The sequence below is a fragment of the Papilio xuthus genome, unplaced genomic scaffold, assembly GCF_000836235.2.
Source record: "Papilio xuthus unplaced genomic scaffold, Pxut_1.1 DF827542.1, whole genome shotgun sequence".
Lineage (NCBI taxonomy): Eukaryota > Metazoa > Arthropoda > Insecta > Lepidoptera > Papilionidae > Papilio > Papilio xuthus.
The window spans coordinates 5490913-5757336 of record NW_013531107.1 but is presented as its reverse complement, the minus strand read 5'-3'; the positions used below and the strand labels follow the sequence as shown (position 1 = coordinate 5757336).

The 266424-nt window shown below is 35.4% G+C and overlaps 15 protein-coding genes, 1 long non-coding RNA gene and 4 other non-coding genes across 24 annotated transcripts; 10 read left to right on the top strand and 10 right to left on the bottom strand.

Moving 5' to 3' along the window:
• The first annotated feature begins 7660 nt into the window (after window positions 1–7660).
• TRNAQ-CUG (transfer RNA glutamine (anticodon CUG)) lies at window positions 7661–7732 on the top strand. Its single transcript has one exon. It is a non-coding gene; the product is annotated as a tRNA-Gln (tRNA).
• Window positions 7733–27211: 19479 nt separating this feature from the next.
• TRNAQ-CUG (transfer RNA glutamine (anticodon CUG)) lies at window positions 27212–27283 on the top strand. The gene has a single exon. It is a non-coding gene; the product is annotated as a tRNA-Gln (tRNA).
• Window positions 27284–42403: 15120 nt separating this feature from the next.
• Window positions 42404–42475, bottom strand: TRNAQ-UUG (transfer RNA glutamine (anticodon UUG)). The gene has a single exon. It is a non-coding gene; the product is annotated as a tRNA-Gln (tRNA).
• Window positions 42476–44537: 2062 nt separating this feature from the next.
• Window positions 44538–44609, top strand: TRNAQ-CUG (transfer RNA glutamine (anticodon CUG)). The gene has a single exon. It is a non-coding gene; the product is annotated as a tRNA-Gln (tRNA).
• Window positions 44610–47302: 2693 nt separating this feature from the next.
• On the bottom strand, window positions 47303–48953 carry Suc1 (beta-fructofuranosidase). Its single transcript, XM_013313560.1, has one exon. It carries the CDS (start codon window positions 48872–48874, stop codon window positions 47408–47410), a length of 1467 nt encoding a protein of 488 aa, XP_013169014.1. The 5' UTR covers window positions 48875–48953; the 3' UTR covers window positions 47303–47407.
• Window positions 48954–55022: 6069 nt separating this feature from the next.
• On the top strand, window positions 55023–57749 carry LOC106118830 (uncharacterized). Its single transcript, XM_013313583.1, has 6 exons — window positions 55023–55150; window positions 55457–55570; window positions 55970–56104; window positions 56403–56600; window positions 56880–57131; window positions 57466–57749. Exons 1-6 carry the CDS (start codon window positions 55093–55095, stop codon window positions 57651–57653), a joined length of 945 nt encoding a protein of 314 aa, XP_013169037.1. The 5' UTR covers window positions 55023–55092; the 3' UTR covers window positions 57654–57749.
• Window positions 57750–57978: 229 nt separating this feature from the next.
• LOC106118810 (lipase 3) lies at window positions 57979–60105 on the top strand. Its single transcript, XM_013313557.1, has one exon. The coding sequence runs from the start codon at window positions 58494–58496 to the stop codon at window positions 59955–59957; it is 1464 nt and encodes a 487-aa protein (XP_013169011.1). The 5' UTR covers window positions 57979–58493; the 3' UTR covers window positions 59958–60105.
• Window positions 60106–63628: 3523 nt separating this feature from the next.
• Window positions 63629–96740, bottom strand: FoxK (forkhead box K). Its single transcript, XM_013313877.1, has 11 exons — window positions 95933–96740; window positions 68888–69048; window positions 67362–67501; window positions 66935–67224; window positions 66682–66837; window positions 66339–66450; window positions 66074–66224; window positions 65859–65939; window positions 65389–65485; window positions 64974–65079; window positions 63629–64542 (listed from the first exon to the last, which is right to left on the bottom strand). Exons 1-11 carry the CDS (start codon window positions 96295–96297, stop codon window positions 64510–64512), a joined length of 1692 nt encoding a protein of 563 aa, XP_013169331.1. The 5' UTR covers window positions 96298–96740; the 3' UTR covers window positions 63629–64509.
• A 488-nt stretch (window positions 96741–97228) lies between these two features.
• LOC106119085 (GSK3-beta interaction protein) lies at window positions 97229–99836 on the top strand. Its single transcript, NM_001312487.1, is given in 2 exon segments — window positions 97229–97407; window positions 98923–99836. A coding segment is annotated over 1 exon segment (348 nt). The 5' UTR covers window positions 97229–97407; window positions 98923–98926; the 3' UTR covers window positions 99275–99836.
• Window positions 97486–117483, bottom strand: LOC106119084 (dynein heavy chain 3, axonemal). Its single transcript, XM_013313945.1, has 65 exons — window positions 117425–117483; window positions 117084–117320; window positions 116888–116975; window positions 116610–116817; window positions 116237–116451; window positions 115845–116035; window positions 115487–115671; window positions 115143–115405; window positions 114909–115066; window positions 114545–114737; window positions 114220–114446; window positions 113948–114125; window positions 113503–113765; window positions 113176–113377; window positions 112890–113060; window positions 112668–112815; window positions 112365–112563; window positions 111935–112103; window positions 111661–111854; window positions 111431–111559; window positions 111122–111323; window positions 110837–110989; window positions 110539–110762; window positions 110304–110472; window positions 110068–110173; window positions 109808–109977; window positions 109620–109734; window positions 109318–109532; window positions 108963–109169; window positions 108822–108893; window positions 108588–108731; window positions 108320–108505; window positions 107991–108217; window positions 107724–107904; window positions 107501–107648; window positions 107336–107424; window positions 107098–107211; window positions 106842–106967; window positions 106587–106747; window positions 106331–106474; window positions 106020–106139; window positions 105732–105897; window positions 105311–105563; window positions 105097–105223; window positions 104906–105017; window positions 104705–104818; window positions 104450–104627; window positions 104251–104355; window positions 104010–104171; window positions 103706–103892; window positions 103493–103613; window positions 103259–103426; window positions 102950–103185; window positions 102675–102858; window positions 102336–102472; window positions 102102–102239; window positions 101780–102017; window positions 101485–101692; window positions 101163–101413; window positions 100908–101065; window positions 100625–100784; window positions 100362–100553; window positions 100032–100240; window positions 98329–98539; window positions 97486–97875 (listed from the first exon to the last, which is right to left on the bottom strand). The coding sequence occupies exons 2-65, from the start codon at window positions 117308–117310 to the stop codon at window positions 97579–97581; spliced, it is 11193 nt and encodes a 3730-aa protein (XP_013169399.1). The 5' UTR covers window positions 117311–117320; window positions 117425–117483; the 3' UTR covers window positions 97486–97578.
• Window positions 117421–119584, bottom strand: LOC106118793 (dynein heavy chain 3, axonemal-like). The gene is made up of 9 exons (XM_013313539.1): window positions 119524–119584; window positions 119123–119313; window positions 118924–119037; window positions 118574–118771; window positions 118312–118453; window positions 118080–118218; window positions 117812–117987; window positions 117588–117723; window positions 117421–117492 (listed from the first exon to the last, which is right to left on the bottom strand). The coding sequence occupies exons 2-9, from the start codon at window positions 119307–119309 to the stop codon at window positions 117421–117423; spliced, it is 1164 nt and encodes a 387-aa protein (XP_013168993.1). The 5' UTR covers window positions 119310–119313; window positions 119524–119584.
• Window positions 119585–121646: 2062 nt separating this feature from the next.
• On the bottom strand, window positions 121647–128276 carry LOC106119186 (transmembrane channel-like protein 3). 2 transcript variants are annotated; one of them, XM_013314090.1, is made up of 16 exons: window positions 128065–128276; window positions 127783–127907; window positions 126671–126821; window positions 126220–126367; window positions 125723–125968; window positions 125314–125462; window positions 125174–125243; window positions 124998–125078; window positions 124596–124834; window positions 124223–124337; window positions 124024–124133; window positions 123526–123730; window positions 123344–123438; window positions 122806–122964; window positions 122427–122560; window positions 121647–122235 (listed from the first exon to the last, which is right to left on the bottom strand). In XM_013314090.1, exons 2-16 carry the CDS (start codon window positions 127904–127906, stop codon window positions 121952–121954), a joined length of 2310 nt encoding a protein of 769 aa, XP_013169544.1. In that variant the 5' UTR covers window position 127907; window positions 128065–128276; the 3' UTR covers window positions 121647–121951. The 2 variants fall into 2 exon arrangements, with proteins under 2 accessions (XP_013169544.1, XP_013169545.1); XM_013314091.1 differs by having other exon boundaries at window positions 128114–128276.
• Window positions 128277–129027: 751 nt separating this feature from the next.
• Window positions 129028–130105, top strand: LOC106118792 (protein C10). The gene is made up of 2 exons (XM_013313538.1): window positions 129028–129244; window positions 129972–130105. The coding sequence occupies exons 1-2, from the start codon at window positions 129028–129030 to the stop codon at window positions 130103–130105; spliced, it is 351 nt and encodes a 116-aa protein (XP_013168992.1).
• Window positions 130020–134164, top strand: Bm_Bre5 (beta-1,3-galactosyltransferase). 2 transcript variants are annotated; one of them, XM_013314006.1, is made up of 2 exons: window positions 130020–130109; window positions 131428–134164. In XM_013314006.1, exon 2 carries the CDS (start codon window positions 131474–131476, stop codon window positions 132518–132520), a length of 1047 nt encoding a protein of 348 aa, XP_013169460.1. In that variant the 5' UTR covers window positions 130020–130109; window positions 131428–131473; the 3' UTR covers window positions 132521–134164. The 2 variants fall into 2 exon arrangements, with proteins under 2 accessions (XP_013169460.1, XP_013169461.1); XM_013314007.1 differs by lacking the exon at window positions 130020–130109 and adding an exon at window positions 130795–130840.
• Window positions 134165–135069: 905 nt separating this feature from the next.
• Window positions 135070–138650, bottom strand: LOC106118812 (L-allo-threonine aldolase). The gene is made up of 6 exons (XM_013313559.1): window positions 138227–138650; window positions 137258–137332; window positions 136797–137184; window positions 136251–136387; window positions 135668–135816; window positions 135070–135404 (listed from the first exon to the last, which is right to left on the bottom strand). The coding sequence occupies exons 1-6, from the start codon at window positions 138447–138449 to the stop codon at window positions 135219–135221; spliced, it is 1158 nt and encodes a 385-aa protein (XP_013169013.1). The 5' UTR covers window positions 138450–138650; the 3' UTR covers window positions 135070–135218.
• Window positions 138651–139136: 486 nt separating this feature from the next.
• On the top strand, window positions 139137–184168 carry zip (myosin heavy chain 10). The gene is made up of 27 exons (XM_013313710.1): window positions 139137–139921; window positions 166837–166993; window positions 168363–168484; window positions 169815–169838; window positions 170972–171064; window positions 171715–172144; window positions 172347–173686; window positions 174440–174610; window positions 174952–175119; window positions 175427–175573; window positions 175729–175857; window positions 176067–176187; window positions 176512–176745; window positions 176954–177124; window positions 178236–178398; window positions 178718–178856; window positions 179123–179254; window positions 179355–179520; window positions 179670–179773; window positions 179883–180011; window positions 180091–180510; window positions 180591–180845; window positions 181002–181121; window positions 181232–181381; window positions 181609–181791; window positions 181907–182070; window positions 183359–184168. Exons 1-27 carry the CDS (start codon window positions 139577–139579, stop codon window positions 183492–183494), a joined length of 5913 nt encoding a protein of 1970 aa, XP_013169164.1. The 5' UTR covers window positions 139137–139576; the 3' UTR covers window positions 183495–184168.
• A 2141-nt stretch (window positions 184169–186309) lies between these two features.
• LOC106118941 (inositol monophosphatase 1) lies at window positions 186310–187346 on the top strand. Its single transcript, NM_001311902.1, is given in 1 exon segment — window positions 186310–187346. A coding segment is annotated over 1 exon segment (822 nt). The 5' UTR covers window positions 186310–186398; the 3' UTR covers window positions 187221–187346.
• Window positions 187347–187957: 611 nt separating this feature from the next.
• On the bottom strand, window positions 187958–209271 carry LOC106119092 (chorion peroxidase). Of its 2 annotated transcripts, XM_013313956.1 has the most exons (12): window positions 208843–209271; window positions 208542–208674; window positions 193882–194034; window positions 193313–193652; window positions 192985–193204; window positions 192726–192903; window positions 192380–192507; window positions 191716–191898; window positions 191227–191554; window positions 191023–191154; window positions 189313–190950; window positions 187958–189155 (listed from the first exon to the last, which is right to left on the bottom strand). In XM_013313956.1, exons 1-12 carry the CDS (start codon window positions 209234–209236, stop codon window positions 188996–188998), a joined length of 3987 nt encoding a protein of 1328 aa, XP_013169410.1. In that variant the 5' UTR covers window positions 209237–209271; the 3' UTR covers window positions 187958–188995. The 2 variants fall into 2 exon arrangements, with proteins under 2 accessions (XP_013169410.1, XP_013169411.1); XM_013313957.1 differs by lacking the exons at window positions 208542–208674; window positions 208843–209271 and adding an exon at window positions 195396–195601 and having other exon boundaries at window positions 188617–189155.
• Window positions 209272–214053: 4782 nt separating this feature from the next.
• Window positions 214054–238700, bottom strand: LOC106118901 (uncharacterized). Of its 2 annotated transcripts, none has more exons than XR_001227935.1 (4): window positions 238472–238700; window positions 219629–219776; window positions 214766–214885; window positions 214054–214247 (listed from the first exon to the last, which is right to left on the bottom strand). It is a non-coding gene; the product is annotated as an uncharacterized LOC106118901 (long non-coding RNA). The 2 variants fall into 2 exon arrangements; XR_001227936.1 differs by lacking the exon at window positions 238472–238700 and adding an exon at window positions 226550–226747.
• Window positions 238701–245090: 6390 nt separating this feature from the next.
• Window positions 245091–249671, bottom strand: LOC106118826 (uncharacterized). Its single transcript, NM_001312476.1, is given in 6 exon segments — window positions 245091–245618; window positions 246367–246513; window positions 248530–248649; window positions 248876–248939; window positions 248942–249058; window positions 249602–249671. Coding segments are annotated over 5 exon segments (807 nt in total). The 5' UTR covers window positions 248968–249058; window positions 249602–249671; the 3' UTR covers window positions 245091–245168.
• Between the last annotated feature and the right edge of the window lie 16753 nt (window positions 249672–266424).

The window sequence follows — 266424 nt, the reverse complement described above, 5'->3', positions numbered from 1 at the left end:
GCATACATGTAGAACATAGTATGAAAGAACTCAGAGGCTACTTGGCAAGTTTAATTTATAATTCCGCACAGACGAAGTCGAGGGCGAAAGTACGCACTTTATACTTAGGTTTAATTTTGTTTAAATAATTATATAACTCATTGATAATAATATTATATGTAATCATTAATTAATTTAATTATACTGAATTAAGATAAGTGCGTCTGTGGTTAGAAACTGCGTGAAAATGATAAAGTGCCTCTTCAAAGAGAGATGGGGTCTAAACTTGATGAATATATACTTACGTCTATGTACAAAGGAAGTAAAATATAAATTACACCAAAAAATATGATGTATAAGTAATCATTTTTTTTTACATTTTAACCGCAATCGTAAACTGAATAACTTGCCTTGCAGTGATTCAATTACTCGTACATATAAGAGTTTATTTTAATATTCAATTTGCAAAGTGCAGCAACAAACGTATATAAAACTGTAATTTAATTTACGTAACCGTACTCCAGTACAACGCTTTTTCATTCGGATAAAATACTCAAGCAAGAGTTAATAATTTCAACGTAATTTTACATTAAAGTTAAATAACTGAATACTGAAATTAATTCGTTCAATTAACATAACTCCTTTGACTTAATCTCAAAGGAAAATGCATTCTCTTTAATTTACATTAATGATGAATTTATTTTCTTACTAGCTGTTAACGCGACTCCGTTTGTTCGGTAGTAAAAAAAAACTTTCTAGCCTGTGTTTCTTACAGATTACGTTTTACATCTATGCCAAATTTCAATGAGACCCATTCAACCGTTCTGGAGATACTTTCAAACAAACATCTATTCATCCAAAAAATCGCAATTATAATACTAGTAAGACTAGTAAGATAATTTTTAGTAAGTCGTATTACAGCCGAATAACACAACATATTATAAAAGTTGCGCCGTAATAATAAAAAATCATAGTAAGTAACCCGCGTCTAATTCCAGACTATATTCTACATATATATGCCAAATTTGAAGGAAATCTATAAAACCGTTCTCGCGATACATTCTAATAAAGTAATTAAAAAGTGATATAATAATTTATAACTGTTACTTAAAATTGATATAAGTTTGAGTTTTTATATTTCAAGTTACAATAATTCGGAATAAAAGTAAGATAATTTTTCATCACAACAAAACTTCCAGATGTTGGATGGAATAAACACGATGTGTATAAAAAGATGTCGACATTTTTTCGTCTATTAATTATTCATTACATGAAGCTACTTCCATATTCTACGTAGGTTGTTTGTGCTGGGAAACTTTGTAAAAGTTAAATTAACTTTTTTTTTCTTAATGCTGATCAAGTAAGTGTTTTTCTGATTATCTTGGAATTAATTCAAACAAACAGTACTAAGTAATAGTCTACAGAGTTCGTGATTATTACTAAAAAGTAAGTTTCGTATTTGTTAATACTTTGATATAAAAAATTACAATTTCAATTTTATATAAAAAATATAAATGGGGTACTAATTGCATTTTACCATTTGCGTTGGGTTTTCTATTTCTTGTATACTTAATTTTATTGTATTATTTCTTCTAATAATCGCGTGGAATAAAAAAAAAAGACATTCCTATGTGTTTTACCTGACTATGTACTACTATTCAGCCGTTCTGCAGATAATTTTTAACAAACATCTATTCATCCATCCATCTAAATGTTCTCATTTATAGTATTAGTAAGAATAGAATATTTTATACTTCTTTGTAGTTTCAAATAGTTCGCTCTTATATAATTCCGTAATAACTTTAAGTTGCTTGAAATTGTTGAAAATGTCGAGCTCTTTTCTTCCTCTTGATACCCTTTTTTGATAAGGATTAGAAGAGGAATTGAACTCGGTGTAGGAACAATCCTTATAGGTACTTATAGGAGTAACACCCCCTTCTCTGTACGTCCTCCAATTAGGTAAGGGTACAACTTGTTGGAGATGTCGAAGGGAAGCTATCACTTCGCTATTTTAGCGATATCAAGTTGCCGTTCGTTCTCAAGAGAACTTACCGCTAGGCATAGATCAGAACATAATGTGGAAGAACACATAGGCGAATAATTAAGTTTTTTAATCCGCACGAAAGGTGTCGCGGGCGATAGTTCTGTTTTAAATTTAAGTTATAATAAAAAGTTTTGTAGACCGCACAAATATACGAACGCGACAATATTCAAATTTAAATCAGTCCCCGAGAACATTATAAGTTTTAATGGAATCATGTCATTGTGTACCAATAATTACCTTTGTAGAGGAATTTGGGAATACTAATGTTTCTCTGAAGATTGTTAGCGTTGGTTACTATCGTTGAAACAAAAATGTATCGTCATCTCTTTCATTCTAATAGTAAAGAAAGAGATAAACATAAATAAGACATCAATTTTGAAATATGCAACTATAAGCTTTATTCCAAAGGATGTAAGTTCATATTTTTTTATATATTTTAATCAACAATTGATTTTTGTGGTCTCTGCTGTTACTTAAAATATAGATTAATAATAATACTGGTTTCTTATACAAATAACATAAAGATATGAATACAACTGTTAACCTAAAAGCGAGGGAAAAATACCTATGTAGTAAAGAGCTCTCAGGAACTGGGTCGAGCGATGTCAAACATTACCAACAAATATCAAGTAGTCTTAATTTGACGCCAACGAAGAAAATTTTGTGACCTAATAAATTTTACTCGTTTTTGGTTATAATATAAAGGTAAAATAAATTTTTGGTGACACAGCGTTTTAAAATTTTCCAATGCAACTATTCTCTTGTTTGTTTATTATAATTAATTAAATATAGGCAAAAGAAAAATTTAAACGTTATTCCAAAAAAAAAAACCAATTGGAATTATGATGATGAAAATTGATGAATGAGTCCTATATTTTGACTTTCACTATTTTTTTTATAAGTAGGGGGCAAACGAGCAGCAGGAACATCAAGGTGTTCAACGACGCCCATGGAAATCAGCAATACCAGAGGAACCGCAGATGCGTTGCCAGCCTTTGAGATTGTGATACGCTTCATGAAGGACTTTTAGAGTGTGAGGTGCCTCGTCTATATATATATATATATATTCCATCCCATCTTTTCCTTATAGAAAAAAGGTTGGGAAGGGAAAGAGGACTAATTTTGGCCTCCAGGATGCACACGCATCAGACGAAACGCGGAATTGCTTCCACTTGACGCCAGTCTTCTGTGTGGTCGCGGTATTTCACCGGGCGAGCCGGACCGATTCGTGCGAAGATGTTAAAGCGGGCTCTACCACTGTTATAAATATCTTAAAGTGATAGAGAATATACATATTGTTGTCTTTTTGAAAATAATTTTAACATTTAAAATATAAATTAGATAATTAAAATCAAATAATACAAAACTAGTTGTATGAAATACTATTAAAAACAAGTAAAGTTTAGCATTGAATGTATAGCTGAGAGAAATCCCCGCCAAGAAATAAGTGAATATATCAACATAAAACGGCAAACATAAATCATCCGTCAAAAACACGAGTCTTACGAATTGTATAAAATGAAGAGGATTTGTATTATTGAAAGTAGATATGACCGACGGAAATTGAAAACAAAATGGCAGAGAAAAAATATGTTTTCTTATACAATTCTATTCAAATATAAGACGGGTTGACGTTGAAATGTTCATTTCGATATCCTTTTTTTATGCAAGTACAGCTGTATATTATCTGTGGTATCGTTTTTTAAACATAAACACAATAATTGATACGCGCTTATCTTAACATTTTTTTTTGTTTTTTTAATTAATTTAAAAGTTTAAAGTCTGCACATTTTTTGTACATTGGCTCTTATACTAGTTCGTCCTTCCTAATTTATAGTTGCAAATATCTTATTTTTGTGCAGTACTAAAGGTTAATGGCCAATATTAGCTATCGGGAATCGTGCGTTGATGTGTTATTCGTGAACGGTGATTCCGCAACCAATTGCAAATTACGATATGTTAACTATCGACATAAAATCAAATGCCATATTGGATTTCGATACTATTTAACTTAATTACGTTTCGGTCATTGCTTTACATGTATAGACTGGTGGTATTTTTTATATCATAAGATGGCAAACGAGCAAGCGGCCACCTGAAATCGCTGAAATAGCGAAGTGACCGCTGCCCATAGACATACGCAATTGCATATGTGTTGCCTACTTTTAATCGACGGAGGAGAGGATGCACAGAAAGAAAATATCTTCCCTTCCCATGCATCCTCTCATCCGGAAAGTCCATTTCCACTTCCTATCCTTTCCTTATAAAAAAAGGGTGGGAAGCGACAGAGGACTAAATTAGGCCTCCGGGACGCACACTCATCAGACGAAACGCGGAATTGCTTCCATTTCACGCCTGTCTCCTTTGTGGTCGTGGTATTTCACTCCGGGTCAATCCGTGCGAAGATGTTAAAGCGGCTCTACCACTGTTAAAACCACGGGTTGCTCGCGTCTGCGTCACTGCAGATACAGAAAATGTAGCCTATAATATGTCCGTGTGCATCTTCCTGTGAAAATGACGTCCCGTACAGACCGACATACAGTCATACAAAAATTTGAAAAAAATTGCTTTTTCTTCTTAATATTAAAATAATTTCTGCTAACCAAAATTTACCGTAGACTAGATAATAAGACAAGCAAATATAATTTAGAAACATTTTACAATGGCGTGATTTATGAAACTTCCAGCTATACATTTATTAAGGTTTTAATCTTTTCTCAGGTAATTCTTCAAAAAGTCCCATCCAGGGTAAAGTGGCTCTTAAATTTGAGTTACTTGAGTACGTGATCTGACAGACCGAGCGCGATTATGTCTTATAATTTTAACAATAATGGCCATTGCGGATCACGAACGAATTCTGGGCAATTTTAAAACAATTTTGTAAAGGTCACAGTTCAAAGGTCGAATATCTTTTCTGTACTTGACATCTTATATTTTATTTCAATGACATAACATCATAGAGTATGGGCTCGTTCGTCTTCGTATGGATACGGGCCCTTATATCCTTTACTTCAATGTCCAGGTAGCGTTAGAAAATAACTTAAAAAGTAGCCTAAGTGTTCAGTGAGATCCTTGCAGGCGTTCTAGAGATACCTTCAAACAAACATCAATTAGGTATTTAATTACGAAATAAAATTGTACAAAGATGTAAAAATTAACAAGTTCACAATACGATTAAAATGAAAGTTTTGCATTATTTTTGTCTGTAGTTAACGAAGTAATGACCTAAATTTACTCAAAACTTTATTTGGACACGGCTTTTCTAACAATACGATTTGTTGCTGACTTTAGTGTTTTAAACTAGGTCCAGTAGAGGCGCTTTGCTACAGCAAAGTGACAAGTTTGCATCAGATTTGTTTACAGATTATCGGTTTTCAATATCAAGTTGCGTAGAACTTGTGTAACGTTCCTAACTTGTTTTCATAGTGACTACGCAATACTAACTCTGTATACACAGCACAACTCAATTGATATCAAATATATAAACTAAAATATATATTTGATTTCATTTAGCTGTCTTAAAATGTCGTTTATTTGCAATTGGACTCGGTTATATCATTTGGAAAAATAAGTACAATATGTCTTTTTGGTTTTCTTGATTCTATCATGTTTGTTAGTGTACAAGGTACTTACTCTATATTCAAGAGAATAATATTATCATTTAAATATATTTTCGAATGTTAAAGCAGTTTCTTTATTACGAGCACGTAACCTACATCTCATATCATTTGACAGAATTTAAGTATTCCGAAAAGCCTTAAGAAGAAAAAAAAGATTTTATAAAGTTCACTTTTAAATAAAGTTTATTTAGAATTAAAAAAAATATATATATAAAAAGAAATTGAATGTAAAATGAACACTTTGACAGTGGACAAAGATTTGGGATATAATAATTTGAATTTAATAGAATTATTAAATAATTGTTAACAATACTGTGTACACACACACACACACTATAATTGTTAATTCATAAATTAGTTGTTTTTCTACACAAACAATTATTAAATTTATATATATGGGAAGTCCTTTGCTCCTTAAGTACAGGTCTTCCTAGTTAAGAAGAAGTTAAGAAGCCAAGGCAACATTGAATTTTGAATTTCTTGTGTATAACAATAAAGGTTTTTTCATTTTAATACAATATCCTACATTAAATATTGTCATGAAACATTTCAAGAGAAAATTCTGCCTCGTTACCGTTTAAGTACGAATAGATTTCCAAACCATTTGTCATTTACAACCCTTAAGCTCAGTTAAGCCTGATTTCCATTTATAATTCCAACCTATATGAATATTTGAGAGAACTTTTGGGAATAAAGACAAGGAATAAGATAGCGGACTTATATATGATTTATGATAAAGTGGCACAGAGCACGCCAGAGCCACTGGGAAAGATAAATGCTTTATGTATATTATATTTGAATGCTCCTCACCTCAGGGGAGGACATCCGACGTTATATAAAGATGAGCTTTTACTGAAACGCAAAGGGAATTTTTAAAAAATTCAAACAAAAAAAATTGGTGAAATCTGTTTGAAATTAACATTAAACTGCATACAAACGTTTCAACTCCAAATGATCCTCAAATGAAATTTAACAAAACCAAACATTTTATAAACGAGGGTTTCTGAGACCCAAACCTCTATTTAAATCATCTTGTTACCTCCGTTTTGTGTTGAAAGACGGGGATGTCGATATGTTTTATACGGAGTTTGTGATGTCAGAAACCCACAGTTAAAGAGTTATTGAGTTATCTTATTGTAACAGCGACATCTATTGGTTTAACTAATAACTTCGTATTAAGTTGTATAAAGTTACTGAAAACCATTTTCATTACTAAAATTACTTCCAGTTGTCTCAGTGAAATAAATCTCCAGTGAAACCGCACCTTTTGGGTCGTGTTTTAAAGGAAAGGTTTAACAAGTTTATTACATACTTGGTAAGTTCGTGACTTTGCCGTTTTCCTCTTTTAACACGAATTTACCGCATTCAAATTGACTCTTTGCCCCTAATATACATTCACATGTAAACTATATACATTCCCTAATATACATTCACATACTAAATGTAAAAACATTAGTAATAGAAGCAATCTTTCTCATATATCCTAATACCATTCTTGTTCTAAAATTAAATCTCATCTTTAAGTTGATACATATCTCCAATAAATATTAGAACGTTTTTTTCTTAAATATAATAATCAATGGCCATCAAGTCTTCTTTATTCGGCCAGTAATAAATGTTAATTAAGTTTCATTTTAAAAGACGAACAATAGTAACCATGAGTGTTCGATAAAAAAAAACAATTTTAAATTCAACTTTTTTTTAGTAAATGTTACGTCTCTCATTTTTTAAGTCTTTATTTGAACTTCGTTCGTTATTTCATTTGGCTTGTTTACGCTTTGTGTTAAGGTAAATTACAAATTGTTTTTATATTACGTACAATTAAGTCAATTTTGCTAGCTATTTATGTAAATACATAATGTTTTTCTTGTAATTTTTTTACCATTATAATAATTTTTTCAGCAAATGACTTTATACTTCTAAAATTAGTAATTGACTACGAGTTTTTAATGATTCTTATTCAACGACTAATACGATTAGTAGACACTAGGACGATATTAAAAACAAAATCATCGATGGTTCCATGGTGTAACGGTTAGCACTCTGGACTCTGAATCCAGCGATCCGAGTTCAAATCTCGGTGGAACCTGAACACTTTCTTTTCTTCTAGAAAAACATTTTCGTTTCACATTCAATCTTTAATTAATCTTTTTGATCATGATGTATACAAGTAAAATTCCTAAATATACGTCTTTATAGAAAATAATAGACCCATTTTTCAGCGTCATTAATGAGCGATCTTCTAATCTTAATAACTCAAGTTAGCTTTAAACTATCTGAGAGTATCAAAACTTACTACACTTTTCACGTTGTTAAACTTAATTTTGTTATTTTTGTCATTGACGTTAAAACGTCCTCTTCCAATATTATCAAAGACTTACACATTATCTTTGGCAAAAGAGAGATAGCAATATGTTTTACACGGGGATTTTAGTCTCAGAAACTTACGGTAAGTAATATTATCCAACCTTCTCTACTGAGGAGAACAAGTTGAAGATGAATTCGTTTGATGGGAAATTTAATCTGACCGCAACACTAATTGACGTTTATTAATACACCTAAGAATTTAATAACTCTAATGAAATTAAATTCCAACAGATATTTAAAACCGTAAAATATCAGCCATCATAAAAATATGTCAGTTAAAAAACTGAATCCAGTTAAAAACATTCGCATGTCAACTGCGCTGTTAAATTGGATAGAAGTTTAAGCGGTGATTCACAATCCAATTAAAGATCCATAAAAGTGAAACGCTTTCGTTTCACTGACACTTGATTAATGAAACTTCACCAGTTAATGGTTTTCAGAAGCATTAACTGTTAAAGTTTCAGTAATGTGGAACGAACAAGGCTCATGTCAAATTGATTCTGAACTGAAGGCAATTTACCTTACTTTATTGTTTTATCTTTTTATGAGATAAGGCAAGCAAATGAGCGCAGCACCAAGATGATCATCGACGCCCATGGACATCTGCAACTCTAACGGAACTGCAGATGAGTTAAGGAAATTGTATGCTCGCTACTTGAAGGACTTTAAGTCGTATTAAAAATGCCGCCAAGGACAGATCATCTAAAAGAACAATTCTACAATCCTCCTATGATTTTAAGTGACTATCCATAAATTTACTCCACAAGTATTTTATAGATGTTTTCTTATTCTTTGTGTTGGGGGAAAAAGATTGTTGTAGAAGAAAGGAATAAATATAAGGGGAAAAGTATTGGTTTTTTTTCAGGTCTAGATGACGAAGTTATGTGAATTTATGTTATACGTTGACTTTTGAAGTTTCGGTATTTTTTCACAATCCATCACGCTTCACCATAAGAATACAAATGTCTTCGTAACGTCGTTTCTCAAAAAGCAGGCAAAGGTTTTTACCTTTACACTATATTACCATAAAGTGAGAAATCGGTGAGGTGTGACTTGAATTTACACAGAGATTGGTTACGCACATTACTGCGTATTTATCTTCATTTGAAACCTAAAAAGAGCGTAAAATTTGACTGATTGTTATTTTATGAGACTTGATTAAAAATTTGATTTGAAAATATTCTACAAAACACAGATAGGTTTTGAGTCGTGTGATAATTTTCAATCTTACTTTCTTACTGTATTATAAATGCGAATGTTTAGATTGTGGATGGTTGGATGGATGTTTGTTTGAAGGAATCTCCAGATCGGACCTCGATAAAATTTGGCATAGATCTAGAACATACATAGGCTAGAAATTAAGTTTTTTTTTAAATTACGCATAGATGGAGTCGCGGACGACATCTACATAAATAATACAAATTTCTAAGTTACATTAAACTATAAATTGAATCAAAATATGAGATACAGCGGAGTAATACATACATAAGTTAAAGCTAAGCAACGCAACTGTATCACTTAATTAATTAACAAGACATTTTGCTTGCATCCGGCTCATACGTTGTTTTACATTAACCTACATTACTTAAGCTTATTGTTCTATTTGAGATTAAAGCTTTAATAACATTTTAATTGATTATTCCAGAAAATTTACAACAAATTATGTAAAAAAAATGCGTAAACTTAAAATCCACTACGAACTGTTCGTAAATTATTTTGTGTGAAAATGTTAACTAAAAGGCAGTATACTCGTATAACTACTGCTGTACTACTTATGTATAGTACAAAATAAAGTTTTCTGAAACCCAATGTTTCGACATATGATGTAGAGACATTATCGAGATATTAGGGTCTTCCTCTATAAGGAACCCAATTGTTTCAAACGAGCTGGAAGGGAGTTGCCCGTTTGCAAGAACTATTACCAGATTACGTTGCCAGTGATATTCCATAAAAGAAATCGACCGAAAAAGACCAATGTAATAAAACTTTGTTATTTTGCAGACTCTTAACTACGCCTGCGTAGACATCTTAACTTTTATCTTATTTCTTCGTAACTTCAATGAATTTAATTGAGTATAATAAGGCTTTTAGCAACAATTGTTATCATTAAATTGTCTCTTCTTCATTAATTGACTTAAAATAATTTACGAGTAAGTCCTTTCTTATTTAGCTGTCACACACAGATAGATAATGTTCGGCACAGACATACAAATTATGTTCAAATTTTAATAAAATAAATTAACATTTTAAGATAAATAAACGTTTGTAAATAAATTATACTTACATTTTTCATTATATCAGCTCTTGTACTAGGAACTTGAAGAATAATATATTATTATATTAGCAATGCAAATGTTTAGATTGATGTTTGTTTAAAGGTATCTCCAGAACAGCTGCTTGAATCTCCTGAGAGGCATAGATGTAGAACACAATCTGGAAGAACACATATTCTACTAATTCAGTTTTCTTAAAATTCCACGTAGACGGAGAAATAATGAACTGAGTATAGGAATCGTCTTTATTATCTTATTTAAAATGTCTTTACCAGCATTGTTACTTATTCTCTCAAGATAAAAGCTCTATATTTTTAACATCGTCTACATTAAGGTCCGTACAGACAGACCGGGACGGGGAGCTGAGTAGATTTCATCAGCAAAAATTAACCTTAAACGATTGAAATAGGGCTTAATTTTCTTTTTCAAGTATTTTTCTCTCCGTCTGTGTGAACGGACCTTTATTTACTTTAAGATATTTCAAATTTAGTTTACTTGCAATCGTTTATTTGCTAATTTCTTCTCTAGAATTTCAAGATAATATTGACTAAGCTAAGTTACTCGTTACATTGATCAGATACCGCTGGGAAAAGTTAGCAAACGATGTTTTTCTATGTCATCAGTATTTCAAATCGATAAGTAATAAAAATGTAAGCAGTATCGATTGCCAAAGGTTAGAGACTTCTATACGTCTGATGTTAATCTCCAACACGCCAATGGACGTGATAATTGTCAACTCACAGGATTTGCTTGTCGCGAAAGAATGTTAAAAGCTATATTTAGTATGTTACTCTAAACGTATTACAAAAAAAATTAAATCAGTTTATGTTTCGCATACATGAATTAAGTAAATGGAATTTTAATTACTATTTATATGTTTTATGTATTATATGTCTCGTAATTATTTATTATCAGACTAGCTATCGCTAGCGACTCCGTACGTGCGGTATAAAAAACTTTAGTAGTCTATGTGCTCTTCGAGACTATGTTCTACAGCTATGCCAAACGACGAGTTCCTTTTAGCAGCTCCGGATATATCTCCATACATTCAAACATTCCCGTAATATTAGTAAGATTTGCAATAAAAGAGGTTATGTCTTAAAAGGAAGTAAGATATATCCTCGACAAATCGAAGCTCGCATATTATTTATTATTTTAAAGTTAATTTATGATGATTTTTACGTATTTATTCACGTAACTACACATACTTTTAACTTAGTAAAGGTCATAAGCACGCATTTATGTTAGAAGTGAGTGCGGACAATCTCCTTAATTGGATTAATTGGAGTTTACTGTCTGAACGATCATAAAGGAACTGAAACACGCAGACGGATAATTGCAGGGAGACGTAAAAGCGCCCGTAAAACTATTATTATCTTTACGTGTGATAAATTGATTAAAATGTGTTATATATATCAACAATATTTATATTCTACTAAAAATCGTTATATAGAGTACAATCAGTCGGCTACAACGACTGAGAGTTGCCCGCAATATGGTACATAGTGCTTTGATTTAATAAAAAAACAAATCTGTATACTCGTATGTATATGTGAATAGAATGAATCCGACATTTTTTTTTTCAATTGGAGAAGCAGTCTTAATTTTTTTTTAAATCGATACTTGCAGCGTATGGAAATATAAGATAGTTGTCGATTGTTAGATTCTGATTTTATTTATAGTTTGAGATAGACAAACAAACAATGAATTTAATTTTATATAGAATTTAAAGTGAAGAGCAAACTCAGCGGCGACAATAATATAAAGCAAAGTTGTTTGAATAGTTGGATTAAAGACGGATTTATAGAACCACTGGTATATTCTAAGAGCTTTTTGTATTCAGACTACGGCTAATTAATTACAAAGCCACTCTTCAGAGAAAGTTTCGATTAGATTTGTCCTTAAACTTAATAATAAATAAATTAATTCCATCAAAATTAAATGTAAAATAACATCTTATTTAGGATCTTTTAAAAAAACTCGTAATAACTACACGTGGATTTGAATTAAAATGTTGTAAAAGTCCAAGGTAAGAATAGAATATGTCGGAAGAAAATGCAGCATCTGACCGCATTTTCTAGCTACTTTGCTTTGAAGCGGTCTCGTATAAAATGCAGAGAATATTCTACATTGCAAATTAGAGTCAAACATAGCACTTTCATACTCTGTAATAGCTGTCCCCATTTTTCATATGTGAATCTATTCACTATGTATTTACAAACTTAAAGAGTATTTTCCTTTTCTATAAAATATTTTTTTTATATCATAACGTGGCAAACGAGTAATCGGCCACCTGAAATCGCTGAAATAGCAAAGTGACCGTTGCCCATAGACATACGCAATTGCATATGCGTTGCCTACCTTTAATCGACGGAGGAGAGGATGCACAGAAAGAAAATATTTTCCGCGCATCCGCATCCGGAAAGTCCACTTTCACTTCCCATCCTTTCCTTATAATAAAAGGGTGGGAAGGGAAAGAGGACTAAATTAGGCCTCCAGGACGCACACTCATCAGACCGCACGCGGAATAGCTTCCACTTGAGGCATGTCTTCTGTGTGGTTGTGGTATTGCACCGGGCGAGCCGGATCAATTCGTGAGAAGATGTTAAAGCGGGCTCTATCACTGTTAATTAATTCCGTGCGGACGGAGTCGCGGGCGACAGCTAGTACAACATAAGTCCTCCTCCTAACACATCTCCTATTACTTATGGTTATTTTTGGTTAATTAAATTTAGATACTTTAAATAAAATAAGAAACAAAAACAATTCAAAAAACAAAAATTGAATAGTGATTGTAAAATACGACAGCCCTATATTTCTTTAAGACATAAGAAAATTATGCCAACCGGCACGCAACTCTTGCTAGAATACATTTGCGTAAAACAAATGCCTCACGATATCCATTTAAGTATTGATTTGAATCCACTATTTTATGTGTTATAATATCCATTCGTTTTATATAGCGCAATTGAATGTGGTTTTGGGAAGTTCGATAATAAATCCTTAGATTAAAGATTATGCGTTAGCCGTTAAGGTTGAGTGGCAATAAACGAAATTAACTTTACGCTGTTAAAGTCGCATAAGATTAATCACCCAATCTAACTGCGCAATTCAATATTGTGATTGCTACACGAACGTAGGAAAATGTTCTTTATTTAGTAAAGAAAATAATACTTACTCAAAGTCATTTGTATGTACTTATTAGTCTACCCTTAGTCTTAAATTAGTATTAGGTAGATATACTGGTTTCTGAGACCAAAGTCTCTGTATTAAATATATACATACCTGTCATTATATTTGACGAAACAAAGATATATGTTTTAAACGGGGATTTTTGTCTCAGAAACCCAGGGATAGTAGTTATTTTTGGTTATTGGTAAAATGATTATGAAAATTATTATTATAAAAATAAAGTAGCAATCATTTTTAATGTTAAAAACCTTTGATCAAAGTTGAATGGAGGAGTTCTTAAAGCACTTTAGATTTATCGATTATGACAGGTTTTGAACCCTTTTCTAAGCAAAGCATTACAGCACGCTACGAGCCGTGACCTAGTACGATTAGGGAACGTACCCATACTACGTGACCCGGTTGGGGGGGGAGTCCTTAAAATACTACGGTCAGTCACAGGAGCGGGGGTTTTTTTCCATAATACATAATTCACTAGTAATTTAAGTATGCATGCAGTCTTATGCTATAAGGAAGAGTATGAGCCAATTTTATTTTTCAAGTTTTGCCTGTGAAATGATTAAAAATCATAATTATGAATTACTACGTAAAAGCTAAAGGGGGTCTTGGCATGTTCTACAAGCAGCGGTCACCGAGAGGAGGGAGGGGTCAAAAAAACTAAAAAAAAAGTCACGTAGTATGGATATGTTCCCTTATTTACGAAGGAAGGTAAAGACATATTTCTTAGTATATTCCCATTATTGATAATGCGTTCTTTGTAAAATTGTTACAAAGAATTTCTATTATAAAATTGAACGAAATTGGCAGCATATACAGACATAAATGGAAGCTTAGATTTTTAGAGTAGTCTTATCTGAATAGAATATTCATTGAGATTTTTAAATCAAATAAATCCGTTTCCTATAGTAATAAGCAGGAAAAAATGTTCCATCAAGATAAAATATGACTTATTTCCGAAACATAAAACCATCAACAAACTAAATCGAAGCTCTCGTTTGTCAATATCGGATTGTCGACGGAAATCGAACAAAAAACTTCTTTTGTGTTTTCCTGTACGAAACGAACAGTTAAAGGAAATTGCGTACACAAGTCTTTTATGTAGATCACTGGACGTGATGAAGCATAGATTTAACACAAATTGCAAGATAAAGTAGACGAATTTGTAGATAAAAATATTCCATTAATATATTTAAATACTTTACAAACTTTTATAACGATTATTACGATTCATAGATGACATAAACTCATATAAGCAATGTCATAACACATGATAAAACTAATCTTACTATTATTATAAATGCGAATGTTTGGATGGATGTATGCTGAAATTTGGTAAAGACATAGAACATAGTCTGGAATAACACATAGGCTACTAATTAAGTTTATCTTAATCCCGCGCGAAAGGAGTCGCGGGCGACAACTTCAATACAATGACAATTTCAATTCTGCAATATTTTCTTTCTGTGCATACTCTCCTCCGTCGATTAAAGATAGGCAACGTATATGCAATTGTGTATGTCCATGGGCAACAGTCACTTCGCTATTTCAGCGATTTAAGGTGGCCGCTCTCTCGTTTGCCACATTATGATATAAAAAAAGTAATATAATATATTTCTTGTCAGTTCATACTTACCGAATACAATGAAAAAAAAAATTCAATATGTCTGTCTACATTTCTTTTGTCGTGATCTCATCGTGTTTGCAATATCTTATTAAAGTCAAATAGTAACGAAACAAATATCCAGATGCATATAAAACCACAGACAAACATAACGAAATGCAAAACAAAAGTAAATCCCCGAGGCTCTAGTGACGTAATGTGGAAGCAAATAAAAGTAAATATGTTGACACAGAGCTGTCGATATTGTCGTAAAGAGATCAGAGGACGAACTGGATCGGAAACTCAAGGCTTATTAGTGGAATAAAATATATAGTTCATGTCAGTGTTACGACGTAAGAGCTATGCAATAGTTTTTTTTTGTTATTTTTATCTCAAAATTATTTGGTAGAAAGAGGTCTTAAGATTTTGTGTACATTTTCTATTTGAAAGAAGTGATTTTTTTAAGGTTTTAATGAAATAAAAATATATAAAAAATAATCACTTTTGATAAGCATTATGTAGACCTTTCCGCACTATATAAAAATATATATTAAATACGTGTAACATCATATATTTTTAAAACCAAATGATTATATCGAGGTATCTTTAAATATGTATGACGTAATATCCTACAGAGACCTCTCATAAGGCATTACGTGAAGGCTCGCAATTCGTGCCGGAAGTACGGCGAGCGATCTCTACGGGAAAGTTTCCTCTCTCCGATTCCATTCAACTTATATTAACGTCCATTCAAGTTAAAGAATAGCTACTTTAAGTTCGCGTTCTGATAACTTGATTTTATTGTATGCATTGATTTGTGAAACTTTGTCTAAATTATGCATTCATTTTTTTTATTTATCGATTATTATACATAAAATCAACATAATTATAGAATAAAAGTTTTCTAAATGTCCAGTTTCAAATCCCGCCAGGTACTAATCTGTTTTCCAATTTTGGATTTTCAAACGTACATTTAGCCGACGTTCTTACGGTGAAGGAAAACATCGTGATGCAACCTGCTCATATCTACGAAGAGATTCAATGATATATGTGAAGTCAACACGCATTGGCTGTCGTTGACTATGGCGTAGTCACCCATAACGTAAGCTCCGAGTCCCGTAGTATGTATGTTAAGCTGAAGATGACTTTTATAACCAAAGAAAATAATAAACGTACATACATTTTTCTAAAAAAGAATAAAGTTTTTATATGACATTAACAAGATAAAAATATACTTTTTATCATCGTTGGAATATTCCATTAAATGTCACTTGTATTTTACTTATATCTTTTGTTAAGAATACATTATTATGAAGCATAAAGAGCTTTAAGAAAGCCATTTTCTTGGCACAGACATTATCCTATTGAGAGCCCGCACAAAAATGTTTATAGCATATAACAACACCCAGCTACCGAGTGCAACATTAAGCAGTCACAATACTAAAATACGTTGTAAAGTACAAAAAAAAATGTATTTTCTCTCGTAAAAAATACATTTGTTCTGCGCCGATTACTCTAATCATATATTAGAGGTTTTATTTAAGAAGAGAAGGGGCAAACGAAGCGGGAACACCGTAGTGTTCATCTACGCCCATGGAAATATGCAATACCAGAGGAACCGTAAATGTGTTGCCGACGTTTGAGGTTATGTCAGCTTTGTTTAGAAGAAAAGAAACATTTACTCCTGAAAAAAAAATCTTCTTACTAAACATAGAAGCAGACGTAAAGAAACAAATAAAAACATCCAAAATGTGAAATAAGTACAAGTGAAATATAACCGTGCCAATTTCGGTAACAAATCAACTCGCTGGAAGTACTTTTATAAGGAGTGAGTTAAGTTAATCGCTTAACTTTCGCAATACTAAGTTTGCAGTAACCTTAAGCATTAAATTATCGCCAACTGGTCTTATTTTGTACTTAGTACGTGACTTAAGTATTGTTTCTTTGTTACATTCGTACGTGACGACTAACTTAAACGTCGTTGTCCTGTTAACAGTTAGCTTCGACAGTGGAAACAAACGCGATAATGCAACAGAAACCAATATAAAAGTTGTAACACACGATACCAAACGAACACGAAGTCCAGAATTCGCTTCAATTTTAAGAGAACCTTTTTGAAGGGTTAGTAAGCATGTTCAAATACATGATTGACAGTTTCATGACTTCTTTCTATTCAAACTAGTTGAGTAACCAATGTTGCTTTTGTTTGTTTGAGACAAGACTTACATGTTGATTTCTACACACCCCAAAAAAGATACAATTTGTGTTGTTTTTTTAACGCAAAACCAAAATTTCATTTAGAATAAAGCTTTACTAATTATTTTGTTCAAACTTTATTTTAGGAAATCGTATCGTTGTTCATTGTACAAAGGTTTTATTGAGTTTGAGCTGGTTCGTGGAATTTCATTAAATACTTCAATTCCTTTGTAGAAACAATTTCAAATATATTCGTTACGACTATTCCGTATGTCGTTAATATAATTTAAATAAAAGTTAACAATGTTTCTTTTTAATTTGCTATGTTATTAACCCAGATATGTGTTACCTTATCAGTCTTACATAAGTATATATAAGAAATAGGTACGTACGAATAAGTTTAGATTACGTTCTACTAACTAGCCTAAAAAATATGATGAAATTTTGTTTTAACCCTTACTGTGGCAAGATTTCTTTTTTTAAGAAAAGCATAAAACAAAGTTAAAAAAAAAACTAAGTTAAAAATTATTTTATAGTGATCGTATATTTATATAAAGGTGTATGTATGGTACAATATACAAAATGAACATAAGGGTTAATCAAACAATTCAAGTATTTCAAAATATTACCAAAATAAGACAAGATACATATAAGGTTTTTTTAATGTTTTATAAAACATTTGGTGCCAGTTATTTTACCTACTAACCGGGTTTACGGACTTATCCGGTTGCCGCTTATATGTTTGATAAAACTCCACAGTTTCGTATTTTGTTGTTTACTAAAGTCCACCGTGTGTGAAATTAAAACACACGGTGTAATATACAAGCAATCCTCACAAACTTTGGTTGCTTTTATTTTTATAACGATAAAAAACAAGCAAGCAAATAATAAACAAAAGTGTGAGCATCTTTTCATTTACTGTAGGATTTCGCTAACGGAAATAATTGTTCAACTACAGATTATATTTATGTCGTAAGAGGTGGCCGATGTGTCTGTTGTGTGCAATGTCTTTAAAATGGATGTTTAATTTTATTACGATTAATTTGATGTTATTATTTATCAAATAATATTATTTAACAAACGATTAATATTATACGTGGAACAACAATAGGTGCGTTCAAAAAAGCACGCTCCGTAAAATATATTACATAGCAGAATGATTTCGGGCAATAACCGATCATAAAATGAAACCCTTCTTGACCCTTTTTATGTTGACGGGCATACGTGGCCATTGTTGGAAAAGATAACGTACTATATATATTTAATTATTGTATAGTTGTGTAGCTATATATTAATCATATTTTATTAACAGACGGTTTCATTCATAGCGCAGTTTAATTAAACCTCATAGTTTAGCAAATGTCCAATTCTCTGGGTACCTCGTTGTATCCAAAGTATCATTAAGTAAATTAAGTATTTCGAATATTATTGTTATACTAAAGCCTATTGTATATATTAACTCTATTTAGTTGCTATGATTTTGCAACTATTTGTCAATAACTGAAATAAAATTTCATACGTTATAGGATGGTATCAAGTTGTGTATTTGAATGTAAATCAAATGAAAGCCGAAAAGCCATGAGCAAGGAAATAATCCCCAATTACAGTCGGAGTTCCTGTGAAAGAAATCCCCGAAATAATAAGCGGAACCAAATTGAACTGTTCGGCCATACAGTGCCAGACATGGTTTTTTTTTTTAAAGTAATTTTTAGATTGTATATCTTACTAATAATATAAATGCGTATATTTAGATGGATGGATGGATGAATGTTTGCTTGAAGGTGTCTCCAGAATTGCTGATCTGAATCTCGATGAAATTTGACGTAAATGTAGAACATAGTCTGGAAGAACACATAGGCTGTTAATTAAGTTTTTTTATTAATTCCGCGCAGACAGAGTCGCGGGCGATAGTTACTATTGAAATAAATTAACCTCATTGCGCCCTTTTTTAAACAGCTGACTTAGGAGACTAATATGGTATGTATATGGTTAAATGTTATGTGTTTGAATTTGTTATTTCAACAAAAAATTTAAGACTAACGTCAACATTTAGATGGGTATATATTTGTATCTTCGTACAACTAAAATTCAACTTTACGTTGTGACTATTTTTCCAATCGCAATAAATCGACAGCTGTCTACGTGAGCGCGGTGTGACATATTTCGCAAACTATCCTCTATGTGGATCTGCAAACCTTGTATCGTTGCAGAAGAAAAATAATATGAAAAACATTCGCATTTTTGTGCGTATAAAATTTAAAAAAATAAAACTCACGTTGCAAACATTTTTCCCAATGATAATAATAAAGCCGGTGACATTATTATTAAACAAAATAAAATATTAGATCGATGTCACATGTTCCAACTATTAACAAAGTGACAAACTTACTAAAGTTAGGTTTGTTTGAGAAACTCGGTCCACAACTTGTGACACACGCTTCGTAATAATGGTCTATGACTAATCATTAATGTATCGCGTTATAAAATATTTCATTTTGTTCACATTTATTTATAGTAGCTTAAGTCTGGGACTGGAATTAAAAAAAGACTGGAAAGACTATGTTCTGCATCTTTGCTAAGTTTCATCGAACAAACATGCATCTATTTCTAACTACTACAAGATTAAATATTATTAATATTGGTATGATCATAACTTCAGGCTAGTAGCAATAAGATATATTAAAAATAAGTAGACTCTATACTATTTTTTAACAATAACAATAACCTATATTATTCAAGAACAGAGTGACATTCTAATGAAAACAATGTTTAAAATAGTAGTAGTTTTTAAAATTATTCATTACAAACATACAGAAAAAAGTCAGTTTAAAAATACAAATCTTTCCTCTTTTTAATAATATTGTATTTATTTTACGGTAACAAATAAATATTTCCAGGATAAGTTAAAGAAGGTTAGATGTATTTCATAATAAAATAATTGCGACATAAATTTAAATTAAACCCACGTGGTCCGAAAACAAACAAAAGGGGTTTTTGTAATAAAACAATTCGGTTGTAAATATTTATCAAGTGTAGCGCAAAGTGGATCAACAGAGAAGCCGTGTACACATAATTACTCGTATATTTAAAACTTAACTACGTCTATATCTTTATTAACCAAATATAACAAGCACTTTCTATGTATTATGTTTATTTAAAACGGTACGTTGTTAGTTTATTTAGCTTTAAGCTCTAAGTAATTTAAGCTCAGCTTTTACACGTAATGTGGAATAATTCAGTATTACCATTGCTATACCGAATCAATTTTTTAACCACCAAAAATAAAGAGCTTAGTTATAGTTTGGCTAAAGATTTAATTAAATATTAACCGTTAGGGTCTAACTATAAAAAATTAGACAATATTTCAACTACATTTTAGGTTAAACTCAGTCAACTTTTTATACAGTGATTATAACGATGGCGTAGATTTTTGACAAATCTTGACTATTGAAAATATTATTATACATATGCTTGAGTAATGAGTTCTTAACCAATAAATAATGTAATACTAATACTTAAAGTAGTGTACATATTTATGGTGAAACATGTCACACGGGTGTATATGATTCTGGTGATATTCTTCACCGGCGTTGAAAGGGTTAAAACACGTTTTTTAACTAAACAGTCAAACTGTATTTTTTTAGTTAATACCGTTAATGTTTTATGATCTCTTTAACTTGAATCTTTGTTGTTTTTATAGCATTTATTTATTCCTTGTATATTCATATGCACGTGTACACAGTAGGTGTTGTAAATTATATGTAAACTCCTTTGTATTGTTACAAAAGAGCCCATTTAGCTTTTTTATGTTATCATTTGTTTTTATTATTTTTCCTTACTTAGTGCTTTACTTTTGCAAGAATAATTTTATTACTCAGTGATGTTTTAAAAGTTGGTTATACATATACATGTACGCGGGGAATTTAACAAAAAAAACTTAGTAAACAGTCTATGTGATCTTCCAGACTATGTACAGTAGTTCTGCAGACACCTTCTGATAAACATCCATCCATTCAAGCATTCGTATTTTATAATATTAGTAAGATTTCTTTTGTGATTGAATTATTACTTCGTAAAACATTTTTCGAATGGAAGATGTATAAAAATACTTAAGTGCAGTACACATTTATTAAAAACAAAGATTTAACTTGCATTACTATTTAACTTAAGCAAGGTAAAGAATCCCGGAGCATCTATTAAGTTAATTAAGTTTGCATTCGTAAAATTAATTAGTGTTAATGTTGCTGAGCTTATAAGATGTCTTTGTGAGATTAACTTGTCTCTAGAACTTGCTAATTGAGTAATTGGATTATTGTCGGTTTAAATAAATGATTATTCTCTCACTATAAGCAAAACAAAAACTATACATAGTCATGTATGTTTTTGCATACTCTCTTTTATTTATTAAAATTAACAATTTTAATAGTTTAGTTGCTTTAAACCAGTGTGTTTGACCTTTCATCAGAACGAGACATCTTCAGTATATCAAATTATTTTTTGACCACCTCTACAAGAACATGGATGATGAAAAGTCAAAGTATTCAATTACTACTCATCTTAGGAAGATTAGTACAAGATAAAGAAAGAAAGTTAACGGTTAGTGACTCTCCTACAAACTCTCCACGGTTCCCTATGAATCTCTACCTACTCGTTTAAACTGTAAAGTTCCTTTAGTAATATTACAGCTTGCAGCTTACTTTTTTCAATACTAGCTCTCGACGACGTCCGCGTTGAATTAAATAACTTAATAATTAACTTAAGTGTTCTTCCATATTATGTTCTACATCGATGCCAAATTTCAACGAGATCCATGCAACCATTTTGAAAATACCTTCTCACAAACATCATTCTGTCAAACATTCGCTTTTATAATATTAGTAAAATAACTGTGAATAGTAGTCTAATACATATTAAAGCTTTGTTCTATTGAACTTCTACATTGAGAGTAATAAACTGAAGACAATCAACGCGACTACACATACAGTTTGAGTCTGACAATGATGTATTGCTGAACATTAAGCGAACGGAAAAATAATAACTACTTTATTACAATGCACGCTGCCACACGCCGCACGCCACGCTCCACGCTCCACGCGCCATGCGCCACGCGTCGGCTAGACGTAAGCATTTATTTTCCATAACCGACGACTATGATTTATGAATATTTGTGATTTATATGAGACATGTTTTGTTTACATGTGTGAGATATTTGTAATGTGATCTTTTGTTATAGTTACCTCAACCTTCTATTAGTTATAAGACGTTCAACTAACTTAGTCAATATGACCTTTTTTGCGTGACAGAACCCTGATTTAAGTACTCCTTTTTCTTATTGGTAGCACAGGAAACGGAGGTGGATTTGGCAGTGGATGGAACGCACAGGAAAAAGAAATCCTCTTCCGTAGTCGAATAAATTCACTTCTCTATTTTCGAGTGGCCGCTTGCTCATTTGACATATTTTCCTAACGACCAGTTTCCATATGTATTGAATCACATCATCATCATATATTTTATAACTGCTAAGTATTCCACATTTTAATCGATGACCATTTTGTCGCTACGCATATAACAACATTAAAGAAACCCATTATTCTTGATTACGATGGAACCGAGAAAATTTAGTGAAGTAATACAGAACACCTGCCGACGTGGAGACGTGAAAATTTTATCTCAATTCAGAACATAAAAGTGCCAAATTCAAATTAGTGCTTATGAAAGTATCGTCGTCTGATACTGAGTGGTTCCGTTATCTCCTTCCATCAAAAAAAAATCTTGAAAACTGATGTTTTTATTCTTCAACTTATTATATAATTTTAATAAATCTTTCTGTAATAAAACAAAGGCGCCAACTTAATATTTAAAAAGATAATTCTATATACAATATTTCATTTTAAAACAATGTCAATCAAGTTGACTTTATCGTGTTTTAAAGTGCCTAAACAAAAGTACGCAAAAAACTGTACTCTCCGACATTCTGTGTGAAAAATACTGAAAACTATGTTTTTATAGTAGAAGCTCACGATTATTCCATTCCTAGATCGATGCTGGCTAGAATTTCAATTCAGTATTCGACTACGTAATCTGCGACCACGACTACTATATAACTCAGAGGCGATGTAATGTTTACCAAAATAAGTAAAACTCAACGTATATCTGAGACAGGCTGTATTCGAATCATTTATCAATGTCACAAACGATCTAACTTGAATAAAATATCACTACTACATGTTTAATTCTTAGCTATTCATTTAACTCAGTGTAAGTTATGATTGTAAGAAATATTTCTAGAAGAAATTAGTCGAAATATTACAGTATGCTACGTGTCGTAGCAATTAGTTACGACGTAGCACACTATTGTGTATCAAATTCAGCGAATAACGTCTGTGGCATTATAATAATATTATTTATCACTCATTAAAGTTTATACTTCATCCCTTTTAACTATTATAACATAACAAAACGTAAAATAATCGAGGGTTAGCGAATGACAAGCTCTTCATCTACCCGGATCATTCGTATCTTACAGTGTCCCGGTATATTGTTCCTCAATATCTCTTATCGGAATTCCCTAAGACATTATCGCTGATAATAGCCCAATTTATCTTTCCTTATGATCTGGGTCAACGAGAAAGACGAAAAAAAAATTGCCAAAATCTACTCTGGCTTATTTTCTTAACTTACAGATATATTACTGTTGTTTATGATTTCATTTAGCACTAAACGCCAAGCTTAAATACTATTTGGCTCTGATTCATAACCGTTTATAATGTTGTCATGTTTTCTTTGTAATCTTTAAGACTTTTTTTCAAACTTAAAACCCATCGACCTATTTACAAAGTAGAATCTTCTTGCATTGTTTATGCAATATAATATAGTGTGCTATTCGACGGTGTCTTCTATAATATTCTCAAGTAAATGATTCCTTATATATTATTTTAATGGGCAAAAATTATACGTAAAATATTTTTGATTTCCCTACAATGAATACATAGGCCAAGCTTAGCATCAGTTTATTTTTTTATATAATAACTTTATTGTACATTTTTTACATCTGGTTCATTATAACCTTGGCTCCTTTACTAGGTTTCCCTGTATTAAAGGAACCAATGACTTACTATAACTTAAATTACGTATGTACAATTTTTATAAATTGAATAATAATTTTATAATCTAAAGAGAATAAACAATAGTAATTAGAAATTATATTAAAAAAAGCCAAATTAGTTAAAAATTAATAAAATATAAGTTAAATAAAGTGTTACTTTATTACCTTCTGTAATGTGGACGGAATAATTTTTATATTTACAAAATTAAGCTCACACGCTCACCTGTTCAAATAAATATTCGTATTCTTGGGATTTTTTATCAGAACCTTTTACACCTGTTAATGACTATAAATATTTTCCTAATTACGTTTCAAAAAACAACGCCATAATTTTCCATTTACCTGTCATACACAAGCCCATTACGTACAAATGGAACTTTGAACGTTATTATCAGAATTAAGTTAATGAAAGTAATCATAAAGTATATAACTATAGTATATAAGTATATAACATATTATTTCAATACTTTGTTATAAATAATATTTTCAAAGTTATAAATATTACAAGTATCAAGTTGTATTATTTCTGATTTCAAACACTTTGATATTTACGTAATAGATAGATTCACGAAAACTATGTGCAAGTATGCGTAGTTGTATGAAGAAGTGAAAGAGGTGTGTCAGAACTGCGCCAAATACACGTCCGCGGACTCTGCCTACCCCTGTAGATGACGTGTGTGAGTCATTTTATTGTTGTTGTAAGTAGTTTATAGATTAAACATTCCTACATTTTAGCGATTTAAAATTTAGGAATGTTTAATCTTTAATTTAATAATAAACTATTGATTTAAAATATCTATGTATATCTGTATGATTCTTTTGACGGTAATTCGTAAAAAGTCTTCGATTTGTAAGATTCATTTATCAATTAAATTAATTTCTTTTTTTTGCTCTTTCATCAACTTAATCATCAATTCTCATAATAAACCATCACGCTAAAAACTGAAATCTTAAGTTATTATTCGTAATAGCCACTTTAATAATTTTCATCTTTCAAATCAAGGAAGCTTATTTTACTCTTAAATTAAAAATTTTCTCTGATAACTCAAAAGAAACGCTAAAGGCGATGCTAATTTATAATAATTACTTTCAATTATTATACAGCGCGGAAGGGATCAAAATTCCGTTTGATTGAAATCTTTTTTTAATTATAATTACTTGAAAAAGTCGTATTTTTGTGCATTAAATGACTGTAATATTTAATTTACAATATTTATAGAGCTTAGAGGCCGGGGGCACGGAATTTTCGAAGAGCGGGGCGGCGCGAAGGAGCAGTGGTGTAGTGCGATGTTAAGAAGTACTTCGCACCCGCTAGTATGATGCCCGTTGCGGTATTTTGCTATATTTTTGATTACATCGCACAGCTACGTCCGTCGCGCCGGACCGCACGTCGCTACATCAAAAATAAGAAATCTTTACATATGAATTATGGTCGAATTTCTTACAAAGGGCGACTAGTTTTACTTACATTCAGTATTTCGTAAACTACGCTTTTAAACAATTACAATTCTCATATCAAACATTAGTGAAGTCATTAGAGTTAATTTGTTTTCATTAGTTGTAAATATACGCCAGTTTGATCGGTTGTTGGAGTTTGGGAATACAAGTTTGCGAGATGTCGATATTTCCAACATAGTGTGCAAACTAATTATCAAGCTGATATCGTTCTGCGAACCGTACGACTCAAAACTTCGCTACTAACTTAGTAATAATAAATTTACACTAGATTTAACATAACATAGAGTGTTAATATATTATGTTTTTGCTCGACAGACAGTCTTACCTAGTTCTTACTTCTTTGTATCTTACATAATATTATAATGACGAAAATATCAATGGATAGATAGATATTTGAAGATATCTCCGAAACGAATCTACGGGTCTTTATAAAACTTGGTACAGATAAAAAACATAGTCTGGAAGAACACATAGACTTATTAAGTATTTTTTGTTCAGCGCGGACGGAGACGCGGACGAAAGCTCATTGACTTTAATTCTTCAATTCAGTCATAAGTAAAAACAATTTGTGTGCAATACATTATTGTATCTGTTTTTATTTAAATCAAATAATATAATATTATAATAACTGGAATAATAAATGGGAAACATCGCAACATACGCATATTGATATCTCTATTTTTTCAGAGTAAATGAAAGGGAAAGCTGTATATTTCTAAGTAAATATTTGGTCAGATAATAAAATAGCCACAATAATATAAAAATATCAAATTATCCATCATATTGAGTAAATATAAAGTTTACAAAATATTCATCAATATTATTTAAATATAATAGATAAATGCCTCCTGTGAAGCCAACACAACCTTAAGTAGTTGATTGTAAAAGCTCTCAAGACAGGAACTTTCCGATCGAATTTCTCACAAAGTAAACTCTGAGTCCGACTGTGTACTTTGTAAGTCAAATAGAGCGGAGCCGGTATAGCGGGATATTATTGGATAATAGTTTGTACAGCAAATATTCCATTGATACACCATTTAAGTGTATTATTTATTTTAAAAATAAAAATTGTAGTCTTAATTTAAACTTTAAGTTCAACTTTAGGATTCACGATGAGTTTCTGAAATGAAAATCTCTGTATGAAACATATCGTTATGCCTGTCATTATCTTTAACAAATCAGAGATAACAATATATTTTAAACGAGGATTTCGATCTCGGAAACTCATAGTTAGAAATATTTTTAAATAAAATAATGATTAACAAGAAAATAGAGATTAGGCTTTTTAATATTAGCTATTATAAATCAGTAGCAGCAGAAAGTTAATAAGTAAAGTTCTTTAGAACTAAACAATCTAGACTTATATATTCTTTCATAACCGGTTCCATGGTGTAACGGTTAGCACTCTGGACTCTGAATCCAGCGATCCGAGTTCAAATCTCGGTGGAACCTAAACTTTTTTAAGCGTTATTATAAAGATCATAACTTTATGGAATTTAAGCTGTATAATAATTGTTGTTGTTCAGTGAGTTTACATTCCTGGCAATTGCAAAAAAATATCTTCTTTAATTACTTTTGATTTACTATAAATGGTATGTATATTTTTTATAATTTCAGGAATAAAATTATTATAATTAAAAAATAAAACCATAAATAGGAATGCTGTTTCTAAAATATAAAAGGATCTTGACAGACAACAAAGTGATTCTATAAGGGTTCCGTTTTTTTTCCTATGAGGTGCGGAACCCTAAAAATTAATCAATATGCGAAAAACTCTTTTTAATAAGCTTATAAATTAACGCAGTATACATTGCGAGTCTGATTTTTACTTTAAAATGTTAAATTTTAATAAAAAACCATAAATTTTCCACGTCGACAGTTCAAGTCTTTTTTCCTGTTGATATATAGCTTCGCGTTTTCCCTCCAGCGAATTGCCTTTTTAATAACGAGATATTAATTTTGAAACAATTTTGTAACTTCTGTTTTATAAATATAATTTTATTTATATTTCAAACATTCATTAAATTTAAATTAATGTTATACATATACGTGCTCGAATTCATTTCTATGGACGATGGTAAAATGTATTAACAAAACTTGCAATGTGATGATTAACTGTAAAGGTACGCGTCCATTGTCCCGCGCCGGACGCACCGCACACACGGCCCGTAACGGATTGCTTATTGATGATTTTGATGCGGGCCGCCCGGATAATGGACGCTGCGCTGTGCATACAAAGCAAACTAAAATCGGATGCGTACTAAAGTTAATCTGCATAATCCAACATGCAAACTTTTTTGGTACAGTATGCGATGTACTCGTCGGTAAGCGCGGTAAGAATAAGTAAGAACTATCTCCTAACGTATGCAGGCGCTTGTAACTAACGAAAATGGTTCTCGCAAACAAGCGCTATGATATGCGTGCCGCTTAACGACTGAGTTATTGACTGAAACTGTGCCCTTAACAATAAACATAGTCAACTTATTTCCAGAGAAAACAATAGACGTTGTATTTATTTTTATTACAACGACAATTATATGTAATGCCTTCTCCACACGTGTGGAATCGCTTAGCGTAATGGCATACTTTACATAGTAGGGTTATAAACAGGGCAATAATCATTTGTTCCCCTTGTTTAACATTATGGTTACAAGTGTATCTTTTATTTGTAGTCTGTTATGTAACATCGTTTTATAGATTTCAAAACGAAAATATTCATTTGAATTTTATTTTATTGTATTTTTACGTAGCTTTCGCGCGCTGCGAGCTGGATTTGGGCGTGGAAGTAATTAAACGCGTGCACCGATCGACACAATTTGACGGCTCGTGTGAAGCCAGACCGCCGCGCCGCCATACAACCACAGAGTGGTCGGACAGTTATGTTCCCACTACGTAAATTAAATCAATAATTTTATGTGTCATTTGTTTGATACATAAAATGTGTTTCCACTACATTAAAGTTTCTTGTAAGAGAGGAGTGGGAAGAGAAAGGACGAAAATTGTGCCTTCGGAACGCACACTCATCAGACAAAACGCGAAATTGCTTCCACTTGACGCCTATCTTTTAAGTAGTCGCGGTATTGTCCGGGGGAGCCGGCACGATAGTGGAACAAATATTGTTTCTAGCGTATACCATTGTTCTAATTTATGTTCTTTTACTTGTGTTATGTCTTTGGAAAGTCACTGTGGTAATCTTTTAAAACAAATTACTGATTCTTACGTATTCATAAAAGATGTCTGAACATACATACAGTCTCGTGGCATGTTTTATTCGCAATAAAGATGTCAAAATGTACTTTGTGTGAGAGTATTATAATAAAATCCATTACTTGAGGCCGCGGTCGATGCGGCGGCGAAAATCCACTCTAGTATTAAAGAACACCTGCTCTGTTCAACAATATTTTATTATGTACACCGTTCATCTAAGTGACAAATTAAAAATATAAATTTATACTTATATTATCCTTGTAGTGTTAAAAAAGATAATTAAATCACAAATTACTCTCTAACTGTGAGTAGTAAGTAATTGGATGGAAATAGTTACAGCATAAGCTATAAAAACGATTACACTCTTGTGCTGAGCACGAGCGATACGTCATTGTCAAGCTAAGTATTATAAGATTCAAGCTTTATGGCAGCTCGTGGTTAGATACGAGCACATGTTTAAAGTTGCGAGCGAGTCATACTGCGATTGGAGAAAAGTAGACGTTTAGATATACCTCGGTCGGGTATCCTAAAATCATGAAAGTCTTAACCAAGCAATGCAAGGCACCCAGGTGCCCAAACGTCTGAGTGACTTGTTATTGGGGGCGCCTCCTATTTTTACACCTCCGCGCCCATTACACGGCCTACAATAATAACACGGTCCTGCTTAAAATTGTGAGCTGTGTAACAATATTCCCAGCCGCAATAAAGTTTTCATAGCACTGTACATACGGTGCACTCTCTGTGATTGCCTACACTTCATTCGCTAGTCGTGCAATTGATTACAATGTAAATGTTTAATGCTCTTTTAGGAAAAATGCCTGTAAATTTAAAAGTACGTACCGTATTCTTACGGAATACAACAGTTTCTTTATTGTAATGTGTGGTACGAAAATAAGCTTCTTAATTTTAAAGGAAAATAATAATTTCATACACACAGAGTAGAAAAGACAGAGCGATGATTTTAATATACATGTGCTTATTTCACATTAATATTTCCGTACACTTGCGTTTGACGCGCATTCGTTGTTCTCTTCATTTTTAAGAAGAGCAGGTAAGTTCTCTTTTGTTAAAATACACAATATTTTAAGATAACATCGTCTTGCTATTAACTTCTTTTATTTATTACTCTCAGTATTATTATGTGTGGGTATGTAGGTGTGTGTGGCCACCTGTAATTTTACCTTATTATTCGTGTTCTATTCCAAAGAGTTATTGTGGTAAAAAAAAATCATTTCATAGATTTTATAGAAACAAAACAAAGTAGTAAATACAGTTACTTTCCAGTGGTAATTCTACGAAGATACAGGATAAAAATTAATTCATTATTTAATTAATTTTATTCAAAAACTTCAACTACAAAGTATTAGATGTATAAGAACTCAATGAACCAGAATAGCGTTTCAATTTCATAATGAAATTCTTTCTCACGTTTAACAAAAGAATATCCGGTATATTTCTATTTAACAAATACATTTTTTATAACGTCGAGAAAACTCCAACGCGAGAACAAAAGCTTTGTGTACTTCTTTGTAATTTAAAAAGAAATGTTATGTATGCCTTCAGATAATTCTAATGTTATTATTATTCTTACCAATATTGTAAATGCGAATGTTTAGATGTTTGTTAGAAGATATCTCCAGAACGGCTCAACTGATGTCGATGGAATGTGGTATAACAGAACATAGTCTTGAAGAACACATAGGCTAACTAAATAAGTTTTTTTTAATTCTGTCCGGACTAATTTGGGGGCGACAGCTAGTTTTGAATATAATTTAGTTGTTCATACAAGTAGAGGTTGGTTTAAAGTTCACATTGAACAAGCGTCTTAATTAAAGTAAATGCGCCTGCAACATTTCCAGTTACAAATTCAGACACAAGAAATGACATTACTCTTTTGCTGAGCTATCAACTACTTCTTTGAATGTGACCTACATTGAAATTGCTGAAAACAGTAAAAGAACTCAACAAACACTTGAATTATCTGTCAACTACAAAACCTTCAGAGATTTTTAGGAAAACAAAAATATAAACACAAACTTGCAATACGAAAAACTATCAAAAATAAAGATGTAATTTGTTGATACAGGTAAAGGTAGAAATAAAGATCATTTGCCAAATAAATTGTATATAAACAAAAGTGACGCAAACTCATTCTATTGTTTTTTAAGCAAACAATTTGCTAACAACTCGTTCAGTCTGCTATCATTTGTTGATTCCGACAATAAGACGTTGAACTTCTTTGACTGTAAATAACAAGACCAGTTAAGCGCGCACATTCCCCAATGTCACATTAAAACTAACGAAACGCCTAGCACGAATATTTGTGACAATCGTATTGTCATCGACAATATTAGTAATAATATTTATGCAGTGCCACTACAGGGCCTAAAGTACACCAAAAATCTCATATTCATTTTGAGATAACGATGACAATACGAAGGCGACTGTCGCAATGTATTATAATAATATTCGTATTAGGAACTTGCTTAGTTGTGTACATTTTTTTGAATCGATATACGCTTACAGAGGCGTCACATTTTTACTTAAATATCAGCATTATATGCATGTAATTGTCATCTATTTAAACCACGCAAAAAGTTATATAATTTATTTAGTACGTCGTCTCTGCCTAGTCCATTTCTCTGCAGTCAAAGTTCAACTTCAATAGCGAAGGTATTGTTTACTTTGCTTATTTGAGTTTAATAAATTGACATCGTCAAAGGCCTTAAGGAATATTTACGGGTTTCTTCCTCTTGTTGTTTATATGTTAAGGAAATAAAAACTCATGTCAGGACAATTATTTCAGAGGCATATCGTCTTTTGTTTTAATTTGAATTTCTAATACAAATATATGCCGCTTTTAATTCATAATTGTCCTTTTCAATTCACTGTTGTAACTTACGGTTAATTAACGAACTTGTAAAGCACTATCTCATCTTTGATGATCCAAAACGTAACTCAATTAGCCAAAATGCCGCTTTATTTCGTCCCCAAAAAGATAAAGATCTAATTTTCGTAACAACATTAAACTTAATTACTTTAACAAACTCTGTGGGCTTAGAGCTATTTAGCTTGTTTGTGTGTCGTTAAATATAATTTGATATTGTGGTAAGATTTGCTAAATTGTTTTGAGCCGAGTGGAATTAATCTATTGCTTAGGGTCACGACTATTCCCTGATAAAAAAAAAACTTATGTTATAATATTATTTTCTTGTTTAAAGTGTGCGAACTGTAAAGGACTGGAAGATGCTGGCGTCAGTTTTTCCGTCCAAGTATAACGTAGAAGCCTTCAAGTTTAGAGAGAATTGGCATTTATTAAGCTAGCGCGTACTATCCCTCGACCACATGACATAACATCAGGTAGGATCGTGGTCAAACGCTAGCTTATTCAATATAAAAATTACGAAAGGGAATCTTTCTAGACAAAGTATTCGATGTTGGTAATCGATAAATAAAGAATGTATATAATTTAAAATAACTTGGGATATGTCACGTGTGTAGTGTGACAAGCACGTGACGTATCGAAAGTTATTTTAAGCCGTTTCTACATGAGTATAGTGAGGTTGTCTGTTAGTTTGAATCAAATCAAAATCAGTTTCAGTGACGCGACGCCACGACAAATAGCGCGAACAATGAGAGCCGAATTCACGTGAATAAAGAATTATATTTACGCATTTTACTGGCTGACAATTTTATTTGTCTATGGATTTTAGAAGATTTCAGTTGTTAAATATGTCTGTTTTTATACTGTAATTACAGACTTATAAACGTTAAATTGGTGAGGAGGTAGCTTAGAGACAGGAGACGGACATAGCATACTATTTATTTATTTATTTTCGCATTTATGCCTTGAAGGGCTGCTTTTTATTTAACTTACTAATATTATAAAGGTGAATGTTTAGATGGATGTGATGTGGATGGATGAGTGGGCTACACTAATCAAGTTGTTTATATATCCACGCGGACGGAGTCGCGGGCGACAGCTAGACTAGATAGGGTTGTTATTATTTCCCATTTCCATTAAATTTGAGTATACGCTTTTAATTGTAACGGATTGTTCGTTTTCACTTTACAAAACTATTGCCATCCCTTATATTCTCTTTGAAAAATACAGATAGAAAAGATTTTTTACAAGTATAAAAACATTTGAAATTCACGGTATGGCTTGCATTTTGCATCGACAGCTTGAATGGTTTGCTTTTTAAAATAAAACATTTAAAACGTGTCTGTGAGAATAATTTTATTGCTGGTTGAAATGGCGCGGCGGTTTTATCCGACCGATCGTTAGATCCGCTATAAATATTCAAAACAGACTTCCATTTCTCATGCATGTTCACCCATATAAATGTTAAAAATTTAAATTTAGGACAGCGATGGCAGATGCCGATAGATGTCGCTTTTCACAGTACGTTATTTTTACTAACGCAGATATTTTTCTTTAAGAAATATGAATATTTTTGACTACTTGTAAAGAGGGAAACCGTTTACTTATATTATTTTTTTTAATTTATTATGCTATTAATGTTTTTTGTTTTGTATGTGTTTATACCTTTTCAGAGACATACGAATAGGGATTACACTCTACATCTCGGAATTTATTGAGTTAAATAAAACACAACTCACGTCTGCAACCCTGAGAGGTAGGCAGAGACCACGGTGCTCCATTTGGCATGGCCAAACATCCACAATGAACTTTTCACCCTTGCAAGAGACGGTACAGGTGGCGAGCCGTTTATTCTCAATTATTTATTTACCTTTTATTATAAAACTTCCAATACTTTATAAGAAATGTATCTATTTTATTTGATCGCACTATTTTGAAGGATCAAGAACAACTGCTCGCTGTAAGGAAAGGATCAAACTTGTGAAACAATAAGCGCGTTATTGACCAACTTCGTTGGATAAACTCAATATGAAAACAGTTTCATCAGTTCTAGTTTCCTGGCTAGTTTATTACTTAGAAGATTTTCTTTTTCAAGTATACGATGATATTAATAACTGTAAATACTTACACACAACAGTTAGGTAATTTTATCATCTATTTATAATATATCAGATTTAAATCGTAAAATTGTAAGACGATCTCTTAAAGAAGTATATATTTAGGTCACTTTAAAGTTTTTCAACAGTTTATCATATCTTTAGTAAAATTAATATTAACCTAATTTAGAATTTTCCCGTTATAAAAGTAAAAAGGCACAACATTAAAACCTTAAACGACGTTAATTAAATTTTAATAAAATTATATACTTGTTTATAAGATTTTGTTTACTCTGAGAGGTAACTCTATATTAAAATTTATCGGTAGGCTTGAATTAAGCTGTTGTGTAGGCTTAATTAATTAAAAAAACTTCCCGATACTTGATAAATTAAGCTAACATAATTAACTTAAAGATAAAAGTTAATAAATATTTATGAACGTTTGACTCGCACGGAATAAAAACACAGCGTTTTTATAATATTGTATTATGCATATAATACTGCCATCGGAGATTCCGAGCGCGCGCAATCAAAAAAAAACTTAATTAGTAGCCAATGCGTTCTTCCACACTTTTTTACATATATGTCAATCAGCAAGATCTATGCAGCCGTTACTGAACAGCTTACGGACCTTCTAACAAACATCCATCTATCCATCCATCCAAACATTCACATTTATAATATTAGTCAGATAACACCTATGATTGTGGATGTATGATGCACTAATTGGCACCCGCGACGTCGACCGCACGGAATTAAAAAAGAACTCAATTAATTTTATATAATTTATATATATATCCTTTGTTTCGTGCGAAAAATGTAATATACCGTTGATTTATTCATGAATAGAATAACTGCTTTTGTGAAGGCACGAGGGAAATTTCCATCTCCGTTGGGTTGTACAGCAACCACGTTCATTCGGAGATCTGAGACTTATCTCTATTCGTTCTCGAATGTATGCCAACGAGATACGGCAGAGAATTTTGACAAACACAAAAAGAATAAGAAGAAGTATTTCATAAGCGTAGTACATTAATATCTGAAGTACTTATATCTTATACTTTTAAAACTTTTCAACTTAATAAGTATTTAAATAAATCTTCCATTTGAAGCGTAGCTTGTTTATCAAAGTCAGTTGCGTCACGTTTCGAATTAAATATAAACTGAGAGAGAGAAACTAAGAAGTGCTTACATTTACAAAGTCTGGAATTAATCGTAAAAATATTTATAACTTGTACAAACCTAGGACAGAATATTGGAACTGTGAACTAGAAATTGGGTGAAGGTATCCATACATATGTGGATCATAATAAATCTATTTATACATACATATACATAACCTTACCTATATGTTACAATTATATATACATTTTTATAATTCTTAGGTTTCATAACCTATTTACGATACATTAATTAAACATAGTATTAATATGTATATCACACATTATATACTATAAACTTATATATAACATTCTCGTGTCACAATGTTATTTACCATATACTTCCGAAACGGCTTGACCGATTTTCATGAAATGCATATTCAGTAGTTCCGCGAATCGGCTACTCCCACACGTTAATCCCGCGCGAATGGAGTCGCGGGCGACAGCTAGTAATTATAAAATTAAAGCCTTTCCGTATTGATATTTCGGTTTGGAATCATGTAAATGTACAGAAACCTACATGAACAGATAAACAACATTACTGTAATTTTTGACTAAAGTAGACAATTAAAAAAAATATATAGCGAAATCAATTGTTTCAAAGATATTTTCTCTTAGAATAAAACATAATAAAATTAAAAAGTAAGTATTATAGTATACTAATATTATTCTTATGAACTAAAATAGCGGTTTTATTTTTCTTTTTCTTTAAACATAACCTAAAATTTTTGCTACTATACTTTTCAAAGTGTTTCTTAAACATGTTATTTTCTAGTTTATTCCTCATTTTAATTAAAAGTTTGTTAAAAATGTTTTATATTTGTCCTACTATCTAGACAAAGCGCCAAATGAATATTTAAAATTTTTCCAATCGGCCCAACGATCAATCGGCCGAAGGAAAAAAATCCCATTGGGCCGATTGAAACATCCGATACAGTAAAACAAATTGATAATTTTATATATCACATTCAATAAAAACTGGTCAGACAGACATACGGACAACAAAGTGATCCTATTAGGGTTCCGTTTTTTTCCTATGAGGTACGGAACTCTAAAAATGAAACAATTTAATATTTGTTGTCTATACTATACATTTAAAACACATTGTTATGTATTTTGTCAAACATAATGACAGAGTTGACGTTATGTTTTATACAGATATTTTGGTCTCGGAAACCAACATATTTTCAAAGTATTTTCTCTGTACTTTACCAAAGCAATAATCGACAACAGCTATTAACGGTTACTTCCATAAATCAAATGTCGTCAAAACGAAAACATTCCAGTTTTAAGAAACTTATTCTTCAATAATATTTCTGTTCCACAAAATACAAACTGAAGTGTTCACGTTTTGTATAATACAAATTAATTTTACCGACTTTCTATGCGTGTCACTGTCAGTAAGATAACCGCTACCATTTTAACACGCTTTTAAAAGCTTCGTCTTCATTCAATTTATCTTTAAAATAGAACCTTTTGATGTATACTTTTTTAAATGATATTATTATTAACTATTTTGTTCGATATGTGAATATAAGTTGTTATGTGATTTCTATCTCTTTATGTAATATAGGAAGTTATGGTAAAACGTAAAAACAACGGTTAAGGATTTAAATAAACTTGTATATAATACCCTTTTTATAATAAACACTATGGAGGTTATGTCCGATAGCACTGCTCAGAGAAAAGTCAGAAGTGACAATGATCAAAATTTCAGGGGGTCGGGCGTTTTTACCCTAGACCATAAACAATCTTTTATCGTAAACAATAGAACAGTCATAGATTAATTTTTGTATAGATTGTAAATTTAAATAATTCCAACATGTAATGTCATATCTTTGCGCATATTTTATTAAACGAAATTTAATAATTTTTTTTCACACAACTTAAAAATAATAACAGTTAAATTATGCATTTAATTTGAATTTAATAACATATCTATATATCAAATATTAAAATTTAGTAATGGAATACAAATGTAAAATTAAAAACAACAATTAGTAAACATTGAAAATAAATGAGAAACTGAATATTTCAATTTCTAGGCAATTACAACAGTGAAATAATGACTCATTACGTATTGATAACGGTGCTTTAATATTATTAGTAAATGTGAATATGATTTTATTATATTACTAGCTGTCGCACGCGTTTCCGTCTGCGCAGAATCAAAAAAAAAAAAAACTTCATAACTAGTCGGTGTTTTTCCAGACTTATGTTCTACATCTATGTCAAATTTAAACGAGATCTATGCAGCTGTTCTGGAAATACCTTCAAACAAACATCCATCTGTAACATCGAATATTCGTATTAGTAATATTAGTAAAATTAGTAGGATTTGTTTATATTTGTTTTATTTTTCGATTTGGTAGACGAATACTGTTGTGCTTACCCCATATAAAAGGTTATAAATATTTCTTTTAAATTAGTTTTTTTTTTATAAGAGAAGGGGGCTAACGAGCGGCGGGAACACCGAGGTGATCAACGACACCCATGGACATCTGCAACACCAGAGGAACTGTAGATGCGTTGCCGGCCTTTTTTTTTAATGTTACTACATTAATTTATTAAATTTAAATAAAAGTAATAATGTTTGGTCAAATACATTCTGTAGAGTCTTTACAGTCCCACTTTTCATGTCGTAAATCTATATATATAAAAAGTCGTGTTAGTTACACTATTTATAACTCAATAACGGCTATACCGATATGGCTGAAAATTGGCGAGGAGTTAGCTTACAGCCAGGAGACTGACATAACATACTATTTATTCATTTTTTTTCGAATTTATGCCTTGAATAGCTAATTTTTATTTAACTGATCTATATTAAGTTTTTTTATATATCCACGCGGACGGAGTCGCAGGCGACAGCTAGTTTACAATATTGAAATCAAATTGCCTTTCTTCTAATTTTTCGTTAAACTTGGTAACGATAATAATTCCAAAAGTAATCTTCCATCCAAAGTAAAATACAGAATTTTACTCTGGGCTCTTATATTATACCTTTGAGACGTTAACTTTTTCTTAAGTTTTTTTGAGCTCATTTGACTTCAAAGTGTTTAAATAAAACATTTTACCAAAAGTAATATTTGAACTGAGATTTAGTGTTTTCAATTATTTTCTAGCGAACAAATATTTAACATCAAAGGCTAATAAAGATATTGAACGTTTAAAGAAAGATTCAAAGCAAAAATATTAATAAAGAGATGCTTAATACACTATCATTGTTTAATATAAAATATTTCTTTTACTAAGACGCGTCCTCAGTGGCTACTATGAGTATGGTCGCTATTCATTTGCGTTAAATTATTATTATTATATTAAACTATGAAACAAAAGAACGTAACTCGAAGTCGGACTTTTTTCTAAAACTTCGATGTTCTTGAACAAAATCTACAGCAAGTTTGAAAGTTACTCCAGGACGATAAACACTTAAAATGTAAAATTCTTGTTTAATTTTTCCCCCAACTGGTTTCTAAAGTCAATCAAAGTCGACGTTTGTATATAACATAGTGCTTTCTACTCTGAAACATAAACAATCTCATATATTGAGTAGATTACCCTCGAGACGACTAAGTTAAGTCAGAAATTGCACTCAATACGTCCTGTTATGACGTAAACTAAAGTAATTATGATTTCTATAATACTAGAAGTACTTTGTAAATTGGTTATAACAAAACGGAGATGAATGTTCTAAATTGTCTTCAAATTAAAAAATATATATTTCAATGAATATAATAATAATAATAATATATCGGTGAATGGACTGATAGCGAAGAGCTTTGACCAACATCTTAAACATACACAAGCAATCTACATTTCCTATCCAAAGCTACGTTTAAGCTTTGAAAGGAAACTAAACAAATAATTTAACATCCTTGTTTGTTAACTGGCGATACAAATTAATGGTGGACAGGAATTAGATAAATATTTACCTGAATTGCTTCATCGATACACAGTCTTGTGGATTTCCATAGAAACTGAATTTACGCTCCGGAATCCTATTTGCAACTCAAGTAAATTTAAATCCAATATTACAAAATAACTGAAAAGGTTAACAGAAGAAGACATTATTTTATTTTATTCATACAAATATTTCAAAGTATTAATAGCAGAGGAAAGTCGGTGTGCAAAACATAACTTTCACAGTAAGGGAAATATTTAAGAAAAATAGAAAGTTAAAAAAAAAACAAAATTTTTAAAGAATCAGTCTCTAACAATGGTATAAAATTTTAATTATAAAAAAAAAAACATTTTACACTTTTTATTTTTTGTTGATTTTAGTGCTATGTTTATTTAAGCTTGTCCATTAAAAAAACTCGTTTATATTTTGACTTAATATTTATTCAGGTCTGTGAGTGCGGGCGCAGAGGGGCTGGCGCGTTGTTTATATATAGAAGTATATGAATCGTTGATTTAGATTGTTTGTTCGTCTTCGTTCAAACAAAGCTTTTTGATAAACTGTTTGGTAACCCAGTAGACAATTGTGCTTAAAATTATGTTACCATTTTAAATATAATAGAATAATATTTATTTATTACAATAACGTTTAAAATGTTTGCATAAGTTTATGTTATCATATACATATGTTAAATAAATCCAGATTTCGTTTGATTTAATCAAATAATATTTGTTTTACGAAAATGTATTTTAATAGTCATCAACCTGCCCTTATCCCTATTGGGGGTCGGCAGAGTATGTATTACTCATCCATACATCTCTATCAGCCGTCATATCCGAATCTACCCCCTTCCTACGCATATCCTCTTTCACACAATCAATAGTGTCGGATAACAATTTCGTTTTCTATGGAATAACAAAGATATTGATGAAAACCATTTTCCAATTTTAGTGAAATTAAAATACATTTTAAATGATCTTAACAATCTTTATTCTATTAGCTAAAGGAACAAGTAATCCACCAAGTTAATGGAACAAGAATTTGACTTTATAATGAACTTTGTAAGGCAATATCTTCGGGGGAAGATTAAAATGTCCGTCAAAATTTACTAAAATTTCTACAAACACTAGGGACTTACCCTCACTTTGCACGGAAAACATCGTGTTACAACTACGTGTGATAGATTACGTCTTGCATTTTACTGAATGATACAAAAACTTTAGCGAATTTTATATCGACGTATACTTTATTCAAGAATATGCTCTATTTATTGATTTATAATAGGACCCTAGTCGATCTAAACTTTTTTTTTGTTTTTAGAAAATTTATATTTTTTTTTTGTTTTTTGTAGATAAATCCCAATAGGAATAGTAAAACCTGATCTATCGCTCAAAGGCGATTCGAATCCGTTCGATAGTTTTCGAATTTAACAAACGCGACCTGCATACAAACTATTTAGTTTTAAATATTATTAGTATTGTAACGACAAACTCCAGTAACAAAACATTTCATAAAAATTTCTTTCTAAATTTTAAGCTCCTCAGTAATCTGCCACTAAGTATTTCATTATTAGAAAGCTCCGACTCAAAACTAAAAAGACGAGCTTTACATTTATCAATCTCTCGAAGAAATTCATTAATAATTGAAAATTCTTTCAGACGCCTTTTAAGTAAAGGTTTTAATTGCTTTTTAATAAATCTTTTCCCGTAAAAAAGCTGATTAATGTCAACATTGAGTAATTATTTTTTTGTAGCACAAATTAATTGGCTGATAAAAGACTGCTTATTTTAGGATTTACCGCAAAAACAAGACGACTTTCGTATTTTATTCAGAATAGATGAAATTTCTCTCTTAAATATTTAACCTTCAAAAACCTTTATTAAGGAAAGGTTGGTTCAGTTGCGATTTTTTTTGTATATTTTATCTATGATTCTTCGTATATGTTTCTATAAACATATTAAATATATAATTGATAGAATATTATAAAATTTAGATATATAAAGAGATAAGAAACTGGCTGAAAATATGTAATAATTATAACAAACGACAATCCAATGACGCTATGGGAGTGCACCTCTATAAATGGACTGGCTATAAGACGTATTACGTTGTGCCTATTTTAATTTTCTCCATTATGGCGCTGATGTTTCTAGAGGTGGTGCGGATTCAACGTAATAATATAACTCCGCCGAGTTCTGTCATCGGACGACACGACAGACCGCCAGGTTCCATCCACACCATCTCGATGGCTGGCAATCCACAACCGTGCGGTTTGCGCGAAACTTCCTGCCTCGCACAGTTTGCAATGGTCTGTCCTCGGCGGTATTTCCAAACCGCTACGACTTAGGGTCCTTCAAGAAGCGAGCTTATCACCACCTCAAAGGCCGGCAACGCATCTGCGGTTCCTCTGGTATTGCTGATGTCCATGGGCGTCGTTGAACACCTCGTTGATCCCGCTGCTCGTTTGCCCCCTTCTGTTAGAAAAAAAAATAACTAAACTTATCACGTAACATCAACAGACACATTTAAATCGAAACGAAGCAAAAGTTGTCATTTCCAAGCAATCGCCTATCTATTTACTTTTCTCTGTGACATCTCCTTTAAGTTATTGTAAGTGGTTATAACCGTATGTATCACTTGGTTCAATAGTTGTAAGATTTTTTTTAATTTTGCAGATGACTCGCTTCAATTTACCAGATTGTTATAAACAATGTAATAAGCTTTATGAATTGAAAAAAAATTCAACCATTTTATTAAAGATCATCCCCGGGACTTCGTAATGCTAAAGAGCTTTAAAGCACTTTTTCCGCTTGAACAACTTTATAAAGTGGCTTTAATTAACACAGTCACTAATTAATAGAAGTTTCCAGTTGAAATTGATTCCCGAAATAAAACTAACTAAGCGTTTTCATGAAGTTTTAATACTTGTAAAATAATAAATTATAATTTAAAATTAAAAAAAATACTTTCCATACTAATAATAATCATGTGAATTTTCGCTTTAAATAAACACGTGTTAAACCAAAACATCCGATGGAAAGTTATCAGAAACCATAGACTAGAAGTTAACTAAATAACTTAAGTTTGAAACTTCCAACAAGTACATATACAGTATGTTAGTTAATAAGTAACGTAATGTTTAACTTAATTAATATGTTAAATATTGCACAACGAGATTATATTTTACAAGTTTTTAAAATAATCAAAAGAGGTAGGCAGAGATAACGAATGTCCATTTAACAGTCTTTTAGTATTAGTGTTATTAAACGTGGTCATAATTTTTTTCCTTGACTGCATCTTAAAGTATTTGCAGAAATGTTGTTAAGGTTCCACCGAGATTTGAACTCGGATCGCTGGATTCAAAGTCCAGAGTGCTAACCGTTACACCATGGAACCCTGTTAAAACTTTTTAAAGTAGTGATATCAGGGCGCAAAAGATTTGTCGAGTCATTTCAAATCAGGTATTGGTTGAATGTTTTCGCTTTCACTCTTCCTTTCAGATATTCCTAAGCATTCAGCTTCGAAGATTGTACTGTTTCTAACGGTTCGTGTATTCTACTCTACTCTATAGGAAAGTAGTTAGTAAACACGATTTCAATGTCAAACCTAATTTGGCATTAAATCGGCACAAAAGATGTTTGTTATGCATTAAAAAAAGTTAGTACAATCTGATTACTGAAGAAAGTTACGTATAACTAATCGTTTGATAATTTCTAAGTTGAATCTTTATTTTTCTATCTACAATCGTAGACTACTTTAGACTCGGTAGAGTGTACTAGACAAGTTGTAGACGACGGATAACCTCATTGTTATTGTGAAAGTTTTCTAATAATGTTTCATAGAAGATAATTTGTTGTTATATGTTTAAGTTTTTACTCTTATAACTTTAATTGTTTTATTAAATATCAGATTCAATTTATTCTCTATGTTCTTTGAACATAATTTGTTTGGTCGATTTGCACAACATTATGGTTTTTATAATTACAAATATATTGACTATTAACACCAAAGATTCTCAAATAATTTCTAGATAAAACATTTTTGAAATGGCATAGGAATAGTTTAAAACTAACACACTTTTTTCTTTAAAATACAAGAGAAAAAGATTAATTAGACATTTTTAAGTGCTATATTGTCACTCAACAGTATTTCAGGTAACATCCAAGCCCATTACAGCGGGTCTAGTTCCGCTTCCGTAACGGAAATGTAATTATTTTGGAGCAAAGTTAATTAATTAGCGATGAGGGGAACGATTGACCTTGAGTTGACCCCTAGCCTCCCGACGCAATATATCTCTCACTGACGAATGGTAACTTGCCGATGCAACACGTGTAAGTAGGGCTGCCAATATTTTTCTCGAAACAAAATTGAGAAAAAAATGAGAGAGAAAGTAAATACCAACCCTTAAATATAGTTGAAATGAAAAATTTCTAAGTTCTTCAAGTATTTAAGCATACCCTTAGACCCTTCGTAGGTAAAGCATCGTAAATCTTCGAAAACTAGCAAGTTCAGCCGCTAAGCGACTTACGCAACACAATGTCATAGACTTTCGTACCCTCCGCGCATTGCCGACATTTCTGTCTGTCATTGCCAAAGACAGTCGCTCGCAACCAGTGTGTTTGTCAATATCTTCGTGAGAAAAGTTGCTAAGATTTTCAAGATGGCGGATCAATACAGTTGACATTTCGCTATCTCGCTATTGACCGAATAGACAACTTGCCGCCGCACGCAACGCGATATCCACGACGCAACCATACTAGTCCCGAGGGTTTACGTTGTCTTATGTACGAAGGGCTTTAGTGTAGGTTTCTAATACTAACCTACAATTACCGTGGGTTTCTGAGACCTAAATCCCCGCTTAAAACATATTGTTTTTTCAAAGATGAAACTCATTTTGGTATTAAAATCCCACGGTTAGAGACTTAATGGAATGTAAGGGTATGTGTATGGTTCTTCGTTCTTGTAGTATTTATATGCCCAGTGAAAAGAGTGACTAACTTGTAGCTAAAGATGGGTTCCAATTGGAATATCAGGTTGCAGCAACCCTAACTGTTCTATCAGTCTCCTGCACTAAAAGCATGAACATTAGAGTGCTACCATATTCTTTGTACAAAGTGACATGTCTTACTGCATTACACGTACTCTGAGTAATTGATATTGTAGAGTAGGTTGAGAGACGATATGACATATTTAATTAGGATCGTAAAAAAGTTATTTTGGACTGCATCATTTTTCAGAGACAAATAAACAGAGAACCATAAAGACTATGGCTACCAAAGAGTATATAAAATGATCTCTACATTCTACGAATCAGCATCTTAGATTTGTAGTGAATTAAAATATTTCAGGTACATTTCAGTTAAGTGTACAACAGGTAGATTCTCAGAAATATGTCATCTTGTTTCTTAACTAGCAAAATCACATTTACTTTGAACAAATTTTATAATTTTCCATTAGAGGTTCCATGGTGTAACGGTTAGCACTCTGGACTCTGAATCCAGCGATCCGAGTTCAAATCTCGGTGGAACCTTTACTTTGATTTTTTCAAAAATTTTAATTTTATTTACTACATTGCTTAAAATATAAATAATATCTTAGATTTGAAATTCTTTTGTCACAATGTTACTTATCTCATTCCTCGGAATCGGCTCGACTGATTTTAATGAGTTTTTATATGCATATTACTACTAGTCAGAAAATCGGCTACAGATGTAGAACATAGTCTACAACATATAGGCTACTAATTCGTTTTTTTTTTTAATTCAGTGCGGACGTAGTCGCGGAAAACAGCTAATAAATTATAAGCTCTTTACTCTCTTCATTTAATTTTACGCAGATTCAACCTTATTTACGTCTTATTAGTCCAATTAAGTTAAAAAGCGATGTTAAATCAAATGTAAACATTGTTTACAAACGAATAGATTCATTATACAAACACAAGGGGAGAATCTTCAAAAGGGGGAGTGAGGAGATCTTTAAAGAAACCAATCTTTTGAAGACAGGATACGTGGAAAGGGAATGAGGATTCATCCACATGACTGTACAAACAAAATTAATGAAAAAACTCTGTTTATATAAGAAAAAATCAAACATCAAGATACCATAGTATTAAAAAAGCTTATATAAGTTCAAATATCTTCACTTCTAATAAATCCAGTACTGTATCGCCTTAAATATATCTAAAAATCAATTTATTAGTTAAGAACGACATATATCGAAACTTCAAAGAGTTTTGCTTAACAATTTTGACATAGTTACAGTTATGTGAGAGGTCATAATTAATTCAATGCAGCGTGCATGTCTCTAATTGTTGAGAATTGACGTCGACTTTGCGCTGAACGTGACAATTCCACAGCGATGATATTATTACAACTTCACTCTCAAAGATAATTAAGAGGTCAGACATATTTTGTCAGTTCACTATTCGAGTGTAGAGTTTGAAGTCTATATAAATTAGATTGTCTAGTTTAGTAATACGATAGGATACGACGATAAAGTTTTTACAGCGTAGTGTGTAATAAATAAAATTTGATCTATTTTTCAAGTAAAAGAAAAACCTATTTTGCATAAATACTAAAATCACAGAAGTTTACAGTTTACATTAGTAGTAACAGTGGTAGAGCCCGCTTTAACATCTTCGCACCAATCGGCCCGGCTCGCCCGGTGAAATGCCACGACCACACAGAAGACAGGCGTCAAGTGGAAGCAATTCCGCGTTTCGTCTGATGAGTGTGTGTCCCGGAGGCCTAATTTAGTCCTCTTTCCCTTCCCATCCTTTTCCTTATAAGGCAAGGATGGGTAGTGAAAGTGGACTTTCCGGATGAGAGGATGCATGGAAAGGGAAGATATTTTCTTTCTGTGCATCCTCTCCTCCGTCGATTAAAGGTAGGCAACGCATATGCAATTGCGTATGTCTATGGGCAACGGTCACTTCGCTATTTCAGTGATTTCAGGTGGCCGCTCGCTCGTTTGCCACCTTTTAATATAAAAAAAAAAGTTTTCGAAATTTTTTGTATATAAAATTCGACAAAATTTTGTTAACATAGTTTTCAAAAAAACATGTTAGAAAATAATGGTTAACATAGTACCGTATATCTTTTCAACATACATGTGGTTTAAAAAGTTAGTTCAATCTAATCTCGTTACAACATACTGTTACTTATTTAAACTTTTTTGTGTCCTCGAACTGTAAAATTGTCTTTCCTGTGTACACATACGATTTCATTTAGCTTCTGTACAGAATATTTTTTAACCTATATTTTTTCGTCAAAATTTACTTTTCGTTGTGCATACATTGGGTCACATAACTTGTCGACTTATATACATATTGTAAATTCTAAATAAAATATTTGTTTAATAAACACACGCGTAATTAAATGCAACACAACGATGAAAAAGTTGTTACATGAAGCATCCACAAAAACATTATTTGCATTTCATTTAACGCAAATTTACGTCTCTTTGTAACAAAAGTTGAAACTTTTCCTGCTACAATATATTTTTACGTCGCTATCTATCAAGTTTAAAAACTCATTAGACAGTTATAAATTACTATTTATTACAGTACTAGTTGTTGCCCATAACTCCGTCCGCGTGGTATTTAAAAACTTAGTAAGTATACTATGCATTCACCAAAATTATGTTCTACATCCGTGCCAAATATTATCGAGATCCGTCGAACCATTCTGGAGATGCCTTGTAACAAACATCCATCTAAACATTCGCATTTATCAAATCAAAATGAATAAAAATTTTACATTAATTGAAAATCCACCAAGAAACCACTGACTTTCTGAAAAAAAAATGTATGATATGACACATAAAACTCGGTTGATTTCACTACAGACGTGCGACCGTCAATTTACATACGAGGCCACATTCATTAGTACAAACACACGTAAAAAACATAATCCAAATAAGCGAATTAAATCTCGGGTTTTAGTTTCTGAAACGAAACTGAATTATACAACTAAAGGGTCCATTAAATTGAGCATCATTTACGTGTTAGCACATTCCCTTTGACGTGACTATAAATTGTTCCATTAATATTTAACAACTTAGATGGATAATAAACCATATAAGTGATACTTTATTAATTAATATACAACATCATATAATATGATAGAAATAAACGTACTGACAATTTTACTATGCAAAGGAGAAGAAAAGATTTTAAAGATCCGTCATATGCAATGTAATTAAAAAAAAATTAAACACCACAAATAATATAAAAACAAATTTATTAAATATTTACAGGAATTTTACAACGAATAATGCCTTAACTTGTGTAATAGATCTTTTTTAAATTAATGTCAGAATTCATTCGACTTACACGGGAAAACTCTTTTTCAAATTGTACGCTTCTATTTCGATATCTTGAGAGCTAAGATTTGTCAGACGCCAGCCACCCAGCGGATACACTCTACTACTGAATACCACATCGCCAATACCACAGAACAACTCAATGGAACTCGAGTCTAGGAAGATTTTCCATGAAGTTTCATTGCTCGGATTCCACTCCACCTGCCGCACGTCCTCAGTTCCTCGAGACACCGCCACCTTCCCCACTAATGGATCCCAACTGAGCACAACATGACCGCCACCATTCTTTCCTTCAAGTTTAATTTCCAATATCTCATCAAAATTAGCTTCAATATTAATTTCAACAGCCTGCTCCAAGTCTAGCTCCTCATTATACTCCAAGACATTGAGAATCGGAACACCTTGTCTTATGTTTGTCATTTCTTCCACGGGTTTCATAATTATCTTATTATTGACAAGTTTTAATTCTCTTGCGATTGTCATCATGCCAGCCCAGCCGTCAACGTCCTCCGGGTGGGGCACCTCCCACATACTAAACCAGGAGATCAGATATCTCTTTCCATTGACTTCAGTCGTTTGAGCGGCGTAGAAATCGTGGCCAAAATCGATTTCCTGAAACGGAACTTCCTGGACGAACTCGAAAGTTTCATAATTAAAGCTACCGATGATGTATCCATTTTGGTAAGTGTTTTTGTACCGATCTCCTTGAGGTGCTAATCCTTGTGGCGACATAAGAAGGATAAACTTTCCATCCAACTCAAAGAAATCGGGACACTCCCACATGTAACCCATGTCTCCTTGCGATTCTGCTAGAACCGTTAAAAATTCCCAATCCTTCAAATCTGTCGACCTGTACAATAGCACTCTTCCTCTGAGGTCGGTCGTCTTGCTGCCGAGGATTACATACCAGTGGTCGCCGTGTCTCCACACTTTTGGATCGCGGAAGTCAGGAGAACCGTTCGGAGCCGACGGCAGAACGGGATTGCCACTGTATTTGTAAAAATCAACTCCGTCATCACTGTATGCCAAGTACTGTGTTTCGTTGTAGAACGGTTCCCTGTCAGAGAGGATGTGAGCGGTGTACATGAGCACCATCGTGTCACCGTCCTGCACCGCGCTGCCGGAGAAGCACTGCTCTTCATCAGGCAGCAGCGCAGTCGGCAGCTGTTGCCAGTGGACCAGATCTGGGCTCGATACGTGGCCCCAGTGCATCGGTCCCCACACGCTGTCGTATGGGTAGAATTGATAGAAAAGATGGTACTCCCCATTGTAGTACGAGAATCCATTGGGATCGTTCATCCATCCTACGGGTGGTGCAACATGGTAATGTGGTCTCCATCTTTGGTTAATGTCGGGTACTTTATTTTCAATGTATCGTTCCAATTCGGCCTTGGCTTCGTCATCCTGGCGGAGAGACTTAGCGACTGCGCTCGCCGCCAAACAGATCAGAATTAAATTCTGTGCCAGAGTCATTGTAGCAATCGTTCTTTATGGAGGGGTCTGTCCGTGAACCTCGTTTTATACGAACTTCCTTGCAAATCTTTATCGCGTCAGATAACATTATCTTCTCGAGTGTTTTGTTTGGCGTCCACTCGACTTACTGATACATTTTCTAGTGTACATCACATTTTTACATGCTGCTTACTCAGGGGGTATTAGATATTGTTATGTAAAACTGTATGACGTAAAAGTAAAAAAAAATTAAAATGCAGTCGAGAGATTTTGATACAAATCTTGTGTTTATCCAATAAAGGTGTTCTCGCCCTTTAAATAATTCGTGGGAATTCATTTTCCGTCGCTTCCTGTTACATCAAAAGTGAAATGTAAACGTTGGGGGTTGTTCCGAGACTCAAGGGAGGACGGGATGGTTTGTTGCCGGAATAATTAATTCGCCCTCTAATTAATTGCTGAAGTAATTATAAATTGTTAATTTGTTATTATACTAGTTAACGTCAACGCCACAATCAAATATTAAATTTATTTACATTTCGATCTTTGTTCGGCGATTGTTCGGTGCGCGGGCGTCACCTTTGTTTAAGTTTTGTAAAATACAATTTCTTAATCGTTTCTTTCTTTGAATTTGTGCAATTAGTAAAAAAAACCTTGAAAAGATGTTTTGTTTCTGGAATTTAGTTTCAGACTTAAAGTCTCATCCTTAAGTCACTTACAATCAAACTTCTCAGAGTTCAAGATCTCTTGTAAAGTACCTAATCTTATCCTACAATTAAGCACAGTTTAGCTTTTAAGAATAAAACTAACTAATTAGTTCTTCTTTAGGCAAATTAATTTATATTTAAGTATCATAAATTTAAAAAAATAAATAAAACAATGTATGAGGAAATAAGAAAATCTGATAAGAAATAAATGTGCAGTTAAAGCAACTGACCTTTAGCGTACCAAAGATAGCCCGAGATTCGAAATCTAATAAATATTTTTATCAAAATTATTGACAAAACTTACATAACCTACAAAATGTTAAGAAATATTAGAAACAATTTTTTCCCGTGATTTAACCTTTGGATGAAAATATATAAGATAAAAGTATGATATAAGAGGATATGCTGTACATTTTACGAATTTTATTATCTTAAGATAAGAGATCTGCAAGGTGGTTCATTCACCACATCGTAATCTTAAGACGTGTCTTGCGATGCAACCTCTTTACTTATCGCTACTTCAAGCAGATATTTCCACTGTTCGAAAAAAAATAAAGATGTTATTTTTTTAACATAGTGAACGTGCAGATGTGGGGATTGACTAGATTACGTAACTGTTTATCACTATCGGTGTCATATCATTAATACTTGATTAATGGAATATTTCCTAATGCTTCTCCCCATTCCTGAAAATAAGTGTTAAGTGTACTTCATACAAATTCCATACTTAACAGTATTCGTAATTCCTTCCTTTCACTTCTAGTGGCTACTGTGAAAATACTTGAGAAAACAATTACAAAGAAAAGATTAATTAATTAATATGACGTGGCCATATCTTTCTAATATCATTACATCATCGACTTGATAAATAGTACTTAATATCAAACATTATGACTGACTACGTAATTATTATCGGCTAGCACTTACCTGCGACTCCATCCGCGCCGAAATAAAAATATATTTAATAGAATGTTCTTCCAGAATATCTTCTACATCTATACAAAATTTCTGCGAGATCCGTTAAGCCGTCTTGGAGATACGTTCTAATAAACATACTTCCATCCATCCATCCATTTAACAGTCGCATTTATAAGATTAGTAAGATTACACAAATTAATGCTCAGCATAAAATTTCAGACAAAAATTTTGCTTAGAAAGCATTTCTTTAATACAATAAATACGACACAAAACAGAATAATGACACAGACTACCAACTTTTATATCCAATTATGAATAAATAGGTAATCAAGGAATGGATCCTGTGAACACATTGAGGGGCAGGTATTCATAAAACATGTCATCTTCATAAAGGGCGGCTTGATGACTTGTATAACAAAGCCAGTTACGGCCCAATAAAAGTTCTGAGCCACAGTGTACATGACGCAGCTTGTCAACTAAATAATATTTTCATTCTAAATTGTTTATACGAGACAATATAACTAGTTTTACACATTATTAGTTAGAAACCTGTGGCGCGAATGACGTGCTTTCGTTACAAAGTCCAGTGCCAGAATGAATAGTGAGGGGACACAAACGTCGACATTTTAGTAAGGCTAGTGTTGAGTCAATACACTGGCTCATTTCCGGATTTTCTTCCTAACACTATGTATTTAATTCATGGGAGATTAAAATTAATTAAATAAAAATTAAATTAATAATGTTGAAATAATAAGATACTGAATATTTTACTCTATGTTGCCGAATTCATAGATCTAAATTGTTCTTTGAACTAGTAAATCAAAGGTCCTCAAGTAGGACTTGTTCAACATCTTACATTCTGACCTTGGCTTGAATGATCAAACAGACTATAAAATTTGTGAAGTCAAAATAACCGTTTTTGACTTTACAATTTCACTGCATGTTTTAAACAATTCAAAAGAATGCATTTAAAAAAAGGTCTAGCTTAATTTGGAAAAATTCTACGACGATTCAATCAATAATATTTTTAATTTTAAATGATCTACAGGGAAAAAACCATATTAACAATTTCTACTAAATACATACATATTATGTAATAGTTAGATAAGTTTCCTACATTTCCTATTGGATTTTACATTTTAAAACGAAAATTAAAAAAGAGGGATTAGAAAAAAATCACGCTTATTATAAAACAGACAATAGCTATCAATATATTAGTGTATACAGGATACACTAATATATTGAAATTATTGTCCCAAAAGGTAACGTACATAGGAAGGGGGATGATAGGGGTGGTCACAAGGGTCACCAGAAAAATAAAATAAAAATTCCCCTCTGGGTATTAAAAAAATAAATGACATTTTTTAAAAACTTAAAAATTTTACACCTTCTGGGGCAATTTTAATTTTAATATTGATAAAGGGTTATTGACGATAACATAATAGTTTTTTTTTAATGTAGCAATATTTGTAGGTCATTGGTTACAAAATTGCCCCAGAAGGTGTAAAATTTTTAAGTTTAAAAAAAAATGCCCCTTATTTTTTTTAATACCCAGAGGGGAATTTTTATTTTATTTTTCTGGTGACCCTTGTGACCACCCCTATCATCCCCCTTCCTATGTACGTAACCTTTTGGGACACCCTGTATATGTATAATATATAGTCAAATTCAATGGAAATGAGAAATTATATTTGTAAATGTCACTGGCTGATAATATGTCTACGGATTTATTTGAAGAAGTTTCAATGTTTAAATTGTTGATACAAGCATTTCTATGTTTGTAATACTGTGGTTACAGACTTATAAAGGCAATTTAGTTTCCATAGGTTTGTTATAATTTTTTATATCCATTGAACTAGACTAGTATAATTATAAGGTGGCTGTGTGCGGATCGCGAAGTTATTACAGAACTCATCCGGGTTATGACGCTAGTGAAGTCTGCAGGGAGGACAGCGATATAAAATTTCCTTCACTTTTATTCGAGTGGAATAAAGAGATGGTTAAGATTGTCCTCCAGTGCACACAAGTTACTTGCGATATACATAAGTAGATGAAGCTACATTTAAATCAAATCAATACCTCTTTTTTTTTCATTGTAATTTTGTCTTGAACAAATAACAAAAACATTTTTTGTAGTGATATATATAGAGCATAAATTAAACATTTAAACATGAAACTATTGATTCCAAATTCTATGAGATCAAGAGGCCGCTCAGGGCGCCGAGCGTAAGACGGCGCTATTGTCAAATGTAAAGAGGCGCCTGTTTCGCCACAAAAATCTACTTAGGGCGCCGGAAATGCTAAAACCGACCGTGCAACCATCCCTTCTATGCTAATTTGTAAGTAAATTTTTAGTAGAAAAGGTAATTTCATGTGACAGGTGAGATAATGAATTCCATCTTTCAGTGTAGCACGGTCTTATTCTCACAATTTTCAAGAGCAAACTAAAGCAGCATTTAAACTTACTTTACGAGGTCCTCAGCAGCGTCAGAGACGACAACTGCACTCGCCTCTGTCTCTCGGACATCGTAACTTTTACCGTTAACCATAAAAATATTAACTCCGTTATATTGGTAATTACTTAAGTCATATGAAAGTTATTGAAATAAATTACCAATGACCGTAATTTATATCTACTCGTGTAACTATGTATTAGGTCTGTACAGTCACCGTCGTTGGCTCTGATCCACTAACAATAAAATTGTTTCCTTCCCTCACCTCTTTATCAATTAAAAAAGGAAAAAGAAGATGAACAAGACGATAACTTGCATTCCTGATTTTTATATATTTAAACAGGATATTTTTTTACCGACCTTCAACGTTTTAAGGCGCACGAGACGCTGAAACCATTCGCTTAAAGATTTAATACCGCTAATGAACTAAATTGTCCATTCATATGTAAAGTGCAAATATAATGTGCATCAACAAAGATCCTGTACACATTTGCGAAAGTAATTTACACATTCAATTCATCCAGTCTATCTTCAGTAATAAGCCAGTTGTTACTTCTTAGAATTCACCATATCCATCCAACAAAAAAAAATTGCTTAAATTAAAATTAACAACAACTCTCTGAATTAAACAACTTTACATTAATTATATTAAAATTGTTAGCATAGTAATTGTTCTTAGTTCAGTAACGAGTCCGTTTCCTCGACTTTCCGCAGTTATCAAGTCGTTACATTTAAACAACTCGAATTTGTAAACTGTCGTTAAATAAACATGGCTCCGGCAAAGCTCAATCGGAAGCTGATTTTATTATATAAATATTAAGCGATTGCTGAATTAATTTATTCTTTGGGATCTTAAGTAAGTATATAATAACATAATCCACACAATTGCCTGTTTAATAGTTACAAACTCGTACGCAAGGTGGCGCCAAAGTTGTCATCGGATGTCCATTTTTTATATTTTTTGCTACGACTGTCTTTTAATTTTTATCATAGTTTATAGACATGGATTATATCTTACTTCTGAAGAATATTATAAATGCGAATGTTTAGATGGATGGATCTTTGAAGGTATCTCCGGAACAGCTTAACGGATCTTGATGAAATTTTGTACAGATGTAGAGCATGGAAGAACATATATGCTACTCACTAAGTTTTTTTTTAATAACGCGTGGACGGAGATGCGGGCGACAGCTAGTATACTATAAAATATGCTGTTTAAATATGACAACAATTTTTAACTAATTAATTACCAGGAGTAGAGGTGCCTCGTGAAGACCAAGACCAGCAAAATAAAAATGAATAAGACGAAATAATTATTTTAAAACTGAGAAATGGCTCACAATATATCTCGACTGTAGAATATCGAGTAGTATATGTTCAATATCAAAATATATATCTAGACTAATATGAGATAGTTTCAAGTAATTTAGTAAGTTGGTACTTCCCCAGTCCGCTCGGTATCGGTTTTCTCAACCGCCGCCGTACTAATTACGCTTTGTTTTCTTAATGTAATGTAAAGATTAATACTGCGCTTGACCCTTTTATCGTCTGTTGGGTCAAAGGTGGTTTAAAATATAAATGTTACCGTATTATTTTAAAACTCGTCAGTCTTTACTCCTACTATGTTATAATCTGACAGAAAACTATATTCTCTTAAATAAATAAAAATTGTGTTTACAACCCGGTGTAAAAATTTTAGTGTTTTTGTGTACGTGTGTGTTTCTTTGACTTGAGCGTACTTTTAATTAGTTAACACCGGGGCCTAAAAACATAAAGGAACTTTCCTCTCTAACCGTGGGTTTCAGAGACCAAAATCTCCGTTTAAAAATATTGTTATCTTTGCTTTGTCAAAGATAATGACAGAGATGGCAATGTTTTATACAGAGTTATTGATTTCAGAAACCAACATTAAATGTATCAGTATTAATTTATTATACTTATATCGTTAAATTTGTTTAAGACTGATTTATTTTAACTTTTAATTTGTATGTTTTGCATTGCATTAGTAGGTCATATAATGCTTGAACGCTTTCATATTGTAAATAACTTCTCTTGATAAGACTGTACATATGTCTTTTATTTTGTATCTTTTCATTGCTGAATGATTTCTTACCAGTAAGAGTTGTCAGTTGCTTATAAATTTATATTTTGTTACATTGTGACGATGTCTCTCAATACTATGCTTATTTTATTTATCATATTTCACTGTACATCCTTATTAGGTAAGTTTTGTGCAGTTTTTGTATGCATTTCCTACATTTAAATATTAGCAATAGTTATTTGATGTGTTTTTCCAGTTTTATAAACTAGATTCTGTTCAATGCTACGGTCTTAGGTAAAATGTATTCTGTAAATAATTTAAGTTGGTTGAAACACGTCACTATGTTATGTTTCCCATGTGTTATACAAACACTAGTTAAATATAGGCTGGTTTGTTATTGTCACTGACTAAGGATGCAGCGGATTCCTGGATACGCTTCTAATATGTGCATACATCCACGTCATGTGTGAATTGTTATTATTTATAGAATCGAAAGAATATCGCTACGACTATAAATATATTGATGAAATTAATGGTTGGATAAAAATACATTTGTTTCCCGCAAAATGGCAAGAAGCTCGCCTCCGGTGTCAATTTGAAGGTAAGTTTTGTGATATATATATTCATACTTTTCATCTATTACGACAAAGTTCTTGTGAAATTATCACACAAGAAACTTCTGATTGTAAATTTATAAGCTTTTCTTCAGCCTTTATCAGACATTTTTTTTAAGAATTCAGTAGAACGCCGATTATCTGCATCGGTCTTAAGCGTAATATAAATTTTTATAATTTGTATTTTGTTAAGGTCGGATGGGGTTACAACTTACTCTGATCGAGATGTTCAAGTGAACGTTATTGTAGAACTGTGTTACATTTAATAAAGTTTATTCTATGTTTGACAGTTCACTTTTCTTTATCCAAATTTTCGGTCCCAATTAACTTGGATAAGTGGCTTTCTACTGTTGTTTCAAAATCGTAACGATGTTTGTGAACGCCAGGTGCAGCGCTGGCGTCACCAGAGACTCTTGAGTTAGCGTTGACCTTAAGATCAATAGCGTCAGAGTTTTTCCCGTGTGGCGTGTTCACGGGAGTCCACGCCACCTTCTCACCGGGAGACTACTTCTCTGTCGAAGGTATGTGTGGAAGTGGCAGACGTGTTATTATTATTATTACACAAGAGACGTCAAAATATATCGAATTTTCCATAACTTGTATCACGTCCATGTATTTTGTTTATTCGTTTACATTTTGAAATATTATCAACATAAGAATGAGACTTTGTTACCAAAATTCTTTTAAAACATATTGTTATCTTTGTTTTGTAAAACATAATGACAGGGATGAAGATGTGTTATACAGAGGTTTTGGTAGAACAGTCGTATAACAAGTCAGCCTTGTGAAAACAAGAGACATTCACTTTTAACACTCCAGGGACACCTATTGCAAGAATGCCTATCAAATGGGCACCCAATGAACCTGACAATTACGAGGGCAAAGAAGATTGTATAATCCTGCAAGGTAACGGTACTGCCGCTGATGTTAAATGCACGGAACTGTATCCTTATGTGTGCTATAGAAGTCGAGTCAAAAACCCAGTAATATTGAATGAATGCGGCACTGTTGATCCGGGTAAGTTAACATCACTTTAATTAATTTTCTGAACATACGCCGTCCTAACGAATATTTCAAAATTATTCCGTGTAAAAAGTTATCAATTTTCGTCGTAAGAATTGATATAAATTAATCATTTTGTAAATTTTTCAAGGCAGTTTTTTTTTAATTTTGTTTAATAGTATTAACATTCGAAATGAGTTTTTAAGTCCATACTTTATTTCGTAACCGACCTTGAGGTATTGAGCGGTATTTTTATACCAAAACGTGTAGACGTTACTAGTAATATCCTTGTAGGATACAGTTACGAAGCAAGAACCGGCTCCTGCTACAAGTTCCACAATGTGGGCAGGACTTGGTCACGGGCGTTCATGGCGTGCGCGGCCGAGGGGGGCTACCTCACTATCGTCAATAGCAACGTGGAAGCGACCGTGCTTGCCGAGATATTCGCCAAACATCCCGAATCGCAAATCATGGCCACTATAAGACACGTATTACATATAGGTTTCCACAGCTGGGGAGAGATTGGTGATTGGAAGACCATCCATGGTTCGTTTGTATCATAGTTATTCTTTCTCATACTACGTGTTGCCCATGACTGTTTTTTTTTTCTATTAAAACAAAAGACATCTACAGACTCTTGGTCCGTACTCTTTTGCACTTATACTGAATTACAATAGTCAGATCTTTTTTTACTGTTTATGCTTTCTTTTCTCTCGGCATCTTTGTTTGAAGATTAATTGCTATGGAACCATTATCGATATTGAGGACCGAATGGGTTTAAAAAGACAGTACTGAATGACTGTGTATGTGTACAAGGCTAGAGGGAAGTTCATATTTATAGTATAACAGAGTTGCCAATGAGATTTCTTTGTATGTTTAGGACAACCTATAGAAGCGGCGGGCTACTCGAAGTTCGAGAATGGTCAGCCTGATTCCCCGCATGTGACGATGTGCGGTGGCATGTTTAAGAGCGGAGGCCTAGACGACTTTTCGTGCGAGCATACAGCGCCATTTATCTGCGAAAAATCCCCAGATAGCCTGTACGAAAATACGAAGAGATTAGGATGAACTACTTCTTAATTTGGAAAACATTATTTACCTACTGTAACATTGCTTACAAATGTTTGCTTACAATTGATCATTAAAAAAAGTAATAGATAAATTCTTTATTGTTTTATTTTCTACCCTGCCCTAGCCCCCCCCCCACCCCCCACCCACTCCCTCAGATCTGAATGACGTATAGTATGTAAAGAGAACATAGAGTCCCAACAAAGGTCACGAAAAACGTCTTAGAAGTTTAATAGATAAAGATATTTTATCACGTGGCGCCACATGACTTGCGGTCGGCTGCGATACATAAATAGCCCCAGGAATTAATTTCCTGCAGACACACGCCGATACATTGCATTGTTAACATGTCATTATTATAATTAAGATATTTGACACTACCGTAATAGCACGATGGGCACTGCAAACAGTTATTGGCATAGTTTAGCCTCTATGTGTAAATTATCCACAAATACAGGAAAGAAATTTACATACACGAGATGTAAATACTTACAAACAATACTTACACTTTTATTCAACTCACACGTGCACAGGCGCAGAAAAATCCATTTCTTTGCATCTGTGTGGTTACTGTAATGTTATACTTCTGTTCCGTAAACAAGACGAACGTGTGTACGTATATATCCATATCTATGTAATCAGGCGTCGTGTCGGCAAAAAATTGAGATAAAATACAGTTTCATGTAAATTTGTAATCGCGTAAAAAAGACAAATGACGCACAGCACTCGGGGAATTATCACATCGTGTCGGTCGACCTCACACCGGCGGGTCATCGTAAATTATACCAATCGTGTATTATAGCTAAGCGAACAGTTCCCGCGGCGTGAGCACTCGGTGCGATGTACACCGCGCTCGTCTATTTTATTTTCCTGTCCGGCGTCACGTCATTCTCGACGACTCTCAACTTGAGCGACTTCTTTACCGACCAGTCGCACAACTTCATAAATTTCCTCGAGGAGCGCGGCAACGAGATGGAGGAAGCTTTCTCCTCGAGCTACGCGCGCGCAATGAAGATGAAGAACACCTTCGACAACTACGTGGAGGAGCAGCAGAACAAAATCAGCACCGAGATAAACAGCTACATAGAGAATGTGAAGGACCGAGGCCAACAGATCGCCAACTCGTTCTCGTACGTGCCGACACAGGACGCTGCATCCACCCTACCCAGCCCTGACGCCGTGCTCACGGTGCCGGCCCGCGTCGTACGTCTCGGGTATAACTGCGAGACGCACACTGTCATATCTCAGGGATACATCCTGAATTTGCACAGAATTCCCCATTCGAAGGAAGGCGGCAACATTTCTTCCAAGACAGTGCTGCTCCAGCACGGTCTGTTTGCCAGCTCCGCGGACTGGATCCTGAATGGGCCGAACAAGGCGCTGGCGTACGTGCTCGCCGACGCCGGCTACGATGTCTGGATGTCTAACATCAGAGGCAACGTATACTCCGCCGAGCACGCCTCGCTCAAAAGGAATACTAAGTCGTATTGGAATTTTTCGTGGCACGACATCGCACTTTATGATATCCCCGCCGTTATTGACTATATAATGAAGCTGAAAGGAGAAGACACGAAGATTACATACATCGGCCATTCGATGGGCAGCACCATTCTGTTTGCAATGTTATCCTTGCGACCGGAGTACAACAGAGTGCTGACGGCGGGGTACGCGCTTGCGCCGGTCGCCTTCATGTCAGACATAAAGTCACCTATAAAGGCTCTCGCGCCGCTTGCCAGCAATGTGGCACATATGGAAATGCTGTACGGTTCCCATGAATTTTTACCTAAAAACTCAATGTTCGGGAAGCTTGTCACTTCATGCAGTATTGAGTACGTCGACAACAAACTTTGCAGAAACGCTATCTTTCAAATTTGCGGCGAAAACGAGAAGCAATATAACGAGACGTTGCTGCCAGTCTTTTTGGCACATTTCGGTGCAGGGACGTCATGGAAAACGATTGTGCACTACGCCCAGGAAATTGTAGCCAAGGGAAGGTTCCAATTTTTCGACCTGGGCCCTTGGAACAATAAAAAGATTTACGGCAAGGAAAAACCTCCTGAATATGACTTGAGTAAAATAACGTTGCCTATAAAATTATTCTGGGCTCAAAATGATTTGTTGTCGACGGAGAAAGACGTAAAACATCTGCAGGAGAGTTTGCCGGCGACAACGGATGTCTACCTGGTCCCAGACCCTAAGTTCAACCACTTAGATTATTTGTGGGCGATCAACGCGCCATCTTTGCTTAACAATGAGATTTTAACATCCCTACAAAACTCATTCGGAAATTCTACAAACTCTTAAGTTTCATTTTAACTGTTTCGTATTTTATTTATTACTTGCATAGCGAGATGCATCGACTGGCTCGAGAAGCATCGTATAACAATGTAAATAAGAAATATATGTACATAATAGTTTGTTAAATTTTATGTTAGTGTAAATTTATATACTTTTACAATAATATTAATTCTATTATAGTTAAATAAGCGATTTCTTTGTACAGAATAAAATATGCAAATAAACATATTCAACAAAAAAGACATGGTTTGTTTAAATAACAAATAGCTTTTAGGAGTGGTAAAAAACCAAAATAATGACATCATTATTCACCAGCGGCTGATAGATTTCTTCGTCACATTACATACAAAAAGTTTTCAAGTAAAAATTAGTTTGGATTAGATTAATTTCACATAACTGGTTAAGAGTTGCTTATATAAAATTATTATAAATAAATTGGTGGTAATATTAGTGTGTACCGATTAGTTATCAACATCAATATTTTATTTTTAAGAAAATCTTACTAATTTATAAATGCGAATGTTTAGATAGATGGATGATTATTTGAAGGTATCTCTAGAGTGGCTGAACAGATTGCGATGTTATTTGGCATACATATATACCATAGTGTGGCAAACATAGGCTACTTATTTAGTTATTTTTAAATTTCGACGAAGTCGCGGGCAACAACTAGTTATGACTATATTTTTCTAGGGATAAATAAAACGAGACGAGAAAGGAGATAAAATACGTTTATTTCTTAAAATTTGTCAATAATATATCATAGACAGATAGATACGAGCGTATCACTGAATCTGTACACAGAATGCGGGACAACAACTTACTAAATGGTCACCGCGACGTTCAGCCCGCGGGGGCGGAAAGCGACCTTATGCGCACGACTTACAGTCGATATTGCTTCGTCCCCGCCCCCGCCCCCGCCACACGCCCTCCTGCCCCCCGCCCCCGGCCCCGCCCCCTGCGCACACGCAACTCATTCTATCCGGCATTTTCAATGCCACAATAAGCAACTACTGAAAAAATATCGCCCGGACTTGAAACTTATCTAAACAAATTCTTTCAGCCGATACGTTTCGATATACACGCGAGCCTGTCTTTACACCACTATCATCTTTGTGTTAGGCGTTTTAAAATCGAATATCGCTCGATTTAAAATACCTTTAAATAAACCTAAAACATAAAAGGTACCAGTAGAATATTTAATGAATTAAGCAATATATCAAAATCTATTTCGTTATTTTCTCCAATAAATTACACGTTAAATTAATTTACTCAACTTTTTTCTAAACAAGTAGACATTTACATACAAACGATATATTTAAAACGCTTTACACAAAAATGTAATCACCGTCAAAATCTATATTTCCGTATACATAAATAATTTTAAACAAGTGAGATTCATTGGCAGGGAATGTTATAAAATATTTACAAAACATATTGTAGACGAAACTTTATTCGAAGTCAAACAAAATATTAATACTAAAAACAAATCAGGTTTCTTGCAATATTTATATAACTGGGAAAAAATAATATGGCCGAATGCGACATAAAATATATATTTTATATGTAATAAGATTTTGACGGAGATATATATAGAAATGTGATAAGACAGATGATACAAACATACCATACTAAAGCCTCTCACTATATATAATTCACATGTATATATTTAAATGCTAAAATATATATCTAGGGTGCTTTTTGCGCTATCTACTATAATATAACATACAACTACGCGTTATATTACTTTTACAATTATATTTATTATCATTATAAACTTTTCATATTTATATTTTTACACCTAAACCGAAGAATGATGAACCAAAACTAGACAATTCCGTCTACCGTACATCACAACACCTATACCGAAATTACTCACAAAACTTCAAACATTTATTACATTGTAACAAATATTCACAAAAAAACATATATTTCATCTTATAATCATAAATTATAATCAACGTTCTAGTAATGTTGTTTATTTAAAAAAAATTTATTGCACATCATGGCGTTCACAATTCTCCCAAACTTTTGGTAGTTCAGCTGAAATTTGATCGATAAATCTTAACATAAATAAAGCTTAGTGTGAAATTTATCAACTAAATTATAACATTTAAATTATAGAACCATTTGTTTTGTTGTAGCTTTCAAAGCGAAATATTTTCACGACAATTTGGTTTTTATAACTTTCCAGTTATATAAAGAATAAAAATGACGGAACTCGGACTGTAAACAGCAATAAAACATTTTATTCATTCACATAAATACATAAATTGATATTTGAATGGGATTATAACCAATACATATATCATCGTAGGTTTCTGAGACCAAAACATACGTTTAAAACATATTATTATGTCTGTTTTGAAGATGAGGGATAACAATATGTTTTATATAGAGATTTTGATATCAGAAATCAACAGTTATTAAATAAATTGTCCTACTTACATATTGATTTGCAAAAGAAATGTTTAAAATGTAAGAAAAATCGGTTACTTTTCATCAAATTTAAGATTATTTGAAATTCATACAAGGGAACCATCAAACAATGTTACGTTGGTGGAAACTAAATATCAAAAAAACCAAATAATTAATGAATTTGAATGAGAAATGAAAACATATTGTTACAATCTACATTATGTCCATTAAAGTTTTCATTTTGAGCATTTAAAATATAACTAACTAGGTAAAGATTGCGACAAACTAAAGGAACTTGTTGGATTGTACGTGCACGCAGACAACGCAGACAACGTCTCGCTCACACCGACATTCGTGAATGTAGCTACATTGTACGACGACACGACGACACGCAAATATCAATCTTACGCGCATACAAATAACAACTATTTCTGTTTAAGCATTTAACTCGACTCATGTCCTAACCCATCTGCAATATAATTGTTTAACCTATCGGGTAACAGGATATATTTATACACTTATTACATGTCAATGTATCGATTACATATGATATATTATGTATTATGCTTATATATAAATATATGTATATATTCATAGAGTTATAAAAGTTATGCGGTATGTCTCAAAATACATTGTTTCATTTTTAATATCTTATTCGAGATTATTGTTGTTTTTCTCCTAATTAAAGTATTAATTTACAAAGTTTTCTTATTTTTTTTTAAATACTAAATATGAAAATTACATTTTACATTTGAAAGATTAAATGTTATATGAAGATTTATTTTAGCTAAGTCTCTAATCTAGTTTGTCTATGGTAGATTTGTCTATGGAGACTCTAAATCAACAGAGTTGTCCTAGAATGTATAAATTTGACTAATTCTTGGTGAAATGTGGTATGTCCGTGCTATTGATCGTTTGTATGGCTTCCCTTGGTACGGGACGGCGGTCGCCCCACCATAAGTCACGTTGGTCCAAATAAGCTCTCACAAAATAATAAAACTTCTATCTCTGACCAAACTGACCCTGCCTTCAAGTCCTGAGTTCTATCCGTCAATAACAGTTCAAAACGACCTTTAATTTTTTTTAAATAATATTAATATTTTTCATAAATATTGTTGGTTATTACACATGTGAAATTTAAAAATTTTCCTGAATATTTTCCCGTTTGTCAAAAATCTAAATGTCACATTTACTAACATTAATGTCAAAGTGACATCAAATAATTATCTGTCAAAGAGTTTGATAGTAAAACATAAATGTCCAATAGATTTCACTTGTTTATTTTGACGTCAATAACAATTTAGTTTAACACTTTGTTAAGTATTTGAAACACGTATTTTCGTGAATATATAACATTATGATTACATGAGGTCTGGTTCCCTCTTGGCTTTATAAATACCATCATTGGGTAAATACTCATCAATGTCTCCAAAGGTACAGTCAGCCTCAAAAATAGTGACCGGTATCTGGACATCCTTGCAACGGGTGAACAGGTCGCAACACTTACACTAAGCGGATAAACATCGAAAAGCATTATTGTACTTATAAATTGTGAACAAATCGGCAGGATTTCAACAAAATCGTACCACATTGCACTCCGAACGAAGCGCTATTTGCTTAAAATATAGGTTCTAGTAGTTCTAGTATATGCTCGGGCTAAATTAAATTATTTTTCAAGCTGACTGTACACAGTGACAGAATGTAACAGAAAAACAAACGTCCATATGACGACACGCAGGCCGAGTCCACAGCGCTCGCGCCCAATTTACAAACTAAAAAAAAACCGTCAGAAAAACGAGGAAATGCGCTAATGCATTGCTTAAACTTAAATGTACCACTCGTAACAACACTTTATTCTTAGCACTGTAGAGTTCAATATTCGCCGCTGTTAAATTATTGCTTACTGTTGCACTCGGGCCGCCGTCCGGTGCCGTCACTGGTGTCCGGCCGGCCGCGCGTCCGGGTGCGTCACGTCCGGCGATCCGGATCCGATTAGTACCGGGATCAGGATGACAACCGCGTCACTCGACCGCCGGTGGGTGTGGGTGCGGGCGGCGGGGGGTCACGTGACGCGCGGCGGGTGTCCCCCCGCGGCTCACGTGGCGGCGGCGGCGGCGGCGGCGGCGGCGCCGGCGGGGCGTCAATACGCGCGCCTCTCCTCCATCTCTGACAGCTGAAACACATCACCACAAACAATTATAACCTTTTTTTAAGGAGCAGACGAGCAGTGGGAACAACAAGTTGATCATAAACGGCCAAGGTCACCTATAGAAGGAACCTAAGTCGTAGGGGTTTGTATAATATGCCGAGGACCACAACGCAACTGTGCGAGTTCGAAAATTTCAGGGAAACCACACAATTTTGTATTAAGCCATTGATTTGGTGGTCTATCGTGTCAAAACTTTGAAATTACAAGACAAAGAAAGACACTAGGACTTGGTTATCTTACGCATGAGTCATATACTGAAACTTGTTCTTTTAGGACTGGTAATACTTGGTCTGGTTAGTTTGACTCAGTCATGTCATTTTAAATTCAGTAATCAAAACTGGATAAACGAGAGGAAAAGTTGAAGTATAGTTGTGTGTGGGGGGTGGCGTACATACATGGTGGTGCTTGGCGCGCTTGTGTGGGGGGTCGTCGGGCGCCTCCTCGATGACGAGCTCTCCGCCGAGCGCCGCGCACCCCTCCTCCCCGCCGCCGTAGCTGCCGCTGCACACATACCATACATAGCTTTACATTCACACATCATTTGCTTATAAATATCACTTTATACAATCAACAATGTTTCCATCAAATAGTGTTTAGTTAATGTTTAAATGGATGGACGTTTCTTTGAAGGTATCTCCAGAACGGCTGCATGGGTCTTGATAAAAATTGGCAGAGATTTAGAACATAGTTGAGAAGAACGGAATTCGGAAGATGGATTCTCGAGCGACAGCTAGTTTGTCGAGCAAAGTTTCAAGTGTGAAGGTGAATGTGGAGTGGGAAGTAGTAAGTAAGTAAGGAGGAGATACTGACGAGTAGTAGGGGGAGTGGTGCAGCAGCACGGCGGGGGGCGCCTCCTCCTCCTGCAGCGGCACCAGCCCGCCCGAGCCGCGACCCACCACGTACTTCTCTGCAACACACATGTACATAATTCAATATTCCTATATCTATACACTGAAACAAATTGAAGTGTCTGTATGTAATATCAAAAAAAAATTTAACTTAGTTATAACGAATAATACCTAGCAACTACCATTAATATGGCCTTATTCGAAATAATTTTATAGCTGTTTTAGCTTTTGAATTTTCTGGGGGTAAGGTAGCTGACCCTCCCCGCCCCCTTGTGACACTCATGGCTAGTAAATAATTTGAACATAAGATGTCTACCTAAACACAATGACAGTTGTACAACCTTTACAACGTGCTTTTAAAATGGCGGAATGTTATTGTCACTTAACAACATAGATTACCTATTGAAATAATGACATAAATATATAATTTACCCTCTCTCTCGCCGCCTGCGCCGTTGGTGACGACTGTCATCACCAGGCCGCTGCTGCTGGCGTTGTACGACAGCCCGTGTCCTGCAATACATCGTTTGGAAGCATAATTATGGAGAACACAAAGCAAACAGATTATATTCTGGTTCAAATAATAGCAGTAGTTCACTACCTCAGTGTGAAACTATCCACATGGAATGTTTCTGCAATGTATGTACCTGGTGAGCCGGGCGCGCTCTGACTGACGCCGCTGCGCTGCGGGAACATATACTGCGTCGAGTGCGAACCTCCGCCCCCGCCCCCGGCCCCACCGCCACCGGCCCCGCCTCCGCCTCCGCCCCCGGCCCCACTCAGCCGCTGCTGGCTCGCCTGTAACATTCACAGTACAAATATTATAACCAATCACGAGAATTGTCGCTTTTATTTTTTCTTCAAATGTGAGTTAATGTTATAAGAAAGAGATTTCATTAACATTATACAAACCTGTTGGTCGGATTCTTCCCCGGTGAAGAGATCGGGCGTGGGCTCCCGCGACAGCTCCTCCGGCGTCACCAGACCCGACACGCCCACTTGTGATGGGGATGTCGGAGCACTCCTATGGATCGGACAAGTTTATCAAATAAAATATCACGTACAAGCTTTTAATTTTACTAACTGATACATGTATTATTAGTTAAAGTAATCTTAAGAAGAGCAATTGTCAGTTAACATAATAGTTTACTATAATATTTGCGATCCGTACCAGCTTTTCTCTGAAGAAATACTAAATGTCTCATGTTACGTATGTTTTGGTGTTGTATGTTTTGTGTAGCTATGAGAGACTGACCGCGAGGAGAGTCCGAAGGGTGCGCGGAACTGCACCCCGCGGGGGCGACGCGGGCGGAACGACAACTCGATCAGCTTGCCCTCGCTCTGCGGGTCGATGCGCCAGAAGCTGCCTTTGCCCGGCTCCTCCTGGCTGCGCGGCACCTTGATGAAGTATCTGCAAGGCGAAACACAACATATAAATGTACCATAACAAAACAATATATTTAAGTATGACGTCACCGTATTAAGTTATCAATACAATATAGTGTTACCTGTTGAGTGATAAGTTGTGACGTATGGAGTTCTGCCAGCCCTTGTCTGCGGTGCGGTAGTACGGGTAGTGCTTGGTGATGTAGCTGTAGATGCCGCTCAGCGTCAGCTGCTTGTCGGGCGCGGAGGCGACGGCCTGCACGATTAGCTGCGCATAGCTGTATGGTGGCTTCGCGTCGTCGCGTCCCTCGCGACTCTCCCGTGCTTCTCGACCCTCGCGGCCTTCCCGACCCTCCCGGCCCTCGCGACCCTCCCGCGACCCGTAGCCCGACTCAGAGGTCGTCGATGACGCCTGTAATTACAACATCAGATATTATTGTAGTGATGTTATCTAAAACAAAGGATCGATGAACTGTGTACGTAAAGTTATGTACCTACTCTTCCTAAGTTCTTCAATAGGATTTAATCATGCAAATATCATATACTAACCGCGTTGCCATTAGAGGTGGGCCGCTGGTGGTCAGCGAGTGCGGCATATTGTGCCACAAGACCGAGGTCTGCGTGCCGGCGGCCCGAGCTGCCAGCGCCACGCGGCGACGTCGGACAGCTGTTGGCCGCGCTGATCGTGCCTGCAACACAACATGTACATATTTAACACCAGTTATAATTCCTTTAGTGTAAGCAGTAACTGCTTGCTGTGAAACTCGTTTGTTTATTATTTCGTGAAGGAGTCATCAACAATCATTCATATATGCAAGTCTTCTGATCTACTCATTCATTAGTATCACTTTTATAAGACAATTTGCACATAAAACATAAGTAACAAAATATTATTCAATTTTAATGTAGTAGACAAGTCACTGTAAAGTGAAATTTGTGTCACGAATAAAATCTATATCGTTAGTCTATTTCATTATTTATCTCATAAATATAGCAAGCAAGAAGATCAAGGCCGCTGTTTAAAATAGACGACACGATTTACATATTTGCTACCGATCGACTAACATATTTCTCACGAAAACAATCTTTATAACTTATTTTGGATATCAAATAAAGTAATAAGATAAACATTTAGGAAAGCATTGCTCTATAACTGTCGCTAGCTATCTTAGAACATTGTAATTATTCAAAAAAGAGCATCTGAAAAAGTTTAACAAGGTGGTGGGATTTCTATCCAATATCCTTTAATTATGTTCTATAGATAAACAAAATGTCTGTAGAAGTAATAAAGTGCACATACAATGACTGATGGATTTGCCTTCACCCAATACCTAAACAGGATGGTAAAAAAAGCCTTCATGTGATCGTGCAATGCGCAAAAAGTGTCGTGTCGTGCGCAATGACTAGTTGCTATCACACGAGGGTAATACAATGGAGTAGTCATTGCAGTACTGGTGTTGTTTATATGCATACATCTGTTTTAACAGTATAAATGCGTTTAAATAATAACAGTACTGTATTGCCTACTGGTCTGTCTTATTCAGCTGTCTTCGTGTGAAAGTATTACTAAGAAACGTCGCGACAGTAGGCGAATGCACGCTAGCCATTGATTTACTGCACAAACTGGGTCACTCGACACACTATTGCCTCACAATATTGACATATCGTCTCAATTAAATAAAGTAGGTACTTTTAGAATCGGCTATACTTAACATTGCTAAAGCTGCGCAAGCGTTATGCAATATTGATATAATAATGCCACTATAAATTACATTTAACTTCATAACACGGATAAGAAATGTGTCAATGAACGTAGGAATAAAGGACAACAACATCATCAGTTTATCTTACTTTATAAATGCGTATGTAGGAATGGCTGCATGGATCTCGTTGAAATTTGGCATACATGTATAAATACTCTGGAAGAACACGAAGGCTATAATTTTTTTTTAATTCTGCGCGGAACCTTGATTTCTGCTTTCAAATAATGGGAGGATTTCCGAAAAAAATCTGCATACATATAAACATGTTTAATCTTCGCTTTCAAAGCTTCATCAAAGTTAATAGGAAGTTACCTGTGGGCGAAGGTGCTGGGCTGCGGGCGTCGTTATCCACTGGTATGGTGATGCGCAACGGCGGCAGCGGAGCACTGGAGCCTCCCGCGCCGCCGCCGCTCTCCTCCACTAGTGACTGGAACTCCAGCCGAATGTTCGTAGAGGGGAAACGAAGCGTGCATCTGAAATGATACATAACATTTCTATATATTACAATTAATACAATCATACGAAGAACGCAAAATGTAAAGGTTTTAGGTACAACCTGTCCTTTTTCCCCAAGGAATACGTCGAACAGTATGTACTTATCTTTACTTTTTATACACTAATATTCTCTTTCACAATTTCAATCATTGATCAATATAAATGGACTGGCTATAAGACGTAGTATTTTGTGCTTATATGATTCTCGCCATTTTGGCGCTGATGGTAGCGGTGATATTGATTCGAACTAATAATATAGGTAGAATTAACGGTCAAGTAACATCAACAGCGCGTTTAAATCGGAACGAAGGAAAAAGGCTGTCATTTTCAAGTAATCGCCTATCCATTGAAATCAGTGATTCCATTTTCATATTAAATTGGCACAGTTATGTGTCGAGACCATTCAATGATGAACTAGTAAATGATGCCAACCGCCAATCGATCACTCGTTAACATTTTGAACGCTACAGGTCAAATAACAATCAAGCTGCAGCCAATCAAACTGATTCAGTACACAGTCGAGGACGTTAATTTCCTACCCAAATCAGAGAAATCTCATTTAACGTTCATAATTATTAGGTCAATCTCACGGTGACAGTCATAGTATTAAAAAGGTTTCGTTTGTTTTTATTATAAGAATCGAGCCTCAACGGTCCGTGGATCTGACGTTAGTTTATAGACAACTAGCTGACGCCCGTGACACCGTGCGTGCAATTAAAAAATAATATTTAGTAGGTTTTGTGTTCTTCCAGACAATATTCTATATTCATGCCAAATTTCATCCAGATACGTTAAGCCGTTCTGAAGATACCTTCAAGCAAACATCCTTCCATCCATCAAAACATTCGCATTTATAATATTAGTAAGATATGCATTCAAATAATTTATTCATACGAAAAATGGAAGGTGCACTAATGGAGTCCGAATCATTTCTATTGAATCCGGTATCTATCGATCTGGTAATCGCAGGGTTGCGAGTCGGCGGACACATTTCCACAATTCCCGGTATTTGCGCGGACGTTGGCGTTTTTGTTGCTGATTGTAATATTGGATGACGTCATGTTACTTATATTCGCATTATGTATAAACAGTTTGACAAAACGAGAAAGTGGGTGACCAGGATCTAGATAAAAAAGAACAAGAAAAGTGAGAGGTTAAGGTATCGATTCTACATTTCTTACGTCGAGGTAGCAATGTGTTTTACGATTAAATTAACCTATACATAAAACTCACAACACTGCGTGACTCTTGCATTAAAAAAAACAGACTAAAATGCCACGTATAAACAAGATGTTTTTATAACGGTACTCGAATTAACAATAACAAGACACATTTAAAAATGTTATTTTCCGTCATGTGTAAAGGTATTAGAGTTTATTATCAAAAGACCGTTATCGCGTGTGGACTTGGGGCTGAACTTATTAAAGTTTAAAAGCACAGGTCTCTGCGTACCCTTAGTACATTAAGTCGTAATGAGCGAGGTATGGTTTACCCCACTTTATAACCTTGTTATTCGAAAGGGTATTAACAATGTTCACCGTTGAATAAATAATTTGCACGGCGATTAATTTATTTGCCACAATAAAAGATAAAAGATAAGTTAAATCGATTACTCGTCTACGAAAATAAAATTCCATAATTCATTTTTTTTATTGAATAAACCAGTGCTTGACCACAGACCCACTTAATAGTATGTAGCTATGTGATCGAAGGATGGTACGTGGGTACCAAAAGTGCGTGGCTTAGAAAATATCTATTGAACCAATTCTTGATGGCACCCACGCCATTTTTTAAAAATAACGCTCACTATCATTGTTTCCTAACATTTTCATCTAATTGTAAATGTTCAAGTTATACAGTAACGTTCAAATATGAGAGGATTTATAGAGATGTAAAATTAAATCTGTTTTTCGCCTACACAACTTCAGAGGTGCTATATATATATATATATATACAAGTGTGTTGGTTTTATATTAAAAATACGGCAATGGGTTTTCCGTGTGTTTAAGCGCCACGCGGATATGAAATGTTTATGAGTAAACAATGTTATTGCTCGTGTAACACACGCAACACGCACAATGCACACATACGCAGTAGAGAATTCACGTATTTGACTGTGAAAATACGCTGTCAATAAAACCAGGCCATCACTTTTGGCAAAACCCTGTACGAGTAGGTACTCGTTTATACTTTACTTAAACATAATACGCGAAGTCACGCTAGTCAAAAAAAATCTGACATTTTAATACCTTTGTCTAGCTACCTGGAAAGCAAAAACATTCCGCTTTTTTAAATGTAAACACTGGCACAAAATAAAAAGCACCATGTGCGTAAATAGACACGATTAAAAACAGATAAAAAAAATATTAATAAAAAGTGCATAGTCATCCACGCATGCACCGGCAGCGGCGGCCGGCGAATCAATAACTCGAGCGCCTTGTTTACGACCGAGCGCGCTGGACGGCGCTAACGCTTTGTTTATTTAACTGCACAACGAAGCAAATTCAACTTTACGCCTAACAAAATAAAGTTTGAAATACCTTGCATTACTATACGGTATGTGGACGCAGGAAAACATTGGACTCAATTTTTGCCAATGACCGCATAAAAACATAATGGCGCTAGTGTGGATTATGAAACGTACGAAATTGCACAAAAGCAATTTCGCTCAACTATCTGAGCGTGCAGTACAGTGCATGTGACAACGTAACAGTTGTGCTTTGTTACGTTATTGTGAATCAAATACGTAAATAGAACTACGTCTAGAAAAATCTAACTAAATAGGTCCAGAGTCGGGACAGATAATTAAGACATTACACACCTTTCTACTTATGATACCTATTTATAGAATCTTAGGTATTTTTACTTTCATTCAGTATAAATGTAGCCCTTCTGTTATAAAAAAGGTCATAATTACCTTTTGAAGTATGCAATAAGAAGTGTTTCTACGAACTGTTAAAAGATAAACAAAAGTTAGTTAATTAATTATTTAGGGGTTTAAGTTTCGTTTAATTAACCTGTAGGATAATCCCCTGCGTTAAACTTGCATACAGTACCTCTATGTAGTATTATTTTCTATATAACCTAAAAAGTACTAATACTGAAAGAGCTATTCATTCTGCCTCCTGGGTATCCGATGACTTAAATATTTCTGTGTATTTCATGGGCAATATTGTACGTAATCAATGATCCAACTTGGTAGTTCAGCAGCGTCGGTAGGTCAGGATACATTTACACAAACATCGCAAAATGAAACATAATTCCTTACACTAGAGTCTACAATTCTTTGAAGAAGATTTCCAACGTATCGATCTAGAGTTTTCCACCAAACTCGAGGCGTCCTTCACCCCGTGCCCTTATAATATTACCCGACGGTTTCGTAGCGCGCCATGTTTTCCTTATTATGTCCCCAATTTATTGATATTCCCCGACAGGCTACGTAATAGCGAAAGAAAGTCCTTGGAACAGCTTAGCAGATATACAATGACGAATTTTGGCAATTGCTTGTACTTGGAAAATTGTATGATAATTTCTTCAGATAATCGTGTTTACGGTACCGCATCGACAAAGTCTGAACTCTCTGTTTCTAACATTTACTTTAAAGAAACGGAGACAAGTGTCAAAGTCGACAGAACCCAGAGTAGCATTTGCAAACACGTGTTCTTAATTATTTTCATAATAACATCCGTATGAAAGACAAGTCTATTAATTGCACGTAAGTATTTATTAATAAATTCAATCTTTTACAAAAGTTTTTTGATACACAGGTCTCATTAAGATTCCGATTTGCTAAAGGATTTCAAGCGAATAAAAAACATGCAACGTCGAATCGCGTTTCGAGAGAAATTACCGGAACGTCGAGACACGAACAAAAGGATGAAAGCCTGATCCCGGGAAGCGTCCGGCTGTAGGGGTAAATCCTTTGCGTCACTTTCCTAGAAAGGTATAAATGTGGCACGAACCTAACGGGCGGAAGAATATTCTCGTCTATATTTTTATATTAAACTTAATTTCGCTGTTAATAGATTTCTCTTAGACACGTCAATAAGACACTTTTCCTCTGTTTATATAACTGTTTGCTTTATAAACTTATTCAGCGTTTTATAAAGTTTAGATTGAAGGTAATATATGTTGTGTAGGACATGAAATTAGAAGACGTATTGTCTATGTACCATCTACCTTATTAATAACAATATAGGTACACAGAGAACGCGTTTCCGTGTGGCATCTCCCTAATACAAACTGGACGCGTCTATGTTCAGTCATTTGAATACAATATATGTTCAGTCGCGTCTCCCTTACAACGTATCGATTGAGCGGGAACATGTCTGGTAATACCGCAACAGGTAACTGTGCGATGTTTACAAAGGACGCCCTCCGCAGCGTTCAACCGCACCAAACAAAACAATAGACCAACTGAACAGTAGGTAATGAAAGTAAATACAGAGGAATGGAGCTATTTTATACGGCATCTGATATTATTATTCAACTTTTTCTTTTTTGCAATAGAGAATTTTACTTTTTTAGTTTATGATTGATGGCGTGATTAAAGAGCGGAGGACACTGAGTTTGGCTGTATTGTAACCGGAACACACGTACAGGAACACTATTGTTTACTCTGTCTTTTTCACACGCATGAAGGAGATAACAATATTGTACAAGTACAATGGCAATGGAGACCCAGTATTGATAATAAACAAATACTTACGCGTATCGTAATTACGATGCAAAAACGTAATACGAAATACAATTGTTTACATACTCAATCAGTTTTTAACTCGCAATAGGTAGTCGAGGCAATAAAAACGATTAGCTTGTCTCCGATTCATAGTTATAGAGATAAAGAGATAGTAAGTTGGGACGAGAATAAATCTCAGATAGGTCAGAGGGAGGCGCGGCACAAACGTCATTGTTGATGTACAATGCTATACATTACAATATACGAGACAATTTTAAACTTTTATAGAACTCTGTTACTAATGAACTACGAAACAATTCATTCATTTGGATCTAATATTTTCAGTCCAATTTCTTTTGTCTAAACTGCTATACTATAAATATGTAGGTAAGTATGTACCTACTTTGAAATAAATATGTATAACGCTGTAGCACAAGCGTTTTGAAGTCGACTGTACCTCGCTGGCAAATAGACCGAACTGGGTCGTTTCGCTACAGTAAATGGAATCCTAAAAAATACATACAAAAGTAAATTAAATCTACAAACTGTTTGTCCGACATTGTTTGTTAAAGGTAACTCTATTTTCAGCTACAATCACTGTCTATTCCGAGTACTTAATTTGCGTAGGTGTTTTTGTTACTTTTAATTAAATCAAATTACTCCTATTTATAAATCCTTGTGATTAATTCTGGGGAAATGTGGGTTGCAACGTGGGTTAAGTTAATCAACCCACACTCTTCATATTACAGGTATTTGACGGAGTAATAGCATGGTGTTTTAGCAGTTCGTGGTATCACTAAGACTAGAGATACAATTTCGAATATAGATATTTGCACAGATTTTACAAAACACTAGCTGTCGCTCGCAACTCCGTCCGCGTGGAAAAGAAATTAATTAGTTCCCGGAAATTATTCGAATTTTTCTCACCTTTTAAATCTTTCCTAGACCTCCACGAACATTTCAAGACTAAGATAAGATAAATCCGTTCAGCCGTTCTCAAATTTTAGCGAGACTAACGAACAGCAATTCATTTTTATATATATAGATTTGCAAGCTTCAGCATGTTAAAGATACAAGATAGTTAGAGCCATTAAATTGAAAAGATGAATGGCATGGTACTACGATGAAAATATAAATATTGGCAAAATTTATTTGGCTAGACTAAAGCTGAAATTGAGCCAAGTACATATCACACTCTATTTTCCTTAAGTGTACGTACTTCGTAAAAAAATCCATGTCTTTAGGCTTTTTATGGAAACTGCTAAAGTGTAGATTCCTAAGTCAATACTCACGGCTTTCCCATTTCCCCGGTAAGAGCCTATTTCGCAGATGAATTACTAAAATTCTATACAAAACCTTTATTACAATTCTATACGAAAACAATAATTATGGAAACATTGTAAATGAGCTGAATGTGTTTTCTGTTTAGTAATAAAAAAGTCCTTACTGTATTTAGGTCCTTTGATAATTACAGAAAGAAACTCACATCAACACACTGAAACACCTAAGTGATCACCATATACTAGTATTCGGGCGAAAGTAATTCATAGTAATTAAATGTTGCCTATCGACTACTTGTCTGTATATTTAATTCGTGGAATAAAATTGACGAGTACAATAAAGTGATTCTGCGAAAACCCTCGCAAGCCTTACGGGAAAATGGAAGCTTAAATGGTTTTATTTTTAAACTTCGTATAAATAATCCCTACTAAGAAAACAAATATTTATCTATATTTAGTATACTATTTTCATCGCTTCTTATTTATTTTAATTAAATCTCTTATTAAAATGCTATCGTCTACGGTATACAGACTCGTAAAAAAATCAAAGTATATTTCTGGTCTGTGGCAAAATCGGGGCGTTGGCAACATAAAACCCCGGAGGGGGTCGTGGTTGAGGGGTGTAAGTCGGCGAGGCAGCGATGACGTCATCACGGTCGATGCCCTTGCGAAGGTCCCGCGACCCAGAGACGCTCCAAGCCAAACGTCTCTGTCTGTAAATGGCGATGTTGCCAAAACAAAGCCTATCGGAACACCAGACACGCCGCCGCGATACTAACTTTAAATATTTTTTTATGTCTCGGAGAATTTTTGTTCAAAAAACCGTGTGCAGCGCTCTTACTATTATAATTGCTAATATTTAGATGGATGGACGTTTGCTGGAAGTTATCTCCAGAACCGCTGCATGGATCTCGCTGAAATTTGGCAGACGATGTTCTACATCTGTAGGACGATATAACACATAGGCTACTAATTAAGTTTAGTTTTATATCCGCGCAGAAGGAGTCGGCACGTGCCAGCTAGTAAAACATAAAGGACCTAATATCACGTGTAACAACGTAGCATATTTCTAGAATATTCCGTATTAGTCAATCAAATAATATTACAACATATATTTTTATAGCTGGCAGCTACAAAAATGATATCATATCTACATAATAAACATAAAACAACTCAAACTGTCTTACAACTTTCGCATTAAAGTCTAATACATTAACATAAAATTTAATATGCGCTCCGACCCTCCACGGCAGCCACTAGGGTTGTGTTTGTTCAGACTTGTGTAACCTATTTGCCTAGACTGTCAGGCTCCTTCGACTGGCACATGCACGTCCCTAATGGTTTCCTCTGTAAATAACATTAAATGAAATTGGCTTGTTTTCTCACGTATTTGGTTAACAGTAAATAGTCATCATGAATTTTTGTCTACTAATGTTGAATTTATAGAATCTCGTCTAGTATATTATAAAGAGGAAAGACTTAATAATCGTTTGTTCTTATTTTATTTCTTGTGTATGTATTTTTAATTATACAAAATTACTTGATATGTTTGACATCATAGCAAGATAGTTTAACGTTGTAATTAATCTATTTTTACGTTAAACATTCACGTGAATGTATATTTCGATTCATACGACTGCCGCGAGTTGTCATGATGAGATTTATCGTAGACAACTGTTGTAAAGTCAACATAAACTAAATTTAAATGTATCAAAATAACGGATTACTCATGGATAAAATAGTCTAACTGTCGCTCAGAAATAGTTACTCGGGCAACACCACAAACTGCGTTTTTCCCACTAAAACACCACTAAAGTCCTTTCTTATTAACAATTAAGTGATGTGAAATGAAAAATGAAAATGAAAAAATCTTTATTGTTATACACAAGAAATTCAAATTCAATGTTGCCTTGACTCCTTAACTAGGAAGACCTGTACTTAAGGAGAAAAGGACTTCCCATATATATAAATTTAATAATTGTTTGTGTAGAAAAACAACTATGATGTGAGGCAAGATAGTCTTATGATAAAATGTTTTGTACACAAAGCGCGAAACTGATTTTATTATGAACAGCTCAAGTTAAAAGGAAGTAAACCGACCTAGATTATAAAAATGGCGCGACGCGTCACAATGTTCTAAACAAAGACAAGGAGAGCGTCAAGATGGGACTTGGACTTCCGTGTTCTAAATGTTGTGAATAAATTATATTGTATAAAAACATTACGTGTACTACAGAATAAGGGACTGACCGTTATCTGTGTCACCAGTAATAACAACTATTAGACATAAAAAAAGTTCCAAATAAATACGAAACAACATCCCATAGACAAATTTAGATTGGCTCGCAATTTGAAGATCTTCAACAGTTCTTTGTTCTGTTAAATAAAACGTTTTAAAAACAATTCACAAGCCATAGTAAATCCTATAAACACACAATGAATCAGACGCGCTGTCCGCTAAAGCTACAAAATGACTAATAAACTACTTCAAATAAAAATAAAGACTTATCTAACAGGATAAACAGATTGCAAATATTTCTGCAAAATTGATTGCCTTAATGAATATTTCATAGAAAATATCGGATATATTGAAAACATTCTCACGGTAGAAAATACCATTTAATCACATTAAGATAAACATGACTTTTTTTATATCAAAAGGTGGCAAACGAGCGAGCGGCCACCTGATATCGCTGAAATAGAGAGTGACCGTTGCCAATAGACATACGCAATTGCATACGCGTTGCCTACCTTAAATCGATGGAGGAGAGGATGCACAGAAAGAAAATATCTTCCCTTTCCATGCATCCTCCCTTCCGGAAAGTCCACTTCCACCTCCCATCCCTTCCTTATAAGAAAAAGGGTGGGAAGGAAAAGAGGACTAAATTAGGCCTCCGGGACGCACACTCATCAGACGAAACGCGGAATTGCTTCCACTTCTATGGTATTGCACCGGGCGAGCCAGGCCACTGTTAAATGACTTCTGAAACCATAAATATTCGGGCGAACCAAAACAAAATCTGGTAACAAGTTTACATAATATATCCGTAAACATTAGGAATATATTATCATACCAATGCTTTTTCGTCTTTTATATGTACATAGGCTTATATACATGTTGATTTGTAGTTCGTTGTAGACTAAAAGTTTTCCACGCGGAGCAAACTGGATTTATTTTACATAATACAACAATAATATAGAAACGCTTCATGTTTATGTATTTACATACTGGATACTACAAGAAACGAATAGGAATCGATTAAATAATATCATATAATTAATTCATGATGATAAAATCTAGTTCCAATGTCAACAGAGGAATTATTACCGAGGAATTATTAAAAAAAAATAAGTAGCCTATGTGTTCTTCCAGACTATGTTATAACAGTATCAAATGTTATCAAGATCCGTTGAATCGTTCCGCAGATACCTTGTAACAATCATCCATCCATCCATCTAAACGTTCGCATTTATATTATTAGTATGATTTTAGGATTATTCCTATGATAACAAATTTGACATACATCCCTAATTTGCTCTCGTTTTTCACTGATTTAATGTAAAAATTATTAATCCAGATTATATTTGAAGATTATAATTTAGACTGTAATAAGACTATCCTTACTTCATTTCTAGAGGTTACTTACAATCAGCAAGTTAACGAACAGTATGAAACTATTTCGTGACTTAAACTCGTTCATTAGTCGCGGCTTAAAATTGCCAGCGAGTCTTGTTAGCAGGTACTCTTGTTATTTTAATTGAGTGAAGTTTTAAAGTACGCTTAAACACTGGAAAGTTTTCATTTGTAACAATGTTGTGTTTACGAATTTACAACAACATGTTTTTTCTGGGATACAGCAAAAAAACATTAATTATGCCACTGGCATTATCTTAATTGCGGTGAATCTTAAAAGGGACCAATTTGATATACAACAATTTACTTTGATCACAAATATAGTAACATAACAAAAGTCGTGATGGAACCGCACAAAAAGTTTGCATTACCATCATGGCCGGCCATATTTGCAAACAATGACGCGCCGGCCACCACGTCGCCTCTTGAATGGGAGGAAGGTGCGCCGAGAGGCTCCGGCTACGGGGCATCGCGTGACATCATGTTCGTCAGGGAAGGGAAGGAGTTGGTGACGTCACCGTTGAATCAGCAGACGCGGGCGCGTGGCGCTAGATATCTGAAGGTCAAAACTACACTATCGCGTTGTATGAAAAATTTCACACTTCACGTAAAGATTTAGCAGAACCGAAATATCCTCATAATAAGTTTAATATTTGTGTCGTTGTAAAGCATACGAAAGCTTAAGACTTGATTTAAATTTATATAAACGATTACTAAAAGCTATAAATACCTATGTCAATGACATTAACCTTACAAAATAATTTATTCATATTGTTTAGACTTCGAAACATAAACATGTCATAAAACACAAGCGACACAATATTAAAAAGTTAATAAAGAAAACAATCAGATTATTTCACTTTATTAAAAACACGTTTTTTTATTACTAGATGGCGTTAGGCAGATGTTTTGAGATGATTAGGTACAATCGTGATGGTATTCACAAGGAAGTGAACGTCCTCTTCGTCTGGTCGCAAAGCGCGCAGACATTCCGAGCTGTTTGTTGGCGACTGTACCACAACTGGTTTACGTTACAATTCCAATAAACATTCGAACACACGTAATACATCCGCAATAGGTCACTGTGATAAATACCTTGTTAAAAATATTTTGATACGTGAGAAAACTTTTGCTATTACGTGACTTTCTGATGTAAAACCGATGCTTATTTCAAACAATAATTGGAATGCTGGCCGATGCGCATAATATTTTCTATTATTAAATTTATTCTGTTTTGTCTCCACTATTAATCAAGGAGGTTTATTAAAGTAATTTGGTCGTGTTATAAACACATATGATTTGTCTCTCCAGGCACATGCGAAGATTTCAAAGTCAAACAAAGAGTTCCACCAACTCTTTGTTTTGACACCTAAATCAAGACTGGCTATATCGTCTGCAGTACTCAACTATTTGCAGACCATCTCATCATCAGATGAGTCCATAGCAGTGCACGCGGTAAACGCATGCCCGACCAATATAGAACGCGCGTTGCCCACGCACTATCGTAATGTCAACAGCGAGGTATAAATATACCCTCACACACGAGGTAACACGTACGACTAAATAAATTATATAAAAAGTAAATAGAATATGAACAACTCTGAAGTATTTAAAAGGAAACAACAAAAACTTAATTAGGATCATCGATAAAAGTTAAGTGTAAATAAAAAAAAACTTTTCTGTTTTGAAAACTTCTGAAAGAATTCTTTTAAGATTTCTCAACTGCTAAGACATTAAGGTCATTATGTTAAAAGAGCGATTTCGCCAGAATCTAAATTCTACACTATATATTTAGGCTTTCATAAAACATAATCTATACAATTTTTAAGTGGGACACAGAGCTGGGACGGTGTACACCTGTTTTGTGACTAGACGTGACATACTTCTCTATATTTGCAGCAGCACTGCGCCGCGCTAATGACTGACAAGTGTCGTGGATACTTGCCACATTTTGTATGTCGTTATTTCATGTAAATAATAGCTTAGATGCTGTCAACTGTCGTACCAAAATGGGAGTAAAACTAGGAATAATTTTCCCAACTTAAACTCAGGTTTAGATGTTCTAGAAGTTTTCTATCAAGAGGACATTACTATTTATTTGTCACGCCTTATGTTCATATATGTCGCCACCGAGGAGCTAAGACACCTAGCCAATTGAGGTGACTAGGTGATAGTTAACCACGCTGGTACAGTGGTTCGTTATCTTTACATATATCTTTGCCGATATGTGCAGTTTTCCTTTACGTACATCGTATGAAAAATCGAATCTGGCTTACATTAGAATTTAACGTATCATCTGAGCCACTGACGCTCTTTTCCCCTTATCTTACAAATGCTCTGCAAATGGTAGGGCGAAGGAACAATATAAAGGGGTCATACTACTCGCACAATACTATCCGGTTTAGACGCACTCATCTGCGAGTAATCGTCGCTATATCCGGTCGGTGCAAGATTCCTCGAGTGTCGCCGCCGCGCCGCTTAGCGCGCTGCTCCATTAAACGACAAAAAAGAACAAGACAACAACGCTATGTCCGCCAAATCTCTGAGAAAATCACCTGCCAGTTATGTGTACGGACTTCATAGCTTAAGAGAAAAATCAGGACAATATATGTCCGTACATTTATTACTTCGATATATTGTAGTGTATATAAACGTATATTTCCTTTATGGTTCAAATTTTGAAGGACAGATACAGATTTTAAAACTCTTATAACTTAAAAAAAATACGGCTAAATATCTAAGTTCCTTTATTTTCAATATTGGAAGGAGTTACAGTGGCAGATGGTCAACTAACCTGAGTATCGTATCTCAGAGGCAGAGTTTTCTCTCTTATTAAAAAAAAAATCATTGAGTCAGTTCCTAAAAACCAGTACTTAATAAATGGTCAACCTTTACATGCTCTCCGACGGAGACCGACATACCGACTGTTGCTAACCGTGATCACGTTACGATAAATTGACTGTTATTCAATTACAACACGACTCATTTTGGTATATCCCACATCTGTCTGGCCGTGCACAAATATGTGCAAGCGAAAACCGGTTCTAACAAAAGAAAATACCGTTTAAAATAGCACGACACGTTGATTGATATACTTCTCGCGAAATACCGAGACAAGGTATGACCGTGTACATGTTACTATGTGAATATGGACTATGTGCTTTCCCAAGACAAAAACTTTTAACACGGATTTTATTTTCAATCCTATCTCTAATCTTAACCATCACCTATAACTAAAGATAAAGATATCTGGGATAGCTATCGAGAAAATGATACAGAGGATCTCTTTTAATGTTGTTCGTATATTATGTTAACCCATTTACTCATTGTTATTTGAAATTCCGGGTACCGATATCTGACCTTTGCAATAATTACCTGTAACAAAAAACAAAAGTTCTAAGTACAAATATTAATTCATAAAGAAATCTCAAAGCAAAGCATCGAACACAAAGAACCTTCATCCTGACGTAACAAAGACAAGACAATTTGTTGGACACAACGAGCAATATCGTAAACGTTGGTAAACGTAGAACTGAAGCTAATTTCGTATACTCCGTGTGTCAGGTTGAGTTGAAATAAATTGTTGACGAATATTCAATCCAAAACACTACATTAAATAAAATCAATAGTCGAATTTCGCAACAAACACAACACGAATGATAAACAAGAATCCTGAATAGCTTAGGATGACGCATGTCTTGTTGCTTGGGGCACGTCTGGCGTGGCGTCAGCGCGTCTCGGATCACTGACCCTGAAGGCGAAAGTCATGGTGGGGCTACCGCGTGCGACCTCGCCATCGCCAATCACTGCGTATTAACTTGATTGCCATGTACTAGGAAAGCAGGAAATTATAATTACACGCGACATAGAAGAGTGAGTGAAGCGCTAAAGCTAAAGACTAAAGGTACAGACATGATGAGACTTCGTGGTTTTGGGTTCGAATTTTTCCATTCCAATATTGTCGTGGACCAAAATACAAGCCTACAACTTATTTCGAATAAGAATTAAATTCTTTCGGGAATAAACCGTTTATTCATTAATATCTTATGGTCTGAAATCGCGAATCAAAATTACCTGCGCCTTACTGTATTTTTCAAAACTTTTTAAATATAAGTTGTTTTTGAAGGTTCTAATTATCTTAATGCCCGACTCGTATCAGCGCTTTCCTATTTTAAGTTCGGTGAAAGCAACATTTTCAACGATGACACTATCAGTAAGTCCAGTTGGAGGTATAAATTATCTGATTAAAAAGGGGTGGTGATAACGCTAATGGATTTTGTCCCCCGACGTATCCTCAGAGAGGAGAATTCTCCCCAATTTCTTTTGAGATTTGTTAAGAAATTTCAGTCAACTAAATTAGTGTCTGACATATAAGTATAAAGAAATACAATAAACATTTTTAGATGATAAAAAAGTAAAGTAATAAACATTTTTCGCATTTAAGTACGTATATATTTATTGAAGCAAAACAAGGCATCCTGGGCCATTTCAAAAGTACCGCAACTTCAAAGGAAGGCTCCCCAAAGTACTAGCCAAATAAAGCCTCGAGTGTATTCCAAATACGGCACCATATAAATTTATGGACACGAGGATGACATGCAAGGTTGCCAACAAATAAATAACTTAAAAGAAAATATCGCTTGAAAAATGAGATAAAACTTAATATACAGGAAGTCTAAAATTACTTGTATTAAAAAAAGTACAATAATGAGTACTCAAAATTATTAATGAAATATCTTCTAACTCCATAACGAATTTCAAAATTTAGAACTGTAACGAGACAATCACATGATCTATCGAAAGATATTGTCTGTTCTATATTATGTTTTAAGTTCGTTATTCGAGTGACAAAAAAATTAATAAAATATTATTGGGGACAACCCTATTAGTCTGCGACAAGTCCACGCGGCGGGCGACGCGGCGGCAGATTTCAGAGCCGTATTTGGTTTGCTAATGAGTAGGGGCAACGTCTGTTTGTCGCGTCTCGCTTTGCCATTGTTTGAGCTCGAAAGTGTTAAGCCCGTGTCCTAGTAATTATAGACAAGGTGACAAAATTTAAAAGAAACATACAGACGAAATGATAACCTCCTTTTTGAAAGTGGCTAGAAAAGAGAATATGATAATGGTATTTGGATTGCTTTAAAAAACGTCCCGAATCATTATACTTTCACAAATTAACGCTTATTACGTGCGTTGTATCTTATCTAATACGCCAAGATGAAATTATCGACAAGTGATGTTTGAGAGGAGTGGGGCAAAGGTATTTTGGCTGCGACGTTGACGGCGGCATTGTAAACAAACGCGACGTTCGGAAATAGGTCGGCGCTTCGTCTTCAGGCGTCGCCACTGGCGCAGGCGCGATAGGTCGCGGCGAGTCGGGCCGAGTCGCAATCAAACTCCATCGTGCAATTTATGTACTTTTGGCAATGCAGCCGGCCGGGACGGAGACACATCAAATAAAAACAAAATGTTATTAAACCGCTCTGATTGTTATCGAGGAAACTAGAATGTAAGAAGCGTTCGCAACAAGCCCAGGAAACTAATTTTTTTTTTATATTTCTCCTTATTCGCATGTATATTAAAAACTTTCACAATTAACTACAATCAAAAAATCGAATAGAACAAGATTTATTGCTCACTAATGTAAACTAGTTCACCATATAGAAAATAACACAAAGTTCATTGATTGCGCAACAAATAACATGTCAACAAACACCTGACACTGGCACAAACATTACATATTGCGAAACATGTTTCTAACGCAATATTATAAATACATCGTAGTTAAAAAATCTGTAAGAAAAAAGTGAGGTTTAAACCCCTTTATAATTATAATAGAAAATTATCAGAAAAAATATCTAAATAAGCAGTAGTTTAATAAAACTCATTATCAGATTAAGTATTATCTGAAATATAGAAACTGAACATAAAACTTTTTATAAAACAAGCCTTTCGTTATTCGCCAACCTACAGGAGGTGGTGTAAGAGGGGTGAAGGGGTGGGGTTATGAGGGGGAGGGGCTGTCAGCGGCCGCGTCCGCTTATCGGATCTCGACCTACATCTCGCCTCACCGCGCACATCAGATAACGCCACGTAAAATCACAGAGTAATTACCAAAATAGCACCTGTTGTTGTCTGTCTCGTATATCTGTACACCGCGACCTAATAATTTTGATACCATTATATATCATGACCCAGTCTAGTCGATCCAATCTTTTGTCAAATCCTAACGCGCCGATCATCGATTTACTGAGGTGTTCCTTTATTCCTACGTTTTCGAACCGACCAATAGAAAACACCCCTTTACTGCCACGCTCATCCATTATGTAGTTCAAAGTATAGGAAATCAATACTAAAGGACCGTTTTAGGTGACAATTAATCGTCATCGTTAGTTTTTATCCGCTACTGCTGAATACATAATTGGCAACAATTTTTCTATATCAGCAATGCTATAAACGAGGCGCGGCCACAATTGTTGTGTCATTGTGACGCATTCCACCACCGTAATATCTGTGGCGCCGCCGCATCATTGTCTGTTGTCATATCGCCTCACGCAAACTCTGACGCACTTTGTACGCTCACTTAGCAACCAAAGTTACCAAAGATCAATATACAATTTACGTACAACAGGTAGATACAATCCTCCCGTTAGATAAGAAAATTGAAGGGTCCAAAGCTGCTACTGGATACATTTATCCCAAAAAATTTTCAAAACCATATCACCTATCAAATATAAGGCATTTGTCGTCCAGTCAAAATCATATAAATGCTTTAAAAACACGAAAAGGTTTTAAAGCTAGAGGCAATAATAATTAAGTTGTATTTTTCTTCATAATCAAGATTTTTTTTTAATTTATATTATATAAAAAAACAACTCTATTAGTTATGCTGAAGCTGTAAATTATATCAATAAAACATCCGATATCACCAGTGTTGTCTATGGTCATCATTTAAATTATAAATATATGTAACATATTGATTAAGTCTTCTTAGATTTATAACTAATTTTATTTATCACTTGTTTATAAGGCTTCTAGGTTTTATAGTTTTAAGGACACTCTTTTATGAACCACCAAAAATACTTGTGTTACAATAATTATCTCTCGTCTATCTCTTATTATCGCAACCATTCTATAAAATTTACTAAACATCAAACTATTTTATGCTACGAACAAATTCCACTATAAAACAACATAAACAAGTTGTGCAAAATAGGATGGCAACATCTATATCGGTGATACAGGCGATATCGGCGATATGGGTGTTATCGATGGCGATGGCGATAATGAATGCCGTCAATACGAAGGTATGCTTATCAGTACACCTAGATGCGGCACAACACGCCGCGCTCATACAATAAGCAGGCGTCGCCCACGCAGACTGTACAGTGCACCGCACAAGTACTGTCAGTAACATCAGACATTTAAATATGCACGTCTCCTTTTGTTATCATTGTACAGTGCGAACGAATGAATCTTACCTTTTACATTATAAACCCTGTACTATGTTTTTACTTTCAAATTATCACCATCATCAATCAAAATCATATCACCCGTGCCACTAAACTAATTTCCAAGATATTTTTAGCATTGACCCACAATGAAATGTTATCAAGACAAGATTGTTTTTATACAAATTAATGCTAATATATTATGTAATTATTCTTACTGGACTATTAGTTGGAATTCTATCCGTGTATTTTTGTAAAGGTCAAATGATATTCTATAAATTAATACGAACATAAATTATCGCACTTGTGTGCACGAGTGTACATATGGGATCGCAATTGCAAGCACTTACAAACACAGTGCACCGATCGCTGCAAACTCATAGCATCGCTCTAATACTCTCGCATCCAATACTCTACAATACTACGAGTTTCCTCTATACACAATACGAGAAAAATGCAATTACAAGGAGTAATGTGAGGAACGCACAAAGCGACCTCTTTGAACTAACGGAACTAGGATTTACAAAGACTGAGAACTTTAGTCCGAGCAGACGCTGTCCTTAGATTGCATTTCAATAAGATAACAAAACATAGTTCTATAAATCAAACAATAGTTCGAAAAGTTTAAAGAATTAAATCGACCTAGATGCCAACAAAATAGTAATTTAATTTTTCCACATAGGAATTAAATGTATTTTTGTTACAGCTAGTAGAAATATCTTGGTTCTCTATTACAACTATTACAAAAGAATGTCACATCAAAAGCTGTCCGCTGTTCCACCTGACTCGTTGCAACTATTTGCGTCTCGGCGACTAACAATGTCTTGGGCTCCTGTCCAAGTCAGCGAATGTATTGTTATACGATCTTCTGACAACTATTAAATCTATGGGACAAAATACATAACGCAATGCGTTGTTGCGTAAACTTTAATATATCTCGGGTCTTTTGTAAGGTTTCAGACCGAATAAACAAACGAACATCACCATTTGAAAAACATGGACAATCATAGTAATAAAAAGCTTTAGTTTTTTGCTCATAATTTACTCTTCTATTTTTATCTGTTGCCAGGAAAATATTGTCATATCGATATAATTTTATTACGAAATATTATTTATAATTGATATAGTTTAAATATGTGTACGCTTCATTGCATGAGCAAAAAAACGACTCCGATAAAATACACGCATTGTAGGCACTAATAACTTCATGCAATTACGATGATAAAAGTGTTCGTGTCTTGTCGTAAATAAGTTTGAAGATTTTCTTATGTGAATACGTCTAACCTTTTAACATGTTCGTGAAAGTTTCGTTATAAAGTTAGCATTTTGAAATATCTTGATAATACTTAAGCCAATGCTTTCGTGACTTGGTTATTACCATTTGATTTCAATGTTATTTTACATGAAATATTTGGGCTGATGTCGGACCATGCGGTCGAGGCATGTTACGAATACCACGCCTTGTATGTTAGCACGAGTGACGTCATACAAACATACCTTAGTACATACGTTCATAGAATATTTGAATTTTAAAACAGAGTAAGAACTAACACTGGTTGGGAATAACAAGTTTACCTCGTGTCACTTTTGAATGCGCAAATACTATATTGACTTGAGACTAGAAACCTTTAATTTCTAGTTTTTTTTTCATCCTCACATCTACGTCACAAAACGAATTCGGTCATAAAACGTATCTTTTTATTTATTTATAAGGTTAGTTCTATAGAGCATTAATCTTTTCTTCATTTAAAATACATGAGATAAGGAAAGCCTTTTCCGTTCGCATTTCTCCGAGATGGAATGGAAGCGTTAATGGAATTTTTATCAGACTTCACAACCTTAAAAGCGAATTAAATTCTTCAACTACGTAAAGTATAATACAAAAACTAATGGATTAAATAATAAATATATTTTGATTGTTTGAATGGTGTTAAATATAAGTAACATATTGATTATAAAATTGTTAATATAGAGGCCCTTAGAAATAAAGGTATGGTTACCGCATCGTCCTACGATCTATTGTTTATTTTGACGGCACCGCTTAACGTTTTTATCGCGCTTTCAAGGTTAATTTGTGTAGAATAGATATATGCGACGTGTTCAAGCAATTTTGAACCTAAAGATTATGAGGTATCGAATTAATTTTGTCTGTATAAAACTAAGCGTAATGTTTATCATTTAATACAGGTTTGGCGACCCACTAAACGTTGCCTTTTGCATGCGGTACGCGCCTGTTTTAGCACATGAGTTACATAAATGGGTGTCGCATCTCATCTTATATACTAGAGATAGAAATAAGAGCAAAATAAAATGTAAATAAGGTAATCATAGACTTTAGCATAACAGCAGGGAAGAAAAAGTCGTTTATTATTCGTTTTCTTAACAAGGATGTGTGTAAAAACTTTGCCTCTTCATTAATACTTCATTATACGTAGTGTAATTTTCTATTTACAAACACGCTGTACAATGGCAGTCTTTACAAGTACTACGTTGTTTACCGATAGCGGGGACAGGGGACAGTGGTTGCGCAACGCTAAGCGGCCGCGCCGACAGCTGCCCGAAGAACATACGCCCGACAATTCTCATAAACAAAAAAATATTAAAATTTAATTTTAATGATGGATATTATGACTATTAACCTTAGGTATAAAACAGTTTACTTAGCAATTCGCTTTTCTAGAGCAAGCGTTAGAATACAACAAAAATAAAACGAAGGAAAAAGAGAAAAATTTTACGAAGTATAAAAAATTCTAATAAAACATAAAAGTGTAGACTCTCTCTGTGTAATTTGAACGCGGCAAAATCCTTTATAATATGTTCGTTTATATTTTCAAACATTCTTATGTAACAACGTAAAATAGACTTGCAATATTACCACGTAATAATGTTGTGTGCTCCGAATGCATTGAAATAACTCAACTGGATTATAAATCGATATGAGCCGAGTCTGGGCGCAGTGCGAGCGTTCCTTTGATGAGATAGGGGTGGTGTGAGGTTGCACCCCCATTGAGGCGAAAGGGGAAGGGAGGCTGCATCGGGGAGCGCTTATTACAGCGTCCTCATGAAACATGATTAAAATTAAAAGCACGAGGCAATAGCAAATCGGTCTAGAGTTCCATAAAATTTCTATTAAAAACTCCTAAAATCTATTGCTAACAAAATCTATGCGTTTATATTTATACATTCATCACCGTTGAAAAATCGTTTATTCTTAAACGTAATAAAAAATAAAAAATATAAAAAATGCAATAATCATCCGTATGTTCTCACATTACGTAACCGTCTGTACAAACAATTCGTCACCGCGCGTTGTAAACAACGGCGCGAGTAGAACTTTACCCTGTAGATACGTCGCGTTGGTCGCAGTTATCACAGATAATGCAATGTGAATACAACTAGCTTCGCTCACGATAAACAACCACACACAGTACCTGCATCACTCCGTACAATCGCACGCTTATCTAGGCCAATCATGTTACAATGTAATCCAGTTATTCTGTATCCATATACTTCGGACAATGTTACAAATTTAGACATTTAGTTCTTTTGATAAAAAAAAACTATGAAAAAATAATACAATTACATTTTTATTGTTTTTATCTATTAAAATCATTAATCTTACTTATTATAAATGCCAGTGTTTAGATGGATGGATGGAACAGATGTAGAACAACCTGGAATAACACATACGCTACTTATTACGTTTTTAAATTTCCCGCGGACAGAGTCGCGGGCGACAGCTAGATTATTGATATCTTTTTAAATTGTTTAATCAACCATTATCAATTGGGACTGTAGATGTTTTTTCATAAAGTTTCAAGTTTTTATTTATTAGCAATAGAATAGAATTTTATGATATAACGAATGCAATTTTTGTCTATTGTCATCGAATTTCCACGTCGTGTTCATTGTCCGCGGCCGGCGCGGCGGGTCGATGTCGATGAATTTAAAAACGTAATCGCCAAACAATGTTTACATCGTGCACCCATTCAGCTGAATATTCAGTTTTAACGCTTCATTGCAGTATGTATCTTAATGCAACGAACTTAAGAGCACTTATCGATTGATTTACGATAGCTATGCATTTGTTTGGTATAACGACAACGTATAGAGGTTAAGTGCATCTTCGCGGATTGATTTGTGTTGGTGGAATAATTCATGACCACTTATGGTACAGATTTAATGACGAATTAAATATATATAACTGATGATAGAATAAAAGCCGGGCGTTGTAATATAGATTTAAATAATAACAATTTCGTATTCAACTTACAAGTTGTGCTAGAGTAAACTTGACTAGGTTTAACCCTAATAGTCTATAGTAAGGTTCACTTTCGTGGCAAAATGCTAGGAGCTGTAGTATTGATCGATTCTACCTTATATAAAAAGTACTATCAAGTCAGTAAGTAGGCCAATAATGTCAAGCGGTTTGTAACATCGATTCTTCATAGATACTGCTCATCAGAATTCAAGAGCTCTCCACGAGCTCTGTGTTAGGGAAGCGAGGCACGCAAGTTTCCGCACGACAGAAAAAAGGTGGTAGGAGTGGGTGGGGGGCATAAAGGAAGCCTTCCTAGCGACTGCGACCTTGATCCTTACATTACACGATTCTAACGAACGGGACTTTCGGGACAAACAACCATCAATCGGAACGTGAAGTAAAAGATTTTATTCCACTGCCGGCATATTTGGAATTCCCGGACGAATGGCCTTGTTACGTGGCGTATTGATCGCCGTAGCGATGGCGTTTTCTGTACGGAATATTGATTTATATTAGCAATAAGATTATCTTAAGTCTGGGGAAATCCATCGGTGAACTAATCCAACAGAACTAAATACCATCTTTATGTCCTATTTACCTTAACCATTATTGCAGACATTTTTACACTTTGAACCTGACAATGAAGACTAACGAAAAGTGGTTGATGAATGATGAAAATGTTACTAATTGCGAGATTACAATGAGGCGACTTTGGTTCATTTACTCTGTAATCTTTGCCCAAACCATTTGAGTACATAAAAAATATGTTAAGTGTCGCATCGAGAAGTCAAATATGTAGACAGACAATACACATGTATATATATATATATATATGTGTTTTATAAATGAATACAGTTGGTACATCTAAGCATCACGTAGTCGACACGCGCCTACATGTCTGGACGAGGCTAATCTCCCTCCGTAGAAGCCGGAAGCGTCTCTCGTCCGGTCCTTAGAGGATGTGTCCTACTAACATAAACAGTGCCTCTATTTATATTTTTATAAAGTTTAATTTTATATCACACTACATAATAATAAATTATGTAATATGTATGTAATAAAAATTGTTACGTCCATCCGTAAATAGACAGATAAAGATATTATATGCGATTTTAGCTTCTATTTGCAAGTAAACTAAGTATCATTGTAATGTAAAGTGACATAACAATAATCAAAGAGATAGCAAGGTTCAACTTAGGTTTAATTAAACATGACGTCATAATATTATGTTTTCCAAAAACAGTATTAGGAATCAATAAAAGTTGCGGTGTATGTCTGTGCTGGCTATTGTGTGGCAGATGAGTCGCGGTCGCAGCGTCGTATCCCAGGAGCGACCGCGAATCGCGAGTCGTGATTCACAGACTTTCACTGTCAGCAGCGGAATGCGTACACCAGACGGAACTGGTGGTATTCAGTACTGCGATCCTTTCACACGGCCCTAAAGCACTTTACAAGCGCTACACCGTAGCTTTAGCTATTTTCAGTTGAAGGGATCTTAAAACAGATGCCCTACTTAAGTAGGAATGACAATGTACGAAACGTTATGAATATTTTAAAAGTCAAATCTCAACTCGACCCGATGAAATTATAATAAGGCAACGACATCGATTCACGTAAAAAAGTAAACACAATTCGTCGTAGCCACATTTACAGTAAGTTTTCACTGCTGAAGCACGTGCGCAAAAACATATCTTTATCTCTGTTATATCGAATAGAATGAGAGGGTAGACATTATCATTTCGTACAATTATTTTTGCAATGGAAACGAACGATTACAAATTCAAATAAGCCGTTTAGATTTGAAGGCGAATTTTAAAGTAAACTTGTACTGATAAACATTTAAACGAATCGATAAAAATAAATGATAATCCAGATGAAACTGGATCGAACCGGTGGTGTCCACGTTATAGTCACTATCCTTACACATGTCGACAATTGGACAGAATAGTGACCTCATAGTGGCGCGCCCAAATCATGTAAATAACAGGATGTCGCACTATTTACGCATATTTATCTATACTGTATATAATACAAATAACGAGGTTCGGGTCTAGACTTCTGACAAAATTCATTTCTTTCTCACAAGGTTATTATTAAAGGTGACCTTGTTAGGACTTTTATGATACTACACTGTCAAATGTTGGCATAGATTATAAGGATTATTTTTTTCATAAGGTGGCAAACGAGCCACTTGAGTATGCTGTAACATCGAAGCGACCACCCATAGACATCCGCAATTGAAGGTGCTTTGGCTACCTTATATCAACGGTGGAGAGGACGCCCAGAAAAAGGATAGATACTAGTTTCCAAAATTATACCGAATTGCATAACTGCCTGACTCTCTGACTGACTTAAACTCTAAAAACAATGTTGCAGTTAAATTGGCACATTGGGCAGAGTACTGACAGGGCACTAAATCCTGACTTACTAAAATACCGTGTACTACGCCTTATATTTGGAAACACTATAAAAAAGTAAACATTATGAGCAGCTATACCGGTGTATGTCTGTAAGATAGCAAACGGGGGCGCCACCTTGTATGTGACAAGACCAAACAAGCCTAGCTTTGAGCTCGAAACAAGACAACATAATGATTTCATCGAAACCAAATTCCGTCAGTTTATAACCTTACTAGGCATATTGTAAACTAACAGCCAATTGTGAGATGAGCGAGTACGAGTACATTAAACGTAAAATTTGTATTGTTTTATGCTTATAATATGTCTAGCGAAATTATAAATTGGCGAAATTTACAATCGGTCAGTGACAGTCACCAAGTCACGATCGTGACTAGGCCCGATCATAAAGTAAGCAAATCACGCAGACATCTGCTATGGAAAAGGTAATAAAACGACATACTAAAACTACCTAGACATGATAAAAGTAACGAAAACTGAAATTTGGACACGAAACAGAACAAAATACAAAAGCTACTAATTTTCTGTTTGCATTCGTTGCCAACAAGACTACACAATAAACGAATATTTAGTAAAGTATCCATCCTTCCATCCAAAATCCATTTAATAATGAATACTACTATTTATTATACATATTCTACATTACTGTCTTTAACAAATATAAAATAATGTACATAATATTGTAGAACAAAAGGTAAACAGACATAATAATAACGATAACTGGGACATAGGAAATCGCTAGACAAGGACGAATTTAAAAATAGACGTTTAAAACAAATTACCTTTCGCGTTTGCTGTAAACAAACATAAAATCGCTTCACGAGGAAAAACACCGCGACCGTGTATCACATTTAATATGTATTTTACATAATCTTTTTATATGCACATAAAACAATTGCATCAAGCTATTTAACTTAACTTATTAATTGATAGGAAATAGAACAAGTTACTTTACTTAACAATCTATGAGAACAATAATAGCAGCAAAACAAATTTCGCTTCTTCATGGATCACTTCTACTTCAAAATCAAATATTTCTGTGAATAAGCTAGTAAAATCAATAAAGCTTTAATGACATCATGCAGTACAATGAAAAACAACTAGAAACAGAACAGAGGGAGGAACATATAGGAAGGATGGAACACCTTTCATTGTGTAGATAAACTAAAGAACTCGTACTAAGGCTAGTACTTTAATTAAACACTCCACTAAGTGGACTACATACTGTGTGAGTGTGAAGTAAATGGAAAATTTATACTCAACATGCTAAATGACAAATATGAAATAATAATAACGTAGCTAGTGTGACGTATATTCACCGAAAGTGAGGCTTGTGTTAATTATCTGTTTGGTTTTAACGTTATTAAACTACCTTGGCTAAAATGCTTACACAAACAATTGTTTAAGGATATATATTCAAAAGAGAAATAAATAATCTTACTTATATATTGTTAATAAGAATTTTTTCTTGTTAAGCATGATAAGACAAACATTTTAAAATCATCATTCAAATTAAAATAAATATGCACGTCATCATTACCGTAACGAAATTTGCAAAAAGAAAAATCACCAATTCTGAAGGTGGTATAATTCCACTGCCAATAGAATTGTATTTAAAAATTTTATATCTGTTTTTCACAGATAAAGTTAAACATTCAACAACTTTGTAAGACAAATATAGAAATTATCAAACTTGTATAACCATGTCATATTCACCAAGCAACAAGTTACCGAGTCTACCTTTTCTCTATAAGGTTGACTTAAAAATATGTGCTAGTGTTATAATTGTACTAAAGTAAGCTTAGTACAATATGAATTGCATATAAAAATTTAGCTTCACAATATGTATTGGTATTACGTTATATTGCATCATCCAATCTCAGAGTACAATTCACTTAACATGCGGACCTAAAAACACGCGCGATATCATTCGAAGATTAACAACATATTTTTCACTATCTTAATTTTTTTATCATTGGAAGAAGAGTGCACGCAAAACAAATATGGACATCTAATGACCTCGCAACTGTTTGTTTACTCTGTCAATTGATAAACGAGTTTGTTTATTTTATACATTTATAGCAATCAGAGAAAATAATGAATGAAGTAATTTACTATCACTACAAATAGGTAGACCAAATGAAATGATGAATTAAATTTATTAATGAACTAATGTTATTTATAAATGGAAATAGAATTAATTGCGGAACTAATTGTTACATTACTCAATTGACCAGACCTTTTAACATACATTTCCATGTTTTGAAATGAGAACAGATTGTCACCATGCCTTCTCACATATTAGGTTCAACCATCAATTTCAAATACATTGGAACCTGAATAAACAAGAGTCCAAGAGACTGCGATATTTTTTTAACTTATAACCTGTGTTTCTCACTTAAGTTTTTTGCTTATCCAGGTTCAACTGTATATTATGTTAAAACTATTTAAGATAACTTATTATTTGTATATAAACAATGTTATTCATACAACATATTATGTAAAGTTCAGTTCTACATATGTGATATCATGTATGCATTATGAAATAATTGTTAAATTGAATAAGGACAACAAGATTTCTGCATTTCACTAGAATTTTTTCTGATTATGCCGCATTATTACACACCAAATATATCATTGTTTGTAGAATTTAACAGGATGATGTCATCAATAAACATGTGATGACTAACAACTTAATTTGTGAAACAATTATGCATTTAAATAAACACACCCACACTATACAAAAATAAATTTGGACAAATTCCCAACGTTGTACTTGTTATTCATTATTATTTAAGAATATTTGTCAAGCAATTAAATGTAATAATAATCAATTTAGCTATCAAAATTACAACATATACATAGGTACATTGAATGAAAAGCAATATGAAACAAGCTAGATGACAACATAGACAAAAAATGTTATAACCCCATTATTATTTAATAAGGTATTTAGTCTATTAAAGATGACTTAATTTGTATTAGAATAATATTTGACTGAAAAATTACAACTAACAAAACGTAAACAAATTGCTACATAATTACTTGACCTTTGTAGAAAAAAATCGATTAAGTAGGTATAAACAAAAAATAATGTTTACAAACAAAGTATACTTTTTTATAAGGGTGCAAATTGCTTACCTTTTGGGCAGCAGCATAGCGGCAGACCCCTTGCGCTGGAACACACCGTCGACGAGCACGCCGTTCTTGCTGTTGCACGTGAGGTAGAACTCTGGGTGGTCATAGAACAGTTCCAGATGTCGGCGAGATATAAAGCTCGAATGTCCCATGTTTACGTCGACCTGACCGCTACTCGAATTCCGCCCTATTATGACACGTTTTTGCCGAATTAGATACTCAAAATCCCGACCGTCGAGTCTCGCGATGGCGATGGGCGCCGGCTCTTGCGCCCATTGCACCTTCGAAGGCGAGGCGGGCGCCGACTTGAGCGCGAGCAGCGCCCATGCGTCGCTCTCCGAGCTCCGCGTGAACTGAGTTTGAGCCATCTCCGGCGCGTGTTTCACCAACGCTGTCCCGCGGACCGCACACCCTCACGATGGCACATCACAGCTCCAACGAAGCACCCGGATATCCGGAAACTGCCGAATCCGTCCCCGTTCTACACTTTGAGGTTACGGACGGGACGCACATGCGCAAAGTTTCAGCTAGTGCGGTAAACAAGAATTATATAAATCACACCACCACGTGATAAAACTGTATACATATATCTAGTCCGGAACCGTGGATCGATATTATTCGGCGTCGGGATACGATTCCTTATCGAAATATTAACTTTTGAGATGTTGCACAACAAAATTTTCGCAATTGGACCAAAATTAGACACTAAAGTAAACACGAGGCGAGAACAAAAATAACCAAAAACGTCAGATCGGCATACGCAGTATACAAGGTTCCGTGCGCCATCTGTAAGACACAACAAAAAGCAACAAATTCCTTAGTTCCATTTTACGCATGTAATTTTAACCATAACTTCAGTTGGTTAACAACCCTATAGTTTTCGGATTTTCTTGCTGTGAACGCTAAAAGGACTTTCTCTGGTATAAAGGAAATAATTTGATGAATTTTTATATCGTAGCATATTTTTTCTGCTCTAATTTCAGTGTTTTCAGACAATAAGGATTATTGGCTAGTTCAAAACTTGTGATATTATTGTCTTGATCGTTTTGTACAATTTCTAAAAAAAAAAATAAAGTAAAAAGTAAACAAAACCAACTTAAGAAAAAATCATAAATATGTCATACATTTAATCAACCAATCCAAAAGGCAAAAATCATAGAAATTCAAGTTCGTTTAAGTTGAACCGAAGTTTTATAAAACTTTTTTCATGTGGCTTGTGATGATTGTTGCTTTTAACATATTTTCACTAAAAAAGTTTATTTCGATTCGAAAAGTTTTGACATTGACATGACAGACATGGCGTTTTGTGCAAATTTATTGTTTATTTCAATGTGAAATTATTTTTGTAAGTGTAAATAAAAAGAGATCTGCATTTATTATTATTAATTTCCAATTGCATTCGTATTTCCTTTACTTCTCATGGTATTTAAATTAATTTCTTAAAATCATTTAGCACAGAATTTCTACTTCTTCTTGTGGTAAGTAATTTATTAAAATGTTTAATTCATGCATACTTATTCTTTGAATAGAATAAGAAAAGAAAAAAATTGTATTAAAAATAGCTTTATTTGAAAACCATTAACAGTATTTCATATTGTAAATACATCATTAAAATTAACTTAAGAAAAAATCATAAATATGTCATACATTTAATCATCAAGCTGTGTTAAACTCGCTACACCTCTGTTGATCCAATGCTTCTCTGGTATATCTGTACGCAAGGTGATGTACATGACAAAGTTACTGGAGTGTCCCGTGGTGGCCAGGACACCTCTTCTTTCACTTGTTTTGTAGATAGGACAGAAGTAACTCGGCGGTGGGTTAAATTTTTCTATGAGAGCCGGTTGGAACCAGATTATTGGTATGGTATCAAAGAGAATTTTTGGATAAGATTCATCCATTTGCATAGTTTCACGATTCCATCTAGCGCCTTCCAAGAACAATCCCTGTACACATGAAACACTTAGATGGAAATTTTAATTCTTTTGTGAAAGTATTATGTTACTACACCAACCTCTATACATGGATAAGCTATACGCCATGGTATTTTGTGCCTATTTTGATTAATTATCAAGAACTTCAAGAGGAGCGTTCAATTTGGAATAGAGCAACAGCTTTTGTTTCCAAACAATGAACTATCCAATTATAGAAATCACTGTCTTACTGTAATTTTGCTTATACTATTGGTAAAAGTAAAACAGATTATATCAAACTTTGTGTAACACCATGCAACTCACCCAAACATATACACTATGTTCATGACCCTGATTATCCATTTGTTTCCTTTGCTGCATGTATATAGACATGATATTGTGTAATATGTAGTACATAAACATAACATATTGGCAAATAAAAAACTAATCATTTCCCATAGAAAAACTAAGTAAATATGAACCTACCTTGCAATAAACTCCGAAAGTAGGTTCTTGTTCACATTCAGCCTCCATGCTGGTGATGGTGAACTCAAAATGCACATTGTCTATGGGTATGCGGTTGTGTCGCGAGTAGTTCTGCAGCACGCCCGTCAGGAATGATTGCGTGAAGTAGAACCCTGATATCCAGAACACTGACGGTGGACCCTCGTCTATCCAATCCTGGAGGAACTTTAACCTAACAAACAAATATTCATAGATTACTGATTACTTTAATACTTTACAAGGTGAAAGTATTGAAAGAAACAAGATTTTTCTACCAAATTGTCGAAGATATGGCAAATACTAATTTGCTATATTAGTGTTTTGTTACAATCCTTATTTTTCTAAGTACTTAAAATATCTATACTTTTTATGTTACTACTATTACAAATGCAAATTTTAAGATGGTTGTATGGATAGATAGATGGATGTTTGAAGGTATCTCCAGAATGGGTCAATTGATTGTCTGGAAAAGCACATAGGCTGCTTAGTTTATTAAATTCAGACGGAGTCGCGGGCGACAGTTAGTACTCCACACATTTAATGTATATTAATTTAATTTAAATTTTTCTTTTACAGAACAATGACTGAGCAAGTATTAGACAAAGAAACATGGCCATTAGAAGCAGAAGCTGCATTGAATGATGTACGGAAACATGTCAAAGAAGCAATAGTCGAGCCAGACTTGAGGAGTACTAATCAAAAGATATACCTTAAAATAACCACCCATGAAGATGAAGTGTACACAGTGGAAATGTCAGCATCAGGATTTAGTGTTGTTGAGGGCCACAATAAAAGATTTATTACTTCGGAAAGGAAATATGAAACTCTTTATGCTCTATTAGATAATATTAGTCAAAAATATAGAGAATCCTTTGGCGAGGAATTAACATTGAAATTAAGAGACTTGGAGAGAAAAAGACAGGGATGAATCTTTGTAAATATTTAACATCCAAATTACAAGTTTATTTGCCATAATATTGTTCAATTTCAGGATTATTAAATGTTTAGATTTTAAAATGCATTGAGTTCTTTGGAATTGTATTTTTAACTATAGTATTATTGTTGACTTTATATATGTATTTGTGTATATTATATATGTTATGTACTTTATATATTTAAAATGAAAAGAAAATTTGTAAGATTTGTAAATTGCTCAACAACTTTAATTAGAAATCAATAGTTTTAAATCGAAAGTTTTTTTTTAATAATGTGATTAATAATATTTATACTCAAAACATCAGCATTTATAAGCAATTTCTGTGTAATGTCAATGTTGCCTCGACATATAATTTCAGTAATTGTAAAATAAGTGTCATTTTAAATCACTTGTTTCTGTTAAACAACATTTAGTACAAACTTTGCATTTAATTATAATTTCTCTCTAATTTTGTTTAATATATTGTGTCATATTTTGAAACTGTAAGTTGTATATCGTAAAAATTAAAAGTGCTCTTAGAAAATATTGGCCAGTGGACTTTAAATATCAGTATTGATATGTAAGATAATAGTTGGAATAAAATTATATTTTACTTAATATTTGATTTTTTCATTTAAAATGTATTTTTTAATTCTTCCATTTTTATACCGAGAATTCCAGATGTGTTTATGGCAAAGGTAAGAAAAATGTACAGCCATGTGGATTATTTTTTAAATGAACGGCTTATTTTATATCAAAGCATAAGAACCTTGCAAGGAAATCCGTCATGTAAGATCCAAGCGGCTTCATAGACGGGTAGGACTTAGACATCCAGGCGGGCGGCACGATGCCCTTGAGGAAGGAGTCCGCGCACTGCTCCAGCTCGGCGCTCATGATGGCCAGCCCCTGCGCCGCCTGGTTCACGCCGTGCAGAGTGCGCGCCACGACCGCCAGCAGACGGTTGTAGCGGATCAACTCCTAAGAAGTTTGCTTTTAATTTACAGACAAAAACGACAACTTTTTGGTCTAGAAAGTTGTATAAACTAAATGTTCTCTGAGTAACCTTAAATGTTGTAAACTAGTACTAACTAACTAGTACCTGCTTGAGCACAGTGTTCATGCTGTTGTAATACTGCACTGGGTAGGCAATGGAGACAGCTAGGATGTCGTAGGGCGACGGCAGGCGCGACAGTAATTCGCGCGTCAGCTCCGCCGCACCCAGCCCCTCGCCGCCCTGCTGTCCCGCGCCCGCCATGATCGACGTTTGTGTCAGCAGACATCCGAATAGCAGCTGCAAATACGATGCAAATTGTTATAATGCAACCATAAGCGTGTCGTTAATGTCTGACTGTTGATTCTCACCGCAGCGGTCTCCTTGTTGTCTTTGGTTATGTCGGCGTTCTCGTGCAGACCGAACACTTCGGGCTGTGCGATCATCGGCAGAGCCTTGATATGCTCCAGCACCGAGTTGTAGTCCATCTTTGGCGGGATGCGGTAGTTGCCGCTCGGAGAGAACGAATAGCTACACGCATAATATAAATCAGTTAACCGAGCCTTTACTATCAACTCCCCTTAGTGTATCCAGATAGGTCCAAAGACTTATGCAATTTATAAACTTTGCCGTAGTTTTCTATGTATCACTCACTCGGGGTCAGTGGTAACCTCCTCGTTGTAGAAGATGGAGAGCAGCGAGAGTATGAGGCGGCGGTCCTTGTCGTCGGTGACGCGACCGCCATAGTTGCACTCGCCCGCCAGGTAGTTTAGCGCATCGAACGGCGTCTCAGCGTACTCCGACAGGAACATCTATAGGAACGCATACGTAGGAAATGTGTTGTGTTCACCAGGGAGGCCCTACCACGACATTCCTTTATTAATGATTCTACCGACTATATGGTCTAACCTGCAGCTGCATGACGCAAATCCTGAGGTCACTCTCGTTGAACTCGTAGGGTATATTCCAGCCGAGCGGGCCGAAGGCGCGGCGCTCCTGCACCAGCGCGTGGAAGAAGCAGAGCGCGAACAGCAGCCGGCGCCACTCCTCCGTGCGCGGGCAAGAGATGTAAAACTCCGGGTCGCTGATCGGGTCCGAGGTGTACGACCGGTACATGTTGTTCTTCAAACCTTTCGGTGCTTCATTCGTCATCTTGACACCTTCAAACAAATTTATTATGTCATTAGGCTTGAGAGGCATGTATTTTCTCCCTTCGTCAAAACCAACTAACCGTTTTGCAGGACGGTGACGGGGAACGCCTTGCTGGGGTACGAGGTGAGCCAGCACCTGAACTCCGGATGCGTGACCTGTGGTGTGATCACCTCCGCACAGATGCGCTCCAACTCGCCCATCCAGGACTCCATCACGTGGCAATTCTGCAGCACCACCCAGCCGCCGGTCAAGATGGCCTGGCTGATCATGTTCGCTGCTATCGGACCCTAGCATAACACATATTGCAGAGGTTATTTACAAGTCATCGATGAACGAAAGCGAAAAAATCAAAACGAGTAATTAAAAATCCTAACCTGACCCTGGCCCAGTGAAATGGTCTCGAAGCTGATGACCTTTTTCTCCATGGAGAACTTGACGAGGCCGGACATGGGGTCGGATCCGGGGGACAGGATGAAGATGAGCGGAGAGCAGCAGTTACTGTCATCGTAGGAGCGCTGAAGATCGAAGGGTGGCGGCTCGATGTAGTTGCGGCCCAGCGAGTCCGCCACGTACTGCTGCACCAACGGGATCAGCTTGTCCGGTCGGATACATCTGGGAACCATTACAATTTGGTCTAAAATTGTTATCGTACCACTTCGAAGTATTTTCTATGTACTGTGCACCCCCCAAACTTACCTGAAGATGATGAGCTTCGGGATGCCTTTGATATTGTGATACGGCGGCGGTAGTTCGTTGTCTTGCGGAGTCGACAGATCATAGAAATCCTTCCACGCCTTCACATTCGCTTTAAAGTTATCTCTAAATCCTTCTAACCTGTAATCAATATTTTAGCGTAAATATGCATCACTACAAACATTTTCGGTTTCATTAATTTTTAACCATTTTATTGCAACATAAAAAAATGTTTACCCGCTGAGATTACTGCTGCGTACGATTTCTGACCAGGCCTTTTCTGACAGCCAGCCAGGCGCCGGGTTCTCGTAGGGATTCTCCAGCGCCACGCCGCCCGTCAGTAGGAATGCGACCAATTCATCGTCTATCAAACCCTAAATAGGAAACAGTGTTTACCGTTAAGTCGGTCAGCCTGCCAAATGTACCTGTTCCCATTTTGTGATTTTTTTTCTATGGCCTTTGGATAAATAGACCCATCGGGCCACACAGAAACACCGATAAGAAAAAAGAACATTTGTTAAAGACAAAGAGTTTTTTACTCTAAAAAGTTTTTTCTATATTTAGTAAAAAAAACACCTTAGGTCTGAGCAGGCCGAGGGTGAGAACGAGAGAGAAGATGAGCTTGTCCTTTTCGAAGAGACTGCGGCAGACGTTCTCATATATGCTGCGCGTGAAGTAGTTGTTCAGGCCTTCGAGCCGCTCCGTCAGGTCGTCGCTCTTCGGCGAATTTATAATCGCCTGGTTGTATAAGTTTATGAACCTGCAAAATATACACATTCAATAGACATTAGTTCTTTTCTATAATATAATCAAAAAATCAGTGACATCTTCAGGATTTATTTTGAACTCACCAATTAAGCGAGTACTGGTACATGGGATCAATGTTAGCAAGGTCTGAGATGCAGAAGAAGAGGACAGAGCTGTGCTTGGAGACGGGCACGTACAGTAGACGTGCCTCGTCTATCTCCTTTTCCGTCACAGCAGCCGCCGCCTGTTTCGCCTCGATCTCTATCGACAAGACCTTAGACGAAGACAGGATCTGATTCGCTGATTCATCTTCTAGAATGTTACCGGCCGATGACAGCACCTGTAATGTTACATCATAGTTAACTTAAAAATTATTTGTCGCTGTAATTTGATATAAAAAGTAATTATTTTACCTCAAGTATTTGATCTTCTATTTCTTTAAGAGTCCTCTTGTTGTTGGCGCCCTCCACTATGAGCTGGTTCTTCTTCAGCTCAAGCTCGGGTCGATCCTGCGCTACCACTATGCCGAGTAGCTGGTCCTCTAGCCCTTGCGGTGTTATCATGAAGTTCAACACTGTCACCTGATGAGTTTATTTTTATATACTATTATTGTCGTCAAGAAACAAAAAATATTGTGTCCCACTCACTTTAACAGCAATCTCTGGTAAATAATGGGGATTGCTGAGCCTTGTTGTGATGTAAAAGCGAAAATCATAGTTGTACTCCAAGACGTTGTCTGCAAACTTCAAACAGTCAACGCCACCCGACCTGATGATAAAAATAGATGAGGTGTAGGAACTGTATGCAGAACAGGCAAGCGTTTTCCAAAAGAAAGCTTAGTGCTACATTCCAGCGCACACCTGTAAATGTTCCGGAGCAACACAGGCTCGAGCACTGCGTCCAGCTGCTCGCGAATGTTCTCCAGCAGCACGGGCATTCCCAGCTGGATGGCATTCTCCAACACGCGGGTGTAGTTAGAGTCTGTCAGCTTTATCACCTTCAGGTGGTTCTCACGCTCCATGTTCTTCACCCATTTGTTCGCTTGTTCTTGGTTCATGCACATTGTTTTTGTACAAAAAATATCGCAGTCTCTTTAGATATGTATATGTTCTTAGAAATTCTATCTACTTTGCGATCTTTAACTAGTTCTTAATAAAAATGTACCTTGAGGATCGATCATAAGCGCCCAACGGCGCGACTTCTCCACGATGATACCATTCTCAATGGAGAAGGCGTCCACAGGCAGGCCCGCGATGTTCCACGCACGTATCACCACCGGCTCGCCCAACGTTGTGATCAAAGAGAATGTATCCGAACACGGGATTTCTACGAATTACACATAAATAAAAAATAAAATGAGAAATAAGGAATAATTACGCGTGAAATAACCTCAAAGAATATTTACCAAGCGCTTTAGCCCTGTTATTCCAGACATGTATAACTTCTCGTCTGTAATTCACAGTATATGGACCCAGATAAGCGATAAAACCCGCCGAGAGAAGAACGTCACCTAGGAATATATTAAAAATATAAGCAATGAGGACGATTATGTTTGCTATTTTAACAAATAAATTAATTCTTCTATGACTTCTGGTATTTCTTACCAATAATGTTGCCCAACAACTCCTGCAGCTGTTGCGCGAGCAGGGTCCAGCGCGCTTTCTCACCGCCCAGTCCGCCAATCAGCTGCTCGGCGCGCGACAGCTTCGTGGAGCACAGGTCTATCTCATCCTCTAGACCTTTCTTCTTGCGGGTCATCTCTGCAAACTCGTCATTCAATGCCTATCACAAAATAAACCAAGTTGTTATAGCCATTCGAAAGGGCCACACAGACGAGTACACTGTGTGAAGTATATAACCTGAAGTTTGTCGAGCACGGCTTGCAGTTGGGCGCGCTTCATGTTGAGCGTGTTCATCTGCACCTGTAGCTCGGCCTCAGCCTCCGCCAGGGCTGCCTTCTTCGGCGCTACCACCTGTAACGAAAAGTTAAAGGTCATTCAACGTCCCGCGATGAGTGCAGTTATGAACGGACGGATCGATTAATGAAAATGTAAGCAGACCTTGATGACCCTGTCATAGACGTCCATGGCGCGTACCCAGCGACATAGACCCTCGCAGGCCGACGATACCTTGGCAATCACCACCGGATCGAACTCGCGATCCGGAATATACCTAAAACACGTAAGCGCTTACATCGTCACCGCAAACAATATATGTCTGAAAAATAACAAACTATTTTCATGCTGCCTACTTGTCACGGATCTTCTTCATAATGGCTGTTGGTATGTTATCTTTGTCGTAATTTTTCAAGCTTTCCAAAAATTTCATATCACCGAGCATCTTTTGCGAAGGTCCCCAATAATCTTCGTATGGTTTACCTACAAAAAAATATTATATTCAAGACAGTAAATAAAATAATTACAAATCAAATATTACCACCGAAAAGATTTCCATTATTAAATTACCGTTGGGGTCCATCTTTCTATCACCCTTGATCCCCTTCATGACGCAGACCGCCTCCATGACGAGCTTGACACCCGCGGGCGGGTTCTTCATAGCCTTGACTAGCGTGATGTCGGCGGGCTTGAGCGTGTTGAGCGCGGAGAGCGCGGCTTCGAGCGCGGGCACGGCCTCAGCCAGGTCCGACTCGCAGTCGTCCTTAATAGCCTGCGCCGCCGCCGCCGCTTCGTTGGCCAAAGCCTCGTCCGCCCCCACTATCTGTGTATCAACATAAACTTATAAAACTATACATTTAACACGATTCTTTACTTCAACTCCAGTGACTGGATTAATATGACAAGTGACTTAAAAATGATGTATTTGTGTCCAAATGTTCCAACTATTTAATTTCAGTCCAGCTGACAATCTTGCTTCAAAATACTCGACCTCTTTCTGCTTCTCGACGAGCACTGTATCCTGCTCGATCTTGATCATGAGCTTCTCTGTGCGGTCCGAGGTGTCGACGAGCTGCGGTTGCAGATCGATTAGCTGCTGCTGCATCACCGCTACCTGTCCCGCCGCAAACTCTAGCTGCTCCAGACCCGTCTCGTATCTGCACACCACAAATTCTACATCTTACACAGTTGCCTAAAACAACACTGTAGCTTTGTCAGAGTTTGTGCCTCTTTCTTATCAGTTGGACTTGTTGTAAGTTTTATATCACATACGATATACCTGTTTCTAGACATGGTTATCTGGTCCACCTTTAATGTGTACAAGCTCTGGAACGCTTTAATCAGCTCCAAATAGCTTGTCGGCGTCACGTACACCTTCCTTCGTTGCTCTGTGTAGAACCTGCATGTTATTATTTAATGCTAATAATTAAATCGATAATTAAAATACAATATAGATAACCTCTCTCTTACATAGAGACCATCAGTCGTATTCAAATGACATGACTATCGAATGTGACGCCCCCACGCAATTTAAGAACTACTCTTACTTAATTACTTGGTTTTTTAACACTGCGTTATTTATGACAAAACCTGTCGCTAAGTTTGACGACGCTCATGTGGAAGAGCTGACACATATCAACGCAGGTGACGCGCAGCTCCTCGCTCACGTCATCCATCTTGCTGATAAACATCGACGCCACGCGTTCCAACGCCTCCGCGGGCCACGCTGTGAACCTGTCAACACGGGACAAAATTATATCTTCCTTGCTTATTGCAAATCTTAGCTTACATGTTGTATTTGCTAATATTTGGAGCATGAAAAATGTATTTTTCCATAGGAAATTACCAGTCAATAGTACAACAGTTGATGAGCGAAGGAAACATCCTGAGGCGGTTCCTGAAAGAGTCGCCTATGGGGGACATCGCCAGCACTATTCGCAGGTTAGCCTTCACTCGCTCCACATAGAAACCGAACATGGCCAGTGGAGTCGTTTCTATTTTCTTGCCCTGGAAAAGTTACGTTCGTATACATAGATGTAGATTTTAACTGTAAAAATGACTGCATTGTAATTAAAATGTAGATAGAATTAAGTTCACTCACAGACTCCCTGACGGCGGCCTGCATTTTGTCGAGAATCTCGACCTTCTCGTCCATACCGTAGAGGTTAGGGATGTCGCCTGTGTTCAGCAGCATGTTGATATCTTCCACCATGCCCTCGTATATGATCTGCCCAACAATGCAATGCACTGCTAATCAAGAACCGAAACATAAAAGAATCTTCGTCCTATTCCCTATTACTGATTTTGTGGGTAGACCGGTATTTCTTATATCCGTCTACTAAGATATGAAGACTTGCCTGGTTGTCAGCAAAGAGGAAGGCTATGGGCTTTCCGAGGATGCCGGCCTTCATCAGCAACTTGCGGATGTCGTCGCGCCACTCCGACTGCCCGTACACGCGCGAGATCTCGATCTGAACACATTACTTATTGAGTGCTTGTTAAGGAGTAATTACTGCAGGACTGCATAAATTTAAATCCGTTTACTCATATATCATGTCGAACTTTAACTATGTATATTTGTATGAAAACACATACCTGAACCACGTTCATTTCTAAAATACTGGCGGCCAGTTTGACCGCACTGCTGCGGCCACTGCCGCCCACACCCACCAACAGCAGATTGCCTTCACATAATTCAAATTTAGTATACATCCAGCAAAGAATCCAGCTGCATAGGTCTCGTAACTGTCATGTTCCTACCGTTGTCCTGCAGCAACACTCTCGTACACCTAGAGATGTGCTCTAGCGCGTAGCGAAACATCACCAGCGCCATGGGCGACGATGATACCACGTTGTACTCATCCAAGTAATACTCCATCTTTACCGCCATGTCTTCCAGATCTAATACCTGGAGTGGCAACTTTATTTATAACAATAACGATTAGATTAAAAATAGATTATAAGCTACGGTTAGCTCGTTAACCTGATCGTAGATCTTTGGATCGGCGTCAGGCTCCATGTAGTTGCCGAAGAAGACGTTGTTGACGTGTCTGTCTGCGAGCTTCTCGCCTTCGGGCACATAGCCCAGCTCCGTCAGCACCTGGTCCATGTGCACGCGGTAATTCGCATACACCGCTTTGTACACTATCTCGAACAGCCGTGACCTGAACCAACACGTTATAATTTACATCGATATTTCATATGTAGTTGTGAGTCATTTGATACAGTTTCTATCTGTGTATTAAGCGACCTGTCCGTGTCGTCAGTGAGGCGGTCGTAGAAGACGCGGTAGGTCTCGTGTATCCAGAGCAGCACGAGTTTGGGCAGCTCCTTGAGGTGTGAGGAGGGCACAAGCAGCACGCCACGGATGACGCGCGCGAAATCTCGCAGGTTGAACAGGTAGTGACACTTGCTGGGCGTCGGCAGGAACTGCAGCGTCACCGCCTTGTACACCTCCATCGTCGCCGCCACCACCGCCTGGAATGGTACCACATCACCAACATAATACAGCATAAGGCTTCGATGTAATCTAAAATTTATTTAATCAAAGAAGGATTCTATAATTAACCAGCAACCAACCTTACTCTGCCTTTGTAACGTTTCAGTGAACCCTTTGCCGAAGTGCCAGTCCATGATGGTACAGAAGATCTTGTTTAGTGTATTGTCCTCGAAGGAGTCCAAGGTGACGAGCAACATGTGGCGCGTCAAACGTGACGAGATCAGGTTGGACCCACCGCCCGGAGGCAGCATCGCCGATACGAATAGCTAAAATGAGATATTTTTACTTGACGGATTGGGCATGGCACCTGTGACCACAAGTTCCGCGATCAACACACATAATACTGACCACATCGACGACCTCTTGGCGCGCCTTCTCCTTGAGGTCGTACCAGTGGCCATGGTCGATCCACTGGCGCAGCAGCTCTAATGGCGGTTGCGCGCCGTACTGTTCCTTCTGTGGCATGCTTAGGTCATCCACGAACAGAACGCACTAGAGACATTAAATTATATTACCTATTTCTAAAATCACACGCATGGCAAATGTCAGGCGCATCTGTTTGTTTGATGCACCCATTCTTACCTTTTTACCCATTGATGGGCCGAATACACCTTTACGCCGTCTATCCACTTTTGACATTATGATGTCTTGAGTCTAAAAATAATAGATCATGTTTAATATTAAGTTTGAATAAGTTATAAATAATTTAAGAAACAGAAATACCTGGTTAGCAGTGGTCCTGGCTGAAAAGTTAATGGTGTTGGTGATGTACTTGTGCCTCGGCAGAGAAAGGAGGAAATCGATGACGAGCGAGGACTTGCCCGTGCCGGTGGGACCCACCAGCAAAATTGGGATCTGGGACTTCACCATCTTAGACACGAAGTACCGCAGGTACGCGTTCTCATTTGTTAGGATTATAATTTCATTGACCTAATCAACAAAAAGTTTCACATTAAAGTAATTGAACTCCAATTTATATGACCATCTTTAATAAGAGAAAACAGTATTTGAATATTGCAAGTTGTTTTAATTTTTGAGCCTCGGTTTACGCGCATCACAGATAGGTCAAAATATTTACCTTAGCTGTGGCCGGTATGGCGACCTCCTTCTCCAGGTCGACCCAGGGTATCCAGGTGCCGTTATTGCGCTTGTCGTACACGTAGTCGAACACCGTGTCCTTGTCTTGGAATAGCTGGTTCTTAGTCAACTTGAATGACTTGGGTTTCGGATACGTTGCATTGTTCCCCTCCAGTAACTTTCGAAAGAATGCGTCGAAACGTTTCCGACTGTCACCTTTAGTGGATAGGATAGTATTTGTGCATTATGAACGCAGGAAATTCATAATGGAATTATGTGTTTGTAAGGTGTATAACCACTTACCATCGATAGTAGAGCTGAGTCCCCACAGAAGCGAGAAGACGAAGGTGCACTGCAGCCACATTGTGCTAAACTGAGTCTCTCCCTCCAGCAAGCACGTGAACAGCCTCGTGAACGACTGTTATGTAGTTAAAGTGTAAAGTTGAATGAATACAAATGTGACCTAAATTATTATATTTGTAGCAACTTACGTAAAACTGATGAATATCTCCAACTTTGACGAACTGGTGACAGCGCTGATTAAGGAACTCGAACATGGGTGGTACGAGCCAGTCGATTAGCTCCTGGATCAGCTCATACTGCTCCGGGATCAGCTTTTTGCTAAGGTGCGTGTTGTATGATGCCAAGAACGCGCGCCATCCTAGAAAACATCATCATCAGCTAATTCACTGTTGTGTGAAGCCTTCCCTCATTACGATCGCCTTTATGGAATAGACTCCTGCAAATTTACCGAGCTGTTCAGGCTCCATGTATATCATGCCGCAACGCGACACTGTGGCGGGGGAAGCGAACTCCAGGTCCGCTGCCTCGAAAATTAAGTTCATCTTGTTCGTCATCTGTAAAAGACGGTAACAAAATTACACCAACAACAACGGTACAAATTACAAGTACACCTGTATGAATAGGATACACTTTTTCATAGTTGCAATTCGGCTTGGGATTAATATTTTACTTAGTTTATTGCACCTGTATGATCTCTCCGCTCATAAGACAGAGCTTCTTGTTGTCATCAAGCACAGTGTTCATATTCTCAATCCATACTGCGTCCACGGGTCCATCGAACAGGATCCACTTGCGGTCGCGCGTTGCCGACATCGCGTACTCCCGGAATGCGATAGCTAGCACGCCATCCGACCTCAAATCGATAATTAAGTAAATAAACATTCAAGAGCAAGAACTATGACTAAGTTGAAAATAATACCATTCATGGGAGGCGGGATCGAAGCACCCGTACAACTGTCCCATGGTGATTGCCTTGGGATTGAGGATGCGATAGATGGCACCGAATTCCTTGTGCCTCGGTGGCGGCTTGAGTAGCTGCAGCGCTCGTAAGGCGTCTGCCAGTGATTGATACGCCTGCGTTTTACCTCCCATTGGTGGACCCACAGTCATGAACCCGTGACGGACCAGCATCATCTCGTAGATCTAAGTAAATCGTACAATAAATTTAAAAAAAAATCATCATTCAAAAAAGGACGTTAGATGTAGTGTAGACTGACCTGTATGATTTTCTCTAGGTACCAGTCCGTGGCCTGCAAGTTGCGGCGTTCTAACTCCTTTAATATACACTGAGTTAGCTCGACACGATCCGGCTGCGGGATCTCCACGCCAGGGAACAAGTCCGAGTAGATGCCCGTAAACAAAGGTACGTCCTATAAAAAATAACAATCTGAAAAACCCTACTCAGTTCACTATACCTTGTGCAATCGACGTACACTTATAACTTGAGTAGAGATTGAGTTCAATGTTTTATTCTAACATATGTGTAAGTGTTTGCGTGTGACCTGGGACAGGAACTTAGGCATGTTGACGTCGATGATGGCTCGCAGCACCAGTTGCGCCTCGTCTTTTTCGGGGTAATTCTTCTTGAGTGCGCCAGAGGCCAGCAGCACCGACTTGACGGCGCGCATGCCGTAGTCGTAGTGATTCTGCGACGACAGCTGTTCCGAGCACAGCTTGTACGCCTGTACTATCTTACGCGCAAGCCTACACAAATTACCAAGAAACTTTTAGAAGTTTGGCACTAATTTTCTGGATGACATAATAGATAAAAAAATAATTGTCTAGGCAACAAAAGTCTGAATTGTACTCACGGGCCGGCATTGACGAATCCATTAGAGTAGAGGGTAATCTCCCCGATCATAGCGTAGTCGGGCACCATCATGGCCACTGTCCTGAAGAGCACCTTTAGATTGTCGGGCAATTCCGTTCGACCGGCGTAACTGTAACACAATTCTAGTAAAAAATGTGGCTCTAAATGTGCTGAAGTGATTCATGTCGTTAAACTTAAGAATAGTGGAACAGTAAGAAGTAATATCTATACCCAGGGTTCATAGTAATGAAGACGGAGCATGTCGGGTTGAGGCTGATCTCGGTACCCTCAAAGACGAAGCGCTTCTCGCGGCGCAAGATGGCCAGCTGGATGGACAGGATCTGCTGCGCAACGACCGAGAGCACTTCCAATTCGATGCGGTTGAACTCGTCGAAGCATGCCCACGCGCCAGACTGTGCTAGACCCTGAAACACAATAGATCGATGAAGTTGTTTGGTACTAGGATAAGATAAGAATCATTTAAAAGCACAAAAATACCACTTACCTTAAAGAATTTGCCCAGTGCCTTATAATCGAGTCCGTCTGAACAGTTGAAAACGACACACTTCTTGGCCACAGCCTTGGCCAAGTCCTTGGTGGTCTCCGTCTTGCCTGTGCCGGCCGGGCCCTCGGGCGCACCGCCCAGGTTCAGCTTGAGAGCGCTCATTAGAGTTCTGAAAGACAACAACAACACTTTTTTTTTTTGCCACATCCTCAATTTATTTAATTTAACTTGTTTTTTTTTTTAGTTTTTCTTTTCCTTGTTTGTGGCAATAAATAAATATTCATTCATTCATTCAATTCAATATTCATTCACTGATTATGTGCATCTCAGTTGGGCCAACTTCATACCAACGTTCATAGATATCGATGTTATGTCTACGAAAGTGTTAATATATTAACAGTTTACTCAGTTGGCTACACTTTCTTTGTACCTGTAGCATCTGTCAGTGAGCGGCGTGGCGACGAGGCGTCCCGTGTTCCCGAGGTACTCAAAGCCGTACTCGACGTCGGTGGTTATCATGGAGCAGAGCAGCCGCTCGCCACGCCACGTGTAGCGCAGCTGCGAGATCCAGTTGAAGTCCGTTATGTCGGCCACCTTTTTCTGCACCATCTCCTCGAGGATAGATCTCCCTGACCAAGTTTGAGAACGCGATCATAATAATTAATGAGGAAATTACAATGTTTTGTAACAATCTTCACTTGAACAATCAACATTTTTTATTAATATGCAATACCGTGTACGTCGATAACAATTAGGGCCTCGACGGTAATGCGGTTTCCAGGGTCAAGATCACCTTGCACAAGGTACACCAGCCCGTTGATCTGGTTCGTGCAGCGTCGAATTAGATCAGGCAGGCTGGCCGTCTGGATCGCTTCTATAGCCTGCAAACGTACTAGATGTTACTTAGAACGTACTTAGTAATAAAGTGGTGCGAATAAGAAGTGTAAAGGGCGACCTCTGATGTGTACTGCACGCAGGATCCAGCCTGCACAATCTGGCCAGGCCAGCTGAGCACCCATTCCTCTCGCGGGCAGGTGCTGTACGCCGTGGTGGCCTCCGCGGCCACGTCCCGCAGACTGATGATCATCTGCTGTTCAAGTTGCTGCAGCCAGCGCTCCACCATGCCCTGCTCGTCGTACAATATGATTATTTCTGATTTTTGGAATCTAAGATAAAGATCAATACGTTGTCCCATTTTAATTATTCAAAGTACGCTCACATTGTTGCCCGATCACACTGACCTTAGCATCAGCCGGCTGTATGCTGGACGATAGCTTGACGACCTCTCCTTCAGCGGATGCCATGCCTACAATCTCGTCGGCGGCGTTAAAGTCCAGCGTGTAGATGCCCTCGAAGCACTTCTTGAGATGCGGCTGCACGCGCATTGGGTCCTTCGTCTCCGACAGGATCTCCAACAGCTCATCGTTGGATAAGAAGAAGAATCTGCAAGTTAAAAATGTAGTCAGAGCCTGATTCAAGAAAATATGACGACTGAATATACCACTACAAGATATGTAGCGGATTCTTATGTGGACATTATAACACAGAACTCTCTTAAAATTATTTACCTCGGGAAGAACAATCTCTTCTTCTCCAAGTAATCGTTGAGACCTCTCTGTATGTCATCCAGCAGCGCATTGTTGTGCCGCATCTTTTTCAGCAGGCCGGGGAAGTCTGTGGCCTGTAGCACCAGCGGCTCCTTGTGCGTGGCGATCATCACCACACGCCACTCCTTGTCCACATCGCGGAAGTTGCGCGCTTCCGTCGGCATCTGACGCATTATGTCTTCCGACGAGAAGATCGGCTCCAAATACATCCAAGTTGCTTGACACTAAAGCAGAAAAAAATTGTGGCCTTACAACATTGACACTACACTATATACATTCATAAATTTCAACACAAAGAAAGTATGAAAAATCAGATTTCAAACACGGTCAATGCATAAGTCGTTTTAAACTCAAAGCGGTATTTAAGATATGATCGTATTTTTCCAGACAACTAACTCTATAGTACCTGCAACCACTGGTCTAGTATATCCTGCATGCTGATGAGCTTCTCCTCCCAAGCCACCATATCTGTCTCGAAAGCCTTGACGTAGGGTGAGCCGCGCATAGTTTGCGACTTCAGGATATGGTCGTCGAGAAGCTGCTGGATATCATCCAGCCCTGTCAGGACGCCCACGCCTGTGTCTCTGGTATATTTGAACAAATATTTGTAGGTTATAAAAAGCAGAACAATGATGAACTATTTCATTAAAATTATTTGACTTGTACAACGATGGTTACCTGTACGGCACGACTTCGAACTTAACGCCGACCCACTCGTCCTTCATCTTGGCGAGGGCCTGCTCGAGCGAGTACTCCTTGGCAGCGACCTGCTCGATCTCCTCGAGCTGCGAGGCGAACACGTGCACGCCTTGCTCCACCATGTCGGCCAACGTAGTACCTGGCTCGTGCACCACCTCCGCGCCCACCAGCGAGCTGATGTGTGCCCAGTGTCGATCGCGCATACCCTACCCGAATACATATAGTCAATACTGGCTAATACTTGAAATGACAGTAAAAGTAAACATATTGAATATCAAATTTGTAAATTTCGTTGGGCACTCACTCTGTTGCAGATAGCGCAGAGCACAGGTAGCAGCACCTTGAACTTCTCTAGTTTGTTGCGCACCATGTCTGCGATGCGCTTGGCGCCAGGGAACTCGAATAGCTGCCGGCCCAGCTTGTACAGCAGCTTCCACCACGCTTCCACATCTGTTGCTATCTGCTCCGCGTCCAGCCCGTGGAACGGACCGTGGTACCTTTACATTATGCCCGTAAAAGTTATATTTCTATCTATCTTTGTTTAAACGTATAAGTAATTCGCTCAGATATTTTAATATCAAGCACTAGTTCATTCTTTGAAGCTTATTAGCAAAATCACTTTTAAAAATTCGTTCAGTTATTAAAAACATGAAATAAAATTTTCGTACCATTTCTCGTAGCCATCATAGAAGTCAAAGGAGGTGTGCCAGAGTTTGTGGAAGGGCTCGATTCCAGCCAGCATAGTCTGCAGGCTGTAGTACGCGGACACCTCCTGGTCTAGCAGCTGCTCCTCCGCGATAATGTCGTCCGCCTCGTGCTTGTCTTCCTGTTACGAACCACAAATGCTGGTAGTTAAGTAAGTGCCAGGTGACAGGTGACAGGTTATTTTCAATATATCTTACCATCAAATTGGAGAAGATCTCGTCCACTCTTCCTACGACTTCTCTTAAAAGATCCAGATTGAGGAGCGGCGGATCGAAACGTCTGAACAGTTCCAGTTCCTTCTCGTGCCTCTTCAGCTTCTCTTCGAAGATAGCCTTCTTGCTCTTCAATTTGTCTTCCGCCATGTTCTTCTTGGTGTTCAACGTCTTTAAAGTCAAGTCGATGGTCTCCTCCATGTCCAGCGGCCATAGGAAAACGCGCGTGTTAAGATTTATATCTTCGACTAAAAGAGATATTTGCACAATATAGAAGAGGTAATATGCGTACAAAATATCATTTTATCATTTTGCTACTTGATACTTACAGGAAAGGTGGGCGTGCTGCATGAGGAAGAGTACGTACTCCGCGGAGGTGCGCGACTTCTCGCGCAGATCGAAGAGCGCGCAGTCGCGGCAGTCGAGTACATAGCCTAGCAGCGCGACCAGCTGCGCCGTCGTCTCCGGACTCTCGGACGCGCGTGCCGCCATGCCCTCGTACACATCACAAATGCTGCAGATACGTATTGAATATTAGCCCGCAGCACTCGATGACTTAAGGTCATCCATACATAGGACAATCATAACTATGTAAGTATTGTTCTTTCCTTAAAAATATCAGTGTTGCTATTTACATAGAAGGTACCAACTAAATCTATACAAAAAACAAATTGTTAAATTCTTTACGCTCTATTCCACTTCCTGTTCTGCATGATGAAGTGATCGACGATATGCGTGCGAAGGCCGTCGACGATGGCCCAGAGCGTGTCGTTGACTGGCGCGCAGTCCAGCAGCACCATGTTGAGTGGGATATCGCGCCGCAGGAACAGGATCTCGTCGCGCAGTTCCTCATACATGTAGATTCGTGCAGAGAAGTCCTACGGTTGCAGACCAAAAAATACTACGTTACCATTAATAAATGTCGTTGATAATCACCCAAAACCAGATCACCCAAGGCCAATTTAGCATTTTTTTAGCAACTTTATATGCGAAATAAGATTTCGAAAGACATGAATTCCTTAATAAACTTTGTCATGACTATATCATGACGCAAATAATAAAAATGTATTAATCTTAACCTTCAAAAACGGCGGTGGTTCTTGACCAAAAAACAACATGAGGTCTTGATGAGCAGTGCCGTCTAGCAGATGGAAATATTCGGAGTAGCGCTTGACGAAGTTCAAAGGCCCGGGCCGGTTGATCTTGAAATATTTCACGGTCTGGTTGATGATATCCACCATGTACCGCTCGTCGGGGAACACGCTGTATAGATTCGGTCTTGGACGTGTCACATCTAAAAACATTAACAACTGTATGGATAAACTCATGACTTAACATTTTGCTTACATCTTTAACAATGACGACGGTTGCTAATTACTGCAGATTTTTGAGAAGCTGTATATTTAATAAAATTATATAAGGTCATTTTTAATTCATGTTAAACAAAGATACCAGGATACATAATAGAGTCAACACTAGGCAGGTTGCTGTTGACATTGATGATGGTGTGGAACCACTTGACGATGAGCACCCGCATCTGCTCGAGGCTCGGCTCGAAGGAGAGTTGCGTGCTGCCCGGCTGCGCAGTCACCTTGATACGCAGCAGCGAGTTCTTGATGAACGTATAATCTTTGTATTCCTCCCCAAAGTTGTTACCTTCCTAAAAGAAACAACTTCTCAATTTTTGTTTCTATCCTTTATATCCTTGATAAGAAATTCTTATAACTCACCCAATAGTACACAAAATATTCGGCAAAATGTTTCACGCTCCGCTCCACCAAATCACGAATTTGTCTCGACATTAAACTATGGATACATCTGTATAAAATATAACTTACGATCAATATACTTAATGATAAGCAATTATTCCTTTATTGGAAGCTCGTTGCAAACTAAATAATCGACGTTTCAATTTCTTTCTGTTACCCAAAAAACATTTCGACTTGGAATGTAGAAGCTTTCTTGTCTTTAGCGACATATATGGCCCAGTGTTGCCGCATTTTGACCATGATGTCGGCGACGTCAATGAGCCAGTTGTCGACCAGCTCGGCGCGCGTCGCCGCACACAGCTTCTGCAGCCGCTCCGTGAAGTCTGCTGGGTAGTGGGGAAATGGCCCATCCGCTTGCATCTTCTTCATATCACAGATGAACATATGTTGATACCTGGAAAAGCGAAAACAATCTTGTTGATTTCTTTAACAATAAAAAATTACCAGGAGGTCATAAGGCTTTGAGTGGGTTGGGATTTAACGTATTTAGTTTCTTACCTCTGCTGCCAAATTCGTCGCAGCTCCAACAGCACTGGGTTCCCGTGATAGTGGCGGTAAAACAGCGCCTGTAGAAGTAAAATATAATTTAAAAACTAGTCTATAATACAAAAGTATTAAAAAGTTAAAGAGAATAAGTTGTTCGTTTTTAGGGTTTAGTTACCTGTTTAGAGCGCACGGCGGCGGAGTGCCAGGGCATGGGGCCGTGCACGACGAGCGCGGGCCACAGCGAGGGCACATGCGCGATGCTTAGCCGGCCGCGCTCGCAAGGATCTTCCAAAACATATGTCAAGATGCATCTACAACATATCACGGCAGACTAGAATAGTATCAGCCTATAACATGTAGGCAGTAAAAAAGACGTTCATTATTATTGTGATAAATCACCTCTTCATAGCTTCAACAAAGGATTCCCGTATCTCTGCCTCGCTCTGGCGCACACAGGCCTGGTACGTAAGGATCATGAGGCGGCGCTTGATGGCTGCCGTCTGTTTGTCCACCTGCTGTTTTGCGCGCCGGTACAGCTGTACCGGGAAATCCGGTAGGTGTCTGTTCGTCAACGACTGTAAATACACGATGATGATAATAGTTCCAAATGTGGTATAAGTAAAAAAAGGCAAACGACTCTTGAATAATATTCCTGATGATGACTAACCGTAGTCATGTAGTACTGAATCCTCTCCAAATCATTAGGGTGAATGTATCTGTAATGCTCCGCCTCGGTGACCGTCAGAAGCTCCAACTTCTGGTCGTCAGGGTCCCGCGGCACTTCAAACGACAGCTTAGCTAGATGCCTGACAAGTTACACCTTCCGTGTACATTTAAAAAAAGAAGAAAAGAGAACTTTTGATATAGGCCATTTATTAAGATATTAGGTCATTTCATACTTCTTCAGCGCCTCCTTGGCCGCCTCCTCAGCGGCTAACTTCTCTTGTCGCTTCTTTTCTATTCTTTTCCTTTTTGCTTCTGCAGCTGCAGCCTTTCGTCGCTCATACGCTCCTGATACCAAATCTTCTAACAACACGAGCCCTGCAAGTGATAATTTTTCAGATTTATGTTGAATCTACAACTACAATAGAAGCTACAGTTTGCTTGGAATTTCAAATGAAATATAAGAACGCAGGACTCCGAGAGAAGTAAATACTTGACCTTTGGGCAGCTTCTTCTTGTCCTGTTCCTTCTTGATGGCGTCCAATCTCTCCTTCTCCCTTTCGGCCCATGGCTTGAGCGGCGGAAACTGCAGCTCGCCGTTGGGGCCGATGGGTCCGTAAAGCTGCGGCGGCGGCCGTCTCTTCGGCGGCATGTGCACCGTGCGCATCGTCTTCGTCGCCGGCGTGTAGCAATTGCCTAGGATAATTTAGTTCAAGATCAAGCTTTTGTGTTTTTATTTCTTTTTAGACATAATTGCTGGAAATTGCTTTTTATCAACAGTTGTAATATGGTCCATTAGACACTTATAAAAACAGTCTAAACGAGACTTAAATGTTTCTTGTTCGTACCTGTAGAATCTGAGGGCCTGGCATGATCAAAGCTATCCCTGTAGGGCACTCCGCGTGTCCAGGACTTACGCAGCATGAGCGGCGGAAACTCGCTGCATCCGCCTTCGCTTTCTCCTGTTACAACACGTTGACGTGACGTTATGTATTACTACGTTTATTTAGATCTCACACTAATGTTGTGTAGTGTTACATGATATACCTTCAGGATAATAACTGGTGTTGGCTCTGAGCAGAGTGCTGTCCCTATGCAGCTCGTGCGGCAGGCCGGCGCGCGCCAGTCGGGGCGGCACGGGGTGCCTCCGCGGCGCCGGCACGAAGCGCGACTGTCCGCGACTGCTGCTGCTAGACGCCTTCCCGAGTTGGCGCTTTCTATCGCCACTAGCCATTACGCTAGGGCATTATAGAGAGAATGGAACGATGGTATACAAGTACTGTGTTATTTTAAATACATGTTGTTTTCACTACGGTACAGTATGTACACTTCGCTATATCTGTATCAACGGTCGTATTAGAATGAATTCCCTTTTCATTAAAGATTTAATTTTATTAAAATATCTATTGTTAGAGAAGGCATTGTATTACGAAATAAAATATACTTACCACAAGTAAAATAAGAAAGGTGGCAGCTAAAAATATATCCACATATTATACCTCAGAAGTGTTTTTACGATATGTCAACAATGACACAAACGATCCATCGCCTTGGCAACCGTTGGCAGGAATTTGATTGATGCAAAAATAAAAACAAGCTTCTATAAAGCCCTTTATACACTAGGCTAGGCGAATCTCAGATACTATTATCGAGAGTATCGCGTAGCGCGCGATCCTTATATAATATTAAAACGTCAACGCGCGTCGTCTATTCATTCAGAACAAGGTTAGCGACGAAATAACTGTCACGAATTTACAATAATTTGTTTAATATGTATAGAACTTGCTCCGCCATCTTGGAAATTGCGGTAACTTTTGCAATTGACTAGTTCCGGCGACGAAAGGGCAAAATTTCGGCGACTCTATGAAATTGTGAAAGTTGTTTAGCGATCAAAATTGCTGGGGTTTCGAAGTTGCATTGCCTCGTGTACGAAGGGTCTAATTGTATAGGGTAGACGATGTTATGCATTTCTATTTGACACGATCATGGCGCACCATATTTTGTAACACTTTTTGCTTTTATTATATGCTTAAAAATAAAACACTTGAAATTAATAAAATTCCTTTATTTCATAAAATGGAAAAAATCTCAAAAATACACATAAGCGATATAAATAGTATAAAATGTTATTGTCATGTACTTTTTTGGAGACCATCTTTATATTATTAACAATAATTCAAACTATAATATTATTTATGCATGTTCAAGTTTTCAAGAAACATTAGAGTGGCTTGACAAAGTGCATTCGCTTCGAAGCAATTCCATAACATACTTCAAAAATGTATAAAACTGAGTTATCGAAAGCGAGAATCGCATGATTTATCGAAAGATACATTTTTGAAGTTCGTTATGAAATCGCTTTGTAGCGAATGCACTTTATCTAACACCGCTGTACGCAAACATGTAGTTATCTCGCTTACTCATATTGAAAAAAACAGAGATAGCATCATGTTAACAAGTCCATCGCGATCAGCACCAAGAATATATATTTTTTTTAAACCAAACGTATTTTCGAACTGTGTTTAGTAACTAGTAATTCTAGAAATTCTTTTATTTGAAAAATAAAATTAATATTACAAATGCTATATAAAATAATTTAATATTCAATTCATAGAAATATTAAATGCATTATATAAATTTATATCTTAAAATTAATTACAACCTAATAATTACACAAACCTTGTATATTTCTAGAAACATTTCGTAAAACATGCTTTTACAATATTATCACGACAAATTCATATTTAATATATTTTTATATAAAAATCATTGTATATTTGGCACAAGTTAGCACTATATGTTATTTTACATAAATGCAATTTACATTTATATGAATAAAAAACAATAATAATATTATTTTAGACTTACATAATATTTTTATGTAAATTGTTTATTCTAAGAAAAATAATGTAAAAGGTAATTTATTATTTATGTACTTATAAATAAATCCTTCCATATATTGCTAGTACATCATCATCATCAGCTCACTATACGTCCGCACCGTGGAGCTAGGAGCCTACCCTAAGTTAAGGGTGATTAGGCCATATGAGGATATTTTTTCTAATTATTAAATTTAAATTATCCTTTATTTAATCTTTAAGTATTGACATAAATTATGATTAATTCTATTTATTTCATTGTGGATTTATAACCTCTAAATGTTTTTATAAATGTTGCCATATAAAATATAGATTTTTACATTTGCCTATTCAAAATTGCACCATTAGTTTAAAAAAAATCTCTTAATAATTTTATAATGTATAATTGTTTAATACATTTGGAAGACTTCAAATTGACACGTTATAAAAATAGATCTTAAGTTAAATAACAAACAATCCACGAAGAGATCAATTAATTTGTAATACGTGAGAATATAGAAATAAATATATTTCAATCTAATTCAAATCTAAAATATTCATACCAAAGTTAAACTATATATTTGTCATTAAATTATTCAAACTTTCGTGAGACATTTTAATAAACTTATATAAAAACGAGTAAACACTCACGTATATTCGTCCGGTGACGACGAATTTATGTGAGTGTTTACCCGTTTTTATATAAGTTTACATATTTGTCGTTTAAATTCAAATGAAATATATTTTAATTTCCCAACCAGTAGGTCCCGAATACGTAAATTTTATTTTAGTCGCGTCGGAATACATTATACTTTGAAGAAACCACTGATCTGGACCTGCACCCCCCCTCCCCCGCTTAGAGACATCGTAAATACTAGGATTTCAGCAGCCTATAAAAGATAGATAACTTGTAAAGTAATAAATCAATAAAAATTGGACATTTCGATATAGTATTTGAAATAAAAAAATGACAAGTTTGCCCCCACCACTCGGTCATCGTCTGTCGTAACTCTTGCTGCTACTGTAATTTATCGTCGTTAGTGTTGTTCAAGCAGGTGGCGGATCCCTGCCAGCTGAAGGAGCTGTCAGTGTCGCCATCCTCGCTGGTCCTGCGTGTGGCCACGTGGTGGGAGTGAGGACGATGTGGGCGTGTCTCCGCGCGATGTGGGCGGGGCTCCGAGTGGTTGAGGCGGGTGACGTCGAAGTGGTACGCCGCGTTGGAGGGCTTGCGGACCTCCTGCAGGTACTTCAGCGTGTGGCTGTCCGCCGATTGATCCTCCTCGCGAGGATTGTACAGCCATTCTGACAATTTTTGTCAAAATTAAGGTAAAATATCAATTAAAAGAATAACGAAGGTCCAGCGTAAGATAAAATATTTTAACTAAAAGGAGGTTCACAATAACATTTATAATCGTTAATTGGTATTCCTGAGTGATCATTAAAAGACTTTGAAATAAAAAAAAAGAAAATCGTGTGCAGTGGTATTAACCCACCTCCATTGGAGACCTTGTCTATAGCGGCGAGCAGGAAGTCCTTGTCCTTGGCCTGCAGCACCAGCATGCGCCGCAGGATGCCCACCATGGAGCGCTGCGCACGCGCACGCGCACGCATCAAGTACGTCGCCACGCTGACACGTACAGACAACATATTCACATATAAGTAGATCAACGTAACTTCAAAACGAACCGTTTATTTAGAGATCGGGCTTTGTGAAGATCATTTTTACAACTACAACTAAAATATTGTTTGTATTCTCCAACCATGTCGTAGGACAAACATAGAGCTTAGTTGGAATGGTACAAGAAATATTAGTAACTTGACAAAAATCTGCTCAAATATAAAAAATAAGTTAACCATAGAGTGTACAGTTACCAGAGAGAGAGGAAGAGGAAAGCGATGACGCCGGGTCTTGTGAGGAAGGCGAGGAGTGCGTGCAGCACGGGGCGGTCCGGCAGCCGCAGCACGCCCTCGCTCACCACGCCCCACACCGCGCTGTACCTCATCAATGGTCCGCACCATTCTGATGACCCGCTGCCACACACACACACAAACAACAATACTCACGACACTCACCTAGAGAGTTAGGCAGAGGCATTCCAAAATATACATATTAAGTTACTAAAGAGATGATGTGAACTGACAGTGAAATGGCAATAAACAATATTATTTAAATTATAATAAAAGACAAAAATTGCTGCTATTTAAACGAGATTATATTTTAACCAAAGTACTAATTGTAAATAAAATGTAATCGTATAATGTTTTACTAGTAATATAGAAATTTACATTTATAAAATTATTCGTAAATATTTTGATGCTGTCCCACTTATACTGGAGTTTTTTGGTGTCGGTTCATTGAACTTCAGTTAATCTCGTTATAGTATAAGAATAAAATGTAAAAGCGACTGACCGCAGAAAGAGGCTGCCGATGGCGAAGAGTGTGACGAAGAGAGACAATGTGACCAGCATGTACAGCACTGTCTGCGTCTGCGCAGCGCGCCACACCTACAGTACATTCTGTATGTAGTATGAAATATGAATAAATTAGACAATTTGAACGTTATCAGTACAGCAATAAGATAGTATTTGTACCTTCCTGGCGGGCTGACAGGCGCGCAGGGCGCACTCCCGCTTCACGTAGAAGAGCAGCAGGAACTTGAGCGCGAGCGCGGCGGGCAGCAGCGGGCACCACGCCGCGCCCACCCACACCACGCCCTGGTTGTACACCAGCGTCAGAGAATTATACGACAGGTTGAACTCCGGCCCCGTACTGCTGCTGCTGCTGCTGCTGCTCATCCTGCAATACAGTATTGTTTCACCCGCAAGCTACTAACCACCTCCAGCTACACGACTAAACATGTCGCCAAACAACAAAAATCCTTAGTTTGGATTTTATAAACGAATTGAAAATACGTAAAAAATAAGTCAAAAAAATCAATACATAATAATAAAATTAGAGTGTCTGTGTGTAACCAAAAAATAAATTATATTTTTATCTGTATGTCTGCACACGGACAATTAATATTTTTATTATTCTGCGTTGACATGGTCACGGCTAATGAAAATGAAAATAAAATGAAGCAAACTTACTTAAAAATGAAACCTCTAGCGAACTCAACAAGCGGTAGGAGGAACAAAGATACCAGAGAGTCCAGCAGCACGAGCCGGTACGTCTCCCGCCCCACCGCGCTCTCCCAGCACTACAACCACGCACAGTGGAAACCCATCTTTATTTACATAATTTCACATAAGACTATCGCCCTTCAACAGTATAGCAGTGTAAACGCACCGGTGTGCCGGATTGCGACCAGTAGACCAGCAGCAAGGTGAGTGTACTGATGTCCAGCAAGCCAGTGCGTGCCAGCGTCACGTACAGTGCGGTGCGCGCCTTGTAGTACTCCACTCTGTACATATCATCTATGTTAAGTCCATTGCTTTTCTATATATACATATGAAACAATTTTGAGTTTCTGAGGCTTTATTTAGTCAACTTTCCCTTCCATATCTTATAAAGAAAGCATGTAGAGTTGACAGGGAAAAGGACATATGGGAAGGGTAAATATTATTCTTCTGTAATACCCCACTTCCGTCGACAACGCTCCGCTCCTCTTATAATATCTTCTCTTGCTCGTGTGTTAGCTTATGATATAAAAAAATCTGACCTGACAATCAAATTGAAGAGCAATGGACAGAGAGCTATCACAAATGTGATGATCAAGGAGACGAATATCTCCCAATGCTGTAGTTGAGTGTCGAGAGCCAGGAGTTGCCAGAGGCCGTACTGCAGCGCGGCCACCAGCGCCAGCACGCACAGCGTCACCGTCACGTTCACCATGTACTGACACACTCTCCTGCACAATGACATCGTCACATGCTTCTTGTTCTGCTCGCTCAGCAACTCCTACAAGGTAAACCCTTTTTTCTTAAAAATGTTGTTACACTAGCGGTTGAAACTACGTAAGCGCGGATTAAAAAAAAAAACTTATCAAGCAGCATTTTATCTTCTTTCAAATGAGTGTATAATGTAAGAAACCTTCATCAAACAATAAAAAAAGATAAATGACCTTGAATTCATTGTAGATACTGGAAGCATTGAGAGAGGCCGCGTGCTGCGACACGATGCCAAAATCCCAACCGCAAAATACCTGTCAAAACGTAATACGCATTATAGATGCTTGAACCTTGAACAAGAAAAACTTTCAATAAAGAGATATGTATTCATCAGCCTGTAAACACTTACTTTGGTAGCAAATACATTGCTAAGACCGCCGGCTATCTCTATAAAATTACGTCGATACGAATACGCCGTTCTGCGGTAAAAAAAAATAAAAACATAGATTAAAAACAAACAGAATGATAAATTTTATCTAGAATACTTACCTATAGCAGAGAATAGCAAAGAAGAAGAAGTAGAGAGAGAACATTGTGAAGAAATAGGCGAAGGGCATGTTGTAGGTAAGCGGGCCCAGCGCGGACACGTCGCCCCAGTGATAGTGCCCGTAGAATAACACGCTGTCTTCAAAACCACCCTACAATACAAACCAAGCTCCTCTTAAAAAAATCATTATAGGGTACAAAAACAATTATGACGCATATAATTCCAATTATTAGTTTTTTTATTTTCTTACTAAGTTGAGACTTTTGACTTAATTACCAACATAAACTTATAATTCATTAATTCACAGTAAATCACACCAAATACATTAATGTAAAACTATGTGTATTTCTTTCAAAAAAACTCTTAACTAAAGTAGACAAGAATTTGTATTACGATCGAAGTTCTACATACCTTACCACTGACGAAGTCTAAAAAACCCATACTCCCAGTTTTATTATTATTTTCTTGATCATGCAGAACTTGCGGCACCACCACGAAACAGACCAGCAGCATGGCCAGCAGCAGATTGATCGCGAACAACCAGCGCAGGAAATGGAAGTAGGAGCCCACCGCGGAACCGAACTGACCCTCCACGTGCCGGATCGCCTCGTGCCACGGCTCGATCGAAAATATCAACTCACTGATACGATCACGACCCTGTTGAGATGATGAGGTCACAGTCAGCCTTTTCAAAAGGTCTTCTATACGTTTCTATCATCCGTCATGTCGGAATTCATGCCCTCTTTTGCATATCCTCTTTTATACCAACATGCACTATATCTTACTAATATTATAAATGCGAATGTTTAGATGGATGGATGGATGGATGTTTGTTTGATGGTCCAGAATGGCTGGAATAATACATAGGGTACTCATTAAGTTTTTTTAAAACTCCGATATAATTTGACCTTCTTCATAGCAAAGCTGATCCTGTACTTGAGCCGCTTGTAGAATGAGATGGGGCGGTGCTTGGAGCGCAGGCTGACGGAGGCGGACAGCTTGGCGCGTACCGTACGCTTCATCGTCAGACCCTGAGGCAAGTCGCGCAGCGCCTCTCTGCGCAAACACACCTTCTTGTATATTGTACATTTATGACAACAGTGATTAAGAAAGTATTCCACGAGAGAGCGACGGAGGAGTTGGATGGAAGGAAAAAAAGTTTATGGTTCACATGTTGGAAAATAAATTTGGTAGCGGTTCTGATGATCCTTATTTTCAGGCCTAATTTGGAAACCCAACCTACTAAGACTTAATACTTATAAGGCGGATTAATCTAGAAAAATATCTGCCTTTCCAATTTCGACTTATTGTTCCAGAAGACTTGCAGTCAACCGGTTGCCTGTTTCTATCGGACTGTACCTCCTAAGCTCCTCGGAGACGGGGTTATCCTCCATGAGACGCTGCAGCTGCTCCATTTCGCGCACGATGATATCAGCCTGCCGGTCGCTATCAGCACCGCCCGCCAGCAGCGCCTCGCTGTCAGAGTTGCTGCGGCGTAGTCGTAGTGTACCTGAAATGACAACCCTGCTTATTTGTAGGGGAGAAGAACTATGGAGGGAAACTTGGATCACGTCAAGTACGAACAGCCCCCCCAAAAATAAGACGTATTTTACTTACTATACAATCGGCATGTAACTACTTCATCACACTCTACTGGATTCATTTTAAGTTATAAATAATTCTAATTGTGAAATAGAATATTTCAAACAAAACTGTATGTAGCCAAGCAGAATGGTGCACTGACTTTTGATTCACATTTTTCTTGTTAACTTGTTAACTTAATTAGAGTTCGTTAAAGGGCCGACTTACGAGTGGTGCAAGTGCAACATGTTGGACAGAATTATTTTTTTATGTGTGAAAAGTGGCTTAACCCTTAATTTGATGGTGTCCAGTGACGAACAACTAATTAAAAATATCTACTGAACTATAATAGTTTGAGAAAATTACGTAAGTATGACCATACCAAAAAAAAATTTTTTTTTTTTGCTACAAAAATTTCCGTTGAATGAAGGGTTAACAATTTCTTTTCAATTTGAATGCCAAATGATACCATAGAATATTATAAAAGTAAGGATTACAGTGTAATGAAGCACATAACGGTAAAATTTTATCCAATATTTTAAATTTCTTGCTTGTATAGTAAATGAACAAAACAGAACATTATATTCATGTTTACCTAATAATTAGAATCATTTATATAATTAGAATTTTATAAAAAAATAAATCCTCTAAACAAATAATAAAATTAAAATCTAGTTTAAGGTTATAACCATCAATTGAAATATCATAAGGCATTCAATAATTGAGCAAATAAATATTTATTTCCATGTATGTTAAAAAGTACATGTTATTTGAAAAAATATTCCATATCAAACACACACTTTTCACCATCACTATTAGATCTACCTGAGACCAAGATATGTAAACCAAGAACAGATATGATGATATTAAAATGTATTTCTATAACATACCATACGGGATTTGCCTAGATGGCATGAAATTAACAGCCACCTGCCGCGCCACATTGTTCCTCAGAGTGAAAGTACGCCTTACAGTCACTGGCTTTAACTCAATTTCCTCAACTTGATCTTCCATCCTAAATTATAAAGAAATTCATTTTATAAGTAAAGATCTTTACTTACACCTTTGTTTACAAACAAAGCGGTTATAATGTCCCCGAAATATGCATCTAAAAACGCCTTAATGCCAGTTTATTGTTTAATAATAACGATCTTTAATCACTTTAAGCTTACCTTATAAAACTAAGGAAATGCTTAAGCAATTTTAAAAAGTCAAGCTTACTTATAACTCTTACTGATTATTTACAATAGTTCCTTGACAATCTATTATTATCTATTATTTATATAGATCTATTGCCTTTAGACGATAAGATAAAACATGTTATACATAATTGGCACGTAAAGTTTTTATATTACATTTTTCTGTTTATTTTTGTCGAATTTATTTATTGAATGACTTTGACATTCGACGTTATTGACAATTTACATATGGAAATGACAGTTTCTAGTCATGCTTGCCAGTTTAATTGTTGGATTATTTTTTGCTTTTATTGTTGAAGTGGAAATTATTCAACACTCATCTGTAACTGATGAGTTTGCTAACAAAATTGAAAGTCCGAAATTAAAACAGGTGTTTGGGAAAATCCCATTAATGTGAACACATTCAGACTTTGACCTTAGTTTATCTTCTTCAATGTTCAAAATGTCTTCTTACTCGTTTTTTTTGACAGTTGTGGGCAAAGAGTATATAAAGGTTGTGGGCATTTTATATACTCTTTGGTTGTGGGTTGCAGCTGCATCTTGCAACACTGAAGCACAAAGTAGTTTCATACTCTTTGCTCTTTGATTGCAAGGTTTTGCGGTTTTGCATTTTCTTTTTCTGGGTTTTTGGTTAGTTTTATATGAAATAAAAATAGATTTCGTTGGTGCAAGTTGGGTGCGAATGTATGTTTTCAATATCCTAATCAATTTCCATTCTTTAAATAAAAACTAAAAATTGTACATTGAAAAATTAATTTCGCCTTATTTTGTAATTTGCAGAAAGTTAATTTTTTGTGTTAAAGAAGTTAATCAAAAAACCACATTATTTAACTGTAAGTGTCTGCACCATAAATTACTCTGTTTTAGTTTCGTCCTTTTATGAAATAAATATAATATAATTCATTTTCAGATCTAAATGGTTTTATATGCCTTGAAATGGCTTCACTTCAGAGTGTGACAGTAGACCAAGTGAGACTGATATTGACTGAAATTATCGAAGCTCTAGAGTCCCCAGACTATGCTCCGAAGCTGGACGAGGCCAAGGAGGCTGCCGGGAATGAGATGCTAAAGATGATGCAAATTGTCTTCCCAATGGTTGTCCAGATTGAAATGGAGACTATTAAGCGACATGGATTTATTAATTCCCGAGAAGGTATTTATATATGTAGCAGCAGCTTTTGAAAATGTCAATTTAGTGGTTACATGTTAAGAAAACTCACTAATATTATAAAGGCAAATGTTTACATGGATGGATTGATGTTTGTTTGAAGATATCTCCGGAACTGCTTCATGGATCTTGCTGAAATTTGTCATAGATGTAGAACATAGTGTTGAAGAATGCATAGGCTACTTATAAAGTTTGTTTTTTATTCTGAGCGAAAATAGTTGCGGGCAAAAGCTAGACTGACATGAATCAAAACATATTTACATCACCACACAATAGCTAAAATACATTAACTTTCAATCAAAAAACATTTTTTTTGAGGTAAAAAGTAAATTGTGGTGTACTTGTTTAATTAACATAATAGATTATGTAGAAACACACATTTAATAGAACTATTTTGTAATGGTAATAAATGCCAATTGATAATAAGACACAAATTTATACAAAATAGACTTTTGGAAGCAAAATAATTTGCTGTGAAACAAGAAAATAGTCACAACTTTTTCCTGCAAATTAGATTACCATGGGTAATGGCATTTTGAGTGAGGAATATTAACTATAATTGTTAACTTCCACATTAGTTTATCATACTTGTTTACTATAACCAGCTATCATAGCAGGTTCATGTCATATTGTATCTCTCTTGTGGCATTTTGATTGTCCAACATTGCAAGGATCGAGTGGCCAAACTTTAACATAGACCATACTTGTACAGGTATTGTACAGTTTACACAATTAGTCCGTGAGATGGAACGCGCGGATACGGAGGTGGCCCGACTACACAGCCAAGTGCGCGCACATTACCTGCCCCCTGTCTCAATCAGCTCCACCGTGGATACCTCTTTGTAAATTGGTAAGCAATAACAACATATATTACATGCTTGAGTAAGCATTTTGGGCAGAAGAGTTCTTGTTCTTTGCTCAAATGCTGCATACCATAGTAAAATTAGTGATGTGGAAGTCAAGAAATTTGATTACCAACTCTGGAGTTCTATTTGGGAATCATATTGAAGAGGATCATGTGATGGGAAAGATCTACGTACAGTAGAGGTTATTCAAACAATTTGTAGTAACATTTACTGTAGTTTTATTAAAAAATATCTTGCACATTTAATGTTTACATATATGTGTGCAATTCTTTGCACGAAGCATAATCTCTGTGACAAATATCTATTGTTGTCTGTAAATCGTAAAGTATGAGTAAATGTTTGCTAAGGACATAAAGCGTTCCGTACAGTTGCATTTTGGGGTTCGTTATATTCATTGACGAACTATATATTTCTGATGATTCTAATATATTGTAGGTAACCCGGTAAATTCTTGTCTTGTACACCACCAATATTAGTAAAGGAAATGTTTGATAAGAAATTGTAGATATTAATCTTGTTTTATATTTACATTGTCTTGACTATTTTATTATGTTTCACTTTATGAGACATTATTTTTATAATGTAATAAATGTATTGCAATGTATTAGTAACTTTGATATCTGATTGTTGTACAGTTTTGATAAATTATCAGTCATACTATCATTAGTTATTTAAGTGTGTTATGTGTAAGTGGAGGTTTATAACCTTAAATAAGGCAAGTGTGTGTTGCTTGTGATTCTATGTACATAAATATGTGTGCTAAAAGAAATGAAAAGCATTTTAAAAGTATGTTCTTGGACCGAAAATTGCACAATATAATTGTGAATCTCCTTTTCGTAGTCTGTCAGAGCAAACAGTTCATATCACCGACTACTTTATCTTGAATCTCTTTGCATTTGTTCAATGATAGTCCACCGCCAGATAGCTGGGCGACACAATTCGTGTAATACCGCGACTTCGCTCGACAAATATTTTCGTGGATGATAAGGTGTTATCTATATCGCACGGAACGCCATCGTCCCGCGGTAGCACCAAGATTAACTGCTGAATACCAACAACTTGGTGTTTACTTAGTTTAGAAAATTAAAAATTAAAGTTACCAGACTGAATAATTTCATTCCATACAGTGAGACTTATCTGGTTAATCCATTTCTAAACGCGATATCTTTATTTCAACACGTTTAAAAATGGAACTGTTTATGTCGGGACATTCCCCGATGTACACATGACTAGGTAATGTGAAAGAATAAAAGAAGTTTTATACTCGAATTGAAAAATTAACGAGTTATTTTATAATTGCAGAGTTCGGCAGTTAAGTGATAAATGAATCTCAAAGACTAAAGCGAAAATGCGACGAAGGCAGTTGTACAAGTTTGCGGTGTGCGCGTGCGTGCTCGTCTACATCTACTACGTGTTCGGCGTGCGGGACTACATCTACGCGCGCAACTTCGACCAGGAGTTCGACTACCCGCTGGCCGGCGACATCCGGCCCGCGGTGGAGGCCGTGCTGGCGGGCCGCAAGCCGCCGCTCGCGCCCATCAACTACTACCCGCACCGCTTCCTCACCAACTCCGGCAAGTGCACCACGCTCGAGCGCCTCGACCTCTTCATCGTCGTCAAGTCCGCCATGCCCCACCTCGAGCGCCGCGACGCCATCCGCCGCACGTACGGTCAGGAGAACTTCATCCCCGGCACCCTAGTAAGGACGCTCTTCTTCCTCGGCGTCGACGCGCCGCCCAAGTCCGACACGCAGCGGCGCATCGAGGAGGAGATGGCGCAGCACAGGGACATCATCCAGATCGACTTCCTCGACGATTACTACAACAACACCATCAAGACGATGATGTCCTTCCGGTGGCTGTACGAGCACTGCGCCGTCGCCGACTTCTACCTGTTCACGGACGACGACATGTACATCTCCGTCGGGAACCTGCTCGAGTACGTGCACGAGCGCAGGGGGTCGCGGTCGCGGCCCAGGAACGTGACGCAGAGCGCGCCGGGCGGCGGGAGCGAGCAGGACGGCGCGCTGCTGGCGGGCTACGTGTTCCAGTCGGCGCCGCAGCGGTTCCGGTCGAGCAAGTGGCGCGTGTCGCTGGAGGAGTACCCGTGGAACCGGTGGCCGCCATACGTGACGGCGGGCGCGTACGTGGTGTGCAACCGCGCCATGCGGCTGCTGTACGCCGGCAGCCTCTTCGTGAAGCACTTCCGCTTCGACGACGTGTACCTCGGCATCGTGGCCAAGAAGGTGGGCGTGGTGCCGGCGCACTGCCCGCGTTTCCACTTCTACAAGAAGACGTACAGCCGCGAGGGCTACCGGCGCGTCATCGCCTCGCACGGGTACGCGGACCCGCGCGACCTCCTCACCGTCTGGACCGAGCAGAACAGCCTCCTGTGAACATGTGTCTGGTGCAAGTGTATGTGACTCGATAGTGAATGGACTTGACTACTCATTTTATATGTATTCAGTGAATCAATTGTCTATGTGTATCACTTGTATGCTCTCTGCTGTTAGGACTTGGATGATTTAGTATATAATTAGCTTGAAGAAAAATAGGCAATTGTTATTTATTAAACATTTTCACTCTCATCATATATGTAGTAAAAGACATCACAACAATTTCATCTTTTTTAAAGTTTTTAACCAACTATTATTAGTAAAAGTCAGTATAAAAAGTACTTTGTAGACTTAATAATGGTGTATATCTATATATTAAAACTATTTTATTATTGTGTGGTCATTTTTTCTATATTTTTTTTAAATCTCTAAGTTTTGCATGACAAAATCTATAATTAAATGTAATAAACATATATTTATGTTTTGAAATGCTCAAACAATTAACGGAGAACTCAAAGATACTGATTATAAGTAAAACATATTTAGTATATGGTCTTATATATATAGAAACCATGTTAGTTTCATTTTTACTTTATTCATAATAATCATATGTACTCACTAAATAGTAAAAGACAACAGATGAAATAGTTAACTCATTGGAAAGTATTTATTTTGTGTGGATTATCTGAATGGGTAGGAAATAAATGTCCCCAACTGTAATGATGGTTGGTCAAGAAAATAAGTTTGAGATTATTCTTAACTTCTGTCTATTAACATAAATATAGTGACAATTACTCTTAAGTATAATGTCAATCTTTTTTATGGTTGGTTTCTGAGACCAAAATCTTTGTCCATATCGGAATCCCTGTCATTATCTTTGATAAAATAGATAGCGATATGTTTTCAATGGAGATTTTTATCTAAGAAACAAACATTTAGTATGTAAATAATTTATTAAAAAAAATTTAGAACAGAAGTGGTTATCAAGATCTTGCAAATAATATGACATAATGTTTAATATTTGTCATTTTTCAAACAAACTGTTTTTGTTTTTTTAAACTATAGCAAACATGCAAAGAATTAACGTCATAAAGTTAAACTTTTGTTATAAGTTAGTGCCCTTCATAAAGCAAACCAATATAATTAATAAGTATCAAAGATTGTTGAGCAAGATTGTGTGTTTAACCATAATGTAGTTAATTTAATAAAATATTTCAAAATGATTTTAATTTTTTTTTTATTTGGCTATACTTAAAGATTGGATTCAATTATTGTTTATGGATGATACTGAAATTGGGCCAAAAAAGTATTCATAAAGTCAAACCTGGATAAGCGAGAAAAAAAACATAGTTTCTTGGTTCCCGCTTCACAGAGTTTGACTGCAAATTAATAAAAAAACGATTCGATTTAATTAACATATAATTAGTGAACCCTCTTGTATATAAAATAACAATATAAGTTTAACAATATTAAACTTTACTTAATACCTATGTATGGCACCAAACACTTGAGGCCTTAATCAAAAAGTTTCAGAGTTTAACTCGTTACAAACATTAAAATTCACATTACATACTAAAATATTGCACAATACATTTCACACATTTGTTCGTCAAATATATATACAGTTTAATCTGGATAAGAGAGAATCATTATACGACCTTGACGGAAGAAACTAAGGTCAGTGAGATACTAGGCAAAAAAAAATACCGCGGTTCCTTCAACTCTCGTTTACCCAGGTTGGACTGTAATTGAATTTGTACAGTCAGCGTCATATAGATCGTAACAGACAAGATATGCAAATATATAGGTACATCAAAAGTAATCAATTATATCGGTACAACAAAAGTCCTCAAAATAATAGATACATTCACCCTGCTCAAATACATCGGTACATACACAGCGTCAAATATATGAGTACACGCAAGGTGCCCATAAATATCGTAGCAGCCTCAGCGTCATAAGTAACTAAGCAGTCAAGGTGTGCAAAAATATCGGTACATTTGACAAAATTGTATCTATTAATTTGAGGACTTTTGTTGTACTGATATAATTGAATACTTTTGGTGTACCTATATATTTGCATATCTTGTCTGTGACGATCTATATGACGCTGACTGTACGTTTACGTAAGAGAGCTTCTAATACCTGTAATATAACTGTCAATTTTTAAATACTTTTGTATGTATTTATACATTTCTGACAATAGTTATATGAAAACGAGCTTACTTATACATATACACATATAATGTACATACATGTCATATATACTTAAAGTATAAATATTATCCACAAGTAAATTAATATAATTATTTTAGAGCATTCGCACGGCCGCTTTTTAACGCTGCGTCAAAACAACGTTGGCGGTTATCAACCGATGAACGATTTAATATCACTCTTGTTTCTTCGCCTAGCATATAATACAACACTGCGCGTTAAAAAAGCGTCGCGTTTTATAAAAGTCGCTGTATGAATATGTGTAAATACATCCATTCTATTTGAACAGTTTTTTAACGCGCGTTACAAAACCGCCCGTGCGAATGACTCAAAGTTGTTACCTACCGTTGTGCGTATAACCCAAAAAAATGCACCAACATTTCCAATATTACTATAACATAAAGTATTTATCTTTGAGCAATAATAGAACAGATTATATTCAACTTATATCTAATTTTGTTTATTACAAGATTTTTTTTTAATTCTTTCAACCACTAATATTAAGGCAGTATGAATCTCTTTATAATATTTTCAAATTGAAATATTATTTGTTATTTATGTTAAAAGGATTCGCTGCATCGAGTTCCTTGAACACGTAGATGATCTTCATGATGGCGAGCCACAGATCCTCATCGTTGATGTCGTGGTGCAACGTGAACCTGATGGTCTTGGAATCGAAGCACACGGCCTTCACTATCACACCCTCGTCGTTGGGAGTCTTGCAGTCACCCTGATCGAGAAATTATTATATGCAATACCTTGAATTTAATTTCATGTCAATACGAGTTATTTTTGTTATTTCTTACGAAATTATTTATTATTAAAATCATTATTTAATATGTTTGGATGTATATTAAATAGAAAGGAAGTACTATGAAAACTCAGATTATAAGTAGCATAACTTGGAGTTGCAACATGAGCGACTTTCAAATGGAGTTTATTTGCACTGGAAAGTGTGTTGTGTGCGGAAGTAAGCGTAGTACATATATTAACCTGTGTCTCAGCGAGGCAGACCTGGGCGAGGCGCTGCAGCACCACCTCAGCGAGCAGTGGACTGTTAGCCGCCACCCGCACCAGCACTATGTTGGTGTGCAGACCTGACACGTCCACAGAGAACGTCGGCAGGAACAGACCCTGGATGGCTGTGGCACAAATGTAGTCATCAGGCACACACATTTTCTATGTATAAATATGAAAAGTGCATTATCATACTAAAAATATAGAAATATTTTACTAAGTTCATATTTTTTTTAATAATAAAGATGCCAAAAAGCAAATAGTTCTCAACCAATTTGCTTCAATAACATTTCCCTGATTACAAAGCCAAACGTCCCGACAGACTCAGGCTCTAACGTATGAAATAGCGCCATCTATTGACTGTATTTTCAAACAAAGATTTTAAAATTTAAACCAAAAAATACAGAATTGTCATATGTTACACTTTCATTAGCATGTACTCATAGTTGGAAGTATAAAGAGGGAAAGTATATTCATATATTTTTGAAAGAAATGTTCACATTAATGCAGCTGACTGTACAGTGTATGTATAATAATATTATGTAAGGTGAATACTGACTGGTGGCGAGGACGCGGGCGCGCTTGTGCGAGTAGTGCAGCTGGGGCGCCACCTCGTCCAGCGCCACCACCGCGGCCGCCGCCACCACCCCCGCCTGCCGCATGCCCCCGCCCAACATCTTGCGCATGCGACGAGCCCTGACATCATCACACAGTTATTCACGTATGCTCCAACATGCATAAGTTTATAAATATAACTATTTTTACTTTTATTTTAAGTCCCCGTTTAATTCAGTTCCAGGAGAAGCCATTGACTTCTCCATCCTTTTTTCCGAATTAACCTTCATTCAGTTGCCATATATTTTTGATTCTTTTCTCATCTTTACAATAAATAAATATTTCTTTCACATAAAATGCAAAATTATCAAATACTAAAAAGTTATGATTTTTGACTTGAAAACAAGTTTGAATTCTGTTTTTTTGTACCATTTTCTACTTTAATTTACTGTTTGTTTAAAGTCATTATACTACTGTTCTTTAAGACATTTTTTTTTTAAATCAAATATCTGTTGACTTCAATCCTCTGTTAAAATATAAATATACATACTGTTCAATGAAATGATAAGAGCCAGCCAACGCTGACCCCACCGGAGCACTCAGCCCTTTACTAAAGCAAATGGACACAGAGTGACAGGGGCGCACCAGACGCGCGGCTGGACAGCCCGAGTACGCAGCCGCGTCTAACAGTCGCGCACCATCCATATGCAGAGCTAACCCATGATCTGTGCAGAATTCACCCAGTTCATCAACCCAGTCCTGTGGTAGCACCTTCCCTCCGCACACATTGTGTGTGTTTTCAATTGCAACCATTGAACTAATAGGGTCATGCAAGTCACTGCCTCTTAAACGCTTCTTTAATTCAGCAATCTCAAATGTTCCATCTGGTTTATTCTGCAAAGTGCTGAGTAGTACACCGCCAAGATGTGATGCACCACCTGAGAAGTGAAATAATTGCCATTTAATACAAAATCATCATTGTCTTACTTATTTCGTTAGTTATTGTGTCACCTTGCTCATACTTGTAGATGTGTGATAAATGTCCAGCGAATGCTTCCGATCCTCTTTTATTGCAGTGCACCATTACTAAAAATAAAACGGAATATTAAATTGTTTAAATTCTTGTGATACATTATAATAACTAAATTAGTAATTGTGATGGCATCAATATTGGACGATCATATGAATTCAGGCTTAACTTATAATATTTTTAAAAATGGAATATTTTTAGATGGGTACAATATTACTAACATGGTAATGTATTTTTGACAGTTTAGTGTATTCATAAACGTAATATTGTTTGTCTTGAGCGTACATGCCGGAGAGAGCAGATGTCAGTCGATGTCAGACCCTTGGACCGGCACAATGTGTCGGTACATGAACGAGCCAAATATAACGCAACAAATGCTACAGGCAGGATTACCCATTTAACTTAATAAATTTGAAATCCTCAATTAAATTGAATATAAATCTTTGTGCATCATTGTATAGGGGCAATTTCTTAATTATAAAATTCTAGAGTAAATAATCTCTAGTATAATGAGGAAATTCATTGTTCAAGTTTATAACTTAAATGTATTAAGTATAATTTATCATAAATAATCATTTTTAAGTTAACTTTGCCATTGAAGTTTGTAGCGATAAACTTACACCTTTTGGTCAGAACTAAGAAGCGATAAGTGGTTTCTTATCTCAAAGATATATATGTGTTATAACATGAGTTAACAAAATGTTATTATACTCCTAAATTTATATATGGTGATGACACAAGAGCCAAAATTGCTAACAAAAGCTAGTAGACTTTGAATTATAGATTTGATAATTTTAGTCAATGAAAACTCTTATACTTCTTAAACAAAACTTTTAGGATATAAAAATGTAAATATTTACTATATTTTACATTAACAAATAAGTTTTTGTTTCCCCATCAAACAAAATTGAAACTAATATTTTACGGAGCTTCCATAATGCTGAATTTACCTGCTATAAGATTGGCCATGGTACCAGATGGGACGAAGAGAGCAGCTTGCTTACCAAGTAGCGTTGCTACTTTACTCTCCAAAGCATTCACAGTTGGATCCTCTCCGTAGACATCATCACCAAGAGCTGAATTAACCATCGCATGTTTCATAGCCTTTGTAGGTTTCGTCACTGTATCTGAACGAAGGTCCACTATGTACGTCGTGTTATTTGAATTAGACATTATTGGTATTATAAGAAAAATTTTTTTTTCTTTTATCTCTAGAATTAATAATTGTACATCCGGAACCTAAGAGATTAAATCTTTCAAGTATCTTCGTACCGCACCACAGTAAATATCAAAAAAATGAAAAATTATGACCTATATAATTTTAAATCACATTTGTAACATATACAATGTTAATTTTAATATAATTTGATGTGATTTGCGTGGCAATTTATTATTTTTATTTTGCTTTTATACGGCAAAATTCTAAATTGGAATAGAATTGGCAAAATAAGACAGTGACATTTCTTGACGTTTTGCTTCTGTTACCAGTATAAAATAAGTATGAAACTCCTTACTGACTTTGACTGAAATGTAAAAAAATGATAATCAATTTAAATTAACCCTTAAATTAGTACTATTTAAATTTTTGCAAATTTACAGTTAAAACATATTTAAAAAAAAACAGATCATAAGATCATAAGTGACAATACTGGCAATGCTTGGACAAAGTTGGCAATCTTTTCTTGACAGGTTGTAAGTTTGTTCTCAATTACAGTTATCTTGACAGAAAATCACTCAGTTCAGCCGTACCATTGGTGGAAAAGTTTCGATTAAACTTTAATGAAGTATTACAACCAATAAGAAAAGTTTAAATTCAACGGTCATCACAAGAATTTAGACGTTGAGGACGAACTTTGCCGTCTGATACAATAAAAAAAAGAATTTTTGGTGCGTTTTGTACGTTCGTTTCGCGTTTTATTACTAGAAAAAGTGATTTTAGCTCATAACTTAGTAATTAAATGTGTTTTGTGTACGCTGTAAGTTAACATAATTGATCCTCATAGCATTCCGTCCAGGAAAACATCGAAAGTTTTGTAATATATTTGGCTAAAGACAACCTGAATTCGGGCGTCGACCGGTTCATCCCTCCTACCCGTAATAACCGTTGCGATTCTGTCAGTCGTGTCAGTCGCAATCGTAATTTTGTACGTGTCGTACCGCGTTTACGGCACGAGGCGATCGTAGGGGTGTCTTAGAAAGCGAGTGTTGTGTGCAGTGTCGGTAGGGGCGTGCGTTTAATGTGGTATTCAGCGCCGGTTTTAGGTTATCGCAAGTCGTGTCGCGCGGCGTGATCAGGCGCGATGGTGGACATGGATAGAAACGACCCGGAGCTCCGGTACCTGTCGGTGGACCGGAACAGCTTCAATGATCCGGCCACGCAGGCGGAGTGGACCCAAAAACGTTTGGTGTGGGTGCCCCATGACACCCAAGGGTTCGTCGCGGCAGGAATAAAGGGGGAGCGTGGAGATGAGGTCGAAGTGGAAATTGCGGAGTCGGGGAAGAGGATGCTGGTGCCTATAGATGACATCCAAAAGATGAACCCGCCGAAGTTCGACAAAGTGGAGGACATGGCGGAGCTGACCTGCCTCAACGAGGCTTCCGTACTGCACAACATCAAGGACAGATACTATTCTGGCCTTATTTATGTAAGTACATACACATTATAATTTTTTTAGTATTATTGTTAAAATTTACAGAAGACTTTAGACCTTTGAGCTATGTTGCTCATATATATCTGGTTATCTAGTATAAAGGTTGTCTTATATACTATATAATTATTAATATATGTAGTGTGTAATAGCTTTTGAAAGGAGTTATTGATATCTATCACTAGATACATTGTTCTGTTTGAGTAATAAATTGCACAATTCCCTAATGATGGTTAGTCATGAGGACTCAGTGATAACCACTTAAGTATAAGTACTTGAACATCATTAAAGTAGAAATAGAAACTACTTAGTGATAATGTAGGCATGATAATATAGTGGTCTAGATGTTTAACATTCCAACAAGGTTAATGCACTTTGTGGAAGGTGCTGTTAGCATCTCATATTCCTTTTTAATACACATTTATAAATAATGATTATAGTCTGATTAAATTATCTTTGTGAAAAGATGATTTATAATATTCCTACCAAAAGTCTACTGTTTTGTAAAATACATTACTTTTGTGTATAAAAAAATCATAGTATTGCTGACTGTCATCTTAGCAAGAATCACCCATTAGTACTAGATAATGTTTAGTAAAGTTCTTAGGTAACAGGATTGATCATCATTTATAAAATGAAGAAATAATAAAAGTTTGTAATATTTAGGTCTCAAATCTCCATGTAATTTATAAATTGGTGCTAATTTGTTTCTTATAATCTGCAAACAGAAAATAATTGCCAGTTACCATTGCAAAGTCTTCACAAACAAAATACTGATATATTTTTTTACATATTCCATGTAAAAATATATAAATGGTGACAAATATTATCATAATTATGACTCAGTTATCTAACATTTCCTGACATTTTTTACTGATGTTTATGCAGTCATAATGTTAATATTGATAAATGGTTATAAAAAGATGTCTTTACATTTTTTGATATGTATATATGCTACCTTTTTATCTAGCAATGCAATGCTTTATAGTTTTCTCTTACCTAATACATTCATATAACTGTGCTTGTAATTAAAATGTCATTAAAAAGTATCACCAATACTTATTGATTGCTAGTCATCTTATTAATACATATTATAAATTCGAATGTTTAAATGGATGTATGGATGCGTGTTTGTTTAAAAGTGCCTCCGGAAAGACTACACGGATCTTGCTCAAATTAGGCATAGATGTAAAATAGTCTGTAAGAATATGTATACTACGTATGACGATTTTTTATAATTTCGCGCGAATAGAATCGCGACCGACAGCTAGTTTATTCTTAACAAAATGTAAAAGAATCTATTATGAAATTATATATTCTATACATCTATATTAAATGCTTTCTACACATCTATGGGTTGCTTTTAGACATTATGTGAATTCCGAGAATAAAAAATAGATGTCAAAAATATTAATGTTAATTGAGCTTTAACTTCAGTTTTAAATGTGGCATTGTTATGTCAATATTTCTGTTAATTGTTGCTTACATATTTTGTTGGAACTTTATTATCAATTCTCTGAAAATATTATAAAGGAATAACAAGAATTTACGTTTACAGAGATGATGTCATTCTATATAAAAGTATTTAACCTTGTTGAAGAGCAGTAGAATTTTATTTGACGTTATTAACACTTGTTAGTCAAGATTTATTAATAGTTTCAAATTAACTATGCACAGTTCTATAAATTAATCTGACTGACCTGCGATTCAGTTCGTTTAAATTAAAAGAAAACTTAAATAGTAGCCTATGTGCTCTTCCAGAATAGGCTCTGCACCTATGCAAAGTTTCTCAGAGTTAAGGTGTTTTAAAGATACTTTCTTACAAATATTAATTCATCCATACATGCAAACTTTTGCATTTATAATATTTGTAAGATTGTACGATGAATGAATCTATAATTTGCCTTTTCAGGACCGTTTTAAAAATTGTTAATGTGATTCTAATATTGCTTTTAGTTTAATAATAAAAAATATCACATGAAACATGTAAATATATTTAAGCTTTTTAGTTGCTTTATAACTGCATCAATATGATTTGTGGAATGCTTCAGTATTATGTCTAAGTACCCCATACCAAGGCGGTGGCACGTTTCTCGTATGTTTTCCTCATGGGTCACGACTACGTACCACCATAACCGCCGCGTTGACTCACGTATAACAATGGCGGTTACGATTCAGACGCTTTGTACGTTTTTGATGTTGGTACATGTACATCCCGAAATAGCACTAACTGACGTAATGACATCCATGTTTCGGTTGAATTGCTAATTAAATAATATAGCACCTATTTTAAGGGTCAGGCCTCTATACCCCGCACCCTGTGTATAAGCACAACAGGTTTTCGTCTCCTAAATTCATCTATCATTCGTAATTTCAGTCATCATATAGTAAATGTGTTGGAGGTAACACACCTGCTTAGAAAAAATCATATATCCAGACTAGTAATAAATCTAGCTATGTCACCCAGGGGATAGTGCACCTTCCCAACACTGAAAGTATTTTCCAATTTCAACAGAGTCTGTAGTTTTACCCTATTCAAAGCTAACAGTGAAATCTTTCCTATTTATAGTATTAGTAAAGATTATGACAGAATATGATTAATGTTTATTAATAATTTATTTATATTTTTACTCATACAAGCATATAATAATAGAGAAAATATCTGTGACAGCCTATTTTATTTATTGACTCATATATTTTTTCCATGTATATAAACATCTCTTATTAGGTTACAATGCTTTATGGAGATTCATATTTTCAATATCTTCATTATGTACAGTTTCAAACAGCTGGTTGTTGTGTCTTTCTACCTTTAGCAGACATGTTGTCGAGGTTTATATACATATGTGGTTGTTAATGTGAGGTGGTTGAAGTAATTACTTTATAGTACGAAATCTAAATGTCTCGTATATCTGAAGATAAACATAAAATGTTATTGGATTTCTTCAAAGAAGTAAGTATATTCTATTTCGTTCCAATTTCTTCTTTATAATACAGAAGAATAAGAGTGATAATTGTTTGTATGCTCTGATCTTGCAAGTTTCATGATCTATGCAGAAGTACTGGCTACATTTAACTTTCGTTCACTTGTAAAGAAGTAATATGTTGGTGGTATTGTACACTTGATCTTCGACGTGTATAAATGATTTTGTTCACGGTGTTTATAGTAAACAATACGTTAGGCCGGTTTGGCAACGGCGCGGTTTTCGAGTGGCTCGCCATAGCTGGCGAAGCGGCAACGTTGCAATCGCCCAAAATCACGATCCTTCACAAGAGAGACAGAGACGAACGTAACATATGAATTAAAACAACCATAATATATGTTTCGATAGAGTAGTTTTTGTTTCTTTCTTCGCCTGGTATATCTGAAGGTCTATAGATCCAAAGATTCTTAGGGATGATTTGGAGTACCATCTTCTGATTCTAGATCTGGTAGTAACCAGATCTAGAATCAGAAGATCACAGCCGGATCAGAATATAAGAAATCACATTATTGTTCACGTCTTTGAATATGTTAATAAATTCGTTTAGTCGCAACAAATTCTTTATTGTGGCTTCTGATGGCACTCCTCCAAGACACAAAACTCCCCCAATGAAAACTGCCATTTTGCTAGAACTATCTGACGCTTTCATGTTAGAATGTTTGTGTTTTTAATCTAGTTTGTGTCGGCGTGGTCTGTTTCAGGAAAAATGTAATTTGAATGAGTTGTTTTTGTGTATTATGTTTTAATGAGTGGCCATTCGACCTTGGTAGCCTTGACACTGAATTTTAGTCTATTTTAGCTTCTCTATAAAAGTGTTTCGTTTGGATAGGTGTTTACGAGATGGTGAGGATTTGTTGTATAAGCTATTATCACTTATGAATTCCTGTTAGCATCAGAGTAATACAAATATCTCTCAGCGTTATCAGCTGATTGCGAGGTAGACATCGTTGCATCCCATTGGTGTTAGTTTTCAAAGTAATATGTTAGTGAGTAAATCATCTGCCATTCCTATATATCTTGTAAAGTTGCTAAAGCTTTTCTCACTTGTCTACAAAATAGTATCAATGAAAAAATATGTGTAAATTTATTCTCTACCATTTCAATCCATTAATTAAAATAAAGCCATCGACATTGTGGCGACGAAATTATCTCATACGGTCGCGGGAAATAACGGTATAATACACTACGTGCCGCAGATTAGAAAGAAGCTAGCTAATCAACAAAGATACATATAAAATATAGTTTTGTAACAATATAATTATAAAACAACTTGTTTATAGCAAATACTAAACGACCTTGAGTATCCCAAGAAACAAGGGGGATGCATTATATAGTGTGTTAATTGGTGCAAAAGTTAGTTAGATTTTTACGGTTTAAGTCAAACGCGCTTGGTCAAAGCGTGTTCGAGATGAATGTCAAGGTGAGGCGCGCCGTCGGCCGAATCGGCCGCGCCGGTCGATGACCCCGGGCGGGCGCTCTGGCGAGCGCGGGGCGCGGCGGGGGGTGGGGGGCGGCCCACGCGAATACACGCGCCGCCCTCAACCTCCAGCGACGCTCTGCTGCCCTGGTACTTGCGGTGAACTTTGCCGATACCATGTGTCGCCAGTCCCGACTACTTGGCAAAAGAACTTCGCAAAGTTCGTTCTTTTATTAAACCCTCATCGTTAAAATACGTTTTTGTTGCTAATTCATGGAACAAACAAGATAGATTTGCTCGGTATGTGTTTGTGATAACACTCAAAAGTTGAAGTTGATGATTCGAATACATAATTACGACGTGCAGATTCCAGCATCTGTAAAATTAATCTCACCTGATAGACTCATTTTCAGATTTGTTGTTGAGGGAAAGTGATGTTTCTAATCGTCTTTTAATGAAGCATCACGCTGAGCTTTTTGTTATCATTTCCGCGTGAATCGATTTGAAATGATAATAATATAAAATTAATTTATATCAACTTTTACGGAAGAGTTCATAACATTGTCGAGTTTACATCTTCTTACGACGTAATGGACGTAGATCTTTCTTATTGAATGCTACTAATCGCAGTTTCTTGCGCATATTTCTTGAGATGTTTATTTATTCACCAATACCAAGAGTACGTTCACATTAAGTTGGCGAGTTATCGGCTTTAAACTTGATTTACGATACGCCGTCACGTATCGGGCGGATACGTGTAATTTTAACCTTACCCTCGCCGAGACGTTGGCGTAAACATCGCCTCTCTTACTCTCATCATTGATCAATCTGCCTTTGTATCTAAAATCATCATTCGAGAAGATTCATTCATTTGAATAAGTTCTATATAGTGTTTCCTGGTTTCAATCTAGTCATAGATATTATTAGTAGCCTTATTCTAAAGTTCTTTGATAAAGAATTTTATCATTCATTGGCTTTATTAGATGTCCCTCTGATTGCATTATGTTCTTACGTCATCTGATAACAACGATAAAGAGTGCAATGTAGTTGATAACGTAGACGGAAAATGCTTGCGGTAATATTTTATGGTAATTCGGTACTAAACAGTCGTTGATATGTTATGCTTACTAATGAGAAACTATTTGGTGAAAGGTAATAAAAATAATCTAAAGTATTTTGTCACTCCTCTCGCTTGTCTCTGACTGAAATACTAACTTGGCACAGTGCGTGCTAGATCTAAAGAATGTTATAGACTTAAGACTTACTTCCTCACCATTCAGTTCCTAATGTAATTCTGAAATAACGACTGTAGTGCTGTGTTTTAAAGCCGTAATTAAGTGCCGCACCTTTCATAGGATTCCAGGCGTTATGTCTTAGGAATAAGCGCGAATGTTGCATACAAAGTGGATATTGAGGCTGCATTGCCTCTCGACGTGAACCGCACCCCATGCAGACGGCGAGCCCTCATGGGGGGAGGTGGTGGCAGACCGTGCGGGGAAGGGGGCACAGGTCAAATGAAAGTTTCAGACGAAGCGAATAGATTGTTAGTAAGAGCGGATATATTCGATATACGCCGGTTATTGCGCAGACATCCTGCAAGGAATGCCTTGAAGGCAATTGGAATTTCAATTTGTTTGCAAGGAAGAAGTTTTCAATGTAGTCGTAAAGCTCTTCTACAAACTTCACACGTATTGTTGACTTTCTATTAAGGTTTTTTACATTCTATTGGAACATTTCCACTCACAAACAGGCTTTCTTACTGCGACTCACTTCGTTTGAAAATTGAAAACTGATCCTATTTTTTTCGATGAAAAATATTTTTATAACAAAAATATCCTAGAATTGTAGTTTGTGACAAATGAAGTAACCTCTGCAATAAGACAAGAAAATTTAATTAGAAGATTTTTTTTTTCAAATTATATGTAGAACAATGCGTACATACATTCGTGTATTTTGGCAATCATGTGTAAATTGTTATTGTAAAAATATCCAAAAAAAGTTTTACAAAGCAATGTAAAAACACCATGGTTTTTCACATTTGTCATTATAAATATGGAAAGCTCCATGACTGAATGGTTGGGAAAAACTAGTGGTGTTTTATTGCGCATGTTTTAAATTGAAAAACTAGTGCTGGGACAATTCGAACATCGATGTTATATTTCGTAGAAATTGTCATGACCAAAACAATTGATAAGTAATCTAATGGCAGCTGATTTGTTCGGAAATAACCGTTATCGACAAGGACTTACTGTATATAAGATTGTACATACGACATATATGTACCTATTTACAATACAATGGAATGTTATTATTTTGCTTGATTTATAAAAAAAAATAATATGAAAATTTTTGTGCATTTCAAATTTAATTTACACTAATAACAAAGCTATTATGGAGTCTTTTGTATTACAGTTATTATAGTGTCACAGCAAACAGTTTGTCCTAGTTTTAAAAATTATTATCCTTAAAAGCCTACTGCGGTTCAACGTTCGGGTTCTGTGGCTGCTAGTGGGAGTCGGGGGGATTGCAGCCTTGTTTGCGCGTCATTACACGAACACTATAGTGCAAAGATGAGATGAATAAAAAGTATAATTTTAATTATTTCTATTTTTAAATACAGTTAGAATTGAATGAAGATAGTCACAAAGATCACATGCGATGGATGGATGACAAATGGAAGAAATGGAGGGATTTAAATGTAACGGCTAATAGAGATAGATATGAAGATAATATTGTGCCAACTCACCGGGATTCACCACCCACCCGTAGGGAGAATGCTGAAAGATGTTGATTTAAATATACATCAAACATAGTTTTATCAGCCGTAGTAAAAAAGCTATGAAACCGTGTTTAACGTATTATGTCATGCGGATGAATTCGCGTTGTTGACGCGTTGCTGGATGTTTGCGTTGGCAAGCTTTCCACTTCCAACTAATGGACATTCGAATCGTCCCGAGCTAACATTTGCTCTTGTATCGTTAATATAATTTGCCTTGGAAATTCCTATTAAAATTAATTGTACAATGCTGTTGTTTGTATTTCTATAATACTAAGAAATATATTGGTTCCCCGATTTGGTTACTTACGTACGGCAGTGCGGTGTTTTAATTGGTGGAACTTGATAAGAATGGTTGTCTTTGTGTAGTAACGTAGTTTACCAGATATCACACTTTAGTATGCATATCAATGGCCATCCTTTATATCGGTTTCCGTCATCTGGTACAAAAATAATGTTTCGATAAAGAATTACTCCGCGTTATATCCGGTTTCATTTTTAACAAAACTGTTGTATTTATTTTGATATATTATAGAATCTACTTTTTATCCTTAAGTTTATTCGTAAAATCTTTATGGATAGTACAAAAATACGTCCGTCTGTCCGCAATGCAGATACTTTGCAGTTACAGATCCTGGCTTCCAAAACTGCCATCATTTGCAAACAAGATATCAGTTCGCGAGGGAAAAAGTATACCTACCGAGTTGAATTCAAATGTTTTACTGTCAATGTTTTTAGTCTGTGTTGTTTGTCTTGTGATTTTATGATCTCCTGGTACTTTGTAACTTGGATTGGTGAACTGTCACCTGGCTATGGTGGCTTTCTAAGTAAAGATTTGTAAATTATATTTAACTAGCTGTCGCCGGCGACTCCGTCCGATCCGTTAACCCGTTTCGGAGATACCTTCTAATAAACATCCATCCATCCATTTGCTGCTTTGCTTGATTGCTAATGAATGAATAGCGAAACTAGTAGCGCGTTATAATATGTCTATCGGTTGCAGGAATAGTGCGGCGTTTATTTTAAGTTGAGGCGATGATGTAATGCTCCGTATCTTACCTTTACGTGGCGCCTTTACCAATGTACCTTATCTAGTCATATTAAACAAGATATTTCTTAACCCGTCTTCGGTACGTAAAGGTAAAGGTTTAAATGTTAAAGCTTGCTTGCGTACTACTATGGAAGGGAAAGTCCAAGTTTATAAAATGATAAAATACAAAATATTGTTTCGAGATATCGAAGAATTCCACGTCAATACGTGATGCATCGTGAACAATACCCAATTTGATAAAAATGTAACGTAAAAACCCAAAGAATACTATATTTATTTTCTGATTTTAGAGGGGTTTTGTGAGTGTCACATTATAAGGAAAGTTGCTGGAACGACTCAATGAACTTTTAACTCTACGATTTTTTGACATGTAACTCCGTCTTGATGAGAAACAACTTTAAAAGTAAAATGTCGAAAAGCTTTTAACGGTTAATAAGTCAAAGAAGTTCGTGGAGGTTGTCGTAAGCGAGTCGTTTAATAAAAAGCCCGTGTGCTGCAACATTCGCTCACTTGTCCAACTCCTTATCTGGCATATCGGGGCAATCTGTGTCGCCATCGGGACGCAGTCAATACTGATTACTATAGCCCGTAATCAACGCGATTTCACCAATATTGACACTCAGCGTCAATCTTGAGCCTGTTGGCTAAATCGATTTTGACAATAATGTGTCATTCGATTCCAATTTTATGGAGTTTTAGGAGTACAGTCAGACTAGCCTATTTTTTTTATTTATTAACGACTAATTGTGCTTCTAATTTGCGAATCGTTTATTAAATGGTTGGTGTTTGTTATAAAAACAAGAGGGCAATCGTTTGGCAATATTACAAAGTTGTACATTTTTCCGATTATGCTTTGTTACAAAGGGTTTTTAAAGTAATGAGTAAGTCTGTATGCATGTTGTTCGCAGAGGCATCGGGGTCGTTACACGTAAATTTGTAATTTAGTGAGAACTGCTAACCGATACTGGGTATTAATAAACCGCTCGGGTCAGCCGTAATTCAATTTCCACGCGTTCGCAAATTGTGTTGCGCGGTGTCGTCGACCTGCACGTATATTAAGAATGTTTTTCCATAATGCAAACGATGCATCGACGCGGGGGGCTCGCGTCACAATGCAACGGCATCTTATCGCCGATTTTGGTCCTTATAAGTACAAGCGAAAGGGTCATTCTCCTATGTAGATATTGTATATTTTCGTCAACGTGCACAATATTTTAGCACCCACCCCACATGCGAGAAGGGTCAATATTCCGCGAATTCGCAGTTGCATTGGGAGTTACAAATGTACTGGCATAATCAGCACTTGGTGTCCGGCGATATTTTTCATAGTTAATTAGACGTCTCATCGCTTTGTAACGTGAGACAAGAGGTTCTTTATGTACTGTTTAATGGTATTCATTGACGGCGCATATTAAATATAGCGACACGTCAAAGGTTAACCAACAGTCGTCTTTTCTTTGTCTTTGATGAAAACTTTTAATATCCTCTTATTCAATTTTTGCTACATGTATGGAACGGTAAACATTCATGATAGCTGTAAATTTCAATTAAAGATAACTTGAGATGTCTAATGGATATGTTGCCAATATATTTTGTTAAAGGAAATAACAGACTGAAATGTTTTATAGCACAAAATCCCACGGTTATTCTTAAGGGCATTTTATTTAGGTTATAAATCTTATCATGCAAAGCGACCTCGATATAAGTATGCGAAAAATGTGCTTCTAACAAGTAAAACACAATCAAACGCAATTTAAAAATAGTTATTGATTTAAGTTGTTCTTCTATATCCTGTACATTACATACACGTTTAAAGCGATTGCTGTTTTCGAAAGTTGATGATAATAGCAATGACCTGGTCGTGCCGTCATTAATCATTTTGCAGAATAAAGAAAAAAATGTACCAGCCCTCTCGTGCGTGCGACAGCTGTTAATACGTGGCCCGTTATTCGGAACGCAGCCCAAAAATGGGCGCATTCACACCGCACCGAAAGCATTGTCCTTCGTCACGTCGGTCTAAGTACGGCCACATCTATGTTGAGTGGCCAGGCTATATAAGGCCAGGTTCTATTTCAGCCATATGCGCGTGCGCAGATGTTGCATCGATTAACTCTATACGTCGATACTTCGCAATCGATCTCAGATATTTTCCACCGACTAGATTGTTTATTGCTCTCTGTGGGAACCGTTGACGGCCTCTTGACTTGAAACATAATTTTTAACGATTGATTGGCAGCTCTTGCAAATATATCTAGGGTGTAACAAACTCAACATTTTTTTTGGCTTTTTAGACATACGGTCAATAAAGATGGTTGATGTATAAGCGTGAATAAAACTCGAAAATATTTTCTACGAGATACGTGTCCGTCGGTCTAAACTTTTCGAAAAAAATATTTTTGCATTTGACCGCATTACTGAGTCTCAAAGTTAGCAATTAAAATGGAATTCGTATCAATTATTCCAAACAAGTTGTTTTATAATACGTGCAATGTAAATAATTATGTCACATTACACAACAGTATCGCATTTTTTTGAAATCGATAAAACCGTAAGCTTGGACAATAAATTAAGGGTTGACACGAGTTTGTGTTGCTTAAAACTCGTGAAATAAGTTTCCTTGTCAGTGTGTCTGTAAAATGTGTTATGAGAGAGAAATTCGAAGAAGAATTGCGATAATGGATGTGCAATTATAAAAACTAAACCATCCTTTGGATCTAAGACTCATACAAACACTGAGTCCTAATATTTGTTTCGCGTCTTCTTAGTAACTCGGGGATTCCCCGAATTGAACATCGATACACTGTATGTCTGTCAATTCTTGTGAAATTTATTCAAGTACTGAATTTGATATTTGGTTTTATTTATTTGATTATTTTTTCAAAAACAAATATGAGAAGTCACTGGGCAAATAAAATATTAAATAAATAAGAACTCATGATGGTAACTCAGGTTAACCTGTAATTACAGATTGAACACGCTCCCGCCACACGCTGGCAAAAAATATAAAAATAATATCCTTTTGCAATATGCCATTTATTATACTGCAAATGCTTAAGGTTCTGCAAATCGCTGGCTTGCATAACCCTGTGCCGTACATGGCGGGGGCCGGTTTGGACCTTCGTAAAGTGGGTCGACCATATGGCCTGCCGTGTACATAGGACTCCGCGTTACGTGAAAGATGTAACGGTGGATGCGGGTTCGATTCCGGCTTGCATTTTTGTTATCATAACCATAAATTGTTGCAATGTGTTATGCCATAGTTCGTGGGAAATGTGTTTAGTATGTGCTTTTTATTGTGCCATGTACGATCGATCTTCTATATACTTACACATGGAGGTAACTTAAATAACTTACTAGTTTTGTAAGTTATGACGTCTTATGATAATTCTTTAAAACATAACGATCCTAACGTGCTTCAGTATGATCATATCGCCTTCTCAACATTTAGTTAATCAACTCCGAAAGAGACATCATTATAAATTAAGTTTTAATTTTTTTTTATTTCTCGAATTTAGGTTGACACCTCATTGTCAACCTACCAATTTACCTTGTAACAAAAGTTTATCGGTTAAGACATTAAATATAAATTGTACTCGTACATTACAATACACGGCGCCAGCGAGCGGTGCCGAGTGACGTCGCTAGTCTGCAGCTTGCAAAGGTTTTTACCTTATTCGTGCGTAATTTTCGCACCGGCCCTGGCCGAAATACACTTAATCTTAAAGCGAGGAGTTATGTGCCAGCCTAAAAAATATAACACGCAGTAAACTGCTTTAAAAGACTTGAGTTTTTTAGGTTATAATTTATTTTGTTATATTGGTATATCGTATGAAATAAAGACTCAGGATATTCAGGAGCTAGGAAAAGACACATGCTTACCTTTAAGCTTAAATATTTGTCGTATTTCTTTTTTATTTAATAAACTACAAATAAACAGCTTTAAAACATATTAAAACTTAGTGTAATATTGTAAGCAATAAAACATACAAATGTTTCGTTATTTAATTTTCGTAGTGAGGGAAATAGTGCTACAAAGCAAAAAACCGAATACGTAACAGTAAAAGAAATATGAAGCTTGCATAATTATGGGAAAAATTTGAAATATAAAAAGAAACAATAGCTATGTGTATCACATGACAAAGGAAAGAGGTTTATTGTAGTGCGTGCTACGAATGTGGAAGCCACGCGCGCCCGATACATAGACATCGCCAAGCGCATATACAAGGCTTACTACTTAATAACGAAAGTATTAAATCAGCTAGTATTCATTGGAGATGATTAATATGTAATAATATTTATCGTTGATTACGTCATGGATACCTTGTTGTAGAAAATATTGAAAATTGGCAAAAGTCTAAGCAGTAGTTTTCGTTCAACTGATTTACTTTGGACTTTATATTAATAGGCATATTAAAAACTGACATTTATATTTTAAGAACATTTTTTTTTCATATTATTTCTACTACAATCTTGTTTAGTAGGTTATTTTGTTTGTATATTTGACCTACATGTTTTATTTAAAAAAAATTGCTGATATATTTGTGTTACATTGGCATTGATTATTTGATGACATAGAAATATTAAGTATGACATACATCAATAACGAAATAAAATAAAGTAAATATGTTGCTAATTTTTTTCCCTCATAAACGTTAATTTACTATACCGACACTCTAACCACTGAGCCATAGTATTCACACATAAAGTCATGTGAGTGTATTGTGTGGTACGCGCGATGTCAATGGCTTTTTTTTCTCAGATTTTGTAGTGCGTTACAAAAGGCGAGTACGGCTGCCATTCTGTGGCGCTACTTCAAAAGCTAAGAGGCTGATTGTTCTTACGAGAAGACCCTCAAAGAACAATTGCTTTGTTACGTTATAGTAATTGTATTGGTATTAAAAGAATATGGATAGAAGTTAAGATACTTTTTGTTTATGTCAACTTTGAACTCGATTATCCAAGGTTATTGGGGGATCATGTTTTTCTTCTAATAATCTTACTAATATTATAAAAGCGAATGCATAGATGGATGGATGAATGGACATATGTATGTATGTTTGTTTGAAGAATGGTTGAACGACTCTTGATGTAAATTGTCATACATAAAGAACAAATTCTAATAGGACACATATACTACTAATTATGTATTTTTTTTTAATTCCGAGCGGTTGGAGTCGCGGGCGACCATTAGAGTAACATAATTCCGACCTCTAGTTGTATACCAAAAATTAGAATACATTATAATACTTTCTTATATACGATGAAGATAAGATGAAACTTTTCGACATCAATTTTGTAGTATTGCAGTAGTAAAATTGCATGTTGAAAACGACTAAAAGTTATTCGAAAGTTCAGTGTGCAGTATCAGTATTATTGCCGACGGCGTATGACACTGCCTGTTGGTTGTCGATGTTTCACCCATGACATTTGGATTGTGGGTCTCGATCTCACGGTAAAGATCCAGCTTGAATATAAAATCGCGAGGATGTCAATTTATGCATAGTAGCAGTTGAATCTTTTGAATGTTTTCAGGCCTAAAATAAAAAAAAAATGGGTAGTCTATCTGTAGTTCCAGACTATTTTCTACATCTATTTTACAGCAAAATCCATACTCCCTTCATCGAGATTTCTTCAAACAAACATCCATCCAAACATTCGTATTTATAATATTAGTAAGACAATTAATTTGAAGTGTGAACAGTGCACATTAAAATTGTTAAAAAAATATGCATCAAATTATAAAACAAAACACAAAACCCGATCCTTTCTTTAGTTGAACAAATAATATTGGCTAACATTTATCGGTAAGATTAATGACAAAAAACTTATTAATTGTTCGTCAGGCAATCAATATGACACTATCTCTGTGGTACAATTGTATAACCCACTTGGTTACACGATTGTAAACGACTGTTTAATGTTAATGCCACTTTATCTAATGCGCACGCTAATTAACAAATAAATAACGTTCACAATCGAATGCCGCATACATTAAAGAATTAAACGACACACAAATAATTGTAACCTCGTTTGTTTTTTAAACATAAATATACCGTGGAAAGTTTTTTTCATATAAGAGAAGGTGGCAAACGAGCGGCGGGAACACCGAGGTGATCAACGACACCCATGGACATCTGCAACACCAGAGGAACTGCAGATGCGTTTATAAAAGACTTTATAAGAAAATAATTTGCAAATAAAACCACGATGTGGCGATGCATTTTTCTTAGGCTTTTCCTACCACGTGATTTGTTAAAAAGTGTCTAAAACTGATACTTTGTTATAAATGACCGATACAGTCGCGACGAGTGAAACCGCCGTCCTGCGTACCTATGACTCACATCTGAAGAACGTTAACAAAATATTTCGTAAGCCTCTCCTCGGATTTATGGCTTCCAATTTTATTTTTATTAAAGCTTTCGCAGTTGGTTTACCTACTTATGTAATAAATACGACAATTTATTGAATTTTAATCTAATTGCAAAACATATTTCAATATCATCTTTATGTTTTTTTCTCACGTTATATGACTTGAAAACGATGATTGACATGAGGTCAGTCGTATGCCATTTTCAAAAAAATTATATTTGCTTTAAGTTTTTTTTTCTATTTTCGTTTAAAAAGTTGCATTTTTCGTTATTGCCAGTAAAGGACCCTACCCACGTTCGGAATTCGAACGTGCCAAACTTGTTACACAACTTAACGGACTTCGTGTTCCGTAGTATTTTCGACTTTAAGTTGTGGTGTTAGTGACGATTATGACTTTATCCTGAAGGAGCCGTCTCAACGAATATCAAGGACACCACGGATCGATTTATTTTTAGGTTTAAGTAACCCATTGTTTTAAGAAACGGTTTGAAAACTAATGCCATACTTGGAACGAGTTATTATATTTTGCCCCAAGACGTTGGTCCTAGTCCGAACCTGCGTTGGCTGTTTTTGCACAAAAGCGTTGTCTTCGAGATTTTTGTAGATGAAAAAATTCAAGTCGTCAAAGTTTTCTCCACAACAAGATTTTAATATCATCCACAAAATGGAGCGCTCTTAAAATCAATTTGCGTGCAGTTCACGCATTTTGTATTGGAAGGAACAAACCTAAACCTGTGGCAAAATATATCAACCGATTTTAATAAAAACACATCCTTTTTTTTCTCCATTGACTTGAGGTTTATTTAGTTTTTTTCCTAATTACATCAGGACTGTCAATAAGTTATTAAGAGAATGAATTAGGTATGTATGTATACAGATAATCCAACAGGTATGTTGTTTTAACGATTTTTTTCCTAGCAGTCCGTGAGGCGTTCCCCGCTCTTTCCCCCGCCGCGTCCTCTCCGCGCGAAGGTCGTCGCACGCGTTCCAAATTCAAATAACAATGCCTGTTGTGCGGGACACGATACATCGCCAAAAATTACCAAGTTAATGCAACGATCATATTACTTTTAAAATGAATATAAATTAGTTTGTGCCTATTATAATACGTTACGATATTTTTAAGGCATGACGCTATCATGGTGCTAAAAACTTTACATATCTAACAACTGTAAAGAATTTACAAACTGATGTGAGTAATATTACTTGCGATTAAACTCTTTTGACTATTTAGATGACATCATCTTTTGAGTACTGTCCAGATGTGTCCAAGATGCTTTAGTTTTGTTTGTTATTTATTTCATAAATATATAGTGTATTTTATTTACGTAGTTGATTAGGTAAAAAAATCGAACCTCCAAACACTATCAAATAGCAATTTCTTCTCATTCGATTGTGTGCCGTCACTTGCGGTGTTGAAGTGCCGTCAACCGCAAACAGTTTGCCTTATCGCGCGAGCACCAATTAAACAAGTCTAAATATTAATTAGTAACATTGTACTGTAAACAAAACTTATCAGCGGGAATTCGGTGACGACAGACAGAAGGACTACTAAGTAATAAAATAAACATACAGAGCAACAAGGATAACTGACCCGGTGGGCATAAGTGAAACTAAATTATGATAGCTCACTAGCGCCCTCCTGTCAATGTCAAAAAAGCGTCATAAGCCCCATTTCACACTAGCCATGTTATGTTTTATATTTGCCCATATTGGTTTTACATATCTTCTGTCAGAACTAATCGCGATAGCAGTGCCTCTAATCGGGCCAAATATCCTTGACTATAAGTGATTGTTATAATGTGCAAAAGAGCACAAACATCTTGGCGTGTACCAGTAGGTACATAACGTCGCGGGAATGGAAACGCCGTCACCGCCCCACGTCACGTCACGTTACGATCAACAAGCGCCCTGGGAGCGACACCGATCTGCCGGTCAATTCCGGCCTGCCGAACGATAAACATTCAATGCCGATACGTGTGACAAATTTTAATATGCTCACAGAGTTGCATAACGTTACATAGTTGGTGGTCTTCGTAAAGTATAAAGACATGTACTTAAAATCGGATAAGAATTTTAACAACTACAAAGTTTTATTACTTTACAGAATAATAAGTTTAAGTACTGGTTTCATTAATTTTTTTCTTCTACTTTTCTTAGGAGCTGCAAGCACTGACCACCACAAATGTATTGGCTATAAGACGTAGTATTTTGTGCCTATTTGAATTTCGGCATTGTAGCGCTGATGGTAGCGGTTTGTAGCAGTGATGTGGATTAGAAGTAATCGTATCACACTTTCTATCTCTTCTTTCGATCTACCTTTTACTCTGTCTTAATGTTGGTAATGTTATTCATCTATCGGTTATTCAAAATGCTTTAGTATTTATTTCAAAGCAGTTACGTTGTCCTTGACGAGTTTGACCACTGTACCTTGCGTATTAATAACGCGACCTTAACTAGCTCACGAATCCATAATTTACCGTCTATTGTTTCTAATAGTGGCCCAACTCAAAGCTTTATTTGACATTGGATATAACATTTTATGGCGACTAAAATAATGAATGATATTTCGCTCTAGATTACAAAAATCTGGTCCCTAACCCCAAAATAGAGCGGTATAACAAGGAGACAATAATGATAGCCTTTTGTGCCCTAAATTCCAGATTCTCTTGTTAATATCAAAAGTTGATCCAGTAAAGATTAAGCGTCCACTGCTTGCCTCAGTTATACTCATAGAAAAATTGCTTTTAATCATTTCCCAGCTATGTTTGATAAACAAAATGAAAAGTGTATATTCTCATAGTGAACTAGTTTTTAGCGGAACCGTGTTGGTGTTTGGTAACAGTTTGGGCAACATTACCGGTAACAGATGCGACCGTTACAAGCCGCGGTGACTCATCGCACGCGTGCGTCACTCAATCCAAGGTTCCGGGTTTGAAATATGTGATGATTTTTTTATTTATTTTGAAATTGCGATATGAGGCATGAAATGTATTTTTAATTGGGAAGTAGATATATAAAACAGCATTTGATCCAAATTAGCAGAAACGGAATGAGGTTAAATATGGCTTAAGCTAAATTATAAAAACTTTGTAAAATAATTTTATATGTGTAAGTATTAATTTTCGTCTCAAATATTTATTGACACTTTTCCGTTACAAGTTTAAATTAACCGATTGCAAATATGCAGACTTTACAGCTCGATGACCTTTAAAAACTCCTACGTCCGTTCCATCAACGTCAGTTTACCTTAAACATAATAATTAAACAAATTGATAGCCTACATATAGTACGCTAAACCGCTTATTATCGCACCGTACTCGCAATTACAATGGATTTAGGTCGATCGATGAATAAGGCGTTACACGAAAATATTCGACATTCCGTCGCCGAGCTGATGATTCAATGTAGCAACGAACACTATATGCGTGAATGTTGGTATTCCTGATTCATTCTATGGTCTAAAAGCCTCTCGATTTCTTATTTTAAAGTTCCAATTTGATGTCTCATAACTGCTATGAGACTTCAAGGAAAACCGTTAACCACTCTTTTGGACATCCTGTATATAGACTACTGTCTATAAACCGTCTGTGAACCAGTGTTATAGACGGAATTTATGTTTCTATGTGTCGCAATTCTAAGGGACCTCTATAGTTTCTCTTCCACCCATACATTTACAATGGTTATGTGGCTGAACTTACTTAGATGCAGATGTATCACAGGAAATAAATTTACTTCCCACTTACTGACTTTTTACTTTAAAACATATCGTATGTTCCTTCCTTGTGATGAAACTTGTGTGAGAATTCCACATGTATGACGTCGACTGTAACAATGCAGGTTAGCTGGCAGAGCACATAACACGGAAGGCCGGGGAAAGGCTGTCGTAGTGAGTCATCTGCGAGCATTGACCCAGCTGATGCTGCCGTTGACAACTGACTCATGACAAACGGTATTCCAACCTTCGGACTGTAACTATACTATGTTATTATAATCTTACCAATATTATAAATGCAAATGCTTAAATGGAAGGATGGATGTTTGTTAAAAGGTATCTCCAGAATGCCTGTATGGATCTCGCTGAAATTAAGCATAGATGTAGAACATAATCGGAAAGAACATAGGCTACTAATTATGTTTTTTATAATCCCAAGCGGATGAATTAAAAGGTCCTATATGGCACTGTTCTGCAGCCTACCGACTGGTCGCCTATCAAAGACTTGTGTTTAATCTTCAGCTTTTGAATGCGTCGATGAGATGCCCAATTTTAATAGCAGTCAGGGACGCTTTTGACAGTGGAATTATGGGCCTATTGAATCATACTATGTAAATAAAAATAATGACCATAGGTCATGGTTGTTCGATTCGTGCGGTGAATCTTAGTCATGGGTAATCTTATTAATTACCGTCAAGTTCTGCTTATTTTTACTAGTTTACCTTGTCGAGGGATTTATAGTAACAGATGTTATAGCGATTTTTGTTTGGAATAAGATATGTGTAAACAAAATTATCAGTGTGAATAATCCTTTTAGTTTGGGTACTTTGTCACCGAAGCTCATAAATATAATTTGTTTTCCTACGTAAAATATGTTTCTTCGTATACATGAAAGTTCATGCTTTTAGTTAGCTTCCGACGACTACATTAGGGTGTGTACAGACAGACGACTGGCGCCGTTTTTATTTGAAAAATAACGTCTAGCGCTAGGCGTTGTATGTCCGGAGTTTAGTGTATTCAGTGACTCATGTGTTTGCGAATTTATTTTGCTAAATACATAAGTCAATTTACTTTACATTTTAACATCAAATACTTTTGTAATAGAGTTTGAAATAGCTTGTTTTTATGCGGGTGTGTGTCTGACGCATTCGTGGTGCTTTTACCGCGCGATGTTTTTTATTGGAAAATGTTCAATTCGATATAAATTCTCTTTGTTGATGAATAATAAATGCATTGTTTGATTTTATTGATTTCATCCAATAATAGCTGGGATATACGCACATTTTTTTTAATTTGTACCTTACGCCTATTGAACTAATCTGTCAGATTCTTGTTAGAAATGTTAATTATTTTTACTACTATTATAAATGCGAATGTTTAGATAGATGAATGTTTGAAGGCATCTCCAGAACGGCTGAACGGATCTAGCTAAAATTTGGCATGGACGTAGAACATAGTCTGAAAGAACAATTAGGTGTTTTTAATTCCGCGCGGACGCTAACTAGTTCCTAAACATGTTATAATAGAAAATGCTTTTAAGTATTCAGTGTTTATGTAGACTTCATTTGGCTAGACTAGAACATGTTAAAGGTTATCAAAGTGATTGATCTTGTGGTGTAACTAATTGATAATAATAGGCGAAGGGCGAAGGTCCCTGGCCGGGGACCGGTTTCCTGGACCGGAAAATCCTTTGGCGACAGCGCGGCGCCACGTTCCCGCAGATTTAATTATAGCAGTCGCCAATGTTCTCTCCCAGTCAGATACCAGCCTTTTTTTGCTAACATATAGATGTTGCCAGATTCTGTGAATTCCTAGCTTCTGAATCTGTTTTTGTGAAAAATGTATAGATTAAAAATATTTAAAATAAGCTATACTTATCCTACTTATATCATAAATGCAAAAATTTAGATAAATGGATGGATTTTTGTGCGACTAAACGGATTTCTATTACATTTGGCATAAATGTAAAACATAGTCTGGAAGAACAGATAGGCTAGTAATTATTTTTTTTTATTTCGCGAGGACAGATCCAGTTAAACTAAACTGCAACGAATAATTGTACTAATATTTGTTGTTTTATGAATACATTGGAAACAGGAAAAATTTCTATTTATAAATACTATTATCCTATCCATACTTGTATGTAGAAGGAAACAAATCAAGCAATATCCATGACACGAATCCAATAATTGCATATTGTACAGCTTCGAGGTTGCGAGCTCGAATATACGAAGATAATGTTAATAACAATATTATTATTATTAAATAAATAAAGCACAAATTTGTTTTATTTTTAAAAGCAACAAAGCAGAAGTTATTAGTTAGAAATTAGACGAGAAAAAATAAATTATGTCGTCGATTTATGAATACAGGTCGAATAAATGTTAAAAGGAATGAAGTATCAGTTCAGTATTGTGACACTCTTATCCTAAACAAATATATTTTATGTTTCAAATACCGCTATATCCGTATCGCACATGCTATGCAAGATATTTATGACCGTAGTTTAAAGTTCGTAATAATCCTACAAAAGCTTCTATTTTATTTGTAAACGAAAATATCTGTATTTGGGTAGAAGAGGGCGCGGCGCGACAGGTGGACGGCCTGGCCTCCCCCTCTGGCAGGTGCATCGCCCTGCAAATCCCCCCCCACACTTGACAACTCTGTTGCCTACGCACTCGGAATTGTGTTAGGGGTTTCTCTTTAAATTTATTTTGAGGCTTTGATGTAGTAAAAAAAATGAATACTACGTCGAGTTTAAACAGAGGCTATACGATTTATTTAGTAAAGTAGTCGAGTAATTTTGTAAAAAAAAACACAAGCAGGGACATAGTTGGCTTTATATCTGACAGTGCGGTAATCGGGCAAGGAAGCGGTCGCAATAGATAAGATAGGCGAGTCATCGTGATAAGTCCGCTGACGTTTGGATCAAACTGGATCAAAACACCTAACAACAAAGCCGTACGAAACTATGTAGACATGCTCTAATTACTTGGATTTAATTAATCAACGCACGTCATTATAATTCTATGGCGTTTTTTAACGATCTTCAAATGTTGCTAGAGTAAGCTGTGATTTAAACAATGCCCATTAAGTAGATCTGCAGTTCCTCAATGTTGAGTAATTAAGCGGCATACCAATGGTACATCATAGATAAGTTAATTGAAATAATACATGTCTGAATTACTGATAAGCTTAATCAGTTGCCTATGTTTTTCCTGAATATGCTCTACATCTATGCCAAACATCGAGTTGAGCTGTTTTGGAGGTACCGTCTAACAAACATCCATCCATCCATCTAAACATTTTTAGTAAGATTAGTTGTAAAGAGTAAGTTCTTTACTATGCAGTAAAAGTAGAAATGTGTATGTTTATCAATGTCCTCTCGTGGTATGTGGCTCCGTTTCCGAAGGCCGCGTCTATCGGAATGAGTTGCAACAATTAGTGATTGCAGTATCGCAGGGCGTTCAACCGCACTGCAGGATGCTGTATCGTAGCGTGTCCGCTGCGTTTCCGTTACGATTCTCTAGCCTTTTCTCTGTTACAAGCGAAAAATGTTCTGTAAAACCTGATTGATTTCTTTGTCTAAACTTTTCTTAAGGTAGTCAAACATGCAAAATCACATAAAACTTTCTCGAAAATGCCTACAAGTCTGGAATATTGTGAGCATTTAAAATCTACAATGGACGATAAAAATAAATGGTGTGTTTGTTTTGTTAATTTGGTTGGTTTCGTGGGCGATAGTGCGTACTTAGATTTAATGTTTACTGATGATTCAATGCAGTGGGCATTGGGGGGAAACAGAGGTTCTCAACCTGTGGACATTTTATAATGAATTTAAAATATTTACTACATTGTTAGGCCTATTCAATGATGAAGCAGAATGGCTTGTATGAATCTGTGAAAAAAAAACGTACTTGTAAGTTTCGAAAAAACTTATTTTTTCCAAGTTTTTTTCAGCAGTAAAATGTTTATGATATTAAATGAATCTGTGATAAAAAAATCTATTTATACGGATCTGAAGAAATAGAAGAAGCGTCTGTTAAATTAACTTTATGGTTTTTTCATTTCACGTCTCTAAAATGTTTGGGAATATCAGTGGCAGAGACATTTTAGAATCCATTTACGTAATGCGTAGGTTTCTTGTTGGATAAACAAACTAATGAGTCTCGACACTCGCATTATCCCTACACCATAACAATACTAACGAATTTTCGTAAGTTTTTAATATATTAGTACCTAGGTATAAAACATATTTCTCATACATCGATGTCGTATTTTTTCAAATTCCATCAACATTTACTTTTTAATAAAAAAAAATGTACTCCGCTTTAACTAATTTTTAAAATGACAAAAAATGTTAGATTTTTCCCTGGGATTGAACCTAGACTTTCATCAGACTAAAACTGAACGTGCTTACACTAAGCCATTACGATTGGAAATTTATTACAAAACTTATACATTTGATAAACCTCGTATAAAACACGTAAGCCCTTCAAAGTAAGTAAAAGGAGGTCAATGAAAAACACGATGTTGTATTTCATTTATTTCAGGCTATATTTTTAATGTACCAATCGTACTCATTTATCCCTATATGGTAAACGATCAGATTGTTGACATTTTCGTAGTTAAATGTTAACCTTTCACTTATTGGTGTTGCCCGTTAACAAAACAATAATACTTTAAAAATGTTATCATCATCAGCTCACTATATGTCTGCACTGATGGGCTCGGAGTCTACCTTAAGTTAGGTGTGACTAGGCCATAGACGCTGGCACAGTGCGTGTTGGTTGACTTCAAACATATCTTTGAAATTTGGTGTCAGATGGTTGCATCACGATGTTTTTCGGTTACCGTAAGAACGTTGGATAAATGTACATATTCAAATCGAAATTCGAAAAACACATAGGTACACGGTGGGATTGGAACCAAGGATTTGTCAACGAAAAGTCAACTGATTAGCTACTGAGCCACCAACACTCTAAAAATGTAAGGCGATCGTTTATTTCAATTCTATGAAGTAAGTTATTCGAACATAAAAGGATGTGTTTTAAATATCATTAATTCGCACTACAGAGTCATTATCAGGTCATTGGTTTGACAAGATTTCTCAATATCAAAAGAAGTTTGCATCGCGTAAGCCAAAACAAAAAATACTCACCATGTATAGTGCGCTATTACATTGCGCATTATCGCTCTATCTGCGAGCCTTCAAATTACCAAATATGGGATAACTACACGCACCCCATAACTACGCTGACTCACTTTACATGTTGCTATGCTATTATAAACCTTATTACAATGCAGTAAAAGTGTCACTGTTTACGGCGATTGATAACGATAACCTCGTGCGTTACGTGGAAACACTTTCAATGCTCTCTTGTTGATTGTGAAACGTGAAAAAATGTAGATTGACATGAAATTGTACACATTAGTTGTTACTTATTTGTCTAAATATCTCCTTTCTTTCTTCTTCCTTTAATAAAGCTAATTTCCTAATAGAAAATCAAATTGATAAACTGTCGCATAGCGGAATTAAAAAAACTTAATTAGTAGTCTACGTGTTCTTCTAGACTATGTTTTACATCTGTGCCAAATTTCAGCGAGATCCGTATAGCGGTTCTGGAGATACCTTCAAACAATCCATACATCCAACATTGGCATGATTTCATGATTTTTTCGTAGGCTGTTATGTTGCTTGTGAATCTTGTCAGCTGTGCGGCAAGGTTGCCATCCACAATTGATTCAAGTGCTCTTGGCATCATTTTCCATGTAACTTATATCGATTGAGTACAGCACCTGGAAATCAGCCAAGAGGATTCATTCTATGAATCGTGTAAGGTAGACTTTATGTACTATCAGATGACGTCACGCAATTCACGTGTTAATTTAAATATTATTTCTAAGGGTGTATTCACACACAGTTTAATTTATATCATGTTAACTCACTAAACCCATAAATATATGAATCAGAAATTGAATGTTTAGTTATACAGATAAAGCGATGACTAAGTTTTTTTTATGTATTTTTTAATATTACAATTAAAAATATAGTTAAATAGTTCACGAAGTCTTAAATGCGACATACGTATGTTATGCGTAATATTATGTATTACGTATTGCATATTCCATTGTACTAATTTAACTGATACTGATATAAGTAATCCTGACGATTGCTTAAATCCATAACAAACGTTGTTGTCATTATTGTAAGCGAAATGAGACGATATATTATTTTGTTAGAAAAAATCATTCGAATAAATTTTTCATAAAGATCAGTCACTAATAGCAATAGTTAAATCATATTTTCATCTTTTACCCAGTTTTGTAAACCTTTTACATCGATTTTGAGGATAGTAAGAAAGTTAACTCTTTATTGTAAGTAAATTAAGTTTATAATGACTTGTCTCGCGCCTTGTGTAATCAGCTGTGCGAGCACAAAGACTCAGCCGCGATACCGCCAATGACTCATGAGAATACCACGCGAGACAATGCGAAGGATATTTTACAAACTTTGGAAACTAAAATACTATGGCTCTTTAACTTCGGAAGACGGACCAATTTATTCAAGTTCTGACCGAAGGCAGATTTAACATAGAGGTCGATTTCTTTACTTCAAGTTTTGTTCTTACTCTCAGAAATCAGTTCTGCTATATTTTCCTTGTGTAGAGTAAATATAATGCATATTAATAACTAGCCGTCGACCGTGACTTTGTCCATACGATGTATTCTTCTAAGGTATGTTCTACATGTATGCCAAATTTCAGTGAGATCTATGCAGCTGTACGGGAGATACCTTCTGACAAACATCCATCCATCGATTAAAACATTCGTATTTATGATATTAGTAAGATTATTTATTGATTACTTAACTATCATGTAGAAATAATTGTGGTAACGTGTGCAAGTTTTTTGATATACTAATGAGAAACCTCCTAGAAATTCTATGTACGTGCCACAAAAAACATAAAGCATGTTACCAATTAGGGTGGTTCGTACAAGGAGCGAAACCAAATCGGGCTGCGGCGCGGTTCAGAATGCGGCCGGGTCAGGTTCTTGTGTTCTAGTGGGTTGCGTCATTACAGGCACGTCTGTTGCGAGAATAATTGAGCATTCGCATCCCTGGACAATGTTGACGTAATTGTAACGACCAATATACAATTAGTTAATATATGGTTATCCCCGTTTTATTCAAAGGGAATAAAAGAGATGGCATTATATTTGCGTACGAGCAATTCGACGGTGGAAACGGAATATTATAAGAAGGTCATTTTTATCACCATTTGTCCTTTTTCTCGCATATTTAAATAAGACTGTAAAATATATGATATCTTAGGAAAATGTTATGATTGTTTAAACTATACTCATGCTTTTCCCGTGTGTTTATACTTGCGTTTTATTTAACTATGTTCCTTGTACATTCGTAAGGTATGAGATATAAACTATATTTGCTTGACCCCCTAAACCAGGGTTACTGACAAGAGATTAGCGACATGCATCTAACTGCAGTTTGAAACGCAAATTGATTCAAAGCATCGCCGGTAATCGCTGCGGATAACGTTAGCTTTGATGTCGCCGCACTGATAAACGCGCGCCTATGTTTACATACCATCTCTAGACATTAACTCATTTAAGTGTTTGCTAACGAGTCTTTAAAAGCATAGTATATTATGTTTGCAAAACAACTGAAAAATAAAGACTACGAATTCTAAGAAATGATAAAACATATTAATCGATTTAACTTAATTTATTTTGATCTATTAAGTTGGTTTAAAACTACGCTTCTCATTCAATCGAAGGCAAGCTACTATAAAATTTAAAAATGTGATAAAATGCCCGGATCACATGTAAAGTGGCGGCATCTTCAAGCCTTTAACTCTGTATCATCGAGTCCACAATTATACAGGCCGCAGTATGTTATACGCTAATTGCTTGTTTGCGTTATGATTTTATTGACAATTTATTGGTATGTATTCTTGACCTGGATCTTTGTGTTTGCTGCTCGCATGCTGATAGTGAAATTGAATTCACTATCTTATTTATACTTGTTATAACTTCACATATGTTTCGATACATCCGATGAAAACAGTTACGTCTGTTGTTTCTATGTAACTCTATTTGTCATGAATAGTACGAAAAACAATTAACTAAATAATAGGCGTAACATAATTTGTCAGGTTATACCGGCGTGGAAACAACTAAGCAAGTAATAGAGGTCCATTAATCTTGGGTCTATTGATGAAGGTCGTGTCGCCACCGTGACAAGGGGATACCCTAGTCGTGAGGGCCGTAACCAATCACCAATCACTGGTTACGACATTTCTCTAAGGGGAATATTGACAATGGTGAACCGTTGTACCTTTTTACTTGTCTTCACCGTTGATTAAAAACTTTCTTTTCAGCCTTACTTGTAATGTAAATTAATTGTTTCATTTCAAGCTTACTGAGCATATTGTATGAAATCATAGCAAAGAGGGAGTTCTATAATTAAACCTATTATCAATTTAATTAATTAATATAAATCAATCTATTTTATATGAGTAAGTTATATTCCAAGATATAGCTTAAACTTGTACTAAGATATGTCTTTTTTCTTGCAGACGTACTCGGGGCTTTTCTGCGTGGTGGTGAATCCATACAAGAAGTTGCCGATCTACACGGAGAAGATAATGGAGCGGTACAAAGGCATCAAGAGGCATGAAGTCCCGCCACACGTCTTCGCCATCACAGACACCGCTTATCGTTCTATGCTGCAAGGTAAATACATCCCTAAAGACAGTGACACAGTGATAGTAATGGGAATAAATTATCATTCCATATATCTTATCTTACGTAAATTTAACGACAATGTGGACGCCTATGGGCAGTGGTCGCTTCGCTATTAACGCGAATTCATGTGACCACTTTATAAATCATGCGAGCTAGTAGCTAGATTGTTTGTAAGCTAAATAATCTCGAGCGGTGATGGTATAAAAGCGCTATAGAATAATGGATGGACTAATATCGTTGCTACATCTCAACAAAAAACGTAGTTGTAGTATCGCGAGCCATTAGTGGGCGATTAGTCTAATGGACGTTACGGAACTTTGTCTCTTATCTTAACGAGCTAGTGATGCATTCTTTCATTATAAACATATTTAATTTGTTTTAATACAATTTTTGTTACTAAGATAACTAAAACTAATAGCATGTATATTATTTTGTCTTCCTCGACTAGAAAGATTTTATTAAACAGATTTTCAGTTTTAACGTCCACATGAACATCCGTCGAAGTATATTAAATACGTCATTTAACGATAAACAGACGATTAATTAAACATAGAAGTCTTAGAAAATAGTGAATTCCGCTCGTTGTGATGCGAATGGCGTACAGCCTTCGGTTGGGTACAAAGGTGTATTATTTGCATGTAGGTGGACAGGACTAGGCATATTGTTGCATAGGAATTAATGTACCTATGCTATGGTCACTGCGGTACTGGCCAACATGCCATGACAATGAGTGCACTGGATTGTTAGGGTTGTCCAACATTGCAGTAAAAATTAACCTCTCGAAAGAATAAACGCAATAAGAAATGCATTAATAATATGTGAATAATCGTCGAATCTAATAAGTATCGTGCTACAGTCCACAAAACACATCAAATTGCAAATTCGTAAAGCAATATGCTTCAGTTTTTTATGTATAATTTTTATAAATGTACGTTACAATGTCTACTATCTACTAATAGTAACAGAATGGATGTTGACACTTAATATTTGATATGTAAAGATTTAGGTTCGGAACAATCACTCGTTTTAAGAGCAATTAATCATTGTACACTTATTGTGATGAATGAACAGGGATGACAATATTACCATTTACAAAAAAAAGGATTTTAAGAATTGCGACAACCCTAATACAAAGTAGTGGGTCTTTATTGCAGCATTGCGTAGAGATAATCAAAGTAAACAAAGACGCAGCAAAAGCGCTAGGCATCCGGCGACACGCAAAATAGCTTTCCTTAATGATTACATGCTGCATTTGACCAATATACACTGACATATCCTCTAAAGAATCTATCATAAAGAATATGCAACTCACATTTAGCCCCAGTCCCATGTTTCTAGTATTATGTATTGTTCGCAGATCGCGAGGATCAGTCGATCCTCTGTACGGGAGAGTCGGGCGCGGGTAAGACTGAAAACACCAAGAAGGTGATACAGTACCTTGCCTACGTCGCCGCCTCTAAGCCAAAGGGCTCCGGAGCGGTAAGATTTTTTTTGCTGTTTTATTTTTAATTTTTAAATTTGGAACATTTTTGTTTTATGATTTCAAAAATGGAACGTTTTTATCGGACCAGATTTTAGATTACCGTTGGTTGGTTTTTTATTTCTTTTTTAACAGTTCTCTTTTGTTTTGATTTTGGAAGCGCTTTCTTTATCGGTTCGACTACCGAAGTCGGGTAAGATTATACCCCGATTTTCAGTAACGCCAGCATTGTCAACCCGTAGGAATCATCAGCTAAGACTTTACCAATTTTATATAACGTCTCGTACTCGTTTAGAATAAAAAAAGCTACTAAAAACTCTAAAGGTATTCGTACACTTAAAGATATTTTATAGCTACCGTATTAAATCATGTTCCTTTACTCATAAATAAAAAGTAAATGTAATTTCCGATTATTATTCTATAAAATTTTTAACTATGAATACAAAGCTATTTTAATACTTAAAAAATATACGAATAAAGATGTTAATATTACTTTGCTATGAATCGTACTCGCTTAGTTTTCGCTGACAATGTGGCCTAGCCTTGTTACTATAAACAGAGCGATGAGTGTGCTCAGGGTGTGGTCTTAGCACATTTAATATTAACCATTATTAAACACGATGACTCACGACAAATTACCTCGTTCTGTACATATATGGCAGCAAAGTTCGTTACGTTTTCACTAAAAAATTCCTTATAAGGTAATTTTTGTAATCTAGGTTAATGATCCAAATTAGTTTGTGTTAATGTAATTAAATAAACACATTAAAACGATGTAGAGCTAGAAAAGGTGCTAATAGAAAATTTCACAATTTCCTTCCTGTAGTTTAGCACGGGTTTTACTGTTTGAACCTTTTTTAAAACTTTTCCTATACTTGTTACTGTTCTAAATTTTATAGATAAATTGTCTTTAATTTTTTAAAGTCGTTAAAATAAATACTGTATCAAAATGATGTTCTATGAGTAACTGACGGTCTTGAACCATATTGTTATCTCATTGTTTTCAAGGTGAGTGAGTGAGACAACAATATAAGGTACATTTCCGTCTATGTGTGTGTCTTTAACTATGAAGGTGAAAATGTATAGATCCTTTTCATAGATAAATGCAAATTCTAATATAAGTTTAAAATTGAAGTTATGAAAAATGTTTGACCTTTGTACATAAATGTTATTCAAGGATCTGTTCATTGAAATCAAAGGATTGCACTTTGGTCTATTTTTGTACTAGGGTAACAAAAATGTACCAAACTATTTTCTTCCACGATGTGCTGTTGTAATATTTTTTTTATTTTTTCCACTCTCTTCCGCACCGGCTGTCGATGACTACAGGGACCTTCGCCGCAGTTGATTATTGTAAGTTTTAATGAAAACAAAAAAAAAAATCATCGCTTGCTTGCAAAATTGACAAACATTGGCGACGCATATATCATCCAAACGTTTGTCAAACCTTTGCTCCAACAAATGTTTGGATAAATATACCGCGAAGTTAACACTAACCATGTTTTGTTTTTGATACGATAAATCACACTGGGATTGTTTGTTCATGTTTCTTGGAAGTAACATCATGTACATAAATTCGTTTTTTAATAACATGATTAATTTAAATCTTTGACCACAATCTATCCTTGGCATTGTTTTGATTTATTCATTTTCTTTGTCATAATTTAATGTTAGAAAACTGAGGTTTTAAATACTTTTGTGGAAGACATTTGACTGTTTATTAATTTACGAGTAGGGAAAATAAGACAAAGAACTAGGTCTCAATTTTATATAATCTACTTGTTTTGATAAGCGTTATCATTCGCATTGTTTTACTATTAGTAATTAATGACATCAACTCTTGCCATTTATCACTTGTTCAGTGAGTAAGCGAGATAGATGCTGTTCTAATGCTCTATCCTTTTTTACCAGTTTTTGTAACATAATGGTTTTTCCCCCGACTGTACACTGGTTTAACACAAATGATGGAACTGCACGTCGATCAGTTACAAAAGTTTTCAATTTAAATTATTTTCTTATCACAAGAAAAACACAAATACTGAAAACAAAATCGTATTTCCTCTAACTTAATTTGTCCTTGCATCATTTCTACCCGGCTGTGATGATACTAATAGATTTTGTAAATTTAATTTTAACTTGCATGCTTCACACAACTCATCACGTTCCGAAGTCATATTTATCGTAAGACATTTTCATTAGTACCATTAACTCTAAATATCATTTTTCACGCTAACAATTAAAGAGCAATGGACCAACATTCGAGGTAAATATCGATAAATAACAATAACATTCACTTCACATCACTAATGAAAAATATATCGCACAAGAGGCAATTTAAATTACCATATCGATGTTTAAAAATAAAAGAATAGTTTTTTTTTTAATAAACTTTGTCCAATAGAGATTAAAATTATTGCTTTTGCTTATTATATAAGGACAAACTTGAGTGTTTATTTTTATCAATAAAAATATTTTATGACTTCTAGGGCGAGTTGGAGCAACAATTGCTGCAAGCTAATCCAATTTTGGAAGCTTTTGGTAACGCGAAGACAGTCAAAAACGACAACTCATCGAGATTTGTAAGTATAAATATCGATAAAATATACGAACTTCACTTTATATGTTTTACAATACACAATACTTTAAAAGGTAAATGTGCAATATTTGCACACTGACAAGCCCTTTGGTTGCCCTTCTTATGTCCGGAATAACCTTTACGCGATAACATCGAAGGATGTGAAACAGACAGCCAAAATATATTAAAATTCAAAAATCGAATCTGTGTCTTTAGCATGTTGGCTACACTTTCACTTTACTTTATGCATTTAACTCAAAGATAGTATATTGTTTCCAATTCTTGTCTTTAAAATATAAAGATGTAATTACTAATGTACATGGAGCGACATTTTGCGAAAAAATTAAATGTTCTACCAAATATGTGGGTGGAACTCATTGTCCTATGAGGGGCTGATTATAAATGCCTGTCAACGCTAACCGCCTCATAATTAAATGTACATACTGTAGTAACTAAAAGGAAAATTGCTTTGGTATAGTGCCAAAAATACCAAGCCTCTGATAGATGCGAGAAAATTGCTTGTAAAAGCTTTGTGTTAGAATTGTTTCTGTTAAGGTATTTAGATATTGTAATATTTTTGTATATTTAAATCAACAGATTTGTTTCGAATTAAACGTAGGTTCATAGGAATTAAATAAACATTTCATATTCCAGGGTAAATTCATTAGAATTAACTTCGACGCATCCGGATACATTGCCGGTGCGAACATCGAGACTTACTTGTTGGAGAAATCAAGAGCTATCAGACAGGCGAAAGATGAACGCACATTCCACATCTTCTACCAGCTGCTCGTCGGAGCGACGCCGCAGCAGAAGGCCGAATACATTCTGGAAGATCCTAAGAACTATCCCTTCCTCACCAATGGCTCGTTGCCCGTCCCCGGAATAGATGATGCCGCGGAATTCCAGGCCACGATCAAATCAATGAATATAATGGGCATGAACATGGAAGACTTTAATTCCATCTTCAGAATAGTCTCCGCGGTTCTACTGTTCGGTTCCATGCAGTTTAAGCAGGAGAGGAATTCGGATCAAGCCACGCTGCCCGATAACACGGTCGCTCAGAAGATCGCACATTTGCTTGGTAAGTATATTTTACCTCATAAAATTGTACTCAATATGATTTGAATCCCAAAAAACTAAACCAAAAGCTTTTCTAGTTTATCTTTTGTTGAAACTTTTACGTCTATATTTCTGTTCTTTCGTTAGACCTTCAAAGTTAGAAAATGAACCCTATAACGAAGTCTTCGATCTACATCTAACATGAGCTTCCACTCGATTTCCAGGTCTTTCAGTAACAGAAATGACGAAAGCATTCCTAAAACCACGTATCAAGGTCGGCCGCGACTTCGTGACTAAAGCCCAGACAAAAGAACAAGTCGAGTTCTCGGTGGAAGCGATCGGCAAGGCGTGCTACGAGCGCCTCTTCAGGTGGCTGGTCAATAGAATCAACAGGTCCCTGGACAGGACGAAGAGGCAAGGGGCATCGTTCATCGGTATCCTCGATATGGCCGGTTTTGAAATCTTCGAGCTCAACTCCTTCGAGCAGCTTTGCATCAACTACACCAACGAGAAGCTGCAGCAGCTCTTCAACCACACGATGTTCATATTGGAACAGGAGGAGTACCAAAGGGAAGGAATCGAATGGAAGTTCATCGACTTCGGACTCGATTTGCAACCGACGATCGATTTAATCGACAAACCGATGGGTATCATGGCCCTGCTTGACGAGGAGTGCTGGTTCCCTAAGGCCACAGACAAAAGTTTCGTGGAAAAACTCGTGTTGGCCCATTCCGTTCATCCGAAGTTCATGAAGACGGACTTCAGAGGTATCGCAGACTTCGCCATAATTCACTACGCGGGTAAAGTGGACTACTCAGCGTCTCAGTGGTTGATGAAAAACATGGACCCTCTGAACGAGAACGTTGTTTCTCTGCTCCAGTCGTCGCAGGACCCCTTCGTGTGTCACATCTGGAAGGACGCCGAAATAGTGGGCATGGCGCAGCAAGCGATGACCGACACGCAGTTCGGCGCCAGGACTCGCAAGGGAATGTTCCGGACAGTCTCGCAGCTGTACAAGGAGCAGCTGACGAAGTTGATGGCCACGCTGCGGAATACGAACCCGAACTTCGTGCGATGTATCATTCCGAATCACGAGAAGAAGGCGGGCAAGATCGAGGCCCCCCTGGTGCTGGACCAGCTGAGGTGCAACGGTGTGCTTGAGGGCATCAGGATATGCAGGCAGGGCTTCCCCAACAGGATACCCTTCCAGGAGTTCAGGCAGCGCTACGAGCTGCTCACTCCGAACATCATCCCCAAGGGATTCATGGACGGGAAGAAGGCCTGCGAGCGGATGATCGAGGCGTTGGAGCTGGACCACAACCTGTACCGTGTCGGACAGTCGAAGATCTTCTTCAGGGCGGGCGTGCTGGCTCACCTGGAGGAGGAGCGCGACTACAAGATAACGGATCTGATAGTGAACTTCCAGGCGTTCTGTCGCGGCTACCTCGCCCGCAGGAACTACCAGAAGCGGCTCCAGCAGCTGAATGCTATTCGTATCATCCAGAGGAACTGCGCCGCATACCTCAAGCTGAGGAACTGGCAGTGGTGGCGACTGTACATTAAGGTTAGTACTAAATCTGTTATGTGCGCTATGTTACAATTTTGTAGGCTTTTATCGAACCAAAATGGCTACTCTTGATCAACGTATATGAACATTCAAAGTTATCAGTGAAATTATTCAAAACATAGGGACAGGTCATCGAATTATTTATATAAATGTTGTAATAAATCGTCCGTGTTTTGATAATATAACCCGCGGCCTTTGTGCGCGCCGGTCAACTATTTCTATTGTTAAATTGTTCACCACAGAGTTATGCAACTGTTTGCTGAACGAACAGATGGGGTCGTGTTTAATTTGGCCTTTGTATCATATAATAATAATATTAATACTTTAAATAATTGGAAATTAACAAAATCAAACACCTATGAAAAATGTTTGTAATGGAATAATAAAATTATTTATCAAGGCATTTTATTTCACAATTATGCTATGATTTTTCGTTATATTGTAAAAATAAAAGAACACGAATAATTCGTGTTCTTTTATTTTTACAATACATTTTTCTGACTACAAACATGAAACATCATTTAAAATCTGAAAGTCATTTTTTTAATGCGAGTTTAAATTAACTACAAATTACAGTTTAATGAACAATCAAATTACTTTAGTTATTTTCCTGTTATGCGACATTCTATTAAATATCAACTTTGTTGTAAAGAACTGATAATGCTTTTAACTAAAGGTAAAAATCAATTAGGAACATTAATTTCAAATTTTGTACACATATGGTACTAAGCGTGTTGTTTATAATTCCAGGTGAAGCCACTTCTGGAAGTGACGAAGCAGGAGGAGAAGCTGACGCAGAAGGAGGACGAACTCCGGCAGATCAGGGACAAGCTGGAGAACCAGATGAAGCGGTGCCAGGAGTACGAGCAGAAGTACCAGACCGCCAACCAGGAGAAGACGCAGCTCGCCGAACAATTGCAGGTCAACATTCATGTAGATATACCGCTTTGAGGTCTACGGGAACAAGATATTTGTGGATATAAACAAACATACAAATAAACATAACAATGTTATAGATGTGATCAAATTAATAATAACAAAAAAAAAAGATATTATAAAACAAGTATATTTGTTGTTTAAATTACTCTGCGTCGCTGAAACGACTTTTGGCAATCAATATAAAAAAGATTAGATTTATTGTGAGTTTCTGAGACCAAAATTTCCATTTAAAACATACTGTAATCTCTATAGTTGAATGAGGGTTCTTAAAAAATCAGCCGTCAGAGTACAGTATATAAATATCTTGTGATGTTTATGTGCAGGCTGAGTTGGAGCTGTGCGCGGAGGCGGAGGAGAGCCGGGCGCGCGCGGCTGCCAGGAAGCAGGAGCTGGAGGAGCTGCTGCACGACCTGGAGGGCCGCATCGAGGAGGAGGAGGAGCGCTGCAACGCGCTGCAGCAGGAGAAGAAGCGCCTGCAGCTCAATATACAGGTACCTACATGATATCTATACTGATGAAGAAACCCGCTTCAGTTTTATTGTTGGTTTCTAATAGGTTTAAGTTATGGACACAAAATAGGTGAAGTTTACCATATTCTGGTTCCGCTCGATTTGGAACTCAATTGACAATATTTTCACTTCTTAAACTCTGGAACTTATGTATACATTAAGTTGTGGTTGAAATATCTTGAGTTTTATATTCATTTTTGAAAAACGAAGCGTTTATTTATCATTTGTAAAAACACAGAAAAAATTTCTTGGCGCAATGTGATATAGTTTTGTCTACCTCTCTTTCCAGGACCTGGAGGAGCAGCTTGAAGAGGAGGAGGCGGCGCGGCAGAAGCTGCAACTGGAGCGCGTCCAGTGCGACGCCAAGCTGAAGAAACTGGAGGAGGACCTGGCGCTCAGCGACGACACCAACCAGAAGCTGCTCAAGGAGAAGAAGGTACAATGCATATCTGATAGAAATTTTGTATCTAACTACTATCTAGTAAATATAAGATAACACCAAGAATTTGGTACCAATAAGTAAATACTCTCTTCTATATGCTTTTGTTATCTTTTTGTAATTCAAGTTTTTTTTTGTAAATATTTTTCTAGATTTTGGAGGAGCGCGCAACGGACTTGTCGCAAGCGCTGGCGGAGGAAGAGGAGAAGGCTAAACACCTCAGCAAGCTGAAGACGAAGCAGGAGTCCGCCATTGCGGAACTCGAAGAGAAATTGCTCAAGGTGCGTGATTTAGTTTATTTTGTTTAAATAAAGAAAAGTTATTTGGCCAAGACATGGCTTTCATAAAGTCTTAACGGTTGAAGAATTGATATAATTTCATAGTTTGTGGGTTTAACTAGAACTATAGCAGTATTATAATACAAGTTGAGAGTGGCCATAAGAGGACTGTGTGTGTCAGTCGGTGATGTGTATGTGTTGTGTGAGTGCAGGACCACCAGCTGCGGCAGGAGGTGGACCGCGCCAAGCGCAAGCTGGAGACGGAGCTGCAGGACGTGCGCGAGCAGCTCGCCGAGCGCAAGGCGCAGCTGGAGGAGCTGCAGATCGTCCTCAGTCAGTACACGTCACACACTATATTCTATTGAATTATACAACTGTGACTGCAAACAGCACACAGCAGTAGCTTACTGCAAAAATCAATATCTGATCCGAATTTTTGTATAACTATATTATGAAAGAGCGTATGAAAAATTATTCGATTGACCAAATTGACAGCAAAAATTATTCAAGATCCAAAATAAATTTGATATAGTTCGAGTTCATTGACTACCAATTATGCTCAGAAGACAGCATTTGATGTTATTCGTTTATTCTACAGAAGTTTATATTCCTATACCTGTGTCAGTAGGTCTAAATTTAGTTTGAATATGTTTGCAGGCAAGCGAGAAGAGGACCTGGCAGCAGCACAGAGCCGGCTGGACGAAGAGGGCGCGCTGCGAGCTGCAGCACAGAAGGCGGCGCGCGAGGCCGAGTCCGCGCTCGCTGACGCACACGAGGACCTCGAGGCGGAGCGCAACGCCCGCACCAAAGCCGAGAAGCTGAGGAGAGACCTCAACGAGGAGCTGGAAGCTCTCAAGAGTGAACTTCTAGACTCGCTCGATACCACCGCCGGTCAGTACACACGAAACATTTGTAAAACAACATAGTGTCATCCCTCTCATTCACTTCGGAACAACAGAGACAGTGTATGTTTTAAGACAATCTTCATTTTAGTGCAATTTCACGGTTTCAAACCATTAATCAATCTTTTCTTTGAAAAAAAAAAACAAAAAACTAACTGTTACAACCTAATTAATGTTGTGGTATATGTATTGTGCAGCACAACAAGAGCTGCGTTCTAAGCGCGAGCAAGAAGTGGCGGTGCTGAAGCGCAGCCTGGAGGAGGAGGCGGCGGCGCACGAGGCCAGCCTCACCGAGCAGCGCCACAAGCACTCGCAGGAGCTGCAGCTACTTAACGAGCAGCACGAGCAGCTCAAGAAAACTAAAGCAGGTCAGTACCAACACAGGCGACTTACGGTGTCCAACAGGTAAACGCCGAGTTATCTCCAGGTGGACGCCGATTTGTCTGTAAGTGGACGCTGAATGGTAAAAAGTGACAATTGATTATTATAATTAGATTTAAATATTAATCGTAAGTTAACAATTTGTTATGTTTGTGCATGCAGATATGCAAGTCGCCGGTGAGTCATGGTTACAATCGCGATACCTAGTTCACTGTTGCTATCATTGTTTATATTTTTATATCGTAATATATTTTATTACCAATTTTTATATTACTTGCACTTCATTTTTGCCATGCTAAAAAGCTACTCGAATATGTAATCTCTGATCTAACTGAATCAAAAAGTAGAGCTGTTTTCTTTAATTTTTGCAGCATCTTTAAACTCAATAAAAACTCATTGTTAGAAAAGTCGTTAGTGTTATAATCGCGACGCTTCCATTTTCAAATTATCTATCGACATCAATCAGGAAATGTCAAATTTTTCGAATGTCAAAACTTTTATGAAAATTTATGCGGATTTTTTTGAGTTAATATTTTAATTATAGATTTAGTGTATAATTTAAAAACATAAAATACAAAAAGATAATGGGTAGTGTAAAAGAGCGAAGACAGAAAAATGCGAAGTTCGGTCTGTCGAAGGACGACAACTTTGACTTGTCGTCGGTGGGCGCGCCACATGACGAGGGCAACGCCTTCACCTCCACGCGGGAGTACTGGCAGCACATCTGCAAGGGCGGATCCCTGCCCGAGAGGAAGGACGACCTCACTGATAAATGTAGCTGTTAGTACGGCCCTTAGGAGTAGATAGTTCACTAGAAACTCGTGTATTGCCATCAATACAGGGACTAGTTCAATCGTTACGTCACCAGTATGCTTGAAAATAATAGCTTTTGTAACAATTTTTTTACGTTTTTTAAAGCTGAAAAAACGAATTATGAGTAATTAAGTAAGTACTGCGGTACGAGTTTACGGTTTAATTGATTAAGAAGGGCATAGTATGTCTAGACAGTGTGACGCTCTCTATCGTTTCATCCGCTATGAATAGCTTAGTCTAAACGCGTTTGTTGTATGTTTTGTCAACGTGTACGTGTGTGGGCAGTGCTGGAGAAGGCGAAGCAGGCGCTGGAGGCGGAGAACGCCGACCTGGCGACCGAGCTGAAGAGCGCGGCGGCGGCACGCGCCGAGGGCGAGCGTCGTCGCAAGCAGGCGGAAGCTCAGCTCGCGGACCTCGCCGCCAAGCTGCAGGACGTCGACCGCTCCAGGTAATACTGTTGCTATCATCATCTACCTGTCATTGTCCCACTGACGTACTGTCCAGATCGATCTATCTTCTTATTGGTCATTCAAAGAGTTACTACGTCGTTACAAATTTAAGAGAGGGAGAGACAGAGAGTGAGAATAGTGAATTCTCTGCCTTTTTTTTTCTATGTACGTGTTGGGGGATGAAGATTAACGATTTTTTTTATTGATTTTTTATACTATTATACAACTACAACTATTTTGATAGCCATTGCTACTATGCCTATTGGTTTATTTTTAGTGACGAATAAGCGTACAAATAAAAATGTATTGTGTTATCAGGGCGGAGGTGCAGGAAAAATGCCAGCGGCTACAGGGTGAGGCAGAACAGGCGCTGCAGCAGCTGGAGCAGGCCGAACTGAAGGCCTCCGCCGCTCTCAAGCAGGCCGCCACTGTCGGCGCCCAGCACGCGGAGGCACAGGTCTGTATACGCACCACTGACACTCTGCAGGGGCATTATCAGCCTTAAAGGAAGGTGTAAGCCGTTATTTTGAGGAACCATAAGTCGTAGGGCCTTCGAAGTATCAGTCTTTTCAAATATTTCCGTGGCCCAAGGTCTGCATCCTGCTACATTTCTGCCGCCCTAGACAAATCACTTCCAAGACAGCTGTTCAAGAAAGGGGAAGATAGATTCCCCAGATTAAGCTGTTACTTGCAAATTGAAATATGTAAAATGTTGGTTGCCAGGCGTTGCTGGAGGAGGAGACGAAGCAGAAGCTTTCGCTTCAGACGCGACTGCGCAATGTGGAGCAACAGTTGGAACAGGCGCGCGACCAGCTAGATGAGGAGGAGGAGGCCAAGAAGAACCTCGAGAAACAAGTATGTATCCATGCATACATAATGCAAAAATAGATAATATAATAAGCTAAATTAATAAAAATGAATTTATTTCAATAAATTAATTGCTCGCTTTATTCAGGTGGCAGCGCTGACGCAGCAAGTGGTGGAAGCCAAGAAGAAGGCGGAGGAGGAGGCGGAAACATCCGCCGCACTAGAGGAGCAGCGTAAGAAGCTCAGCAAGGACATAGAGGCGCTGCATCGACAGATCGACGAGCTGCAGCAGGCCAACGACAAACTCGACAAGAGTTAGTATACTTCTGATCACAACCATATCGATTGACAGTCAGATCTCTAGTCAAAGCGATGTGCGTGCTAATGACATCATCCACCATTTCTTGCTTTTCAATAGCCTTACTTGTTTTGTTGTATTAATTTGTGTATACTACTCGTGCAGGCAAGAAGAAGGTGCAGGCGGAGCTGGAAGATACCAACATCGAGCTGGAAGCTCAGCGCGCCAAGGTGCTTGAGCTCGAGAAGAAGCAGAAGAGCTTCGACAAGGTCTGCTACAGTTTAGTTTTAGTTGTACAAAATGTTAAGTGTAACATGTTGTTACTCTAATCAATCCCTATTTATGTTATTCTAAAACATTGCTCGTTGTTATGTTTAGGTTGTTGCGGAGGAGCGCGCGGTGGCAGAACGCAATGCCGCGGAACGTGACGCTGCCGAGCGCGATGCTCGTGACAAGGAGACGCGCGTCCTCAGCCTCACGCGCGAGCTCGATGATGCAGCCGAAAAGGTATTGTACAGCACCATGTCGCCTTTAGCAGGCCATGGACAAATATAATGGGGCTAATATAATTTGAAATTGTGTTCAGATCGAGGAGCTGGAGCGTTCGAAGCGCGTGCTGCAGGCGGAGCTGGATGAGCTGGCCAACACGCAGGGCACGGCGGACAAGAACGTGCACGAGCTGGAGCGAGCCAAGCGCGCGCTCGAGTCGCAGCTGGCGGAGCTGCGGGCGCAGAACGAGGAGATCGAGGACGACCTGCAGCTGACGGAGGACGCCAAGCTGCGGCTGGAGGTGAACATGCAGGCCATGCGCGCGCAGTTCGAGCGCGAGCTGCAGGCCAAGGAGGAGCAGGGCGAGGAGAAACGGCGCGGCATCGTGAAGCAATTGCGCGACCTCGAGGCCGAGCTGGAGGAGGAGCGCAAGCAGCGCGCCGCCGCCACCGCGCACCGTAAGAAGCTCGAAGCCGACCTCAAGGACGCCGAACAGGCCCTGCACCTCGCCAACAAGGTACTTTCACCGCCCTAACTACGTACGTTACATTATTGTCTAGACAGACTTGTAACATCTGTCTGTGTGCTGCTGTGCAGGTAAAGGAGGACGCGACGAAGCAGGTGAAGAAGCTGCAACAGCAGCTGAAGGAGGCGGCGCGTGAGGCGGAAGAGGCGCGAGCTGGTCGCGAGGAGGCAGCAGGTGCGGCGCGCGAGGCTGAGCGGCGCGGCAAGGCGCTGGAAGCAGCCGCCGCGCAGCACGCCGAGGAGCTGGCCGCCGCAGAGCGCGCGCGCAGGCATGCAGAGGCCGAGCGCGACGACCTGCTCGACGAGCTGGCCGCCGCTGCCGCCAAGGTAAGACTCCAGCAGTAGACATACTAGAATAAACTATAAAAAAACGACACGGCACAAAACGAAATCGGAGTCTCGATAAAGTAGTACACATTTTTCTTGTCTTAAGATTTATCGTGGAATTATTTTTTAATAATATGATTTATTTGGATATTCCAGAACACATGTTTAGTGGACGAAAAGAAGCGGCTGGAGGCGAGGATATCAGCGCTGGAGGAGGACCTGGACGAGGAGCAGTCCAACAACGAGATACTTAACGACAGATTGCGGAAGTCGCAGGTATGTCACATGACAATTTCATAACGGAAGTTTACCCGAGGTACATATGCCTTAATTTTTTGAAGATTGCGTTGTAAAAACTAACAATAATAATTCGTTTAACGTTGCAGAACCAAATCGACCAGCTTACGATGGAGCTGGGCACGGAGAAGGCGGCCACGCAGAAGATGGAGAGCGGCAAGCTGGTGCTGGAGCGGCAGAACAAGGAGCTCAAGGCCAAGCTGGCCGAGCTCGAGACTGCCGGTCGCACCAAAACCAAGGTGATGTGACGCTCAGTTGCACACTAAAATCGCCTCTAAAATTAAAGTGTCCAATAGTCCAATGATTATGTGCATAGTCTCACCCCATTACCTGGTCATGGAGATCATTTCTACCATTAAACCAATATGACTATAGACTAGCATATAAGCCCAGTATCTTAAAAAAAATATTATAATTAAAAAAAAAACTCTTACTCAAGTAGTGTTGTTTGATGTGGATTTTGCAGGGTGTGATAACGTCGCTGGAGCTGAAGGTGTCCAACCTGGAGGAACAGCTTGAGGCGGAGTCGCGCGAGCGGCTGGCGCAGCAGAAGGCGTCGCGCAAGCTGGATAAGAAGATGAAGGAAATGCTGCTGCAGCTGGACGAGGAGCGCCGCCACGCCGACCAGTACAAGGAGCAAATCGAAAAGGTCTGTACATCAGTAGGCCTAGCCTGTTATGTCACTTTGATGTGAACATACAAAATTCCATGGAATATCCAGACTTAAGATTGGACCTGTTTTATTTATATAATGATTACTGCAGATGAACACGCGCGTGAAGACGCTGAAGCGGCAGCTGGACGAGGCGGAGGAGGAGGTGCAGCGCGAGAAGGTCGGCAAGCGCAAGGCGCAGCGCGAGCTCGAGGACATGCTCGAGACGCACGAGACCCTCGCGCGCGAGTGCTCCAACCTGCGCAACAAGCTGCGGTGAGCTGCCATACATACATACACACATACATACACCAAGTCATACAACCTGCGCAACAAGCTGCGGTGAGCTGCCGTACATACATACACACATACATACACCAAGTCATACAACCTGCGCAACAAGCTGCGGTGAGCTGCCGTACATACATACATACACCAAGTCATACAAACTGCGCAATGCTCCTATGAGCGTTCATACAATTTTACCGTCCCACAAAAACATACATATAGTGTCCCGGTGCTCCACATTACGCAAAACATATATTGTCATATAATACAAAGATGGGCTCAAGCTGCGGTACACAACATCTTGTTGTTTTTAAATAAATTATCACATTGATACTAACTTTAACGTCACTTTTCATACACATCACTTTTACTTTACGTTTATTTAAAATTGATCGCAAAAATATTAACCTATAAAACATAATTATTGTCCATACATTATGGTCGCATGTTTTTTGTATTATGTAAGACAAATATGTTAGCAGTGTTTATTGTGTAGGCCGTCGTTCTCAGACGCTAGTGACTAGAGACTAGTGGCTAGAGGGTAGTGGGTAGTGGTGCGGCGTACGACTGACAGGTAACGGGGTGCACCGGGGTGCAGCAGACCGGGGTTCATTTCCGCTAATAAATTATTATACGTCATTTTTTTTTTACTGAAAAAATTCTATTATTCGAGAAGTATACATAATTTTTCGATCATAAAAAACACGTTAATTACTAATTCTATTAACACAAATGGTTTACATGTAATTTTTTTTTATAAAATTAATTTTATTAGCTGAATTTGAACGAAGCTTAGGGGATTTTATGTTTTTTTTGTCTGTCTTGCTTCAACAGTGGACAACAGTCGAATGTTCATTATCAACAAGTTAAGATTCGCTTTCACAGCATGATCCATGCGACACATCTCTCAAATGTCATTTTACATTTTAGCTTACAGTTTTAGTGATTGAAAATAAATGTTTTCCAAAATTCCGTGAACTAAAGTTGACACTAAAATAATGTTAATAATAATAATAATAAATGCAAGCTTTTAATTAAAAATGTGTACAATAATATGCTTATAAAATATATAATTAAGCTATGAAATTTATGTTATAACTTGATTTAAGAAGTAACCCTATTTTAATAAAAAAAATTATAGACAGTAATTGAATAAAAATCTGTTTTTATTCTACGGAAAGCCTACATCACTCATCGTTGCTTAGAGTTAACATGTCAGTTTTTGTATTCAGAATTGTAGAAATTTGTAACCAATGTATTACAAATTGACACACAGGCGGCAAGGAGGAGGCATCGGTCTGTCCGGGGCGTCGTCTTCTTCACGACTGAAACGCACCTCTCTGGCGCCCGGCGCTGGCTCCGGGGACGAGTCCTTCGATGACGTCAACGATACCACCAACAGCGTCGAGTGACAGCCCACACACCGCCTCTCCCCGCCCACAGACACGCCCACAGCCCCGCCCACAACCACGCCCGCATGACTAAAGTTACAGTTTATTTGCAAGCAAGACATTTTTTTATTCCGTTGCGCATTTAATATTTAAAGGTTAGGCCCGCTTTATTTGGATTTTTAAAGTAATAATTTTATAACAATACATTTTTAACAGACCGGCATTTAGTAAACTTACGATACAAATTTCCGTTTTTAATTTAGTTGTGTGCCTATCCTTATTTCGTTTGTTTACTTACTTCATTTTTCTATAACCAGGCGCTTGGTATCGTTTTTGCTTTTGTAAAAAGTAAAAAAAAAATCATTTTTATAATATGTACTTTAATTGCTTAAAATTATTTTTCACTTAAACACAAAATTAATGCTGCAAATAAATTTAAGTTTTGTAAATATTTGGTTTACGATATTTTCTGTCTGAATTTTTCCAAAAGTGGCGTTAGAACGTTAAGTATAATATTTCTTTAGTTATTTGCAATATTTGAAATGTTGGTGTTATATACTTAACCAATTATTTAATATGTGTCGTAAGCTCTGTTTCTGTCAAACTTTGCATCTGTATTATGTTTTAACAATTGTATATATTCAATATTAACATAAATCGCTATTTTTTTATAGTTCTGGCCGAAATTTCTAGAAAATTTGTAGAAAAAAAACTTAAAATCTGTTTGTAATGTTGTCGTATTTTTTTTCTAATTGTACAATCGATTATGTTAAATATCTGTTTGTCAGTTGTCAGATGGGGGTCAATATATTAATATTTAATTTAATTTTTAATCTACATGTCACTAAAGTTAAGTTTTCGCTTTGTATTGTTATAGAAAATCGTGTCATTTTATGAATTTGGACGTGATGATGAAGTTTTTAGAATGTTTTACAATGTAACTGGACAATTGTGGGTGCTCAGGATATATGAATGCATTTAAATTATACGTGGTACCACACTTTGTGTCATCAGATTGTGTCATGTGCCAAAATAACAGACAAACCGTGCACTCTGCGGTTATCACTACTTACTAATTGTGGCAGCATTTTTATGTATTCATTATAATATTTCCAATTTTTATTTTTTAATTCAAAAGTTATATAGTTATTTTTTCTCTATTACAAGTAAAACTGTTGAAGATTTTATCTGGCTGCCTATATTTTCTTTGTTGTAATCGTCATAATTTTGTATATTTTGAGTTAATATACCATAAAGAATTGTTTTATCACCATAAACAATGCTGTCACGTGTTGCAGTAGGTAGCGTGAAGCCTGGAGACGCCGGCTCGCCTCCCACTGGAGCAGTATTAATAACGAGACATTCCTAAACAATCGAGTTTTCGAATTTTTACCTAGACTTAGTCGATCGGGTAGATGTTAAATTACTCATTGGGTGATATTGTGTTAAAATTAAAAAAATAAAGTATTATAACATTGTGACAAAATGGAATTCACTATTTGGATGCATTTTCTTCGCGACTTGAACGTAACTTATTTGGGTAACGTAAGTTGAGTTAATTTTGCTAGATACCATCTTAATATATTTTCCATTCTGTTCACCCCTAAAGGTTACGTTCGTGTTGATAAAGACTGGTGTTGCGACAATACAAAATATCCCATGTTCAGCATTTTCACATCTGATTTTTTTTTAATTAAGCATGTTCAGATGTGTTTTTTAATTTCACCCAACATATAAACATTTACGATCGCAATTCATGTGCAGAATTATGTTTGTCTGAGCATGCTCGGTTAAAACGGACCCCAACAAGAATTCATTCATGTAAATAATTTCAGTGTGAACCACTGAGCGCTTAGTTGCCATACAAATTTTATTCATAGTTAAGTAAGGACATAAGCCTTTGGTGTAACGGAATTCGTCGCGAATTTGCAACCACTGATATTGTGGTGTCAAAATCGTTCTTTTTTAAAATCCGACGAGTTCCGTATAAGATATTGTAACAATTTTTCACCTATATATTTGATTTTGTCTTGTAACCGTGAACGGATTCGTCAGTGGCCGATGTAAATACGCGCTGACGTGGTAATGTAAATTTGCTTTCATCATACTTGTATCGCCCTTGCCTGTCGCGAAGGTCGACGTCGACGCTCGGCTTGCTTCTCTAGTGATAAGTGAGACATTTAGTAATAAATCGTGGCCTTAGGTTTTTTACTACGGACAGGATAAGCGTTCCGATCGGTTTCCTAAACCATCAATTCGATGAGAAAAAGTATCTTTGCGAAGTTTTTATATAACTATATTATTATACCGAAGTCTTAATTATTGTAATGACCTCGACTTTTTTATTACATAGTTTTTTTTTCTGAATAATAATATAAAAAAATTAAATGTAAGTAAACCATTGAAGCATAAACCTATTTTACATAAATATTATATTTAATTATTAACAATATTGATAATTGTAAAATTGGCCATAGGTTGTAACAAGTTATCAGTTGGTATGCCAATTAAACAATTTTTCATGATTTTTAAGATCATTCGTTTTATTTGTTAAACCCCTGAATACTCCCAAGCACTATTGGACTTTTACTTTTCTTAAAATATTTAACACCGATGCTAAAACTAGTAAAACAACAGAAGAAAAGTTAATAACGCCTCAAAACTGTAGTGACTCACAAAGTAGATAATATCAGCGATGTAGCGCCATCTAGGATTTCACGCGAATCGCATTTGCCAGCTATTTTTTATTCTTTGGGACTTGAGTTTTGACAACGACAATTCGTATACTCTGTGATTTTCCATAACTCAATAAAGTCAAATATTATCGTATGACGCAAATCGATTAGTGTTTTGAAAATTACACCGCAAATAAAAATAGCAAAAAGTGTATTTACGTGTTGGGCGTTCAGATTTTATAACAGTAAAATGAGGAACGTAGTCAATGATTACTTCGATGTCGCCGTGGGGGTTGTGAGGAAGGCAGGGAGATTCATCACGCAATATGGATCCGGCTGCGAAGAATTTGAAGTAAAGAGCTGCGACATTGACTTCGTGACCAAGGTCGATAAGATGGTTGAAAATTTTATCATACACAGCATTTCTAAACAATATCCTTCTCATAAGTTTATCGGAGAAGAGTCCGTGGCGGGCGGGGTCAAAGTAAATCTTACTGATGACCCAACCTGGGTGATCGATCCAGTGGATGGAACCATGAATTTTGTACATGGGTTTCCTTTCAGCTGCATCTCCCTCGCTTTACTTATTTCCAAGGAGCCGGTGCTCGGAATAATTTACAACCCGTTGATGGACAAGCTGTACTCTGCGAAGGAAGGCCAAGGCGCCTGTTTGAACGGAGAACCGATACATACGTCTAAAGTAAAAGAACTTCGTCATGCGCTTGTCGCTTTTGAAACGGGCACTAGTCGCGACGAGGAAAAGGTTAAAGTAGTTTTTGAAAATTTCAAAACTATGGTGGGTCAGGCTCACGGCATTCGCGCACTGGGCTCTGCCGCCTTGAACATGGCCATGGTTGCGGAGGGAAGGGCTGACGCTAACTTTGAGTTCGGCATTCACATTTGGGACATAGCTGCTGGCTGCCTGATAGTGAAGGAGGCAGGAGGTGTCTGCATTGACCCCAGCGGTGGGCCCATCAACTTGCTTTCACGCCGCATGCTGTGCGCCGGCCGCGAAGAACTCGCTAATGAATTAAGCAAGAAACTAACTCAGTATTATCCTGATCATGATTAGGCCATGTTAAGATCACTCTAGAAAATACTGGAAGTGATTATTCCATTTTATATGTGTTTTGATGTAGTCATATGTTGTAAACATTGTGTATTACCTCTTATTAAATTTCTATAATCTCTATCTCCCTGTGTTAAGTTTACTTAAGTTATTTTATCTTAATGTGTGCAAAAATACAAATGAGAATTTTGATTTCCATCTTTGAGGCTTTGTGTTGTATGAATCTCGGGTAGAGCATTCTTAAGAGATTTTGTGTATTAAAATGAAATTTGCTTGCCTCCATGAATAAAGAAATGATGGGACCACTTGTGGAACATAAACAATGGTCAAAATAAAAACAAGCCTACTTATGACCTCTGACTAAAGTAGAAGGTCACATTTTATTTCACTTTATTTACATTGTTTGTATAAAACATATTATTTATCTTGCATTCCTTCGAAATAGTTTTAATAAATATTTTTTTTAACAAATTGTTATATTATTGAAGATAAAAATGTTTGTGATAATTTGAATCTTTAGTTTTATAATTCGAATTATCAATGTTTTTATTTTTTACTTATGTTAAAAATTTAAGAAATCTGACTTCTATCTTAAAGAAAATTATTAAGTTCAAAATTACCAAAGACCTCAAACATAAACATGTATGTTGTTCCAAAAAGAATAGTTTTTTTAATGTTTTAATGAATACTCAAATTATTGTTGAATTTATTTAATTTTATTGTAAAATAAAACAACATTTATTCTTACTTTTTATTCACAGCTTTTGTATTTGAATATTTAACGAAAATTTCATCTATTTGAACCTGATGGGTAACAAAGCTTGTGAAATTAATGTCTTACTTAATTTTCAATAACTTATTCATATAACTTATAATTCAAGTATTATGTAGTAGTTACCTTAGCGGTGTCATATTCAGTCAATGTAAACGACAATCTATTTAATAAAGTCTGTGTCAAATATTTCCGTCTTTTATTTCCCTATGTCAAAATAGCATGTATGTCAACAGTCAAATAGTCAAGTCAAATCTAATCTCAGTCAACAATCTGTTAGGTATAGTTAAATAATAAGTGTTGTTAATGTTGTCCGTCAGTCAATCGTCTGTTTTTAGGCGTTCGTCAAATTATCATTAAATTACACTATGAAACTGCTTGTGCAAAAAAGCGTGCAGCAAGGTATATAAGTTGGCGCCAAAGATAATATAATCATTATGTAAACTGTAATATCGTTTGTACCAACTATGTTAGACAATTCATGTTTACATACGGATGAGTTGAGACTATGACGCAGCTAACGCTGCCTTTATCGATTATTGAAAATTCTTTGTTGTCTCGCTCTTTCCAGTTCATACCTGTATGATTTTATCTCAAGCTCGTATGGTACAAATGTGGTAGTTATTCAGGTTAAATTCACCTTCGATTATTTAAAAATGTTATTAAACACGGATAGAAATTGTTATATTTGTCCACACCAATTAAAATAAATAAGTGTAAAATATTTGAATACATTACGAGTTTATAACTCTTGTCATGTCATGTCATCAAAATCAACTGTTGTCATGATTTGTCAAAGTTTATCAAGTTGTCATGTCATGTGATTTCAGTCCAGTCCAGTCGTCTACAGTCAAGTCAGTCATAGTTTTGTTGGAAGGATTTAATCCTAGTTCAGAACAAATTTTATCTAAATGTAACATATCAACGCGGCGTCTTTAACAGTTAATTTGATTCTATTAAAGGCATCGCGTTAAATTAAAGCAAGCACCAAATTTAATTTTTTCCCCTATAATCTTCCTCCAGGACGGCGCCGCACTGGACGCGAGAGGTTCATTGGTCTTGGTATTTCTCTTAATGCGTGAGGGTCGATCTTGAGTGAAGGCATCCGTTGCGGTAGACCTTCAGGTAAGTCGGCATTCTCTTCATAAATTGCCCACTGTGATGGACTGGAAAAAAATAATTTCATTTTTGAAAAAGGCACCAAAGTCTACATTTTGAAAATATTGACAGCAATTTTAGGCAGATTACTTAACTTTAATTTTCCGATTTCCTAAGATAATGGAAAAAGCGACGGTGAAGTTGTGAATAATTTAAAATTCTTACCTGTTTTCACTTGGTGTTACTTGAAATGCTACTGAAGGCGTTTTCGGAGGACTTGAAGGTTTTTGTATTTTCATTTTGGATTTGTCCGCATGCATCGCTTTGGATTCCGTCGCAGCTATAGATGTAACTTTGTCTGCAGCAGATCTTTCCTCTATATCAAAGTCGGGAACTCCGGGACTGTTGTAGTTTTCCTTCACGATACCTTCGTTTGTTGCTGTGTTTCTTTTGGCTATATTTGAATCTGTGTCGGGATATTTGTGTAAAACATTTCTAACGTAATAATATTTGTTTTTGTTTCTCATGTCGATTTTTTCTTCGTCGTTACGTCTCGTCGGTCTGTTCAAGTTGTAAGGTTTTGTTGCAGTTTCATAAAGATAGAATGTTGATATTTTGTCAGTATTAGTCATGTCATCTGGACCCCTCCCGGGATCTTTATCTTTGGCTTCAAATGTTGTAAAGTCTTTGCTCACACTGTCATGTTTGTCATTAGTTTGGTCTACTGCGTCGGTTTTCTCTAGTTTAGTCGTTTTGTCAGTATTGTCACCTCTGTAAGTACCTACGTAGCTAAAAGTCGTCAATTTGTATTGGTTTTCAGTGGTAGTGTCGATTTTGTCATTTTTGTCCATAGTCGTATTAAGTTTAGTTTTATTTAAGTCTTTGTCAGTAGATCTAGCTGATGAATTGAAGTTATATGTCAGTTTTGTGTCGGAACTGTCTCGTCTGTAGGAGTCAATGTCGTCTTCAGAGTCGTGTCTGTTGTAGTAAGGTTTGTTCGGTCGTCTACTGTCATAGTAATACGGTCTGTTCGGTCGTCGGTCGTACGTGTCGTCGTAAGTCTGATATGTAACTTTTACTACGTCTCTGTCATGTGTCTTCCTCGTGGTCTGTCTCCAGGACTGTGTGGGTCTCGGTACATAGTTGATTAAGTAAGTATATTTGTCTACGTTTTCAGTCACAGTTATTACGGGTCTGCTGTTATATGGTCGTTTCTGTTGTAAATTGTTAACGAGTAGTGATTGCACGCTTTGCACGTTGTCGTCGTAGTCATTGTAGTTGTTGTAGTAGCGAGTCGGTGCGCGATGTCTTGTTATAATACTTTCGAAGTCAGTGTAACGTCTACTTTTGTTTTTAAAGTCAAGTTTGTCGTCAATGGTCTGTACTGTCGTCTTAGGTTTTGTTGTAGTACTTGCAGTTTGTTTGTCTGTATCATTCTTTGTCATGTCAGTGTCATTAAGTTTATGACTAACTTTATGTGGTCTAGTCGTTTGGTTAACAGGTCGATTCTGTGGTGTTTTATTAACAGTAGAAGTGAGTTTTTGGCTCTTTTTAGTAGTCGGTCTATTCGTGGTGGTTGGTTTTGTATTAGGTTTTAAATTAGAAGGGTCATTGTCAGATTTTTTAATGTCGTTATTAGAGTCAGAGTTTATTTCGATCCAAGGTGATAAGTCGAAGTTATTTAACAGTCCGTTTTGACAAGAAATTCTTTGATTGTCGGGGTTGTCAGGTGAAAGGAAAGCGAATGGTTGTATACTGTCGATAGTGTCGAGGGTACGACAGAGTATTTGGGCTAAGGATATTCGACGGATTTGTTGTAATTGCGCCGGCGTTAAAGAAGATTCGAAACCTCCGTTCTCATACCTGCAATACATATTATATTTTGTTATTCTGTCAACAATTCAACTTGTTACACTAAATTTATGGCTTACTTACCAAAATCGATCGCCTTTTCGCATATTTGAGAACTGTTGTGCGATAATACAAGCAAAAGTTGGCCCCACTAGGCCGCCGATTACAGGTCTTTCTGCCATACCTCCAGTGAACAGGTCTATATCATTAACATGTCTGTAAATACAAAATCACTGAATATAAAAACATCTTTGTAGGAATATATATATTACGACTAAGCAATTATACCTGTACAAGTTCTTAAGTTTCCTGACGACTCTCTTTGGCATTACCCTGGCCAAGTCTTCGAAGTCGGTGATAGTTGACAGTCCACAGGGTTCTCTCCACGAGGTGTAAGGCGGTACTCCGTGGTCCCTCCCTCTTTGTATATTTATCGCAGCCAAGTCCATGCCGAAGTCGAAGTGAGGCGTTTGGAACAGATGGTTAGTTAATTCCTCCGTGATGAACTCGTCCCGCTTCTGTATGGGCTGGTTGATCATGCCGATGAGCAAGCGGTCCACCGCGCCCATGCTCCAGATGTTTGATGGGTTAGTTATTTCATTGTGTAGAGATACATCTGGAAGGACCAAGTGAAGTGCGTGGATAAGAAGTACCGAACAAAATAGGGTTTTCTGCGAGATTTTGGTTGCCAGTTTGGTATCAGGTTTATACTTACTACTTATATTAAAAGTAGTAAAAAAACTAGAGCAATAACTAGACTAGACTGAATGTACTTACTGTTGCCCATGGGTCTGTGGAACCTGTCGAACCTGACCATAGAAGGCTGCACGAGGCTATGTCCGAAGCGGAACGCGGCGGAACCGAACGAGCTCGCCGGGTTGGGGTTGATCTTGGGGTTGTACTCTTTGAAGTAACCCTTCTTCACAAGATCCAGCTCGAAGAGACGCATCACTTCTGATCCTAGTGCATGGAACCATGCATAAGGGAATGTCTAGTATGTTTCAGAGATTACTTTAAAGCATTTCGTATTTCTATACGAAATGCATTCTTCTGTGAACGGCTTCTGCCGTTGTATTATATCTTTGTCAAAAGCTGTTTGTTTTAGGTAGTGATGGTGTTATTCATAATAGTTATTGCATCAATGGCCTCTGTTTATGTAAGTATTGTGACTTAATACTTTTTTGTCTGATATTAAATGAATCCGTTCCGCCTAATTTGGTTTACATTTTACGGCCTATTAATTTGCAATAGCTTAGTTTGTAGCTACTCTAACGTAACCGTAAAGTTACAATAGCATATTATTTAGGAGATTAATTAATAAAGAGAACATACAAATCAATCGCTGGAAACTATCAGCTCAGCACAGAGAAAGAAGGTTGTAGTTGTTTATTAGGTAGCTTCCTGGTCGACTTGTTATTGAGCAGAATAAAATGGAACTTACCTAAAACAACGGGCAGGAACTCTCGGTATGTGATGTGCTGCAGCATGGCGCCGACGATCTTGCGCGTCTCCTGGTAGATCTTCTCATCGCTCCAGTGCGGGTTCAAATGCGCCAGCTCTTGCGCCATCCTATATTATTATTTCAGTTCCATTAAAACAAATTTAGTTATTCCCTTTTAGGTCACTTATCTACAATTCCATAAGCATACTCTGATGTAGTCTGTCGTTTAGAGGTTCGAGTGAAGATCTATATCTATATTAGCAACGTTCAGTACAGACGGCAGCCTAAGTAATTACTCTAGAAATAGAAGGGTTTTATAAATATAAGTATGTTGTAAGTAAGTGACCGGTTGTGCTGTCGGAGCCAGACGATGTGTGCGGCGACGAGGCCGGGATGCTCGTTGACGCGCGCATCTCCGGAGCGGAAGCAGTCGCTGGAGAGTGCACCGCCGCGACACAGCTCGTCTCTCCGCTCCGGGGGCAGCACCGGCCGCCGCTGCTGCACGCGCCCGTACTGTAGCATGCCTGCACCGGGGGAATACATACAAATGTATTATGGATAATCCTAACAAACAGGCAAAGGCACTTGTGAACTGGGAGACTTACCGTTCCTAAACAGCCTGAGTTTATCAGACTGCCTGGCTGAACTGGCGTATAGAGGAGAGCCGTCGATGTAGGCGGAGACCTGGTTGAGCTGGTCGCGCCACCCGAGCGCGCAGTCGTCGCGCGGCGCCGGAGAGGAGCGCACGAAGTCCAGGCAGCGCACGCCGCGCGGACCGTAGAATGGGTCAGAAGACGGCACCGCGATCGGCAGACATTCCGGATGCTGCGACAATCAAACGTCCAATGACAAACTCATCTACATCCTATCTAAACAAATTATAAAGGCTACGGGATCCTAACTTTTAACTTATAAACGGATTTATCGCCTTACCATTAGTTCTTTAGGCATAAAATCCCTTCCACCATCTTTGCAGCACCTCGGCACGGATCCGTTGAATCCTCGGGATTGAGAAGAGGACGTCACATCGTGATCCAGAAACTGTCCCCATTGCATGAGGAGATGTGTGATACCGTGGTTTTCCACGTTCTGGTCTTCGTGCACCAGCGAGCTTATCTCCCGGGCAGAGGGTAGCTTGCTGCCGAAGACGGAGCGGCGCGGGGCCTGGATGCCGTCGGAATAGGAGGGTTGTAGGAAGCGCTGCACGGGCGTCATGGTGGAGCCCCAGCGTGGACGACTCAGGTTATTGCATGTACCATCGTGCGTGCGGTACCTGGAACATAATAATCGAAGCTAGCAAAGTTGTTTTAAAGTTTGTTCCCAAGATATTTTGATAAAGTGCATCCGTAAATGGACAATGGGGTTAATTTTCACTTTCTAGAAGGTTATGAATATGATCAACATCACAACTTATTAGAAGGTAGAGTTACGAAAGCCATAGTAACCCTTCATACATTCGTCGTTAACTGATCTGAATGTATAATACTAGAGTGTTGTTTTACCGTTTGGAGGCCGGCGGGCACTTGGGCACGGTGCGCAGCGGGCACTGGTCGAGCAGCGCGGACTGGCGCAGCGCGCTTGCTGCGGGGAACATCCCCGCTTCCGTCCTGCTCTCCGCCCCCGCGCTGTCCTCGCCATCGCCATCAGGATCGCCTCTGGTCAATTAACTTGTGAATTATATGTCATGTCCATGATCGTTTTAGCTATTGGATGAGAAAGGTCCGTGATGACCGAATAATAGTCAAATTATAAGTCCTACTACGAGTCAGCATGTATGACTTTATGAACAATGGGTGGTGGTCGGATAAATTAGTGGCTGGTAAAAATAAATAATAATCAAAATATGACAATAAAGTAAAAGCAAAAATAAAAGAAAGTCGCAATTATTATTAGAAGAAAAGAAAGTTTTATAAATAGTATTGTCATTACACATCTTTACATTATTCCAAGATTATTAAACTTTGTAAGACAGCTAAACAAATAAGTGTATTTTCGTTTTTATTCAATTGACAGTAGAAAGTTTTAGAAAATAGTTTTTTTTAAGCAAGCTAATAAAAAAGTACATTAAAGTCGTTCCTTGTTAACTAATATCAATTTAAAAGCTACGACTCAAAAAATGAGTTTCAAACGTTTTGAAACAAAAAAAAAACAGGAAACTATAGTCAATAATATTTAAAATTCTCGTTTAGTAATATTCCGGCTACTAACGAAGTGTGGCAGTATTTGTTCAGTCAACAACCGATTCTAAATTTAAAAACAATTGGCGTTATAATCGATGACGCGTAATTTGGCGCGAAACACAATCACCATAAATGGGCGGCCATTACAGCCAGCGATGACACCATGACATACCCGTCACGGCGCGCGGGGAAAGTACGTAAAAGTCACTTTCGCTGGGAACTGCTCTCTCTGCTTTTGATAATAAATGCATACGAAGTTCTTATATGGGAGATAACCAATTTGGATAATAATATCTTGTTTGTATCAGAAATGGCTAATATTACGGTAGATTTCCATTGTTAAGAGATTGCGTAAATATTAAAGCGCAAAACTCAGCACTAACTGAGATGTAATTATTGTTTTATTCCGGTTTAAGAACCTGTGGTAACTTATAAAAATGATTGATTATCGCAACATACCGGTTCTTGAAAAGATGAAGAGTATGCGGAATTATTATTACGTGGACAAAATCTTGTCATAATCTACTAAATTTACTATCTAGAAGTAAAATAAAAATTGAGTGAAACCTTTGTTTTAGATTTTTCTCATTCATTTTTATGTTCGGAAATAATTAGGTATGAATCCTTTTTAAAAATAACGAATCAATTCCCAGATTTTTTTTGAAATCATCAAAAAACAATATAAAAATAATTATGGTATTTAAATAATTTTGAGAAAACGTTCTTATCTATATTGTTTTATCTAACAATCTTTTCGTATATTGAGATTATTGTAATTACGTGCACGCGATAATATAATGTTTACTAAAAGCTATAAACAAAAAAATAATACTAACATGATATCCCAGCCTCCAGACTAAAAGTCAAGTCAGTCAATTCTCATTCAATCCAAGTCAAGTCAAGTCAAATCACTGTCTTAGTCACTGTCACTAGTCAGTCAGAACATAGTCATATATTGTCGGAAGTCAAAAATAGTCAATATTAGAATTTGGAACGGTCACAGTTTGAATTTGGCGCGCGTCGGCAAACGTCGGGCCGCCATAGCGACTGCGCATAACTGTAAAGAGGGGATGCGCGCGCAAAGTTTTATAGTTCCACTTCTACCCCACGACGTTTCGTAATTTCTCATGACGACAAATGCAACGGAAGACCTCTCCGGTCCAATACGAAACTAAGTTTAATTTGTAACCAATAACCAATTAATTATTCACGGTAAATAAGCGTGAATAAATAGTACCTCTTAAAGTCAAATATTACGAATAAATACTTGCCGACGATTTCTTGGCATATGTTTAGCATCCTTTTGACATCTAAATATTTTAAAGCTTTTTATTCAATTCAAACGTGTTGGATGTTTTTGATTTGGCTACAATTTAAATTTCATCATCACTGTAATGAGCAAAGGCGCATCGTTAGCGCCACTAACATTATAAGCGAGTTACAAAAGTTACGTTTCATAAATATGAATTCAATAAATTTAAATTAATCATCATTAAACTCACATATATAAATACGTACCTGTATAATATTACAAATTGTATAAATCGAAAACAGCAACATAAGCAGCCAAGATGCGTTTATTCCTTGTTAAAATCTTTATACTAAAACATAAATATTAACATTAAAAAATTCCAAATAACTCTATTCAGGACTACATTTCGTTGTTGACTCTTCCCGCGCGATTCTCTTCTCTCTTTTTCACCTATCTTTTTCTGAATCTAAAAGGCAAAGGTTCTTGTGGTCAGTATGCCACCTGTTTGGCAGAATGTTTAATCTATGACCATCAAAGAGTTAGGATACATAATTCTGCAATCAACACAAATTATATATTTTTGAAAAATAGTACTACTAATTGTGATATATTAAACATTATTTATGTTTTTTCGCAGTTTCTATAACAAGCTTTCAGCAAATTGACAGTTGTTAATGTCATTACTTTCATAGATATGGATGGTATGTTACATTGCAGTAATAGCTTGGCAGTCACTTCTTGTTGGCACATTGATTACTATAAATACATACAAAAGCCTCAATTTCCACGGATTACATACAAAAAGGAGCTTCAATTTATATGGATTGCGTTTAGTTGAGAAATGTATAAGTTTAGATACAGTAGTTGACAAAACAGCAGTAAATTACGGAATGAAGAATTGTTCACAGTTCACAGATCGATGGGCAAGTTATTTGCGAAACTGTTCGAGTTATAGTCGACGTTTTTATGAAGAATCTTTTTAAATTGCAATAGATTATTCTAATTAAATTAAAGCACAGATTTCAAGTAAAAGGTCTAAATGGTTAAGTAGCATCTCCAAAAATATAAATGATTTGGTTGATCAAGCATCCAGGCATCCATCCGTTCATCAATGTATCTATACATCCATCTCAACATTCGCTTAGATGTAATTTAAAATAAGACAAAATATATGTAAGTTTCTCCTAAGCTTTAATTAAGCAAGTATAAAGTTATAAGATACTTGAATCGCGTTTCTATAGAGAAATAACAGGTTTTTATATCCGTAACATGATAGAAGATATCCGCATTTGAAGCGTGGAAAGAGTTTGTAAAAAATACAAGCGCCGGAAACGAACTAGTGATGTTTTTCCTTTGAGTTTAAATAGTGATGGGACTGAGTTTCTCGAGGAAATAAATGTTGCCAGTTTTTATGCGACTCACTTTTTTGTATAATAGTTAAAATTTTTGTATTGTGCAAACAGTTTCTATTTATTACAAATGGTTTCTTATTATTCTTTTGTTGTAATACAAAAAATATTATTTATTTATATCAAATAAATTGATCAATTGATTTTTTGTGTACTTAATACTGGGACAGGATTTCAAAATTGATTTTTCAATCTGTTGTATGAATTAAAAACTTAGGATTTAGTTTTCAAACACATCGTATTGTTCTATTGTGTCGTTGTTAAGAATTTTCTTATTTGTTTGTAAATAAAACATTCCAAACAAACATTCTACCTAGTGAATGTAGTAAACGTTATTGGATTTTCTAAACGATGAACGTAAACACGCAGACAATAGGTCACATCGGTTTCTGATCAAAATCTCTGTATAAAACATATCGTCATCCTTATCATTATCTCTGACAAAATAGAGGCAATGTGTTTTAAACGAAGATTTTGGTCTCAGTAAGCCACGGTTACACATTCTAGATGTTGCAAGGTTACTGGACGTAATGATAGCAAGGGATAAAAAAAAAACAATTTCGACGCCTTATGGATTATATCTATTAATATGTCATTGATCAAATGTTATTTGTACCTAACGTCACATTTATTCAACTGTTCAAGCAAACACAAAATTAAAACTGTATTTTGATTCTTACAGATAATTTAAGGTTATACTAACTACATTTTTATATTTTATTAAAGTAAGAAATTTGTCATGGAAATATTTTAAACAGTTTGCTAATAAGGCAAAGGTCAAATATAATTTCATTTGTTTGATGTTTGTTTCGAGTTGGAAATACAATGATAATGTTAACAGAATATTAATGGTAGTTTAAGGTCAATTTTAAAATATTTTTATCTGTGTATTCCTTTCAATAGGTCAATGTTGGAAATAATTAACAATCAGATATGCGTATTATGTTATTAATTTTTTTACAATTTAAGTTTCAAAAACCCACGGGTAACGCCACGGTAAAATTCAAAGATATGTGTGAAGTGCAACCCGCACTTGGCCAGCGTGGTTGATTATGGCTGACCCCCAACTTAAGGGTAGGCTCCAATCCTTTCAGTGGTTATGTATAGTGAGCTGATGATGAAATCAAAGTACCTCAGGCTATTTAGTTATAGGCATATGACACACCGTGCTATAGCTCTGTATCGCTTGCGTGTCGTGCCATTTCCTTATGCGTAGAAAGCGAAACAGTCCGTTGCACTATTGGTTTCGCTTTTTATTGTAATTGAATATAACTACAATATAAGGTTGCTTACCTAGAATAGAAGAGAAATTTTGAAGTGAACACATAGTTGATTTTGAACACTTTTACCATTGAAATTTTTAAAGAATACGTTCGTAAATACAAGCGGTCTTCTGAAATCCCCTGAAATAGACATCTCCAACGAGATGACTTAAGATGTCTAACCGTCGGTTTCTGAGATCAAAATCCTCCTTGAAAATATATTACTATCTCTGTTTTGGACAAAGATAATGACAGGGATGTCGATTTGTTTTATACAGAGATTTTTGTCTTAGAAACGGACGGTAAGTTTTCTATTTAGCTTTTAAATATTCAAATCTCAGTTGTCAATTATCGGTTGCTATAAGTACAAATTACGTGATGACATCTTGTTATTGATATTGACTGTCAAATATTTAATCTAGTGAAAGTGTTTGTGGCCTACGAAACATTAAGCATAGGCAAATCTTAAAACATGTTGTGAAAGTTTTGATTATGTAAGTATTATGAATTAAATGACGTTTGACGAGACATAAAAGTTTCTAATTATATTTTGTGTTTATTTATGCTAATTGTTTCTTTAAAAATTAATTATGTATATGAAAAATTTTAGGGTTAAAATATCTCAAAGATTTGCGGTATATTTGGAAGCCAATAAAATAAGTGCAAATATGTTGTTGACTAACTGTCACCAGCGACTCTGTTCGCGCATAATTATAAAATAACTTAATTAGTAGTCTGCGTATTTTTACAGACTATGTTCTATATTTACGTCAAATTTTATTGAAATCCATGCAGCCGTTCTTCTAATAAACAAACATCCATCCATCGATCAAAACATTCGCATTTATAATATTAGTACGTAAGATTTTGAAATGTCACGAAACTTAGGTTATCGCTTAACGTCGGCTGTCATATTATAATATTATTTTATAAAAACCTAGAGTCATTGTTATATGTTTTCTATAGTTATTAGAAATACACATAAGAATATCTCTTAGAAACTTATAGTGGTATTTAAAATACTATTATTTGACGATTTGCGAGGGAAAGGCGTAGAAAGAGCTGCATCATAGCTTTGCATTTCAATCTAGAGAGAGTTCATGTAATGAAACATTTAGTGCTTATTTTCTCGGCGTTCTTATCTCGGAATCATATGAAAATGCTAATTAAATATCCAAAAATCTCGTTACGTAAAAATGTTTTCTCTTTTGTGGTGTACGTTGTAATAATATAGTGATTTCAAGTGTAAATTTTAAATATGATTTTTAAAAATTGATTCGGTTTTTTGACAAAACTACAACTATAACGTAACTCACGCCCGGAAACTAAAGGAGGAGGCAGAGACTACGGACCTATATTTTGCGCGTTCCTGAGACATTTCTCTTGCTTCTTATATTCTGACAATATTAATTCACATTTTGGTCTGTTCATGTTTCGTGCAATATATTAAGATGCCTATAACATTTTAAAGGGGTTCATACTGAGGATTGAACCCATACCTGTAGCATATATTCTAGTGCTTAACAACTACGTATACACTCTGATGTGAATACATAAGTATTAAGAACTAAATCTCTCTAGTAGTGATTCGAGACAAATCACACTTCGTAATTATATAAGAGTCGTGTGAAGATCACATATCATGCTCGTATGTAACGAATTGCAACTAACAGGTGAGTGTTATTTTTTAATTATCCAATAAACGTAACAGAATCTCACAGTGAGTGACTCGTTCTGTTCCGAGATGACGGTAGCTAAATATGGAGATGGATTTCAAAAATCCGATATGTGATGTAAGTTATTTAAATTAATTTTAGTGATTTAGCATATTATCCTATCTTAATATTAATATTAAATAGGAGAATGTTTGGATGTATGTATAGATAGATGGATGTTTATAAGAAGGTATCTCTAGAACGGCTGCACAGATCTCGCTGAAATTTGTCTTAGATGTTATACATAGTTTGAACGACACAAAGGTTATTAAGTTTTTTTAATTACGCGCGGATGGAGTCAGGGGCGATAGCTATTTAAGTGTAATTTTTATAACTTACTTATTAAATTTGGATAATATTTATTATTATTTCCGCTGTAGAAATTACGTAAGTCAGCGCAACGTGCCCATAAAGTGATACAGACGTCGCTATGGCACTTTCTATTACACCACCTACCCGATATAGACATGCTTCATTTATTTCCTACACATTATGTACACACTATATACTTACCTACACATTATATACTTTTTATGACAATATTAGACTAGGGTAACTCAAATAATATTAATGATCTGCAGATGAGATGGCTCACAAATAAAAATCACATCGTCATAACATCGAAATATTCGGCTCGAATATAATATTAAAAAAATAATTATTTAAAATGTATAAATATACTAGCGGACCCGACAGACGTTGTCCTGTCTACACGTCTTTAATTTGAATAAATTAATATGAAGTTAATATTTGATGAAAATTGTAAATCTAAACCATTCCCAGATCCCCTTGAACACACACAAAAAATTTCATCAAAATCGGTCCAGTCGTTTGAGAGAAGTTCAGTGACATACACACTCACAGAAGAATTATATATATATAAAGATAACGAGACTACTTTAGTTCGGTGAGTTTATTATAGATAATAAATTAACTTCTTTTTAAACACACGCACACAGGTTGCACAGATTATACAAAACAACAAACATAATATGTCAGCAGCAAGAAAAATCTACTATCTATATTATTTATATTACAATTCTATCACTTTCAGTGTGACAGCGTAGACTAAAGTCATCTGGACACTAGTGTGCCTACCACGAATATTTGCGACAGCCTCCATAACGTCATCGTTAATTATGTTAAAATTAGTATCCGATTTTTAGTGTACTTTAATCGCTGCAAAAATTTTGTCGATGACTATACGATAGCTCTTATCACAAATAAACGTGTTAGGCTAATTAATTAAATGTCATATATTAATGTAAAAATATTTTATTTTATTTGTCTCACATAATTCATAAATAATGTGCATAACTGAGCTATCTCTATTGTAACTTATTTTTTAATTCCCACGTTTGTAAGTTGCAATGTATTGTCAAACACGAGTATGTGCTCTCCCCATTGTGCGAATACAATGTTTTAAGACTATCTTCAATTTCTTTGTTTTCTATCTACCTATTCGATTGATATTAATCACTATTATAAGCTATTGTTGTAACGTACCCATACTTTCGCATCACAGACACAATTAGGAACACGAGAATATTTTCGCGATGTTACTCTTGTTTTGTTACTACGGATTTTAATTGAAACTGTTTTATAAAAATGTCATCCCTTTCATTTTCTTTGAAAAATCTGAAATAACAATATGTTTTGTAAGTGGAATTTCTTCAGTATTATGTATCATAGCTTTGACATGGAAACTTTTGTTTTTAATTTCCATGGTAGCCATGGACAACGAAATGACGAGTATATAAGACTTGTAACTGTGATTTGTGTCTTGTTATGAAAAAAGTTTTACCTATATGCATATTTAAACAGTCATATATAAAGGTATATAATAATAAGTTATAGTAATTATAATATAACCGTTGTATTTATTTACTTTTCTTAACATTTAGTTTCATAATTTAATATTTATGTTTCACAAGCCAATAAAAGAGTGATTTTACTTTCTTACCAGGAAAGTATAAAGCTTAGTGATGCGTGGTCTGTGTGTGAATACAATAAATTAGCTTGTCTTGGTTAAGAATAAAATCGAAAGTGCTGCGCTCTGTGGCAGTGAAAGTCGAACCTTGGTCTTGAAAGCGAAAGCCGATCGGTAAAGCCGCGCCCACCACAAGGTCAATGACACGGTACTTATACGAACGAATTAATATTATTAATTAACATTTTGTTTACCTAATTAATGAGAAAATAAGAAATAAAAGGATGATAAGAAATTCAAAGATGTGTCTGAAGTCAACCAACACGCACTGGGCCTGCATTATTGACTATGGGTCTAGCCACCTCCAATTTCGGGTAGGTGCTAGTTTCGAAAGGGGAGAAGTGGATAAAGTGAAGATAATAAATTGTATTGGAATCATATAATTATTATATTAAATTGTCTTTTTTATAACTTAAGAAAAAATTGCAAAAAGAAAACAAATAACAAACGTATTTGTTGATGGAAAGATCTGAGAACCGGTCACGTGCCACCTCTCTACAACTTTCGACAACTCACATTAAGGACCAAGTTGTTTGTATATGTAATTTAATACGAGACCGGTGTGACAGAGTAGCACCTTTTCAACAGAACTTGTAGGCACAGGTGATGTAGAAAGACAGCCATAAAAACCTTGAAAAAAAATCTTTTTTTTAAATAATAAAGTGTAAAATATTCTTTTATATCTGGACCGATGGACGCAGCAAAGGAAAATGCAACGGAGAATAACGATGTTAAAAAATATACCTTAAGAAACTAAAAAATGTATGCATTAAATAAATAATTATTGAGGTCGCTGTAAGTCGTTAAAAAATTGCAAAAAACTTTAAAATACTATTCTTGTACTACTGCATAACAATACACTGTGACAAAAGGTCAGTACCCTCGCCAGTTCTTGTTACGCTCTATTCTCTCCGTGCACAATGATCAAAACAAAACCGATTAATTAACACAATTGTGAGATAATCCGAGTCCTTGAACAACTCCGTCAATTCGCATTGTTTTAATATTCAGAACAATTGAATCGGCACAGCTCTTTAGGAATCAGATTAGAATGAATCAAAGAATTTGTCCCACCGCCAATTCTCACGATTATCTTAAAGAAACGGACAATTGTTGTTGTTAATAAAGATTTTATAATGATGTTATACGTTTGTGGTCTCGTTAAGTCGCTACTTATTGTAGTAAAGGGCTTTACTGAAAGTCTAGAACCCGTTAAAACTATTTAATTTTGTAAATTCTTGTGAGAAACATACTTTGAAAGTTAATGGCGACGTACGCAGTAGGTCTCAATTTTAAGAATCATTATTGGCATTTGTAAAATTGAATTTCTAATCAAACCATAAAGAAACATTACTATCTCTCTTTTTCTAAAACAGAATGAGAGAGATGAAAGCATTTTAAGTGTTTCGGAAATTCATCGTATCAAGTTCATGTATGGACTGAAGCCAAATTGAACTATGCCTTCCTGTTAGGTTTGCCAATGTTTGGCAAATTAGAAAGCTTATAAAATCACCTTCGTCTAGACTTGCCAAATGTTTGTACAATAAAGCGACTATGATCCAACTACGCTAAAGTAACAAGTACATATTTAAGTAAAAACTGTCGCACTCAGAGTTCTATTAGTAGCTATAAAGGAGTCACTTAAAGTATAATATTCTTATCGAAGAAATTAACGCGTTAAAAGTCAGCCCTTATAATCCAGACAGGCTTTCCTACTACTTTTACTTCCTGCAGCCAACTTCAAGACAGGAACGAAAATCTCCTACACGACCAGTTTACGTTTTCCGTTAGACAGGCAGAATTTATATAACTCGTCTAATCCAATCAATGTTTTTTTCTTATAGTATTATTTTTACAAACATATGTACATATTTAGGTAATAAATTATCAGAATAGTTTTTTTTTTATCACAAGGTGGCACGAGCGAGCGGCCACTTGAAATCGCTGAAATAGCGAAATGATCGTTGCCCATAGACATAAGCAATTGCATATGCGTTCCCTACCTTTAATAGACGGAGGAGAGGATGCACAGAAAGAAAATATTTTCCCTTTCCATGCATTCTCTCATCCGGAAAGTCCACTTCCACTTCCCATCCTTTCCTTATAAGAAAAAGGGTGGGAAGGGAAAGAGGACTAATTTTGACCTTCGGGACGCACACTCATCAGACGAAACGCGGAATTGCTTCCACTTGACGCCTGTCTTCTGTGTGGTCGTGGTATTTCACCGGGCGAGCCGGGCCAATTCGTGCGAAGATGTTAAAGCGGGCTCTACCACTGTTAAAGTATCTTCATCTCTTCTCATTTATTTATCTTTTTTGATTAATATTATGTTAATTGCAGTATCAAGATTTTACAATGTGATATTTAAATATGCTGATGATTAATTTAGGTTATATAAGAACTATATATAACAGTATTTTGACAGGACAATAAAAATTGGTACTGTTCTGCGTAGTTTCATTGTCAATTTACGCAACACGGCATTGAAGTGCGCGCGGCGATGCGGTTTGTGTGTTGACTAGATGCGTGTATCGTGTTAGCTTTAGGCTGCTTACATAGTTGGTAAAAATAATAAGTGGATATTGAAGATTATTTGTTTAATACCAAAAAGAAAACAAATTTAGACAGTTAATGGAGAAAATGATGTTATGATCAGAAACATGTAGTTTTTATCTGATTTAACAAATTTTTAGGATAATTTATCGTAATTGATTTGAATTGTTTTTATTTCTTAAATATAATAAGTTAAGACAACAGGTAATGCAGTGGTCGTTTTTTGGAGAATTTTATTCCTCTTTATTTCGAACGTGTATCTGTTTTGCAATGACAACTATTTTTATTTCATTGATTTATATTCTAATTTTGTAACGTTCCAAAAAGAATCTTAATTTGAAATAACAAAAGGTACCTCAATTCACAATGTTTCCAAATCTATCGTTAAATTGGTTAAGTGGAAAATAAAAAAAAAAACTATCACGCAATTGAAAATTATGTAACAGATCCGCACGACTTCACAAATCATGCACGATTCGATTTTGTGCGCATTCCTCAGTTCGCTTAGTTATTTATAGGTTTTTGTGAAGATAACCTCAAAATAAATTGACATATTTTGATCAATGATTACTACTTTTCACAACCCTAATACTAAAAGAACAAAAAGTTTTTTATATTCGTTTTTTTTTATTTTAAATTTTTTTTAATCGTTTATCTTACGTTGCCAGCCAGCCTTATCTTTTATGCTACAGCGAATGTGCCTGTAATGTTTGATGTAATTTGACTTTATGTGACACTTTTGACCTCATAGAGATATTGATGTGAATTTTAATTATTCTATTGTCGTTTCATTTGAGTCACTGTTTTATCTATGTGTTTCTTTTACGATGGAAGAGAGAGATAGCGTATTTTTTTGAGAATATTTTCATCGTCAAATGCTATGTAAACTTTTACGCGCTAACAAACTACACGTCATAGGTTCAAGCGACTCAGTACGCACGAAATTAAAAAAAAAACTTAATTAGCCTAGGTGTTCTTTCAGGCTATGTTCTACATCTATGGCAAATTTCAGAGTGATCAATGAAGTCTTTCTGAAGATACCTCCTAAAACATCCATCCATCTAAACTTTCGCATTTATAATATTAACAAGAAGTAAGATTGCAATATTGTTGTCTCTGTTTTTTTTTAAGAAAATGAGAGGAATGACATGTTTACATACAAATCTTTCCACAGTGGAAACCCATACATTGCGAGTCTTGCGTCGGTCAATAATCGATACCGTAATGGATTTAACGTTATTTCATTTGCAACTTTTTATATAGATAATAATAGGTAGCTTTTTATTGGAATATTTTAATTGAGTTTCTTTGTTGGATTAGAAGATACTTTATTATACGTTGGGTGGTCCGAAGAGTGGAATTAATTTAAATTGGCGTTTTTTTGACTGCTTTTAAAATGATTCATTTAATGATGGAGTCTTTTTGCTATGTTTTTTTATTGATGATAGACGGAGTGATGAGAAGCAGTTAGCCTGATGAAAAAAGTAACAATTGTCGGTCCTTAACACTAACATTTTCTTATTTTGATATAAAATAACATAAAGTGACTATTGTGAATGAACTTGAGGAGTTACATGTATTCGCTTTAAAGCGATTCCATAGCGAACTTCAAAAATGTATGAAACTGACGCGCGACAATCACGTGACTTATCGAAAGTTATTGTCAGTTATACATTTTTGAAGGTCGTTGTCGAATCGCTTCTGAGCGAATGCACTTTGTCTAACCTTCTTATTGGTAGTTAGAGTTATTAACAATCAGTTTTCTTTAAATAAAACTTTATATATAAGTTTAAGTACCTAACTACTATACTCACAGTTGTTAATAGTTTACTTTTGGTGGTTAAAGTTGAATGTACAGTTATTTTTAACAACTTAACCTTTAAACAAGATGCTTCACATCCTCCCGGGTCGTGTCCCTGCTGCATAGGTTGACATTTAACTGTAGGCAGTTTCGACATAGACCAAGCTCGATAACAGGATGTGTATACCATAAACAAATTCGTATAATACTTAGGACTGAGAAAAACATGGAGCGTCTAAATGCTAAAATACACATATACATATAGTAAATTAATTAATAATAATTGTCGCTTTCAAACTAGATCCTGATAAATATTGTGAGATTCTTGAACCGGATACTCGTTTTACTGTAACTAAACGAGTTGGCAACAAAGATAGGTAAAATAAGAGGAACTCTTGAAAATACAATTGATAAAAAATTAAAAACGGCGAGAAAAAGAAAATAGTTGAAAGAGTGAATTGAAAATAAAATAAAGAAACAAAACACTCGTTGTCTAGCATTAAATAAGTTAATTATATAAAACAATCTAAGATAGAAACGTATGTTTAGTTGCTTCTGTTTTAAATGTAATTTCATAATTATCAATTGCTTAATTAATTGCATATATAATTTCTCGAGTTATTTAGATGTTTTTGTTTAATAAATTACATTTGAATAAATATTTGTATGTTAAATCCGAGGAATTCGATCGTAAAATTCACGGAATCGTCGCCGATCATCGAACTTTTAATTATTGAAACTACTAATTTATCGCGACTTTACTTGGATTTTAATACAGAACTTGAGTTTATCAGTTACAAAATTAACAGTGTAGCGTTTTATTTACGCTGGAAAGTAATAAAATATTTTTCTTATTAGCATTTAAGCATATGCATGATAAAAATGGTTGGAATTTTTAATAACGCATATAGACAGAATTGAAACTATTTAATATAAGTAAAATTTTATATCTAAACAATTTTAGTAATCGGATATAGGATAAATATTTTAATCATCGGAATTGGATGAATGTATCTGAACTCATTTCTTGGTTTACATATTGATTTCTTGTAAGGAAAGGATTGGAATAAATTGCCTTCGTCAGTGTTTCCGTCCAAATGTGGTTGTCGTCAAGAATACGGTGAATAGGTTTACTAAGCCAGTGCATACCATCCTTCGAACATATCACCACTTACTATTAGGTGGGTTTGTGGTCAAGTACTAGTTGTTTTCGATATATAAATGTGGAGTAAAGGATGGCAACATTTTTAAATTTACTTTCTGCTACGTGGTAAAAATTCTATTGATAGCAACTTTTGTTATGAATTATATCTTTTATTTAAATATCAAATCTCCACAGGATGTTTCAGTAAAGAAAATGTGATTTACATGCAATTTTATCATCAAATTGGTGTTGAAATAACCAAGCCTATTTCTATGATTACCTTTTCACATATCTCTAGATATTAGTTTAGATAAACATCAAAATCAATTTATAACTTTATTTTAAGAGCGACGTCTTCAACACTATAATTATTATTTTATCCAGTGTAATATTAGGAATAGCTTTATAACATCGATGTTTGGCAAAACCATTCGATTTTCCATCGAGCAGACACTCTGATTACTCGATTTCACAATATAATTGTCGATGTACCGAAATCGTAAAAGTCACCAGGCGTGTCAAAAAGAAATAAAATAAATTCAATGACATAATGTGGACGTGATTAGTGATACCATAATGGTGTAAGATTGTGATGACGTAAATATTGAGAGATGAGAAGATAATGGTGTTTCAACAACTAATTGTAAGTCTAACCCAAAGTTTATATTATGCCAGTATAGTAAGACAGTAGCACTGGCCTGCCATAGACCAGCCAATTAGTGCTTACATTATGCCAGGTGTATGCCAGCTGATTTTAAGAATTATCCTACTGTACTGGAATCATGTAAACAATCCATCTGCGGCATTTCTTATAATCAAGCAGTAAAAGATGAATGTAAATCTTTTGAAAACTGACCTGTTAAGTTCCTTCAGTTTAGTGGCGGCTTGTAGAGTCGCGTAGCCGTAGCGAGAGTATCTGGTGGAGTCATCTGAAGGTGCATTGAAAGCTGCCACGTAGCGAGCTGGATTGGTGTCGTCTAACCACAAGCCTGAAGAGTAACATTCTCTTAGAAGAATTGAAAGAAGATTTTTGCCATATCAAGGAAGATATCAAACACCTAAGTTCGCTATACAATTGAATTTATATAATGAATCTTTCTAATGATATTTGTTAATTACTAGAAAAAATATGTGTGTTAGTGATAAAACTCACTCACCCATAGAATATAACTTCGGCTCTAAAACGCTGTACAATTCGTGCATCTTCTGCATTCCATATTCAGCAGCTTCCAACACATCTTTGTTTTTATTTATCGATGTATCACTGGCCACTTGTTTGTCATTAAATTCTGAATCTAAATCATATTCATCTTCAATCGTATCTTGATCTATAATTGGTAATTCTTTATTTGCATAATCTTCATCGTCTTCATCTGTTAATTTTGTTTTATCAGTTGAATTCTCATTATTTATGTTACCTTTGTTACAGTATTTAAGAACTAGAGTTGATATGTTCTTAGTTTCTGATATTGAATGGTTTTTACTATGATTCTTTTCAATTATTGTTACGCTGTGAAGTTCATTATTTATTGAATTGTTTAACTTTGGCATTAAATGTTTTAATACTTCGATAATATTATGTTGAGTGTTATTATTATTTGTATTAGGTTCAATTGTTAATATTTCTACATAATCTGGTTTACTTATAGATATGTTAGTTTTTTTAATGTTAGATTTGTTCGTTGAATTTAATATTGGATGCATATCAAATTTATCTTCGATACCGCTTTTAATTGTTGTTGTATTACCAGTTTTATTATGATTCTCGTTTGTTTTTGTATAAGAAAGATCGTCTTGAGGTACTTTTAATATAAATGCTTCATTAAGTTTACTTTCATTTTCATTTATTTCTAAAGACATGTTATTTTTTATTCTATTTATCGATGCTATTATGTCATTTATTAATTCTTCCTGTATTGATATATATGTACTATTATATGTCGTTAGATTAGTTACTGAGTTTATTATGAATTTTCTTTTATCCTCATCTTTTAATGCAAATGGATTTTCCGTATATTTCCTTTGTATTCTAAATATATCTTCAATTATTTTCTTGAAAGGGCAGCTATTGTTCGTATCCTCTGGTGGGGCATTACTTTGTTCTTTTGTCCCATTTGTCAGCAGTGGAAGTAGTAAGAAAATGTATTGGTACCTAGAAAAGATAGTATTGAGGTTATGCTTAACAATAATTTATGCTATATAGTTTTCGCCAGCGACTCCATCCACGCGGGATTAATAAAAAACTTAATCAGTAGCCTATATGCTCTTCTCGGATATCTTCTACATCTATGCCAAATATCAGCGAGATCTATTCAGCCGTTTTGGAGGTACCAACCATCTAAACATTCGCATTTATAATATAAGTAAGAAGTAAGATAAGAATAAAGGCGTATGTATTTTTTTATCTTATAACATGAGCATAAGGATAAACTGTAGGCATATACTAGATTGTAGTCCACAACAATATTTTCGAATGGTGGTATTAGATTCCTCGACCTTGTGATAAGATGCCTGCAATTTTAACTATTGGGCTATTGGTGCTTTTACTTTTGTGTCTCTTTTCACGCTTCTCGTGTTTGTTAATTATGTTAGGAAGCGACATTCACTCAACATCAAGTTAGTTTGTTTACCAGTTTCTAAATGCAGTGAAAACTTTTCGTTGCCAACCTCTTTACAATAAAACAGGTATCTCACGCATGTAGTAAATATGTAATTATAATCATGCACCGACAAACTTTCTCGGTATGTTTGCACGTAAGGAAAGCCAACTTTCCCTCTTCCGATTCAAGGGAAACCGATAAGTTAAAGCTTTGAAGAAAGCTTTTGCGAATTCTGTCCGAATTTGTATTTTGGTGGTAGCTTATTAAGCTTTCTTGTCGTAAGAGTGAGACAAAAATTATATATTTAATTACATTGATCGTTAACACCAGATCCTTAAGGTGACAAAGAATAAAAGACATATGAGATTGGAATAGACTTAGGTCTCTAAGTCTATAGGTCTAGATGAAAAAATTACTTATGAATTAAGTAAATACTTAAAAGACTGGTTTATTATTGTACTAACCTGAACATTCCCATTTTTGACATCATTACTGTTTACATAATTTTATTGCACGTAACTAATTAATTTCACCGCAAACAAAAACTTCGTTCTAACTTTAAATTTTTTATTCTTTGACAGTTTTATATTTTGAGACTTCGAAAAACCAAGATGGCGTTAGTTTGTTAGGTTTCGTAAAGTTATTGTTAGTTTTACAGTTTGTCTTTGTAATGCTTCGCGGTTCCCGTGGCGTAGTGAGGCTTTGCCGGGCGCGGCGGGACTAGCTGTTATGTAAGGCGGGAGGCTGCGCTGGACGATGTACTGTTAGGAGACCTCGCCTCGTGCGATGATCTCGACTTCGCGTGCTTGTTTTGCACTAAAATGAGCTTTTTAGGATGCATTTACACCGTACAAGATGGCATCGAGATATTTATAATATAAATTTATTAATTTTAAAAAAAAATTGTTTGTATAAATGTTCGTCGGTGTATTTTATATATGTATTGTGGTTGTAAAGATTTACTGAGTTAATAATTGTGTAAAGCTTAACATTAGGCTTTAGACTTGTGATAAAAAAATGTCATGTCTTGTACTTACTTATTACAAAGGCATAATTATAAGTTATTAAGTTATGTATAGTGTAGGTCAAAAATGTGTAAAGCATAATTTTAACCTTTTAATTTATAGTTTTCGAAAATTTGCTATCAATGTCACTCGTTCGGTGTAAATATGTTAGCATTACAGGACGGTGTAACGGACGGCCGGCGCCTCAGGTTAAATTAGACGGCGGCTTCCGATTGCCGGACGCGGACGATTTTGGGTGCGGCCAAAGACCCCGTAGCGCGAACACAGCGCCCCCCTGCGGCAACATTATTACGTAGATGTCATTCTCAATCGCCGCGGACATTTTTTGTGGGAATCAAACACATTGTTTGGTAGTCGGTCTTATCGAGGATGGGCGATGTAATGTCGACATTAGAGAATTTAAATTGTTGATGTCACCGATCAATTGTGAACTACGACAGGTTATATATATTAATTAAACAATAATTTGAAATTAACAAACTCATTCAACAGTCTATTATTTATGAATTCTTAGTAAAATTATTATAATAAAATATTATTCTTATTCAAATTGGACCTTCCCGTTTTAAAATGTCGAATGATTCAATTAGTTAACAGTAATATAATCATAAACAATTTAATTTTTTTGTGTTCCTAGTTCGATTATAGATTGTCAAAGTTCACACATGGTCGATAACATAAAGATATTATGTGTGAGATTTTAATGAGTTGTTATAAAACCCTAGTTTTAATGATCAAAATGTACTTATAATTCTTATAATTATGGATTTAGCTGATGGTTTTAAAATGACATAGATGTTATTTAAAACGGCAAGACAGGAAAGTGGTACCTGTAAAAGGTGATTGTGGGAACTTGGAAAGAAAATTATAGGCTCTTTTATAATTATAAACAAAGTTGTTCTAGTTACTTTGTAATAATTCATGTAGAATATATATTCTATAGGAATTAGTTTTATTATTGGTGATATTAATATTCTAATAGCAAATCTCTGATTTTATCATCATCAGCTCACTATACGTCCCCACTAAGGGGCTCGGAGCCTACCCTAAGTTAAGGGTGATTAGGTTATAGTCAACCACGCTGGCCAAGTGCGTTTTGGTTGACTTCACACATATCTTTGAATCACAATGTTTTCCTTCACCGTAAGAACGTCGGATAAATGTACATATGTAAATCGGATATCGAAAAACATATTGGTACATGGCGGGACTCGAACCCAGGACCTGCAGATTGCAAGCCAAGTGCTTGGCCCCTGAGCCATCTACGCTCATTTATGTACATTTAATTAATAATTATTTACAGACAATTGTTCAATCTGTAAAAGTTTGTAAGATTTTAACAATTTGTTGTGAAGTAATATTTAGTATAAATAAAAAAACATTGTGAAATCAACTAGAGACGACGGTCGTTTTCAAACTAATTGTTGTTATTCAATTTTTTTGCGGCACGATGTTTTCTTCATTTCACACAAAAATCAGACTTCAATAAAATTCTGTAACGTCAAATTAATTTTATCCGTTTTACAATGACAAGCGATTTCGACTGCATCTAAACGTTTCTTTTGTCCTGTCTTTAATTTGAACTTGGAACGCGAAAGACGGATTTTTGAGTAATGTTTTTGTTGTTTTGTTTAGTAAACATGAGTTATATAGTTGTCTTTGTTTTTTCAACGAGAAACGTAGAGATGAAACGATTGCTGGCCCGCGGAAATTCAACATGGATCTAGAACTTACTCTCTTACTCTTTGTCTGCTGTAGATTAACATACTCTTTGAACTTGCTTTAAAAATTACACTAAACGATAAAATATGAATATTTTTTTGTATTAAAGGTGAACATTATGTAAGATTGCATATCAATTGCCCGTAGATCCTTGAAAGATTACAAGGGAAAGCGCACGCGCAGGTCAACCGGCACGTAATATCAATATGGGCTACGGTCATGTTGCGACATAGAGTAATTAATTACAGAAGCGGCACACGTCGTCGTTTGCAATGGTCGCCTTGGATGTGCCATAGAACACTTAAGTACTAGTAGATTCCAATAGCTACATTAAATATCATGCTCACTAAAAAGTCGCTTAGTGTGCTATTGCTTTGTTTCTGTTTTGTTCTGACGATATATTTCATAAAGAGATTTCTGACTCGGAAATCCACGCAAAGTTAGGAAAAACTAGTCGCTGTCAAGGGCTAGTTTGTTATTTGTAAAAAAACTACGCAGATATTCTGATCGCCATCTTTATCAGAGCAATTTCAGTACGCTACGGAGGAGGGGAATAAATAAAAAGAACTTTTAGGTTATTTTATATATTTGAAAACTATCAAAATAATTATTTATTTCATAAAAATCCAACGTAATTAAACAAAAACAGTAATAAAAAAAATATTTTTTTTTTTAAATCTTTTTAGGTAACCTATACTTGATTATTTCTATTTTCATTGTACTTAAAATGTATACAAAAATTATTTTTATGAACATGTCATTCAGAAACAGTTTAATTTATTTTCTTTTTAATTAAAAACAATAACACATCATAATTTGCAAAGTATGAAATTAATAAACAGTCGAAATATTTAATAAAAATGAACGTTTTAAATTGTACTCATCTCTAACAACAATAACGAAAATATGACAAAATTGTAATTTAGTAAAAATTAACATAAAGTATTTTCTTAAGCTTAAAATATTTTGAAAGACATAGTTGGCGGCCATGTTTATTTTATAAACATTTTTATTCAGGTATCTAATACAATCAGGTAAAATTTTATGTAGTAAATAATTTTATAAAAGATAGTTAAAATAGGAGTTATATCTTTAATCTAAGTTTAATAATATAAATCTAAAAAAATATATTTTATGCACATTTATTCCTGTCTTCCGAGATCACTCCATAGCTTCCATTATATTTCCTCGTATCACATGATCCTAGTTTTCATTCTGTAAAAAAAAGTAAGCTTTGGTATCAAAAATATTATTTTAATTATATAAGTATGTCATAAGTCAAATATTATGGTGCCAAATTAAATTAATTGTAATTAATTATTGATGAAATCGAAAATCAGTAAAAAAGGTGAAATAACAAAAAAAATATTGTGTTAATTAATTAATTTAATTCTTAAAGTATTGAATTGCCATCTAGTGATGAATAACTAAACTAACTGCTTAATAAGTGCGCCATCAGTAAGTAGCTCCATCTAGGTTTTCTATTTGACACCGCTTTAATTCTAAATGTATTGTATTGCCACCTAGTGATGAAAAACTAAACCAAAAACTAAATTTTAAAATTAGTTTTTAGTAATAGCGCCATCTAGGTTCAGTCTTTGTTAACACTTTAATTTTAATGGATTGAGTTGCCATCTAGCGATGAATAGTTAAACTAAGTGCTTACTTTTAATTGCTCCATCTGTTGTTGGTATGATAAAACGTTAAGATCAACTTTAAAGAAATAATCAGACCTGTTCGCTAGATGGCGTTAGATGTTAGTGTGTCCGCCGGACTTCCCGCTCGGCCTTCTCCTGGCGCTTGAGGTCATTGATCGCCGTCACGCTGCCGAACAGCACTTTCGCCGTCACTTGCTGCAAAATGCACATAATTGCACATCAGTGACAATGTTTGTAACAGACAGGTCAATTAATACCACAGTGACAATAATGACTAAGTACATGTTTAACTAAATATTTTATGCTACAGTTTAGACATTTAATATTTAGATTTACATTTTATCGCAAGCTAAAATGAAAACATATTTGAAAAACTATGTATGTACCATGTATGTACCAAGATTTAAAGATGTTTACAAGACACTCAGGTAAATTGCCGGTGTATCGACAATATTATATTTGTGCGATAAAAAATAACATAGTGGGATTTAACTATCCTGTGGCATTTAGCTCATAAGACCAAAAGTTGTTTTAAACACCTCTATCTTAAAGTAGATATGATTTTACATTTAATGTAAACGCATTTCTGGAGGATATAAGCAGCTTCAACAGTATTGAAAGGCAATGAAGTCACGTTTTTATAAAATTGCCTCGATGTAATAAAGAACCCTAAATATTAATTGAGGATCAATTTCGTCCAGGTGGCGCTAGCGGCGTGTTAGAGTTTCAGATGCCTTTATTGCTTTAAGCTGCTACCTGACCGCCATAATTGAAACGGTCGGCCATATTGGAATTTGTTGCATGTTGTTTTTTTAATATTATATTAAAGTGTAATTATTTAATTAATCACAGAGTACGCGATTACTAAAAAGACACAAATGAAAAGCTTAATTTTCTAGTTTTTACTGGTAAATTTCTGGTTGAGATATAAAAAAAACATGACGTTGCAACGTAAAATGGCGGGAAACGTGCATGTCGTGTAGATCGGTCGTGGTTAAAAATTGCAGATAACTCGTGACGCAGCAAAATTATGCAGTTGACATGACAGGTAACAAGATAAAGACGATACATTTTTGCTCTGCATTAACAGAAAGTTTAAACACGACATGTAATTTGCATGTCCAAGTCGACACAAATGACAGATTTAAAAACAACACCAAATAAATTATTATTAACATTAACTCGAACATTTTACGCTTACTGTACGTCGCCGGCGATTCTGCTCACGCAGAGTAAAAAAAAAACTTATGTCCTATATGTTTTTTCAAGGCTGTGGCAGACCACATTGCGCTGAAATTTCATGCAGCCATTTTGGAGATACTTTCTAAAAAATATCCATCCATCTTAAACATTCGCATTTATATATTAGTAAGAGTAAGATTATATCTATGCCTTGTATTACGACTGTCTTTACAAACTTTTGAATCTAGTAAGATTTTCCTCAAATTCAATGTTCTATGTAAACGTATATCGTCTCTGATTGATCTTTCATTTTCTTTGAAGAAACGGAGATAACAATTATATTTTGTTGAGGTGTTTCGTAAATGAAAACGGACAATACTTAGCACTAATTTAATAAGTTCTCTATAATAGGACTTTTAACAACATACTTTTTTTATTTTACTTATCAAGAAAAATTACCAAGCGTTACCCGATAGCAGTTTTGACAAATTTCGTAATTTGTTCTACCGGCTATATAAGTATAGATCTGTTTTAGACCACGAAGGATTAAATATCTGGGGCATTGGACGCGAAATTCATAGTTCAAGCCATTATATTGAACGTTTAAAATATTTTCGACAAGAGTTTTATTTAAAACTGTTATTGCCAAAGGTCGAGTGTCACGGTATTATCCTCTTAAAAAAACAAAAGAAGAAAAATTTATATGGAAGCGTACATCGATAGGGGTAAGTCTACGTAGAGACATCTCTATTCAATTGTGTGGAAGGTGAAAAGGAAGAAGATGGAAGTGAAAAGGAATGTGGAAGGAAGGATTAAGAAAGGTGCGACAACTTAATTGATGAATCGTCGATATGAAGGTTGAAGGCCTGGTGTAATGTGACATCAGTACATGCAATTGAGGAAAGGGAGATGCTGAATAAAAAAATACAAAGGTAATTGCAAAATAAATACAATGCTGAATATAAACATCGAATTGATTTGCTGCGAAAAGTATTGCGAGAAATATTGCGTCCATAATTGCCGAGGTTTTAAGTATGATTAATAAATAAAGTTTGTAGCACACAGACAGAAATACAGATTCAATTTATCGTACAACTTTTATAGTTATCTATGTTAGTAGAGCCTTTACTTATTTTTAATATTATAAGATATCAATCTATAGGTTGGGGGAATCTAAAAGTGTCTGAAACATTTTAAGTCGTTAAGTGATCACTAAGGAGCAAATCTAAACTAAGATTCTGCTCAAGTTACCATTATACGAGTCTGAGCGTGGCTGCAAAGAAGAATCATTAAAGAAAATCGTAAATATAAGCCTGATTAAATCTTCTTGAAGTATCTCCACATTTAAACATACGTAGTTAATTGAAATCCTTTAAAAACAAATATAAAAACGGATCTGATTAACTTTGTACCATACGACAATTAAAAAAAATAAAAACGCGAGCAAATAAATTCCCCGAAATCCGAACGGCTCGAGTCGAATTGCACTGACTTAACTGTTACTTTATACGGCGCCGGGGGACTGAGGGGCGGGGCGCGGGGCGCGGGGCGCGGGGGAGCGCTCCACATTCTGTAATTATAACATCGCTAAAGTCCGATCAGCTTATTTGGCCCGGTGAGACAAGCGCTGCAATCGCTGTCAGTTTAATCAGAACATATGTAAAAACCTTACAGAAGCTTAGAAAATGACAATGAAGTCAGTCCGACAAGTGACTTATGGTAGTTTTTGACAATGACAAGGGACGCTCATAAGGTATTGTAATTTAGTATCAGATATAGTACCGGGTCAGATAAGTTCGACGCGTTATATATAACGGAATGCGAGTAACGAGCGCTTGCGCACAAACTTTTGTGTAAGGTTCGAATTCAGTTTTGACTTTCGCCAAATATGCTTTATTTTACTTACAAAAGACAAGGTATTCTTTTACAAAATATAGATCTACAAAGTAATACTATCTACAATCAATAGGAAAGAATGTACTGGCAACCTTTAACAAGAGAAAATTGGCTAGTACAGTCAGCTGCATAAATATGTATACATTTAATAAACTTCAGGAATTCGTATATCCCTTCGGTTTCCAACATTTGTATCAATCTTAGCTTCTGATCAATACATGTAATTGATTAATACACGTAAACGTATTATTGAAACCAAAGACCTATACAAGTTTCTTAAGTATTATAAATGTATCCATATTTATGGAGCTGACTGTACATGATAAAAGGATTGAGTTTGCGAGACATTATTAAAGAAATACTTACGTGATGCTTAATACTCGTATTGTCAAGTCAAATTATACTTATTGTCAAGATTCAGATTATATAAGGTATAAGTATATAGCAAGTGCATTTTGTTATTTCTTCAGCTTCTGGTATTAATGGTAAAATAATGTTAACGTATATTACTTTTTATCGTCGTAATTTACATGCATTAAATTCTACAAAGTGTGATCGTTATCGTAAGAAATATGATAAGTTCAGATCATTCTGTTATACCTTTAAAATAATTAAAATAAATTGAATATGTTTTTAAACGCAATTAATGTAAATTAACTATGTATATTTGCCTGCTTTATTGTGGGTTTTGTTCGTTCCAATATCAGCCTTTAACCTGAGGTCCTAGCACGAATATACGTGATAAAAAGTGGAAGTGGACTTTCCGGATGAGAGGATGCATGGAAAGGGAAAATATTTTTTTTTCTGTGCATCCTCTCCTCCGTCTATTAAAGGTAGGCAACGCATATGCAATTGCGTATGTCTATGGGCAACGGTCACTTCGCTACTTCAGCGATTTCAGGTGGCCGCTCGCTCGTTTGCCACCTTATGATAAAAAAAAAATCTATTAATCTGTATATCTATTTTTAACATAAGTTGACCATGATGTTACGAAACCGCGTGTCGCAAATATACCTAACTAGCAATCGCCTGCGACTCCGTCCGTGCGGTATTAAAATATTAATAATTAGTAACCTATCTGTTCTTCAATACTATGTTTTATATAATATATATGTCAAATGTCATCGATATTCGTTCAGCAGTTCTGGATACCTTCAAACAAACATCCATCCATCCATTGCATTTATAATATTAGTAAGATAAGAAGTAAGATTTAGTCCTATATGTTTTTGAAGCTAAGCGGAATTACTGATTGCTCTTAGTTAAGCAAAGGAAATATTAAGCTGGAATTGATGCAAATAACAGACAGGTAATATGAAGCGTAAATCAATATGTTATTTGGTACATAAAGTTATGTTCGTAACAAGTGTTCTTATGTATTATCAGAAACGTAACTCATTGCGTTCATAAATTATTTATATATAATCTAGAGACGTGGGACCATTTCGAAACATTCTGTCTGTTGATCGCAACTCGTAGGGATTTGCGCCCCGCAGGACGAATGCGCTGAATTTTGCGCAATGCGGACCTCAATCGGGTATCCTTTTTGCGCATGGGATTCATTCATTAGGAATTTAAAATGTTCCCTTTTCACAATTTATTTTTTTCAATGTAACTATTTAACTTTAGTATTATAATGAATTACTGTGTGTCATTAATTAATGGTTTTCTGAGTTGAATTGGGTTTTTTAATGTCACTTATGTTGCGACAAAAATATGGAAATGCGCCGGGCAATATTCGAACTGCGTAGGTCAGTTAGGCATAGCATATATTACCTTCTTGCACCAGCCAGAGTTATTTTATAGTACTTAATTATCTTGGTTTCTTTAGCTCAATAATGTACAAAATGTTGTATATACCTGATAGTTGTTGTTAGAGTTCTTGTTGGGCGGCGCGTACCCCCGACCGCCGTAGCCCGCGCCGGCCCCGTGGTACAGAGTGTTATTATTGGCGTCGCGCGTCGTCGCCGCTGTGTACGTCGATTTGCAGTTTTGTGACATACTGTATCTGGAATTATTATAAAAGGCGGTTTAAGGATTTAACTTTATAAGAAGCAACGTTGTTACTATGCGTTTCGACTACTACTCTGTCCTTTTTGATAAGAATAGATGTATGTTTCTATAACAGGCCAATAAAAGTTCGCAGTGTAATCTCACCTTAAAACCTAGTGTGCCGAACCCAAGTGACAGGAATATTATGGGTAGAATGGCACACTAAAATGGATTCTCTTTGTCAAAAGCAAGTAAATAGACTATCGTTTTAAACCATTGTAGATGTACGGGACTTATTTTTAAATGAGTTTTCTTGTTTAAATATGAACATTTGGTCTATACTGTTACAAGAATTAAAAAAATGCAGAAATCTGACTGGAGTAGTCAAAATAAGATGTCTGAATATATACTTTTAGTTAAGAAATCGTGCGTAAGTTTTGCGACATGTTAAAATGTATACCAAACAAATAAAACAATTAAGTGTTTTTGGTATTGCTACAGATTTAAGTATCAGCTGTATTATTGTATTACGTAATTTCGAAAGTCATAATCTCGATTTTAATTTTTAATGGCGGACCTTACAATCGTACGGGATCGCATAATATTTAATCATTTATTCTTTTTATTGTATTCATTGAACTAAATACTAAACAAAAGATACATTTAAACTTTGTTTAAAAACATTTTAATTTGTATTTTATCTTTAAGTTATCTATCAGTGGACGTCCATCACCAAATCTTCTGTACAAAAACATATCGCTATCTCTGTTCTGTTTATAGGGAAAGAGAAGGATGTTACCATGTTTTGGCAGTAGAAACCCTCAATAAGAATAGTATTAAAAGTATAAAACAAAGCATTTATATGCTCTTCCAGACTATGTTCTACATCTATGTCAAATTTAATTGAGATCCGTTCAGCCGTTCTGGAGATATCTTCTAACAAACATCCATCCATCTACCTAAATATTCGCATTTACAATGGTAATATATATTTATCACACATCCATATCTAAAATTACAGGTAATTCTTTCAAACTTTTAATTTGCATATAAAAATGTTCTTATTAATATAAGCATCGAAAATATAGAGTTGTGTTCGAGGAGTGTGTCGGCGTGCAATTAAAAAAACCGAACCTGTCCAAAAGTGTAGCAAGTTTGGTAGCCGGGTACTGTTATTAACAGTAAATGTAATACAAGATGGACAATTAAACTTTGTGACCCAAGTGACGACCGAATGGCGGATGACAAGAGATAATGTTACTTAAAAGTACATATTATATTATGTTTTTTATGAAACAACTGATGGTGTCATTGAGAAAAAAAGAGCGATATGTTACGCGAATTATGTATATGTCATAATGAGTGACATATTTTTAGAATAAAACTTCTAAGCCGAAGTATTTTCAAGGTCATAACGTTTGTAACATTTCGTTACATGACAGAGAAGGAAGATGTAACATAGAAAGGAGGAAAAGAGATGTATATATACGTAATAGTACGCCTTATGCGTATGTATAATATAACAACTGAGGTTTATTGTTTGTTGTATTCTAAATAAAAAAAAAACTAAATGTTTTTTTTTCAATTTTTTAATTACGATTTTTTTATATCTGACATCTCTTATGACTTGGTCGTAACGAGACTAGGTTTTAGAGGCCATTTTATTGCATATAGCAACACTGCGGAAATCTTTATTTTGTATTAAATATTTGCGAGCAAAAGAACTTCCTGCTCTCCTTACACAAAGCAATACTTCCCTGATAAAGGTCGCGCCACACTTGCATTTAATTAATCACACCTTTACTAATTAATAACAATTAAAGACATAATAATTTTATTAAACTGTATATTATATCTATGTTCTACAATAAGAAATATTTGAAATTCTCCCGCGACAATTCATTAAGATTAACTGACGGATATTGTCGGCTAACATGAATTACTGTGATAATTATAAACATTATGTTAATTTTTCCATTTAAAGAACGAATGAATAAGTCATTAAACGCGAAATGAGCGCATACTCGTTAAGGTTCAAACGAGACAGTTATATTGAGTCAGAACGTACACATATAGAATGAAATATTTGTGTTAAAACTTAAGTATAAATATTACTCCATTAAAACTACTTAAAAAAACTAATTTCGGCACATTCTTTTTGACCGTTTTAAAATGGAATATACAATATCACTAGCACCCTGAATCCCAAGTCTTTTTGGTAACAGTTAAGAAGAGAAGAATTCACCGACGCGATCGATTGTCAGGCTTTTCATGTTTCATGGTCCACTCACGAATCGCTAGTGGGTCTCAGTCCTATGGAAACTCCTGTTTTATGTAAGCGAATAGTTTTTAATTTACGCTTCCGCTTATGTTTAAGACCACTGTCGTAAGAGTATACATTTGTTGGCGCCCTGTCAAATTGGATTACTTATCCGTTTTCTTTTCGTGAGGCGCGTCCGTGCTTTAGTCGTTTTTACTGGATCGTTAAACATTTTGTATTACATTCAGGTTCAATACAATTAAGGGGTGTGGGAGGGGGCAATTATAGTAACAAAGCTAAATAAATCAGGCTCATAAATTGTTTCGCGTTTCATGTTTATATTTATTAAGCCTTTATTACTTTGGCTTTATAAAGAATTTACTTCATTTAATGTTAATAAGATGCGGAATGGATACCTAAACAAATTTTGCATTTTATTAAATGCTGGCGACCGCGTGCAGAATAAAAAAAAAATATAGTAGCCTATGTGTTCTTCCAGACTTTGTTTTATATTCAAGCCAAATTTCATCGAGAACTGTTCAGCCGTTCTAGAGATACCTTCTAACAAACATCCATCCATCTAAACATTCGCATTTATAATATTAGTAAGATATGTTGTGTTACCGCTGATATTATGATATAGTAATAAAGCAGTATGGAGATACATATTTGGCATTTTAGTTACGTTTTCTTACTTAAGTAGTTACATTACTTTACCTAGTTAAGTAATTTCTATACTAAATTTTCTAGAAAATTCTGTAAGTATAATTAGAAAATGATAGCAGAAAAAAAAGCTCCTCCTTTCGTAATAAATAAGTTTATATCATTAATAATGGATATAAAAGTGCAAAAAGTGCGAAATCCTATCAGAGTTAACGCATGGAAGATTTCTCAGCCAACCGACCGCACCAGTTTGTGTGGAAAGGTCTTAAATGTGTGCAATTCACACTTCGCTCTAGATTACATACCTTGTTTTTTTGTTTACGTCGCTTTTAGATTACTTGACACCATTTAGGGATTTAAAATAATCGTATTAAGTTCCCTTTTTCTTTGCACGCAAAAGACAATTAAAATCGGCAACGATGAATAATAAAAAATATCCACTTTATTTCGAATTTTATAAGGTTTATTATTAAATGAAGTTTAAGGATATAAATATAAATTTGGCAATAACAGACCTACTATTTATTAAGTCGTGAATTTTAAACTTCGTAGTACATCTAAACCAACACTATTGTTATCACTGTTTGTCACAAAGAAAATGAGAGGGATGGAAATATTTTAAGACCGAGACAATAACAGTGAAGACTAACCGTCCACAAATACCCTGACTGAAATGCTTTATTCGCTGCCTTTTTATATTGCATCAAAAATACGTCAAAGCAATAACTTCCGGAAAAACATGATAACATGTTTTGCAAAACAAAATCGAGTTTTAATCGTTTTTTTTTACTAAAAGCGCTACAATAATACAACTCAAAATCCCTTGGCAACGAAACTTTTTGCATAACTTTATTCCTATTTTTATAAATGGTATTTTTTAAATATGCGGCCTCGCAGTACCTTTCAATGTAATAAGCGATTATTAACTGCTTAAAAATAAAACTATAAATAAAAGGACGAATAGGATCTTATATGAAAATACGATTACATTTACAGTCTTTTGAAATGAATTCATCATTTAATATGCAAGTTTTTGTTTCTAGCTTCCCATGGTGGGTGTAGTTGCGGAGGCCTAATGTTAATCCTCTTTCACTTCCCACCTTTTTCTACTAAGGGGGAGTGGATTTAATGGAGGAGAAACGCAAAGAAGGGGAAATATTCTCTTTCTGTGCGTACCCTTTTCCGTCGATTAAAGGTAGGCAACGCAATGCACTTGCCTATGTTATTTTTCTATGGGTAGCGGTTGCTTCACTATTTCGGCAAATTCAGATGGTCGCTCGCTCGTTTGCAACTTAATATAAAAAGTGCTGTCTTAAAAGCGAGCTCTACTGAACTATTTTGTTAACTTTATTAATCGCTTTAATATTCCTTTTATAAAATAACTTTATAGCTGTTTGTTTTTAACCACAGTTGTGGTTAAAAAGGCCACAATGTGACATTTCCGCAAATCATTCGTAAATATTTGAACATTTAAAAATGGAGCGTTAACTCTATTTCAATTCTATATTTAAATGATTTTCTTGTTGATTATGATAGGCAATTGTTTCTAATAGATTATTTTGTGTTATAGGAATCTTGATCGAATAATTTGCGGTGTGCGGTTTAATAGTACGTAGTGTTAATTAAATTCGGGAATCCAGTATTGATTATTAGGTTTCTATTGTGGTTTATTGTGTATGTATATTATTGTGGTCAACTCTATAATTAATATAGAAAAGGCATAAAGATATAGGCATAACTCACTTTCTAGAAGTCATCATCATTATCAGCTTACTACGCCCCTACGGAGGGGCTCGGAGCATACCCTAAATCAAGGGTGACTAGGCCATAGGCAACCACGCACGTTCAGTGTGTGTTGACTTCACACAATTTTAAATACGATGTTTTCCTTCACCGTAACAATGTTGAATAAATATACATATGTTAATCGAAAAACATATCGGTACATGGCGGGTTCGAACCCATGATTGTAAATCAACTGTTAACCTCTGAGCCACCGACGTTCTAGAAGTTTCTACAAGCTATTATCGTACATTGAAATGGTAAATTATGGATTAATTATAATTTCTTATAAAACTTGGTTCAAGTAACTTGTCGTGGGTAACTAATGCGTACGGGTTGGGTGTAAGTCTTTCGTCATAAAATATGAATTTAAACAAGCTTAAAATCATATTTATACCGTTTGCTAGATCAAGGTACAGTCCTGTAATAAATGTTTGAGAAAGTGTTATGTAAATTTACAGAAATAATATTTAACATAAGTAATATTACGAACAAACCAAAAGCGAGCTGTCAATTTGCAATATTAATATTATAAATTTCAGAAAATTGTCGTAAGTTAAAGTAACATCTCGGTGAAAACTTACTTATAAAGATTTGCTTGAGCTTAAATCGGTTAGTTTTAACCAGTGAACAAATCTTTTAGTTTTAATTTTGAATTGCCTTCAATATAATTTACGAAAGCTATATTGTCTACTCGAGTGTATCTAAATAACTTGCGTACACGAATGTACTTGTTTGTACTCAAATTAGTAATATAAGTTGTGTACGCGTCTGTATCATGAGGTAGGGCGTTAGCGTCTATTCCGGATTCGTTTGACCCATTGATACAGTTAGGGGACCGGTCCGTCGAGGTTCGATTCCCCGGCACAATTGCACGACGGTGCTTCGGTTTACTCGAGCCATCGAGTGTATTAAATTTCTCCGCCATGGAGACTGTCATTATACGAAATTATACCAAATTATACGAAATAGAAGAATTCTTAAGAAATCTATTGACGGAGATGTACAAAAATAAGGTGAAAAGTCGTTATAAAATGAAGAATTATATTATTATATTATATTTATTTACAAGAATAAAGAAGATACGTTTCAGGCTGGTTGCTACAGATTATTTTAAGAAAGCTTAGTTTATTAAAGGAAAGGAAAAAACAGAAGATTGGAAGGTCTTGTTTTATTTTTAAGTTTATAAACAGTATGTAATTTTAATAGATTTTAACTCATTTATTTTTATTATCTGTACTTCAGAAAATGAACACATTCTCTAAGAATGTCAACGTAATTAATAATATAATTGGTATTTGTTTAGTAAATCAATATTAGTATACCCGGACATCCTAATCCAGGTCCGGTCAACCGCGCCCATGTAATGGCCCCAACCAAATCGTTACAAATAAGTGGTCCAAATGATAGTCATTACGTTAGTCGTGACCTGTCGTGTGAAGTGGCCTTTAATTTTATGACACATAATATACGAAATGAGGAAGATTTTGTTTTTTAAATTTTCTCTTCAGTTTCTGTGTTATTGTTGTTAAATTTTTTAAATATGGAACACATTTTAATGATATTTTTGACTACGCAATTATTTAAATGTTTTCTTTTACGTATTTCTTCTAACCATAAAAAAAGTTCTTCTAAAAATAAAAAAAGTGACAATCGTGACAAATTAAAACCTGATTTTTAATACGTAATTCACGTGATTTTGTAATACGTAATTAGCCACATATTATCTATGTACCCGATGTAAGAAATAAAATAAAAGAGGTAATGAAAATAAATTCCCTTACCTGTAAGACTTTACGTGAAAGGAATGTCTCGGTAAGAATTTCTTTGTAATTATTTAGTAATGTACTTTCTTTATTTGCATACATAATCTTACTTATTACTACTTACTAATATTATAAATGCAAATGCTTAGATGGATGGATGTTTGTTACAAGGTATCACCACAACGGCTGCATAGATCTCGCTGAAATTTGGCACAGATGTAGAGCATAGTCTGGAAGAACACAGAGACCACTAATTGCGTTTTCCTAATTACACGTAAATATTAAAAAATAAAATTTAAATAATATGTTCAAACTTACTATGTAATTAACTCCCTAATTAATTATTATTCTGTTATAAAATTTTAACAACACTTGCACACATTGAACTCTCAATAAACATAAATAATATTAAGTTTTATATCATTGAATTATTATTATTGAATTAAAATATTGTCCGGACACAACACTAGCTCTGGTGTCTGTGGTCAACGTACAACTAAGTGTTCGTACGTTTGAAATTAAAAATAAATAACGATACAATTCGAGCGGCGTCTAGCTGTTTTTATAATATAAATTATTGACAAAATCAACTATGCCGTGAATGGGTGTAACGGGCCAGACCACATCCGGGTTCGTATAACCAGGACGTCGCACGGTGGCGGGTAAACCCGTGAGCGCCGGATCAAAAAAATACTACGCGGCCCACAACGCGGTTTCACACACAGTAGTTTAATAATTGGCTCATTATGACAGCTGTCAATGTGTTAAAAATGTCTCTAAATATTTGAGTAGATTAATTTTAGTGACATTCATCTTTAAGACTAACCGTGGACTTCAGAGACCCAAATCCCCTGTTTAAATCATATTATTATCTTTTATGGCGATATGTATACAGAGATATTGATCTCAGAAACCCATGGTAAGGGAATTAACATGGTTAATAAACGACACTGTTATTTTAGACCAACGCACATACGGCACAATTACGTTCTTTCATAAATAAGTAGACTTGTGCCGATAAGAATGCGTTCTTAAAAACAAAAGCTAGCTCTGCAACAGTTGCACACACAAAAAAGGAATTTGCTTAGAGTAAACACTTCCATAAAAATATATAGGTAAAGAATATCTCATCAAAATTCAATGTACTATTTAATACATAACATATACAGCGTGTCCCAAAAGTCAACGATATAACCGTAATGGTGTATAGCCAGATCGATAACTACACGGTAAAAAATACAAAAAAAATCCAACTCTTTTTGATTAAAAGTTACATTAACGTTGCGCCTACTTTTTTAATTTAGTTCCGTTGTACTCTGCATATATTTTTTTAACACAGTAGTATGTCAAAGTTGGTCAAAAGTTAAAATGTTCTAAAATTTCAAGAAAATAGTCAAAGTAAATTATTTTTTGTGCCTAAATTACGAATGTTTTGGTCCAATTTTTAACTGTAATTAATAGCTATATTACTTAGGTAGCAATACAAAAAAATTGCAGGAATATCTTCATATTTGTAGTCACAGTGTCTAATCCTATGGAATATCAAATTATAAGAAAAGTTACAAAAGTTAATATAACTTTTAAACGAAAAGATTTGGTTTTTTTAGTATTTTCCCCGTGTAGTTATCGATCTGGCTATACATTTTTATCTTTGAATTTTGGGACACGCTGTATACGTAGTTGTTAATATATATTCAAAAGTATCAAAATTTAAGATAGAATATTGTAACATCAAGTTCCTAGTGTTACTACGATTTACCGCAACAATTCCAGGATTTTTTAATATCCGTTTTATAATGTAGGACAGGAGAGACTTGACATTTATTGTAACATTGCCACTTCCAGTAATCGAGCGTGGTTCCGCCTGTATTTTCCATGTCACATCTAGATTTACTTTTACATAAGTTGATAATGTTAAGTACTTTATGTATAGTTTCATTGTAATGTTTCCATTTGACTTTACCTTTGAATTTTATATTGCTTAAAAAATGAGATTTACAAGAAACCAATTGTTAAATTTAAATTATACTAATTTATTGTAATTTATAAAAGAAAATATCGGAAGCAAGTTATCAATAATCTATATATATGAAAGAAAGTCGTGTTACACTATTTATAACTCAAGAACGACTTTACCGATATGGTTGAAAATTGGTGAGGAGGTAGCTTAGAGCCAGGAGACGGACATAGGGTACTATTCATTCTTTTTTTTTCGAATTTATGCCTTGAAGAGCTGCTTTTCATTTAACTTACTAAAATTATAAATGCGAACGTTTAGATGGATGCGATGTGGATGGATGGATGGGTGTTTGAAGATATCTCTACAACAGCATTAAATTTGGCATACGTATATAACATAGTCTCAAATAACACATAGGCTTCACTAATTAAGTTTTTTTATATATTCACGCGGATGGAGTCGCGGGCGACAGCTTGTTAATAATATTTATACAATTTAATGGATGTTTACATTTAATACATATGCTGCTATAAAATAAACTTTTTTTAATCTTATGAAACCTGGAAAGTATTGACTGTGGTTTTTGGTGAAAAAATTAACATAGATTTTAAATTAAACATTGCAACATTCATAGCTTGATTAAGAAAAGTCATCTTTTAATGTCATTTTCTGCTAATATTAAAAACATTTTTTCAATGTTAGGAATCAAGGTTAGGTCGATTTATTAGTCGACTTCAAAAAGGTCATCAATTCGACAGTGTTTATGTGTAGCGTAACTCCATTTGGTGATCTAATTTTGAATTATTTTTGTATGATAATAAAGACGAAATCATGTACAAAGTTGCCTAATTAAATAACCATTAACTGTAATTTCACATTGGAACACGCGGTGCGTTCACAACTCCGCAATTAATTAGTAATTCGTTATTAATTGGACTAAAACACGGTCACGTCATGACATGTTGCATGTGCTAAGTTAGGAGAGATGTTTCCTCGTTTTAACACAAGTACTGGCACCAGTACTTGTCTATTTATGTCTTGCAAGTACACTAGACGGTCCACTAAACTCGTGTGCCAATTTCTTGACGAAGTGGACGGGCCACGAAACAAGTGCGTCGATACTAAATGCTTAAATCATACATGCAAAAAAAACTCAGGTGATTGGTTGTATTTTGCTGTAAAGTACGTTTGTTGTGATATAGTTTTTAAAATCGATCCAGTAGTTTTTGAGTTTATTAATTAAAATTATATAATCTTTTTAAGTTTGGGATGACTGTTATACATAAAATTTGTAAATATAAGTAAAGATTTAAATTAAAAACATTTTTTAGTTATTATTAAAATCGTAATAATCTTACATGTTTATGAAAGTATAAGCAAAAGCGTATGCGGTGCGAAGTACTAACGCGTACTTCGTGGCCCAATAACAAATGGAGGGCGATGACCTGCAATAGTCAAACATCCGGCGTTAGCAGAAAAATGTATTTGTAGTGCTGCATCCGGTTTTGTAACTCCTTGTCTTACTATCTCGGCTCGCAATCGATACAGACTCTTCCGCTCCTGTTATTAACTATTATTAAGGTTATAAATTATTTTTAACGGCTTTTGTAAGGCCGGATATTATAATATCTATATTTATTTTACAATCATCTAACAATACATAAAGTTCACGAGTTTAATGCATGAAAAAAGGGTATCTGACAAGAAATGGAGGGGTAAATCAGTGGTACGCCTGAGAAGAGATGGATGGATGGATGGCCTGCGTAAAATGAGTGACATTTTAAATTATGACTAGCGGTCGCCTGTGACTTCGTCCGCGCGGTATTACCAATAAATATAGTAGCGTATGTGTTCTTCCAGACTATGTTCTATATGTGTGCCAAATTTCATCACGATCTGTTTAATCGTTCTGGCGATAGCTTCTAACAAACATCTATTTTTTCATCTAAACTTTCGCATTTATAATATTAGTAAGATAGCTAGATATGTATATGAAAGGGAAGAATCTATTTGCCGACTGAATTTCGGAGATGATGATTCTTTTAATATAATACAATTCCTTGTATATTTTTCTCTAGTAATTTGCCTCTATACAAAAGAAATTAACCTGTCAACGAAAAAGGCGTTACCTTCCGTCAGGCAGGAAAATGTATGGAAAATAACCACTTAGTGTAGAAATATGTTTATTTACATACTATATTAGGTATTAGCTTAATTAAAGCTGTCACCTATATACTGCATACACACAGCGGTACGAACAAACGTCCACTTTACATATATATTATTAAAATAATCGCGGAAACAAACAAGTTCACTGCAAACTAGTCTAAGTCTTGATTGATATCTTATCAATATTGAAAGAATGTATTACATACTTTATTATAAGAGCCTCGGTGGCTCAGTGGTCAAGCACTTGTCTTGCAATCTGCAGGTCCTGGGTTCGAATCCCGTCATGTACCAATGTGTTTTTCGATTTCCGATTTACATATATACATTTATCCGACGTTCTTACGGTGAAGGAAAACATCGTGATGCAACCTGCACATATCTGAGAAGATATTCAAAGATATGTTTGAAGTCATCCAACCCGCACTTGGCCAGCGTGGTTGACTATGGCCTAATCACCCTTAACTTAGGGAAGGCTCCGAGCCCCTCGGCGGGGACGTATAGTGAGCTGATGATGATGATTACATACTCAGATAAAAAAATCTTAGTACAAGCTAGCTTCTTAGTTGAAATGGATACAAGAAATATTTGTTGAATGTTTATCTTGTCGCATTAGAATTGTAAAATTTTGTTGATATTTATTCATAAAATTGTTGGAAATTAGATGTCGTATATTTAATCTTCAGTTAAAATTGTTTCCCGTAATGGATGAACACTTTTTTTTTAAATAATCTCATACTACTCGTAACTTAAGATGGCGATGTAAGTAGTTGAAAGTCATGTTAATGTGTCCTTTAGAAACTGGGCTTTAATCTATTTCTGATTCTGAGGACAAAGCACTAAACACAATTCCTAGCCTTTAAATACGTTCTAATTAATAATTATCAAACAAATGAATCTCGATAAATTGTCTCATTAAATTTGCAGTGCGGAAGAAACCCTCATTACTTTTCTGGGTGTGACTACCCGCTGCTATCGGTGCCCGATTCTCTTTTCAGATAAATCGATTCTGACCGCGTCCTAAATTAACATCGATTAACAAACCTTCCTCACAGTGCCCCCTTACGGAAGATTTATGCGACACTTTCAGAGAAGGAACTATGTGTGTTATATTAGAGTTCCTATCTCCAATTAACATCGGAATCGGATTAAATCGATTTATTTGAGTTATCTTACTCTTGCGGCGGCATTCAAAGTTTTTTATTTGATAATTTGTCTTTATATTTATTGCGAACTCTTTTTATTATTTATTATATTACAAACTTTTTTCAATACTGTTATAAATTGACTAAAATAATTTCTATAAGGCTATTAGCAACCTAAAACAATTCTGTAACTAAAAATGTGATGGAATTCGCACCGTATTGGCCTAATTGAGGTAGTCAGAGCTACGTAATTAGATTTCTGTGGGTTTTAAATAAAAAGAATCTTTACTAAAAACCGCAAAAGCTTCTGTTTCGATAAAAAAATATGCATCTAAATTGTTTAGGTATGCATTATAATGTTATTTTATTATAGTCGTGAATTAACTATAAAAATGAATCACTGCGGTTTCTCGACCTTGGCTCGGTGTCGCGACAAAGAAAGCTGTTGATAATTCTTAGTCATACCTTTAAACAAACGGCCGTATCAACATTTTATAGTGTCAATAAATCCCTTGTATAAGGCGATAGTTGAAGCGTTCGAGATTTATTTTTATTGGACGCGTTGCGAGTTAACGCAGCGGTATTGGATTGAATATGCTTCTATGAGATATGAGCTTTGACAAAGGAAAACGTAAAAGAAATAATTAAGCTTTATATATTGTGTATATTGAAATATTATAAGAGAAATAAATAAATGTTAAAAATAAAAACCAAAAGGCATACGGTAGCGACTTTTAGCCGTTAGCAACAGTAAACTTTAGCTGTACACGGACCGCAGTTCGCTGTCTTTACTAAAACACTGTAGCATTCAAACTGCTGATATCTATCCGTGTAACGTAACCTTTATTTTGAGATATATAGATAAGTTTGCATATTATTATATTAAATTCAATTACTTAGTCTGAAGTTCTATAAAAAACTGTAGAAAAACAATTTTTACTTTATACCGTTTCACGTATGTCATGTCTATTTGAAGTATTAAACTCTATGCACGTGTCAAGCAGTCAATGTTCATCATTAAAACGTCCCACGGCTAAGTACGGGGGGAAAGTGTGGGCCTTTGAACGTTGACTATAGAAAGCTAACTTTATCTTGAAATCAACTCTTAACTTATAACTTAAGTAATAACTTAGCATCCACTTTAATTTCGCAGATTTATCGCTAAATGTTTATAAATTACTTAGGTTTATGCGATTTCTAATTATTACAGCGAGTATGAATGCTAATGGCTTCTTTTAATGTGCAATCTGTAATTGTATGTTTTCTAATATAAACTATGTATTGAAATATGTATATGTCTTCAAGCGTCAGTGGCTCAGTGGTCAAGCACTTGACTTGCAATTTGCAGGCCCTGGGTTCAAACCGCCATGTACCAATGTGTTTTTCGATTTCCGATTTACATATGTACATTTATCCGACGTTCTTACGGTGAAGGAAAACATCGTGATGCAACTTGCACATTTCTGAGAAGAAATGCAAAGATATGTGTGAAGTCAACCAACCCGCACTTGGCCAGCGTGGTTGACTATGGCCTAATCACCCTTAACTCAGGGTGCGAGCCCCTCGGTGGGGACGTATAGTGAGCTGATGATATTCATATATATTTTCTCTTGATTTTTTTTTTACTGATGCCTGTAAAGAGATGTATGTTCTGCGTGCAAGGTGACATGGTAAAGAACGCAGTGATGATTGAATTCTTGAATTAAAGATCGATCTGGTAGAAAAAGTCTGATGCGCTGACCACATATAGCGTGGGATAAGTCCTGACTTATATAGGGATAGTTCCCACTTTATATGTGAGTCTTATTCCTACATAAATCTACGACCCGTTAAGTATAGGTCGTGATTTTTTAACTGAATATTGTTTTAAATTTTTATTATATTAATTTTTGAACTAAAGCTAAATAAAGTATTCATTATGTAGTATTCTTATATAATTCAAGTATTCTTTATGTAATACTTTAAGATAAATAGGTAATATTGTTAAATAATACTTAAATTATTAATGGAAGTCGTTGCGAAAGTTATTTAAATGTTGCAATTTTGTGTTCTGAATGTTCAGCTCCATTAAGACACAATCGTAAAATGATATGAGATTAATTTGACAATAAATTAAATATCATATAAATATATATTTGTGTCAACCTTCTGCACATGGGGCCATGAAATTCCAGATTAAGTAAACTTTACCAAATAAACGATAAATGAAATATTCCAACGTATTAATATTGTTTAATTAAATTGTTGAAAGTACAAAAAGCTTTATTACATGTAGTTTTGATAATGACAGTTAAGAAATTGGTTGATAATGCAATATGCAGAATGAAAAATTGCAGATGAAATGCATTGGTGGGTCAGGGGATACTTGACATGTAAACTGTAGGTCCTGGGTTCGAATCCCAATGTAGCAATATGTTTTTTGATTTACTATTTACATATGTACAAATATGCCACATTTTGACTACGAAGTAAAACATCATAATCCAACCTTTTTTTAAGAGGGGGAATGCGTTACGCATACCGGGTGCCTCGGGGAAAGCCACTCCGGTTATGTGGGACTCTCTCCACATCCCCAAAGGGACATGGAGCCTACTTACTAAACCCCCTCTGGTTCCCTCGACTCACTGTTTACCGGGGTGTGGGCACATGTTAATACTCTTCGCACATACCGGTCGGATCATAATCCAACCTGCACATATTTGCGAAGAAATTTCAAGATATGTGTGAAGTCAATCAACTCGAAGTGGGCTAGCGTGGTTGACTATGGCCTATTCACCTTTGACATAGGGTAGGCTTCGAGCCCATGATTGGGTACGTATAGTGAGCTGATGATGATGATGAAACGACTCATTTAGATGTATATTTTTCGAAGGTAATTTAAACAACGGGTTCTATAATTTTATGTTATTATATTATAACATATAATTGTCACATCCTATCAGTATTGTCAATATAAATCGTAAAGGATGTGATTGATTCCATAACTTATATTTAAAAGATTGTCTTTTGTTTTTGAAATACATCTTTCGTCCTTGACACTGCAGACGAACCTTCCTGTTATTGCGCAGGATCGGAGCAAGGTTGGAATTAATGTTTTATGCTATCACGTAGTTAAATAGTACGCATTTTAGTGGTACTTATCGTATATTAAAATAACGTGTTCAGTTGTCCGCGCCGGACGTATCGCACGCACGGCCCGCAGCGGATTTTAGTTTGCTTTGTATGATTTGTCATATCAGTCTAGTCAGCTATCTTAAGTTATAGGTTTAAAAAACTCAAAATTTTTCTAATAAATAAATATCGCAAAGGCGCCGATCGCCAAATTTGTGGCTAATGGTTTTGAAATTAAAAGTCTCATTTATTGGCATAATTTACAGCGACCCTGCCGTGATGTACGGCTTTGATAATGTGTGCGTGTTTACGATACGATGTCGATGTGTGCGTACGTCCGGGATCGAACGGGACCTATTTAATTTAAATTGGGGAGATATTGTATCGGGAAGAGAAAAGTGTCGACTATATTACTTCATTTATTTCGTAGATGTTAATTTATTTGATAATTAAACGAAAATATGAATTTTATAATCTTTGATTTTCTTGTCAAAGATCAGGTTATGAAATCATATTAAAATTAGTCATAACGAAAAATCGAACATAGTAGCGTTCGCAGTTTCAGAAATTTGAATCGAAAGCAAATAAAACATTCTATTGATTTGAAAAAATGTAAAAAAATGACTAGCACGTAAGCGTAAGTTAGGTAAAAAGTAGCTTAACTAATCTTTGTACGTGTTATTGAATTACGTGGAAGTCGCGCGTGTCTCTCGGAGATGTATCTTCTGTCAGATATGTCATCTTGTATAAATTGAATTATCAATCACTATGAAATGAAATACGAAAAAGCAAATGTTCATTTAATTTTTTTTATACAGCGGCATGTATGCCAATTATCGGAAGAACATATAGGCTACTGCTTAAGTTTTTTTTTTATCGTATATGTCTCGGACGGAGTTGCGGGCGACAGCTAGTATCTAATAAATTGTTGGCTACATTGTCTTCTTGTAACAGATTGCAGTGAATGGTTCGCTTATTTTTTATGTCTGTATCGCACAAAACTTAATAGACTATTATTAAGAAACAATTATAGAAGTTTTTATTTCGTCCAACACTCTATTGTGCAAATTGCATGTCTGAAATGATACAAAAAATTGGGCTCCTGGAATTATATAGACCTAGTTAAGATGCAGTTATAATTTGTTTTGAAAATTTAATTATTTTAATAGTTTATAAGACGTAATAATTATCAGCATTACAATTAAACAGTGATTGAGCCCGCTTTTTTTTATAACAAAAGGGAGCAAACGAGCAGCGGGAACACCGAGGTGTTCAACGACGCCCATGGACATCAGCAATAGCCGCAGATGCGTTGCCGGCCTTTGAGATGGTGATAAGCACGCTTCTTGAAGGATCCTAAGTCGTAGCGGTTTGGAAATACCGCCGAGAACAGACCATTCCACAACGCTGGATGGAACCTGGCGGTCTAAACGCACGCTTTAACATCTTCGCACGAATACCACGAACACAGAAGACATGCGTCAAGTGGATGACATTCTGCGTTTATGTCCGATGAGTGTGATGGAGACCTAATTTTAATCCTCTTTCACTTCCCACCCTATTTAGTATATGTAAAATATGCGAAGTAGAAGTGGATTTTCCAGATGAGGAGCATGGGAAGGGAAAACATTATCTATCTGTGCGTTCCTTCATCCGTCGATTAAAGGTAGGCAAAGCATCTGCAATTGCGGATGCCTATGGGAAGCGATATCAGGTGGCCGCTAGCTCGTTTGCCACTTTATGTAAAAAAAAATTAAAGTAAACTCTATACTCGACCCTGGATAAGAATACTCTATAAGCGAGAGTCATTGTCCGGTTCCGACGGTCAGTGAGCGAGAAACTCGATTTAGAGAGAAAAATTACCATTCCTGTTATTAAATCAATGATTTTTTAATCATATTATCCTTGAGCTGACATGTTCCGAGACGTTTCATACCCAATTAAGATGAGTCAGTGACATAAAATGATTATTCAGCGACGCGTGCGCTATCTTATTTGGACCAGCAAATGGCCTGTCCGCTTGAATTATACGGGTTCCGGGAAGGCTTCCACGCTTACTGATAAGACACGAAGAGTTGCCTTGTGCATAAGTATTTCCGGTGGCTCGTCATATATTAACAACAATGGAATTCCAGCATCTTGTACTTTTTTACTACGTGAAAAAAGTGGCACTATCATCAGATCGACTAACTTTAACTGGACGAATTTATAGAGGGACATTAGAATTTTAGTGTCGGTGGCTCATGGGTTAAACCCTTGACTTAAAAACAGCATGTCCTTATTTCAAATTCCGTCATGTATGTGTTTTTCGATTTTCGATTACCTATGTACATTTATACGTCGTTCTTACGGCGAAGGAAAACATCGTGATGCAGTTTGCACACATGTGCAGATATCTGCGAAGAAATTCAAAGATATGCATTTGGCCAGCGTGGATGACGATGGCCTTGTCACCCATAACTCAGGGTAATCTCCGAGCCCCTCAGTGAGGACATATAAATGACACTTCACATAGAGGTTTTAAACTGTACATATTACTTAGTGGTAACATGCCGTGGATTACAGTTCTCTATGTATTTATCGATACATGTTTGATGATTATGTTCCTATCTAAATGTTACTTCAAACTTAGCGAATACCATGTTTTGTTAGTATAAATTTACTCGCGTTCTACTTAAGTTAAATGTCATATGGTTAAGTAAGTAGTTAAGCTAAAGTATCAACGTACAGTTTCGTTAATTTTATGAGCTTTAGATGCTTTGCAAGTAACAAATACTTGTTCTCTTAGTATTGTGTACAATAATTGTCTTGTTTTAGTTATTAGTGTATAAAAATATGTACAATCAACAGTCTTCTCTGTCATTCGCCAATAGCCTAGTGGTTAAGGATACGGATTTCCGATCACGAGGTCGGGGGTTCGATTCCCGCCATTCGACTATTGTCGTAAACCATATCCTAGCACAAGCCTAGAGCTTACTTGGAATGGTACAAGAAATATTAGTAAATTAACAAAAATTTGCTAATATTTTAATTAAAAAAAAAATCTATTTGTAAATAACAGAGATAATAATATGTTTCGTACAGATGTTACATCAGTGGAAACGATGCTTATAAATAACAATTAAAAGAACTTCTCATTTCATTAAGACAGAAGGAAAGGCTCTTTTTGTTATTACTATAACAAAGAGTAGAAAAACGTTAAATCTGGAACAATTATTACATTAGAATTCTTTATGAATTTCTACATTTTATGTATGAAATATTTTTTAAAATCAAATAAATATTAATAAACATTATAAAGAGGAAAGATTTGTTACTTTGTTTGTTTGGTATTAAATAGGCTCCGAAATGTCTGAACCGATTTGAAAAATTCTGTTGGGAAGCTGCCTATCCCTCGGTGACATAGGCTAATATTAAAACCCAATTTTTTTTAAAACATGCAGACGGAATCGCGTGCGATAGCTAGTTTGTTATAAAAATGAAATTTAAAAAACTCTTGTGCTGCATTTCAATTTGAAAAAGTTTCGTGAAAACTGCGCTATAGGTCAGTTCCTCTACGTAACATTGTTAAAAGTTATGAGTTGATAGAAAGGAAAATATTACCTCGACTGAAACTTTATTTAATCTATGTTTACTACAACTTATTATTTTCTCTCGTGCATTATTTTAAAAAGATAATAAACATCGATGAAAAAAAAAATACTTCTTATGAATTTATTTAACAATGAATATGTATAAATACTTGAAATAATTTAATTTACAAATAATATGATTTATTTCAGTAAAAAAACTGTGTAGTCTAAATGGATGAGTTCAATTTCAATAAAAGTCAAACAAAAAAAAACAAATGCAACTCACCTTTTAATATCCACCGGAAGGCTTTATTAACCCTGGCAGCATTCACAAAAAACCAGCACAGACAAAAAAGTTTTAGAAAAATAAAGTTCGTGGAAATGGCGCGCAAAACTGACAGATGTCAGAGATGAAAAATTGTGTGTCGGGATGGAGAAAAATGGATGAAAAGTTATCGTATTTGTATTTTAGTTAGTGTCGTGTCTGCATCGCGGCGGTTGATGGAGGCAATGCGAAGCCCGCGTAATGAATGGTCGGTAGTGAGGTGCCTCGTTGAACGGCTTTGTCGGTAAATGTGTGCCTTAAAATATACCAAGCTTGATATATTTTGATACTTTTAATTAACTAACGGTTTTAATAACAACAACATTTATAAGACGAACTTTTTAAAAAAAATTGTTGGGATCTACTACTGGTATAAATTTTTTGGCACACTAAATAAACGAATATAGGTACGTCTTTTAATCGAACTAGTTCTTAGATAGACAGAGAATTTTCCGCGGCTAATTTCGTTGTCTTAACCACGTACGGTAATGGCCAAGTTGTGTGATCATCCCATCGCAACAATATGTTTCGAGTTAGTTTCGTGTTTATTCTAACAGCGCAAAGAACAAATTTATTCCAATTAAGTTTAAAAGACACGTGTTATTCTGATTCATCCAACACCGTATAATAAAGTATGACATTTTGACTAATTCAACAAGTTGTATAAATTGTCAGAACACAATAATGGATTAATAACAAATGTTACACTAGCTACAAGTATCAAGAGAGTTTGCGTACGCTTCATTTATAGCGGTCCGTAGGTTCGCACCGAATCAGCTTGGCATTTTGGCTGACAAATGTCTGCGCGGGCCAGAGCTCGCGGGTATGGAGTCTAGACTTATTTAATGAGCACTAAAGATTAGTTGCTTTAGTTATCTAGGAAAACGCTATTATGTACTGAAAATTACTTGCGTGTTTAGTCCTCTCCATTGAAGTTTTATCAAAATATATCCAGTGATTCAGGAACGGATTTGGTATCCCTGATTTTAATTCGTTAAAGTAATTTAGATAAAAAAATAAATGAAATAAAAATGAAGCACGAAATTAAGATAAAAAATTAAAAGCACTTTTTAAGATTATTTCCTTAAATCAACAAACTATTAAGGTCGCGTGTTTATGAAAAAAACAACATATTCTCGTCATGTAAAATTTTAAATTGAGTAAAAATGTCAATAAAAATATCCGTGACATTTAAAGCTATTTTAGTTGACGTATTATTGAATTATTTGTGACGAGATAAACCCATTAGAATAACATAAATATTACTTATTCTGATAAACACTTTAGACACAGAAATTCTTTTCAGCAAGAAAAATTTAAAAATCATTCCTAAAATGCCGCTCGAGACTCCGTCCCCTTGAAATAAAAAAAAAATAGTACCCTATGTGTTCTTCCTGACTCTATGCATGCATAATTTCATCGAGATCCGTTCCGCCGTTTTGGAGATACCATCAAACAAAAATCTATCCATCTTAACATTCGCATTTATAATATTAGTAAGATGGAAATTATAGAGACAACATGTTTCTTTACAGATCTTAACACAGTGGAAACTGTCAGTAATCGTTAAGATATATTAACGGGTTTTAATATTGATCTAGTTAACAGTATCCTTATACCTTTTGTTGTATGAAAATTAAAACGCGAACGATCTAGGTTGAAATTTGCACCCAAGATAACATAGTGTCGTAGACAGAACCTGTTTGTGTTGTCATTTTGACCATGATATGTATTACAAGTGCTCATTATGTACAATATTATTTAAATTGTATTTTAATGAGGAAAAGCAATTATTTTGTATTGAAAAAAAAATAGTATTTATGTTTGTAAAATATGTTAAATAGTATTTAAATTAATTTTTGTATATTTATGGTTAAAAGTTAAGAATTAAGAAAGGAAAAAATAAGTAGACTAGTTTTTATATTTATAAATTTTTTATTCCGTTTATGTATAGATTTTTGAAGTTTAATCTACATCGATTATTTGACGGACAATTTTAGTAAATACAACTCAAAGTGAATAAAAGAATTTTTATATAAATAAACAAAACATTCGAATCGATAAATGTTTGAAAATGCGAAAAATTTTAATACAATAGACGTAGTATTTCCCACAATAGAGCGAAACTCCGACAATACACCTGTTAAACAAATAAATTCCGAGATGTTGAAACGAGAAGAATATTTATGGAACAAAGCCGTCTCCATACAATCGATCTATCGTAGCTGCAACTATCATCTATAGGTAAACTTCCCACGTCGAAGCACCGAGCTCTGATGCAATTCCAGTGTCTAATGTCAGAGGTTCTCGTTTTTTGTACACCGTTAGCCCTGCACTGCGGCCGTGTGGTACAAGATGTGAGATAAAGCGGGGTTAGAATTCTCACACAGACCTGCGGCATTTAGCACTTTGGTGCCTAAAACAAATAATTATTATATGTAGCGTTAAAAGGACGTAAACAAAGTCAAATAAATAAATTCGTCCACAACATAACTAGTGGGGTAGAGATCACGGCCTTCATTTGGCGCAGTCCAGACGCACCTCACGTAATTTCGTACTTTTCAGATAAAATATTCAGTGAATTTGGTTTTTTAGTGATTGTATTTATTTAATTTAAACCCAATGGTAATGATTCTGTCTTAATCAATAGTTTCCAGACACAATATGATTGATGATTAACTTTTGGTTTAATATTCAATAGTGCTAATTACCATCTCATACATAGATTAACTAATCGAGTAGTTACGTTTGTTATTTAAATAGGTTATTCACGATTACAGTTTATCCAAAAGTTATCCTGTACTTTCCTTAGATTTTTTCATTTACAAGATTTTACTTTTCATACGTCTTATACACACTATTGTGCTGCCTCTACTAATTCCATCGCTGTAAAAAATAGGGTCATATAAAAAGACAATGTAGACATATTAATGATCCGCACAGACGTGCTATTAGATTTCCACCTACGTTCATCAAAATTACATACAAAATGATTCATGACAATTTTATTGTATACTAGCTGTTATTGCCAGCTTCGTCTGCGAGAAATAAAAAAAATGAGTCTATTGGTCGTGGAATTATTGAGTTAAAAACAAAAAACAATCTATCCAATAATTGATTTTTTTTCTTGAATGGAAAGTACTGTAGCATATAGCCGTTTTCATCATTGGTAACAAACATCCATACAAACATTCGCAATAACAATGTTATCTATAAATGCAAAAGTTTACATGGATGGATGGATAATTTGCTGAAATTTGTCATAGATGTAGACTATAGTCTAGATTTTAGATGTTAACTTTAGACTTAAGAAGAACACATAGGCCATTAATCAAGTTATTTAACACCATTCGGAAGGACTCGCGGGCGACAGCTAGTGTTATGATAAAACAAACTATTCCCTCGGCTTACAATGGATTTCTGAGACTAAATTTTTTTGAGACCCATTAAAAAATTATAGTTAGGACGACGATATATTTTACACATTTTAGTCACGTTCTGGAGTTACGTGGTACAAAATATAATTCAAACATTCGGACTTATAAAAGTAATATTACATTTGATTAAAGATGATTCGCGATATAACTGTAGTATGGCAAAGCACTATTAATCTTAGGTAGACACGCTTAGTATTTAAGTGCTTATCCTCGTAACATGTTTAATGCTCTACAGCTGATGTTGGCTGGGAATTTGCGAGAGCTTCGATTTATGGTATTTAGCAGACGTACTGATTTATTGCTATCAAGTAATTGCTATGGCTATGTTATTTAGTGTTATTTAAATGTTAGTTATACTAACTTAAGTCCTTAGAAGACTTGTTAGTGGTAAAAAAAAATTAGGTTAGGAAAAATTTTTTGGCCTGACAAAATTAGTTAATGTAAGACGTGAAAAAATTTAAAAATCCACGTTCTATTTCTGCAATGTATAATAGTAACTTAAGTTAAATGAAATATATATTATTTTTTCATTTTTAGCAAATTATTTTTAAAGAAACCTTGGATATTTTTCTATGTCTAAGTGTATAATTAATAATTTAGTATATGTTCAGAGTAGAACCATATTGTGTTCGAATAGTAAATGTTACATATTATAACGTCCACTCTATGTTACGTCGCAAAATACTCGGTCCTTGATGTTATATCGAGTTTAAAGTATTATATATTTTCAACACCCGCTGCAAGTAGGGCCCCGAAAACCGCGAGCCTTAATGACCGCACACCGCGTAATAAAATGCGCATATTGTAGAGGGACCCGAATTACTTTTGGACTCTCTCCAAAATAAAAAGCACGTCAACCGCAGAACACAGATAATATGCGAAAAAATTTGCAAATTTTCTTCTGCAAATTGTAACGAAAATGTTTTTCGTAGAAATATTCGGTATGATAACAGAGCTTTGTTTTTTTTTTGTGTACAAAAATGTTATACTTACTTTTATCGGATGGCCTTGTTGAGTTATTTTTGTAAGATACGACAACACTGTTGTTTAAAAAAGCCTTTTACAATATTCATTGCAAGAATATAATTACAAAAAAAATTAACTATAATAATCGAAACGATAAAAAACAAATGACAATTCTTTCTTAAAAATAACAATTGTAACAAAACAAAGCCATTAAAATTGAAATGAAGAAAATCTTTTTGACATTCGGAATTTAAATTTCATTTTCGAACGTTCAGCTGCCGGGATGACAGCGGACAGCCGTAGAAAATGAAGGTGCAAAAAACAGATCAAGACGAAAAAAAAACTTATTTTTTTCGTCTTAGATATTTTTATATTTGTACACTTTAAAAAAACAAAAGATTTATGTAAGAAGTAATCGTTTCATATTTCCAAATCATATATGTACATACATGAATATATTATGTACTATCTGTCACCAGCAACTCCATCCGCGCGGAATTAAAAAAAAACTTAAAAAGTAGCTTATGTGTTCTACCAGACTATGTTCATCATTGCCAAATTTGATAAAGATCCGTTGTGCCGTTACGGATAACTTTCAAAAAAACGTCCATCCATCCACCTAAACTGTGTATTTATATTATTAGTAACATATAAAAAAATATACAAACGGTGAAGAGCTTGTGGCGCGGGCTAGCGAAACATGTTGGTTAATAACACTTGTAGCCGAAGTCTGAGGCTCGGGAAGATCGCGGAGATAGGCCTTTGTACCTCAGGACAAAGGTCTAGCGGAACGACGTTAGCTAGGATCGCCAGGAATGCTTCAATTACCTGGACATGTCCGTTATAGTGTTATTGATGAAATTCTAGCAGCAGACCTCTAGTTTTGTAGTCATGTGTTGTAGACCGCCACTTTTCTTCAAAGATTTGCTTGACTAAATTTTTAGCTTTTTTGTGTATATTTGCACAGAATTCACCTTATAATATTTTAAATAATTTGAGATTGTTCAACTGATAGATATAGGAGGAGATATTATTACTTTTATTAATCATACTAGCTGTCGCCCGCGACTCCGTTCGGGCGGGATTAAGAATAGATGTTTCGGAGGAGTGTGGGAACGAAAATTGTGACACGAGAATTTTATATATGAGATTAATTTTTGTAAGTTTCTTTTCTTTTTTTGATTCAAAGTGATTGTTTGTCTTTAAGTTTTGACATATACATGGGGAAAGATGATTAATTATTGTTTCTTATGTATTTTATCATGGAAATATGTTTATTTGTCCTGTGTTTGTACAAAATGTTTGGTGAATTGTGCGATAGGCGATTGTTTTGGACGTGAGACCTCGCCACGGTACGAATTTCGTTTAGTACTCGTATCGTGATAATGACGTGACGTTTTGTAAGTGCCACGCTATCTGCACGCTCCATCTTAAAGGGGTGGAGTGAAGAAAATGTCAGCGTTTTGAAAAGATTACTAGCACCAAAGGAAATTCTGTTAGACAAAAACCTTTTAGAGAGAGTTTGCAGGACTTATCAGTTGTTCGAAGCATGAAGAACGCTTAATGGAATTTCAGATTAGAAATTGTTTGTATTTTTGTCTGTATGTTTCCTTTAAGGTACTTTGTTACTTTTCGATTCTATATTTGCAGCAACTCTTTCAGTTTTATAAATGTTAACAGTGGTAGAGCCGGCTTTAACATCGCACGAATTGGCCCGGCTCGCCCGGTGAAATACCACGACCACATAGAAAACAGCCGTGAAGTGGAAGCAATTTCGCGTTTCGTCTGATGAGTGTGCGTCCCGGAGGCCTTATTTAGTCCTCTTTCCCTTCCCACACTTTATATTAAAAGGAATGGATGGGAAGTGGAAGTGGACTTTCCGGATGAGAGGATGCATGGAAAGGGAAAATATGTTCTTTCTGTGCATCCTCTCATCCGTCGATTAAAGGTAGGCAACGCATATGCAATTGCGTATGTCTATGGGCAACGGTCACTTCGCTATTTCAGCGATTTCAGGTAGCCGCTCGCTCGTTTGCCATCTTCTGATACAAAAAATTTAATGTCAACATTTTTCATCATCTCATTTATATTTAATTATTATAAACTTTCGGGATGCATTAAAACAATCTTTATTTCTTTAATTCATTTCATGTAATAACATTTAAAGCTATTTCTATATAACTATTACAATTAGATTAACTTCTATTTAATGTATCATTATTACCTTTAATATGTTTATATTATTATATGATATGTTACCAAAAATCAGTACCACTTTCAAAGGAATTAGCATAATCGTTTTGTGGAACAACATCGTCAGTTGTTTCATAGTTACTCAAATCAAATCTGTCTGCTAAGAACGTATCAGCAGCGTAAGTAGCCGCTTTCTCTGTTGAAAAGAATCCTTCAATCTTACTAGTTGTAGGTTTCACTGTAGTTGTCTCCGCTACAAATCCATTATCTATCTTTGCGTTTTCTGTAGTTACTTTATCGTCTGTTGATACAGTTTCTTGTGGTTCAGGTCTGCAGAATCCATCCCAAAAGTACCAACCATGTGGACAGATGAATACTTGTGGATGTAAAGTTCCTCGTTTGAGAAGGCAGACATAGTAATGGTTAGGACTTTTTGGTAAAGGTCCAGTTTCTCCCACTGATTTACAATCTGGTACAGGCTTATCACTGCATTGTCCGTTCAATAGTCGAATCTGAAAGTAAAGAATAGTATGAAATCATTTTATTTTATTATATATTTATTTCGTTTGTATTTTTAATTAATTGTAGCGAATATAAAAATGACTCTACTCTAAAGGTGAGTATAGACTAGAGCATTTAATTGTAAAAGAACATGATATGTTCAAGTGTATCGTCACCCTTTCACGAACATCACGTGCTTTGGAAATTGATTTTACTTATGCCATTCGTAAGAACGTTACATTACGTAGAAATGCTCGAGAAAACGCTCTAGTGTATATTTATCTTAATGGTTATTCAATTTGGCAAGTTTATATAATTTATAAAACAGATTTCTCGACATCGGCTTTTCAAATTAGCTTTTTATGTCCCCAATTCAGGCTACAGTCATAATTTATTACTTCGCTCGAGGCTATTCTTTTCTTATCTTAGAAGTGGACCCCAAAATAGAGCGTGGAGCATCCCTTTGGGATATTTTGTGTTTTCCTTAACATTCCACCTTTACGGAAACAATTTTCTCGCACCTTTATTTATGTGGAACATGGTTTGTTAAGTATTTTTTTTTTAAATTAAAAAAAATATTTTTTAGTTTTTAATTTAAAGACATTTTTAAACAATAAATATAATACGTATTCTTGTATCAATTTAAATGTAGTAAAGTTAATTAAACAATGTAAACAACAATAACTAAATAAATAAATTACTTTTCTTTTCATACAAATTTTTAAACATACGAGTACATAGCATTTTATTACCACTTACCGAACACTGTGCGTACTGGGGATTATATCCGTAGTGTCTTGGACACAATGCTGCTCTGTGGTCCGCTGGTCTACCATCAGGAAGACCCTCAGCAGGTGAGCAGAGGTGGAACTTGCGGCAGTCAAACGCGTCCGGGAAGATTCCCACCTGAATACCAGAAAAAATTACTATGCATATTTTAATTTAAAAGAAACGGTTTATTACTATATGATTTACTTACTTTAGGAGTAATTTTAACGGAATAAATTAATCCAAAAATCTTGTATGGATGGATGTTTGTTAGAAGTTTTCTCCAGGACTGCTAAATGGATCTCGATGAAATTTGGCATAGATGTACCCAGAACATGATCTGGAAGAACACATAGTTCAGTAATTTTTTTTAATTCCGCGCGGATAGACTCGGGAAATAAAAATTATAATCAATAGATATTTTTTTAATCTATGTTGTTCGTAAATACAAGATTATTTAGACCAATTTATCATATTTAAGTACTACTAATTTATCTATTTGTAATAGTTTAATTCGGTATAATCATCAATAACAGACTTACGCCTTTGGTGGATTGATTTTAACAAAAGTCAGCGCTATCCATTCAACCTCGAGGGAAGCAATCAGTGAAGCGTTGCTTCGTGTTGATAGATTGAGAAAGTTTCTTTCTTAGCCTCATAATGGACGGAATGACTATTAAAAAATATTTTATTTTCCAAAGTATCGGTGGTAAGGACTAAAGCCGATTTTTAAAATTAAAGAAAAATCGACAATGGATTTAATTTACCAAGCTCGATGCTTCTATGCATAACGTCATCCACATCGCTGGGAACCACATAGAGTGCAGAAACATCCAACGTGAAATAGTCAAGAAGATAGGTCGCAAACCTCAGGAGTAAGGAAACGATGCATACATGAAGATAGAGAGAGAAAGAGAGAGACTAGTAAACACTTTTGTGCAATCAAAATAACAAATGTGTTTTATTTTTTAAAACCAGTTAATTCGAAAAACATTCGACGGCTTTTAGCTTCCTTGTTTATGACATTTAACAGAAGTATTTACGCAAATTATATCACTTTTACATTATTTTCTGCAATAAAACTTAACCTAAATAAATGTTTACGAAGCGATATATTAAATCGCAATAGCTCTGTGCAGATTTAATCTTTCATAAAAGTTCAAGGCGAATTTTGGCACAATCAATAAGATATTTCAAAGAATAACGCTGATATTTCCGCTTTGACATTCCCTTGAACTGATTAAAAAATATACTTACAAAGAAAACAACATCCGCAAATTATTTTAATGCAAAACATTTATTTAGCTTATTTTAAAAACGTTTGTAGCGCAAATTATAAGTTCTTAGTTTTGACTAGTTTTATAATAGTACTAGCTGTCGCCCGCGACTCCACCCGCGCGGAATTAAAAAAAACTTAGTAACCTATGTGTTCTTCCAGACTATGTTTTACGTCACGCCAAATTTTAGCGAAATCCATACAGCCGTTCCGGACATTCCTTCCAAACAAACATCCATCCATCCATTCATTTGGATTTATAATATTATAATAGTAAGATTATTCCAATGAATACGTAAAACAGTTTTATTATTGTATAAGCTTTTGCCTGCGACTTCGACTGCGTAGTATATATAAAAAAAACTAAACAGTGTCTCATGTATTATTCGAGACTATGTTCTATATCTGATCCTTTTAATAAGATGTGTTGAACCGTTCCGGAGTTATCGAGTAAATATGTAAATCATAACCTTCCCACGGGAACCGTACACATTTTTGGGATATGTTCTACATCTATACCAAATTTCATCGATCCATCCATTCTGGAAATACTTTTTAACAAAATAGCAATCTATCCATACCTTACATCAACACATTCGCATTTATTTATATAAAAGAAAGTCGTGTTAGTTATACTATTTATAACTCAAGAATGGCTTTACCGATATGGCTGAAAATTGGTGAGGAGGTAGCTTAGAGCCAGGAGACAGACATAGGATACTATTTATTCATTTTTTTCGAATAAATGCCTTGAAGAGCTGCTTTTTATTTAACCTATCTATATATAATTTTTTATATATCCACGCGGACGGAGTCGCGGGCGACAGCTAGTTTATAATATTAGTAAGATATTATGTATTTAAAAGAGATATAGTAACCTGTTCACAGGAATGTTTGTGCTTCTGTGTTGCGGGTTGACACTCAGGCACCGCCTTCTCAGAACAACCTCCTTTGTGTGCATTGCATGTCTGTCCGTTTGAGCACACTTGAAGGGGAACCTAAAATATGTTATAGTCATAAATAAATTGCAAAATGAATCTATGTCAGTAAAGAAATGCCTCAGGGGATGTAAAAATCTTTCGAAGGTCACCAAGGAAGTTATTAGTGCCTCAAGTACGTATTCTATGGAAAATAACACAATTAAGGTTATGTAAGTTAGTGAATCTTATACTTAATAGTTTACTTCATATCTCTAGAAATGAATATTAGGGTATTGGTGGGTACCTTCAAGTAGCCATACGGTAGTGGGACACATGTTACTGCATGGGTGCAGTTCTGGCACGCCATGCCTGCCTCCGCGCATATGCCTTCCACATCCAGCTCGCCGTCGCCTAGCGACCGGCCCAAAGGCACGCCCGCCATGCGATTACCTGACAACACTCCACCGACATCGATGGATGTTGTTAACTAGAACATATAAACTTAATGTTTTAATTACCATTGAATTGTAAATTTATTTTTAAGCTGATTAAAAGAGGATATTTGTACAGTCCTATATAACTACATCCCGAATAATGAACTTCATCTTCTCGTCGAATTCCTCATAAGAAAATGATGGAAAGTAGACAAATGTCTCTACAAAAATACTCTTATAGTACATAATCATAGTCATTCCTACAAGTGACTACGAGGAAACAATATCACAAAACCCTTTGAAGTTCGTGTATATTTGTTTTTGAATTTACAGCCTGTTTACAATAAAATATTAAACATTATCTAGCAAATTAGTTGCGGGCATTAAACTTTGGCTCTAATTTTCGAATATTATTACTCGAACTGTTATCAAGATTTACACACAAAAGAATTCTTTACTTAAATAACAATTGTTGAAGGAATATCTCCATTGGAATCCCTTTTAAGTGGCGGAGGGAAATTGATTTAAAATCGTGTTTTTTTTATAACTTTTTTAGTAACAATAGTTTTTACGAATAAAGAGAAAACAAAACTTACTATGGAATTGCAGCAGAGAATCGACAGTAGTAGTAACTTTAACCACATTTTAATTATTCACAAAATGGTTGAATTCGAATGTTTCAAACTAAAATCAAAGTTGTGCAAAGTCACGTGTTGTATGTCTCACTTTAATTACTTTAATAAATTTGGGAGGTCGACGTTGTAACCTTTTTATCTAATTGCGATAATTCCGAGGTCTAAACGTACCGATTATTAAAAATATTTACAATCTTTATAGAACATTGTTGTTTATTACACGCGTTGTTTCTGTTATCTTTTAATGTGCACTAAGTGTTTGTTATGGTCATTTAAATTAAAATAACTATCGCGTACCATCTTATATTTTTATATTAAATTGTGTCAAGGGTCGTTCTTAGTGCACATTTAAATAGTAATAGATGCTATGGTTTACGTAACTCCACTTCTAGTGCGTATTTTGCGCGAAGCATGCAACACCTGCCAAACCAGGGCATACGTGTTATTACGTATCAGTAAAACGCTTCACAAGCTATTCCTTCATTTCCTTCTTAATTGCTGAATTTTGTCACATCGAGTTATCGCGTTGTAACTTAAGTCAGTATCCATATAAATTTTCCTTGGAAGCTTAGCGCTTTTAGCCATGATGGTCCAAAGCATCTTTCCCTGATGCTTTAAAGGAGAAAGCATTTCATGTAGTCTCAGGGGATTATATCTTATGTTAAGCCACTGAATTTTAGAATTTCCCTAAAGCTTAAATTATTTAAGCTGAAGGTTGTATAAATTTATGATTTCAGATGATAGGGACTTAAAATAAAATAAAACAAAGGCACATTATTGGCAAAACGCCTTTTGTTATTTAATAGTTTAAAAAAATTTCGTCATAAAATAGCTCATATAATTTTGCAGGCGTCATAATTTTGAATGACTTGTAAAATATGAACATTTAAAGGAGAGGTGATAGACTGTAATATTTACTTTACAATATAATTTAAAGTTGAATTTGGCTCAGAATATTTTATAATTTTTTCTTTACATTATTTGATAAAGAAAAACGTCAGTCATCATTAAGTCTGTCCCGTGTTATTTTCGATGTGTCAATAAAGTTCAAATAAATAAGAGAATGATTGTTTGTTTAATTTACATACATTCAGATACGACGCTTTGTTTGTTTTTCATTGTATCCAAAATATCAGCATTTTTATATAAAAAACAACGGCTGTAACAATGATTAATGAATTCATGACGGCAACAATAACTGGGCTAACATTCAATCTTTATGTAAATGAAAAAAATGTTTTCCGTTAGAAAGTATGATTGATAAAAAGTTATATTGATATTATTTAATTAACAAGAAACTTCATGTTATTGCGTTTGTGAAAGTACCAGGACATCAACAGTTACGAGGTGTACGAAAGGTTTGAAACGAAGAGATCTTCTGAGATGTCATTACATCGGGTTCTAAGATTCAGTGCTACTTCTTTCCATCCCCCAATTTATTGACGAATAAAAGGGGAAATATTCTCCTTCCGTGCGTCTCCTTCTCAGTCGAATGTAAAGATAAACAACAGACAGAGGTTGCGTCTCCATTTCGATGAATTTAAATGGCCGCTTGCCACCAAATAATATAAAAAAAATTAGCCCCAAGATGATACTTTTCTCACACATTATCAATTGCCAATTATAATACTTAATCGTTTACTATCTTTTCTTAATGTTATCCTCAAAATGATAGGGAAACAAGAAAGAAGCATTCATTTACTAACGCGTCTGTATACTCGTAGTAATATATTCTTCACATTATTTATACTTATTTCACGCGACTTTGATTCCAAACGAGACGTGTTGCGTATGACGGATGCGGCTTTGATGTGTTAGTCCCTTGTCTAAGGCATAGGCGGTAGAGGATAAGTAAATATAAAAAATAAATTACGTCCGTTTCGATCGGTGGCTCAGGGGTCAAGCACTTGACTTGTAATCTGCAGGTTCTTGGTTCGAATCCCGCCATATACCAATGTGTTTTTTCTATTTCTCAATTACATATGTACATTTATTAGAAGTTCTTACGGTGAAGGAAAACATCATGATGCAACCTGCACATATCTAAAAAGAAATTCAAAGATATGTGTGAAGTCAACCAACCCGCACTTGGCCTGCGTGGTTGATGGCCTAGTCACCCTTGATTAAGGGTAGGCTCCGAGCCCCTCGTTGGGGACGTATAGTGAGCTGATGATGATAAACTGTGGGGTTTCTGAGGCCAAAGTCTCCATTTAAAACATATTTATCTTTTATTCCGAAACACAAACGGCAAGAGTTGTTTGATGATTACCAAGTGAGTCTCGCAACCTGGGTCTAGTAAGAGTAATCTACATAAAAGCATAATTAAGTATCCAGTAAAAGATTGTGAGTGTGATAGAGTCGTAACTGTTTATAGTTTTGGCAAATTTTACAATACCAATTACCATTTGGCGCATTGTAACAAATTAGTCACAAATAATTTTTACTACTAATAATGCATACTAATTCTTACGAGATTATTTTAAATGAAATCTAAAAAGGCCGGCAACGCATCTGCGGTTCCTCTGGTATTGCTGATGTCCATGGGCGTCGTTGAACACCTCGGTGTTCCCGCTGCTCGTTTGCCCCCTTCTGTTATAAAAAAATAATAATTTGTAACTTTAGTAACTTAATTACCTATGTTATATATATTTTTTAATCTTTGATGTTTATTGAATATCGTCGCTTGTGCCTCAGACCAAAGAATAACAGAGAGTTTCCCATTTATTAGATCTGTCGTCACTCTTTGACTTTTTCACAGGTGTTTCTCCTGCAAATGTTATTCGTTTATATTCCACACACAAAGCTCAGTACAAATAGATTTTATCTACAATGTAATATGATGAAATATTTTTCATCTTTATGTTTGTTTAATAATCTTATATATAAAATTATCGTGTCACAATTTTCGTTCCCATACTCCTCCGAAACGGCTTGACCGATTCTCATGAAATTTTGTGAGCATATTGAGTAGGTCTGAGAATCGGCTAACATCTATTTTATAATCACGCGCGGACGGAGTCGCGGGCGACAGCTAGTTTACTATGGAATATGAAAAGAACTAGGGTTTTTGAAGAGAGTTGATCTTATTGTGGAACTTTGTGTTACAATTGCTAAGTAATTCAAAGACGTTTTAACACGTTCAGTGCCACCGACTCTTCTTTCGAGTTCACTATGTGCAAAAATTGTAGTAGCATGGGATGTGTTTAAAAACTTTATCATTTTGATGCGGCTTGATAACGCGCAGTGTCTGCTTCCACTCTATTACGCGTTTATCACTAACATTGTATACACCAATTAACATGAAGGCTTAAAAAAGTTACAGACACGTTTTAACCCTAGCACGAACTTTGCCTGACGGTGGACATGACTTGTTACTAAGATCGATTTCAGATCGAAAAAAAAATTTCAAGTCTTGTGATACATAGATGATATAGCTATCAAAATTTATCATAGTTATAGAATAAACCACAATGGAAATCATTAAATAATGGTCATGTTGTACCTGTCTATTTGTGCTTAAGACTTCAAAGCATCACAGTCTAGTGCGCGACGCATTAATTTCTCTCAGGCCGATGATTTTCCGCGCACAATTGAACTTTACGTTACTTCAACGACTATGACTAGCTCTTTACATAATATAAATACGGTTCTATTGAAGAACATAGCATGTATAACACTGTTACCAAATTCCTTATGTAAATTAGAATTTCTACTTTCGTCTAGGCCACTTCGACTTTGGCTTAGAATTGCAGATTTCCAATCAACCTCATCATTTAGACTCTTAATACGATCAATTTTTTATAAGCTAGCTAACGGAGTTTCTGTGGTAAAGAATATTTTATCAGAGTATGGACAATGTAATCGAAAGCCAAACTTTTTTTTGATTTCCTAATATTTCTTTTACCATTCCAAATAAGCTCTTGGGTTGTGTTAGGATATGGTTTGTGACAAAAGTCGAATGGCGGGATTCGAACCCCGACCTCGTGATAGGAAATTCGTACCCTTAACCATTAGGCTATTGACGCTTAAATTTTTGACGCTTTATATTATCATTGTTTTTCTTTGGTATTTGAGCTATCAGTTTCAACATAAAATGTTTTGTGTTGCAACAGAGTATGCTGTCCGCTGCAATGCTGTACATCTTAGATCGTTTTGGCAAATTCGCAACCGATTAGGCCTGTTGCCAAAGTGATTTCAATTTACAAATTGATGCGGTGGATGAAAAAAACGAACAAATAATAATCAAGACAACGATAAAAATAGTATTTAATGAAGTCAATAATTTTACTTTACCTAAATAAATATTGAATATCACTTTTTGTCTGTCTGTACTTTCTATCTATCTTTCAACTGACTTTGTTATCCATTTTATGTATCTCTCCGATCTATTTAAATAAAACTTTTTAAAATATAATTTCATCCACCAAAAGTACTTATAACGAGCTTGTTACGTAAAGAGTTTTGAATTGAAAAGCTCTTAAAGCTTTTAAAGCCAACTTTAATTACGTCAATAGGTCAGTTTCAAGTTAACGAAGGCAACTAGCAAAGGCTTTGACGGTACGAACGGAAATGGCCCCGGATTATTTTCAAGTCTATTCAACGTTTTTAACTGGTAATTTTGTCGATAAATAACCTTTTAACGCATGTTATTAATTGCCCAATAAATAACATAATTATGCGGATATAGAGTAAAATATAATTAAAAATTAACATCATGAAACACAACATAATAATTCGATGAAAGAAAAGTTTAACCGATTATTTCCATTTCCAATTTGTCTACAGATATACCTCGTTCGATTATGAACTAAGTTTACCAACGGTCATTGTCATATCTGTATCACAGATCGTTTTAAAACAAGAACAATACGACTACTATTAAAAAAAAATAAACGATTTAAGATTTTACTGAGTCTAATAAAATTATATCGTGTTTGTGCACCCTGTATATGACGGTACGAGCGAGCTCACTAATTTGCTGTAAACAAAACAAAATTAAACTTTCCTACTGTTTCATTTCATAGCGTAGTACCAAAGTGTCTGGACAAACCCTCAATGGGTTTATCGACACTTTAATGTAAACTAGCTGTCGCCCGCGACTCCGTCCGCGTGGATATATAAAAAACTTATTTAGTGTAGCCCACCCATTCATCCATCCACATCACATCCACCTAAACATTCACATTTATAATATTAGTAAGTTTCATAAAAAGCAGCTCTTCAAGGCATACATTCGTAACAAAAATGAATAAATAGTATCCTATGTCCGTCTCCTGGCTCTAAGCTCACCAATTTTCAACCATATCGGTAAAGCCGTTCTTGAGTTATAAATATTATAGTGTAACTAACACGACTTTCTTTTATATATAGATTTGTATATTTGTCCTTGTTTCTATACATGAATAGGTAATAAGTGACTGATCACAGGACTCGGCTATTCAAAAGCAATACTCCATAAAGTAATTACTAAGTACTTTCTAAACTCCTAGTCGTGTAAGCTTATGCGCAATGTTTTTTCTCTAATTCTCAAATAGAAGTATTCTGTTATTTAGCAGAGTGTTTTTACGAGCGAATAGATGATAACAGTGGGCGCTTGCATGAGGACATTCGCAATTTGTTTAGTAAAATATGATACCATTTGAAAATTGAATGTGTTACCTTTCTGCCGCAAGGGAAATCAACTCCTTAGGTCTAGGTGAAAAGGACATTTCCGAAAATATAATATGTCGTAATAAAATTATAGAAAATTTTTGTAATATGGTAAATATTACGAAAATAGTTATTAATAGAAAGAAGGAAAATAGTTTTATTTAAATGTACATATCTTCTGTCTGTAAAATACTCGGAAATACTCAACAAGATCATGTTTAGTCTTGAAGAGTTGTGGAGCAAGTAAAATTGAATTCGTTCAACTTTCAACTGAAGTTTGCCGGAACTAATAATATAATTTCGTGGTGCAGTTGAAATGACTTTATCAAGTTTATATTTGCACTTAATTTGATGAGGGTATTCGGTACACTACTTGAAGTTGAACAAATATTATTATACTCGTAGTTACAATTAACATAACTCACGACTGTAATCCAGAGGGGTATGCAGAGACTACGGATCTACATTTGGCGCGTTTTTGACACACTTCTACTCATACAAGTTTATATGTAACGGGCTAAAATTTGGAGAAATTCTTTTTTCATGTTATAAGGTGGCAAACGAGCAAGCAGACATCTGAATAAATTATGGTTGCCCTATAAAGCGAGCTGTGATAAATCTGTTAAGTCGTTAGAGAACACTTGCGTTGTTTCATTGCTAACAAACGCACGAACATGTCTTATGTATTTTGAGCATGGAGACGGATATAGGATACTATTTATTCATTTTTTTTTCGAATTTATGCCTTGACGAGTTGCTTTTTATTTATAATAACTTACTAATATTATAAATGCGAATGTTCAGATGGATGTGATGTGGATGGATGGATGGGTGGGCTACACTAATTAAGTTTTTTTATATATCCACCCGGACGGAGTCGCGGGCGACAACTAGTATCATATAAAATTTTAAATAATATCTTAAAATAAATGCATGTTTATATGTTATCGTATTTAATTCCTGAAGGTAACAATATTTCTTCATTTAAAAGTAAAGATAAGTTGGACTTTTTCTTTTAAATCTAGTTTATTTTACTTTGATTTTTACAGCGGCCGTCACTTGCGTTAATCAGCATTTCAAAAGCTCACCTTTTGACTCAATTAAAAACGACTTCAAACAGTTTTTTTTAAATTGGTTTGACTTAAAAAAATATGCTCACAAATTTATGCTGAAAACTCGGTTCGTTTTAAAATATCAACATTTTATGTTAAAAGTCGTAGCCAAATTTAAAATGTTGTTGTAAATATTCGTAAAAGGGAAAAGTGTGTGTGCGAAGTACGTTACTTTTTATATTACAATATTTGCTTTTTCAATTTTTAATAAACTTTTTTGTATCTGACTTTGTTCTTTTAAATATTGTACTTTTTTCAGTGTATGTAATGGTAGTAGTGGTGATGGCTTCGAAAACATGAAATATTCTGTGCACTAGTTGTCACCTGTGACTCCGTCCGCGCCAAATAAAAAAAATAATAGCCCGTCTGTTTTTCCAGACTATGTTCTACATCGATGTCAAATTTCAGGATGATTTATGCAGCCATTCTGGAGATACCTTCTAAGAAACACCCATTGGTACAACCATCATTCGCATTTACAATATTAGAAAAGAAAGTCGTGTTAGTTACACTATTTATAACTCAAAAACGGCTTCACCGATATAGCTGAAAATTGGTGAGACCTCCTTACCAATTTTAGAGCCAGGAGACGGACATAGCGTATTGTTTATTCATTTTTTAATTTTTTTTTTAAACTTACTAATATTATAAATGTGAAGATGGATGTGATGTGGACGGATGGATGGGTGTTTGAAGATATCTCTAGAACGGCTGAAAGGACCTCGATTAAATTTGGCATACGTATAGAACATACTCTGAAAGAACACATAGGCTACACTAATTAAGTTTTTTTTATATATCCACGCGGACGGAGTCGCGGGCGACAGCTAGTTTGCTATATATGTGTAAATTGATGAGATCCAGTAACCTGTTCAGAGGAATGCTTGTGCTTTAGCGGTGCGCACAAATGTCCATCCATTCATCCATCCAAGCATTCGCATTTATAATATTAATAAAATATAAATTCAGTAAATCATCAATAAACGTTTATAAATGTTATGACACGGAATAGATCTGGGGAAGTTAAGCTAAATAATGCGTTAAAAGTAATGCTATCCTTCACGATACGTCCCCTCTTTATTTCTGACTTAGCCTCAAATGTGTATCATTTATATTTTGAGATTTTCTTCGACTGTTATTTATGTTAGTAGTCTTATACTTACTCCGCTCTCGCATCGACCCAAAGTGGGTCTTGGCCTCCGACACAAGAGATCGCTTACTTATACCTCCCCTATTATTTCTAAAACATTACAATAATAAAATAACTCCTTTAGTAAAACATACAATCTTACTAATATTATAAATGCGAATGTTTAAATGTATAGATGGATGGATCTTTGTTAGAAGGTATCTTCAGAACGGCTGTATAGATCTCGCTGAAATTTGGCATACGTATAGAACATAGTCTGGAAGAACACATAGGCTACTTACTAACTTTTTTTTAGCACGGAGTCGCGGGTAAGCACTAATTGAAGACACATATTGACAGAGGTTTTAATAAAAAAAATACTTGTCTTAAAAAAAGATTTGAAATAAGATAACACATCGAATTCATGGAAAAGTGGCTTACAATTAAAGCTTAAATATATTTGTGCATTTGTTTTTGTAAAAAATTTAAATAAATTCAAAGTTAATTGAGGTTTTTGTTCCTTCCTTGTTGGAGACGAGAAGGAAGAAGTTTGTCGCAATAAAGAAACATCCTATATTACTTTACAAAGTACGATAAAAGTACGACAATCTTTGTGAGCACGAAACAATGTTTATAAGGGAAGCAATTAAAATATTTTAAACCAGAAGTTTTAATTAAATTATTAATATGATATTAAATTTTTTTTGGATACTTTTGTACATCTCAGTGTCTCTATCCATTATTGTATTTATTGTTTCTTGTATGTAAATATTAATAACGCTATGTAGTAGTACATAAATACCAGCATAGTTCTTGACATTGTCCAAATAAATAATATCCTTACTAGAGTTTTGGAAAGTCTCATGTAAAAAAAGATAATTGAAAAAACAAAAACACGTTCCATTTTTAAACAAACAATTTTTTTTTTCAAAAATAGAATCTGTTAATTTTTATCGAGTTAAGTAACAAAGTTTGGCAATCAGCGCTTGTTTTTACGGTAACTTCACTCGGCCGTGCTCTAGGGGACAAACTACAACGAAAACAGTTAATTACCAAACGTGTTTACACAACTTTAACTAAGTTGGTCAAAGTTTTTAGCTGCATTAAGCTGGGAAAGTATACCGCAGGCTTAAGTGGCGAAAACTTTCATTCTTTCCTTGTAGGTTTTAGCCATCGAAACTAATTGTAGGTACATTAACGTGATAGGTTTTTGGTAAGGACCCATCATAAGGGTTCATATCGGTTCGGCAATTCGTTCGGCAATTATATAATAAGATCGTTAAAATGTTTGATTATAATTATTTAACTGTAAAAAGTATCTTATTATTTATTTTGCAATTTAATAATTATTATTATTCTGAAAAGGCTGTATTTTATTACTTTCCTTCATGTAAAATAAAGGTCGGGTCCAGAGTATTCGGTTTTACGATCGCATCTTGAACCCACCTTTTTATATCCTTTGTCATAATATAATTCCAGCTAGGTCTACTTTTATATGTTCTTCCTGTTTTTATTTTCAACGAAAAAAAAAAATCGCCGCACGCACGAAAATAGAGAAGATTAAAATAAGTTGTGATGGCATTTTCTTTATTATGAATAAACTATCTTATATTGGAACTAATGTTAATTGGCGATGTGACCAGCTGTAGCCCGTGAGTATGTCCGCGCGGAATTAAAATAAAAACTTAGTTAGTAGCCTATTTGTTCTTCCAGACTATGTTCCACAAATGCCGAATTTCAGTGAGATTTGTTCAGCCGTTCTTTAGATATCTATCAATTCGTCCATCGAAAGATTCGCATTTATAATATCAGTAGCATAGTGTAATAAAAGGAAATTTGTAACGTTTTTTGAAAATTGCAAATAACATTCTGCTTTTCTTCAGCAAACATGTAGCGCATAATATTTTTCCAGGAAAATTTTTAGATATTTCCTATTTATTTTTCCATTTTCTATCGAGGGAAGTAATATATTACCGCAGATAAATTTATTGGTTTCTTGGTAACCGCTCAATAGAAAGGAGACGGTGTTTATAGTAGCGGAGCAATATACAACTATTGGAAGGAAATATCTTTAAGATGTATGTACATATAACTAGATGTCCGTGACTCTACCCGCGCGGGATTAAAAAAATAATTAGTTGCCTACGACTACTTCCAGGCTATGTTTTACATCTATGCATAATTTCAGCTAGATCCATGCAGCTGTTCTGGAGATACTTTCTAACAAACATACATTTTTTATATTTAATAATCTAACGCTTAATCAAGATCCCACCTGATGTTAAGTGATGAAGTGGTTGAAAGATGGTACGCGCTAGTTTAATAAATGTTTATTCAATTTATTCTTGAAAGTTCCCACGTCATACTTGGACGAAAAAACTGACGTCAACTTGTTCAGCTCAATCCAATCCATTCAAACATTCGCATTTATAACATAAGTAAGATAAACATGTTTACTTAAACACGGCTAAACACTCACGTATATTCGTCCGGTGGCGGCACCGACTAGTGACCGAATATACGTGAGTGTTTAGCAGTGTTTATATATCAGTTTAGTATAATGTCTCACGAAAGTTTGAATAATTTAATGTTTACTTAAGCTTGGAATGCAACGAAATGTATGAAGAAATACATGAATAGTTTGATAATAATTTCGTCTGTAACCTATTTTATTTTTGTGTTATGGACATTGTTCAATCGAGACGTTTCTATTACATTTACGACACTCAACGTCTCGTCAACAAATAGAATGGCTTCAAGCCAACCGATCGCTTTGTATCGGATATAGTTAGCACTTTGCTTACAAATTGTCAATAAGATATTGTCCTCATTGGTAATATCGCTATTGCGCAAAATGTTTCTTCCAAAAGTATTTTAAGTGTCCTGAAGCACTATTACAGATAAACAATTTGTCGTTTTATCTTGAAGGAATTTGCTTTCATTTGTTTTTTTTAATCCCATTTCACTTCGCTATTAAAATTGAATAGTACGCTTAACTGTTTACTAGAAAGTACAAGGGGCAATGTATCTAGATCTTGTCCTAAGAGAATTGTCAAATAACTTTCTATAATAGTTTAAGACATTATTAGTTAGATTGCTCTGACACTAAGATGACCAAGTCATATGTCAGATTGATATTGACATGATTTTTATAAGGCCAGTGTTGCGCCGATACACCGACACAGTGTCGAATTTTCTTTCCAATACTAGTAACATTGTATTATATGAAAATCAAAAAATTACAAAGAATCCGTTTATTCCTTGAATAATTGATACAATAATTGATCGTTATAACTTTAACAATTATAAAACTTTCGATGAACAGCAAAAAGGATTACGTGAGCTTTAACAACCTAAACAGGGATTAAAGAAAAAGGATAACAATGGACGACATGATATATGAACACGCCTAAACACTCACGTATATTCGTCCGGTGGCGGCACCGACTAGTTTCGAGACCATCGGGGGCCCTTCATCAGGATGAGTCTTACTGGTATTATTGCGCGGACGCGACCCTCAGCTCACTCAGTGAGAAAGAAGAATATAAGTGAGTGTTTATTTGTGTTTATATATCAGTTAGGTATAATGTCTCACGAAAGTTTGAATAATTTAATGGACGACATGTATCAAATTTTTAAACAATATGTGAAACTAAAAAGTTTTTATATGTATTTTCATAAATAACTTGTACTTAACAATTAATTTTAACATTTGAATATGATTCCGTTTGTAGCTAACTTAATTTGCTTTACTTAGTGCATACATAACCATGGATATTTTATTATATTTGGGTACTTAGTAACAATTTATTTAAAAAAAAAACAAATATATCTTATAATCATAATCACATCATCATTGTCATCATATCATCATCATATCATCATCATCATATCATATCATCATTATCATATCTGTCATCGCTATTATTTCAAAGACGTCTATATCCATCGTTAAAAAGTGTAGAAAATATATTTTCATTAATTTTATTTGCGTCATTATTTTTTGCAATAAATTTTCCGATAAACAAAAAGTCAATTTAAGTAGCGAACAGTTTTGTGCAGCGGCAACAATCGCATCCCCGGCGCATTCAGTTCATTTGATCCTCAAGTTAGATTAAAAAATACTTTTTACCATTTTTTGCTAGATAGTCTTTGTTAAGAGATATTTCTTATTGATTTTATTGTGAAATTATTTATTAATACTATTTCAGTTTTGGAACAATATTTAGTAACTGTACACAACCTCTTAACAAAAACATTTGTAATTCGAAAAAAATTCTTCAAATAATCTTATCTTACATTATAAATGCGTATGTTTAGATATACGGATGGATGGATGTTAGGCACAGATGGAGGACGCAGTCCGGAAGAACACTAAGGATATTTACTAAGCTTTTTTTCATTTGCGAGGACGGATTCGCGGACAAATGCTAGTGTTTAAATAAAGGTATATCAGCCGTTGAAAATGTAAAAGAATAGAAATAAGGTAATAGAAATTCATTGAAATTATTATAAATGTAACTTCTTGCATTGCCGAGATACTCCGGACAACTTTAATAACAAGATAATATGCGCTGAATAGTTTGCACAACAACGTCAGGCTTTCCAATACATTGTTGCAAAGGTACTTTAGGGTGACCATACTTTTTGTGGGAGTGTATTTTTTTTATAAGTGATACGACTCTGGGACTTACCATAATATTGAAGTTAGTAATTTCTATTTGTTAGGTAAAAAGGTAAGATTTTTCTGAATTAATTTATGACTATGGCGGATTTAATAATAAACATAATTAGTTACCTACGTGTTCTTTCAAATTATGTTCGATATGGATGCCAAGTTTCATTGAGATCCGTTCAGCAGTTCTAGAGATACCTTTAAACAAACATCCGTCCGAGTATTCACATTTATAATATAATGTTTTTTATGAAATTGAATGAATTGTTTTGATTTAGATAACGATTGTAAGTAATACAAGTTTTCCGTGCGCCAGTGCTGGCGCTGGCGGGCTGGCGCGCTGCCAGACCAATCCGTGCCAATTCCGCGACTGTTTCCGACATCCCAAGAACTTAATGCAATGAGAGGTAGCTCTCGTGGTTTTGTTAAACTCTATTATTTAATCATCTTATCACACTCATTGCACCAAGAGTTTAATGATAATTTAAAGAGTTACTTAGCGTTGTTTGTAGGACAAATCTACACTAAACTGCGGTTTAAGTAAGTATTAACTTGACGTGCAACAGTGCATAAAGTGGCTACTTACTCATTTACCAATTTATATTATAAAAAGATTGTACCTAAATTAGATATTTAATTTGCGTTTAAAATTATTTATCATCTTACGTGTGTGTATATCTTAAACCATGAGGATTACTTCTCTTAATATAACTAAACCATCCATTTACCAAACCCTTCTAAGCCCGAATGAGCCAATTCATCAGAAAAGCTTATCGTGATCCTAAGCTCGCGCTAAGTGAAGCAAGAATTAAGACAAGCGTGTGCTTAATACGAACATACTAATCTACGAACATTCCTTACTTAGGGACACATGAGTAAAGTACTTAAAGCGTAGTCACGTTTCTAAATGTTGTTTACTCTGTGGTATAACGATGCATTTCTTTATAAGTTTCCTTTAATATGGCTTTGTGTTACAAAAAGGTTTAAGTAACGTTTACGGCATCGGTAGTTCAGGGGTTAAGCATTTAGCTTGTAATATGTAGGTCCTTGGTTCGAATCACGACATATGCCAATATGTTTAACGATACATATGTACATTTATCCGACGTTCTTACGGTGAAGGAAAACATCGCGATGCAATATGCACATATCTTAAAAGAAATTCAAAGATACTCGTATGTGTGAAGTCAACCAACCCGCACTGGGCTACTGTGGTTGCCCATGGTCTAGTCACCTCTAGCCCTAACTTAGGGTAGGCTTTGAGACCCTCTGTGGGGATGTATAGTGAGCTGATGATGTATGTGTTTTTATATATTTAGAAAACTTCGGAATTTCAATGGTTACTGTTTGTTTTTACTACCAAAAATATATAACCTTCCCAAACAGGCAAAAAAGTAAAAAAATATGTTTTCTTTTTTGCAAGGTAAATTCGGTAGTGGAAGCTTATCTTTAGCAATTCCAATGAATAGGATGATAATTGATGTTATTTTTCATATGGCTTGTACAAACTAAATTTGTCACTTTAATGAACTAATGTCAGTTCGGTTGCGGGTTTCAATTTGCGTTCAATACCGTGTTTACAATCAGCTGTGAAATTAATTGAATACTAGCGGACTATTGATCATTGCTGTGTTGATATTTGTACACTGTGTTTAGTGAATGTTGTATTTATTTACATAAATCTATAGCTATGTAATTATTTTGAAAGTAAATAAGTTTAAACTGATATAAAAACGGCTTAACACTCACGTATATTCGTAAGGTGGCGGCACTCACTAGTTTCGAGCCCATCGGAGGCCCTTCATCAGGATGAGTGGTACTGGTATTATTTCGCGGACGGGCCCGTCGCTCACTGCGCGCCTGCGCTCTTAGGGCGCGTCTTGAGGTTTTCGCCGGCGTCGTCGACGATGTTGATACCAAAGCGTCGGTGGTGTTGTTGTTCAAGTTTCAAGTAAATAAGTTATACATAAAAGTTACAGATAACATAATTTTTTAAAGAATTTTCTTCACAGCTTTATTCTTTACTAATGTTTGCTATACGCTAAATATAGGTGCGTCATATCTGATCGCAGTTTAATAAAATAAAATAAATTATAATAACTCATATAATTATATGCATTTTATAAAGCACAATACATTATCTTGGGTACTGCGTGATTAGTAATAAATAACAAAGTCTAAGCTATTAGTTCTCATTAATTTCAAAGTTTAAAACTACCCGCTACCGTGTTGAAGTGAGGAATTTGCAGAAAGTTAGCGTACATGCATCCCTTGCATATCGTTTGCATAAAGTTACGCGCAGTGTTCAGTCATATCTTACATATTAAAATCGAATTAACATTGTTACTGGTGTTTAATAATACTGTTTATAAAATAAAATATTATGTAGGAAAATATTAAAATTGAATATGTTTAAATCTTTTTAGCAATTTTATTGCCAGGATACTAATTGTTGTATGCAGAATTAATCATTCTGCCAACGACGTGGCATACTGGCCAGTAAGAACTCAATCCTAAGGAACTTTTGTCTTTTTAATAGAAAACAATGATAAGTAAAATATGAAGAGAATCGCGCGGGAAGAGATAACTACAAAATGTAGTCCCGAATTGTCCTGAATTAATTATTATATTAATATTTATATAAATATATAGTTTTTAAATGCATTTTGGCTGATGTGCTTCTGTTTTCTATTTATACACTAAAAGTAGAAAATATTAAGCGATGTTCTGGGATCATATTGTTTTTAACAATTAATTTTTAGCTTTATTTGGATTAAAATTGATTACTGAAGAAGTATAGTTAAATAGTTTTAGTGTGCAGATATAGCATTAATAGAGCTAAGGGAAAGCAAACTACGTTTACTAAGGCTTATGGTAAATTTATGATAGAGCACACGTAACAAAGAAAGAACTGTAAAAATCGTACGTTTAGATGGATGGATGTTTGTTTGAAAGTGTCTCCAGAAATTTAGCATACATATAGAACATAATCTGAGAAAACACATAGGATACTAATTATAATTATTATTAAATTTCGCGCGGCAGGAGTTGCGGGCGACAGCTAGTTATTATATAATAACAGTATATATGTACTACCTATAACGTTCTTGATTGTTGCTTACGGCATCTTAATAAAATCTAAAATAAGTGGAAATAAATATATGTTTTTGGAATAAATGAAGACGAATAAAACGCAATGTGTTCGCAGGAGCGACGTAAAACGAGAAAATATTTACGGGCGGGCCTTCATTACTGTTGCTCAAACGTAAATAATGTAAATGAAAACTTCCAGAAATACATAACAAACATCGGTCCCAATTTGTTTTTCTACGAAATTTTCACTTACGTTGTATAATATTTTTCTCTTTTTTCATCGTAATAGGAATGAAAGTAGTCGTATTGAGATTTTTTAATAAAACACATTAGTCATAAAGCTTGGAGTTTCTTTTAAAAATAATGGTATTTGTTAAAAGCTATTCTATGAAAGACTAACTGTCGTACTCAGAGTCATTTTGTGTCCTTTATTATAGATGTAGTATGACAAATCTTCACTGAAGTATCTCCCTAAGTGACCAATTAACAACTCGTGTGAGTCGAGGCAATGAGTTACTAAAAAAAAACGAGAAGGAGCATGTTTTAGTAGCTATAATATGACTAGCTGTCGCCCGCAACTCCGTCCGCGTAGATTAATGAAAACACTTGATTAGTTGCCTATGTGTTCTTTTAGACTATGTTCTACGTATATACCAAATTTCAGCGAGATCCATGTAGCCGCTCTGGAGATGCTTTCTAACAAACATCCATCCATCCAAATATGCGCACTTTTAATATTAGTAAGATGTAAAATCGATTTAAATATGTGGTTAAAAAAAATTTAGTGCCTATTCAGAATATCGTACTATAGAATTGTATTCCACGTCGACCACAGACATAAATCGAATACTAGAGCGAGCGAAATATTAATATAATATAGGTATATCTATGCGGTTTCATATCGCTAATTTACCTATTTTATTACGGAGTATTTCATATTTGGTAACCACTATCTGAATATTAAATTATGCGTACATACTCTTGCTAATATTATAAATGAGAATGTTTAGATGGATTGCTGGATGAATGTATGTTAGAAGGTACCGCCAGAACGGCTTACCAGCATTCGATAATTAATACAATATTAAGCGTAGCATTTAGTCTCAAATAATATTAAAATTAAGCT

Excerpts from the sequence above, each read along its gene's own strand:
- Suc1 (XM_013313560.1), bottom strand. The coding sequence starts at position 48,874 with ATGACTCTGGCACAGAATTTAATTCTGATCTGTTTGGCGGCGAGCGCA.
- LOC106118830 (XM_013313583.1), top strand. The coding sequence starts at position 55,093 with ATGTCTCTCAATACTATGCTTATTTTATTTATCATATTTCACTGTACA. Across the intron at positions 55,151-55,456 it reads TCACTGTACATCCTTATTAG|AATCGAAAGAATATCGCTAC; the intron begins GTAAGTTTTGTG and ends TATTATTTATAG. Across the intron at positions 56,105-56,402 it reads AGACTACTTCTCTGTCGAAG|GGACACCTATTGCAAGAATG; the intron begins GTATGTGTGGAA and ends TTAACACTCCAG.
- LOC106118810 (XM_013313557.1), top strand. The coding sequence starts at position 58,494 with ATGTACACCGCGCTCGTCTATTTTATTTTCCTGTCCGGCGTCACGTCA.
- FoxK (XM_013313877.1), bottom strand. The coding sequence starts at position 96,297 with ATGGCTCAAACTCAGTTCACGCGGAGCTCGGAGAGCGACGCATGGGCG. Across the intron at positions 67,225-67,361 it reads CCACCTCTAATGGCAACGCG|GCGTCATCGACGACCTCTGA; the intron begins GTTAGTATATGA and ends TTGTAATTACAG. Across the intron at positions 66,838-66,934 it reads CACAACTTATCACTCAACAG|ATACTTCATCAAGGTGCCGC; the intron begins GTAACACTATAT and ends TTCGCCTTGCAG.
- LOC106119084 (XM_013313945.1), bottom strand. The coding sequence starts at position 117,310 with ATGTTCATCTGTGATATGAAGAAGATGCAAGCGGATGGGCCATTTCCC. Across the intron at positions 103,186-103,258 it reads TAGAAGATCAAATACTTGAG|GTGCTGTCATCGGCCGGTAA; the intron begins GTAAAATAATTA and ends GTAACATTACAG. Across the intron at positions 102,018-102,101 it reads CCGAAGCTCATCATCTTCAG|ATGTATCCGACCGGACAAGC; the intron begins GTAAGTTTGGGG and ends AATGGTTCCCAG.
- LOC106118793 (XM_013313539.1), bottom strand. The coding sequence starts at position 119,309 with ATGGCTAGTGGCGATAGAAAGCGCCAACTCGGGAAGGCGTCTAGCAGC. Across the intron at positions 118,772-118,923 it reads CAGGCCCTCAGATTCTACAG|GCAATTGCTACACGCCGGCG; the intron begins GTACGAACAAGA and ends AAATTATCCTAG. Across the intron at positions 118,219-118,311 it reads GCCAAGGAGGCGCTGAAGAA|GCATCTAGCTAAGCTGTCGT; the intron begins GTATGAAATGAC and ends GTAACTTGTCAG.
- LOC106119186 (XM_013314090.1), bottom strand. The coding sequence starts at position 127,906 with ATGGAAGATCAAGTTGAGGAAATTGAGTTAAAGCCAGTGACTGTAAGG. Across the intron at positions 125,969-126,219 it reads TCAGCTTTGCTATGAAGAAG|GGTCGTGATCGTATCAGTGA; the intron begins GTCAAATTATAT and ends TCATCTCAACAG. Across the intron at positions 125,079-125,173 it reads GCAATGTATTTGCTACCAAA|GTATTTTGCGGTTGGGATTT; the intron begins GTAAGTGTTTAC and ends ACGTTTTGACAG.
- LOC106118792 (XM_013313538.1), top strand. The coding sequence starts at position 129,028 with ATGGCTTCACTTCAGAGTGTGACAGTAGACCAAGTGAGACTGATATTG. Across the intron at positions 129,245-129,971 it reads ATTTATTAATTCCCGAGAAG|GTATTGTACAGTTTACACAA; the intron begins GTATTTATATAT and ends ATACTTGTACAG.
- Bm_Bre5 (XM_013314006.1), top strand. The coding sequence starts at position 131,474 with ATGCGACGAAGGCAGTTGTACAAGTTTGCGGTGTGCGCGTGCGTGCTC.
- LOC106118812 (XM_013313559.1), bottom strand. The coding sequence starts at position 138,449 with ATGTCTAATTCAAATAACACGACGTACATAGTGGACCTTCGTTCAGAT. Across the intron at positions 137,185-137,257 it reads CATCTACAAGTATGAGCAAG|GTGGTGCATCACATCTTGGC; the intron begins GTGACACAATAA and ends TTCACTTCTCAG. Across the intron at positions 135,817-136,250 it reads CGCCCGCGTCCTCGCCACCA|CCATCCAGGGTCTGTTCCTG; the intron begins GTCAGTATTCAC and ends TTTGTGCCACAG.
- zip (XM_013313710.1), top strand. The coding sequence starts at position 139,577 with ATGGTGGACATGGATAGAAACGACCCGGAGCTCCGGTACCTGTCGGTG. Across the intron at positions 171,065-171,714 it reads ACGACAACTCATCGAGATTT|GGTAAATTCATTAGAATTAA; the intron begins GTAAGTATAAAT and ends TTCATATTCCAG. Across the intron at positions 173,687-174,439 it reads GGTGGCGACTGTACATTAAG|GTGAAGCCACTTCTGGAAGT; the intron begins GTTAGTACTAAA and ends TTATAATTCCAG.
- LOC106119092 (XM_013313956.1), bottom strand. The coding sequence starts at position 209,236 with ATGCCAAAGTTAAACAATTCAATAAATAATGAACTTCACAGCGTAACA. Across the intron at positions 191,155-191,226 it reads AAACTTAAGAACTTGTACAG|ACATGTTAATGATATAGACC; the intron begins GTATAATTGCTT and ends TTGTATTTACAG. Across the intron at positions 190,951-191,022 it reads CGAAAAGGCGATCGATTTTG|GTATGAGAACGGAGGTTTCG; the intron begins GTAAGTAAGCCA and ends TATGTATTGCAG.